Here is a 288358-nt window from a genome sequence, read left to right as displayed (position 1 = left end):
TTCTCTTGGGACTTGTTTGTGACTTTGGAGGCGGCCAGGGATTGAGAAAATAATAGAAATAAAGAAAACAAGACGCAGAAATAGACTCATGAAGCTGGGCTGGGTGGATCTTTCTGTGCCTGGCTGAGGCCATAGAACCAATCCAAACTGCAAAGCTGAGCCTTTATTTATGATCAGGGACAAACAAGGCAATTGACAATGTTGTTGTAAGTTTCACTTGTTTTGGCAGCACTTGCTTCCCACAGCCCACCAGCTACCCAGGAAAGATCTAGGGATCAGTTACAGAATCAAGCTTAATTATGGACTGTGCCCTTCCAAGCTTGGGACTTGTTTGTGACTTTGCCAGCAGGTCAGTCCGAGGCTTAAACCTATAACCGCTTCCTACAAAGCCATCTTGTTTTTGATGCTTTGTTACAGCAATCCTGGAAAACTAATCCAGATTTTTTTTTTTACTCTTATAAACTTTTTTGTAAAATGTATTTTGTTATGCCCAGAATTCGGGGTCCCCAAGAAAAACCACCAGGGAGCCAGATGAGTCCGATGCAAAAGCAAAGAGTCTGTATTCAAGCTAGCTTGAGCTCAGTCCCACACGCACACACACCGGTGCAGCGGCGAGGTGGGGAGAGGAGGAGGAGCCTTGGGAGAACAAAGGCTTTAAAGGGGGTCCAAAGCAGTGGGCGGGGGGAACGTTCGTGGCCCCGTTGATTGGTCAGGGGGCAGGGTCAGGGGTCTGGTTACACGGGGGGTACTGTGCAGCTTGCCTAATTTGGACTGAGTCTACTTCTCTACATTCCTATTGGCAGGTTTATGCAACTGTTACATTCTTGCGGTTTTCTTAGAAAAAGGAGTTATATACATAGTTACACAGGATGGAGGGTACAGTACATTTTGTGCTGTCCTGCTCTGCCCTTTCATATTTCTTTATTGATTTCAGAGAGGAAGGGAGAGGGAGAGAGAGATAGAAACATCAATGATGAGAGAGAATCATTGATTGGCTGCCTCTTGCATGCGCCCTACTGGGGATCGAGCCCACAACCCGGGCATGTGCCCCTTGGCCAGAATCGAACCGGGACCTTTCAGTCCATAAGCTGACACTATCCACTGAGCCAAACTGGGTAGGGCTACTCTTCTCAACTTTGCTGCTCCTCTCAAATGACACAAAAATGCCAAACCAAATATAGAAAGACTTATGAAGCAGAGGCCTGACCCTGCACACTTCCCATTCACCCCCAGTCTCTTTCCTCCTGGCCCTCCCACATGCCCAGACCACATGCAATCCGGAGGCGATTTCCACAAGAGCAGCTCCATCCGCCTTCCTCAGGCCATGCTCTCTGCAGAGGGAAAGCACAGCCAGTCTTCCGTGTGGGCCCCACTGGCTACCTGGCTGTGTTAAACCAGCCTTTTGTCAAAACTTCCTTGTCTGATTTAGTTGGGAAGTTTCATGTGTTATGTTATTTATTTATTAAAATATTTTTATTGATTCCAGAGAAGAAGGGAGAGGGAGAGAAGAATAGAAACATCAATGATGAGAGGGAATCATTGATCAGCTGCCTCTCACATGCCCCAAAATGGGGGTCAAGCCCACAACCCAGGCATGTGCCCTGACTGGGAATCAACCATGATCCTTCTGGTTCATAGGTCAATGCTCAAACATTGAGCCATGCCATCTGGGCTACATATGTCATTTTAGATGGGAATGAGCCGCTTGTAGCAACTACCTCCATCTTTAACCAACAGGGCTGAAATTCAATAAAAATAAGGTCTTTTCCTTTCTGTTGACCTGTGAAATAAACTGTCCCCCCTAACACACACACACACACACACACACACACACACACACACACACACACCTCTTTGCTCTCTTGCTCTCAGACACACTGTAAATTCATTAATGGAGCAAGGCCTTGCCACTAATCTCAGACTCTTGTAAGAGCTTATAAAGGGAGTGTTTGGGGCCAAGCCGTCTAAGCAGGATTCAGGTCTGGGAGGAAATAATTCATCTTCCTCTCAGGTGACAAAGTCTCTGATTGGATACAGCAATCTGACGACCATGGCACACTATGCTCAGCCTCGGTTCTGAGCACACAGTCTGAGTGACTTTTTGGAGATGCCTACAAACCCAAGGCCATGAGCAAGCCTGTGACTTGGTCAGAATGAAACGTAAGAGAGGATACCTCTGACCACACACAGTTTACTTGCCAGGATATCTGGAAATATATAATATGGCTGAGTGGTACTGCATTAAATAGTAGACAAAATAGCATATAGAAATCAAGTCTGTAGATAATCCAGAAAGGACATTTTGGATAACACTTTTGCTATTCTGTACTTTTTTAACCCTTTGCACTTGCTTTTTTCTCGATTCCTTTATTCTACTCGGGATTTAATTTTTTAAATACCCCAGATTTTACAAAGCGCGGCAGTAGAATAAAAAACTGGAGTTTCTTTTCATACAAACTTATTTATTTGGATTTTTTATATTTCAAATTATTGATACATTCAAAGAGTAATTTTAATCTCGACATCCGAGTGCAAAAGGTTAAAAAATGTATTTTTATTTATTTCAGAGAGGAGGGGAAAGGGAGAGAGAGAGAGAGAAACATCAATGATGAGAATCATTGATCGGCCTCCTTCTGCACACCCCACACTAGGAATGGAGCCTGTAACTCGGACATGTGCCCTGACCAGGAATCGAAACTGTAACCTCCTGGTTCATAGGTAGACACCCAACCACAAAGCCATACCAGCTGGGCCCCATTATTGTTTTAATTTTTAATTCCCTCATTACAAATGACGTTGTGCATCTTTCCATATGCTTCTATGCCATCTGCATATCTTTAAACACATTTTAAATACTCAGATATTATACTGACTGTTTGAGCTGGATTGCCATATTATATCACTTTTTTATTTACATACTAGATATTCCCCCAAGAAAACATTCTAAAGTTTGCCTCTCTGGATTACATAGATAATATTTCCCATAATTCCTACATTATTGATAGAAGTCTATTTTAAATGATGATTATGCATATTTAGTAAGTTTTTATGGGCAGTCTACATAATAACCTTAAATATTTGTACTGTTAGAAACTTCTTCCTTCCACATCCAATGAGGAAGATAATACCTAATAGTATAAATTCCCTAACACTTAAGCAGAAGACTCACGCATGCCCAGTTAATAACTTTGTCATGCTTTGTGTCTGTGGACAAGTCACTTTATCATGTGAAACCTCAGTTTCCTCCTCTATGCAGGAGCGGGTGATTTTAGGTCCTTGAGAGCTCCTTCTAACACACTGGTTTTATTCTTTACTCCCCTCTAGAGACTCAAGCACTGACCTGAGGCTCATCGTCACAGTGTTCTTTTCTTTGGCTACCTTTCCGCTACTATTACCACACTGAATTCCCTTTGTTTAGTTGTTAGAACCCTTTCCAGACCACTCCTTAAGTACAACATGTAATTCTCCTGGCTTTAATTATCTGGCGATCACTTTCCTTGTTAATTTGCTGTGTTTTAATTTTTTTATGTCAAATCTAATTAGGAAGAACTTGCTTTGTCTGAGGGTAATTAAATTTTATCAGGGCAAATTAAGTATAAGCCGATGGCTTTATAGTTTATCAAAAAATCATCCTGGACTGCTTACTAAAATCTAAATTAAATTCCTTTCCATCCCTTCACCAGGAAGACTTCATGAAAAAAAAAATTGGATTCTTGATCATTTTCAGCTTTTAAACTACTCTCTTTTTAAGGGACAGATCTTAGAAGCCAAGAAATTGACCCTGAAAAATAACAAATCACCAAAGGGTCTAACTCAGGATATATTTTATAATCTCTCTTTTCCTTGCTGCTAAATGTATCCTGTTGCTTTGAAAGAAAGGAATACACCTACCTTATACAGTGAGCAATTTTCTCTCCAGGGGGTATTTTACTCACTCAAGTTCACCATGGGTCAGGCTAAGAGCAGTCCTAATATAATTCATATTTCTTCCCACAGACATTCTTAACTGCTTCAGGATGTATGACTAATTAGAAAAAATATACACAGCAGGCACAGTATGAGCACATAAAAACCACCTGCATAGGTTGCCATTGTGTTTAAGTCACATAGATTGCCCTATGAGTCATTAACTTTCATAAAAAGTCTTCAAAATCCATGTAATAGTAGAGAATGTATATGAGTGCCTTCAAAAATTCAGGTTATGTCAAGTGACAACAGGAAAGCAGCCTTTTCTCCTCACAGGGAGTAGTTTACAAACCTAGGGATTATATATTTATAACCAGAAAAGTAAAACTGTCTCTAATGGGTAAGTATATTGTTTTTCAGTCTCACACAGATCTTGAAACACAGATCTTGGTTCAGGGGCCTGAAGGTGTTCGTTGCTCCTCCCAGCACATTGTCATTTAATTGATGAATCTGAAGTTGCCCCTACTCTGGCTGGCCAGACATATTCATGGCCTTGTAGATATTTGAAATTCAATAAATGTTTAGTATTGAATTAGAAAAGAGAAAAGTGAGCTTTGAATAAGGGGATAGGAGGTCTCATCTTAAGAAAAATACACGACTGAAATCATAAACATGCCCCAACAAACAGGGCAGCTTTATGTGAGGTGGCACGCTTATCTGATCTGCCCACTCCGGGTGGGCCCTAGAACTTGAACTAGAGTAGATCCAGATACTATCAGGTGTAATAATAGCTGGAAGGGTTTTAGATTGGAAATTTATGAAGATGACACATTTAAAACGAAGGAATAACTATGTATATAGATGACTACGGAGTTAAACATGCGATCCATTGCAAAAGCTTTTCAATAGCATCACACATGTATGAACTAAGGAGTTGATTCTTCAACAAAAAAATAAAACAGCCTTATATGCTTTTTGGATCTAAATTTCTAAGTTTCTGAATTGTTCTATATGGTCTTCAACCTGTGCAGGTTCCACAGAAACTCTTGTGTGTGTCCAAGTTGTTCTTTTTCCTGGATAAACAATAATAAAAGCTGACTTTTCTTAATGACTTCGCACACTTACAGAACTGTTCTAAACTCCTATGTGTATTAACTCACGTTTCTTCTATCAAGGCCTCTATGGCTGTTTTCCAGGACATTTCCTATCTCAGTCTACAGCTGCTCAGTGTTAGACTTGAAACGCTGTCTTATCAGGAAGGAGTCGGCTTTCCTTCAGTGTCTCCCCTGGAGTGGGCGGGGAGTCAGTGATTGGGAAAGGCTGCTCTGCCTTCATTGCCTTGAAATCTGTGTATTTCTCTCTCCTCCTGCATGCTGACTGCAGGAGTAAACTTCTAGAATGTAACTTCTAGACTAGGACCAAGTTGGAATCGCTTTGCCCATTACACATGAGCATGGATAATATTACCCTCCTTATGAATGATCAATAATAGAGCTACCTGCAAAAAATCATGATTACCATTGCAGAATATTACAATAATAATCTGTTGTCAATTGTTCATGAATTATTTCATGCCTGTTATTTGCACAGGATCTATACGTACTTTGTAATCCCCAATATAGCTGTACTGATTCATTTTTCACTTACTTCCCATCTCTCAGATATATTCTACATAGGTGTGATTCTAAATAACAAAGAGTTCCTCCCTGTCTCTCACGGTAAACCACATTGTTGATGTATAGTTTATTCCCTTTAGAAGGATTCTACACTTGGCATTAGGGGTCTCAATTTATGATCCCTGTGTCCTCTTTAGCACCTAATTCAGAAATAATATAATTACTAGTATTTTAAAATGACTAACAGTTGAGTCTTCTGTACTAAGTGCTCTGTAGTCATTATCTTCCATAATCCTCACAACACTCTTGTGAAAAAGGTACTATTCTTGATCCCATTTGACATATGGTCAAAGTCTGCTTTGATGATATTAAATAATTCAACAATTAAGAGTTTGAAAGCTGGTCTGCTGATTCTGGAATCTGGTCTTCACCATTACAGCTGTGTCTTACACATCGTGTTCATGCTAACAAAACAAATCAATTCATTTGTTGGGCGAAGGCAGACCCTACCATTCTTTCTCTCTGGTCATGTAAAATGAGTAAGGAGGAAAATGGGGAGAAACAAAAGAAAAAATTTGTCTTCAGCAGCAGAGCACCCCAAAGTTTTCCAGGGTGGGTATAGACCTGGAAATGTTGCTTTGAGCCAAGGGAATGTAGTCGGAGTTTCAATGCCTATCATCCCGCCTTATACCTAGAAGACACTCAATAAAACATTGAATTGAATCTAAATATGTTCACCAGGACAGCTAGCCTCAGAATGAAGGGAAAGGTAACAGAATAACCTAGCCATTGGATTATCATGTCAAGGTCTGCAATCTGCTTTTGAAGTCCAAACATAGAGCCTGTGAAGTAGCTAATGGTAATGCCACCGAGCTGCTGTTATTCATGGGGTTTAGACCTGCTACCATGTTACCCTGGCACAACATCCTTTTTTTCTTTCAGTCTTCACCATCATCCATGACGGAGGTAGGACAGATACTATTACTCGCCTTAAGAATAAACACTGTGTTTGGTAGTAAACACATTTAATAATGTATGGCAGATAAATGGTGCTAGATGGAGACTTGATTTGGGATGGAGAACACAGGATACTGTGTATACTAGTAGAAGGTGTGTTGTGGAATTGTGCACCTGAAACCTATATAATTTTGTTGACTAGTGTCACCCAGTAAATTAAATAAAAATGAAAAAAGATTTGATTCTAATAATTTTGAAAATTGAAAACTTGCCAAGGAGCAAGTTCGAGAAAATTAACTCTGGTGAGCCTTTTATTATTATATTTTAAATATATTTTTATTGCTTTCAGAGGAGAGAGAGAGAAACATCAATGATGAGAGAGAATCATTGATCAGCTGTCTTCTGCAGGCCCCACACTGGGGATTGAGCCCACAACCCAGGCATGTGCCCTTGACTGGAATTGAACCTGGGACCCTTTAGTCCGCAGGCCTATGCTCTACCCACTGAGCCAAACAGGCCAGGGCTGGTGAGCCTTTTAAATCTCGCAGATATACATACAGATGCAGACTCATATTTTCAGAAAAGCCCTGGATAATAAAAATTTAATCTAAATTTTTCAAACTGATATCTTGAGTTCTATTCAACTCTATAACTGGGAATAGTAGGTTTTTGCCCCTAGAGGGTAGAGAATCCTCCCCTTCCTCCCACCTAGTCTTAAAATCAAGAATAACTTGTTCCTGGAAGGTCTGCGTCCTTTTTTGTCTAGATAGTTGTTCTCAGGTTTCTGGGATCAGAGGCCAGGCTATGACAGGAGGGACTTGCAAGTGTCATCCTTCCTCTACCTGCCTCTCCTCCTACTGCAGGTGAGGCTGTGATGGGGAGTTGGCCTGGGGCTTGTATTCTGCTGCCTGGACTCATCAGTTAGTAATTGGGATTTTGAGAAATAGGGGAACAAGTGTGATCTCTTACAAGCTATTGTGGTCAAATTCCACACAAGTGGGTGCTGATGGGTAGGTAGGCTCTTATCTTAAGGAAAGGTAGTATTACTGCCAATTATTCTGGTTTACATAAAACAAGCCTGGCTTTTAAAACAAGAACAAGAAGAACAACATTAAATAGTTGGGCCTAGAGTAGAGTTTGGAGGTGCTTAGAACTCACTGATGGGGCAGAGCTGGGCTCCACAATTCCAGAAGCTGTGGGAGCCCATCAGGAACTCTGCAGTCCACCTGAGTTTGTGGGTCCTAAAAGTAGCCGCCACTGATAACAGCTGTTGGTTACTCTGCATTAGACTTTGGTTATTTCCCGGTCTTCAGTGAAGTCTTACTAAAGTCACAAACTGGTATCACTTGTGCTGAGGAGAATTAGCAAGGGCAGAGCCCTTTCTGGAGCTGAAGAGGAGGTATCAGTGGTGATCACCTCACTCAGACAGGCCTACCCCAGTGTCTGCAGGCCTGGGCAGGATTACAAAGATGTGCCCAGAGCCAAGTATTTAAACATTCTGAATTAAACTACCTAATTGCCTAGAACAGGTCCCATCTTCTTCCTTTGCCAAGTCTGCCTTCATAATGACCTGGTAGGCCAGTTCAAATTCAGAATTTTCTCTCCCCTCCTCTGCCCACTGCCCATCCCCCATTCTCTTCTCTTCCCAAGCTGGCTCTGTCCCATATGAGGAGGGGTCTTGTTCATTCATGAGTGGATCTCTACAACCACACTTTTAGTCTGCAGACATACTCTCACAGCAAACAACCACCCTAAGCTGGTCCTTTGGCCTGTAGGGTGTGTACACTTGAGTGTTCTAGCTTCAGGATGAAGGCCCCAGGGAGGAAGCCTGAAGTCCCTCTGGGCTGGAGATTCTGGAGTCCTGGAGACCCAGACCATGGTCTAGCCCAGTGGTCGGCAAACTCATTAGTCAACAGAGCCAAATATCAACAGTACAACGATTGAAATTTCTTTTGAGAGCCAAATTTTTTAAACTTAAACTTCTTCTAACGCCACTTCTTCAAAATAGACTCGCCCAGGCCGTGGTATTTTGTGGAAGAACCATACTCAAGGGGCCAAAGAGCCGTATGTGGCTCGCGAGCCGCAGTTTGCCGACCACGGGGCTAGAGTGACAAGTAGGCCCAGTGGATTCCCTACCCCAGGAGGTGGGGCATGGCTGGAGAAAAGCCAGAGCAGCCCCTCTTGCCCAGTTCCAAGAGCAGAAACCCAGTAGAGACCAGTCTTCTCAAATGGCTACCTCATAAGTGTAACCCCAGCAGAATCAACAGTGGAGCAGAAAAGAGAGAGACCAGGACAGAATAAACTAAAAAAGACTCTGCCAGAGATCAAAGAGCCCTAAGGAACTCTCAGAAGTAGCTGGGGTGACACCGAGAGGGGCTCATTTCAAGCAAACCAACCATTGGAAGGTTCCACTGTAAAATTATAATTTAAAAATCTGAGGATGTATATTTTGAGTTGGAGTACATAGGAGTAGGTTACATTGTATAATTCTTCGCATTCCCCAGAGAGGAGAAAATAGACCACCAGGGGCTAAGAGGCTTGTCCACAATCACATTTCTATTGCACAGCAGAGTAAGCATTCCGATTATAAATCCAGTGCTCTCTATTTCAAATACATGCTGAAGAAGCAACCAGAAGAGCTAAAGAAAGTTTGGGGCAGGTCTATTATCAAAACCTCTGCACTGCATTTCATTCATCCCTGGACACAAGGAAGAATCCTTGCTTCATTGATTTTCCTCGTCGGCCTTTCCACCTCACTGATTTTTGCTGCTGAGCGAATTGGCTTTCTGTTGTTGGAGGTGTTTTATTTCCTTTTGATTCCCGTTACCCAGTTTTCTATACTGTACACGTGTATAATTTTACTGCCACCACAGTGGATTTCTACTTTGAGTCAACAACATCCACCCACTTCCCCAGTATGGGATTATTAACCTTACCCAGAAACTGCCTGCCTCATTCTCACGACTTGGGAATTTTTCTGGCCATTTTTAATGCTGTTTTTCTCACATTGTGTGGTTAGTCTTAAAACCCTGGGTTTCAACTGATACTTATAAAAAGGAGCTAAGAATGGGTGCTACCTATGAAGCACTCAAATTGTACTGGGGGCCTTTATTCCTGTAGCAATCCTTTGTGACAAAACAGCCTAAATAATGACTCCCCTCTATTGAGTACCAACTGTGCCTGGCTAAGCTCTGCCCATCTATTTGGTTATTTGCTATCATAGCCCCGTCAAGGAGGCTGGATTGCTCCCCTGGCAGAAGTGAGGCAACTGGCGGAGAGCATTACATGAACTGCTTAAGAACAGCAATGGTGAGGCGAGGGTTTCAGCCCCAGTCTGAGTCACTACATGTTCTTTTTATTATGTTCTGTTCCTCCCATATTTTGTAATATAGTAACTTAGTGTGCATGCTTGTTTTCCAGGAGAAATAAATCATTATTTATAGTTATTATTCTCTGACCCATAAAATGTGATTGTCCTGGGAATGTTAGAGCTAGAGGGAATATTAGAAGGAACAGCGAGGCTGATACTCACATTTTGTGGTTAGGAAACAGAAGTTCAGACACATTAGGTGGTTTGCAGAAGGTTTTGCAGTGAGTTGTATATAAACCTAAACCCTTATTTTCCAAATTCTTTTGTTTGTTTGCTCGCTTCCAGAAACATTGTTAAGGGCCTATAAGAACCTAATTTACCAACGCTGGAAATGTAAATGCATAATGTTCTCTGTATCATATTTTTTAAAAATCTCTCCTTTTTAACAATGAAACCCAATATCCTCTAAATGACTGTAAAAACTTTGAGTTACCAGTTCTTAACTAACAATTCAGGAACTGAAGAAAAAGCTGTATACAGATGGAGTATCACTTTTCAAAAGGTTAATAAAAAGTAATACTGCTATTATCAAAAGACTGATGAAATCTAGAATTTTTAAATAAACAGTACTTGGGCTTTAAAAGAAAACCTTTATTGTATTACTATTACATTTATAGCCGTATAACTGCCCTATGAATTCATTGCTGAAATGAATTATGGTACCTGCTGTGATTTATAAAGCAAGACATAAAGTGTGGCAAAATTTCCTTAGCTTCACTAATGTAAGGCCTGTTCCCCTAGCTCCAGCAGTGATAAGCTCGAATAAAATGGCATATTAACCATGGGTCAGAAGGCCAACACATAGCAACAAAACAAATGTACTATAATCTAGTAACTAGATTATAGAGTGAATTAACATCGATCAGTAGTTCTGCCTTGATTGCCAACTATGCTGCTATTTCTACCACATCATTATCAGGAAATAATTACTATGTCAAAGAAAATGGGCAGGGGATGCTCTATCTTTGCCAGTCCTGAGAGTGAATATACCATAAGGAATTTAATGTGGGACTAAAAGGATTAAGTTCAGAAGAAAAGCAGCTCATGAAAAAAAGGATATGCACAGGACCACACACATTTTCAAAGTAATATCATTTATTATTCAGTGTTGCACAGGCACGATATTGGAATTCTTACATGTCAGGAGCCAGAAAAAGGTTAAATCAATAGCTAGCTGCTATACCCAGCTTATCACGTGCCTGGTAACAGGAGCAGTAAAACTGATGTTAAGTAGTTTCGCTACCTACCCATCTACTGACTCACTTCTCTACATTTCTGTCTATCTGCTTGCTGTATGCAGTGTATAACTGGATGAGCAGCCCCACAGTCCAGTATTGACTCAATTAGTATAACAGCAGTTTTGTTATTATAAGACTGCTTACATTTTTTAAAGTTTGGCTAAATCAACTAGGAAGTCCCCAAAGCAATTTTCCCATATTTTTATGCCTTTTTTTTTTCATTTTGGAAATAATTGTAATTTTTCTGTCTCGGGAGCATAACAAATACTACATTTCTACAGATATGTGTGTAATTTTCTGGAGATATTAATAACTAAAAGTAATGGCAAGTCTTTTATTTTACAAAAACAGTACAGTATCTTGACTTGAGCCAAATACAGTTGTGTGGTCTGAAGCTTTGGAGAAATTACAATCCTAAATTACCACTTATTTGGATTAATTGTAGGAAGAGAATATCTCAGTGGAAAGTAGTGTAGAGTCCTAAACTAGAAATATATCAAGGCATGGCACTTTAACTTTCTGGGAAAAGGCATACATTGGTTGATACCTCGCAGCATGAGCCACCCACCATGAACTCGGTACCTGCCCACTCTCAGATCCCCACCCGTCTTCACCTTCCTGCTGTCACAGTGGGGGAGACTTCCCTTCTCCCAGGGCCAACTCCTTCCACGTGTCCAGTGAATCGTGGAACTTCTGTGGAACTTGGCACTGTTAATTACCTCCTCTCTCCCCACCTATCCTCAAACTCATTCCCTTCAAACAGTTCTTCCCCTCAACTTTCAACAGGAGTTTAAACACACCCAAGTCCTTTCCCTCTTAACACACGCACACACAGAGCACTCTCTCATCCTTTTTTCGCAGAGCCAAGCTTTGTGAGCTTTGCTTCCTCAATTTTCTCATTTCCCATTCATTCCCTTCCTTTTAGAAAAGATATTAAATCATTTTAAATATGTGTGCACTTCAAGCTGCTCCAGTCTGAATCCCACTCTGCCTAAACTACTCCCGCTGAAGTCCTCAGTGACCTTCGTGTTGCTACTGCCGGTGGCCATGCTCAATCTGTATCTTATTTAACATCTCGGCATTCAACACTGGCAAGTAGTCCCCTCCCCTGGCTGATGTGCTACCCTCCTCTCTGGCTTTACTCTGTCTTCTCTACCATTCCCTCCAATCTCTTCCTCGTCTACCTCAGGTTTAAAGAATGCAACTCTTCAGGAAACTGTTTGCAAGTGAGCTTCTTTTCTCTTTCACAACACTGATTTCCCAGGCAATTTCAACCACTCCTCTGGGTCATGTACCACTTGTGCACAGACAACTCCCAGCACATGTACCCAGCCCAAACCAAGATTCCGAAATCCAGATGGATATATCCAAATGACTGTTCAACATCTCCACTTAGATATGGCATAGGCAACTGAAACTCCTTATGTCTACGTTTGAACCACATTTTCCCACCCAAATCTCCTTTCTGCCAGTGTTTCTTATTGAAAAGTACATCACATGTGCCCTATTACTCCTACCAAAAACCGGGGAACAAGGTTGAACCAAAACACAGACTGTAGCAAACCACCCGTTCAACATTTATTTAGTGGGTGTGTTAGACTCCTACAGCTACCATAACAATTTACAACAAACTGGAGGCTCAAAAACAACAGAAGTGTATTCTCTCCGAGTTCGGGAAGCTAGAGGTCTGAAGTCAAGCTGTCAGCAGGACCATGCTTCCTTTGAAAGCTCCAGGGAGCCAACTGTCCTTGTCTCCTCCAGCTTCTGGTGGCCCCCGGCATTCCTTGACTCAGAGGCTGCATGAGGAATCTCCGCCTCTGCCTTCAGAGTCCTCCCTTTGTCTCTACTCTTCTGACAGGGACACCAGTCATGGGACTCAGGGCCCGCTCTGAACCTAGGATGATTTCATCTTGAGATCCTTAACTAATTACATCTGCAAAGACCCTGCTTCCAAATAAAGTCACATTCTGAAGTTCTGGGTGGACATGAATCTCTGGGGACACAAATTCAACTCACTGCCAGGGGAGTGGGGAGAAACACACTTAATAACTAAAAAGAATAAATAAATAAAAATAAAAACATTCACTTCCACTGGTCAAAGCAAGAAACTATTCTGGAGGAAATGACAAAACTCTTTTGACTTTTCTGCAGTTTTTGTTCTCCCCAGCTGTTTAATTCGTTCTTTCTTTGTTCCAAACTTAACACTGTATTGTTTGGTATACAAAAGGATTTTTAAATTTTGATAATTTTAAAAAATAACCCCCAAAAACCTAATTTATTCCCAGTAATTAGCACTAGGTCTAATGGGTTTCAAGATTTTTAACTAATTTTTAGCTGACTGACCTGAAAACATGTTCAGAGAGAGGCCTGCACTGGTGGGGAGAGTATTTTTGTTCTTCAGTTTCCGCTCATGGGCACTGTGCACTTCAGCACTGTGTACAGGGGCCTGCATTTATAGTCCACCGAGTTCCCTGGTGGAGTTGTAATGCCTTTGAAAGACCGGCATTTTGACAGCTGTCCTCCTCTGGACCCCACAAAACTCTGTAGCTTCATCTCTCACCTTGCTTGTTCCTTGACAATGTCAGATTCTCTCTAACCTACCTCAGGGACTTTACACATACTGTTCTCTTTACCTGGTATATTACTTAAGAACTTAAAGGCACAGGTTTTGAAGTCAAGAAGACCTGCATTTGCGATCCTACTCTATTGTTTATGTCCTTTTGCTATGCCTCATTTTCTGTATCAACAAAATGTGAATGAAAATAACATTCCCAAGATTGATGTAAAGATCAAATAACAAAATGGATTTCATTTTTTTTTCTAAGTTACACGGCACTGTATAAATCCTAGTTATAATCATTATAATTATTCTAATACCACTATCCAGTTGGAGTCCTTGAGTCTCATTGTAAAGTGCAACTTAAGAACAATGTTAAATGAACAGATCTGTCTCAATAGGTAAGTGCTGGTGTAAAACTTTATTTTATTTCTCTTAAACCGATTGTGTTCTATCTATATTCCTATTATAATAATATGTCAAACGTGTGTCAGTCAGCCTCTATTTGAGTTAAGGTCCAAAAAGAAGTTTTATTGCATATGTGGAAAAGAAGGTGGTTTTCTATACAGTTTTTTGTGCAACAGGGTGACCAGTTCATCTCGGTTCACCCAGAACCTTTCTGGTTTTAGCACTTAAAGATCCATATTCTGAAGACCCACTCAGTTACTTAATGCCACAGAATCACCTTTCCTACAGTTTGTCCCAGAACAGGGCAGAGGCAAGTCCGCTGCTCCAGCGGCCACCACGAGAACTGGAGGAGAGGCCTACTGTGGAGGTTCTTAGGGGAAAGGCGACCCCCCTACCAGTGTCACATCCAGTCATGAGTTTTCATGTCCAGTCTGGCCAGAGCCCAAGGGATTTTAGGTCTGGTGCTCAGCCTCCTCAGTTCTCACCCACAGCCATCTCTCTGCTAGGCAGTTACTACCACCTCATGGACCCAGAACCACCATCTTTCCAACTCCTCCCTCTGCCCAGTGCCTTCCCTCTCCTGGGGAGCATCTCCCCTTTGAATAAAATAAGGTTTCTCCCAGGATATCTTCCCTTTTTAGGGAAGCTACCTCAGTGATTGGCTGCTAATTTCCTGTCTCCCATCTTATCACCACTTGTTGTTCATTCATCTCCTAAGCAAAAGAGAAGAACGAAAGCCTTCAGTTTAATGCCTGGCTGGGGTACCTTTTGGTAGGGTTCACATTATATCATAAGCAAATTATTGACAGGAAAACAGGAAGCATGGCTACAAGAAGACATCAAGATCAACCGCAGGTATTTATAACCAAGGGGCCATGCTGTAGTCATAGTATTTTACAGTGAAGACATAGGTGGTTCTGCTCCTTCTGGTCAAAAACACCCTTAGCTGGGGTCCAAGTACAGATTGCTTTACACTGAGATGTCCTAGTGGGATTGAGTACTGTCCCAGCAGGGCTCTGGAGTCTCTGACTTAAACAGTACTGTGCTGTTGTCTTAGTTTCTTACATCTTGTCAGAAGTCAGCAGCAATTAATCTGATGCTATCTGTGGCTGCTGGTTGCTTGTTTGCCATCATCCACAGCTTGAACCATCCCTTTGTTTGTTTTGGTTCTTTTTAAAGGCCCTCTTTGTAGTCTTAAGCACTGTAAGTAGATGGAGTGGAACCAGGAGTTAATGTGTAAAGTTTTTCATCTTTGGAGAGTTTTGTTTCAAACTAACTCCGGGTCACATGTGCACTGAGTTCAGTTTTTGTTTGGATAGAATGCTTCAGCTTGGAAAGAAAGAACAGGAAGTGGTACATTCCAGCCCCCAGGCAGCAGCTTCTGCTTGTCAAGCCTTTCTCGACAATAAGGTCAGAGACATTTAGTAAGGGCAGCTCTGGGAAGTAATTTACAAATTATGCTCAGAGCAACAACAAAAAAGGTTTATTATTAAACTAGAAGTGCTATGAGCACACTAGCAGAAACAAGGTTGTAAAATGAGTTCACCTCCAGTCCGAGGATCGTTAAGACTGTGCCAGTTAAAGAGAGAGGCACTTTAGGTGGGAGGGAAACCAAGACCATAATTGGAATCATGCTCCCTGCAAATCAACTCGGTGGGCATGGACGCGGCGGAGGAGAAATGACAACTGCTGCCTGGGTTGTGAAGGTTGGCGGCCAGAAGACAGGAGCGAAGAGCAGCTTTTAAGGACACAGTTTCAAGCATGAAGGGACCGCGGAAGGCAAGAGCAGCTATCAAAGACCCGGTGCTTTCTGAATAAGGAACTAGACAAAGACACCGGAAAGCACGGTTGCAGCTATCAAGGATGGATCCTGAAGATACATACTTTCAGGCTAGGAAAAAATGAGTGGCCACCTTTTAGTCTTTCCTGGAGTCTGGGATTAAAAATTTCTTGGCATTAAGAAACTGTTTCCTGTTTCTTTCATTTCATCGCTGAGAATGTCCCAGGGTCATTCCTCCAGGGGTAAGGAGACCCTGTAAGGGCCCGGCGGAACCATGGGGTTGCCATTCTCATAAGCCTGACCCTTTTCCTGAATTGAGAAGAGGCAGTACTGACACTGGAGAGGAGACACAAATACCATCTAGTGTCATGATGATGAGTGTTTGGTTAACTTGGCATGGCCCAGTTGTTAGTTATGCCAGATTATAGCCAGACTGTCAACATCTTCAAAGAGAAAAGACGGTACGTTCTTATCGTCAGCATACTTCATCATCCTAAAATGCCACAAAGAACGTGTACCTGAATCATACGTTCTAACCAGGCCATAAATCATTTGCAGGGTAAAAATGGAAACTGTCGAGTTCATTACAAAGCACAACTGCTTGGGAAATTAATGAACATTTATTGATGTCCTTAAAAAAACAACAACAAAAAACAAGAAGGGATAGTCTGTAAAATGAGACTATTTGTAGATTCAAAATTTCCCAGGTCACCCTTTACTTGTTATGCTCAAAAGATGGGAAGCTGTTTTTAAAGGCACACAATCTCTGTCTAGTCTCCCAGCACATTGCTTTGTTATTAGGAATGCCATTTGTGTTTGAGCTAGGAGGAAATCCAATGTCAAATGAAAGGGGTTTCTCCTTTTCATGAATTAGCCTTTCTTTTGCCATGCCATCAAAAAGTGAGGACACTGCTAATTTCCCAAATCTTTTGCAGGCTGGCAGCAAATGATTCAAGCAGATCACTGGATGCCTTTATCTCCCAGTGACTCATGCTGATGAGAGCCAGCTTTATGGGTTTGAAACCCAGCTAAATTCTCACTGCCTCCTTTGTCTTTTACACAGCACAGCTAGCTTAAAGTGAATTAAAATTGTTTTTGAACTATACAACTTGTTATTAGTTACTTCCCATACATTTTTATCTGCCTTCTTGGTTGGATCTAAGTATTATGCTGACATTTTCTTTGCAACCTGAAATATAATCTTGACATAATTCTGGAAAATGATAACTCTATGGTATGTCCCCAAAACATAGAACATCTGTTTCATTTTTAAAAGGGAAAAAGCATTAACTTATTTCTCATCTTCTTTAACTGAACTTTTAAAAGATTATGATACGAAAGGAAGTGCAGTTAATAATCTAGTATTGTAGAAGATAATCTTATCTATCTCGAATGAATCTGAGAAAATGGCAAAGAAGGGATTCAGCCAGGTGGTTTTGTTAAAATAAACTCCAAAACATTTTCTCAAACAAGGTAAAATCATCTCTATCTTTATTAGAAGAGAAAAAAATAATTTAATATTAAGACTATGTGTCTCCTTTTATTAGGAAGATTCAAAGATTTGGAATCTTCAGGTTGGAGTTACTAATTAGCAATATTTTGCTCCTAACTCAAGACTTGCTTCCTCTGAGTGAGTTTCTGAAGAGGCAATAATCCTGCTGACTGAAACTACACAGAATTTTCAAATGATCTTACAGATCAATGTTATCTTAAGTAATTTTCCTAATGTGTTTGATAATATCATGTTTCAAGAGTAAGCAAGCCATGTGAAGTTAGAACTCTTCCAATCCTTTCATTTATTAGATCAAAATCAAATTCAACAGAAAAGCCATAAAGATAAGCACTATCAACTTGTTAAGCTGTCATCACACACAGAAACTGGCTAACCCAAACAGGTTATGTGACCCATGAAAGCAAGAGATATTTCTCATCCCTTTTGGTGAATATAAATACTTCCTGCTGTCACTTATAGCTTAAAACAAATAACAAATATTAACATTTAATTATTGCTGACACTTGTCAAGGTCTTGCATTTGAGACTGCAATAATAATAAATGTACCTTTCACTCAAGAAAAAAAATTTTTTTTTTTTTTAGAGAGGGAGGAAAGGAGAGAAACATTGATCAATTGCCTCATGCCCTAACCCAGGCTCAAACTGACAGCCTTCTTTCGGTGCACAAGCAATGCTCCAAACAACTGAGCTACACCAGCCAGGGCCTCTTCACTCAAAAATTTGAAATGACATATTCAACACTTTCAATGTATAGTTTGTTAAAATTAAAAACATTCAAAATGGCTGTAAGAGTCAAATTAAACAAGCTATGTTTCAGCAAAAAGAGCGAGGGGTTTGAGAGTACTTAAACTGAGACAAAAACTGACTTAGCTTTCATCTAAATTCACCTATTTACCAATTGTATAACTTCAAGCAAGTTGCTTATGCCCTCTGAGCCTTGGTATCCACATATTAAAAACGGGATAATGGACGTTATTTCAGAATGTTATTTTGCAAGGTAGGTAAGAGAACATATAGGAAGCATTTACTACATTATTGATGCATAGTGGGCATTCAAGTTGCTAGTAGAACTCTTTTTGTAGAACCCCGATAGTATTTAGGAGAACTTGCTTCGTTATACTGGTTGATGTTCTCAAACTGAGTATCTTTCTAAAATAGAAATAAACTGCTTCTGGGAATACAATGATTCTGACAGGAGGTCTAATGGAATGTCATCAGGACTGGCATCACACCATTCAAAGATCCCCAGGAACCAGAGATGGTGCTACGGTGCCTCTCAGGGCTGGGGAACAAGGAATTCACATAAACCACTCTGCTTTTCTTATGCGCCAGTTTCTTTGCATAAATTAGCTTTTAGTCAACCATGTAACATTGGGGCAGCATAAAATTAAACAGATGCACTAATGAGAAAAAAAAGTAACGTGAGATGACAACATTTAGTCACTGAGGTTCTGCAAAACAGGATGTTCTTTCCACACCACCTCTTCCTCTCATTCACTAAAGATGACGAGTTACTGTACTTTGGTGCTTGGCAATTATCATCCCAGAAGGAACTTGGCATGTCTATGAACTAGAGGTGTGTGTTGAACTTGCTTTCCTTTTTTTTTTTTTTTTTTTTTTTTAGAGATTCCCAGGGGGCTAGCAGAGAATATGTAACTTTCTATAACGTATAACTTAAATTCCTTGAAGGGGAACAGTAAGAGTGAAAACTTAAAAGAACTATAATGATAAAATTTCTTTATAAGAGTTGTAATTGCTAAGGTATCTTAAATATATTGGTAAGAAATCATAAAGAACTGAAAGATCTAGCAATGATAAATCAGGAGGTATTGGTACCAGGAGTAAAGCACACTTCAATATCCAATCAGCATGACCTTCATACGGTCAGCTACCATTTGCCAAGTGGTTATTATGTGCAAGGTTCTCTAGGAGCCACCTGGAAGCCACTAATATGAAACAGTCTGACTTTAGAGTCTCTAATGGTGGAGATAGACACAATAAAAATTAATAATTTTGTAATGTACTAAAGCACAGTAACATTTGTGGGCATAGTATTGTAATGAATGAAGAGTTCATAGTCTTGCTTTGGAGGTATCAGAGAAGGATTCCTGGCAGATATAACACCATTTCTAAGCCTTAAAGGATAAGTAGAAGCTAGCCATTGGTAATGAATGGGAAAAAAAGCCATTCCAAGAATGAGAGACTGTGCGAAAAAAGTCTGGGTGATAAGAAACGGCATGTGCTGAGAACAATAAACAAATCCATACAGAATCTTGGAGTGTGCCAGAGAGTAGCGAGAAAGAAGGGATGCAGTTTATGGAGGATCTGATAGAATAAGGATAGTATAGGTGATGAAGAGTTGAAGAGATTTAAGCAAGGGAGCAATATGGGTTAAATTTGCATTTTTTAGTGGTCCTTCAGATAGTATTATAGAGGAGAGATTTGAGAGGGAAAGAGAAACAGAGGGAGAAAGAACCACCAAAACTGTTGCATTAAGCGACGATAAAGACTAGAACTAAGGTCAGGGTAGTAGGAATGGAAAAAATGGATTCATTAAATAAATTTTGGAGGCAAATCAAACCAGTGTGGACAAGTGATAAGGATGTAAAATGAACTGCTGGATTTCTAACTTGGGTAACTGGAAGTTTGGTGAAGACACTGAAAGAAAGAGAATACTCTAAGAGGAGTCAATGAAAGAGGAAAGATAAAAATTCACCATCAATTCCATTGGAGAGGCCAGTGAACTCTATCAGTGACAGTGACAAACAGGAAACTGGATAAGGAAATCTAAAACTTGAGGGAGAGTAGGGGCTGTATATACTTGTGGGAGTCACTAGCAAATAGGTATTGGTTCAATCAAAATGGGGCATTTAAAAAAATAAAAAATAAGAAAGAAAAAAATGGGGCATTTTACTCAGGCGAAGCATATAGAGTGAGAAGAGTATCTGACAGAGAACATAACCCAGGGCTATGGCAATAGTTATTGTGTGGGTGGAAGAAGTGCCAGAAAAGGGGTGGTCAGGGTGATACAAAATAGCTAGTGAGATACAGTTTCGTGGATCTTATGGGAAAAGAGAATTTTGAGAAACAGAGAAGGACCCACAGCACCAAATGTAGCAGAGGCTGGGCAAGATATGGGCTGACAGCATCCGCTGGATTTAGACATTAGTAAGGCATTGGTGACTGAGGAGAGGTCAGATGCAGAGGGCTCAGGAGTCAATGGGGGGTGGGGGGAAGCAAGTGGAGAAACTTCCTTGGAAAAGATTAGATACCCCCAATTTTCCCGTGGTACCAGGAAAATTGGAGGTGGGGTGGGTATTTCCATACTATTTGTAAAAAAAAAAAAAATGTAATTCACTGGAGCATATTCATAGGTTGAGAGGAACAGGGAAAGATCCATTTTCTTTGATAAATCAGATCCAGAATATTATGGATTAATAAAATCTGAAAGCACTTTAAAATTTTATTTAAAACTATAATTCCTCCACTCCACCCCCCCCCCAACCCCCACCACCAAATCTTTCATCTATATGCCTAGCGACCTTCAGTTTGGACTGATTGTGCTTTTCCTGACTTTTTCAGCCAACATTTCTGCTGGCACCACTAATAAGCCATGAATGCAAGCAACATAATGAAGAAGGAAATAGAAGGGGGGAAACAAGGCCCTGAAAAATTCAGACTGGAAAATCACCTTCTGAAGGGGTCCAGGTTGGCTGGTCACACACTGAGTCATGCCAAGTTGGCTGTGCTCCTTTGAAATGTATCCAAGCTCCATCTCAAATGCTAAACACTGCAGAACCCTAAAAAAAAAAAAAAAAAAAAAAAGTCATATGCTATAAAGCATGGGCTTGGTCCACTTTCAGGGTTGTTATTTTCCAGAGAGAAACCATGGTGTCTGTAAGTGGTGGCATGAAAGCAATTACTTAATTATCTTATTTCCCAGCAGTAGATGACATCTAACAATTACTGTTTGGCTGCATACCTTTTAGTGTCATCCCTCCTCTGTGAACACCCAGGGTGGTGAAATCCAGGGCGTGCTGACAACGCTCCTGGGTGTGTTGTACTGACTTTGGCTGGCCCAGGAGCTCTGCCCAGTTTCAGGTGGCAGACTTTACTGCGATGGTAATACCAGGGCAAGATCAGCACAGAAAGTAAAATTTATCTTCCCTGCTTATCTATAGTTATTTCACATGTTTTGCATAATTCTTTGACAATAAACCCTAAGGACCTCTTGCATTTGGGACACAGCCTTGAAGTCGAAAAACTTTATTAGGTATATGTTTATAACCTGCCTTAAATTCTTTTGGGGAAAAGGCAGAGTATTTATAAACTTTAAAAAGAACCAGTAGTGCTCTGGGGTGGATGCAGAATCCAACCCATGACAAAGTCAACGACAAATGAAAATACAGTGAGCAAACTGAAGAGAAGACATAACATCAGGCTGCAAATGTTGCTTTCCAGGTGGTTTCCAGGAGTGGGTGGCAGTCTCTTGTTTTTGAAAGATAATTCTGGAGATGAAGGATCCCAGCCAGAGTGGTGAGGATGCATGTAGACAGTGAAGATGCATTTAGACAGTGAGGACACACTGAATGCATACCTGTGAGCATCAACACATCACTAAGGGACCTGTTTGGGGTCCTCACCTGTCTGAACTTTGATTCGGTTATATCAGTGAATTTCACCCCGCATCCCATCTTCCTAATGCTTCCCCACAAAAGCCCACTCAAGGACCCTAACTCAGCCTGAAGTTAGCCAGGATTTGTATGAGTCATGACTTACATATAAAACAGCAAGTTTTCTTTACTCAAACCCCTCAAGGCTATTGAGAAAAGGTGAAGGAGCTGAGAAACATTTGAGTTGCTTCCTGGATTCTGGTGACATGGCTAAGTTGAGATGAAGTTACAGCTCTCTTGGGGTTCCGAGCTACTGGTTTCATAGCTGACAATGGTAGCTGAGGGGCAGAATAGCTCAGTGAAATATTGGACACTTGCAAAAGGTTCCAAAAGCTCACTCCCGGGAATTGAATGATTTCGGCTTCCAGGTTCTGGGAGGAGGCTGCTGTTTCTTATGCTGAATGTTGGAGCTACTTTGTTGCCATAGGAATTAAAACACTGAGTTTCACATCAAGTCACATTCATTTTGGTTCATAGCCCCAGAAAAACGAATCAATAAATCATAACTAAGAAGAGATGATTACATTTAAAAAATTGTAGTTGCTTATTGACAAAATAAGAAACAGGAGCACTGGGTTCCTCAAACCTCATTTATTCCTTTTCTAGAAAGCTATAAGATAACAAAAGATATAGATCTAGAATTTATAACACTTAAGCTTAAATTTTTAAAATCATCTAGAATTGTTTAAAGAGCTATCTTTTTCAGTACTGAGATAGTAAGCTTTTGGAAATTGAGAACATTTTCTCTGTTTGCAGGGCCTAATTATACGTTGGTAAATAGTAGGTGCTAAATTAAAACATTTTTTAATTTCAAAATCGAAATAGAAACATTTTTGCCTACGTCATAGAGAACTAGAAAACAAAGGACCATTGTCCTTAAGACGTTTTCTTTGGGAAGGTAAGAGAAGAGTGGAACATTTTCTTGATGGTCCTTTTTTGAGATGGAAGAAAGAATAAATCTTGACTGACTACCTGGGGGGAAAAAAGAAAACATTATATTAAAAAAATATAGGTTGAGATTCCTAGCCTTTATTAAGGGCCTATATTGTGTACCAGAACCCTCAGTTTACACGTTACAGAATTAATAGGCCATGTGGCATACACGTGGGTGCTCATGTGTGACAGACTTGCCAAATCATTCTAACCATGTTCTGCTCCCACTGTGATGAATACCCTGTCCCTGCTCTTCTTCAAGCTACTAGCTCATCGTTATTCCCCATGCTGTCAGTGACACCTCTCCTCCCACCCCCAGTCCTCAAATATAAGTCATGATTATCATTTCCCTGATTAAAAAACAAACAAACAAACCAAGACTGAACTAGTACAGGAGACAATATATAACTGGCTATGTAGGGTTTTGCTTTTTAAGCACCCAGAGCAAATTAAATAACACATTAACAGGGGAAAAAAAATCTGGTCTTTGTTCACACTATTGTTTCTAAAAATGTGAAATTTCATTATGGTGCCAAACCATACAATGACTAAATAAGAAGAAGCCAATAAAACATGACAGATCCCATGGGGTTGGCGTTGCTAGGCATGTGCCTAAAGGCCTCTGGCCATCAACTTCCTATGCCTGTTGTTCAAGACCAGCACATTCACAACATTAAAGTGTGTTTGCTTTTTTAAAAGAACTTCTTTATTATTTGAGCAATACTACTATATTCTGCCACCTTTAAAAGTGATAGCAGCTGCAAAAATAAAAACCAAGAACTTAGGGGCTCCCTTCAACACTCAAATTATTTATTATTTTTACAAAGCAATTTTTTAATATAAGAAAGCTTGCTGACGGCTTGAAGAAATAGGATGCCTGCAACGATCTTGTAATTGTCCATCTAAACTAAGAGACTTTGTGTGTGTTTTTTTTTACAGAGAGGAAGAGAGAGGGATAGAGAGTTAGAAACATCGATGAGAGAGAAACATCGATCGGCTGCCTCCTACACACCCCCTACTGGGGATGTGCCCGAAACCAAGGTACATGCCCTTGACCGGAATCGAACCTGGGACCCTTGAGTCCGCAGGCTGACGCTCTATCCACTGAGCCAAACCGGTTTCGGCTAAACTAAGAGACTTTTAAGTTTGAGCACAAAAACTTCACTGTGTCTAAGAAAACCTAGTGGTTTCAAATAGGATGATATCTTTATGTTGCTGCCTAGAAACTATTGCTAGAGCGGACGTTTAGAGTGTGGAGAATGACGTTGCTTTTTGCTCCTCATAGAACTTGAGACAAGTTATTTAACTCTCTTAGTCCTTAATCCTGGCATTCCCTAAACAGTTATTTCTATCTTCTCCCTCTGCTGAACAGCTTAGAGATCAATTAGATAAGCAGATGAAAAGGTGTCATGATGTATCTTTTACAGACGTAAAGCCTAAAGCCCATTTCTAAGAGGCTTTACCGCTTCCTTCTCCTGGGTGGGCCTGGCTCCGTTGAAAACAGCAGAAGAGAGGAATTAGTTGAATAATGAAGGCAACATAAGAACATTTCCATTCCTGCCCTTCCCATTAAGTTGTGACTCACTCTTCAAGTGTGGTATTATAGTCACTTCCTCTGGAGGTTTCATGTCACGTGCGGATCGCTCCTGTAGGTAGCACACCTCAGGTCTTGGGCAGTATGCTTGTATAAATAGTATAATTATAGCATTCTGGACGTCACCCCCAAAGAGGCTACAACGTTATTCACACAAGGTCTGAAAGTATTGTTAGCTATTAGAAGAGTAAAATTAACTCTGATTTAAAACATTATTTTTCTGGTAAATCCAAGCCTTTTTAATAGGGGGGAGGGACCAAAGGGGACAAGGGGTTGAATTTGAGAAGAAAGCTGACCACGTTATCACCCTGTGAAACCTTTGGGAAGGGAGAGCCCCTTCTTATTTCACTGTGCTCAAATCCATAGACGTGGCGAGATTCAAATCTTAACTCCCTCTCACCTCCCTTGTTAACGCGATGTGGCCTTAACTCTTTTTCTTGCCTCCATGTCCTCACCTCTAAAGTGGAATAAAGATAATAGCACCGAACCTCAGAATTTTAAGTAATAAGAGAAGGGAGCACTTGGCACATTGACTATTCAGTTTATGCCTGTGGTGCTGTGTTTAATGAGCACATAGTGCCTGCTTGGTGGCTATTGTAGATGAGACGGCACCCCTCTGTTGTTTAGAAGTACTAGTGTGTCTTATAATGGCCGCAGCAAAGTCGTTTTATTCTCACCCTGGTTGTGAAGTGCTAGCTCATTGAGATCAGTGAGGAGGAAATACAAACAGACAAAAGGCAAAATAGATTTCAAATGACAAGAGCTGAGTCCTTATGAAAGGAAAAGATTAATTTTTGGCCTCAAGGATTCTCAGCAGTGGGAGGGACTTGTGTAGCCGTGTCAATTAACTCCTCGCTCCCTAACCCCGGTGCTGCACTGTGGGTTGTGCTTAGCTAGAGATCAAGAAAAACACTAGCCCTTAAACTCTCAAACAGCCGTTCTCCCAACCCCATGCTTGTGAGCGTGCACAGATCTGGAAATGTAAGGATGTGAAATCACCTTCGCTATGGCATTGACTGCTGCTAGTGATTAAACTACGGGAAGCCTTTACTTTCTGTGCGTTTTGCTTCTGTTTTATACTTTCCTCGTGGCAATATTAGTATAACTCTTTAAAAAAAAAACAAAACACATCCTGGCCCTGGCCGGCTTGGCTCAGTGGATAGAGCGTCAGCCTGCGGACTGAAGGGTCCCAGGGTCAATTCCAGCCAAGGGCACATGCCTGGGTTGTGGGCTCGATCCGCAGTGGGGGGCGTGCAGGAGGCAGCCGTTCAATGATTCTCATCATTGATGTTTCTATCTCTCTCTCCTTCTCCCTTCCTCTCTGAAATCAATAAAGAAGTATATTTAAATAAAAAATAATAAATAAAAAACACACCCTGTTAATTACTGTTCATGTATTTCCAGTTAATGTCTGCTAGGCAAAAATCCCACCCAGGCATCAGCTTGTAGGATATTTTGAGGAACCACGTGCTGCCATCTGAGTTCTTCCCCTGCCTCAAAAGACGGGCTCCACCGGACCCGCCGTGTCACGACAGGTGAGACACGCGGGGAAGGCTTGTCTGTGGGCTGAGGAAGGGCCCGCGCCCCTGTCCCGCACGAGCTTGCAGCTTCCTCCCACCCCGCCCCCGACCGCCCAGCTTGGTGGCCCTGCCAGCGAGCCTTTTCGCAGCAACTTGGTGTCACGTAAACAACTGGGAGGGATGGAGGTTTCAAGGTGCCCAGCCCGGTCTGTCCTCTCCTCCCACGCGGAGGCCGGGAAGCGAGCCGGTGCCTTGACATTCCCAGGAGACGTGACTCACGTGTCTCGCTGTTGCCAGGGATCGCCGGTCTCCTGTCAGACCCGGCTTTGTGCTGGGGTTTCAGGCAGAGCCCTATGGCCTCGGGCTTTTTTTTTCCTGCGCGTCCTGAGCACACTGTGACCATCGAGCCGGGTGGGTGAGTCCCTGGGAAACAGCAGAGGTCACTAAGGAAAGGAGCTTGCCAGTCAGGGACTCTCATCTGTAATAGCTTTCAAGGGGCTTAGTCCCGCCGGCTGGAGGGGATAATGCTGCTGTTGTTTTCATTACAAGGCCAAGGCCCTGCTTGCTGCTATTCCCTTTGGATCGGCCACACTTGGTACACACTGAACTTTCTCCTCTGCCCTCCGAGTCCCAAGTTGCCAGGCCAATGTCTGCAAAATACAACAGGGCATGCAATTTTAGCCCCTAAAGACATAGAAACAGACTATCGTGTCCATTTCTATGCGTATGTCAGGGTTCTCCCCACCCTACAGATTCCTAAGGAAGAGCTGCCCATCATCTGTTTAAGCTCTTCGTTACTTTCACGGAGGAATGACCTTCTCCCTTGCCCTTATGTCCGCTGTCACCTTCCAGGTTAAAACGCTCCGTATCCAAAGCCAGCTTTCTGATATGAAGGAAATTGTTTTAATGTAGTACTTTGAGTCACATACAATAATGAAGAGTAGTTGAGAAAAGTTGAAAGAATCTTATTTTAAATGTCATCCTTCAAAAGTTTCCTTTATAGTATGTTTCCTCTCCCAACCTTGCCCTATGCTGGCTTATAAATACCAGGTTAAATGCTTGCCTGCCTGAAAAAGTCCGTAATCCACTTCATGATCCCCTGAAAGGCCATACCGAAACCCCAACCGCCATGGGGCCCCAACATTGTCCTTCACCATCCAGCCCCAAGTAGAGTAGAACCATCTTTGAGGGCACAGCCAAACTGAAAACAGGGGAAGGAGGTACGATGGCCTCACCCACATTATTAAAAAGATCTTGCTGTAGCTCTTTGTTTTTTCTTTCTTTACTTTTCTTGATCGTTTGCATAATTGCAGCACTCCTCTGACTCACTTTGCCAATGAAGACTTGGCTGCTAGCCCTGCAAACGGCTTTCATATAAAACTGGAAGTCAAGAAGTAAAGTATGTTGCTCCAATTAGCCTAAAACCCAACCTCATTCACTGCTGGACCCAAAGAGGACTTTCTAGAGACAAGGAAAAGCAGTGCCTATCACTTTAGTAGCCGATCCCTAAAGAAAAGTGTGGTTGACTGTCCTCTTTCTAGCTGAGATAGAAATGACATGTCATCGTTCTCCTTCAAGGTCAATGGCTGTATTGTCCTCTCCTGGTAGTTGCAAAATAGACTGGGGTGGGGGCAGGTGATGAAAGATGAGGGGAACGAAGCTTCATTACTGTTACCCAATCAGCCCCTGCCCACCAACGGGAGGTCAGGAGAGTACAGAGAGGCAAAAGAGAGAGAGGTGTGTTTGTTGGCTGAGGAACGCGCACCCGGCTGTGTGTTGGTGATGGCTCCATTTGTTTACAGGGTGACTCATCCACGCGGCCACTCTTTGTTCTTCAGACAAGATAGACCGTCCAGCAGACCAAATCTTTGTTTCTTATGAGCTCATCTGCTTCTGCCTTCCGCAGGCCACACCTGTAATTATAATTATGGCCCAGTGCTTGGGATGCTGTAATCCTTTCTAGTGAAACCAATTGTGAGTTCACAAACGAGATGCTTAGCAAAGAGAGAATACCTGACTTGATAGAATCGGTGTCATCAGTCCCTTTCACTGGTTGTTCTGTCTGCACTAAGCCTTCTATTAAGATTCGGGTGATTAACATTTTTCAGTAAAATGGGGGCATGTTTGCATCTTCACGGGAAATGTGATGTTAAACTAACTGGGACACTGAACAAGCCTAAGAAAGGTGAGGCTTTCTGAAGAAAACAGCTGATCCCGGGAGATGAAGAAACTGGTGAAGGTGCACCTCAGTGACATTGATGAAGGAAAGAGATCCTTGTAGCATCACTGAAGTGGACTCCTAAGAGACAGCATCATCACATGTTGACTGTTTATTTTGACCACATCTTTTTTTTTTTTTAATTTTATTGATTTTCTACAGAGAGGAAGAGAGAGGGATAGAGAGTTAGAAACATCGATGAGAGAGAAACATCGATCAGCTGCCTCTTGCACACCCCCTACTGGGGATGTGCCCGCAACCAAGGTACATGCCCCTGACCGGAATCGAACCTGGGACCCTTGAGTCCGCAGGCCGACGCTCTATCCACTGAGCCAAACCGGTTTTGGCTTGACCATATCTTTCTTATAAGATGGGTATATGTTTCAACACTAACAGGCTCAGTGTGTTGCTGAAATATTCCGCATTATGAATAGTCCACCCTCAAGTCGGAGCAGCCTGATGGTTTTACAAATTCACTGTTCTTTAGATGAAAAAATGTAACACAGAACTTTTTTGTTTCAATTAGATTGAGACTTGGGGACATGCAGGGCCTTGTTCTAAAGTAACAGAGTTCCTTTTTTTTTCTGAAGAGCCATTGTTTCTCTTTGATATAGTGTTCTTTCCTAGATACTTGATAAGGAAAGGAATTTGTGATTACCGGGTATATATGCAGTTTGCAGCTCTAACCTCTTTTTTTGTTTTCCCAGCGTCAAAATAGGAGGAATGAGATTTTTCGTCCATATAAAGCAGATAAGACATTTTTCCCCCCCTCTACAAGGTTAAATGTCTAAACTCTGCACCCGAATATTACAGGCTTCAATTGCTCTATTGTATTTCCATCAGACAAAGAATTTAGTCAACTGCAGTGGCATTTTAGCTTTTTAATCCTGTTGCAAATTACTGGATGTACCATGAGATTTTTCTCTTGTGTATCAAATAAAGTTTAACTTGGGAAAATAAAAGAAGCAAAATCTAGGACAAGGATAATTAATTTAATTTCTCAGTAAGCCCATATTCATCTTAGGAATTTAGATAGAATGGGTGTGCTTGAAAAAATATTCATGAAAGCTGCTTTTTTAATCAGGAAGAATCCCAGAATGTTATAATTAGCCGTCATCATTGCCTCACACAGTGGTTCCCCAAGTGTGGCTCCTGGACGAGCCGTATCAGCATCCCTCGGGCGCTGTGCAAGTAGCCTGCTTGCCTCCAGGGTTGCTGCCCACAAATTATCCTCCACACTGTCTCCAGAATGCCCCTGAAAAATACTGACCTAATTATGCCACCCTCTTCCTTAAAACTCTGACCCAGCCCCCTATGACCCTTGAGTCAGGACATTCATGGTTTTCAAAGTTCCCCACCCACTGCAGCTCCATCCCTCCCGAGTCCCTCCCCCCCCCCTCCCCCGCCACACACACACCACCACCACCCCACCACCACCACCACCACCACCAGGCACCTGCCAGCCCACATGCAGGCACAGGTGCACGCACACAACCTGCACACCCACACAGCTCCAGCATTCTGAGCTCCTTACAGGTACATCTCATCCTGAGGCTCTGTTCATTGTTCCTTCCTCCTGAAGTTCCCTTTCCCCTTCCTTCCCTCCCACTCTTCCCACCTCTCTTATCTGTATAACTTGTTCTCATCCTTCCAGGACTCATGTTGGTTCTCACTCATCTCTAGGAAGCTCTGCCTAAATACTCCCACCCAAGCCTATGTTAGTTGACTTTCCTAGGAATGTTCTGTATACTTCCATCATCGCACTCACCACCCAGACTTACAGAACTGCAAGTACTTTTTTATCTCTTTGCCCCTAACTACACTAAAGCTTCTAGATGGGAATGAACATATCTTACAGTCTTAATATCCCAATAGCTAGCATAGAGCTTCGTTCATAATAAGCATTTAATAAATCTGCATTGGATGAATGAATGAATGATGAATGAATGAATGAATGAGTTCCTTGCTACTACAGATGAACAGAATTTGGTCTAGAGAGAAAGAGTGTCCTAACAAATCTACTTTGTAGGATTAACCCCCTGTTGTTCAATCCAGTGTTCTTGCTATTAAATCATACTATTTGTTAGACCCAAGGAAAAAGTCACCCACTGTTCTGTGTGCTGGTTGTTCTACTCTAGACAGAGAAGTAGGATTAGGCGGCCTTTGGGTTTATTTTGTAACAATTTTAATGATTGATTATGATTTTGTGATGAGATATCCTGAGAAAAGTGATGACCCCATTCCAAGATAGAGTAACATATCATTTAGTGCCACTTCCCAAGTCCCATAGCATAAGCAGGCTGTCTATTGGCTGCATGGCACAGGGTTCCTCAGATCTTAGCTGGATACCAGTGCTCCGCTGGTTTGAAAGATCTGATGAGGTGGCTAAACCAGGAAAGCCACCTCACGCAGTGGGTGAGAATGTGTGCTGTGAGCTCAGACTGGTGGCTCAATCTTGTTCCCACCCTATGCTAACCACTGTGACACATAAGCTTCAGTTCTTTCATCAGCAAAATATGGGAGAAGGTGCTTCTTGGCTCATGGCACTGGTGTGGAGCCCAAAGAAAGGTGATCGATCAAAAGCAATGATCACTCTGACATATAGAAATGCCTGATAAACATGTACAAAATTAAAATTAGTATGATACTGAGAAGGTTAGCCGCCAGTTTCAGCAGAGGCCAGACATACAAAAAAAAAAAAAAAAAAGGTTAAAATGCAAGTTAATGTCTACTTTAGGTTAAGATTCCACTAAAGGGCATTGTTTCTCACATGTGTTATTTTGAAGATTTTAATCTAGCAATAGAGATACTAGGATAAAGTTCAGATCCCAAAAGTTTAACATTAATATAGTGGTATTTTATTTTTATCCAGCTTTATTGAGGTATAGCTGACCAAAAAAAAAAAAAAAAAAGTAAGATATTTAAAGCCTTTTACAGTGTGAAAGGCTTCCGCCCATCTAGTTAATTAACACATCCATCACCCCATATATTTATCTTTTTGTGTGTTTGTGAGAACATTTAAGTCCTACTCTCTTATAGCAAATTTCAATCATACAATACAGTATTAACTATGGTCACCATGTTCTATATTAGATCTTGAGATCATTTTCATTTTATAGCTGAAAGTTTGTAACCTTTTATCAACCCCTCCCTATGCCTCCCCTCCTTCCCTCACCCCCTCAGTCCCTGGTAACCACTCTTCTACTTTCTGTTTCTATGAGTTTGACTTTTCAAAGATTCTACATATTAGTGATCCCATGCCGTATTTGTCTTTCTCTGTCTGGTTTATTTCACTTAGTATAATGCCCTCAAAGGGCACTTTAATGTAAGTTGTTTGTTAAGGGGAAAACATTTGGGCATTTCAAAAATTTCTGTTTTCTGTTTTGCAAAGGTTGAACACACTATTACCATCATGGATTTAGAACAACCACGGGATTTTTTTTTTCCATGTACAAGTGCTATGCACAAGTTCAAGTGTGAGAGAATATGGCCGACTTTTCCAATTAAGATCTGAACTCTTTCTTCTTATTGAATCGTGGTCAGTTTATAATTTCATTCTGCACCCTTTGAATTCGGTGGGAGCCCTATGCCCAGCTGGGCTTCCTGAAGCAGAGTGAGAAAAGGAACAGCCCCATAATGAGGAATGGCATTTTCATTGTCCTTAGATGATGACATTAAGGATATTATAAAAAGGAGGGATTCAGGCTCAATTGGCCCTTTTATACAAAGGCCCTTGTTAGACATGACACTGCTTTTTTTTATTCTCCAGTGATTTCTAGAAGATAGTATATACGCTGCTTGAGAAGGGTCAGAAATCCCCCTGATTTCATTAAGATGTTAACGTTGGTGTCAGTAGAAGCATGATCACTGCATAATTAAAAAGACTCTAACGCCCTTTCTAATAATGAAAAGACGGCCAACTTGATTACAAAAGTGTTAAACATTTGTTGACGGTGTCTTCATTCTTGATGCTGTACTGGGGCTTGGACAGAAATCAGTCAAATAGATAGCCTTTATCAAGTTTGCATTTTAAAACACAAAAGTCTGACTCTAGCACTTACTGGCTGGGAGAAGTTATTCAACTTCTCTAAGCCTCGGCTTTCTGATCTGTGGAATGGAGGTCTAGAAAGCTATACATCTTACTCAGACTCTGAGATGAAACAAGATCATCTCTGTGAAGAGGGAAGCATAGTACCTGGGTCACAGGGCTCAGTAAACATTAGCTATTGTAATCCAAACCCAGCGCACCAAATCTATCATCGGAGGGTATTTTGTGGGAGAATCTGATGGTCCCTATTATTCCGTATTATAGCCCTCAAATAGTTAAAAATGTGGACACTCCTCCCCTACACACACACACACACACACACACACACACACACACACACACACACACTGTCCTTATTACAACTCCACCGGAGCTCAGAGCAAGAAGCTGTCAGGACGAGGGCTGTAGTTCTCTTCATCCAGGAAGTTCCATGACACATTTTAGAGACAAATGTGTCTGAACTCAGCTGAGATGGGGCAGCAATGAAACTCTGTGAAATGTACTCAGCCCTTGAGAGAAGAATATATTTATTTTGAAAATATTTATCTGTGCTTTTTTTTTTCTTTTACTTTCCTGGTTTGGGGCTTCCTGAAGCTTTTTTTCTTCTTTTTTTCTACCATACACCCAATCCTGCTTGCCACTCTCTCCAGATCTGAGTTCTTGCTCCTCTCCCACCAGCTCTCCAAGTTCTTCCTTCCTTTCTCCTCATGTCGTACCTTCCATTCCACTGTCAGCAGCCCCCTTCTAAGTAGCAATACTTACAGAGTTTTCGAAGAAAGCTACGTATTTCATGGTTTGCATCCATTGGACTGGTTGGGCCTATTAAACTGTCATCGGTGCGGTGCTCTGGGTTGACGCACAGCTAGAGAGAAGCCCAAGAGGGGTTGACTCAGCTCTCCGTGGAATAGGGGGCTTTCAGGGAGAGTGTTTAGAATAAAATTATGAACTTAAAGGTGAGATTATCAAAATCTCTGAAATAATGAGGGATAATAACAGATTAAAGGAGACTTGTTCATTCGGTCCTGGAATTTTAGAATTAATGAGTCTTCTTGGTGCCTGAAGGGGATAGGCTTAAGAAAACTAAAAGAGGCATAATGTGAACTTGCACAACCAATTCCCCCGCAGGGTTTTACAGACTGGAAGTAAAAGTCATTTAAGAAGGGCTTGGATATGCTATGACTGGTAGGTCGTATTAAATTGGCCTTTTTTGACCAACTTCTATGCTATTCCCAAGGTCAGATTATAAATTACCTTCTCTTCAGAGCCATGTTATTAACTCTGGGAACACAGGGAGGTTGGAATTTCTCATTTCATGCATCTCTCTTGAAATATAAGATGTTGTGAAGCCAGGGTTATCGAGTGTAAATGTGATGTCAGATCAAATAATGAAAGGCTAGAGCATAAAGGCTGAGGTGTGTAATCTCAGTTATTGCCATCGTTACTCTGTGGGAGTCATTCGACCAGTCTCATCACGCCAGAATGCTGCCTGCTTCACTTTCTGTCTCTGAGCATCATGACTGATGGTTGCTGGGCCACATTCTCTCAAGAGAAGTCTTCATTCTGTAATGGAGGGATGACTGCAAAATGACCGTGTGCACCAGTGTCAGGAATCCAAGGCGGGACCTCGGTTGACAGTCCAGCTGACAGCAGTTTCATAGTCAATGTATCCACAGGTAAATACGTTTTCACATGTGAACTGTGGTGAATTTTGTCTCTTACGTGCACATGCATCCAAGCACCCCAGGCCAGAAGAGGATCTCACAGTGCCTTGTATTCTTGAATCATCACTTTAAAAATTAGCCCTTCTTATTTATAGGCTTAAAGACAAACACTAGCCAGGCCGCTGTGGCTCCATGGTTGAGCGTCAAGCTATGAACTAGGAGATCACGGTTCTATTCGTGGTCAGAGCACAAGGGCGCATGCCCGGGTTGTGGGCTCAATCCCCAGTAGGAGGTGTGCAGGAGGCAGCCAATCAATGATTCTCTCTCATCGTTGATGTTTCTATCTCTCTCTCCCTCTCCCTACCTCTCAATAAAAATATATCTAAAAAAAAATTTTTTTTAAATGAAAGAAAAACACTAGTCAGTATTTAGGAAGTTAGAGGAGTCCTGATCTTTTGCTTCCACTGTCTTCCTCAGGCCAGTTACACCAGACTTTTCTTTTCTTTTTCTTTTTTAATATTTTTAAATAATATATTTTATTGATTTTTACAGAGAGGAAGGGAGAGGGATAAAGAGTTAGAAACATCAATGAGAGAGAAACATCGATTAGCTGCCTCTTGCACACCCCTACTGGGGATGTGCCCGCAACCAAGGTACATGCTCCCTTGACTGGAATCGAACCTGGGACCCTTCAGTCCACAGGCCGACGCTCTATCCACTGAGCCAAACCAGTTACGGCTACACCAGACTTTTCTGTTCACAGATGCACAGATTACTAAACTTGGCTGCTATTTTATTTTATTTTTTTAATATATTTTATTGATTTTTTACAGAGAGGAAGGGAGAGGGACAGAGAGTTAGAAACATCAATGAGAGAGAAACATTGACCAGCTGCCTCCTGCACACTCCCCACTGAGGATGTGCCCACAACCAAGGCACATGCCCTTGACCAGAATCAAACCTGGGACCCTTCAGTCCGCATGCTGATGCTCTATCCACTGAGGCAAACTGGTCAGGGCTTGGCTGCTATTTTAAATAGCATATATGTTTATTAGATCTCAGAAATTTCTGTTTATTAATTGTAACTTCCCCCCTTTGGAAGTATCAAATTTGACATGTATTCTTTTAACCACAAATGTCTTATGTGAGCTTCTGGCTTTTCCCTCAGAATGAACTAACTGTAGTTGTTTTGGATTTTTGTGTTTTTTGTCAGGGGAGCTTGATTAGAAAGTACAGAACAAACAGACCATCAAAAACATTTAAAGCTCCTTTACAAGCCATGGATGAACTAGACATGGTAATGAACTTTAAGCTTTTATTACATTTATTTGGTGGCTGTTCTCCAAAGAGCTAGGTTACCGTTGTGACTGTTTATTTGAAAGAAGCAAAATTATGAGTTAAATAGATACTTCTTATATTTTTAGGAGTCATAGAGGGAGATGTAATTTCTTTTTTTATATATGTATTTCATTGAGACTACCTTAAAATGCCTTTTTATAAAGATTCAAACCAAATTGCAAAGTGTAACAAGAGAGAACAAGATTGATTCCTTGTGCCCAGAAAAAAAAAAAAAAGATGGTCCCTCCCTCTCAGGAAAAAGCAACCTTTCAAATGAAACATGAGCCATGCCATCGTCAGCAGATTAGCACAGTATCTAGCAAGGAGGCCAAGCAAGATAACGGGCTCAGAATGGCAACACCCCATTTCTGCCTCCACACATTTTCCTGCCTCAGAAGCCTATACGAAAGTCTAAATCCACCCCCAGGATATGTTAAGGCTTTGGAGAGTTCCAGCAACCCACTTTTTAGGCTCATAAATTGAACATTTTAATATTCAGGGTCATGGCACAGAGCACTTTTGTGTCTGGCTTGTAAATTTGATCCATACTTTTGAGTAAAAGTTGAGAGGTAGGGAAAGATAGTTGCCTTAAAGATAGCCATAATTTTGATCATTATTTGATCAGAGCCTCAATACTAAATTAAATTTTTTGTTTTTCAAATGTCTGGGGCAGTGGAGCCAACAAAAAGCCTCCTCGGAAAAATGATGAGGTTCATGTTTCCACTAAAATACTCATAAGGTTTCACCTTAAAGTTGGCGGGACATGGAAACCATTTTCAGCAACAATACAAAGAAGCCAAACTGAGCACCTTGTCTGAGGTCCCACCACCCAATGTAGGGATTGTGATGTCTCTTTTCAGATTCTTGCCCCCAACAATGATAGTGTGATTTCAGTTGCCTTCTACACCGCCTTCCCCACACTGTGGCTTCACCTGCTTGCTGACCTAGGGGTTCCATTCTGTGGGTGCCACATTTCTTCCTGCTTCAAGATTGTGTTTTGGTGTTAGTGCTACCCTAAGGAGAAGCGGAACATGCTTCTACACAGTGGAAGAACTAAATCTTACTGTGGTTTATGCTTCCCTGGTTTCTTCCCTACTTTCCAAGATGACACCAGTGATTCCAATAAATTTCACACAAAATTTAAACCAAGCCAAACCAAACCCAAAACCAACACATTTATGTAGGGTTATTATGAATAAGTTTGATGTGACAGGGCTATACCTGATGCTTCTCCTTTCTACCAACATGCTTTAGTGGACACTCCTTGTGGGAATCTTTTATAGACTATATTATAACCCAAATAAATGTCTCAAAAGCTGAAATCCCAGGCCTTCTTCAGCAGTGATGAAGGGGAGATATTTCAGAGTAGGTGGATCTTCATATGTAAACCTTTAGGTAATTCCTTATCCACCCATAATTAGAACCATTGTCTGGAATTGTACAAAACCATGGGGGGAAATCTCTGAGCACAGATTTGATAAAGATGCAAAATGCCTGATTTGTCAAGGTTGAGACTAAAATGTATCTCTGAAGTTTTTTGGAATTATGATCCCAGGTCGGTGCTTGAAGATAGCCTTGTCTGGAGGTTTTATGTCCATCCTACCCTTACAGAGCTGTACATGAAACACACACATTCCCATTTATCCAAAGCAGCTACCAATACTTTCAGGTCTATTCCATTCCTATAATTTCCACAGGGCTATTTGAAACTCAGTGGGCTGCCAAGATTGAAAACAATTAGTTCTCAGATAATTTTATCTGATGTAACACATGATTAAAGAGAACACATTCCGACATTTATCTGTGTTTTTGTATCTGTTCTTTTTCAACCCAACCCCTCAGAGAAATGATTTTGAGTGTTTAACCTTTTGCACTCGGATGTCGAGGGTGACTCGACACGGTTAGCATCGGTAGCAGGAATCGAGAAAAAAGCAAGCGAGTGCAAAGGGTTAATAGCAGTACTGAACTTAACAATATAATATTTGAGGTTCTCTTTACAGCCTGTGAAGCATGGCCTTTGAGAGTTCATAAACCCTGTGAACTAAATGGGTCTTGACCCTGCATGGCTTTTCACAATGCTTCCATTGGTAACCTAAGATGTCAACCACCAAAGGGAATGCAGTGGTGATGTCACTGCTGATACAGTTCCACTAAATCACACCCTCTAGTGAGGCAGGGGAAATCAAAGTGGCAACAGTCCAGCAGAGGAAAGCACTGCAGTAGTGATAAGGAAACCAGAAAAGGCATTTAGATGCTAGCTACCGATGAAGAAGAAGCAGAGAACACGATGCAGATTGCACCAGTACCTTGCAAAGACAAATGTGGCTTCATCTTTGGGAGAGGGGAACATTGCTTTTATATAAGACAGGAATGCTAAGGAAGGACGCTTCAAATTCTACCATGTGACTTGGCAGGGGAAGAAAAGCTTTTGTATCATATTCATTCTACAATCACAAATTTAAACTTGGGACAGTCTCCTCCTCATCAGCCATAAGGTATAAGAAGTACACGTAGTCCATGGAAGTTTCCCTAATTCAGAAACAGGCCTTCCATCCTACACATCTGCCTAAAATAGGTTTCAGAGTCTCAGACAGGTAGGGAGATTTACAGAAACACATTTCTGAGGACAAGAAGAATTTCTTCTTATGTTGACCCTTAGATTCCTGAGCACAGGGTGGAGTGGTCTATAGTAATGTAACTGGAAGTTGGCAGCAAATACTAAAAGCTGTAAGGAGTGACAGCTTCAGAGATGCCAGCACAGAAACCATACAACTCCCAAGAACACCAAGAACTTAGGGCCCCAGCATTTAGCAACTCTTAACTTGGCAGTGGGCAGTCATCACGGTAATAGCCAGGGTGTGTAACAAAGACTTTTAAAATTCACTTACCCAACAGATATAACTGTACTATTAGAAAGAACACACAGGCCTTGCCCTCAAGTTGTTAATTTATAGTCGGGGAGACATACAAGTAGACAGGCATTTACAGCATGAACTGAAAAATGACTAGAGGAAGGGTCCTAAAGGCACAGAGAACAGACACCTCCCTTGGCAATGTCTTCCTGAAGGAGAGTCTGCCTATCCCCATGGCTGGGCAATGAGTCCGAGTTAGTGAAGGAGGAGGCGGGCAGGGCTGTATTCCAGGCAGGGGCAGAGCCGTCCATACACAAACATAGAAGCAAACGAGACCTGGCGACTTTGACAGAAATGAAAGTCGTTCAGAATAGTAGGCGTGTAGGGCGCTCCACGCTAGTGGCAAGCCAGATGAGGGTAGAGGAGTCTTCTTTTCTCATCTGCTTTTGTTCCTATATTTATTTCCTTGGCCTTGAAAGAACTAAATGTCTTAAAAATCTGACTTTTGTTTGTCTTTTCTTTATGTTTGGGATGCAGATTTACCTCCTTTAACATCAAAAAATCTCACCAAAATTATAAAACTGATTGTGAAGTTTCATAAAGATCTTACTATTTCTCTCTAATTCACCTACTTCTCAATAATTCATCACCTAAAACAATAACAATAATAACAATAAATGGCAGAGCTTTAATCATAGCTACTCTATAAACAGGTATGATTGAGGTTGAGTTAGAAAGTTTCCTTGTTCTGAACTATGCCTACTAACTTCCAATTATTTGTATAGAACCTGAAATTGTCATTAGGGAGTCATGCTTTTTATTCTTCTAAAAAGGAGTAAAACTGTGTGCCAGGCAAATCCTAAATTTGCCTATCCTTGAAAGAGCTCAGTTGCTACAAATCAAATTTTTTTCATCTCTCATCCTATAGATTATTCCCTTAATATCAAAAATACGCAAAGTGTTGGGACAGTTAGTTACCCACAAAGATTAAAAAATACATCCCTTTGTTACACATTCCTAAAAATCAATTCCAAATCAATTAGGGGCTTAGAAGTGAAAGTGAAAACTTTAGAACTTAAAGAAAAAAAGTAGAATTCTTTTTAAATTCAAACAAGGAAATGTTCCTTAAATAAGAGCGAAAAAGTACAATTTCTAAAGGAGCTGATTGATAACTTTGAATGTATTAGAATTAGAAGCATCGATTCATAATATATATTATATAAAAAGGTAACATTTACAAACATATAGAGGTCTAAAATCTAGACAATTGAAATAAAATCTGTAATCAATAGGAAAAGGAGAAGAATGCAAGAGGAAAGTGGGCAAAATAACAAATAAGTAACGTTGTTAGAAATCAAAGACATGCAAATGAAAACCACAAGGAAATGCCATATTTTACTTTGCCGTTTGCCAAAATTTTTTAAACTTGGAAAATATCAAGTCTTGGCAAGTTTGGAGCAACTGAGCTCTCATCCATTGCTTGTGGGTGAGTAATTTGTACAACTGCTTTGGAAGAAATACCTTCTGGCCCAGCGCTTTCATTTTTAGGTATATGACTTAGAAAAACTGTTACACACGTGCATCTGGAGACATGCACAAGAATGCTACACAGAAGTTTTGCCCACAACAACAAAATGCTGAAAACAACTCACGTATATGTAAATCGTAAACTAGAGAAATATTTACTGGAGTCACCGTGGAAGCGGTACCACGTTGCAAAGGGAAGACTACACTTCCTGTGTCACCTAGAAACAGAATGCGGAGGGAAGGAAGCCGATCACAGAAGAGAGCATGTGAGTCCCATTATATAACGTTCAAATGCAGGCACACGTAAGTAGTAATGTCTCTAGAGAGGTAGCAAAGTGATCAAGAAATGCAATGAATTTTTAAAGAAAAATGAATGAGTTTCCATAGCAGTGTAATGGTTACCCCCAGCTGAGGGAAGGAGTGTGACCATAAAGATAATGGCTGGTCTTGTTTGTTTGTTTGTTTGTTTAGGGCTTTTTACAAATTCTTAAATTTTCTTCCTTTGGAAAAATTTCTCTCTATGAAATACCACAACAAACACGGCTTAGTTTCTGAGATCCCTGAGGGGTTTGGGAGGTACCTTCCACGGTGTGGCCTGCTCCACACTCTTCACAGCGAAGCTTTCCCTCTCCTTCCCACTGGAGGGTCTCAGTTAACGCATGGCCCTGGTGTGTGCAAAGTCTGACATGACTCTGTAATAGTGGCTCTTAAAGGAAACTGATGTGGTCATGTCTGGCTCGCAGGAAATTAAGCAGATAAGCGGTCAGACCATCACACGCGAGCTTTAGTGGACCAGCTGCTGACACCGTCCTCTGTGTCACTGTCCCCCCTGGTGCTCCTCCAGCTCTGGATTTGTGTCTTAGTACCATTTTCATATCATCGTCATGTGTTATTCTAATTATTTTTAAATCTTTACATTGTTTTAAAATATGAAAATAATTATTATAAAACACCTTAGCAAGGAAAGAGAAGTGTTATAGAGCTTAAAATGTGGTGGTGCTAAAGAACTAGAGCAAGGCGTTTTCAAACAATAGCAGCAACAAGCAAAGCACTTAAAAATATTTTATTAGGAATAGTAAATCTGTAACCACGGGACAAATTTATAGCCGTTCATTCTTGTAGAAGGATGTGTTGTTTCCCCTTTCTGTACTTGAAAAGGGAAAAAGGTCAGTGCGTGAAAGCATTATAGTCATCACTGAAGCTCCATAAAACCCAGGGAGCACAATTTTCACATTTTTAAGTCACATAAAATTTCACTGAATTTTGTATTGAGATGAACATGAATGCAAACATCAATCACTATTTCATTCTATTATGTTATCCCTCAGATACAGGTAAATCTAGCTCAGCACATACTTATTATGTGTAGGCTGGGAATTAAGCTTCCTACTTTGGATATACAAAGAAAATGTTTCAAAGGGCTTTGGGAAGGAGTACTGTATAACGGGTTGAACTCCAAGAAAACTCATTTCAACTTCTCTTTGCCACTGTCTAGCTGTGAGATCTTGAGTAGGTAATTTTACTTTTTCTGGGATGCAGTCTCCTCATCTAAATTTTCTCTTATGTTGCTTCCATTCTAAAATTTCATATTTTGTCTTTACTGAAAGACATGTTATTTAAGCATGAAACACAAGTATTTGTGGGGGGGGGGGGAAGAGGGTGGTTGCAGTACTATGAATCATTACCGGGTTCACCTGGCAATACTAACAACCAGCATCTTATATAGAGTAGATATTCCACAATTATTTTAAGTAAATGAGTGAATGAATAGCATAAACTTGTGAAGCTAACCTAAGCTTGTAATTTGTCTAAAAATTTGTGATTTGCCCTAACCGGTTTGGCTCAGTGGATAGAGCGTCAGCCTGCAGACTGAAGGGTCCCAGGTTCGATTCTGGTCAAGAGCATGTACCTTGGTTGTGGGCACATCCCCAGTAGGAGGTGTGCAGGAGGCAGCTGAATCAATGTTTCTCTCTCATTGATGTTTCTAACTCTCTATCCCTCTCCTTTCCTCTCTGTAAAAAAATCAATAAAATATATTATAATTATAATAAATAAAAATTTGTGATTTTTCTTTCATTAAAATGTTATAGCAAATTCTGTGTAAGAATTTTAAATCATCTGATTTTCCTAAGGGAATTTTTTTTTAACTCCTTACCTATACAAACTTCTGGCACATCACAGACTAGCATTCTAAAGAACTGGAGTTTTGAAATAGTTGAAAGAAACTGATTACAGAGCAAGTATTTACTTTTCTCATTAGCATTTTATTGGCCAATTGACATGCCTTCTACCCACTCACTAAACAATCTTGGGTATGTTAATTCTCCATCTCTGGTTCTTTGAAAAATGGAAATAACAATGTTGACCTGTTTTGAGGAAGAAACAGCTAATTGAGCCATAAAGATAAAAATTCATCACTACGCCTGTGGAAGGCTAATTTCTAATAACAACCAGTGAAAGATATTTGCATGGTTGCTTCTTTTGGGAATGACTGGAAATGAAACAGTGCCCATTAAGAAATAATGTTTTTTTCCCTTCCATGGTTGCCCAAGTTTGTTTTTTTTTTTGGGGGTTATTGTTTTTTGTGGGTTTCCCCCTTCTATCTTTCTTAAGGAGTTTGGAATATTATCCTTGTAGGGTATCTGCTGGGTATGTTCCCTTCAAGGTCAAGACTTTTTTTCATGATTCATCCAAGTAAATAATGAAGAGGTGAGTAAATTTAAAGCCCACAGGCAGGTTCTTTGTGGAAAAAAATTTAGTACTGAATTGTTTTTTCTTTCTTTTTTTTTTTTTTTTTGTATTTGATACAGAATATTTCTGGACAATATTGCTAAATTTTAGACTAGTAACGTTTTAAAGGCATGATTGCAAAGTTATGAAAATATTATATCAAAAATACCTCATTATTATAAATATATCTAGTTTTAATAAACACGAGTCACAAAACTAGAATGATCCCCCTTCCCTAGAGGCGTCACTGACCATGGTAATTAATCTTAACATCTGTTAAGGTCACTTGCCTTGTGAAATAATAAATGATCAAATAGCAGGGCCATAAAAGAATGACGATGGCCTGTACATGGTTCACCATATGGCCCAGTTCAGTACTAATCCAGGGAAAGCCACGTGCTTAGCAAACAACATGCATATTACGGTCTGTGTTAACAAGAGTGCGTTTCTAGCAAGCAATGGAAATATAAAGTCATATAATGATAAATTTTGGCCTCCCAAAGATGAAGCTAATATCATTAGCTATTTATTGCAACGGAACTTAAATCTTTTCAAATTAAACTCATGATGGATTTTAATCACTCCCTTAATGTTGGTAAATGATTATGCCTCAAGCCATTACGATAATGATCATTATTAGCAAGACTCTGTTTTTACAACAATGTTTTTAATGTTTAAAATTAATCTAGAAGTCAAGAGCCATTAAATCATTTTTCCTGCAGCAGAATTTAAAAGATGCACATCCTTCACGTAACTGCATTTTAAAAACAAAAGCTAAAAAGGCAATGGGGATAATGCACAAGAAAATCAAGCTATTAACTACAGCGCCACCAAGTGACTAACCTAAAAATTCCATGTAGAAGCAAAAAGGCAATTACTAGTACACCAAGGAAAATAGGTATATACAGAAGAGACAACAGTAGGAACTTTAGATAGATGCTGTTTATTGACCTATAATGGGTCTCAAAACTCTAAGAAGTCAACTTCTACCTCTAGAGTTTCAAGGTTCAGAATGCTGGAAAATCTCAGGAATCAGTAGTGGGTTGTCAGAGAGCCTACAATTTGCAGAATTTGAATCACAGATGGAGATTAGCCCTTTAAACAGCAGCTGCATTTTTAAATGTAAAAAAAAATGTTTGCATGAACGATATGAAAGAGTTGACCATTACACATGACATGGCGTCATCTTCTAACACAAAGAATAAAATGTGAACAAATAAGAAAATTATACTACAAAACTTTTCTATCATATTTCCTATAACCTGAGAAGTCTATAATTCTCTCTAAGTGCTAGGTTTCACGTCTATAAAATGTTGAAATCAGACTAGATGATTTCTAAGTTACTTACCAGGCCAGAAATCTTGTGGCAAGAATCACTTTAAGGCATGTGTTCAATAAATTTTATTCAAAAACATGTATGTAAATGCTTATACAGGATATTGTAGTCTAATTGATAACACATCTAAATGGAAGAAAATGAGGTAAATCCAAAAGAAAATAATTTTAGAAATAATTCTTACCAGCAATATTTAAAACATTTATTTGTTCACCCATTTATTTAGTGTATCTTGCTTTCCAACAATATGTCAGGCAGGAATAACAACATACCATAGAAACAATTCTTCAAGATGGGAAGATATCACTGATAGGAAGAACTCAAAACTAACTACAGAAGGCTAAAGGAGATGTGGCTTGAAAAGATTGAAAAATTAGATTAGTTCCAAGGAATATGTAAAATCAGTCTATAGACGAAAGTATCTGACTCCACCCTATGAGCTGTTGTTCCTGGAATTGCTGTTTTTAATTCTGAAGCCAAGAATCATAAACTGAAAACCAACCACAAACAAAATGACTAAGGGAATGACGAGTTTGAATGACTAATGGGAGAAACTCAAGAGGAGCTAAATATAAACTATCCTACTATATAGATTAACAAAACCAGGCCTAAAAATAGAAAAGTGACGAGGGCCTGGGTATTGTTTTCCAGTGCACAAAGAGATAACCATGGGAGTGAGCAGTTAGGAGGAATTAGGCAAAGGAAACTTTAGACGGTATCAGAAAAAAAGCTTCCTGTCGGAGAAAATCATTAGCTCCGTACTATCACTCAGGGGAAATGTTAGATGTTCCACTGGGTGATTTGTTGGGAGCCCCCTGGCTGGAGCTCTGGGGTATGTATTGTTAGTATCCCAGGAAGATTGTAGGCTGGTGATGCCTCCAGACTCTCATTCACACTCTGCAAGTGCTAAGGTTTGGAATGGAAAATCATGAAGTGGGAGGGGCCACGGAAAAGCAAGTGTTCCATTGTATGTAATATGGAAATGATTTATGAAGTTTTTCAAAATGACAAACTACCCAATTAAACCATTTTTCCCCCTTTCCCTTGTTTCTCTCCCATTGGTTTGAATTAAGGGAGTAAACAGGCCCAACACTCCCTTTCCCTGAGAAGACAACTGGATTCCAGTCCTTAATGCCACTAACTAGGCATAGTATAGGAAATGTTATTCAAAAGAAGAATAAGTCAACACTTGCCATACATCGTAATTCAATTTCCTGGTTCTTTCTCTTGTCCTAAAATAAGGAAATCATGCAGAAAAAGTCACCTGGCCAACATAAGTGAGTTCAAGAGTGTTCAGTCCATGGTGTGGGTCAGTGGTTGAGTGTCAACCTATGAACCAGGAAGTCACAGTTAGATTCCCAGTTAGGGCACATGCCTGGGTTGCGGGCTTAATCGCCAGTAGGGGGCGTGCAGGAGGCAGCCCATCAATTATTCTCTCTCATCATTGATGTTTCTATCTCTCTCCCTCTCCCTTCCTCTCTGAAATCAATAAAAAAAAAATTTTTTTTTTAAAGAGAGTGTTCAGTTTGTCTGATTTCCCTGACTTGTCTACATCCTCACTTCCCAGTACAATGACTACTAGGGCATCTGAAGGTCTCCTGATTTTGTTGGACAGGTGCAAACTCTCAATCAGCCCACACTTGCCTCTAATCTGACCATGCAGGTGAGGCACCGATATTATCTTCTCTGCCTTTTTAAAAGGGTAGGAAACAAACATACAAACAAACAAAAATCTCTGTTGTCTCAGCACCTGTCCTTAGGGTTCTGTGACTAGGGTTCTGCTTGGCTTCCATTCCCAGCTTGGGGGTTAGAGTCAGGTTGTGTTATTCTCATCACTTCTGCCTTGTGGTTTGGACCTTGACTCTTTTAATAACTTATGACTTTTACCATCTGCCATGTTCCTAGAATGACAACTGGCTGCACTGGTTTTGCTTTCCTGGTATGTTTCCCCTGTGCTAGACCTAAGCTATGACCCTGGTGTTGATTCACAGAATCTGGCCCTAATCTTTGCTTTGATCTATGGGGTAATTTTAAAAACTTTGTTTCAGGCTTAATCTGCTCAGCTCCCCTTCTATTTTCAGACCTGTGCCTAAGTATTTGTCAGGTAAAAACAAACCCGTTTTTCTTTTGTCAAACTATGTGTAAAGAAATCAACAGTGATATCTCTGCTGAAGTAATAGAATACAGTTTAAATTATTAGTTAAGCCATAAGCTATTATTTATTATTAGCCACTTTGACAGGTGAAGGGATATTTTTACTTTACTATTAATTCTTCCCCCCCCCCCCGACAAAGATTGAGGTAGTGGGATTTTGTTTGTTTGTTTTAATATGAGTGGTTAGGAAGAAATGCAGGTTAGAATAATCATATAACTGACATATCCCTTTGGTTTACTAGAGCATTATCTACCATAGCTTACTATGTGTACTCTATAATTTTCTTGCATAAGTAAATTATTGTTATTTCTTTTAAGTACAGCTGGCATTCACATTTTTCTTGCCTCCATAATTTAGAAATTTTGATCAACAGACAGGTAAATAGATGGTCTTTTTTGATGAGTTATAATTAAAGTACCAAACAGTTACTTATGTCAGGAAATAGATTCCCTTAAAATACACCTGCATGTATGCCTTGAGTGGACTCACGTGATTTCAGTAGCAGGAAGGACTTATAATAGAAAATTGCAGTTCTAAACTATGATGGAGTACAAATGCTGAAAGCTCCAACACTTGGTAAAACTATACCACATCTTACAGAGATTCTCTGGTTTACGGAAATATCAATTCATACCCGCCTTATCCTCAACTATTTCCAGAGAGCAAGTTGACAAAGATAGCATCAGTTAATATGACTGCCTGATTTCTCTTTGGTAATCTGCTTTAATTGTCAGAGCATATGCCTGGGGCACGGAAGATATAATGACTTTTCCACCCATACATGCTCCCCCAATCCCATAAATGTGTGATGTGGGCTTCCAGGGTTTTGGAATTCTACCTAATCCAGCAATTTTGTGCTTCTGTGGTACACCATAAGCAATATCATTTTGACAAGGCTTCTCAAGATCAGAACTCAATTAATCATTTGGAATCACATGAAAACAAAAAGAAAACTTCCCATCTCTAAATCATCATGCTATGCTTCTTTTTTTATTAAGTAACTAGAGGCCAATGCATGAAGATTCATGCAAGAATGGGCCTTCCTTCCCCTGGCTGCCTGCACTGCCTTCGCTCCGGCCAAAGCCGCCTTTCCGCCTTCCCGCCTTCCCGCCTTCCCACGCTGCCCAGAGGCCTGGAGTGGCTGGGGCGGTGTGGAACGCCTGTGTCATCGCCATGGCAATGACACAAGCATCCCGCCCCGCCCCCCGGCCGCTCGGTGTCTGCATATGCAAATTAACCTGCCAGCTTTGTTGGGTTAATTTGCATACTCACTCCTGATTGGCTGGTGGGTGTCATGAAGGTACAGTCAATTTGCATCTTACTCTTTTATTAGTGTAGATAAGCAATAGAATTTTGTAAATATCAAATCTTAAACCTTAATCTTGGAATCTTAGACATTTTAGGAATTAGGATTTAATAATATCGAGTCTTGTTAATAATATCAGGTTAAGTTACATGTAATTACCACTTTTATAAATTAACAAGGTCAAATATTGGCAGCTTCAGAAGATTTAACTACATAAAATCAGAGCATAATTAGAAACTTCATTGAACTAGACATTTCTATTAGACACATATTTGTATTATATTAAAGCTTCACAAAACTCTGTGAGTTAGGTAGTATTATTATTCCCATTTATAGAGGAGAAAATGATGTAATTTGACAAAGTTGACATTGCTATTAGGTTTTGGTTTAAACCTATGTTCTTTTCACTGTGCTGTGCAGCTTTCTTAGATCATTTCAGAGGTGATCTCTCCACTTCTCTCTATATAGTCCATGAATTATCTCTAAAAAGTCCTTAAATACATATATTTTTTATTGATTTCAAAAAGAAAGGGAAAGGAAGAGATAGAAACATCAATGATGAGAGAGAATCATCTATTGGCTGCCTCCTGCATGCCACCCACTGGGGATCCAGCCCACAATCCAGGTGCAACCCGTGCATGTGCCCTGACTGGGAATCAAACCATGACCTCCTGGTTCATAGGTCGATGCCCAACCAATGAGCCACACCAGCCAGGTGACATAGGCCATTTTTTATAAAGAGCTTGGAGCTTTAAGAACCATTTTGTGTGTGTGTGTGTGTGTGTGTGTGTGTGTGTGTGTGTCCCTGACCAGTGTGGCTCAGTTAGTTGGAGTGTCCTCCCATACACCAAAAGGTGGCAATTTGATTCCCAGTTAGGGCACATACCCAGTTACAGGTTCGATTCCCAGGTAATCCATGTTTCTCTCTCTCTCTCTCTCTCTCTCTCTCTCTTCTCTCTCTCTCCCCATCCTTCCCTCTCTCTAAAATAATTTTTTAAAATATATTTTATTGATTTTTTACAGAGAGAGAGGGAGAGAGAGCTAGAAACATCGATGAGAGAGAAACATCGACCAGCTGCCTCCTGCACACTCCCCACTGGGGATGTGCCCGCAACCAAGGCACATGCCCTTGACCAGAATCGAACCTGGGACCTTCCAGTCCACAGGCTGACGCTCTATCCACTGAGCCAAACCGGTTTCGGCTCTAAAATAAAATTTTAAAAAGAACCACTGAGTGGCCCAACATTTCTTTCTCCTTTGCCATAGGAAAGCCAGTATTCCAGATACACCCTTCTCCTTCAGCTTGGATATGCAGTAACGAGGACCCATGGCAGACGTATAACATGAGAGACATAACCCTTTGTTGTAAGCAGATTTTACACTTGATTGTTCCTAAAGCCCATCGAAGCCCACCTAAGCTAACTGATAACCCCCCAAGCATAACGTCTAAGGGTACTGTTCAATTTCAGTCCACAAACTTGGGTGCACAAGAAAGAACACATGTCTTTATTTTCTGTATATTACCTGGACTTCTGTTTTTGAAACTTAAGCTTTTGGAAACCAAATTTAGGAAGCCTTAGGGCTGCTTGTGCTTTTCAATCTTATATGCACCCCCCTCTGCTAACCACCGACGGAGCCTGCTGCTGGAGTGAACGTGGATGGGGGGCTAAAAATATAAGGGGAAAACAAACAAATCTCAAATTATTATTTAGCTGTACTATTAAAATATGGAGTAATATAAAGCAAGAAAAGAATGTAGGCTGTATTGGAATTGATCAGTGTGATATTTTACCATGATCAATTTTCTTTCCTCGCTTTACTGCTGTAGACATACTGAAAAGAAATATAAAAATAGTATCCTTACATTTTGCTCTACTTTTATTTTTAAAAACTAAAATATGCTTGTAATTTCTACTATTCTGCAATGTTATACAAAATGAAACTAGAATGAATCATATGGATGAAAAAATAAAGTTTCATTTGTTGCCAAATATCTTCTCTACAAAATATCTGGGAACTTAGAACATCTGTATGACTAACAAACTTTCCGTTTTTCATCTGGATGTTTGACAAATATGGAGAAAATACTGCCTTTCTAAATGTGATTCTTGTTTTTATGCAGTGTTGTTCTACACAGTGGTCAGCAAACTCATTAGTCAACAAGCCAAATATCAACAGTACAACAATTGAAATTTCTTTTGAGAGCCAAATTTTTTAAACTTAAACTTCTTTTAACGCCACTTCTTCAAAATAGACTCGCCCAGGCCCTGGTATTTTGTGGAAGAGCCACACTCAAGGGGCCAAAGAGCCGCATGTGGCTCGCGAGCCGCAGTTTGCCGAACACGGTACTAGCGTATTTGTTAATATTCCCATCATCCTACTATTTTATTAAATATTGGAGCCAAACAACAAATTATTTAATGCATGGTTCATGGCCACATATAAACTCTGACAGTTGAAAAGAGAAACTTTTAGTGAATTCTTTCTCCACAGCAATCGGTCTATTTCAGGACAGATGAGCAATAGAATATATCAAAGCACTCCGTCCACGTTCAGTGGCCTCTATTGTGTATGCCCTTGATGTGAGATGAGAGAATTCGACTCTTTGGCCAGATGCTGATATGGTCCTCTAACATCTGCATGGATGTCTGCTTGGCACTTAGGGTAAAGGGGGAAATTTTATTGTCCTCTCGAGGCTATGAAACATGGAGACAAGCATCATAATCATCCTTTGCAAAAACTCCAAGGGGCTTCCTTACATGTTTTTCCCTTGTCAACATCTGTCAAGAACCATATGTCAAATACTACTTCATCTTTTCTCAGGTAATAAAGGAACAGAGTACTCCCAAATGAGCAGTCTTCATCTTTCTAATAATATGCCCCAGGCCTTTGCTTTTAGATGTAACGCTCATAAATTTTTGTCATTTTCTACTTGCAGGGACCTTGGCAAAGAAAGAGGCCTGAATGGAAGAAAAGAGTATTAGTTTTATTACAGCAAACCTTGTGTGCGAGTCCATTTCAGGATATCCAATGCAAAGAAAGGCAGAGTAAATTTACCTGAGTTATTTGATTTTTCCTAGATCCATGGTCAGCAAACAGCGGCTCGTGAGCCACATGCGGCTCTTTGGCCCCTTGAGTGTGGCTCTTCCACAAAATACCACGGCCTGGGCGAGTCTATTTTGAAGAAGTGGCATTAGAAGAAGTTTAAGTTTAAAAAATTTGGCTCTCAAAAGAAATTTCAATTGTTGTACTGTTGACATTTGGCTCTGTTGACTAGTATGTTTGCCGACCAATGTTCTAGGCAATTTTATTTTCTTCTAAGAGACAACCAACAAAAAATGGGCAGAGGTCTTATTTTAGCAGACTCTTTTCATAAGATTGTTAATCTATGGGACAATGTTAAATCATCACTTGCCTTAAATTCCAAATGCTCCATTTATACGACTTTCCGAATTGAATCAGCAGAAAGGCTCCGTATTCAGTTAGGACAAGTGGGCAAGCATCTGAAATTAAGTGAGCACAGGAGCAGAAAACGTGTACACAGATGTTAGTGCATCGCCACAATTTCTCTGGTAGGAAAATGGTTGCAAAAAGTTAGTTATCAAATTTCACAGGAGGGGAACCTAAGAGGCCTCGAGGGTGTGTGTTCTGTTGTGAGTGTTCCAGCTTGCTTTTTCTCCCACTTAAATAACACAGGTTATGGTTTTTCTACAGTCCCTCAATTGACTTTTCTGAGACCCTTCATATGCAAAGCATAGTCCTAGGTGCTAAAAGCCAAAAGAAAATTAAGAAGATCAGATCTTGCCTTCAGGAGTTTAGCTGGGATGACAGTGCCAGACACTTGCATCAAGAATGCTGTGTTGTGTATTAAAGATGGGCACAAATTCTGTTTTGCTTCTCCCACCAAGGGGTGAAGTCGTGTTCCTCACTCTTTCAGTCTGGGTTGGCGTCATGGCTCCTTTGACCAATAGAATGTGGCAGAAGTAACTCTGAGCTGGTTTCAGGCTAGGCCTTAAAAAGTTCTGGGAGCTTCTGCTTCCTTCCCTTAGCACCAGGGCCCTAAGCACATGAAAGAGGCCTGCTTGGACCTTCTGGCCAACCCAGCCACCAGCTGGGGGCAGCTTCCTGAATGACTCCATTAATTACCAAGTAGAACAGAAGAACCATCTAGTCAACCTACAGAATAGTGAGAAATAAGTTATTCTTGTATTATTATGTTAATTCCCTGGGGATCATTTGTTACACAAGTTAATTAACACAGCTTACAAATAAACATACACAACGGAATTAGCAGAGAGCCATATTGGAGTACCAAATGGGTTTATGCAAGGAATTCTGAATTGAGACGTGATCAGAAGTCATAGGAGGCAGTAGAGTCTGACAGCGTTGGTAGTAAAACCTATGTTTGCATCTCTGTCCCACAACTTACTGTCTTTATGATCTTAGACAAGTCAGGACCTCCCTTGTGATTCTATTTCTTAATCTCTGTAATATAAATAATGGTTTCTACTTCACAGCGGTGGAGTAAAGAGCATACATTTAGCCTCCTCTCCCCTTCCTCTACAGTGGTAAGTATTGGAAGATTCTTCTTCCTTGGTTTTGTCCCGGTGCCAGGAGAGAGCAAGCCCATGCAAGCACCTTGCAAACAATAGATAAACTTTTGTAGGTGCTATCAGCACCACGCCCATCTCTTTGGCTCTTCTGACTTCAGTGTGCTCCAGCCATCCTCCAACTTCCAGTATTTCCATTTCTTTGCCCACGGCCATTTTCTGAAGCTGCTGCAAGACACCCTTTCCGTACCAGTGGCAGGACAGAAGCGCTGAGAAATTATCACCGAGTAAAATAGATCTTCAACCAATAATTGGTGAAAGTTGGTGTAAAAATACACTAGCCTCTCCCCCACACTCCTTAGGTGGGAAACCTCTGAGCCCCGTGTTTTGAAGCATTTCCCAGAGTGGCCCAAGGTGGTATCCTATGTTGGTATCTTTCCCCTCCTATATCCTGCTTCTAAACCCTTTTCACTCAAATCCTTCTCTCAAGATCTGCTTTTTTAAAAAAAATATATTTTATTGATTTTTTACAGAGAGGAAGAGAGAGGGATAGAGAGTTAGAAACATTGATGAGAGAGAAACATCAATCAGCTGCCTCCTGCACAACCCCTACTGGGGATGTGCCTGCAACCAAGGTACATGCCCTTGACTGGAATCGAACCTGGGACCTTTCAGTCTGCAGGCCGACGCTCTATCCACTGAGCCAAACCAGTTAGGGCTCAAGGTCTGCTTTTGAGGAAATCCAAACGAAGATGATATTCAAATGAAGGTGAGAGGGATAATTAGAAAGAAGGACAGACTTATAATACTAAAGACAGCCAATATTTATATACCATGAGATTGTGAACTCCTTGAGACCATGGATTGTATCTTAATCTCCTATCCCCAATGTCTGGCATATACAAGGCACTCACTAGTATTATAGCTTACTGTGTTTTACATATGTTGTTTCTTTGATATGCCAACAATCCTATTCAGTAGCTATTACTGCCATTTTTCAGCCGAGAATATGAAAGATCAATAGTTTCAATGAATCGCCCAAAGTCACACAGTAAGTGACAGTGCTCAACCTGGTCCAGGACCTCAGACTCCAGGTCCTATGCACATCCCTTTAGCTGGTGATGCTCACGTGTTGGCCATGGCATTGACTTGGCTGCTGGCCTCAGAGCAGCCCTCAGCAATGCCCACACATGCTCTGTGCACCCACCTCTACCTGACTGAAGAGGGTGAAGTGTGTTATTTATTTCTGCTCCTGGTCCATGTGATAAGTGTGTATGTTATTAACCTCATACAGTGATTTCTATTTTCAGGGACCATGGCTCTTTATCTCTAGGCTTGATCTTCAGGACAAAATGTAGAGAAGAAAAGAGTGAGTTCCTGGTTCCCCACCGTCTAATCTCTGCAAGTCACCATCTCTCCCAGACTCGCCCTGGGAAGCTCAAGGACATACATCATCATATTCTGTCCAGGACTTCCCCCGCCAGGCTGTGCCAAGACTCTGGAACTATCAAAAAGTGGGAGGAACTGCTGTACCTCAGGGATCACTCCAGGTTCTGCTCCTGCTCTCAATTTTTGAACCTTCTGTTGTCTGAATGTTTTGCTCAGACTTTGAGCTTGGTCCTTGATGAGGGTTATTTTGGGGGTTGAGGAATGTTTTCCATTTATGGGATAGTGTGAAGTTTTGATCAAGCTGGTTGGTTCTGGAGAGAGAATGCCAGGATTAGAATGTATTTCGTAAGCTTTACTAGGCAGTGAGTATGAGCCTTGGGCTAATTATTTTAAATTCTCTAAGCTTCAGTTCCTGATGAGTGGAACACAGATGATAATGAAAGTACTCACCCATTTTTTTAAAAAGTACCCGGAGGTTATGAGGATTAGAGGAGATAATCCATGGAAAGCACGCGGTACATTATAAACAAGTTATTGCTATTAGATAGTATTATTGGCCACCCAGCTGCATGTCTCCTCCTTCCCCTCACCCTCATAAGTGCAATTTGGACCCCAGAAAACCCAACCTGTCATTGAGGGGCTTTATCTAGAAATGGGATTTAGATCAGTTTGCTACCTCTTTCAGGATTGACAGGAACTCTGGGATGTACAATTCCTCACCTGAAAGACATGCATTTTCAATGAGAGCCATCTAGGAAGAAAGCCCATTTTTGAGCAGGGTGCCGCAGGATGTAGGGACATTTGCCTTCACGTTCTGTTCATCTCCCAGTTAGTCACCAGAGTGTGCTAAATGCCTGGTGTAGGTTGAACAGTATGTCCTGTATGTGGAGGTGGCAGACACATTCTGACCAGCATGAATGCCCATGCTTTTATAGCTAAACCCTGCACAAAGGCGGGGGGTGGAGAGGGCTTCTTCAAATAAAATAATTAAAGGCTGAGAGGTTTTTTAAAAATAAAGTCACCTTGTGAGCTACATTATTTCTCTGTATGTGCTCAGCTGGGGGTGTAATACTGATTTCTTCTTTACAAACTTTTGTTTTTAAAGTGGAGATCGTATAAATCTATGATATCAATGTTTCCTGAGCCCAAAATTTGGGTCCAAAAGTCTGACATCAGTTTCCCCCAATTTGTATATCCATGTAAGCTATCACTATTACAAATGCATAAGAATTAGATTCCACTTGGCTATATAGTCAATGAGGCACTTAGTGAAAATGCATAAACATATGGAGTTGGACAAGCCCTGGAGGATCCGGGCACCACAGTAGAAAACCTCCTGTGATGCTGCCTTCATGTCCCTTTCTAGGCTTTTCCACAGCAGAGCTCATTGCCCAGCTCACAGGCACTTTCAAACTGGCATGATTTCAAAGGAAACTCGGCCACCATCTCGCCTCCATCCTGTGATAAACTGTAGTCTCAGGAAATCAGGGATTTGGCCACACAACTGGGCTTGGCAGAAACATTTTTTCAGCTTCTTGTTACCAAACGAGATGGAGTCACACCCACTCCGCAGAGAAGCGTGCCTGCAGGAGCTTGCCTTGCAGCCTGGCTGGTTTATAAACTTTTAACAAGCTGTCCTGAAGGTGGCGCCACGTGCTTAGCTATCTTACAACCTGTATCATGCTGTCATTGCCTCTGAAACCATCAAGTCCCTAAGAGCTACACAGATTTACAGAAAGATCTGTAGGAAATAATATGCCTGCACTAAAATATAAAAATCTAAGTCACTCAAGGAATGAAGGGTGTGATTATATCATCTCTACATTTTCAGCTAAGAACAGAAATTACAGGAAAAAATACAGCAAATGTCATTTGAGTTAGATCAGTGGCATGTTCTGAAAGCCTAAGTCCCTCTCTGAGCTTGTTCCTTCTCCTTTGTTCCCTGTTTTCTGTCAGTGGCCCCACTATCTAGCAGGTTACCAGAGCTAGAAACTTGAATGACACCTTTGATCCTTCTCTCTACTTTGAACTTCCCCACCAGCAGTCCCACATCAATCGATGTCCCAGTCCTGTCTATTCTAGTGCATAGATATCTTCCAAGTGTGCCCATGTCCCTCATTCCCCTGCTACCAGTGTAGTCCAAAACCCCATCACCTCCTCCCTGCACCACTGCAAGAACGTGTTACCTGTTTCCCCTTGGCCATAGCTTCCTCCTCCCAATCTGCTCAGCTGGAGTGATCTCTCAAAAGACAGACTCAATGAGGTAATCTGCCTGTTTACCATCTTCCACGGCTCCCTGGTACTCTCAGGTAAAGACTGAACTCTGACATAGCCTACAGTGCTTTTTATAATCTAGCTGCCCCTCAAACTCCTTGTACACTTCTCCAGCTTCATCTGGCCACACTGGCTCACTTGTTCCTTTGCCTTAGTCATAATAGATTCCTTTTCAATTCTGGTATGTTCACCTCAAGGCTGTTTATTCTTACTGTTCCTGCTTTTGCCCCTAACTACAGCTGCAACTCACCCCTCCCCAAACCCTGAGCCATCAACCACCTCCACCCGTCTGAACATGCTCTTCCTGTAGGTGTCAGCATGAACGCCATTTCCTCATGGAAGAGGCCGCTAGAGTATGTTAGGACCTCCACTCTGATTCCACAACACCCTGCATTTTCCTACTTTTAATAGTCATCTCATTTTATCATAATTGTTCATGGATTTCCCCCCTGCTAGATTATAAACTCTGTGATAGCAGGAACAGTGTCTGTCTGTCCTTACAGCACATTCTCACAATGACCTATAAGGCCTTTCATCATCTGCCTCCCTCACCTTATCTTTCAGCCCTTGTGGCCTGCAGTTCTCTGTCATTCTCTGCTTCAGCCTCCTTGCTTGTTCCGCTAACTTGCTTCCTCTCAGTTGGTCTCTTTGCTGCTTCTCTAACTCTCCAGGCACAATCCTGACTCAGGGCCTTGGCACTTATTAATCCCTCTGCTTAGAACGTACTTCCTCCAGCTTTCTATGTGGGTCTCATCCTCACCTGCTTCAGATTTTTATTCAGTGTAGTCTTCTCTGATCATCTGATCCATCACACAGAGCCCTAACATTCCTCTCTCTCTCTGCTTTATTTTTGTCCTTGGCTCTCATCACTATCTGCTGTACTTTCACGGTCTGTTATCAGTCTCCCTCCACTGGAATGTAAGCCCCCTGCAGGCAGGGCCTTTGTCTCTGTGGTTCATCACTCTGTTCCCGGCACCTGCAGCTATGCCCAGCACAAAGGAGTCAGTGGAACTGTTCATCCCAGTGGGACTAAACTTAGTCTTTCATAAACTTTTGTCTTTTCATCATTTTCAGTACTAAATTATTCTGGTTTATGGGTGGGGAGAATTTTATCTTCGCCTGGAAAGTCTTCCCCCTACCTGATTACAATAGCTTCCTATTTCCAAGACTAGTATGTCTTTGTGGGGAGGGGGATGGAGAAATCAGAACTTGAAATAAATATTCTCATTAAAATACAAAAGCAGAAAGTTATCGAATTCCTTTAAGTTTCAGTTGTTTCCAAAAACATATATTTTCTGATAGCTAAGAGAACATTGGGTGTGAGGCCAGAGCTTCCAGTCTTGTTAAAAATGTCTCCACCCAGACAGATCCTAGGCTTATGGTTCCTTATCATCCTGTTAATTGATGAGATACTCAGAGAAGAAGTCTGATTCCCTCCCATCACTAGGGTACATTCTATATTGAAACCCACGGATATGCTGGCTGTACAACCAGCTTGATCATTTGGATAGAAATGTGAGGTTGCTAAAGGCAAGCCAGCTGTGCAGTCAGATTAAGTCCAGTTAGGATTTTCCTGATCAGGAAATGGCAGAGAAGAATCAGGTTAAGTGACTGAAATAGGGGTATATGGTCATTTTGTAGAATTCCAACACCATGCAATGATCAACAACTCTGGGGGGTGCGGGGGACAACATCTAGTCCCACACTATGTAGGGCTGCTTCATGGCTAAGGATTTATCATGGATGTTTGAGTCAATGTCCATTTTCAGAGTTATAAGATGAGCCAACAGATGCTCACCACCCTCTAATTTCAAGGGACTATTATATTGCAATTAAGCACAGTTTCTATATGAACATGTGAAATACTGTTATGGAGAAAACTAAGAATACAAAATATAAGTGGAAGTAAATATCTTCTACCAAACTCTGAATTTTTGACAGAAGATAAAGATCCTAGTTAGTTAAAGCCAAAGAAAAGGAGAAAATCTAATGCCATATTTGATTGGGGGTGTAAATACAAGATTTGAAAAAGCAGCTCATGCCATTTCAAAATAACTCGACTTAGCAACAAAAAGGAAATCATGTGGATTCAGTGATAAAAGGAGGCTACTATTTAGTTAGGCATTCTAACAATGGTTAGGGTTTGGGTGACAATTAGGCTGTAAATGGTGAAGATAAAGATTGAGAAAAAAAGGAACAAGAAAACAGCAATCATCAATTGAGTATTTCTGGAATGAAATTCAACTGAAAAGAAAGTGAACGCCTGCATGGTAATTTAATTAAAATAGGCATCCAGACCAACAGAAACGAAGGGAAAAGAGAGAGATGTGGAACTAAAAAAGATGATTTCCAGAAGAATCTATACTAATAAAAGGTTAATATGCTAATTAGACCAGGAGACCTTCTGGATGTCCTTCCAGACAAAGCCATGTGGCGGGGCCAAGGCAGAGGCGGTTAGAGGCGATCAGGCCAGGAGGAGAGGGCAGTTGGGGGTGATCAGGCCAGTCGGGGGGGCAGTTGGAGGTGAGCAGGCCAGCAGTGGGGGGCAGTCAGGCTGGCAGGGGGGCAGTTGGGGGCGAGCAGGCTGGTGGGGGAAGGGGGAGCAGTTGGGGATGATCAGGCCGGCAGGCAGGTGAGCAGTTAGGAGCCAGCAGTCCCGGATTGTGAGAGGGATGTCTGACTGCCCTGTGGGATCGGGCCTAAACTGGCAGTCGGACATCCCCCGAGGGGTCCCAGATTGGAGAGGGTGCAGGCCAGGCTGAGGGACAGCCCCCACCCCCATGCATGAATTTCATGCACCAGGCCACTAGTATCCCATAATTGGCAGGGATCAGGGTAAAAGAGCAGAGGCATAGTCAGGGTTCAAAAGAAAGGATGAAAAAGTGGCCAAGGAATGAGTGAAATCACATAAACTAAGCTACATAATTAGCTTCTTCATTCCAAATGACGGATCTTTGAAATTGGTAAAAGGGACTATATTTTCAAAGTTTCTTCAAATTAACAGAAAGGTAAAGATCAGGCAGAATGGAATAGACCCTCTGGAGAAGAAATGTTTCTTGAAATTCCAGAGGACATTCCACTCAACACACCCCTAAATTATAAAAGAAGGACTGTAATTAATGATAGGGAAATCTACACACACACACACACACACACACACACACACACACACACACACACACACACACACCCGCCACGCCCAAAGGCATATGTGAGTCCTAAACTTGGTTCAAAGACAAACTGATGGGAAGGAAGTGGAAAATCCTGAGAAAATATGGCCTGCCCAGTCCCATGTTGGAAAAACTCACCCATATATTAATACATTTTTTAAAAAATCCATGGCAGATTTTGCACTGGAATGTAAATTTGTCAGTCTCATCAAATGAGTAGGTAATAATTTGAACATTACGTTTTTTTTAAAGGAGGCTTCTGTCGGCATCATTTTGGGGAGAAGGGGAGGAACTGATAGGCTACCTGGCAATTATTTTCAAAACAACCTCTTTATTCCCTTGAGGACATTTTTGGAGAGTTCCAAATAGGGCAGGCAGCAGCCAGGGCTTCATCCTCACACTTCCTGACGCTGCTGAATCCAGCCTTGCTGGTCTGCTGTTTTCATCGATGTGTGTGTGTTTGTTTTTGGAACAGGAAACTGGGAGGTATGGCTCAATAATTCTTTCAATTATGACAATTTTTGCTTGAAAGGGATGCATATTCCAGTGCTTTGACTTAAGTAACAACTTTCTAGAAGCTGTTTATCACAGTTACTTAACTTATACATGATTTTGCTATGTTTTCATCACCATTTGGGGAAAGTTATTCAGAGAGAATGAACTAAGAGTTTCTGTACTTACTCTCTTAAATAAAAATAAAGAAAGAAGGAGGAGGCTGTGTGTAGTCAGTGCTCACGGCATTATACTACAAAGAACTGGGATTTTTCCATGAAAAAGATGTCTTTCCCTGGGGTGTTGACGCTGCCCCCCACACAGCAGACCTGCTGCTAGAGCAGGACCAGCATTTGTCCCCTTACAGTGGCACCGCAAACATCACCAGGTGAGATGGGCTATTGCAAGAAATATGTGAAATGTTCCGGTACAGCCAACTACACTTCTTTGTGTTTCATAACCAGATCTACCATTATATTCTCTCTGGAAGAAAATATTCCTGGATCAACCAGCTCTCAGGTCTTGTGTCATATTCAGGGCCATTTCCATTCACAGAAAGTCTCTGAATAATCAACAGGAAAGCTTGACCCTGGCTAGAGATAATTGTATAAAGTGCTGTGTCACCCGGACCTGATGAGTTCTAAATCATCAGACAGATGAGCCATCCCGTAACATAGTCCTCTTCTGGATTCCTACATGGTGAAAGTCCAAAAACACTGAGGAATAAATATTACTGCATATAGACTTGCTTGTTTTCTAAAATAAAATGTATCCAACCTATGAGGGAAGTTGGGAGGTGAAGGGGTAAGAGATCAACCAAAGGACTTGTATGCATGCATATGAGCATGACCAATGGACACAGACAGTAGGAGGGTGAGGGCATGTGCTGGGGGGTGGGGATGCCCGGGGAGAGGTCAATGAGGAAAAAAGGAGACTTATGTAATACTTTAAACAATAAAGAACTTTTAAAAATAAACATAAAATGTATAAGCAAACGGAAAAATAAGACTCCTTTCTCTTCTGATTCCAGGTGTGGCTCTCCTTTGGCTCCCTTTTCATTCACATCACAACGTACTAGTCCTTCCGAGGATTTACGGCATTTTCTGGCATGGGAGGGTCTTTTAACCCTTTGCACTCACTTACTTTTTTCTCGATTCCTTTATTCTAATGCTAACCGTGTCGAATCACACTCGACATCTGAGTGCAAAAGGTTAAACATTCTGAATCATCAGTGCATGGACATTAAACCTACAATAAGTCACCCACTGGCAAATTATCACCAAAAAAAAAAAAAAAGGAGTACGTTTATATTACTTTCCAAAGTCTCAAGAGAATTTTTATAAAACATCTTCCTTTCATTGGAACAGATGGAGCAAAATATTTTAGCAGTGGACAGTTTTTGTTGCTTTCTTTCATTTTCTCTCAAGAAAAATTTTAAGGGAAAAATGCATGTTTAGTCTACTCAGAACTGAGTTAGTAGGAAAAGCAGAGGTTGCTCTTCAAATGCCACTGAAGCTGCACTTCTACAGCATAGCATCCCTTCTGTCAGGGCAGGTAAGCTCTTTTAATAACCACTTCTTGCTGGTACCCAAGGCTGCTGGAATGCTCTAAGTCATTGCAGATGCCTTGTTTAGCTCAGAAAATTCACTTAAGTTCTGTCTCTTCTCCTGTTTCAACGATTCTTACTCCTTTCTGGCTGCTCCCATATGTGTCCCATGGCCTTCCTGGCTTTGATTCTGCTCATATTAGATGCTGCTGATGCCCTGCTGGAGGCCCCAGGACCTTGCCATGGTAGTACATGCTGCCTAGACTGTTAGCTGCTAGCACCTGCATCTCATTGCAGAGTCTGCTCTGCCCATGTGCAAGGGAACAACCCTTACCAAGGACTGACAGAAATTGGTGTGTATAGCTTTAAATATCTGATACTTTTATTTGTCAGTTATACCTCAATAAAGCTGAGGGGGAGAAAGAAGAAATTGGTGTACCTCAGCTCCTCACACTCAAGTGGGGTATCCGAGGCATGTTCCACCACAGCTCCATCATTTCTCCAACAGTATTAAGCTCCGTTACCCACAGTAGCAATTACCTAGCACATCTTTTTATTAACTTCCTTCATTTTCCAATGCCACTAACCCGTTCCCCTAACTTATGTTTTCTGGAATAACCTCCCAGGCCTGCTTTTAGGGAATCTTAATCAAGATACTGCCACTGGACTTCCAAATTGGGCAGCCAGATACCATCCCAGCTCCAGCACCCTACATCCCTATATATCTTGGGGCAAGGCTGAGAATTAGATGTCATATTTGTGCTTAGAAGGTATGTTTTCATATGAAATATACTTTTATTGTATCTTCTTAGATGCTTTGATCTGTGATATTAATATGCTAATGATTTGTAAATCTGTGCCTCTCTCTCAATTTTGAACATGTATATGGAATGGCCTACTTGTCACTAGGATGTACCCACACCCATCACACTTAGCATAAACAATCTTTAGCCCAACAATTTCTTTTTAACCCTGTTCCACCCCCAGGCTTTCCTGCACCATTTATCTAATTGATAGACTCAGAAACCAGAGAAAAGCCTTGACAACTCTCATTTAGTCCAATATCGGAGAGGCTTGTGTGCAGCTACAACTACAGTAAGTCCTCATGTCATGTTATTGATAGGTTCTTAGATGTTAAGTGAAATTATAAACAGCAAAACCAGTTTTGCTACAAGCTAATTGATGTAAAGAAGTTAACTTCCTGTGGCATCTCATCAACGTTATAATGAAATGATGTTGAATGAAATAGCATTATTCAAGAACCTACTACAATAGACAACTCAATCTCTACATCCTTCATTAACAGCAGCTTTATGATACTGCTTTATTTTTTCTCACATAACAAGCAGGTTCAAGGTAGGTGGCTGTGGTGTTGATTCAGAAACTTAGAAACACCCAGCAGTATTCCTGCAATTCACTTGGTCTCCCCCAATGGAATTGAGACAGAGCTGCCTCATCTTCTCTTCCAAGGAAAACAGAAATAGAAAGCTGCAGGAAACAAAGCTTCCCCAGCAGACTTCTCTTTATGGCTCAATGGTCAGGACAGAGCAGATGACAATCCCAGCTACAAGGGAGACGGAGAAAGGAGGAGACAGGATTGCTATGATCGGATAACCCCATTAAGATCCATTGACCTGAGATGGGCACATTGGCACCTCAACAACAAAAAAGGAAGAAAATGAGGCTACCACAGTGAGGCAGTCAAAAGATAAAGATGGGAGCCAAGATGGGGTAAGAGAAACATGGACAGAAAGAAATGGGTTCATTTCAGGGATACTGGGGGCACAATTAACAAGAATTCATGGGTGATTGACTTTAGTGGATTATAAGAGAGAGTCAAGAGTCAAGCTATGGCCCTGGACAACTGGGCTGGACAGGGATGGCATTCATTGAGATGGGGAACAAAGAGGAGACAGACTTGGCTGGGGCTGAGAGTGAGGGGACCTAGGGGGCTCACCTTCAGACACATTGATTTTCAGGTGCTTGCAGTGAATCCAAGGGAAATGATCTAACAAGGAATTGGGAATATAGGTCACTATTTCTGGAGTCAGAGCCACTCGCATACAGAGGATAATTAAAACGGTAGGAGTGGGATGATTACCAAGAAGAATGCCACGAACGTTTATGATTTGTCTGCCGGCACATTTCCCTTGGTTTTTAGTATTTTGTACTGCCTCACTGACAGTCTGTGTACTTTGGGTGGGGGTTCCTCTCTGGCCCCAAGTATAGAACATGAGATCCAGTTGTAAATAGAAGACCCCTACAGTGATTGGGGTATAGGAGTGGCAGCCTGAGCTAGTAAAATAAATGGGAATCTAGGGACTTGTATAGGAGCAACTGATAACGAAAAGGCTTATTCTGCTTGATTCCATTAGACTGGAACCTGGAAAAATATAAAATTAGAGCTACTGGCACCATCCTGCTACCATGCGAGTGACAGTCACCGGAGGCAATCACATAGAGCACGAGAAGGTAATACCACATAGATTTGAGATGAAAAAAAAAAAAAAAAAAGAAGAGGGGGAGAATTCTTTTTATGTTATTTCAGTCCTGAATCTAGTCATGCTAGAAATGAGACCTAACCTTGGACTTTTCAATTATGTGAGCTAAAAAAAAAAAAGCCTTTTTTTCTTAAGCCAGTTTGACTTGAATTTTCTGTACCTGCATCATAAGGCAGGCAGACAGTCCTCATTTTGCATGTAATCCAGGACCATAACTATGGCCTTGCCAGCTGAAACCATACAACAATCTTAATAATTAATTGGCCTGTGACCTTTCAAATGTTTTGTCAAAACACCCAAACCTCGCTTGTTGTTGAGAAATGAAAAAGTGATAAAACTAATATTTATTTGGTACACAGAAATTTAAAACATCAGAAACGCTGAGAATGAAAGTGTGTTTATTAAAATTTCTCTGTAATTAACTTTCAAAAGGCATTTGGTCCACTTTTGCCTTCTCACCACAACTTCAGATGTAGAGAGAGCACCTTTATTGTGCCTTTGTGACATCATACTCCTTTCAGGTTCGGACCAGCTTCCAACACTTTATCTTTTGTACTTTCCCTGCTGGGAAACAGTTGCGATTTCCTTTCATTTCAAGTTTCTTGCCAGCCCCACTTCCTCTTCCACATCACCCTTTTTGTCACAACCACGGTCCTCTACATTGATGCACTTCCCTTCATGAACTTCCCATGGCTGCGTGTCTAGAGTCTCTTGAATAGCAAGTGTCAACATTCCTACAGTGAGCTATTTCTTTTTAGCTCTACATCCAATTTGAATTCTGAAAAGTCTTGCTAATTTCTAAAACAATGAAATCAACTTTACTGGCAGTGAAAGGTTCTTCCTGGTAATTACCGTTTTCTTTCAATGCAGCACCTAACTTCAAGTGTTGGCCTAAATGCTAGTTACACTGATTGGATTTTTTCATTATTGTCTTCAAAATAGAAGTAAACGATCCATTTCCACCATTAGCAGCTTTCCGTTCTGAGTACAACTTAAACTAAGCAATGTTGCAGCCACTTTGCCTTGTTTTTGATTCATTGGACTTTTTGAATATCATTCATTCAGTGGCTTCATGCAGCCCAGGTCTTGTCCTAGCTATGGCCAGCTGTCTCCACCTTCAAATCTTCAAATCTCCTAACCACATCCAACTTCATTCCCAGCATCTTCACCTTTAAATTTTTTTTTTTTTTGCTGCACTTTCATTTTTTCTATTATTAACTTCTGTAAAATGCCACATGAGTTTATTACTGAGAGACAAGGATTGTCTGTGCATGAACTGAATAACTGATGTGCAATGGCCAATCACCAGCAGATTTTAAAAGAAGTGATCTGTTATTGATGTGGGGATTTGTGGAGCAAACTGTGAAGTTTATACTTTAAGTAATTATAGTTAATACTAGAGGCACCGGTGGAGTCCCTAGGCCTGGCCTGCGGACATCCCTCACGGGGTCCTGGGTTGCGAGAGGGTGCAGGCCAGGCCGAGGGACCCACAGGTGCAGTATCAGGGCCGGGGAGGGACCACAGGAGGGCTCAGGGTCTGTCCAGCCCATCTTGCCCAGTCCCCGATTGGCCAAACCCCAGCAGCAAGCTAACCTATCAGTCGTAGCGTCTGCCCCCTGATGGTCAGTGCGTGTCATAGTGACTGGTCTAACAGTCGAATGAATGGTCGGACACTTAGCATATTAGGCTTTTATTATATAGGATACTGTGTAACTGAAATGTGAACTATTTGGGTGGGGGTACTGGTATTAAACTAAACCATAGTAAATGAAGTTTGTGCATATTAGAACTGTTCAAAGCAATGGCTGACTTACTACCTGATCTAAAGATTATATGAGAAGAAAACAGAAGAAAGCTTGAAGAAAACCCTCAGGAAAACCAAGATTTAAGGGAAGGCCAAAGAAAAGAATCCTGTACATAATTCATAAAGAATGGCCAGAGGGGAAAAAAAAAGAACTCTTACCACTCCCAACAGCATGGATGGATCTAGAAAGCATTAGGCTAAGCGAAATAAGCCATTCAGAGAAAGATAAGTATCACATGATCTCACTCATATATGGAATCTAATGAACAACATAAACTGATGAACAAAAATAGACCCAGAGACAAAGAAACATTGAACAAACCTCAGAGGGAAGGCAGAGGAGGGTGGGGATGGAGGTTCAACCAATGAATTCATATGTGTATATGCATAATCCATAGACACAGACAATAGGGAGGTGAAGGCCTAGGGGAGAGGGAGTGACAGGGATGGGAGTAGGGAAAGAAGTCAATGGGGGGGGGGAAGGGACTTATGTAATACGTCCAGCAATAAAAATTAAAAATAATAATCTATAATAATAAAAGCGTGATATGCTAATTAGACCAGACAGCCTAATGACCTTCCTGACGTCCTTCCAGACAACCTTCTGGATGAAGTTGGGGCTGCGAGGGCTGAGCCCCTTGCACGAATTTTGTGCATTGGGCCTCTAGTAAATAAATAATAAATAAAATAAAATAATAAAAAGATATGAGGCAAAAAAAAAAAAAAGAATGGCCAAAGAGGGAGGAGGAAAACCAGGTGAATATGGTATCATACAAGGAAAGAAATGAGATATTGCAATTGCATCTTCTACTTCTTTAAATTAAAACACAATTCTCATCCTATAAAATTCACCAGTTTAAAGTATATAATCCAGTGTTTTTTCATATATTCACAAGATTGCATAACCATTACCATTATTTAATTCCAGACTATTTTCACCACCCCCAAAAGAAGCAGTCGCTTACCATTCTTCCTTCTTCCCAATCCCTGGAAACTAGTAATCTACTTTCCATCTTTATGGCTATGAAGTAGTCTGGGTATTTTATATAAATGGAAATACACAACATAAGCCCTTTGCATCTGACTTCTTTCATCCTATATAATAAAAGACTAATATGCAAATCAACCGAATGGAGGAATGACCGGTCGCTATGATGTGCACTGACCACCAGGGGGCAGACGATCAATGCAGGAGCTTCCCCCTGCTGGTCAGTGCACTCCCACAGGGCGAATGCTGCTCAGCCAGAAACCCAGAAGCCGGACTCATGGCTGGCAAGTGCAGCGGTGGCGGGAGCCTCTCCCACCTCCGCAGCAGCACTAAAGATGTCTGACTGATGGCTTAGGCCTGCGCATATATATATATATGTATATATATATGTGTATATATATATATATATATATATATATATATATATATACACACATATATATATATATATTGATTTCAGAGAGGAAGAGGGAGCGAGAGAGAGATAGAAACATCAATGATGGGAGAGAAGCATTGACCAGCTGCCTCTTGCACACCCCCTACTGGGGATGGAGCCTGCAACCCAGGCATGTGCCCTGACTGGGAATCAAACCTTGACCTCCTAGTCAATGCTCAACCACTGAGCCACACTGGCTGGTTGGGATTTATTACTTTTAATTGCTGAATAATATTTTATTGTGTGGATATACCACATTTATTTCTCCATTCATCAGGTGATAGAAATTTGAGTTGCTTTTACTTTTTGGCTGTTATGAATAATGTTACAATAAACATTGGTGTGAAAGTGTTTGTATGAACACATGTTCTCAGTTTTCTTGGGGATGTACCTAGGAGTAGAGTGGTTAGGCCATATGGTAACTCCAACTTTTTGAGAAAATGTCAGACTGTTTCTATAGTGGCTGTACCATTTTGTATTCTCATGAGCAAAATGTGAGGGTTCTTTCACTTTTTAAAAAAATATATATTTTATTGAATTTACAGAGAGGAGGGGAGAGGCATAGAGAGTCAGAAACATCAATGAGAGGGAAACATTGGTCAGCTGCCTCCTGCACGTCCCCTACTGGGGATCGAGCCCACAACCAAGGTACATGCTCTTGACCAGAATCAAACCTGGGACCCTTCACTCCAAGGGCTGATGCTCTATCCACTGAGCCAAACTGGTTAGGGCTCTTTCACTTCTTATTTTACAATCTTGTACATGAATATTACTTTCATTTTATTCTACTTGTCTAGTTTCTCATTTTATTTCACCAAGCACGTTTTCTCCTTGCATCTTTGACTTCCATATTTCACATTTGTTAGTTACCTTCTAGCTTTGCAAATAATGTATCTTATTGATATGGCAAATAATTTATGGCTCCCTTATCCCATACTGTATACAATGTGTTTAAATTATGCAGAGCATAGGTCTCTCACATATCTCAAGTCATTTGTCTAAACTGTTTGTAACCACCAAAAGCATTTCCAAAGTTGTTTAACTATGGATAAGAACCATGGCTTTATTTACCTTCCCTTCCTTTTTAATTGAATTTAATACAATTCAAAACATTATTTTTGTTAATCCTCACCCAAGGATATTTTTTTCCATTGATTTTTAGAGAGAGTGGAAGAGAGAGGGAAAGACACACACAGAGAGAAACATCAATGTGAGAGAGACACATCAATTGGTTCCTCCCACATGCACCCCAACCAGGGCTGGGAATCTAGCCTGCAACTGAGCACGTGCCCTTGACCAGAATCAAACCCAGGAACCTTAAGTCTGTGTGTCAATGCTCTATCCACTGAGCCAAACCAGCTAGGGCTACAATTCAATAATTTTTCATGAAAATTTGCATAACAATCATAGTGGTAGTTGGTATAAAATAAACTGTCTTTTACTTTGAAAGAACTATCCCAGTGCGCCCCACTCTAAAGGAACCCCAGACTCTTCACTGAGATGGCAAGCTCCTAAATTTTCCTTGAATTTACTTCCCATCCTCTGGAATGCATGAACTGCTTCAATGCAGCTCAGGTGTCTGTCACTGATGCAGCAACTCAGTGTGGCACTTCATTCCAGGTGACCACAGGTGATAAGTTAATCAACTAATTTATTGTTGGGTGTCATGGATTGCTGTCATCTTCTTTAATAGCTTTAACCCGATTATATATTTTTTAAATCAACTAATCACATATTCCCATCTTGTTAATGTTCCGTTGCCCATAAACTGCTCTGGTACCAATTACTAAACAGGAAAGGGTTTTTAATTACAGGCAGTGTAATCAACTTTATGTAGAATCCATACAAATGAATTTCATGATGGATATAGCTAATTCACAGAAAGATTAAGAAGCCTGAAGAAACAGACTCTAGCGTGATATTCCAGGCGCAATATCTGAAACTATATCACAGAAGTAGGCTATTAAGAAAACTGCTGTCTTTCTAGAGTTGGGGGGCTGGCAAATTAGAAAGCCATCACCACATCTGCTGACTTCCATACTTGGCACCAGAATTTGTTGCAGCCAAGTAAATCCCCTGTCCTCTGACTCCCCAGGTAACTTGGTTCTGAATCAAAGCCTAATGCATCTGATTAGCAAAATATATACCACATCTAGGAAGTACAGGAAACATTTTAAATTTATTTCTTTGTGGTAGCTTTTCAGCCTGTAGAAAAGCATGCACAAACATTGATAGGTTGGGTGCTGCGTGAACTGCTATATATCTGCTATAAGTAGAAAGTACAGCATGTATTTTGTATGATTGTGGGTGACAGGCTAAAAGGTTATAGGAATAGAGAAGATCATAATGCTGAAAGAAAAGTGGGCCCAGGACATGGTGGGCCACAAAGTTTCCTGAAAACCATCTGATAAGAGGTTAATTTCCAAAATATATAAGGAAGTCATACAACTTAATAAAAGGAAGACAAACAGTCCAATTAAAAAATGGGCAAAGGACCTAAATAGACACTTCTATAAAGGGGACATACAGATGGCCAAGAGACATATGAAAAAATGCTCAATGTCACTAATCATCAGAGAGATACAAATTAAAACACAAATGAGGTATCACCTCACACCTGTCAGAATGACTACCATCAACAAATCAACAAATGACAAGTGCTGGTGAGGATGTGGAGAAAAGGGAACCCTAGTACACTGCTGGTGAGAATGGAGACTGGGTGCAGCCACTATGGAAAACAGTGTGAAGTTTCCTCAAAAATTTAAATATGGAACTGCCATTTTACCAGTGATCCCACTTCTAGGAATATATCCTAAGAAACCAGAAGCACCAATCAGAAAGAATGTATACACCCCTATGTTCATAGCAGCACAATTTACAATAGCTAAGATCTGGAAACAGCCCAAGTGCCCATCAATAAACGAGTGGATAAGAAAAACTGCGGTACATTTATACCATGGAATACTCTGCAGCTGTAAAAAAGAAGGATCTCCTACCCCTTGAGTCATCATGGAGGAACCTAGAGAGTATTATGCTAAGTGAAATGAGCCAGTCAGAGAAAAACAGCTATCAATGATCTCATTCATATGTGGAATCTAATGAACAAAATAAACTGATGAACAAAATAGGTCCAGAGACAGAAGCATAGAACAGACTGATGAATCTCAGAGGGAAGGCAGGGGTGGGGGAGGGTGTGTGGGGAAAGATTAACCAAAGAGCTTATATGCATAACCCATGGACACGGACAATAGTGTAGAGAAGGCCTGGGGGCAGGAGTGGGGGTGGGAGAGGGGTGGAGAGGGTCAATGGGGGAAAAAGGAAATATCTGTAATATTTTCAACAATAAGGATAAACTTAAAAAATACTTGCTATTCTTCATTGTTCATTAATCTGAATAAAAAGTAAAAGAGCTCTATCTACCCTTTTCTAGATGTGTAGCTTTAAACAAGCTATTTAACTTCTCTGTTTCCTCATCTATAGAATGTAAATAATAATTAAAGTAATGCCCTAACCAGTTTGCGCTCTATCGGCCTGTGGACCAAAGGATCCTGGGTTCGATTCTGGTCAAGGGCACATAGCTTGGTTGCAGGCTTCTCCCCAGCCTGGGCCCTGGTTAGGGCACATGCAGGAGGCAACCAGTGTTTCTCTCTGTCTTTCCCTCTCTCCCTAAAAATTGGTGGAAAAATATCCTCGGTGAGGATTAACAAACAAAACAAAAAAGAAAGAAAGAAAGAAGGAAAGAAAGAAAGAAAGAAAGAAGGAAAGAAGGAAGGAAGGAAGGAAGGAAGGAAGGAAGGAAGAAAGGAAGAAAAAGAAAGAAAGAAAGAAAGAAAGAAAGAAAGAAAGAAAGAAAGAAAGAAAGAAAGGAAGGAAGGAGAGAGGGAAGGAAGGAGGGAAGGAAGGAAGGAAGGAAGGAAGGGAGGAAGGAGGGAAGGAGGGAGGGAAGGAAAGAAGGAAGGAAGGAAGGAAGGAAGGAAGGAAGGAAGGAAGAAAGGAAGGAAGAAAGAATAGTTATTTATAGAGCTATTTTGAGAATTAAATGACATAATAGTTATTTATAGAGCTATTTTGAGAATTAAATGACATAACTTTCTAAATTATTTAGTATAATCCTTAACAAATAAATACTAGTTTAATGTTTACCATGAAACATACAGTATAAAATTATTGAAATACAGCTGTCACTCAACACACACTACTGACCCTAACTGGAACAAAGGTACCTTGCATCTCTGACAGGAAGTGATGCTACTTACCTACCTCAGTTGTGGGAAGAAAAGATTCCTCCTTGCCTAGTAACAACTCAGCCAATGGTAAATTGCCATAGCTCAGCAAATAAGAAGTCACTATACTTCTAACTTTCAGTTTCCTCCAATGGACTTTTCCTTTACAACAACCGCCCCCCTCCCAAGACCATAAAATAGTTTCTCTCCTTTGTTTCACTGCATTTGCACCTGGTATGTCTTTATACAACATGTCTATAATTGCAATTCTTTGTTGTTCCCGAAAAAACCCTTTTTGCTGGGGGGAAAAATTCTTGAAATACTTGTAAGTTTAGGATATTGATGGGAAGTCTCTCTTGAACAGATATATATTTTTTTATTAATCAGGACATCCAAATCTCTCAGCAATCTTGGGGGGAGGAGGAAATGAAGTTTTTCATAGTAGTGTATCATTCAGGTATTGCTGCTTGGCAAAAAACCCCAAAACTTAGGGGATGAAGGCAATAAATATTTATTATTTCTCATGTATCTGTGGGTCCGGCTGATGCTTCCGATGATCTGGGCTGTATTTGTCAGGATTCTCAGGCAGCCCTCTCTGTTTTCATGGTTCCTGGCTCACACTCCTCCCAGGAGCTCAAAGCTCTTCGATGGGAAGCAGGCTCTGGGTCCTGTCTTTCTTTTTGCTACCTTACCTCTTACTAATATCCCTCCTAGTCCTCGGTGATACCCTGGACCATTTTTCCGGTTCTTAAACTTCCTTTACATATATTCTTCCCACAGCCCGAGGACTCTCCCTCAGGCCAGCCGCCTTCAGTGGGTAACACCCTTCTCATTGCTTTAGAACTCCACTAACTCGGGGAGCCCTCCCACATCAGACTTTGGCAGGTTCCTCAGCTTCTGTGGACTGGTGGGTTTTGTTTTCCTTCCCTACACTATCTCAAGTCAGATGGATGAGCACTCACTTGGGATTGAGTCTTATTAAAGTCTCTTTCACTAGATTGAAAGCTTTGAGTGGCAGCGACTAATGTCTGTTTCTATTTACTCCCGTACGCCTGGCACAAAGTGGCACTCAATATAGATTTGCTGGATACGTTTATTACTCAGCAATTTCTGAAGGGAGGAAAATGAGGAGACCAACTCTGCGAACATCGACAACAGACATATGAAAAGAATCTCAATGCCACTAATCTTCAGAGAAATGCAAATTAAAACCACAATGAGGTATCACCTCACACCTATCAGAATGGCTACCATCAAAATAAATCAACAAACAAGTGCTGGAGAGGATGTGGAGAAAAGGGACCCCTCGTGCACTATTGGCAGCAATGCAGACTGGTGCAGCCACTATGGAAAGCAGTATGGAGTTTCCTCAAAAAATTAAAAATGGAACTGCCTTATGACCCAGAGATTCCACTTCTGGGAATATATCTAAAGAAACCCAAAAACACGAATTCGAAAGACTATGTTCATTGCCACATTATTTACAATAACTACAGCAACTTTAGAGCCATTGCTCAGGCCTGGCCACTTCCCAGTGTTGTGAACGACAGAAAACACAGGGTGTTTTGTTTTGTTTTGTTTCCCCATCAGAGGATCCACCTAGTCCATGTCAAGCCATATGAAGTGGGAAAGAGGAGTGAATTCAAAAGAGAAAAAACACACATATTTGCCTTAAGAGAGGGCTGCTTTAAATTATATCTCCTCTTCTGGCATCATCTTAGTTCTTTAAAAAAAGTTTTCCACATCTACTGTAAATAGATAAAAGACCAAAATATGCATAACCTTTTTACTTCACCATCAAAGCATCTAAAATGTTTGGTCCATGATGGCTAAGGAGAGCCTCCCTGGAGGCTGCATCTCCTCACCCCCAGCCACCGCCACAGCCCGAGGACCAGTCTTGAAGGGAGGCAGAGAGACTACAGCTGTAACAGAGCATGTGCCCCAGCCTCCATCCAGAATATACCTCCCTTAGCCTTTGTTCATCTCTGAATGTCAATATCAAGTATTCTTCCTTTTTCCTGTACCCTGTGCTTTTGCAAGCACTCCAGGTAGGGGCACAGATTAAGCATCTTTATCTTCACCGCTCTCATCTTTCCTTCTCTCTCTTTCTCGCCTCTTAAAACTCATGAACTTTTTGTTTCAATAGTAGGTATGGATCACAAAGGGCAAAAGGTTACTGGGAGCACCTGAGGGGACTTGGAAAGGTGTCACCAGTGACAAGAAAAGAAGGGCCTGGTTGGGGGCACAGAAAGCCACCTTGGTCTAATTTATAATCTTGGAATATTGGTTTTAATCTGACTCATCAAATTAAAGGTTACAAGGAAAGGGAAAGGAGTTGTGTAGAAGCTCTGGTAGTTACCAATGGAAAGAGGAGAATTTGTTCTATGTCAGGCAACCGTGGTGCCTGACCTCATAGTTTCTCACCATACACTAGGATGGAAGGGGTGGACAATTCCCTTCAAGATGGCTCTTGCCATTTATACTCCTCCCCCTGATGATTTTCTGGTCCCACTTTTTCTTTTCAAAACTAGCCTGCCTGCCTAAGGAAAGGATAAGTCAATGAGCAGGTGTGATGAATGAGTCTCAGACTATCAGACCATCTCATAAAGGAGCAAAGATCTCACAGGAAGAAAATAGATTGAGGTATTTCTTCCATAAACTGGGAAGTTGTTTTAAAACATCTCGTCCGTTACAAGTAGATACTCTGTTATAACATCATTGCGTGCAAAATACCCAGAGCTTAAGCACATTTGTGTTATTTAGCTATGTCTGTATGTGTTTATTTATTTGTTTATTACTGTAGTCTAACCTAATCAGACTGTCCTGGTTGGGCCCCCAAGGTGGCTTGTCACTGAGTGAAAGTAATTTCCCATGGCAGGTGCTCTCAGCAGGTGGCTGCTCACAGTACCTGCATTGGAAAGGTAGATTTAGTCAGAAATTTTATTTTAATATGAAATTCGTATTGCAGCCTGAGCCACTACTGGGTGATGTGCCAAAATTCATGTCTGCAGCATGATTTATTATGTGAAAATACCACAGAACTAATCAGTGGAGTTACTAATTAATACAAATCTGCATTTTTTGCATAAGCAATTAGTGCTAGGAGAAAGCAGTGAAAGAGGAAGTTTGACTCCTTTAATCTCAGTGCCTATTCAAGCGGAAAGACCCACCAGGGCCAAACTCCAAGATCTACATTTGGAATTTTCCCCCTTTGATTAAAGACACAAAAGGTCAAATTATCAATATTTAATTCATGTGAAAATGTATTTGTTAAAGAGGAAAAAAACATTTTATTTAATGAAGGTGAAACTATATGAATGAATTCTTGAATAAAAATTTTATACTTTTCATTACAACAAAAGTCTAAATAAAATTGAATAAGGATTCTGATTGCTAATAATGAAGTTTTTTAAAAATATGTTTTTATTCATTTCAGAGAGAGGAAAGGAGAGGGAGAGAGATAGAGACATCAATGATGAGAGACAATCACTGATCAGCTGCACATCCCCCACTGGGGATCGAGCCCTCAACCCCAGCATGTGCCCTGACTGGGAATTGAACCGACAACCTCCTGGTTCATAGGTCAATGCTCAACCACCGAGCTACACCAGCCCGGCAATAATGATGAAGTTTGAAAATTAGATCAATCATGGCGGAGGATGTATGGTGTACATTTCCAAGATGTTTAAATTATCAAAGGTGCTTGTTCTTCTCAGAGTCACAACTCTATTGGACTTTTCCCAACATATTTTGTATGTCATGTGTATTAAGCTGTAATATTTTAAATCTAGTATGATTTAAATTAATTGTGTGGCTCACTAAATCTGAGTAGATGATGCCATTTAACTTTAGCTGGTTTATTTCCCCCATTGATTTAATAGAAGTTGTTTGTAATATGAAATAACTGGAGAGTTGATATGATGATGCTGATAGAAAAAATATGTATTATCAATAAAACGTGTGTTCCATAAAACAAAAGCAATATTCAAAACATGTTTAAATATTTTATTATTTCTGTGCACAGCAAAAAGAGTTCATTATGATTTTTGTGTGGCAAATACATGCGAATATTATAAGAGTGACTTTCTCTCTGAAAGTTATTTCTTTTAGCTCAAATTATAGCTTAAGCCCTTCCCCCACCCCTGAACGTGAATACCTACCTTTCCAGGAAACTTATTCTGAAAAGAAGGTGGATAACTAATTGCAGATTTACGGAGCTCTCTGATTAAAAGTTCGATTTGGTGCTCAGTCGTTTTGAGAAAGAAGGCAAACAGGAAAAAGCGAAAGCTGCTGGAAGGGGAGTGGTTTTGCTGAAGCTTACCACCGCGAATATCTGGGCTAGAGAAGGGGGAATTGTCCAAGGTGCTGATTCCTAGAGCAGCCATTTCCCCTACAAGCTGCCTGGGGCTCTAAACCTGGCTTCCTTGGCATCTCAGGCCATTAGGAACTTGACGGATCTCCTCCCCCAGCTCACTGCAGCAGCATTGTTCGAGGGATGTCCGTGTGCTGTGGGTGTGCGTCTCTGCTCTCCATACCCGCAGATACACCCAGCTACCCTGGATGTTTGCTTGTTGCTTTCTAAGGCAAAGGCTGGCACACACAGGACGCTTATCAGTTACCCGGCCCTTTGCGCAAACTGTTCCTCAATCCGGGAGAAAATAGGTGCGCGCCCTCTGTTTAGGCTCCTCACTTGAGAGCAGGAGCTCCCACGAACACACACACTCACATAATCCACACACTCATTGACACAAATCCTTTGTACATTTCATACACATTAACAATCCCACACACTCATACATTCATACACTAGTACACACTCCCGTTCACACGCAATCTCACGTTTATACATCACTCTTAGATTCACACACGCTTGTACACTTAAGCACACTCAGTCACACCCACAGCCCATCCGATGCACGAGGCCTTGGGCAATCATGGGAGTGCTCTGAGCTGCGTTTTCACATCGTGGACAGGCGCGTCGGATGGTTTAAGGAAAGCCCCTCCACTCCGGACCCGGATCCGAGATGAAATCCCTCAGAGGCCTGGAGGCGCCGTGAGGGGCGCCACCCAGGTCCCGGCGGGACCACGAGGACATAAATAATGAATGAAAGAGCCCAGGCAGACGGAGTTGGGGAAGCGCAGCACTAAATCACTCCCCAAATCACAGCCGCGTCGTGCTCCATCCAATAGCTCTAAGCGATTTGTGGGGTTGAGGGTTGGAATCAATTTTTTTTCTGTTCTCGCAGGTGCAATATGAATCAATTATATTAATTAAGATTATGCCGCAAGCCCAGGAGATTTGGAGAGGACGGGTTTTTCGCTGGGGGCGACGGCGAGGCATTTTAATAGCTTCTCTTTTGCTCCGGGCTCTCCCCAGCCAACTGCCTGGGAAGCCAGGCGTCTCCAGCCTCTGTCCAGGGCTCCCAGTGGCCTCGCTGTAGGCGGAGGCGCCAACGCGGCGCAGGGCCGAGATCTGGACGCCACCAGCAGCATCCTCCTCCGGCCTCCCGAGGGCCTGGGAGCTGCGGGGCCTGTGAGGGACCTTCGGCTCTGGGCCCCAGGCTCCAGGCCACAGCGCCCTCGGCGTCTCCCGCTCCTCAGCCACCTCCCGCTCCAGTGACAGGCCCGGGCCAGGACAACCGCCCCCGCCCCCCAGGCTGGGGGGGGGGGGCGCTGGAAGAGGAAGCGGGGGGGCCCCCTGGGGCAGCCCAGGCCACACTCGATTCTTTCACCGAAGGCAAACTTCCCTTTGCAAAAGCAAGCATCTGCTTCCCAGAGAAACAGGTCACCGCCGGGGACGCCGGCCAAGCCCTGCTCTTTATCTTGGCCTTGTGAGTGCGTCGCACACGCTCCGCTCCCCCACCAGCCACACGCTTCCCAGCCCGCAAGTCCCAGCCACACGCCTCTCCCCCCCCCCCCCCCCCCCCCCCCCCCCCCCGCTCCGGCTGCCGCTCTAACGGCCGGGACCGCCCGGCCCGCGCCGCGCGCTGGGAGCGGGTACCCGGGGCGGCAGATTTGGGGCATTGCTCGAGGGCAGTGAATCATGAAAGCCGCTTTTGTTGCCCGCGCGTGCAGTGCGCGTGCCGCTCAGCCGCCTGCGGCGCCCAGTGGGGACCGGAGCTGGAGAGGGAAGGCCGCTAATGGGCGGCGGGGGCAGGGGACAGGGAGAGAATTAGGGAATCGGGAGGGGGAAGTGTGCAACCGTCGAAACAAAGTTCAAAGAAAGAAGAAGGTGGCAGGACAGGGCTCAGCGGTGGGCCTCGGTACTGAGCTGTCCTCTCCCCGCGTTCCACTACCTCCGGCCCCGGGCCCCCCCCTCCTCCCCCCCCCCAACAAAAAGCACCTCCATTTAGGCCTAATCTGGACTCCTGGACGCCTCCCTTCGGGGACTGACCAGCCCGCTGCAGCCCCCCAGGGTCCGGCGGGCACTCGCTGCACCGGCTGCAGACGCGGGGGTTGGGGGTGGGGTGGGTAGGTAGACAGTCCCCGCACGGAGGCAGGTCGCCAGGTTTCTGGAACATCCAGGAGTGGCCTTTTCTTTGTACAAATCCCCTGGCCTGGGCGAACGACGGGCAGTGGGGTAGGGATGAATTTATCCGGAGAGGGAGGGAACGTTAGGATCTCGGCTGGTGACACCCGGTTTACTTCCCAGCTCCAGCACAGCGGCTCCACCCGGAGTTCCCTGCACTCCACAGGGTGTCGCGAACTGGGGGAGTTTCTTCTTCTGGGGGGGGGGGGGGGCAGGAGGGGGTAACTCCCTTGGGCCTGGGGCAGGCTGCTTTCACCCCGCCCGCAACTTCTCCCCCGAAGACAGAGAAATGGGAGCCAGGACGTGAGTCCCACAACCCGGACACGCGGTGGGCCAGCTGCCGGGAGAGTGGCGGGACCGGGTCGGACATTGCCGCAACTGTCCTCAGAGGTCGGAGTGTCCTCAGAGGCCGTTCTCTGTAGGTTTCTCCTCTGATGTCCCTCAAGTTTTAACCCATCACTAAAGATACAGGAGTAAACACTGAGACCAGGTTCTTAAATTCTTTTATCCTCCTCTGCGCTCGTTGTACACCAAGGAGAGATCCAGAAAAGCAAAAACGCCGTACAGTTTGCTCTGGAAACTCAGCACAGTTCATGCTTTGGGCAGCGGGTCAAGTCACACACCCTTCATTCCCCCATCAGATCTGTGCCAGACTGGGAAGCTGCAACCTCCCCTTTCCAGACACCAGCGACCTCCTTGGGACCCTCTTCCCCGCCCCTCCACACGCCCCCCTCCTGTTCCCAGATGCACCCAGCTCCAGCCCTCAACCCGACACTGTTTGCAAACTCAAGGGGCTTTTAGAGCAGTTGCCTTTAAATAAGCAGTTCAAGTTCCATGCGTTCCTTGCAAGGGGCTGCTGGGTCTGGGAGGGGATAAGGGGTTCGTGAACCGAGGACTAGAGGTGAAGCTGACAGAGAAAGAGTGGACAGGGAAGGGATCGGGCTGACTTTTAAAAAAAAAGTATCATGGTCTAACATGCCTTGATGGAAACAGGTGAATAATGAAAGAATCTCCATTTAAACACAAATATGGGTCCTTCCAAATCAGTTGGGAAGCTGTGTGGTCTTTGCATGACCCTAAAGGTGGAGGTCACATCAAGCCCAGAGTCTTTGAGGTCGGGAGGAGTCCTGGCCTTTAGCTCTCCCCAGAGCTGTGCTCCTGGCCTTTGCCTAAAGAGGAGCCAGATAGACCCATTGGCACAGGCCCTCTGCCTCCTGCCCTTGAGAAGTCTCCTCTGAACCAAATACCTATTTACAGAGAGGGGATTAAGGGGATGGAGCAGCCTGTGGCAAGGAACCAGGCATGTATGGCTGAGGGCAACAATCCAATGGCCTTGCTTAAAAGACAGAATCTACGTCAGAGAAATCGCCCAGCTCTCCAGCAAGAGAGCTCCCAGGCCCACGGGGCCAAGGCCTCAGCAAACGGACTAGCTCTCTGACGGTGCGGGCGAGAGTGGCCCGAGCTAGTGAGGGGTCTCCAGGGACAAGGGTACCTGGAGGTCAGGGCTCACCGGTTGGGGTAGCATGACAGGTACAAAATTACTCTCCCGGAGGGGAGGGGCTGGGAGTGGGCGATCCAGTTCAGGGGGTTGGAGGAGCAGTCTCAGAGCTGCTTTGACAGATGAAGCCGCTCTATGTGGCGGGGTATGTTTGCTTAAGGGGCTGGAAGAGATTAGCAGAAGCCACCTTTGGGCGCCAACGAGCAAAGCGTCTGCCAAGAGATGGGCACCCCAGAGAGGACAGGGAGTCTGGGTGCCCAGGAGGGCAGTGCCTGGGCGAGTAAAGGAGAGGAGGCAGGACGCGTCCCGGTGCGCCCCACACTCCGCGTCTCCGCCTCCCTCACCTAGGCCTCACTTCCCGCCCCGACGCTGGCTTCCCCCTCGGATCTAAACGCAGTCAGCTTTCCCGCTTCCTCTCCCCAAATCTCCCCCCACCCCCTTCCCCAGCGGCGGCTCTCCCTTCTGCCGCCCGAAAGGGTTAATCTCTCCTGCGGGTAAAAACTGGTCCGCGGAGCCTCTAACTGGCGACAGATGGGCCACTTTCTTTGGGCCACAAAGGGGCCGGAATGAAGCTCTCCGCGGCATACAAATGGGCAGGTCACGTGGTTCCCGGCTCTTGGCCGGACTGGAAGGACCATATGGCGCGTGCTGGGGAGGATGGAGAAGGGGCGGAGGTAGGGTTGCGGGAGACTGGAGCAAGAGTAGGAGGAGGGTCGGAGAGGTGCAAAGCTGAAGGGGCGGGGGGGTAGGGGGAGGCGGAAAGGAGCGCACAGCCTGGACGCATGCGCAGGCGCGGGCGCCGGGACCTGCTGGCGCTCCGCTCCCGGCCCCGCCCGCTCTCAGCATCACCGCCTCGGCTATATAACCTGAGCGCCCGCGCGGCCGGGACACGAGGAATTCGTCCCGCGCAGAAGGCACGACGTCCGGAGGCCCCAGGGTTATGAGACCATCACTGCTCAGGACCTACTAACAACCACGGGTAATGACAATCCTTTCATTTTTGCTTGGAAATGAAAGCAGGAACTGAAGATCGAAGGTCCCTAGAAATTCTGTATCTGTGTGTGTGTGTGTGTGTGTGTGTGTGTGTGTGTGTGTGTGTGTGTGTGTTGAAACAGGCATTCCTCCCCATGATTGCTGGCACGTATACACACATTTTGACTACCGTCGCTCAAATACCTTACTGCAAGCTTTCTGATTTTAAAATTTATTTTTAAAAATTGGGGGGGGGGGGGCGCAGAGGAGATGAAGAATAGAAGCATCTTTGGATTTTTAATAATGCCAATAACTCTCTGGTCATTTGCTAATGGTGATTTCAAAGTCCTGAACGCAATGCACTACTTTACTTTCTTACTCCAGTAAGGAAAAAAAGCCCTTGTTACCAAGATTTATTTTGTGTGCGTGTATGTTACGCACGTTGGAAGTGCCAAGTTATTTTTTCAGCGAATGAAAGGGACATGGATACCTTGGGCATACACACCCTGGAAAACAAATCGAGTTGAGAAAAAGTTTAATTGGGAGGAGGGGAACTGTGGAGAAAGGGAGCGGGACTCACTCTTCCTACCTGTTACTGCTCCAGGGGCGGCCAAGTCCCCAGCAGCCGCCGCAGAAACCAGAAATTCAGCTGTCTCACTAAATGCTTTTTCTTTCTCTTACTAAAAGCGCTAACTTCGCCATTGCCAGTTGCTGATCATGATAATGACTCCATCTTTTAAAGGGAGGTTTGAGGAGAACTTCGAAAAGGCCCAATAGAGAGCGGGCAGGCTTTTCAATGGGCTGTTTATTAGGCAGGAGCCTCCCGCACCTGATCCCCGGCGCTGGGGAGAGCGCCCTCGCCGCGCCCCCGGCCCCAGCCCCAGCCCCAAACAGGCGCTTTTGTACAAGGTGGATTTTCAGCGGAGGGCCAGGAAAGAAAGGCGAGTGTGGAATGGGAGATCCCTGCCCACTTCCCCCCCACCACCCCAAAAAAATGTTTTGTGGATGGTGAAATCATTTGGTTGAAAGTACTTTTCGTCCACCACGCATTTGCTCTTCAATCTCCCGGTAGTATAATCTTCTTAAAAATCACTGCCAGCGTTGGTAAATTACGTAATGGCTCTCCAACTTTAATCTCTGAGTACTGAGAAGCCAGGACAGAGATGGGAACAGAACCGAGATTTTCAGACTCATTCTTTTTGTGGAGTTGTGACTTTGAACTCATGCAGATAAAGCACAAAGTCACGGAAATGTACACTCGTTTTCACACGTACTATCCTGCCGGGTAATCACCATGAAAAGACTTAAGTTGGTCACTAGGAAACATACACACATGAGTGTACATATACACGTAGTCACTCTCTCCCCCACCCCCAGCTCTGCCTTGTCTCCTACGTACCAGCGGGGCACACACATGCCATTATAGAACACTGCATTTCACCTGTCCTTAGGGACATTCATTTTGTAACGAGCTGCACTTCCCATGCATTTTTACAGGATTAGGAAGTGGGAGCTGAAGGCATATGAAGTTTTTGAATGTAGCGTTTTTTCTCTCCTTTTTTTTTTTTTTTCTTTCTGGTTTTCTCTCTCCCTTACTGAATGTAGGAAACCGAAACATGACCAAATCATACAGCGAGAGCGGGCTGATGGGCGAACCTCAGCCCCAGGGTCCTCCGAGCTGGACAGACGAGTGTCTTAGTTCTCAGGACGAGGAGCACGAAACAGACAAGAAGGAGGACGACCTAGAAGCGATGAACGCGGAAGAGGACTCACTGAGGAACGGGGGAGAGGAGGAGGAGGAAGACGAGGACCTGGAGGAGGAGGAAGAAGAGGAAGAGGAGGACGATGACCAAAAGCCCAAGAGACGCGGCCCCAAAAAGAAGAAAATGACCAAGGCGCGCCTGGAGCGTTTTAAGCTGCGGCGCATGAAGGCCAATGCCCGGGAGCGGAACCGCATGCACGGGCTGAACGCGGCGCTGGACAACCTGCGCAAGGTGGTGCCCTGCTACTCCAAGACCCAGAAGCTCTCCAAAATCGAGACGCTGCGCTTGGCCAAGAACTACATCTGGGCTCTGTCGGAGATCCTGCGTTCCGGCAAAAGCCCTGATCTGGTCTCCTTCGTGCAGACGCTCTGCAAGGGCTTATCCCAACCCACCACCAACCTGGTTGCGGGCTGCCTGCAGCTCAATCCTCGGACTTTTCTGCCGGAGCAGAACCAGGAAGTGCCCCCGCACCTGCCCACTGCCAGCGCTTCCTTCCCGGTGCACCCCTACTCCTACCAGTCGCCGGGGCTGCCCAGCCCGCCCTACGGGACCATGGACAGCTCCCACGTCTTCCACGTCAAGCCGCCGCCGCCGCCGCACGCCTACAGCGCCGCGCTGGAGCCCTTCTTCGAAAGCCCCCTGACGGATTGCACCAGCCCTTCCTTTGACGGACCCCTCAGTCCGCCGCTCAGCATCAACGGCAACTTCTCTTTCAAACACGAACCGTCCGCCGAGTTTGAGAAAAATTATGCCTTTACCATGCACTATCCTGCAGCGACCCTGGCAGGGGCCCAAAGCCACGGATCAATCTTCTCGGGCGCCGCTGCCCCTCGCTGTGAGATCCCCATAGACAATATCATGTCCTTCGATAGCCATTCACATCATGAGCGAGTCATGAGTGCCCAGCTCAATGCCATCTTTCACGATTAGAGGCGCGTCCGTTTCACCACCCCCGGAAACGAACCCACTGTACTTACTGTCGTGTTTACAAAAGGCAGCCCTTTGGGTCCTACTGCTGCAAAGTGCAAATACTCCAAGCTTCACGTGATATATGTATTTATTGTCGTTACTGCCTTTGGAAGAAACAGGGGATCAAAGTTCCTGTTCACCTTATGTATTATTTTCTATAGCTCTTCTATTAAAAAAAAGAAAAAGAAGTAGTACAGTAAAGTAAAAAAAAAAAAATGCACCACAAATTTGGTGTAGCTGTATTCAGATCATATTAATTATCTGATCGGGATAACAAAATCACAAGCAATAATTAGGATCTATGCAATTTTTAAACTAGTAATGGGCCAATTAAAATATATATAAATATATATTTTTCAACCAGCATTTTACTACTTGTTACCTTTCCCATGCTGAATTATTTTGTTGTGATTTTGTACAGAATTTTTAATGACTTTTTATAATGTGGATTTCCTATTTTAAAACCATGCAGCTTCATCAATTTTTATACATATCAGAAAAGTAGAATTATATCTAATTTATACAAAATAATTTAACTAATTTAAACCAGCAGAAAAGTGCTTAGAAAGTTATTGTGTTGCCTTAGCACTTCTTTCCTCTCTAATTGTTAAAAAAAAATTGCACAATTTGAGCAATTCATTTCACTTTAAAGTCTTTCCCTCTCTTTAAAATAAAAACCAGATCCACAACACTCAAGAGGATGAAAAAAAGTGATGTATTCCCTATCAAACATATCAAATCATTGCTTGCACAAGCTTTTATATACATATTATAAACAAATGCCAACATACCCTTCTTGAAATCAAAAGCTGCTTGACTATCACATACAATTTGCACTGTTTCTTTTTAGTCTTTTACTCCTTTGCATCCCATGATTTTACAGAGAATCTGAAGCTATTGATGTTTCTAGAAAATATAATGCATGATTTTATACATAGTCACACAAATGGTGGTTTGTCATATATTCATGTAATGAATCTGAGCCTAAATCAAATCAGGTTGTTAATGTTGGGATTTATACCTATTGTAGTCAGTTAGTACATAGCTTAAATAAATTCAAACCATTTAATTCATAATTAGACAATAGCTATTGCATGTAAAATGCAGTCCAGACTAAGTGCTGTTTGAGACGTGATACTGGTACCACTGCAATCGATCTGTACTGTAATCTTGTTTGTAATCCTGTATATTATGGTGTAATGCACAATTAGAAGACACGCATTCAATTGCAATAAAATAGTATTAAAAATCTGAGCAATTGCTGCAGTTCTTTTTAAAGTGATTTTTAGTATAAATAATTCCTAAGTGGAATAGTTGCTTTATTTGCTGAGTTAAGAAAGTACTAAGCAGTATTTGAAGAATAAGACAAAAAAGAAAAGTTTACTTTAGCATACTTTCTAATCTGTTTATCTTTGCTTAGGAAGTCATCAGATCTTTTTAGATAAGGAAAGGACCTACGTGATATTTCCATGATATTTCACTACTTGGAATATGAAGCTGTGGGGGTAGGGGAGCGAGGGAGGGTTGTGGAGAGATAAATAGTTGTTTTTGCTTTTCTTTGCTTTAAGCATCTTTACGTTTAGTTTTTGGGTTTTCATTCTTTTAAATTATTATGTTATGTGTTTTCAATTTTTTAAAGGGGCATTTAGTTAATTATTAACAAGCAAGCTACAAACAAGTACCCTAGTTTAGTTTGTCAACATATTAAAAAACATATTTAAAAACTTTATCATTTGCTTAGTGCTTTGTTGTCTGTATATTTTCCTGAGCTGAAATGTTCTCTAATACAAACCAGTACTATCCCCAAAAGAAACTTATAAACCTTTAGAAAATGCCTGGAAGAAATTATTTAATTAATTTAAAGAACCTAAGAAGTGGCATTTTGTAATTGTTCTATAAACACCTTGTGATGATTTCAACAATTTTTCCAAGAAAAAAAGGTAATGAATTATTTTTCCTGAAGAACATACTCTTTGTACTATATTATTGGAAGGTGCAATTGGAGCACTATTGTGCTCTTTCATAAACAAAATTCACTGGAGAAAGTTATAGATGATTCTGTCCATTGTTAAGTCCACTAAAAAAAAAAAAAAGTTTGGCATTTTTGTTCCTCTGGATGTGTTGACTGACAGGAAAGATTCCTAGGGAATAACATTTTGGCACTTGTGCTCTGGCTCTACCCCGGTGCTCTGATTACTGTCATTAGTAACTCCATTGTTCCTCCTCTGATTCCGATGCCACATTGGATGACTACCTCCCTTCCCAAGCTTGTTCCTTTAATCTCCTTCTCATTGGTGATTTAGGGGTTCCAGAAAGCTGACCTCATTTAGCAAGCTGCTCCAGAAAAATGTGAGTAATCTAATGGACAGGAACAATTAGCCCTACTAATAACATTGCCAATGGGGCTCCATCAAGCTGTGACAGTAGCAGCAAGGAGTATTTCAACATTAAGAAAACGTTTGAGTGCACTTTATAATATATTATTTTAGCTTGTTTTCCATCAGCCTTCATCACATGACAGAAATGCTCTTAAGTTAGTCCTAACCTTATCCAAAATGCAATATCTCATTCCAAGTGAATCAGAGTTGTTTTGGAATCAAGCTGTTGCTTCCCATATCCAAGATTGCTCTCTCTGCTCTTACTTTAAGAGACACAATAATGATATGATAGCTGAACTGTGCCATCCTCCCAGCCTAGGAGACCATGAAGTGAACATTCAGATCTGATGTGATCTATTCAGCAGCTCGATTTTACCTGTAATTAAAATTAGACATCTTCATGCCAACTAAAAACTGTTGCTATAGTGAACAAAAGAAATAAGAGAATGACATTATAAGAATCAAAATAATTTAAAACAACAAGTAGAGAAATCTATTTTGTGGGGTTTGTTTATAAGGTAAAAATGAAGACTGGAAGTTAGGTTTGATCTGCCCCCTGTCCCCCGCCACCTCCCCCCCCCCACCCTGCCTTTTTGGTTGTCTAACTTTTTTTAAAAACATAAGGATTCTTTCAGTCAGTCAAGGAGTAACTCACATGCCACCATCTTTTATTCAAAGGCAGGCACAGATGTTCCTTCTGCAGGGAAGGTTTTAATTTATGAAAATGATATTGTTTATGCATGAATGAACTGAATGCACTCTGCATAACACACAGCACTTCCATCTGATCAGAGAAATACCACAGAACCAGTGCCAATGTCAGGAACATATTCTGCAAATTTACTCACTTAAATGTTTAATGAATATTTGGAAGACATTTCAAACCACAAGAAACCTTTTCAATGTTCTTTTTTTATTTTCTTTTTGGGTTTCCAGCCATATTTAAAAGAGACTCTTGCAATTTTTATAGTAGGTTAATACCTATATTTAGCTCATAAGAAAAGAGAATGTTTTGCTAAGTGAAAAGCAACTAAAAGGAAGAAACACTGGCAAGTTTAGTTTCATTGGGAAAGATATTCCTATCAAATAAGATGCTTAGCTCTATTTATTTAATGTGAAATGTGAAAATGTTCTGAAGAGTTATTGCCAGAAAAAGAGCTGCAATTTTAAATCAGCGAATAGTTTTAAAATTGGAGATGAAATTTGGCTAAATATTTTAACTGGTGCATATTTCTTTTCAAAAAGAACACTGCATAACTTAGATAACATTTACATCACCAATTGCATTTATACACTATGATCTGTCTACTTTTAATCTTAAAAAGAAAATTAAAGGCAAATTAAATGAAGAATTATATTTTAAGAATGTTCTACTAATTTTAGGTTTATAATATGTTATAGTAAAATAACATTTGAAACAAATTTGTGTTCTAATTTATTAATCTAAAAATACTCCCTGTTTCCACATTTGAAAGTCTATAATTCTTACAAAATTAATGCATTTCTGAATGTAACTAGCAACTACTAAAATGATATATGGATCATTAGCTAACAGTTTGAACCAAGCTGTTTCAGTTCTAGAATTAAACGAGATTTAAAGTGAAAATATCTATTAAACAATTAATAAAACTGGGTTTCAAAACATAGACCGATTTTGTCCTAATGGGAATCATGAAATAGCAAAGCTATTTCTTCCACTACACTAAAGTCTCCTGCCCTCTCTTTTCCTCTCCCTCCACCAGCACTTATTTTCTGGAAACAATCTAAATAAAAATTTTAATTCCAGGGTCTGACAAAGAATAAAAGAGCCAGTGCAACATCTTGTGGAACACCAGGACTGAGAACTCTTGTTACCATCGCACAGAGGCGTTCTGGCGTCAGATGCACAGTGATTTGTTTGGTGGCAGAATCATTGGCTCCTGGCCAGGCATTATGTTTCAGAGGACACTATTGTCAAGAACCATTCAACTAGAAAGCTGCACTGTATGCACTCAAAAGTTGAGATCATCTGCCTTCCTATGTCAAAAAGAATTCTGTGCTGGCAATTGACTCATGGACTCTCTTCACACACACTAACACTTGGTTCAATGGCTCTGATGGAATTAGCTGGGTAACCTAACTAGTGGCATCAGCAAGACAAGGCCACAGCCTCTGGGGACTTCTGTTTAAATTGCTAATTTTAAAATATCTTAAAATGCACAGTATTATGTTAATGCTGGTCTAGATCTTCAGATACATTAAATGTGGATTTGGCCATCTGAACATTATCATGCTGTTTGCCCAGCTAATTCAGAGGTAGATGGATAGTGACAATAACTATCTTTACAGATCATTAGGTATGGAGCAATCCAAAGGGATGGATCTGATTGTGAAATGACATCTAGAAATTAGAGAATAAGTTAAATCTCATATATGAGGTGATTCGGTAACTTACTTTGCTGTTAACCAGATTAAAATCTAACCCTGCTCTAGGCTTTGATGTCTTGAGGACAGCCAGCCGGAAAGATGCTCAGTAGGCTTCACATACTTACTAGGTCAGTGTTAAGTGTTTTCCATTCACTCACACATTTCATCATCAAAGCAGCCCTGTTCCTTATTTTACTGATGCAGAAACTGCAGGAAGTTGGAAACTTGCATTACAGGTTTCCTTTCTTCATTCAGGTACTGGTTCAAATGCCACTTCCTCCAAGAAGCCATTTCTGATTCTTTATCTAAAGCAGCAACCAACCACCTGGCTGGCATGGCTCCATAGTTGTGCCTTGACCCAGGAGGTCACGATTAGATTCCCTGTTGGGGCTCGATCCCCAGTGTGGGGACTGCAGGAGGCAGCCAATCAATGATTATCTCTTATCATTGATGTTTCTATCTCTCCCTCTCCCTTCCTCTCTGAAATCAATAAACATGTATGTAAAATAACTAAAAAATAAAGTAGCAACTACCTTCAACCCCACTAAATTCATTTATTTATCTGATGTTATCTTGCTTATTTATCTGTTTAGTTTATTTTTAAAATATCTCTCTCCATAGTAGAATGTGGGCTTCACCAGAACAGGAACCTTGTCCCTTTTGTTTGTTGCTGTTTCTCTGGTGCTTAGAAGACCTAGGAGATCCTCAATAAATATTAACATCCTCAGGGAATCAAACCACACTGATGCAAAAGCTTGTTGCCTTAACCACTATGTTACAAATCAAGTTAGTTGAGAATGGAGAGGGCCATAAATGATTCTTAACCCAGTTAAAGTTATAAGCATTAGTTCTATAAAAAAACAAACAAACAAAAAATCACACAAGTGAAACACTGCCTATTGCACAGCATGACACTAAACTCCCCTCCCCCCCCCCACTCCTTTTGAGGATCAGGAATGAGCAATCAGTAATCTTTTTTTTTTTTTAAATATATACTTTTATTGGTTTCAGAGAGGAAGGGAGAAGGAGAGATAGAAACATCTATGATGAGAGAGAATCATTGATTGCCTGCCTCCTACAAGCCCCACATTGGAGACCAAGCCCACAACCCAAGCACATGCCCTGACCAGGAATTCAACTGTGACCTCTTGGTTCATAGGTTGATGCTTAACCACTGAGTCATACCGGCCATGCAGTAATCTTTTGTTTTTATTGTTATCAATAGGTTAAATATAATTTGCAACTGGAATAAAAGGAGAACTAATATATTCTTAGCTCTTTCCAAACCACATATATTTTTTGTTTACGTTCATTAAGAACTTGAGTACACGTTACTTTTTTTTCTGTTCACCATTCTTCTAGCAATTGTTCTTGTTCTATTATTATTGTTACTAGTAGCCCGTTTGCACGAAGATTCGTGCAATAGACCTTCATTCACCTGGCTGCCTGCACCAGTTTTCTGCCGGCACCGGGGACCCAGGCCTTGGCTGTGGCCACTGCCCTCTACCTTCTTTCAGGGTCCGGGCTTGGCCCTGGGCGGTGGCCTTGGGCTCAGCTGCACCCAGCGTCCCTGCGACCCGATTGCAGGAGCAGACCCCCAGGGCTCGGCCGCACCGCACCCCAGCCGGGTCCCTGCTCCTATCGTAGCAGGCACCCGGCTGGCGCCCAAGGCCCGGAAAGCCCCGGGCGGCTTTCCGGTCCATGGGCTCGGCCGCACCGCACCCCACCCGGGTCCCTGCTCCGATCGCAGCAGGCACCCGGCTGGCGCCCAAGGCCCGGAAAGCCCCGGGCGGCTTTCCGGTCCTTGGGCTCCGCCGCACCGCACCCCAGCCGGGTCCCTGCCATCGGAGCAGGCGCCCGGAAAGCCACCGGCCCCAGCGTCCCTGTAACGGTTTCCTGGTGGGCGTGGTTGATGGGCGTGGCTTGGTTGGTGGGCGTGGCTTGGGCGTAGCGAAGGTGCGGTCAATTTGCATATTTGTCTATTATAAGGTAAGATGTAAAATTGTCCCAAACTTTCTTATCAACATTGAAGAGCTTAGATTACAGCAGATCAGAATCTAACCCATTAGTACTAAGTTCTCCAGCAAGGACTTTGGGAATTTGAATAGCATTCAACAAATTTAAAAGCAAAAATAGGCTACCTATAGGCAGATGAGTACAGAAATGGAAATCCACAATGTAAAGAGAGTACTTCATAGCCTTCCTCCAAAGTACCAGTTAGACTAGAAAAGTAGTAAGTTTATAGGAAATATGATATTCCTTGTGAATACAACACAATTAAAGAACATGGAGTTATTTTTAACAACATCAGGTATCCACTTTTAGCACTACCCAGGAATTATTATGAGATCTGCTTCGGGAACAGAACATAGAAGGATCAGTATGGAAGAGCATGTAGTATAAAAATCACTGAAAACTGAAGAATAACCAATGTTCTTTATAATAGTCATATTTATACACAGTATGTGTTATTGGTTGAGATAAATGCAGCTGAATTACTTCACCTATCATTTTTACTTTAAAATGTTCACTGTTTAAACTTAGCACATCAATAACATTTCTTTAGTGTTCTCTCTCCCTGATGTCAGTTAGGAGATCACGCCCACTTTCAGTGACGTCAATGAAGGGGGATTACAATGCTTAAGAGAACTGTTAATTCCTTATCACTGGTGTCATCAACAATTGTAGGGTGGCAGGGAATTACAAATGTATTATCTGTGGTTGGTTACAGGTATATGACCAACTAATGTTCACATCAAGAGCAGAGAGGGTAATATGGTATTCTAAAAAGGAGACTTGGGATAATATCCCTTGTCATTGTGAATAGATAATGGAATAACCTTTATTCCAACCAGTGGTTAAGTACACAACAAACAATAAATAAACAATAGTAACATGCATATAAATTATAACTAGAATCTAAGTAGGAATATTTATTAACATATTTCTTTACCAAAAGAATTTCTTAGTTGATAGACACAAGACTACTGATTCACATATTTTTATTTATTTTTTTAAAATATATTTTATTGATTTTTCACAGAGAGGAAGGGAGAGGGATAGAGAGCTAGAAACATCGATGAGAGAGAGACATCGACCAGCTGCCTCTGCACACTTCCCACCGGGGGATGTGCCCGCAACCAATGTACATGCCCTTGACCAGAATCGAACCCGGGACCCTCTAGTCCGCAGACCGACGCTCTATCCACTAAGCCAAACCGGTTTCGGCTGATTCACATATTTTTAAATCCCAACATGAGATTTTTGGGTACAGACAATATATTTTAATGTTTCCTCAATACTACTGGCATATTAAAAATGTTAAGAGGTATTTTGCTTCCAAGGTTTCATTTTGCCTAATTAACTAATAATGCATTTATCTAACTTAAAATATCAAAGAAAAATATACTATATTGAGTTGCTCCTGAAAATTCACAGTCAGCCAGAACCTCAGAATGGGATCCTATTTGGAAGTAGTGTTCAAATAATACATCTTAAGGTGTACATTAAGATGAGGTCACACTGGACTAAAAAGATCCTTATAAGAAGACTGATGTCCTTAAAAGGAGAGGACAGGACAGACACACAAACACACAGCACACTGGGAGAATGGAGATGTAGACAGAGATTGGAGTGATATGTATATATGCCAAGAGACTGCAGAGTTGGCAACAACCACCAGAAGCTAGGAAAGAGACATGGAACAGATTTTCCCTCTGAATCCCCAAGAAGGAACCAACTCTACAGACACCTTCATTTTGGACTTCTGGTCTCCAGAACTGTGACAATACGTTTCTGTTATTTTAAGCCACCCAGAGTGTGGTAATTTGTCATGGCAGTCCTGGGACACTAACACATATGTTAAAGTCTACAATTGATTGATATGTTAAATATACATAAATATAGGAGAGTTCATTTAAATTCTCCTGAAAATATTACCATGAAGCTTTAGTGACATAATATATAACAACTAGTGTATTTTAGATAGTACCAGCTTTGATTTTCTTTCTTTCTTTTTTTAATCCTGACCCCAGAATATGTTTATTGATGAGAGAGAAAGAGAGAGAGAGAGAGAGAGAGAGAGAGAGAGAGAGAGAGAACACGAGAGAGAGAGAGAGAAACATTGATGATGAGTTGCCTCCCATAGGCACCCTGACTCAGAACAGAACCCACAACCTAGGTATGTGCTCCAACTGGGAATCGAACTGCAACCATTTTAGTGTTGGGATGATGTTCCAACTAACCAAGCCAACTGGCCAGGGCCCAGTTTTGATATTTGAACAAGCTTATAAATAATAGCTTTTTAATAATCACTTGAATTATGTAAAAGTTTTATTGGTTTTTATTCATGTAAATAAACTAAACTGACATCTAGATTCAGGGACATGTGAATGCATCCACCCAATAAACCAACAATTTTCAACATTTTTCATCTCAAGGCACACTTAAAATAATCGCTAAAATATATATATATTGCAGAATTTTATATATATGCCAATCTGAGAAAAAAATAGGTATAAGTTTGATTCATTCACTCTGGATAGTTATTGTTGTGTTGTCTGTTGTCACTTTTTAAATTTGACAATCTAAGGTATAAGAGGCCAGTGCTCCTGGCTAAATAGTCAGGTATTGCATGTTTAAAAAATTCTTGTGGCACACAGGTTGAAATAGCTGTAATAAACTAAGGGTGATTTTGTCTAAAAGCCTTATCCTATATTTCATAAAGAGCATAATATAAAAACTACTATTTATTCTTCAGATGAAAAATGCCATGTTTATTCTATTTGTGGGGAAACATATGTACTAATAAATAGACCTCTGAAAAAACAGGTATTGCTTGCTTTCCCTGGTTTCAAAAACACTCATTTAACACATAATTTTATAATGTATAAAATTACATAATTTTATTTTTTAATGATTGTGGCCCAAATAAATATAAGTGCAATGAATTCTAAAAGCTCTCTCTATTTCAGGTTATGTAGGGCCTTGAACGAGTAGTCTCCTTTGTGAGCTTAAAACACAAAGGCTAAGACTGCACTCTTACTTATCTATGGCTGTACATCTGATGACTTAACTGGTTTGATTGCTCAGAAATACCAGTTAGTGGTTATTTCTTCTGAAGGTATTAAATTCATTAGGAGTTTTAATTCAAGTAGATCTGGGCACTATCTTGTTGATGTGTGTAGACATTCTGGGGAGAGGATATAATGCTTAGAGCTCCTGCAGCCATCTGGGAGCCACAGTGGTGTCCTTCTTTATACCTGGACCCAATGGAGTAGAAAGCCCCTGAGTTTTTAATGACCATCCCCGGAACAGCCTGACTCTGGGCCTCTGTTTATGTGAAAAGTTAAATCTTATTTCAAAACCACGTTTAGCTGCATGTTCTGTTATTTGTAAATTATTGACAAATAAACAAGCCTTGTGGTACAAAGGAAGAATGAAGAGGAAAGAATACTCACTGACTGTAAGAGTTGCTTTTATTGTCTAAAATCCATGGAATTATCTGGTGTGCTTGTTTAAAATACATGTTTCTAGGAATAGTTCAGCTATGGATTAAAAATCTGAGAGCATCAGGGAGGGGTACAGACTCTGACTTTTCATTTAGAACAAACTGAACATACGTAAGCACATCCAAGTTTGAAAGGAGCAGGAGGTTGTGTCAGAAAGAGTGCTTATTTGAGTTGAAGAAGTCTACGAGGTCCAGAGGATATAATTATAGGAGCCGGCAATGGAGGGTACTGCAGATAGTTGGGATGAGGCTGTCATGGAAATTTGAGGCCAGGGCATTCTAAAGGACACCAAAGTGCCCCAAATGGTAACAGAAAATGATGTAAAAGTAAAAAACAGTGAACCTAGTATCAAACTCTTTGATGTCTATGGGCAAGAGGCCTGAAAGCAATGGGCTTTTTTCAATAGTGAGAAGGGACATTGCCTCCTCTGTGTAATGCCTTTTTCACAGCTGCACTAGTGTGAGCTATAGGAAATGAGGGTAGCTTTCTGATTTAAATTTTCTATTTGTGTATCTGGTTATACCTGATTTAAGATTTTACATTATGGCACTGCTAGTAGTTACTATGAGAGTCTCAAACTCTCTATTTGGTGGAAATACATTTCAAATAGTTTGTTCCACGTTTATAAACATCAAGACCTACCTGAAAGGGGACCCTAAAAACCCGAGGGAAAGGGAAGGAGGGCCTATTCTCCTTTTCTGTGTTATTCATGATTGTTGCTTTTTGGGGAGCTAGGGATCACATGGTCATTGTCATCACATACTCAGGGGAGAAGTGTCCTGGAACACAGAGCTTCTAGAGTTTTAAACAGAGCTTAAATTTGAGTGTGAAAAACTGGCACATGAAGAAACTGTGATATTCTGAATTGGTGGGACTTTAAAATTTCTTCTGTTTTCTCTGTATTTCTTGTAAGGACATATGGCTTTCTACCTTTTAGGTAGAAGGAGCCAGAGTAGCAAGAACACCGACAAAATCTCCACTCACCATGTGAGGAAAGCCATCCCCTTGACAAACTGATGATGTGCCCATTTAGCGTCAGAAATGACTGAAGATGGATGTAATCAAAGGTCACTTCACCCAGAATGTAGATTGACATGAAGAAATTAAATGTCATGAATTTTTTTCTCACCCATGAGATATAACATGAACAATATCAGAAATTAATACAGGAACTCAATTTAAAAAGTTATTCATTCATGCATTCAACAGACCCATTTATTGACCATCTATTTTGCTAAAAGCACTGTTTAGGCACAATAAGTAGAGCCATAAACAAGCAGATTAGGCCTCTGTTGTTGTTGAGGTACCCATCTAATGGGAGAAGAGAGACAAGAAATAACTAAACAAATAAATCAACGACAAACTTTTAGATAGTGGGGAGTGTAATGAAAGTAACATTGAGTAGGGGTCAACTCTTTTTAAAAATATATATATTATTGATTTTTTACAGAGAGGAAGAGAGAGGGATAGAGAGTTAGAAACATCTATGAGAGAGAAACATCTATCAGCTGCTTCCTGCACACCCCCTACTGGTGATGTGCCCGCAATCAAGGTACATGCCCTTGATCGGAATTGAACCTGGGACCCTTAAGTCCGCAGGCTGATGCTCTATCCACTGAACCAAACCGGTTAGGGCAGGGGTCAACTCTTGATTGGCCAGGAAAGATCTGGGAAAGTGACATCAAGTTGATCTGGGCCCCATGCAAAGTCATACCATGATGATAATTGTTTTAGGCAGAGTAAACAACAACAGCAGAGGCCCTCATGACAAATGGACTTGGTTTATTTGAGGAATGACAAGGCCAGTGTGGTTAGACCTAAATATAATACGAATAGAAGAAAAAAGAATAGGAGATGGGGTTTGAGCAGGTGGCAGAGTCAGATCACCTGGGCTCTCATAGGTCAGGGTGGGAGTTTGGATTTCATCCTACCTGTACTGAGCAGTCCTTAATGAAAAATATTCTGTAAAGTAAGCTGAAGTTTGAAAAATAATTATGTTGATGGTAACTTGATAACATAGGCACTCAATCAGTTGTCACATAAACTCCAAACTTTGAAGCCAGTAGAGACTTTGAGAGATCAAAGGGAGTGACATAGAATTATCCACTGGCCAAAGCTCAGGCATCAGACTTCCTTGTCCCCTGCCCTTGAAGCAGGAGGTCTGAATGCCTCTGTTGGCTGTGATTTTACCAGCCTCCATCTGAGAGGAGGTGATCCCAAATTCAGGAGGCTATACCAGTGGTCGGCAAACTGCGGCTCGAGAGCCACATGCGGCTCTTTGGCCCCTTGAGTGTGGCTCTTCCACAAAATACCACGTGCGGGCGCGCACGTACAGTGTGATTGAAACTTCGTGGCCCATGCGCAGAAGTCGGTTTTCGGCTCTCAAAAGAAATTTCAATTGTTGTACTGTTGATATTTGGCTCTGTTGACTAATGAGTTTGCCGACCACGGGCTATACCATCAGAGCTACACACCTGGGATTTGCCCAGGTACTTACTGGCCTCCTGAAAAGAATGTTAACCATAGCAGTTTTTTTCCCCCCAAGGTCTGCTCAGATGTAGATTTCTTAAAAAACAAACAAACAAACAAACAAACAAACAAAACAAGGATGGAGACTGTGTTTCTAGACCTAGCCAAATGTCTTCCAAAGGGAAAGCAATTATGTTACATTAAAAAAAAAATATATATATTTTATTGGATTTTTACAGAGAGGAAGGGAGAGGGATAGAGAGTTAGAAACATCAATCAGCTGCCTCCTGCACACCCCCTACTGGGGATGTTCCCACAACCAAGGTACATGCCCTTGACCCTTGACGGGAATCGAACCTGGGATCCTTCAGTCTGCAGGCTGATGCTCTATCCACTGAGCCAAACCGGCCAGGGCCAATTATGTTACTTTTAAGAAAGGACAGGTTATTGTTTAATGCTCTGGAAACAAACACCCAAGCTTCAGCTGAAGCAGGGAAAGCAATGTGCAGGAGAGCAATTTGCATGCATCACTGTATTATATATAGGAGTCACTTATGGGGCAGGTGATCCTCAGGAACTGATGCCTATGTGGATAGGTCCTGAGGACAGAGCCTCAGGGCACTTAGAGCCTGGACGAGGACAGCTCACCAAAGACAGAGAATGGAACAACACCGTTACTTTCGTCCCCAAGAAATGCAAAGCCTATGTTTTTGACCTTCTGACCTGACTGAATTTTTTTTAAAAGGTCCTAAGAAGTAGCCACCTTGTTGGCCTGTTCGCCAGGGCTCTCAGTGAGCTTTTAAAGGGCCAGCGAGCTCTAATTGTGTTGATTGCCTGACAGCTGTGACTACAAGACGCTGACTCCAGAGCTGCAACTCCTTCTGCAGAGGCACCAACCTTCCCCACAGATGCCTCCTTCCCGGGGGCCACCTGAAGCCTGCGTGGGGTTAGCGGCAGCTGCGCTTCTGCCCCAAGAAACAGCTCGCTGTAATCAGATCAATCCGAGGCTCTTCCCCGCTTTGCCTGGAAGCTTGGTGTTTGTTTTCAGAGCATTGAACAGCGGGAGTCCTAGCTTAACTGGCACACAGGTGTTTTATGTCTGAAAGGGATTTGGCTGGGCCACCAGACAGCCTACCTCCCTGGCTTTTTGAAATCCAAGTTTGAGCAGAGAACCTTGAGTCACTCCTGCTACCATAACTTTTCAGTGTGGCCAGAGAGGAGGATGTCATTGGTTAGGCACCAGCCACAGGGCAATTAGATTTACAATTCTATCAATTCGATTTCCTCTTTAACTCCCTGACCCCTAACTTTTTCTCCATGCAATTATTCTGACCTTATAAAGCACCTGCGGATTTCCTCCCCACGCTACCCCCCCCCCCCCATTATTACACTGCTTAGAGCAGCTTTCCTCAGCCCTGAACATTGGAACCACCGGGGGGGGGAGCTTCTAAAACTCCTGAACTCTGGGTCCCATCCCCAGAGATTCTAATTTAATTGTCTTTGAGGGTAGCCTGGGCACCTGGATTTTAAAAATCTTCCCAGGAAACTCATGTGCAGCCATCACTACGAACCGCGGGGGGGCCCCCAGATGCCCTGCGCTTTCCAAATTAACTATCAGCTAATGGCAGGCAGGCATCTCAGCTGCCAGGAGAACGTGAAGGGTGCGTCCCAGGGCCCTCTCCACTCCAGGTAACACTCTATGGCAGCAGAGGCCTCCAGGAGAGCAGGTCCTGCTGCTAGTCGGCTCTCTCCAGGGAGTGAGCGCCAGATGCGGGCAAGGACAAGACAGGCAGGCATCTTGGGGCAGGGAGGCACTAAATCTGCCAGGTGAGAATGGGCCTGCTATGCAAACCAAGGACTTCTCTCTGACTTCCTCTCAGGGCTTTTGGGAATCGAGCCGGTCCTCATTCTATACCAGCTGCATCAAGATCAGCTAATTCTTGAGGGCGTGCACGCGTGGGTACAAAGAGCGACCTCTGCTCCCCAGGAGCGGCCTCTGCAGAGCAAGGGGAGAACGGGGGCTATGTCCTTGCAACTCAAAGTGTGTTCCGCGGCTCAGCGGTCTCAGCAATGCAGTACCCAGACCTATTCAAGAAGAATCTGCATTTCAGCAGGAGGCCCACGAGGGTGAGTATGAAAGTCAGCAAAGTTTGAGGAGCGCGGACGTATTCAACGGCGGGCAAGGCCACGCGCTGCATTGCATGGAGGAGTAGGGCCTGGATGGAGAGAGCAACTCACTCCTCTTCCCGCACCTGCCTTTTTTTTTTGGTCTGTTTGTTTGGTTTTGTGTATCTTGAGCGGCAGAGGCTGGAGGCAGGCAGGCTGCGGAGCTGCACCAGGTCCGGCGGCCCCGCCCGCGCGCCCCGCCCCCTCCTGGGTCCCAGCCCCGCGTGCGGTTGCTGTGGCAGCGCGGGACGCGACTGAAGTCGAGCCTGCCGGGCCTCCACCTTTTCCTTCTTCTCCAAACCACCCTCCTCCACGACCCCGGGCTCCCGCCCAGCCCGCCGCTCCGTCATGTCCCGGGGGAGGCGCGGCAGCCGCGTGAGCGCCCTGGAGGGCGGCGGGGAGGAAGAGGCGCCCCGGGCGGCGGCCGCGGTGGCCTCGGTGCCTTGGGCGGCCCCGCAGCGGCCGGAGGCGGCGGCCGAGCAGGTTCTGCTCCGGGGCATCTTCGAGATCGGGAGGAGCAGCTGCGACATGGTCCTGAGCGAGCGGGCTCTGAGGTGGCGGCCCATTCAGCCCGAGCGCCCCGCGGGTGAGTGTGCGGGTCCGAGCCTCCGCCTCCACCTGCTCCCCCCTCCCCTCCCCTGCCCCCCTCCCCTCCCCCCTGCCTCGCACACGCCGCCCGGGCGCTGCCTCTCCCCCTCCCTAAGCTCCTCCTCCGCCAGTTGGGGGGAACCCGAGCCACTCCCTGGGGCTCAGCGACTGGCCGCCTCCTGCCGGCCTCTCCCCTGGGGGCGCAGTCCCCGGCCCACGTCACACTCGGCTTCTGCTGGGCGCCAAAGAGGAAAGAGTTGATCCCCCAAGGCCCTTGGGCCAAGGGCCAGGGGCGGTGTTTTCTGCCGGCGGGAAGGGCAGTCCCCCCGCCCAGGGGATGAAGTTCAGTGGCAGTTGCTGACCGAGCTCTGCCAGGGCGAGCCGTCCGCCGGGCGTCCCTCCACGAGGGTTCTGAAGGCAACGGTCCCTTTGCTGGCTTCTGAGAGTTTAGCCTCGGGCTTTGGAGTCTCTGTCTGGACTTTTCCATCCTTCACATCCCCCCCTGCCATTGTCCAAAGTCAAGCCTTCTTCAGGCTCAGTCTGGAAATTTTTGATTTTTGAGGTTCACTTTAGAATCCTCACCATGCTGTGTACTTGCATTTGACTTTCATGGACTCGAAACTTGCGTTATTTAGAACGTGTTATAATGCTGTATTTTACGATAGAAATATTTCAAGTCTGAGTCTAGGGATGGTTTAGAGCAGGCGTCCTCAAACTACGGCCCGCGGGCCACATGCGGGTGTTTTTGCCGTTTTGTTTTTTTACTTCAAAATAAGATAATGTGCAGTGTGCATAGGAATTTGTTCACAGTTTTTTTTTTTTTAAACTATAGTCCGGCCCTCCAACAGTCTGAGGGACAGTGAACTGGCCCCCTGTTTAAAAAGTTTGAGGACCCCTGGTTTAGAGAAATCCCTCGGGGATGTGGTACAGCTTCTTCTAGTTAAATACAAACGTATGAAATTATAAATGGCCTCCCCTGTTGGAAAACAAGACGCAGAGCACTCTTTATATTACAGAGCAGAAAAACAGCACCATTTAAAAGTTTCTTGCACAAAAGTCTGACAAAATGAAGTGGCTGAGCTAGGGACCCAGCCTGGTCATGAGTGTGAATTCAGCATCTGTATAAGCCATGCTCACGCCACTAAAACCACCTTGACCTTAATTTAAATGCTTTCCGGCGTTTTGAAAACCAAGGTAGAATATCTTCTTGCACTTTTGAGTTAAAATCTAGTATGGACAGAATTGTTCTGCTTAGTTTTCAGGTCAGTTTGAATTTGGGGGATATAGAAGTTTACAATTAGTTTAGCTTAGTCTACAAGAGCCACTTGAACCTACAAGGAGGCTGAAATTTGATAGAATTAAAATGAAAGATGCAATGAGTTGTTGTACAAATTAATATTGGAATTCTGGCAAACAAAGAGGCAAATAGTGTCGGGAAAGAAATATTCTATTGAGTGGTGATTGAGGAAAAGTAGGCTTAATTAGCATGACTGTTGGTAGCATTTAAAAAGGCATCTTGCCGAGGCCGGTTTGGCTCAGTGGATAGAGCGTCGGCCTGCGGACTCAAGGGTCCCAGGTTCGATTCCAGTCAAGGGCATGTACCTTGGTTGCGGGCACATCCCCAGGAGGGGGTGTGCAAGAGGCAGCTGATCGATGTTTCTCTCTCATCGATGTTTCTAGCTCTCTATCCCTCTCTCTTCCTCTCTGTAAAAAATCAATAAAATATATTAAAAAAATAAAAAAAAAATAAAAAGGCATCTTGACAGTTACAAAGCTAAAGGTTGCAAGTATTGACTCTTTTTTTTTGTTGTTGTTTACTTTGGTCCTAAAACCCTCTGGTGTTTTTTTTTTTTCCTTCATCTAGATGTCCCACTTTTTCTTTGTAACTAACACCTAGTATTCAGAACACATTGGGCCCCTAAATTTGAAGGTACAGAAGCACCTTAGTAAATATTTCTATTTATAGGAGAAACCAAGAGATGCTCTACTTAGTAACATAAGATTGGGAAAAGAAAAGGAAGTATTAAGAGATGTTTCAATGTGAGAAATAGTGCCTGATGTGGAATTAGTTTACTACGTGTGAGTAGCAAAGGACAAATGAAATGGGTCCAGAAACTGGAGGAAAAACTACATTCTGTCATTTGCCCCCACCCATGGGCACACGCTAGATGTTTGTCACCTCTTCAAAACCAACCCATCCCATTTCTTCAGCCTCATCTAAAAAGTTGTGTCATCTGTTATACCCTCTTTCTTATTTTTTTTTTTAGCCCTTGCTAGCGTTCACGTAAGCCCAGTGATGTGCTCAGGACTCTCCTATCCTAGCCACCCCCAGCCTTGATCCTGTAAGCTTCTCTTTCTAGCGGCTACTCTGCCTCTTTTCTCACGTTCTTGCATAGATTCCTAGCAAAATTCGTTTACTCTCACTGCCTTTATTAGTTCACTTCTTAATTAGTCCTCAGCCATCTGAGACCTGGCTTTGTTCTCTCTGCTAAAGCTGCTCGGGCAAAGGTTAGCAATCGCCTTCTAATTGCGCAATCATATGGACCAATATCAACCCTTACCTTTCTGGATTTCCCCTGCATTTGACTTTGACTTTGCTGCCTTGGTTTCTGTGGCACCACCAGAACCTAACTTTTCAGTCTCCTGTTTGTCTATTTTTGGTGTTCTCAAGGAGTCTGGTCTTGCTAACTATTGTCACTCATCATCTACTCTCTGGGTTATATCATCCACTGTTCTCATCTACCCTCAGGCCAAACGTTCAATCTCTGTCTTTAGTCCTGACCTGTATACATCAACTTGTGAGTCCCACAAATTTAACACGCCTGCCTACAAGGAAAGCAACTTTTCCTGATGCTTAAAAATAATATCTGGTCTTGTATTCCCTAACATAGTTTTGGAACTTACTAATTCGTCAGTTGTCAGAATATTTAACTTTGCTTTTTAGGTGTGTGTAAGCTGTGGCACAATGAGTGGGGCTCCTTGAAGTTTATGTTGGATGGATATACCTGGTAGATTGCATATGTAAGTAGTGAACGTGCTAGCATAGTATGAGAAAGGGCATTTAGAAGGCTATCTGGAATGTTATCTAGGCCAGGATTCGGGAGGTAAGCCCTGACTCACTCTCCCTCACTTACTACTTCTAATCAACCATCAATTCTATTCACGCTATTTGCTCTCTTCATTCGCTGTCCAGCCAATCACTACCCAAACTCAGGCCATTATAACCTTCTACTTGGCCTACTTAGTCACCTCCCTTGAGCCTGTATTTTAATGTCACCTTCTCAGTAAGGCTTTCCCTCATCACCTATTTAAATTCCTTTCTCCGCACACTTTCTAGCTCCCATTACTCTCATATTCTTCCGTGACATGTATTGTCTAATACGCTATATAATACTTACTGCCTGTCTTGCCCACCACCACCCCAGCTTTGGGGGACCCAATAGTAAGTAAGTGGCACATAAATAAGGATAACTTTATAAGAGTTTTTAAAAGTCAGTGTTTTATAAAGGTGTAAGCAAGGAGGAAGGATAGTGAAGTGCTCTTGGGACTAAAAAGAGAGGGACAGGCCCAAAGGGGAAGAGTTGCCTGAGTCTGGATTCAGAGAGCCGATGTAAAGAGGGTCACTAGACAGGGGCTATGACCTTTGCTTCAGCCCGGCTGGTTTCCACACCAATTCTGGTCCTTACCATAATCCAAAGCCAACTAGAAGCTGGAGTGCAAGGGGACCACTTGATGGAGGTACAGAGTAGGGGAGAAAGGTGGAGACTGGATCTAGATGGGGAAAAGGGAAGATGTTCTGAACATCTTGTTTACTGTCAGCACCTTGAAAAGAGTGCCTCACATGTAAACAATCAACATTTGTTGAATGAATGAGTTTGCTAACTGGTCTCAGGAACTATTGCATCATAATCTGATTACAACACTGCTACTTAAGGAAAGCAATTTTTCCTGATGCTGAAAAATAACATCTGGTCTTGTATTCCCTCACATATTCTCTCTCTCTCTCTCTCTCTCTCTCTCTCTCTCTCTCTCTCTCTCTCTCTCCCTCCCACCCTCCCTCCCTCCCTCCCCTGTCTCACACTGGGAACTTGGTCATTTACTCATGGAAAGCACCCTAAAGTAGACCCTAAAGCACTATAGGGTCTTTCAAGGCTTCCTCCTCCAGCTGTCTGTAATGTGCTCCCATTAAGAGTGGCATCACCTGGAAGAGAGCATTCCCTCCCCTTTTGTTAAAGAAGCATCAGAACTCTTTTTTATTTTATTTTATTTTTTTTATTTATTTATTTATTTTTGGATCAGCAAGGCAAATTTACTCCTGCGCAGAAGAGTGCTGTTGCCAGCTGGAAATCATGGGCAAACACCAGAACTCTTTTTAAAAATAATTTCTTAAGCTGAAGTTGGCCCACTTCTCCATTGTTAGCATCGTGGCCAGAGGTTTCATCTTGCTCATCTGCAGGGTAGAATGTCCTGACCAGGGCACAGATTGGCTAGGATGTCAGCTGTGTGCACCAAAGGACACATTCTGTTCAGAAAATACTGTATTGCCTACAGTGATGCCTGGTGAACTTTAAATTGGAATCTCAGATTGTAGCCATTTTACTTGTGGAATAATATATATGTTTTCTCATGTTAATATAAAGTCATTACCAAGTTAGCTGTCTGTGAACTCAGAGGAAGCAACATCCTAAAGAAATGGAAGAGGGATCAGGCTAGTTCTGTGAGACCAGATGAGAAAGGTAGACAAGACTGGATCATGAGACCCTGCCCAGGCAGAGCTGACCAGGAGGAATGCCACAGGGTGGGTAGCCCTCAAAAGAGTGCCCGGGACTGGGCGTAAGGTGTCAAAAAGTGAGAAGAGAGCTCAGAAAGGGACCCTGAGTGGATGCCATGGACCAATTTGCCTATTTTATAATTTAGCCCTCGGCTTGTGCTGTAACTGAATCAGATCTTCTCAGTGTTAAATGATTTCAGAGCATCACTGATGGCTTGTTGGCATTTTTCCAAATCTCAACCAAGGACAAACTTCTAGGAACATGTGCTTACCAAGTGGTAAGCTTCTACCTCAAATGTTAGATTGAAATAGAAAAATACAGGATTTTTGTGCCTCCCCAAAGCAGAATCTGGATTATAATGTTTTTATCTGTTTCCCACAAAGGAAAAACTACTGATGGGGAGAGTTAGTAATGGGGTAGGATTGGACTATATTAAACTCATATTTTTGTACATTTAAGAATGATCCATTTTAGGGATCTCTGACAGGAATGCCAAACGTCCACAAGTCTCGTCCCTCCCTTTCCATCTCCCCTCTCCCCTCCGCCGCTTCCCCTCCCCTTCTTTCTCTCTCCTGTCTCACACTGGGAACTTGACCATTGACTAATTGGAAAGCACCCTAAGGAGACCCTAAAGCACTGTAGGCTTCCTCCTCCAGCTGTCGGTAGTGTGCTCTCACCTGTGGTGTGGGAAAGGTTTCAGGAGTGGGCACCCGGTTTTGTCTCCGCAGTCACAGGGGTGTGACTGACTCTGGGCAAGTCATTCGCCATCGCTGAGTTACAGTTTCTTCACCTGCAAAATGAGGCATTTGCATGATGTGGTCTCCAAGAAGCGTCAACTCTGAAGTTGCATTGTCAAGAGAATACCCGTTTTCATAGACTTTAAGTGTTAGGATGGCTACCATCATAAATTAAGGAAGTCTGAGTAGGGTTTGAGTGACCCGTGGGGTCCACTGTCTGCTGTGTGTGGAAGAGTGTTGCATTTTACAGCCGGAGCTTCGCAGCCCTAATGAATTTCTAATTAGAAGACCCACATGAGAAATACGAGCCAAGCCCCTTGCACCCCTTCCCCAGCTTCGGGGCATAACGGTGAGAGGTGAGCCATCGCCTCAGTACAGGTCCTGTCTTTGGAAAGGAAGAAACCATTATCTATAGACAGTTGTTGGTCAAGGCCAGACATAGCAGATTTGTCATAATGGACAAAAGGGCTAGCGTATCCTTTCTTCCTGCTGCTTCATTTCCTGTACCCTCTAATCGGATTTCAGAGTAAGGATTTTATGTTTGCTTAGCATTTGAATATAATGTTTTAAATACTTCTAAAAATAAAATGTGGGTTTCAAATCTTAATTATGGTTTACAAGCCTCTCTTTTTCATAGACTTGCTACCTCGGGTTACACCGTTTCACCTTATGTTTTTTCAAAGGGTCATTCCTGCCACGACTCTGAGCTCAGCTGGCTTGGAGCAGCAACTCGAAAATCTGAGGGAGCTGCACTGCAACATGAGGTCTTGGCAGTGTTTCTTTGAGAAGAGAGTTAAATTGGTTCTCTTGTGCTTTAAGTTTATATAAAACATTTATTTGCTGGAAACTTAGCAACGTGAAAGGCGATGTGGAAAAATGTGAAAATGAGAAAAATAATCAATTTTAAAACAACAAGAGTTAGTGATTATGTGGGACTTAGCAGAGCTGGGTGCATTCTAAGCACTAATCTGCCTAAGCTGTTGGGGAACAGATGTACGTGAAACAGATCCAGTCTTCTGTTGTGTACGTCCAAAGTGAGACATCTGTCGGCGGGCCGTGTGGTCAGAAATAATGGAAGCAGGGGTTAAACCCCAAAATGACCTATTACTCATGTGAATTATTGAAGGACTAATTACTCAGTAAAACATGATGCTTTGGTTCACTGTGCTACATATTAAGAATAAAACAATTTTAAAACTTGGTAGTATGTTTCTAAGCTGTCAAATTGGAAGGAACTTGAAAAAGATGGTTGTGAAAAATCAAGCTTACCAAGTAACTGCATGTTCTGCATATGAAGTTTTTAAATTTATTTAAATGCTTTGACAGGTCTGTTAACCTGTTGTATACATACTAGAGGTCCGGTGCACAGATTCGTGCACTGGTAGGGTCCCTCAGCGGGCCTGCAGGGATCAGCCGAAACTGGCAGTTCAACGCCCCCTGCCTTTCCTGCCTGCCGCTCCTGCTCCTGCTCATCCTGGCCCTGCTGCGCCTGCCACAGGCTCACACCCAGTCAGTCCCGATGGGGAGAGGCTTGCGCCAACACCACAGCAACAGTGCTCGTCAGCTGTGAGTCCAGCGTCTGGGTCTGGCGCCTGTCAGCTGAGCACCGCTCCTGCTGTGGGAGCACACTGACCACCAGGGGACAGCTTCTGCATTGAGCGTCTGCCCCCTGCTGGTCAGTGCACATTATAGCGACTGGTCGTTCGGTCGCTTAGGCTTTTATATATATAGATTGTGTAAATCTCATCTTGTATAAGTATTAGCTTTTTATTAAAGTAAAACTGGTCCATTAGGTCAACAAATGTGGAATGAATCTCTACATCATGACTGTTTGGATGAATGTTCTGCAATGGTGGAATGCTCTGTGTCTGAATATTGGAAACCATTGCCACCAGCCACATGTGGCTATTGACTGAGGAACTGAATTTTAATTTTATTTAACTTTAATTTAAATTCAGTAGCCACATTGTAGCTAGTGGTAACTACAGCTTTAAAGAATGGAGAGTTGAAAATGTTTATTTCTTTTATCCCAGGGAACTTAATCTTTATTTTAAAAGATATATTAAAAAATTTTAAATCTCTATTTCTATGGAAAGGTACAGTTTTCAAATGATTAACCTCAACATAGAACTGATCTGCTCATACAATCTGACCTGCTGATTTAAAGGTAAAACTGATGAGTCCAGAAAATGGGAGTTTGAAGGAAATTAAATTTTACACTCACTGTTTGCATGCAAACCAGAAGTTGAAGACCCTTACTTAGTGTAATGAATGACTGAACCCAGAGGCAGGGAGGCAGGCAAAACCCTTTAACATATTCTGTGAGTACAAAAAAAAAAAAAATGCTTTATTTGTAACTGTGAATTAATTGGCTAATAGTAAAGTTGTTAAAAGTCATCATATTATTCTTCATGGTCACCATGATTTATTAAACTGAAATTTGGTAAACTTAGTTTCTTTTTTTACTTTTTATTATTATTATTTTTAAAAATATATTTTATTGATTTTTTACAGAGAGGAAGGAAGAGGGACAGAGAGCTAGAAACATTGATGAGAGAGAAACATCAACCAGCTGCCTCCTGCACACCCGCTACTGGGGATGTGCCAGCAACCAAGGTACATGCCCTTCACTGGAATCGAACCTGGGACCTTTCAGTCCGCAGGCCAACGCTCTATCCACTGAGCCAAACCGGTTTCAGCTTTTTATTATTTCTTTATCGTTTAAAGTATTACATATAGTATTACATATGTCTCCTTTTTCCCACATTGAACTCCCCCCCGGCCACCTCCCACCCCCCAGCACATGCACTCACCCACCTAGTGTCTGTGTCCATTGGTTATGCTTATATGCATGCATTTAAGTTCTTTGGTTGATCTCTTATGCCCCCTCCTCCCCTGCCTTCCCTCTGAAGACTTAATTTCTTAGTGTAGGATTAGTATAATCAAAATGATAACTATCCTAGAGCCTATGTACCCTGACCCCATGGAAGTTGGCATACTAATGTTGTTCTTAAAACATTCCGCAACCACAGACACCATCTGAAGGCCAGTACTTTTAAAAACTGATCTACTTTTGGTTTCCTCTTTATCTCATCCCTCCCCCACGTGGGTGTCTTTGGGGTTGGAACTGGCACAGAATAATCCTCCTAGGAGTGGGGAACAGCACTTGCATTGACGCCAAGGGCTATAGGATGAACAAATTGAGAGTCAAATGGTCTGGATCAAGGTCAGTAAACTAGAAAAGTTGGTCCAGGTAGGATTGTCCAAAGAAGGAGGACCTGAGGTACACTGCAGAAGTCTAAACATGATGAAACTAAAGAATTAAAGAGCCAGGGCAGTAGATATAGGAATCAATGGATAGGTTGGGTACATAGACTGAACAATTTTTTTTTTTTTAGAAACCGTTGCCCTTCTTGATTCTCTCTCTCTCTCTCTTTTTTAAAATAAATCTTTGTTCAGATTATTACAATTGTTCCTCTTTTTTCCCCCCATAGCTCCCCTCCACCCAGTTCCCACCCCACCCTCTGCCCTTCCCCCCCCCCCACTGTCCTCATCCATAGGTGTACGATTTTTGTCCAGTCTCTTCCCATACCCCCCACACCCCTTCCCCCCCGGGAATTGTAAGTCCACTCCCTTTATATGCTCCTGATTCTATTCTATTCACCAGTTTATTCTGTTCATCAGATTTTTTATTCACTTGATTTTTAGATTCACTTGTTGATAGATATGTATTTTTTGTTCATAATTTTTATCTTTATCTTCTTCTTCCTCTTCTTAAAGAATACCTTTCAGCATTTCATATAATACTGGTTTGGCAGTGATGAACTCCTTTAGCTTTTTCTTATCTGTGAAGCTCTTTATCTGACCTTCAATTCTGAGTGATAGCTTTGCTGGGTAGAGTAAGCTTGGTTGTAGGTTCTTGCTATTCATCACTTTGAATATTTCTTGCCACTCCTGTTAGGCCTGCATAGTTTCTGTTGAGAAATCAGCTGACAATTGTATGGATGCTCCCTTGTAGGTAACTAACTGTTTTTCTCTTGCTGCTTTTAATATTCTCTCTTTGTCTTTTGCCCTTGGCATTTTAATTATGATATGTCTTGGTGTGGTCCTCTTTGGATTCCTTTTGTTTGGGGTTCTGTGTGCTTCCTGGACTTGTAAGTCTATTTCTTTCACCAGGTGGGGGAAGTTTTCTGTCATTATTTCTTCAAATAGGTTTTCAGTATCTTGCTTTCTCTCTTCTTCTGGCACCCCCATAATTCGGATGTTAGTATGCTTGAAGTTGTCCCAGAGGCTCCTTACACTATCTTCATATTTTTGGATTCTTTTTTCTTTTCCGGTTGGGTATGTTTTTGCTTCTTTGTATTTCAAATCTTTGACTTGATTCTTGCGATCCTCTAGTCTGCTGTTGGATCTCTGTATATTATTCTTTTTTTTTTTTTTATATATTTTATTGATTTTTCACAGAGAGAAAGGGAGAGGGATAGAGAGCTAGAAACATCGATGAGAGAGATACATCGACCAGCTGCCTCCTGCACACCCCCCACCGGGGATGTGCCCGCAACCAATGTACATGCCCTTGACCGGAATCGAACCCGGGACCTTTCAGTCAGCAGACCGACGCTCTATCCACTGAGCCAAACCGGTTTCGGCTGTATATTATTCTTTATTTCAGTCAGTGTATGCTTAATTTCTAGTTGGTCATTTTTCATATCCTCGAGGGTCTCACTAAATTTATCGGCGGTTTCTAGAAAATTCTTAAAAAACCTTATAACTGTGGTGTTGAACTCTATATTCAGTAGTTTGCTTTTCTCCATTTCTTTCATTTGTGACCTGTTTCTTTGTCTCCACATTTTGGCTGCTTCCCTGTGTTGATAGAGTGGCTTTGTGTGCTAGGTGTCCTATAGGGCCCAGTGGCTTAGCCTCCCCAGTTACCTGAGGTAGACACTCTTGTTGTACCCCTTTGTGTACTGTGTGCACAGTCTTGTTGTAGTTAAGCCTTGATTGTTGTGATATCACTGTGAGGAACTGACCTCCAGGCCAATTGGCTCTGAGGATCAGCTGTGTCTATAATGGGAGAACTTCTGTGCTAGAGATACCCTTATGAGGCAAGACTTGCTTCAGTGGGGCTTTGGTGCTCACTGAGTCTGCCCCCTGAGTGTGTTTCTTATGGATCTGAGGAGTTGTAATCTGGATGGTCCCACTCTGACCACTGGGTATACTGGCTCATGGATCTCCAACGAGGTATTGATTTAGCCTCTGCCTTAGGCCACCCAGCAGGAGCTACAGAGAGATCTGCAGATTCCTCTTCTTTGTTTGGGGTTTGGAGGTGCCCAGATGAGGCCCAGCTGTGAAGCAATGCAAGCTGCTGTGGGGCCTTGGGCCTTCTTTTGAATGTTCTGGGTCTCTCTGACTGAGCTGCAGTTTGTTAGGTAATTTTAGATTTCAAAGGACCAGGCCATTCATATGCAAAAACCTCTGCACACAGCTTGGGTGGGGTGGGGTCTCAGGGCAGAGCAAACAGCAATGGCTGACTGTCGGCCCTGCCCTAAGAGGCCCCTGGGTCTCAGTGTCCCTAGGTAATCGCTGCAAGCACCTCTGAGAGAAAGCCGTCCCCGAGTTCCGCCCAATGCCAGACAGTCCAGTTTCTCCCTGTATGAGTCTGGGTCCCCAGAGTTTTGCTCGGAACTCGAGTTCAGAGCAGACGGGAGCTTCTGTCTCCCTGCGGATTGAAAAAGACAGCCGTGTACTCAGTTGCCAGCCCTTTCTGCGTTCGCGCCTCTGTACCTCGGCACTTTACTTCCGCAGTTCCTGTGAGTCTCAGTGTGCTTTTCTCTTTCCTTCTAGTTGTAGAATTTCCACTCATCCAACCTTCCTATGGTTCTGGATGATGTCTGTTTTGCCTTTTAGTTGTAGTTTTGAAATTGTTGTGCGAGGCAGCAGTTTAGGTGTTTACATATGCCGCCATCTTGGTTTCTCCTGGACTGAACATTTTTGTGTCCCTTGTAATTTGGGAAAGTTGACCATCCTTGTTTAAAGGGCCAGGGATGTAGTAGATATAATTCATTGTGGTCTCAGTTATTAGAATATTCATTCTGAACCTCATTGCTTACCCACCTAGTCTATTACTTGACTAGGTTATTAGATTACATTTCAAATATTGACAAACCTACAAACATCATCAAGTCCTCAACATGGGCCTCTCTAAGTTCTGCATATAACTATTTCTGCCCAAGTTTTAGGAGCACTGTGACAATGATGGGGGTAATATATGCTGAGCTAGTGAGGGATGTGTGCACGTGCGCGCGCGCGCGCGTGTGCGTGTGTGTGTGTGTGTGTGTGTGTGTGTGTATGGTGTGAGCAAAGGGAAAGAGCTCTTAGTAGCCATAGCTTTTTATATTCTTTTATATTTTCCTAAAAGGTAAAGGGAAAAGAAAGAAGAAAAATGGAATTTGAAGAAAATGAAATCTTACACTCACTTTTTGCATGCAAACCAGAAGTTGAGGACCCTTACTTAGTGTAATGAATGACTGAATCCAGAGGTAGGGAGGCAGGCATAGGCAGGCAGATATGCATACCTAAATAAATAATAAATAAATAAATAAGTAAATACATAAATACATAAATAAATAAATAAAAATTGGCACAGTGCTATGGACTTATGGTAAGCCTAAAGATAGATCTAAAATAATGTACCAGCTGTCATCAGGGAATTCCCATGTATATTCCAAGATTTTCATCAGAAACAGTGTTCTGGAAACTACCACGGCTGCTACACAACAGTGTCAGTGCTTGACTAAAAATAGTGAACATTTATTGATGTTTACTCTGCCAGGTCCTGTGCTAAGTATCTTATCTGTTTAATCCTCCTAAGGAGACTGTGTAGTCTAGATAGGATTTTTATCCCCGGGGCCCAGAGTTGTTGAATAGCTTGCCCAAAGTCATGATAGTAATGGAGTTGCTGGGATCAAAACCAATCCATCTGACCCCAGAGCCACTCTGTACCCATTTGGTTATACTGCTTTCTCAGTCAAGCAAGAAAGAATACTCCCTCATGCTTCAGGAGTCTGATGTCTGAGTTAGTGATAGTGTAGCATCATAGTCCAAACTAATATGAAAAAAAAAAAAAAAAACACCCACAAAAAACCTTTAATACAATAATGTCATCTGATTTCTTTCAGACCTTTAAGACAGTTCCCCCATATAGAGCATATTCCATTTCTCTTGGCATTTTTTAATTTATGAGTAAATGACCAAAATGGGATAGAGAAATGGGAGTTTTTATTTATTTATTTTAAAATACATTTTTATTGATTTTAGAGAGGAAGGGAGAGGGAGTGAGAGATAAAAACATCAATGATGAGAATCATTGATTGGCTGCATCCTGCATGCCTCCTAATGGGGATAGAGCCTGCAACCCAGGCATGTGCCCTTGACCAGAATTGAACCCAGGACCCTTCAGTCTGCAGGCTGACGCTCTATCCACTGAGCCAGTGGTCGGCAAACTCATTAGTCAACAGAGCCAAATATCAACAGTACAACGATTGAAATTTTTTTTGAGAGCCAAATTTTTTAAACTTCTTCAAAATAGACTCGCCCAGGCCGTGGTATTTTGTGGAAGAGCCACACTCAAGGGGCCAAAGAGTTACATGTGGCTTGCGAGCCGCAGTTTGCCGACCACGGCACTGAGCCAAACCAGTGAGGGTGAGAAATGGGAGTTTTTAAAAAACCCCATATATATTACTAAAGGCCCAGTGCACGAATTTGTGCATGGGTGGGGTCCCTCGGCCTGGTCTGTGATTGGGGCCCTTCGGGACCATCTTGCCCACTCCCTATTGGGGCTGGTTGGCGGGGGAGGGGGAGGGGGTAGAGGAGGGACCAAGGGAGGTTGGCTGCCAGCCCAATTGGGGCCATCAGGGCCGGCTGCCTGGGGGGTGGGGTGGGGTGGAGAGTAATAATGGGATGTTGGCTGTGGGAGTGGATTGACCACGAGGGGGCAGCTTCTGCATTGAATGTCTGCCCCCTGGTGGTCAGTGCACATCATAGCAACCGGTCGACCAGTTGACCAGTTGTTCAGTCGTTTGGTCGCTTAGGCTTTTGTATATAGAGATGGAAAATGTTAAACATACCCAAATGTAGAAAGAATAACATAATAAGCCTCCATGTTCAATGAGAGGTGAAGCTCTATGTAACACATTGAGGTTAGATAGTTTTCAAGACCAGTCATGTTTCATCTTTCTCTGGAATAGTTTGAAGCAATTCTTAGACACATCTAATTATGTCTATAAATATCTCAGCATACATCTCTAGGAGGTAAGAATTTTTAAATTTATAATACACAATATAATCACAATTCCAGGATTTTATTAGTTTACTTTCAATATTATTTTGTATTGGTTTCAGCATAGTGGTTAGACAGTCATATAGTTTACAATTTGTCCCCCCCAATATTTCCAGTACCCACTTGGGACCATATTATAGCATTATTATTGACTCTATTTCTTATGCTGTACTAAATTTACATCCTGGTGACTATTCTGTAACTGCCAATTTGTACTTCTTAATCCCTTCACCTCTTTCACCCAGTCCTCCAGCCCCCTCCCACACTATTCCAAGGTAAAACAATCCTTAAATATCCAGTGATCATATTTTTCTGATTATTTATCTTTTTCTTTTTTTTAAATATAAATCAACATTTAAATAAGGTCCATATTGCAGTTGGTTGCTGTGTCTTTTATTTTTCTAATCCACAGATTGTTCTCTCTCTTTTTTATTTCCTTGCAATTTATTTTCTGAAAGATCTGGTGGTCTGGCCTGCATTTTCCTATTGAAATAAGGAGACAAATGTCTGTGAAAGATAAAAAGGGGAGGAAGCATATTCAGAGGGATACCTTCAGACTGTGATGACACCTGTGTGTGTGTGTGTGGGGGGGGAGTGAAGCAAGCAGGGGTGGGGAGAGCCTCAGTAGAGGATGCTTATCTGATAAACTCTTTGCTTATCTATATTGAGAGTTTGAGAGAAAAGACTGCCCCTTAGGAGTCTTGCCTTGGACAGAAATGGCCAAATCTCAGCAATTTTCATTCATGGGCTATGGAATGCTCAAATTGTCCCAATTCTAGATTTTTGGACCAATGGGAACCCCTTCAAGTTGACTTCTCTGATTCCTTTGACCTTCTCTCAGCCATCTCTGATAGCTTTCTTTCATGAATGGCAAGATATTCCAGGCTCATCTCGAACATTTCATGCCTGAGACATGGCATTAGCACTATCATCAGGAAGCCTAGTTCCTTTTATTGGGTAGTGGTGTTTAGAGAAAACAATTTGAGCACCATGTGTGCTCATTGCTAATAATTCCTTTATATGGTCTTGTTTCAATTTTTTCTAAACAGAAAATGTATGATGGAATTATGCGATACTTCCAGTTCAGGTTCAAGACTAAGAGGTTTTTTATTTTCTCTCCTTTCTCCTAACCTTAAAAATCCCTAACTGTTGCCGTATCCTGAAATACGTGTACATCACAGAGTATATATCACAGAATAACAATACCAATGCTACATCAGCAGTATAATTACGGAAAGCCATTTAAGATCATTCTGTACTTTTGGTTGTTGCTCCTAGAGTATGTACCACTTTAAGTATATGCCATGTGTAGTCAAGTACTGTGTTTTATTTTATTTTATTTATTTATTTATTTATTTATTTATTTTGCCCTTTAATTTTACTTTATTGTTTAAAGTATTACAAATAGTAGTACATAAGTCTCCTTTTTTCCCCCCGGCCTCCCCTAGCCCCTGGCACATGTGCCCCCCACCCCCCCGTGTCTTGCGTCCATTGGTTATGCTTATATGCATGCATACAAGTTCTTCGTTTGATCTCTTGCCTCCCCCACCCCAACCCTCTCCAGCCTTCCCACTGTAGTTTGACAGTCTGTTCAATGCTTGTCTGCCTCTGTATCTATTTTTTTTCATCATTTTATGTTCTTTATTATCCATAAATAAGTAAGATCATGTGGTATTTTTTTTTTTCACTGACTGGCTTATTTCACTTAGCATAATGCTCTCCAGTTCCATCCATGCTATTGCAAATGGTAAGAATCCCTTCTTTTTTTACAGCAGCGTAGTATTCCATTGTGTAGATGTACCACAGTTTTCTAATCTATTCATCTGCTGATGGGCATTTAGGCTGTTTCCAAATATTAGCTATTGTAAATTATGCTGCTATGAACATAGGAGTGCATATATCATTTCTGATTGGTGTTTCTCAAGTACTGTGTTTTAAAGATACTTGGAATCATTCCCATTTGTGATGTTATACCTCCAACTCAATGTGCAGAATTATTTGTTTCATTTTGGTTTTATTCTGTAATTATGTAAAACTAGAGGCCTGGTGCATGAAATTCATGTACGGGGGGGGGGGGGGTTGTCCCCTCAGCCCAGCCTGCACCCTCTCCAATCTGGGACCCTTTAGGGGATGTCTGACTGCCAGTTTAGGCCCAATCCCGGGGATCAGGCCTAAACTGGCAGTCAGACATCCCTCTCACAATCCTGGACTGCTGGCTCCTAATCGCTCACCGGCCTGTCTGCCTGGTCACCCCTAACTGCCCCCCCCTGCTGGCCTGGTTTCCCCAACTGCCCCTTCCGCTGGCCTAGTCACCCCTCACTGCCCCCCCCTGCCAGCCTAATTACCCCCAACTGCACCCCCCTGCTGGCCTGGGTGCCCCTAACTACCGCCCCCCCTCCCCCCCCACTGGCCTGGTCACCCCACGCAGCCTGCTGTTCAGTTGTTTGGTCATCCCTCACTAACCCCCCTGCTGGCCTGGTCACCCCATGCAGCCTGTTTGTTCAGTCATTTGGTCGTCCCTCACTAACCCCCCTGCTGGCCTGGTCATGGGCAGCCATCTTGTGAGGGCATGAGGGTTAATTTGCACATTACCTCTTTATTATATAGGATGTTTATATGGTTCCAAAGTTAAATCCACTAAACAAGCCCTATTCTGAGAAGTATAACTTATCTGTGTTTCTTTTACCATTTTTCTTTCTCCCTATTATAGGTAAGATTCTTTTTTCAAGTTTTTTATTCTTTTATTTTTTAAATATAAGCAAATATGTACATACTAGTGGCCTGGTGCACAAAATTCGTGCACATTAAAAGGGGATTAATTAGAGGAAATATTTTAATATTGCTATTTGCCCTTTCTCTATAATAGAAGTGTCAGAGATTAAAGAAAATTAGTAAAATGTATATGAAAATCTTCCTCCTGTCAGAGTCTGGGATGCACCACGGGACCCAGAGTCAACTCCCCACCCACCCACATGTGCCTCAAAATCACATGAGACCCAGACCCAGCCGTGCTCCCCCCCCCCCCCCCCGCATTGGACTAGATCCAGACCTGGCTGGTCCCACCCTTGTCAAGCCCCGCCGGGTGGGGGGCACAGCCTCAGGTCCCCTGGCCTGGTGCCGGGGGCACAGCCTGAGGTTCCCCAGCCCGGGCCAGGGTGGGAGGCATGCCTTGAGGTCCCCTATCAATCCCCACCGGGAGGGGGGCTTAGCCTCAGGTCCCCTGGCCCGGGGTGAGGGGAGCAGCCTCAGGTCCCCTGGCTCAGCATTGGGGTGGGGGGGTTGCACCTTGAGGTCCCCCGTCAAGCCCTGCTGGGCGGGGGGCACAACCTGAGGTCCCCCAACCTGGCACCGGAGTGGGGGGCATGGACCGAGGTTCCCCGGTCTGGCGCTGGGGTGGGAGAGCAACTGTCTTTGTGGTGGAGTGATGGTCAATTTGCATATTCCCTCTTTATTATATAGGATATCCTTGTCCTTACTCCTCCTCTACCCACTTTCTTAAATGCATGTGGGTCTTGAAAAATGATTGGAGTTGGCTACACAAAGAAGTAAGGAAACATATCTAGAAAAATAGTATTTTAGAAAAAAAAAAATCTCAGGAGGGAATGCTTTGACCTATTTGGAAAATAAGACCATGGTCTGTAGTGTACATTAGTGGGGGGAGATGACAGTGCTTTGTGATAAGTTAATAGTTTGTATAAGGCTTTGAAGATCATACTAGGAAGTTGGTGTCTTAACCTGAGGGTTGAGTAAGGGGTGGCAAAAGCCAAGTGTCAGAAGAAATCAGGTTTTTGTTTTCTAAAGTAAGTGAGTTTGGGTTTAGAAAGGCAATTGTGGGGACAGGGTGGATTTTTAAAAGGGCTCTTCATTGCGTAGCCCCTTTCAGTGACCCATGTATCAGAAGATCCAGGAGTCAGTGTGTATGTAGCAGGGAGAATGGAGTGGTGAGTCTAGATGAAGGAATATTGTCAAAGAATTTGAAGGATGTGGGACTTGAGAGAAAGGAAAGAAACAATGGCGATGCTGAGATTTTTAGCTCAGACAGTGAAATGAATAGTGGACACTGTTAAAGTTAATTCTCAGATTTGCAAAATGAGAAGCATTTTACTTGAAATGTATTCTACAAGGCATCAGATATGCCAGTGGCTAGCAAAATGTCCAAACAGAAGGGAAATTGACAGGTGAAAAATACATAAGCTGGAGAAATCTCTCCTGAAGGATTGTCAAGTGAACCCTATGGAGTGTAAGATCAGTGTTTTCATGAGCCTCAGACTCTCCTATGTCTGGTTTCTTTTAGGTTGAGACCACTTTAAAAAAAAAGTTTAAATCTATTTTCAGAAAGCACTAGTCAATAAATATTGGTAAATAAATTTCTTTGTACAGCCATAATTTTTAGGTATTATTAAAATATAAAGTCAGTGAAATAATTTAAAGAATGTCAATTTTTATATGTAGAAAAACTGTTTATATATTATTTTAAACTAAAAAAATCCTTTACTATATAAAATCTCTATGCTTTTATTTTGGGGTCTAATACAAATAATGTTTTCCAAATCAAAATTTTATGTTTAGTAAAGGTTACAAACACATAATTCAAAGTACTTTCTAGTGTCCATCTGTGCAGAAAGCATAAGATCAATAAAATTGAGCAGCTGTTAGGATGTATTAGTTTCCTTATATTTTAGGCATGTTTTCATGTATTGAAAGTGTAAAGGGAAGACAGTATAGGTATTGTTGTGGTTTTCATTATACAGATGAGAACTTCCAGTGAAAATCTTGGTGAATGTAATATATTTTAAAAGTGCCATTCATAGCGTACTTATTTTAGGTAATATTTCTTTTAAATACTCAGAGTAAATTAAACATTATAGATAACATTCTTTTGTCATATAATTTGATTTATAATAAGCTCTTAAATTTAAAGTAGAAATAAATTTTTCTCGAGAAATTCCATTTTTGTTTATTAGAATTAACTTTTTTCACATTTGGGGAAAAATATGTGTTGGTAGCTTCTGAATGAAAGACAAATCTAGCACTTTGCAAGTTTGAATGTTTTACACTGGGACCAAACCTACTCTGCTATTGGGTTTCATGCCCAGGAAAGTTTATGGGTGATACTAATTTTACTCAAATCTGCATGACAAATATGTGCCTTAACATGCAAAGTGGTCTTTCAAATTTAACTTTCCTAGAGTATAAGGTAAGTTCCAACAATTAGTTTGGAAAGCTATAGGATGTGTTTTGGCTTTGACTTTTCAAAAACCTTCAGTCAATAACATTTAATTAGCATCAGTTGTGTACATTGTGTATTTTGGGGTGATATGACGAGTTCCAAATATTTTAGAAGATCTAAGACTTCTGTGGTTGAAACTGAAAATACACTTACTAAACTATGAGCTTCTTTACATTAAAATAATGATTCAGTTACCTATTGCTTAACTACTGCGTATGGGACACCCAGTTGAAGTGGTTGATTTTAAAGTGAAGAATTCTTTTTTTAAAAATATATCATCATTATTGAACATATTACAGATGTCTTCTTTTATTCCCCCCATCCACCCTGCTCCTGCCCTTAAACTTACCAAGTATAATTGTTAGCTTTGAAAATAACAGCTATCTTCACCGTCATTCTTGGGTAGACTGAAGAAATCAGAAAACTCACCTTGAAGGCCACTTTAATATTCTTTATTTAATATAAACACTTTAATATTCTTATTGGTTAATATGCTGCCTTCATATGAGTATCAATAAAATCAGTTAAACACAAACTCTGATTATTCAACATACTATCTTGTTCACTTTACTGGTAAACAATATTATGCCCTCTATATAATATTCTAATTTCATTTTTTCTCCTCAATAAAAGCACTGGCCATTACTACTGCCACTGATGCTCATTTGTCCGCACATACTGTTGCAACATAATGTGTTGTGCATTTGATACGGATATTACCATATTGCCATAAGGAGCTGCTATTATTTTAGACACCAACTGATTCCATGATAGTGTCAGATTTCTTTAACATATGCTTATGTTTTTGTACAAATGACCCCGAGAAACATCTGCTAGTTTTGTGGTGGTATCTACTGTTTCCTTTTTAGAATTTGACCTGCCAGTCACTTTTTAATGTGAATATACAGTATTTCATTAGAGTAGGCTCACTTTCGGGTTTTCATGCTATTGATATTAATTAACAATTTGAGTCAGCCTAATGGCATAATTCAGAAATTGAAGCTGCCTGTACACATTATTTTAAAAACAGCTTTAATTTTTTAGTCATTGATACTTTAAAATACAAAAGTGCCCTTTTAATGGATCCTTTAGGATCCAAAAGGATAGGTCCAAAATTGCTTCCTAAAGGGTCTGAATTTACTCATTGAATTTTACAAAAGTGTGTAGGAGTCGTGGTGTATTATTGGTTAGTTCATAACCTGTGTTAATTGCTAGTCCTTCTTAGTATCTTTGATGAGAGCGTAAAGGCTGACAAAGGAAAAGGAAGTGAAGTTTCTATAAAGTTGTGAAATCTTTGCTCCAGGAGACTGGAAAGCATCTAGAGAGCTAAGCGTCTAGAGAGCTAAGCCACTGGTATCCCTCTTACTGGCTTTGTTATGACCTTGCCTGAGAAGCAGGGATCACAGATTTCCATGGTCTGGCATTTTTTTTTTTTTTCTGTTTTCCTTCTTGTTTGCTCTATTTTTAAAGACAGCTGTTTATTCCAAGGAAGGAATATGACTGTATATTTATGGTACTTAAACCTGAAACATCAACAGAACGAAGAACAAACAAAACTTTCTTGGAATAGCAATATTTGTCCTTGCTTTCCAGTGGAAAATGTATAGATTCTTTCCAGTTCCCTTTATTTTTCTAGAGGACGTTATCATAAAATTTTTATTACCTACACACCATACCAAATCTAAATCCAATAAAGTAAATACTATACGTAAAAGCTATGGTCCTTAATCACACTATATACCTGTGTTGTTAAGATAATGACTAGAACATCTCGCTTCTATGTCCTACTCATCTGCCTCTGTGCACCAGCTGTTGGACTCCTTCAGACTCGAAGCGTGTCATCATTCACATCTTTGTGCTCGCTCAGCTGCCCTTGCTGCTCTTACTCTCCCTCCGTCCCCTGGGTGACTGATGTCATTAGGACAACCTTCTGTCTCCCACTTGTCATCACTTGGCTGAAACTGAGCGAGGTCCTTGCCAGGCACCTTAGGGTGCTGGATCTGCTGTGGTCCAGCTTTGGCCCCGGTGAGATCTGTGTGCCTTCCACGCCAACACTCAATTCTGTGAGGGGTGACAGGATGACTGAAAGCGTTATTTTCAGTGATAAAACCCAAGCAAGGCTGTGCTGAGTGCCTAAGTAGTTTTCTTTTAGGCCTGAAATAGGAGAGGTAGGTGCCTCAATGTCCCTTGAGAAAGAGGGATTTCCCTCAGCCTTCTGGGCTCAACATTCAACCATTTAAGTGGGCTAGTTGTCGGACCCAAAGGGGAATGTAATTTCCCCCCAATTGTGCTTTAGTTTCTCCCTCTGTGTCTGATGATGAGTAGGACCAACTAAGGGAAGTCCCCAATGACTTTTCTGGTCTCTCGTACAGCAGGCCATTTACTTTCAGTCATAGCTTCCCACTGCTCTCGTTCCTCCTACCCTGTCTGTCCATGGCACTGGAGAAACCACAGGGGTGGGGAGGACATTCTTAAAAAATGATTTTCAGGTATATTTACAGTCACATTTGAAGTATAAACAATTGAGCAATTTTCATTTGAATACTTACTGCTTCCTGTACTTTTTGTTATTAGTTTTTAAAAAAATATATATTTTATTGATTTTTACAGAGAGGAAGGGAGAGGAATAGAGAGTTAGAAACATTGATGAGAGAGAAATATCGATCAGCTGCCTCCTGCACATGCCGTACTGGGAATGTGCCCACAACCAAGGTACATGCCCTTGACTGGAATCGAACCTGGGACCCTTCAGTCCGCAGGCCGACGCTCTATCCACTGAGCCAAACCGGTTAGGGCTGTTATTAGTTTTTAATACAAGGAATTTTGTCTGTATTATGGTGGGGGGAGGTAGGGAACAGAATGAAATAAATTTCCATTAACTTTGTGTGGTGTCTAGTATGATATCATGAACAGGTGGGCCCATCATTGTTTATTTGATGCTCTTTTTAAGAAGTTAATTATATCATGAATAATAACAAAATTAATTTGTTGAAACATTCTTTAGGAAATCTTGCATGCATGTTCACTAGAGAAACTTGGGATTTATCCCTTAAAGGACAAGGCTCTGTCTTATTTTTAATAAGATACACTCTTTATAATTAAAACAAAATCCCAGTGTTAAGGGATTACTGTTTTAAATAATTGGAGTTATTTCCTTTGTTTCCCTGATCTCTATATATGAGAATAAATCTAATGGTGTCTTAGGATAATACATATTTCTAGATTAAATAGTTCTGTTAACCACTGCATTTTAATAATGCCTCTCAAAGTTTTTGGATAAAAACAGAAAAAATGCAAGGTCAAGACCTTACTTTATTGTTTGTTTATTTTTAAATTTATCTTTATTGTTGAAAGTATTACAGGTGTCCCCCCCCCCCCTTTTTCTTTTCTTTTTTCCATTGATCACCCTCCACCCCACACCTGCCCCTCCAAGGCCTTCACCACACTATCTGTATCCATGGTCTGTGTATACATGCATATAAGTTTCCTAGTTAATTTCTGCTCCCCCCCTTCCCTCTGAGATTCGTCAGTCTGTTCCATGCTTCTATGTCTTTCCCTCTATTTAGTTTATTTTGTTCATTAGAGTCCACATATGAGTGAGATCATGTGATACTTACCTTTCTCTGCCTGGCTTATTTTGCTTAGCCTAAGGCTCTCCAGGTCCCTTACTTTAGGTTTGGGAGAGGCAAAAGTACAGAAACAGGTTAAGAACAATAGAAGCTGTGGAAACACTCTTTTTCAATGATGATGGATTGATCTTTGCAATACAGTATTCAAAAATATAAATTCATTATTTGCATAATTTTATTTAACCCTACCCTCAAATACTAGAGCTACATTTTTTTTTTTTCATTTCAGATAAATGCTTTCCTGAAATAATATTTTAGTGTCTGAAGATAATTTAGTTTAAAAAATGGTTAGGGTTAAAATGCTGGGGGCGGGGGAGAAAGCGAATTCAAATGTCCTGCACTATTGTTACTTTTAGGAAAAATTACCAGAGTAAGCTTTGTTCCCCTTTCTTCTCTTTTCTGTCCCCATACTCCCAGCCCTTTTCTGAGACTCCTAAGTGATGTGTGAGCTCTGGAGAGGACAGCATTAGGTAAGTGGTAAGAAGTGGAGTGTTTTGCTTGGGGCAAAGTTTTTCTCCATATGGGACCTTTTAAAACCCTCCCTTCAGCTCCTTAAATCAGAACTCAGCTCCCAGGGAGCAGCAGGCAGGGGGAGTGAGGGGTGGAGGTACGTGAAGGGCTGTTTTTCTGGTTGGTCCCTTCTGGGCTTTTCGAACGGATCTGTTTCTCCACTTAATCCGGGGTCAGTCTTGACCCTTTTTTCTTAGGGGTAGCTGTACTGGGTCCTCCTGGGTTTGGACGTTCAAGGAGGCACAGTTTCTAGTTCCCGTACAGACCTTTTTTTTAAAAAAAACATGATTTTATTCATTTTTAGAGAAGGAGAGGAAGGGAGAGGAATAGAGTTAAGAAACATCGATGAGAGAAGAAACATCGATTGGCTGCATCCTGCATGCCCTGACTGGGAATCGAACTGTGATCTCTTGGTTCCTGAGTCGATGCTCAACCACTGAACCACACCGGCTGGGCCAGTACAGACTTTTAAAGAACCAGGGGGACAGAAATATGAAGGACTTTTGAGAGATGCTCTGTTTGATCTTGCAGTAAGGCAACATGAGAAATATTGTAAATGCTACTTTCAGATCTTACACAGGTTTCTCAGTGACCTTCATCTGTCCTCTCTGGGCCTGATTGCATTCCTTGCTGTCTTGATTCATCCCTAAGATAACTGTCCTCCCAATATAACTCTAGAATTCAAATTAGTAATAAACCAAGTGATTATTTGATGTTCTTCTCCTTTTGGTGTTAAATATTCTTCAGTGTTCCCAATGGGAGATATTGGAACATAGAAGGGGGGAAAGGGGGAATGGTCAGTTTCTTTGTTTGCCATATTTTGCTTGGTATGGCGATAAGACAGAAGGTCGCCCAATATAGAAAATTCAGTGATTCTAAAGAAATTAAAACTTAAGTTAAGGAAATATGGTGCATTAGTCAGTGAGGCTGCCGTAACAAAATACCACAGACTGGGTGGCTTAGACATGTACTTATTTTCCCACAGTTCTGGAGGTGGGGAGTCCAAGATCAAGGTGCTCTCATACATAGTTACTGGTGCGGTCTCTTCCTTAGCTTGCAGACGGCCAGCTTCTCCCTATGTCCTTGCACAGCCTTTCCTCAGTGCACGCATGGAGAGAGAGAGAGAGAGAGAGAGAGAGAGAGAGAGAGAGAGATCTGGTGTCTTCCTTTTATTATAAGGACACCAGACCTCCCAGATTAGGGCACCACCCCTATAACCGAATTTAACCTCAATTACTCTTTAAAGGTCCTAGCTTCAAATACAGTCACAATTCAACATATGAATTTTGGGGAGACATAATTCAGTCATAGCGGGTGGATTTACTATAGTTCTTCTTAGGCTAAACTTTTCCAAGCCTGAAAAAGAGTTTTATCCTCTCTTTCTCCCAAATTTCTGTTAACAGTGAGGTGAGGTGTTTTTTTGTTTGATTCTCTTTTATTTATTTATTTTTTCAATGTAAAGGTAACCATATATTAACACTGAGATGTAAGAATTGTTAGGAGTCAAGTGAGCTAATTAAAATTGTTTGAGGAGATGGGTTATTTTTTTTCACATATTAAGTGAACTTGGGTAATCTAATCAGGCTAGAGGCAACCCAAACAGCAGTCTTTTAGTTATGTAATAGCAGCAATAGCCGTTCTGAAAGATGGTGAGATACACTTGAATATCACTAACACTGTCACGAGTTTGCTTGTCCTCCTAGAGTATTCTGAAAGCATGATGAACTCATAACTTCAGGGTATTTTTGGGTCTATGATTACTAATGTTTGTTAAGAGATGACCATGTCTGATTATTTCTCCCAGGTATTAAGGGATTATTTCAGATTTTGGTACTAAAATCAGTGTTCACTTATCTTCATATATTCCTGGTGTACCTTGCCAATAAATAGTTATCTTGCCCATATTGGGATGCTCTTAGGGCTATCAGATTCCTGGGGCAGCCTTAAAAGGTCATGCAGAGAAGTAATTTGGGTCAATATTGCTCTGCTTTTTCAAGTCTGAACAATTCACTTTTATGGCACAATCAAAATACTGACCTACATTTAAAAGTGCAACACTGTCCTATCTGTTATATAAATCCATTGTGCTATAAAAGGTGAAATACAGAAAAGAGGTCGCTAGTATTATTTCCTCTGATGACCTTGATTATTGGTTGCTTTTCTTTCTTTCTTTTTTTGGTTACATGGTCTACTTCTGAGAGATAACTGAAGTAGAAAAGTCACTAAGATTCCTATATGCAATCAGAGTAAAATGATTCTCAAGATTACAAAGTAATGATATTGAAAAATATAATGACTGTTAAGATTTATCTAAATAAGGACTGAAATGTGTTAATCCTATTTAGAAATACAGGGGTAGGAAAAGTGAGTTTATAGTTTATGTGGAAAATAATACAATAATTAAATAATAATATAAGAATAAACTCTGTTTTGTGTACTCACAACTGTAAACTTACTTTTGCCCATCCTGTATTTATAATAGAATTAGCTTTAACTTTTGATGAATGCTGATTTAAAAAATTTTTCTGAGTATTTAAGCCTTTAATACTTCAGTCATTCTCCCTCAAGTCGACATAGAAGCCTGTTCTCACTTTGGTTTGGTAAGGCTCTGAACATGCACAGCAACAGATGTTATACCCAGCATAATGATATGTATCCTGGAAACACAGCTTTATAGCGTGGGATTGGTTCTTGGGAAAACAAAAATTTGGCAAACAAAGGGCATTAAATTGCTGATCTCAGCAGTAATTACCTGGGATAGAATATAATAATCTTGTGTACGTGGTAACTGCATTTATGTATTGGTAGAATAATGTAATTCTAGAATACATTAAAAGGAAAATGAACTTATATAAATGTTACCAATCCCGTTAAAAAGCAGAAAATGCCTTCAATTTTACTTTTTGGGAAAGTTACTTCAATAACTTTTTGAAGTTTTCCAGGACTCCAGATCCTGATATATTGAGACTGAAACTTTTAATCATGTCTTTGTAGTTTACTGCTTTTGTTTTTGTTATTATTCCCACTAGAAATAGAGCATTTTAAACAAATGAACTGATCCCCAATCTTGAGCATCCACATACCCTGGTAACTGTTGGAAACAAATTGGCACTGTGAGAACCATGCTTGCCTGTATTAACAACAGTACTAAAGCCACGGTTTCTATAATTCTGATCTCCTCTTCACGGGCATCTTAAAGCACCTTTCTCCCTTGCCTCCATAGATAAAGCAAAGCAGAGCTACTTAGGTCCATGTCATGGAAGGTCTGGAATGATATGGAGGTCAGTTTGAGAACCACTGCATAAACCATTTCTTAAATAGGTAGCAACAAAGTTGTGAGGATGTAACAAAAACTTCCTTTTTTCTTCTCTTTTTTAAAAATTTAATAAATCTTTATTGTTCAGATTATTACAATTGTTTCTCCTTTTTGCCCCGCATAGCTCCCCTCCACCCGGTTCCCACTCCACCCTCTGCCTTTACCTCCCCCGCACTGTCCTCATCCATAGGTGTACGATTTTTGTCCAGTCTCTTCCCACACCCCCCACACCCCTTTCCCACTGAGAATTATCAATCCACTCCCTTTCTATGCCCCTGATTCTATTATATTCACCAGTTTATTCTGTTCATTAGATTTTTAATTCACCTGATTTTTAGATTCACTTGTTGATAGGTATGTATTTGTTGTTCATAATTTTTATCTTTACTTTTTTCTTCTTTTTCCTCTTCTTAAAGAATACCTTTCAGCATTTCATATAATACTGGTTTGGCTTTTTCTTATCTGTGAAGCTCTTTATCTGACCTTCAATTTTGAATGATAACTTTGCTGGGTAGAGTAATCTTGGTTGTAGGTTCTTGCTATTCATCACTTTGAATATTTCTTGCCACTCCTGTTAGGCCTGCATAGTTTCTGTTGAGAAATCAGCTGACAATCATATGGATGCTCCCTTGTAGGTAATTAACTGTTTTTCTCTTGCTGCTTTTAATATTCTCTCTTTGTCTTTTGCTTTTGGCATTTTAATTATTATGTGTCCTGGTGTGGTCCTCTTTGGATTCCTTTTGTTTGGGATTCTGTGCACTTCCTGGACTTGTAAGTCTATTTCTTTCACCAGGTGGGGGAAGTTTTCAGTCATTATTTCTTCAAGTAGGTTTTCAGTATCTTGCTCTCTCTCTTCTTCTGGCATCCCCATAATTTGGATGTTGGTATGCTTGAAGTTGTCTCAGAGGCTTCTTACACTATCTTCAACTTTTTGGATTCCTCTTTTTGCTTTTCTGGTTGAGTGTTTTTTGCTTCTTTGTATTTCAAATCTTTGACTTGATTCTTGCGTTCCTCTAGTCTGCTGTTGGGTCTCTGTATAATATTTTTTATTTCAGTCAGTGTATGTTTAATTTCTAGTTGGTCCTTTTTCATATCCTCGAGTTGGTCCTTTTTCATATCCTCTCGTTAGTCCTCTCAGTGTATGTTTAATTTCTAGTTGGTCCTTTTTCATATCCTCTCATTAAATTTATTGGCCTTTTCTAGGAAATTCTTGAAAAACCTTATAACCGTGGTTTTGAACTCTATATCCAGTAGTTTGTTTTCCTCCATTTCTTTCATTTGTGATCTGTTTCCTTGTCTCCTCATTTTCGCTGCTTCCCTAAGTTAGTAGGGTGGCTTTGTGTGCTAGGTGTCCTATATGGTCCAATGGGTCAGCCTCCGAGTTACCTGAGGTGGACACACTATGTGTACCCCTTTGTGGACTGTGTGTACAGCCTTGTTGTAGTTAAGTCTTGATTGTTGTTGGTGTCACTGGGAGGAATTGACCTCCAGGCCTATTGGATGTGAGGACCTGCTGTGTCTATAATGGAAGAACTGATGCGCTGGAGACATGCTTATGGTGCAGAACTTGTTTCAGTGGGGCTTTGGTACTCACTGAGTCTGTCTCTTGAATGTGTCACTTATGGATGTGAGGAGTTGAAATCAGGTGTCTCACACTGACCACTAGGTACACTGGCTTCTGGATCTCCAATGGGGTGCAGGTCAGTTACTGTCTGAGGTGAGAACTACAGTTTTCTCCTCTTTGCTTGGGGTTTGGAGGTTTTGGAGCTGACCCGGCTGCAAGTTTGCTAGGTTAAGCTGCGATAGGGCAGGCCATTCATATGCAAAAGCCGCTGCTTGGAGCTTGGGTGGGTTTGTAGGTTGTGTGGGGCAGGGTCTCAGGGCGTCACTAGGCTAGGGCGTGGCAAACAGCGATGGCTGCCAGTCAGCCGTCTCTGCATATCCGACCACATCCCCACGTCTTGTGCCCCAGCGCAGTAAACAATTATTCCTGCATGCAGGTCTGCAAGCAAGCCACCCTCACTTTCCGACCTGATGGCAAACAGTCCAGCTTCTCCCCATAGGAGTTTGGGTCCACCACATCTCCCCAGAAACTGGATTTCAGAGTAATTGGGAGCTTGTCTCCTTTCGGGTTGAAAAAAAGCAGCACATCCAATCGCCTGCCACCAGCCCGATTCGCACGCCTCCGTACCTCGGCTTTTCAGCGCTTGTGCATATCTCAGTGCTCTTTCTCTTTCCTTCTAGTTGTAGAACTTCCACTCAGCCAGCTTTCCCGTGGTTCTGGGTGATAGATGTTTTGTCTTTTAGTTGTAGTTTCGAAATTGTTGTGCGAGGCAGCAGTTTAGGTGTTTACGTATGCCGCCATCTTGGTTTCTCTCAACAAAAACTTCTTGAAGTTGATGGTGTTAATTGTTGGAATCTTGAAGCTTTTTGAATAAGAGTTTGTCTATAGTCATTGTCTAAATAGCCAGTTAGCATTAAGATAATCTAAATATAGGGTTGTTTACATATTTTTCACAAAAAAGACTTTTGAACACAAAAGAAACCTTCAGGATAAGACATTATACTTTAAAAATATCCTGAAGTAATTGTGCTATGGGTTTTATTTTGTGTATCTTAGATGATTGGCATGTATTTTTTGTTGTTTCTGATGATCTTATAGACATGCCATCTCCTCGTCTTGAATTCTTAGCAACTGCTTTACTTGTAATGTGTTGCTATGGCACAGTTTTCAAATCTGTTGAGAAGCTGGGATGCTGAATAAGGAAAACGGCATATTCCAGGGCTGGTGCACTCTCACAGTATCTAGCGTTTCAATACTCAGGGTGCTGATGTATGCAGTGTTTCCTTCTCGTCATAGAGGGTGCAAAGCTTTTTCTCCTCAGCACAGTCTACATTTCTATAACAGAATCCAAGATCTAGAGAAAAACCACAAGATGAAACCAGGTGATTGTGATCAAATTTCTGTTTCGTGCGGCATAATCATGGGTGTTTGTCAAAAACACCGTCTTCCCATCCAGGGGTGGAATCGATGAAGAGCTCTGCATGGTGGTGAGTGGGGCACATAAACCCTTTCAGGATGAATACCAACAGAACTTGATCCATTTCCCACAATATTGGGACAATATTTGTGCCTGATGAGGATCAATTTGAGTAGCAGTGGAACATGAGTCAACATCTGCTAATTTTCCCCTCTTACTATTATTTCTAATTTATTTTCACATTATTTTCAATACTCTCTCAATTTATACTTTTCTCCTCCTAACCTAGTCCATAAATTTCTTATAGACCCTTTGTGTCAAGGGAGGTTTACTAGTCTGCTTTGGAGAAGGCACTTAGGATGCCCCCTACTCACAGGAGCTACCTTTATAAATTTGAAACAAGGCCAGAGCATTTTGTATTCTAAGTGTAAGATAGAGGAATACACAAATTATCCCTGCCTATTACCATCCTGTCACAAATACTGACGTTCCTGGTTTATCTGATTCAGGTCCTGGTGTGATGACTGCAAATGATTTGTTGAAATGAGTTCAGATGACAATAATAATAGTAATAAATAATAACAACAATATTAATAAAACAGTAACAACAATAGCACCTTGTATGTGCCAGAAGCTGTTAGAAGCATCTTACATGTACACTCACTGAATCTTCACAACAGTCCATGGAGGGAGGGCTCCTCATCATCTCCAAGGCTAAATAACTTCGTCAAGGCCACACACAGAGTAACTTGGGCAAGGTCACACAGTCACTTCTCTTCCTACGTAGGTAGGAAGAGGCCAAGCCTGGATTTTAACCCCTTCCATAGGAGGAATGCTTTTAATCACTAATCTCTGTTGCTTCTCTTTATATATATACTAGAGGCCCAATGCATGAAATTCGTGCAAGAGTAGGCCTTCACAGCCCCAGCTGCCTCGGCCCTCACAGCCCCGGCTTTGTCCGAAAGATCGTCCCACTGTTCAGCTGTTCTGTCGATTTGCATATTATGCTTTTATTATAGATTTTTTATTTTTATTTATTTCAGAGAGGAAAGAAGAGGAAGAGTGATAGAAACATCAACGATGAGAGAGAATCATTGATTGACTGCCTCCTGCACTCCCAATACTGGGGATGGAGCCCGCAATCTGGGCATGTACCCTTGACAGGAATTGAACCTGGGTCGCTTCAGTGTGCAGGCTGACACCCTATCCATGAAACCAAACCGGCTAGGGCCAAGGTCGGCAAACTGCGGCTCGCGAGCCACATGTGGCTCTTTGGCCCCTTGAGTGTGGCTCTTCCACAAAATACCATGGCCTGGGCGAGTCTATTTTGAAGAAGTGGCGTTAGAAGAAGTTTAAGTTTAAAAAAATTGGCTCTCAAAAGAAATTTCAATCGTTGTACTGTTGATATTTGGCTCTGTTGACTAATGAGTTTGCCGACCGCTGGGATGGGGCATCTATTGCTTCTCTTTGATATCCTTTACTTAATAGAAACTTACATGCTGTTTTTCATCTGAGGTTTCAGGAAGACAGCAAAAGATAATCTGAAACATGAACCCATTCTGTGGAAAGTAGCATGTTCTCTCAAAGCCTAATTATGAAGTGGGTAATGATCCAATTGCAATGACAGGATGGTTCTTTAGTCCCTCTGGTCTATAGAACAGAGGACAGGAGTATGAGATTTAAAGTCTAGGGTTAGGCTGCAATTAAGGTTCCATCATTTCATCTGTACTTGATAAGCCTCTTCACCTCTCTGAGGATCTGTTTGGTCGTCTCTGAAATCGAGAAACAGGGTGTCTGTATCCTTTAATTCTACCATAACCTGGAGGTAATTTATAGTTAAATAGATGGTATCTGATTTAGTGCCTAGCCTGGCAGGCACCTGATCCTGCTCGCCATTCCCCGTGTTTCTGTACCACGCTATTTATAGTGAAAACTGGCTGCTTTCTTGCAAGGCGGGTAGCCCATTAATGGAGGGAGGTTCAATCTCTTCTAGTTTCTGGCTTTGAACACTAAGTACTATTGACCTTCAAATTTATATCTCTATTCCTGACCCCTGCTCAGAATTCTAGATTTAGGAATATAAGTAAGTAAAATATCAACTTAGAAGTCTAGTGGATGTCTCAAATGTTTGTCCTAAAACGAACTCCACCTTCCCCCCCTGCAGCCTCCAAATATGCACTTCCTCTGGACCTCCCCATCTCAGTACCTGGGGGACTTCATCCTTCCAACTGCCCAAGCCAGACGCACTTGGAAGTCTGCTGGATGCCACTTTCTTTCTCACTCTACATCCAGTTCATCAGCAAACCTTGTTGCCTCTTCCTTTAAAATACACCCAAATTGAGCAGCATCACTGCCACGGCCTTGGTATGAGAAACCATTATTTCTCAGCCGTATCATACTCGTTTCCATACAAGTCTAGTTCAAAGTTCCCTATCACTCTATTCTCCACGGAGCACATAGAGTGTTACTTTTAAACTATAGGTCACACCCTTCTTCTACTTAAAAACGTCCAATGACTTAACATCACATTCAGGTTAAAATCCACATCTGTGCTGTAGTCTTTATACTTCCAACCTTTCTGTTCTCATGTCTGACCCCTCTCCTCCTTTCCCACCAGCTCCAGCCACATCTCATTGTTCCTTACCAAGTATGTTCTTGCCATGGGGCCTTTACACTTACTGTTTCCTCTGCCTAGACATCCTTGGAATCATCTGTGTGTTATAATTAGATATTGCCTGATTTTAGACACTTAACATAGGACATATATTATGTAATACCCACAAGTGGCCTTACGTAATCAAACATTAGTCAAATTTCTGAATTAATTAAACATTAAGAATATCCATGCTAAAGGGGATAAATAGAGCTTAAAATCTTACTGTCAATTCAGACCCAGTTTTCCTGTAACATGAGGTCAGTTCATGTTTTGCCGTTAAATGATTTAAGAAAAAATGTACAGTTTTCAGAGCTTTGGGGTTTTGGAATTGCAGGTAGGAGATGCTGGACCTGTACCCACATGGCTTACACCAGGCGTCCTCAAACTACGGCCCGCGGGCCACATGCGGGTGTTTTTGCCGTTTTGTTTTTTTACTTCAAAATAAGATATGTGCAGTGTGCATAGGAATTTGTTCATAGTTTGTTTTTTTTAAACTATAGTCCGGCCCTGCAACGGTCTGAGGGACAGTGAACTGGCCCCCTGTTTAAAAAGTTTGAGGACCCCTGGCTTACACTCTCATTTATTTTTTCTGATCTTTATACAATGATTATTTATTGGGTAGTCAGGGAAGATTTCTATCTGTAAGGGTTCTCTGTGTAAAGTCTGGCATGTGAAAAAGGTTTAGCTTCTAATTATTGAAAGAAGGAATGAAGCTCAAATAATTTTTCATTCAAGTATGTGTTTTTTTTAGAAGACAGTGTGATCAGTTTAAGAATAGTTAACTATTATTGAAAAGTGGTATTTGATTAGTCAAAGTTAACTCAAATGCATATTAGTATTTGGAATATTAGAAATATGTAATGGAAAACTCATTACCTGCTTTAATGCCTGGTAGCCTGCCTAACCAGTGGGAATCTGTTTCATTGATCTGTTGTTGATTTGGCATGTAACTGTAAGTTGAATATTCGTATAATTTGATCCTTTTCTGATTGCCCTCTGTATTCAAGTATTTTCAAGCAATTGATCAGGGATATTGCATCAATATTTCAATCTACTTAAAATTAAATTTTTTAGTGCTCATATCTATTTTAAGTAACACTTTAAAATTAATTGAAAATTAAAGATAGTGAAAAACTTTTATAAACATCACCTGAAATTTTAACATTCATTTATATTTTTTACATAAAGAAACTTATTTCTCTCTAAAGAAAAGTGCCATAATGATATTTGTCTTCATGTTGGTTGAACAGCCATAGCAGAAAGTTAAACATGAGTAGGAATTATTATAGTCCCACCTTTGGCAATTGTTCTCTAGCAAGAAGGATTTTGTGTACTTCCAGAAATTAATAATTTTCTCTTCTGTTGAGCTTAGCATAATTGTATTTTTAAATTGCTAATCTGTTTTGAAGGCTACATAAATTGTTTAACATTTAAATTCAATCAAATTTATAATTAGCATAATATTTTCAGGACATTTGAACAATTAAATATAAGAAAATGAGAATGTGTTCTTATAGTTTTACTCTATTTTAAAAAGTTGGCTCTTGATCTATAGACTGCAATCTTCACTCATGATCTTTTATTGCTTTTCTATCATTGACTAGATAGAGCAGATGTGATTTTTATTTTTTAAATCATGTTATGGGGACAGCCTTGTTGGGGTTTTATGGAAATGACTTTATTTATTCTGGTCATGAGTGATATTTCAGTCGTATAAAAAGAGCTATTTTAAATGTAAGCAGTAATTACTTGCAGCCTTATTAAACTTAGCAAACATGCCTTTAACTAGTTAGTGTTTTTGAAGGTCTTTATATAGCTGCTCACAATGGCTTATATTCAACAGTGCCATTAAGTGAAATAAACATGGGCACCTCTCCTGTCAAAGAGGCACAGGTGGACATCTTGGTAGCAAGCTTCATGCGGTGTGACACATGGCACAACCCACCATGGGGCAGAGAGCATGCAGCTAGAGCTAGGAGTCCTTTTCTGGATACTTTGCTGTAGACTTGTATTTTTCTGTGAAACAGCCATTATGGAAGACATTTGCATAGTATAACATTTGTTTTGTTATTAGATAATCATCATAATTTCTTAAAAATGGTCAAGACCTGCGTAGCACAACCAATTTAGAAGCCAAAGTTTCTGTACCCCAGCCCTTGCTACCTACATAAATGGTATTTTTGACTCTGCCCTTTATAATGTTGGCACCCTGTGCATATTAGATGTAATCGGGGCTGAAGGGAAACTTGAATCCATCTGGAAGCAATAAACTTTTCTGAAAGACTGCACAGTGTTATTTAATCCTGTGACTTCTTACTGTGAGTGAAATTAAGGTTTGATGCAGTTGTGTCACATCATATTGCTATCAAATTTATCTCTCTAAAAAAAAAAAGCCCTGACAGTAACATTACAGCCCAGAGGAGAAGACGGCTTGCTGTAATCCTATAAGCTGTTTTGCTTTGATTACATGTTACATAGGGTAGCAAAAATATATAAAGTGCTTGATCTACATTTTTAAAAATTTATATTATCAGGTAATACTTTCTTACCTTTTCCTTTAACGTTGGCCTTTTATCATAGTACTAACTATTTTGCAGAAACTGTAGAATGGTGAAAAACATGGAGAAGAAACTATTATTTTTAAAACCTTTTAATTGGGAACACTCGTGTGTAAATATCATATAGGTAGTATGCGAAGGTCAAAACATTGAGTTTATTTTCATGTCACACTCTTTGAATCAATTTAAGTCTTTTTCAGAAAAAAAAATTAACATTCTCTAATTTCTACTCCACAATGGCATTCAAAATTTTGTTTTACTTCTAATATGTAGGTGGAGGATCCTGTTTTGTGTGACCAGGAGCCTAAATGATATCAGCCGACCGGCATCATTTAGTATTTGTGTGTGTTTGTTAAGACTTAGTTGTTCCCTTACATTTTGCCTAAGTTCAATTAAAAATAATTTAGAAAGTTGGGAAATTTGACTACATTTTATAGGTAATTTTTCTTTCAAGTAATTTTTCTTTTTTAGTCAATTGGATTCACTTAGCTAATGTTTTAGAAATATTTTTTGTCAAGTATATGCTTTTAATGGTGGAAATGAGATAAAGGGCTATATTTCCCATGTGCCTAGCATATTAAAAATAAACATGAACTTTGTCTTAAATGTAATTATGTTGGTTTTTTTAATAAAACCATGATAAGCTATATTAAAATTTTTTTATCACTTTTCTTTTGTCTCCACCAAGTCTAGGACTATAAATCCTCATCAAATAAATACATAAAGGTTTACAAATATGTTTTAGAACATCTTGAGTTATATGTATTTGTTTTTAGTTTACTTTTGAATGTTCAGTAAATATAGCTTCTGGCAATTTCTCTTTATCCCCCCCCTTCTCTCCCACCCCCCCATCCCCAGTGATTTCCTTGACCACAGGTGGCCTCCTCCAGCATCAGGAAGGTGGACTGGTGATTAGTTCAGATAACCTGGGGGTTGATTAGGTGAATCTTTGTCAGTTGGTTTCTGGATAGAGGATGAAATTTTGTTCTTAGCTACCAAGCTCCCTAAATGAACTTCTTCCTTTTTGGTACTAGGACTCATCTTCATCAATTAAAAATTTCTACTTCGTTAATCTCCCATGTAATGGTTCTGCTCCCTTTCAACAACACAGATCTGCCTTTGCCAAGTTCAAATACCCTGGACTTTGAATAGTTATTCTGAATTTCTTCTTAAGAGCAAATAGTGACAGTCTTCAGGGGAGAACTGAGTGAGAGTGGTATGTAAGTAAGCCTTTAAGTGTCCTTCAGGAGCAAAATTCTTCAGATTAACTGGAGGGTTGTGTGGCATCGTCACTGTGACTACTGTTAAGTCATGGGGATCTGACCGACACAGGCAGGGCATTGGTTGATAGTAGTGGAGGTGAAAGCAAAGTCAATGTGGCTATCTTCGAGGTCCTCAGAAGAAACAAGTGTCAGTGAGTCAGTTTGGACTGAGATGTAAGGGCCTATATCTAGCAGGAAGCCCATACCCAGGCATTGTCCTTAGATGGTGGCAATAGAAGCCATTGTTGTGGCTTAGATCGAGTCCTATTTCCACAGTCCAGTAACTTCTGGGCCATGAAAGATAGAGAACTCCTTAACCGTTATGAAAATTTGTTATCTTAAGAGGATCATCCTATCTAATAAAAGAGTAATATGCAAATTGACCGTATGTCTGCTGCACCCACCAGCCACGCCCAGCCATGCCCACCAGCCACACCCACCAGCCAATCAAGGAGTGAATATGCAAATAAACCCAACCAAGATGGCTGCAGCCACGGAGAGCAGGAGGGAGGCTTAGGTTTCCATGGCAATGGAGGAAGTCAAGCTTTCTGCCTGCCCTGGCTGGCCTAGGCCTCCACTTAATGCTACAAAGTTTCAATGATAGAAGATAAACAAATCCCAACAGAAATGGTGGCATCCAAGGAGCTAGAGAGAGCAGGAGGGCCTGGAAGAGGCTGAGTGGGTTTTGCAGGCAAGGAAAATAAATATCAGGGGAAAAATCATGAACCTGTCTCTGTAGCAAGCATTGCTCATCATTGGAGTTGTTCCCAGCGTTGGAGGAAGCCAAGCTTCTGCAGCCCTGGCCAGCGTAGGCCTCCACTCCAGGCTACAAAGTTTCAATTGTAGAAGATAAATAAATCCCAGATACCAGGGCCTCTGCTTGGGTTGCGGGGGGGAGTGGCCTGCCTGCAAACCACCACAGGCCCCTCACCCAGGCTGCCCACACCCCAAGGGAACCCCCACCCTGATCCGGGACACCCTTCAGGGCAAACCAGCTGGCCCCTACCCATGCACCAGGCCTCTATCCTATCTAATAAAAAGAGTAATATGCAGATTGACCATCACTCCAACACACAAGATGGCTGCCCCCATGTGGACACAAGATGGCCACCACAAGATGGCCCGCAGGGGAGGGCAGATGAGAGGAACCAGGCCTGCAAGGGAGGGCAGTTAGGGGTGACCAGGCTGGCAGAGGAGGGAAGTTGGGGGTGACAGGGCCTGCAGGGAAGGGCAGTTGGGGGGGACCCAGGCCTGCAGGGGAGGGCAGTGAGGGGTGACCAGGCCTGCAGGTGAGGGCAGTTAGGGGCAAACAGGCCTGCAGGGGAGGGCAGTTAGGGGCAAACAGGATGGCAGGGGAGCAGTTAGGCATCAATCAGGCTGTCAGGGGAGTGGTTAGGGGGTGATCAGGCTGGCAGGCAAAAGTGGTTAGGGGCAATCAGGAATGCAGGCAGGTGAGCAGTTGGGAGCCAGCAGTCCTGGATTGTGAGAGGGATGTCTAACGGGCATTCAGACATCCCTCGAGGGGTCCCAGATTGGAGAGGGTGCAGGCTGGGCTGAGAGACACCACCCCCGTGCATGAATTTCGCACACTGGGCCTCTAGTTTTAATATATACACAGAAGTGCCTGGAATGTAGTAGGTGTTCAAATACATTAAATGAAAGGACACCTTTGGGCTTACCCTAAACTATTACAGTCTTATTTTTCTCTAACCCTTTCCTTCCACCACCATTTTTGAAAACCATATTTAATTAGTATGGAAAAATATACATACAACTGTAACAGCTTTTTGAAGACTTATGTCTTCACCTTCTGGTAACTTAGGAACTTCTGATAGCTGACTAAATCTCAACTGACTAGCACTGTGTTGTAGGAGTTGAGATTTAGTTAGAAGCCATTAGAGTAACTGGGAAATGAAAGATGTCTCTTGGAGTAGGGGCTTACCAGTGCTTGGACAGATGGTTAATGTTTGAAAAGATTGGAGTCAAAAAGGCTTTGCTGGGAATGAAGGAGCAAAGGTTCAAAGGAAGAAATGCATATAGTATGGTTAAGATATTATCTGATTGATTGTAAATACAGTCAGCAACAAACTTTTATGGAAAGGCTAGCCTGTGTTTGAAGAATTGAGCTAAGTGCTGTGATACAGAGATTAGAGATGAGGAAGATGAGGGAGATATTGTTGAACCATATTGCTGAGAAACTAGAAAAAGACCAATTAACCATACCTTTGAGGTTCATGGGGGAATCTCTACAAGGATAATCTGGTATGCTGTATATGAACTAGATATATTATATATGAACTGATATACATACCTGAACTGGTCATGCCAAAAATGACTAGATTATAAGACTAAGAAGAATCAAATAAGGCCATATTTTCTGTCATTGTCATTCTCAGAGACTCCCCGTTGATGATTTTCCTATGGAATTGGAATGGAAATAGACATAAAAATTGACAGAGGCAAATATATAGATAGTAAAATCAAGGAATAAATAGTCTCCACACAAGTAGCACATAGTACCTTTGCTGAGGTGAAAATGGCATTGCATGATAAAGTCAGGCAATAGAATGTGAAATATTAATATGAAATATAGAATATGAATTTTGAAGTTTTTTTTTATTGTGTTTCAGATATAGGGACTTGTTGCATAGATAATCTAAAATATTAATGTAATAATAAACTCTTAGTTATTTGACACAAGGTGATGAAGGATAAAATGCATGAATCATACCATCTTCTGGTTGTGTTTTCTTAAGGTTATGCCTATCTCCACGAAGCTACCTACCACGGGTTCTCAAGCTTTTGGTCTTGGGGACCCTTTATACTCTTAAATTATTAGAAACCACAAAGAGCTTTTGTTGATGTAAGTTATGGTCACTAATATTTATTGTAGTAGACATTAAGTAAACATTTAAAATACTAATTCATTAAAAATAATAATATGTTTATTGCATTTTAACATTTTTATTACAGTATTTCATAAAAACATCAAAGAAACAATGCCACTTTACTATTTTTATATTTTTGTAAATCTTTTTAAAAAAAATATATTTCAGAGAGAGGAAGGGAGGGGAATAGGAACATTAATGATAAGAGAAAAACATTGATCAGCTGCCCCCTGCACGCCCCCTACTGGGGATTGAGCCAGAAAACCGTGCATGTGCCATGACCAGGGATCGAACCATAACCTCCTGGTTGGAGGGTCGACACTCAGCCACTTAGCTACACTGGCCGGGCTCTAATAGAAAAATTTTAAAATTAAGATTTATCTCTTTAATAGAAGTCATACCTTTACTAGAAGTCTTAAAAGAAGACAGCTGAATTCTTAAGATTGCTTCTTCATTCAATCTGTTGTGAATATGTTATTTGGTTCAAGTATATAAGGAAAATCCAGTTTCACACAGATGTGAGTTTAGAAAAATATTTTAATAATGTTTTCAGATAATTGTGGTTATCTTTCTTTGATACTACAACAAAACTTAAGTGCTCATAGCTTAAAGGTTAGTTACAGTGCAGAATTGGAAAACATACTACCTTTCGTAGTCTAGGTGAAAATTTATAGGCATGTCTTGCACTTTGAATAAATATTTTACTCATGCATGATTTTATAACATCCTGCATTGGCTATTTGGAAAATTGATGTACTGAGTTAAAAAGAGCTTCCAAATGTTGACACATTTAATTATACAATATTTAAAATATATCAAATACACTAATACTGCTGTCAGTCTCATCAGAAAGTTCTTTAAGTATTGGGAATCTGTCAAGTTCACGTAGTAGATACAAATTTTTTCAATTCTAATTTTTGCTTTAAAACTTGAATTTTATCATTGGCAACAAACATTCTCTGCTGTTTTTTCTTGACTGACTAAGCTGACTCTTCTCATTTCCCAGAAAATGTTTGCCAAATACTCACATCTGAATACCATAGTCTGTTAGTTGATCTCTCAAATAAAAATGGTTTTCCACAAAAACTAGCTAGTTCAGCTGCAACTAAAATGGTGTAAATGCTTTTCTTGGAGAGAACCATTCCTTTCATGTGTGGCATAAATTCTTTATGCATATTTCCCATTTCATCACACATAATAGTAAAAAGAAATATACGCAAGCCTAGAGATTTTCAAAAGTTAAAAAAATTAAAGTGTCAGAACTGTTCATCGAGAACAGTTAAGTGAAACTTTTTTTAAAAAATTGAATTTGAGCCCTAGCTGGTTTGGCTCGGTGGATAGAGCGTCAGCTTGCGGACTGAAGGGTGCCAGGTTCGATTCCGGTCAAGGGCATGTACCTTGGTTGCGGGCACATCCCCAGTGGAGGGTGTGCAGGAGACAGCTGATCAATGTTTCTCTCTCATTGATGTTTCTAACTCTCTGTCCCTCTCCCTTCCTCTCTGTAAAAAATAAATAAAATATAAAAAAAGTTGAATTTGAGGTGGTAAAGAAGGCAATAATTATTAGTAAAATTTGATGTCATTGCCTTTATTCTTACTTGTACCAACAGTTTTAACCACTGTTGCCTTTGCATTATTAGTGCAAATGTTAACATGGTAAAAAAAGAAAATATTATGATAAAAATGAGTGTGACCCTGTATAACCTCTAAGACCACACATTGAGAATTGCTAATGAAGCTGTTTTGGTTTAAGTATTTAAATGATTGACTTAATTTGCCAATTTCTCCTGATTATTTGTCGGTATAAAACAATGTTATAAGTATATACATACCTTTTATTAATGGTAGAAGTTTTGGGGGGAAAGCTGGTTTCTGAAAGCTCACTGAGATATTTGGAACATGAATAAGTAATATATCAAGAAAAAAGCTTTAGAACAAAGGATTGTCTATGATTGGAAGTCAGCTTAAATTTTCAATGATACTGTTTGTTAAAATAGGTTTTATGTGATATTTATGATTGGGCATAGACTTCATGATTTAAAATTGCTAATATCACTTTATATCATAGGCACTAAATGTAGACTTGTATTACATGTTTATTGTCTACATTTCAAATCCTCAACCCAAAGAACAATATTTAAGTTCATTTTGGTTTTCATGCAAAAAAAAAAAAAATATCTTCAAGTGCTTAAATTCTTCTTCTTTTTCCCCCCAAGTGCTTAAATTCTTAAGAGAAGTATCTAAGCTGTTTACACATGACTTAGTGGGGGAACAAATTACAGATAGAAATTGATCATTGATTTTTTTAATTTGGTGTGATAAAAATATAATTTCTTAGTTTGATTATTTGAGTATCAATTTCTCTCTGCTTCTTGATTTCTTTCTGTAAATGATAAATTTAAAGTTCCCTTTACTTCTTTTACTAGATAAAATACTTTTTCTTGTCACTCTTGATATGTATATATTTAGAAACTTAAACCTTTCTGCTAACAAATTCTGTGTTATAGTTATTGAAGATAATAATGCATTGTGATGGTTTTTCAGTAAGCAACAGGAGCAGCCCTATTTGTTTAAACCCTAGTTTAACCTGATTATTAACAATTAAATTGTGTTTTCTTCTTACAATTAAAGTGTATTCAAATTTATTGGTCCCTTGCTTCACAGATTTATCTCAGTATGTGGTGTATTCAAACAGAATTTTGTATTTTTAATTAGGGGATTAGATAAGTAATTCTGAAGAGCCAAAAAAAAAAAATTGTTAGACATCACATTGCTTAACCATCTAATATACCGTGTGTGTATACACTGTGCTGTGGGAGTCGTCTCTCAGGCAGGCTTGTGTTCCAGGCAGTGCTTGAAAGAGTGGACATGTGCAGAAACTGTGAGCACAATTAGCGCCAAGCAGATAAATCCAGCTCTAATCCTGTTTACGGTCTGCATCAGACAGATGTGCCAAGATTGATTTAGACAAGCCCTAGGCTTACAGTAATATTTTTTAAAGTTCCATTCACTGTTCTATTTTTGTTAAACCTTTGCTAAATATTCTTAAGTGCTGCTGGTTTTACTCTCCTTGTTAACCACTCTAACCTACTTTAGGCAGGTTCTGCTTTGCTCTCATGGTGACAGGGTAACCTGCCAGGAGAGGCTATCTTTATTCCATGTAATTAAATTGACTTTCTCCCCCAAGAAAATACAACAATAGGAAGTGGGTGCTGAATTAAATAAATAGCATGATATCCAATAGATGTATACTTAAATCCCCTGCAAGAACAGATGGTCCCCAGTATCTCCGTAAGTAATGTGAGAGGACAGTTAATGTTCTGAAAAAACTAGCTAGAACCAATACAATAGAAATGAACCCATAGATTTAAAATAATAAAACACATACCACAATGCAAAATTGTATATCATCTGTAAGGCTTTAGTTCTTACAATCTCTAAGAAAAAGTGGCCATAGATGATTTCCATATTTTTATCTACTGTTATCAAGTGTCAATTTATGAATAAAGTTTTACTTTATATATATTTTTTACCAATTAACGTATATTTTACATTAATGTAAAATTAAAGTTATATTTAGAATACATGGCCCCAAATTATGTTCTTTATTTTTTAATTCCTCCTTTAACATACTGCCTGCATGTGTTAAGTTGTACATGGAATTGTGGCTTTTGCGTACAATTATGAAAACATTTGCTTTTATTTGTGGCAGAAACTGGTTGTGCTATAACAGGTGGCTAAATTCGGGATCAGAGCAGCTATCTCACAGGTGAAGAATTAAGCAGAGATATAAGACCTACATTTTGTCAGCATTTATAAGTTTATAAATAAAATCATTTATAAATAAAAAGCAGTATTTTTCTGATTCACATGGAGAATAAAGGAATCGAAATCCTTCTTAAGTTACTGCTACAAAGGGGTGTATATAAGTGCTCAATTTGTATAGACAGTAGTCTTCTCTCTTAATGTGGTTTCTTTCCCCTCCTGCCCCTTTAATCTTATTTTTCATAAATATTTGGATATTCTAAGAGTAAGTGTTTTGTCATGGGTGTTGAGGAGAAACAGTGACCTTCTTAGATTTTCAGTTTATCCTGTCAGATGATTTCCAGAACCTTCAACTTCACTGAGGGTTAGCCTGAGGGCTTCCCAACGAGAAACCTGAGGACCTTTGGCCTGAGCTCTCTTTCAAGTCAAGGAAACCAAGGTCCTGCTGCCCCACGGAGCCAGCTGGTCAGCTGCTCGTATCGTAGGAACTTCAAAAACCAAACAGAGACTAGAAAATCACCACCGAATCTGATGAGCGATTAAACAATAGCTAGACAGTTCCAAGCCTTCAAATTAAAACATTTTAAATTCAAGTTCACAGAATTGAACATGCTTTATTCCTGAATATAATTTTATCTAAAACTAATTATACAATTTTATCTAAAACTAATGTTATACATATCTTCACATGTTATAAAAGTTATATTGAAAGTCAAGTGAATCCCTTGATTAGAGAGAACTGGGCAGATTTACTCATGTAATGGAAATGATTAACGTTGCAGAAATAAATAATACATCAGTGTTTCTATGCAGGAAATTGGCAGCTGAGAGATTTATATAGCTCCTGAAGAACATTTGCCTATAGTTAGAAATTGGTAAAAAACTATTTTATTTATAAATATATTATCCTTTTTGTCCTTTCAAGTAGAAACAAAATGTTTGTTCTAAATCTGTTTCTTCTTGTCTCTTCTTGTCACACTGGCAAAGAGATCATTTATGTAAAAACTCCAAATTTGAATTTGTGGGCAAATGAGGAAAAAGAAATTGGAAGCATGAGCAGGGAAAGCAGGAAATAACCTTTCAGAGAGTTAAGGAAATTTTCAGAATTATTTCTGTGAGCTCCTGGTTGCTTCAATCTAACCTTCCATCTCCTTGAAGGATACCTCAGTTTCTGATGAAATACTATTCAGTTAATTGACACATATTTAAAAATTGATTTGAGAGAGAGAGAGAGAGAGAGAGAGAGAGAGAGAGAGAGAGAGAGAGAGAGAGAGAAAGGGAGAGAGACATGGATCCACTGCCTCCTACAGGCCCCCTACTGGGAATTGAGCCTGCAACCCAGGCAAGTGCCCTGATTGGGCAGGTGCCCTGATTTGGGAATTGAACTGGTGACCTTTTGGTGCATGGGACAGTGCTCAACCAACTGAGCCACACCAGCCAGGAGGACACATTTGCTGTCTTACTCTTTTCCTACTTAGAGACAGAACAATGGTTGGCCACTCTTTTAACTTTGACTATTTCAGTCAGAGCCAGAGGGTCTGATGAGAGTGTGTGTGTTTACTTGAAGGTCCTTACTTCCCGTTCAACATTGGTAAGGAGTTGTGAAGACCAGCCAAAGTGCTTGGATTTAAATCTTGGATCTGCATCCTACCAGATGTAAGACCATGGGAAAGTTACTTAAACTCTGTTCTGCATTTCTTCTCTTTTAGGAAATTGCATCTACTACATAGGGTTGTTGTGAGGATTAAATGAGATAATACACATAAAGTTCTTAGGGCAATGTCTGGCATATAGCATATTCTCATTAAATATTAGCTACTCTTACTTTTTAGGGAATGGGCTTTTAAAAATTAGAATAAGTAATATCAGGAACTATTTTAGGATGAGCAAAGGAAATAATCTTTCAACTAATTGCAGAAATATTTTTGTAGAAAATTTTTAAATTCATATACACAAATTATATCACAATCTCACTATCCTTCCAGTTGTTCATATGCACATTCATATATGTGTGCATATGAAAATCATTACACATAAATTATGTATTCAATAAATATATCCAAAACAGTAATGGAATTGTGCTATACTATTTTAGATAATTTTCTAGTCGGATTTCTACATTTTAATGGCTGAATAGCATTCTTATATGAATATATTTTACAGAATCAATACTCTGTTATTGCACATTTAGATTGTTTCCAAGTTTCACTCATATAATGCTTGGGTAAGCATTCTTTTAGCTAAATTGCGCACATTATTTTCTTAGAGTAAATTACTGGAAGTAAATCACTGGATCAAAAAGATGCATATTTTAAAGCATTTACCTTTTTCTACATTTGTAAAAAGTATCCTATATAATAAAGAGCTAATATGCTAATTAGACGACCTTCCAGAATGACCTTCCAGGACAACCAGTGGGCGGGGGGCGGGGCCGCAGGGCCTCAAGGCAGCCGGGGCTGCGAGGGCCGAGCCCCTTGCACGAATTTCGTGCATCAGGCCTCTAGTAAAATATAATGCTGATTACAGAAAGGGAAAATTATGGAAGTTTATAAGAAAATATTAATCTCATACTCTCTACAGCATTTCTCTCTTTTAATAGGTAACCAATGTTAAGTTTGTTATGTGTTTTCCACTGGATTTATTTCTTTTCTACTTTTAATGGGAGTGAGGTCAAATCCCTTAGGTTTCTTTGTAACAGCTTTTATTCCACTAATTTATATCTCTTAACACGAATACCTTTCCATATCAGAACACAGATCTAATTTGCTCATTTATGAGCTGTGGAAGACTAATTCAACCATCTTTCTATTGAAGAATGTGAATATTGCTTCAAGTCATTTGCTACTATAAATACTGCTGTAATTAACATTTTGAAATCTTTTGATAGCTATTTCCAGCTTGTTCTCCAGCAGTTACCATTTTTTGCATTCCCACCAGCACTGGGACAGGCTGCCTTTACCCAAATCATCATTGAGCATTATTTTTGATCTTGTGCCAATCTAAAAGGCAAAAAAAATGGTATCTTGTTGTGTTGATTTGCATTTCTTTGATTACTAATTAGATTGAACTTTCTCATATGTTCATTGGTCAATTTGCATTTCTTCTTTTGTGAAATTCCTGTCTTGGGTCTTTTATGTACTTCCCACCAAAGTGTTTCTTTCCTTGATTAAATAGATTATTTAACTGTCATATGTTGTGCATATTTCTGCCCAGTTGGCCGCCTTTGCTTGTGACTTCCATTTGTGGGTCCCTAGGACTTTATAGGCATTAAATAACTTTTATGTTAAATATCTCAGTCTCTGTATATCTGCCTATACTGTCATATTTAGGGCTTTACTAATTATGGTTGTACATAGTTTTATCTAATCTAGATATATTGGTGTACATTAAGATATAGGGCTTTGATTTTTCTTTTCTTTTTAAAAAGATTAACTAGTTCTAAATCACCATTTACTCAGTATTTCCAACTGAACTGAGATGCCATTATTGTCCCATTAGTGACATTTAAAATGTATATGAGTGTTGTTTCTTTAGACCAGTCACTTATATAATCCAAATGTTTTCATTATTATCTACACTAATAAAAGAGAAATAGGCAAATTGAATGTACCTCCGTGACGCCCACCAGCCAATCAGGAGTGAGTATGCAAATTAACCCAACAAAGATGGTGGGTTAATTTGCATATGCAGGGATGGAATGGCAGGGCGGTGCGGGCGCCTGCTATGAGGGGGGTGGCGGGGGGTGGAGGTAGCTACAGGAGTGGCGCTCTGGCTGGAGCGAAGACTGAAGGCTCCGGCCAGAGCGAACACTGAAGGCTCCGGCCAGAGCGAAGATGGAAGGCGGTGGCCAGAGCGAAGCCCTGGGTCCTGGGTGCTGGAGGAAAACTGGTGCCAGCAGCCAGGGGAAGGAAGGCCTATTGCACGAATCTTCATGCAACGGGCCTCTAGTAGCTTTATAAAATACTATATCTGATTAGGCATGTACTCCCTCTCATTACTGTACTTTAAAAACATTTTCTTCATTAATGTAATATATTTATTTAATAAAATTTATAACCATTTGATTAGGTTCCTTGCCCCTTACATCAAAGAAAATACTAATGAGATTGTGATTGGGATTGCATTAGAAGTATTAATAATGAGAATACTGTTATGAAAAATATGTAATCTTGGAAACTGGGTATGTCCCCCTTTATTCAATTCTTTGTCTCTCAGTATATTTTAAATGCTCTCCCCTCCCATGTTAGTCCAGGATTATTTTATTAAATTTATTCCTAAGTATAATGTGCTAGTTTTTATGGAATGTGTTTATCTCCATTACGCCTTCTTCCTGGGTATTAATATATTTGTAAATAGCTTCCTTTCTGGTGTTCTTTTAAGTTCCAGTGATTTTAAGTTGATTCTTTTTGGGTTTTACAAATATATTATGATATCATCTATAAATAGTTATAGATAATATTATACCTGTTAGGCATGTACTCCCTCTCTGCCCCTCCCACCACCAATGGTTATCTTTTATTTCATTTTTCTTACATATGGTATTGGGCAGAATGTCCCAAATAATTGGGAATAATGAGAGTGATAATAGGTATTATTTCCCTATTTTCAGGAATTCTTGTTTTCACTACTAAGTTTGATCTTAGCTGTTGGTTTAGTATCTTTAAATCTGCAATTTATAAGAGGTTTTAAATTGGAACAGTCAGTGACTTATTTGTTGTTAAAGTAAAGCACCCATTGTAAAAAATTCACTATAATATAGGACTTTGAACGAAAAGAATTTCTCTCTCCCATGTTTTCTCTTTCCCAATGGTTCTTTGTTCCCTCTCTGTATCCTTCCTCCCCTCTCTTCTTTCTTACTTTCTTCTTTCTTTCTGTATGTCCTTCCTTCTGTCCTTGAAGCTCTTCTTTGTTATATGTTTGACTACATAAAAATTTAAAATTTATCTGAGATTCAAGGTCATAACTAATATAAGAGTAGCCTAGAACAGTGGTCGGCAAACTCATTAGTCAACAGAGCCAAATATCAACAGTACAACGATTGAAATTTCTTTGGAGAGCCAAATTTTTTAAACTTAAACTTCTTCTAACGCCACTTCTTCAAAATAGACTCGCCCAGGCCGTGGTATTTTGTGGAAGAGCCACACTCAAGGGGCCAAAGAGCCGCAGTTTGCCGACCATGGGCCTAGAAGAAGTTATTTGTAACATATATCAGACATATATAGTAAAGAACTGATTTCAAGAATATCTGAAGGGCTCCTACAAATTAGACAGGCAGCATCCAAGTAGAAGTATGAAAATACATGTGTAGAGGAAACTCTTTTAATACATAACAATACTCCAGTCTGAGAATATCGTTGAGCCTGCTTAAGGGCCAAGGGAGCTGAGCAAGGGCCTCTGCTTGCTGGGGCTATTTCAGCATGTTGTCATTTCTGCATTGGTTTCTTCCGATTACTTTTTCTCCTATCATGTGTCATATTTTTTCTGTTTATTTATATTCATAGTAAGTTTTGATTGACTGGGAGATATTATGAATTTTACCATGTGGACTTACTGATTATTTTGGTATTCCTAAAAATACTCTTGAGGTTTGCTCTAGAATATAGTTAAGTTACTTGGAAACAGTTCAATCCTTTTGAGACCTGCTTTTTAGATTTGTTGGGTGGAATGAATGCAGGCGTTGGCCAGTTCACTAATGAGACAGAACTCTTCGAAGTACTCTCCCCAATGTCCTGCGAGTTTCAATATTTCGTCACCGGTGGGATCTCTGAGCACTGTTCTCTTTAATCCTCTGGGTGGTCCTTCCTGTGGCCTCACACATATGCTGATCCACGCTCAGCTGAAGACTCAAGGGGCACCTCTGCAGATCCACAGAGTTCTCTCTGTGCAGCCCTCTCCTCTCCAGTAACGTGCCCAGTGAACTGTGGTCGTCTTGGCTTTCCTAGACTCCTAACTCCTCCTCAGCCCAGGGACACAACAAGCTCTCCTATGGGTGCCCTACTGTGGCCTAGAAGCCTCTCAAGGAGTCATCGGAGGCAATCATGTGGCTCCTTTGCTGCCCTTTTCTCAGCAATCACTGTCCTGCGCCACCTCTCGTATGACATCTGAAAACTGAAGCTTCAGCTATCTTGTATGTTTTTGAAGTTGTTTCAGACAGAAGGCAAAAATCAGTGCCTGCACTTCCACGTTGGCCAGAGTAGAAGTTTTAGAAGTACTTTTGCAGAAGTAAAAGGACACTCCTCCTTTGAGAGTCCATTGGAAGGGTCCTTGACTACAATAATTATTTTCCGATCTGTGGTTAAACAATAAAATTTCGAGCCTCTATAAAATAAAGCCCGATTGTGGTAACATTCCAATGGAACCTTCTTTCTAGATCAGCAGGGATTCATATTTTCTAGTCATGATAATCTTACTCTGCCTTCTTTTGTACATGTGTTACTTTACCTAGAATGCACATTTTCTTTCCTTTAAATGTTGCCGTCAACAACCTATCATAAACCCAGTTTTGTTAGTGCATTTTGTTCTTCCCACTACTTTACTCTGTTCATATTAGTGGCACAGAGACTCTGGTGGGATTCCCATTTTTATTGCTGAAATGTTGCTTTATGTTCTTATCCTCAGGTTTTGAATGTCCTAGGCCTTGAGTGGCAGAGACTATCTTCCATTTTTCTATTTTTAATTCTTGGGAAAGCAGATCCAATTTTTCTTGTCTTTCCTTCCCATCTTATATAGAGATTGACATAAAGGACAATCAGTAAGATTATAAATGAGAAAGATTTTCTAGGTTTTTACTATGATTTGTACATGGTAGATATGGACACAATGGTTTTGATTGGAAAACTTAATTTCTTTTCAGGTGATTCCAAGTATGACTTGCTATGTAAAGAAGAACTTATTGAACTCAAGGACATATTCTCTGTCAAACTGAAACGGCGTTATTTTGCTAGTGGAAATGGCACTTTATTGGGTATCACACTCTTCATCTGTTTGAAAAAGGAACAAAATAAATTAAAGGATTCTACACTCGATCTTATTAATTTAAGTGAAGACCACTGCAATATATGGTTTCGACAGTTCAAGAAAATTTTGGCAGGTAAGAACCCCTTATGGGAATTTTTAATGAGTCTAGTTTCCTTGATGTGAGTTATTAATCTAAACATGGTATTGTATTTATGAGCACAGAAACTCTTATGTTGATATAGTTTCCTTCTAATCCCAATTTGTTGAGTGTTTTATGCATGAAAGGGCATTAAATTTTGTCACATGCTTTTTCTACATAGATTGAGATCATATGTTTTTTTCTTTCATTTTGTTAATGTGGTGAATTACATTTTCATATGTTGAACCATCCTTGCAATGCAGGAATAAATCCCACTTGGTCATGGTGTATTCTTTTAATATGTTATTGAATTTTCTTTGCTGGTATTTTGTTGAGGATTTTTACATCATTATCCATAAGATATATTGGTCTGTAGTGGGTTGTTTTTTTTCCCCTTGTAGTATGTTTGTCTGGCTTTGGTATCGGGATAATACTGGCCTCATAGAATGAGATAGGAAGTAACTCTTTTTTTAAAAAATATTTTTATTGATTTTACAGAGAGGAAGGGAGAGGGATAGAGAATTAGAAACATCTATGAGAGAGAAACAATGATCAGCTGCTTCCTGCACGCCCCCTACTGGGGATCAAGCCACAAACCAAGGTACATGCCCTTGGTGGGAATCAAACCTGGGACCCTTCAGTCTATAGGCTGATGCTCTATCCACTGAGCCAAACTGGTTAGGCCAGGAAGTAACTATTGAAAGACCATTTCTATGCAGAAGCTTCGATAATCTGAAATAACACAGTTCTTAAATAATTTAGTTCAGTTGAGAGTTGTTTTTGAAAGCATATTTATTTTTCTATTAATGTCTCGAGTTTATATTAGAATTTATTTTCCTTATACCTATACAATGATGGCAAGTGCATATATGTACTGTGTGGCTTGAGAATAAGAGCTTTTTTTTGCAGATAATATTTAAATTGTTTATTTCAGGATAGATTTTTCTAAAGTTAAATAATCAGTGAAAAGAGAACATATTTACTAGAATATTAACTCCTAATGAAGTCAATGTATCTGAAAATATGTTATTTGTATTTTATGTCCTAAATAAAATGCATGAATTCAAACATAGTGCAAGGTGGATTTTTAGAAGGTATCTTGTTAAATAACCACACTGAGTTTTGGGATTTTTTTTTTTTCTCATAGATTTGTAAACCTTGCTTTCTTTTTAGCTCATTTCTTTCTGTTTGCCAGATTGATCAGGGTAGAGGCAGCTGGTGTGGTTGGTGGTGCAGTTTGGAGGAAGATGACACAGGACAGAGATGGGTGCCAGACAAAGAGCAGGCACATGGTGATGTTAGACCGTTTCAGGCCAGGCATCATTAATTAAGAAGACTGGGTGTGGTGCCAGGTGCGTACTAGACTTATTGGGAGGATCACTTCACAAATTATAAAAATGTCCAACCTCTATGCTGTACACTGAAACTAATATAAAATAATTTTCAATGTAAATGTAATTGAAAAAAAAAAAAAAGACTGAGGACCTAAGTTGGTCAAGGGCAGCCAACTGATAGGTTACACCTATAAAAGATAAGCTGATGTGACATAGTAAAACTAGGTGACCCTGTTACTAAGGCCCCTGTGCTTCCTTGTTAGCCCCTTTGGGACCTTCGAGGATACCTGATCCTTTTAAGAAGATAGAAAACCACAGAAGCCTTAGTTTAGTTCATCTCCCTGAAAACAGAGAAAGTATATACTGTATAAACTGTATACATACATACATATATATATACACATACACACACACACACACTCACACACACAGGTGGGTCAAAAGTAGGTTTACATTTGTGACTACACAAAACACAGAGTTTATTCTTGCGTTATTATTTACAATTGTATTATTTTCCATATGAACAACTGTAAATCTACGTTTGCCCCACCCTGTATATTTAACTTAAAGCATTCCACTTTAACAGTGGGTCTTTCATGGTGTTATTTTAAATTCATGTCAGAAGAGATTTTTTAAATCTAAAAAAAAAACAAAAGAAACATTAATGAGATCAATTTAATAAACTTCTCTAACACTGGCAGGTACCCATGAGACTTGCCTGGTCTATAAAATAAGAATGTGTCCTTTTAGGAGAGGCAAAGCTCTTCCTTGCACTGGAGGTCTGAGGGTATCTTTTCTCATGGAGCTTATGAAGGGCTAGCTGAGTGAGAGGTGAGAGGCAACGTCCTCAATATATCTCACCCATCAAATCAATAGAGAGTAAGCATAGGACATCACAACAAAATTTAATTTAGTAAGAGCAATTTTATAGGAATAGAGGAGCTTGTCCAAAAAAAAAAAAATCCAAAACAGTGTTCAATTTTTCCCCCCCATCTTAATGAATGAAGTTTTGGTTTGGTCTAGGGTTAAAATCTAGGTGAATTACATACATTTTAAGCTCTCATCTTTTGGGAATGTTGCTTTTTGTACCTTTGATTTTGATAAGAGTTAAAGGTATTATAATAAATGCGGTCATATTCTCTGGCATGGTTCTGGAGTACAGAGTGATTTATTGGTTAAAATAAAATAGATTGATCCACTTGTCTGTTGATGGGCACTGGGGTTGTTTCCATATGTTGGCTATTGTAAATAATGCTGCAATGAACATAGGGGTGCATATATCATATATTCTTTTAAATGAGTGTTTTGGATTTCTTCAGCTATATTCCCAGAAGTGGAATTGCTGGGTTATAAGGCAATTCCATTTCTAATTTTTTTGAGGACACTCCATACTGTTTTCCATAGTGGTTGAACCAATCTTCATTCCCACTAACAGTACACTAGGGTTCCCTTTTCTCCACATCCTCACCAACACTTGTTTGTTGATTTATTGATGATAGCCATTCTGATAGGTGTGAGGTTCTATCTCATTGTGGTTTTAATTTGCATTTCTCTGATGATTAGTGATGTTGAGCATCTTTTCATATATCTATTGGCCATGTGTATATCTTCTCTGGAGAAGTGTTTATTCAAATCCTTTGCCCAGTTTTCAATTGGATTGTTTGTTTTGGTGTTGAGTTGTAAAAGTTCTTTATAAATTTTAGATACTAACCCCTTATTAGATAGATGTATTACTGGAGAATATGTCCTCCCATTCAGTGGGTTGCCTTTTTCATTTTATTGGTGGTTTCCTTCACTGTGCAAAACTTTTTAGTTTGATGTTCCATTTATTTATTTTTTCTTTTGTTTCCCTTGCCCGAGGAGATATATCAGAAAAAAATATTGCTATGAGAATTGTCCGAGATTTTACTGCCTATGTTTTCTTCTAGTATTTTTATGGTTTTGAGTCTTACTATTAACCTTTTGCACTCGGATGTCGAGTGTGATTCGACACGGTTAGCATTAGAATAAAGGAATCGAGAAAAAAGCAAGTGAGTGCAAAGGGTTAAGTCTTGAATCCATTTTGAGTTTATTCTTGTGTATGCTGTAAGAAGGTGGTCTAGTCTTATTTTTTTGCACATGTCTGTAGACAAGCAAAAAAAACAAAAAAAAACAAGACAGGATTGAAATCATCTAATAAAAATGAAGAAATCTAACTAAGACAGACTGAATAAATGTCTGATCCATCTGTACCCCCAATTGGATTCAGCAGGTCCTGTGGGAGGAGCCAACTCCTTCTCCACCCTGAGCCTCACAAAGACAGTGTCACCTTCATCCTACATAAATGAATGGTGGAGGCTCCAATGCTTTCTAACCAAACATTGTGTTCTATCTATACTTCACTTTTAAGGTTACAGTCTTAGAACATTTTTCTTGATTGTTTCTTTCACTTTCAAATCCATGTAATCTAGGTGTTCATTCAAGTGCCCGTCATCTGAGAGACAAACAATTGGCTCAATCCACATGCCATACATGCCTTCCTCTCTGGTTCTGATTTCCACGGGGTTTGGTCTATTTGTGGATTACCTTCCTGACTCACATCCATGTCCCTGCTTTGTCCTACATGCATCAAGTTTGACAGATGGTGATTGTTCCTTGGTTTCCAATTTTATATTTTTAAAGTCCTCACCCAAGGAATTTGTGTTTGAAGCGGACTTGACTTAAGTTTGAGGCCAGGGGCGGGGGTGTGGGCTATAAAAATGACTCACAATTGAATATTAGACATCACTATTTAAAATCCAAGACCTTGCTTTTAACCGGTGCTGTGGCAAGACCAGCAGATTAAAAAAAAATTTTTTTTGCATTTGTTTATTTGAATGTTGTCTTTAATCAGCAAATTGAATTTGTTTCCTGCCAGCTTTTTGCATCTTTCCCCACTTTCCCCCTCTATTAAGAAAATCATGAAAGCCTCAACTTCATCTTTTAGTTTAACTAGCTTAACAATTATAATTTTAGTGTATTTGGATATTGAGTTACTTTCAAATATGTGCATTTATATGTTGAACTGGAGCAATGAATAAGATGTGATGAATTTTTGAGGAAAGAACAAATTGGCAGCACTAGAAGGGGAGAAGGCAGGCAACTTTTCAATACTTTAAGTTTAAAGGCTAACTGACAAAGACTGACCAGAAGAAAGGGGGTTTATAAATATAAAAAAAGGAGTTTCAGCATGGTTTCTGTTTTTCTTGGAAAAATATGTTAAGTCCTTTTACACAGTTAAGCATAGCATTTTTAAAAAAAAATTCTTAGTAATAGAAAGGTTACCATAACTTTATTCACTAATAGGCAATATAGTTTAATTTATCCAACACACGTTCTATAGCAGGCACTGTGTTAAGTATTGGGAGTACAGAAATGAATGAGATATAATCCTGTATAAAACATTTTTGCCCTTGGGGACAAACAAGGAAACTTGTATTATAAATGTATTAAAGACCACAATGAAAATATGAACAAACTAGTAAGGTTTATAACTATTGATCGTTGATTCAGAAATTCAGGTCTTTAAAAAATGTGATTGAGCCTGGCTGGCATGGTTCAGTGGTTGAGTATTGACCTATGAACCAGGAGGTCACAGTTCGATTCTCCGTCAGGGCACATGTCTAGGTGTGGGCTCGATCCCCAGTGTGGGGCATGAAGGAGGCAGCCGGTCAATGATTCTCTCTCATCATTGATATTTCTATCTCTCTCTCCCTCTTGCTTCCTCTCTGAAATTAATAAAAAGATATATTTTTAAAAAATGTGATTGATTAAGGCTGATATGCAGTGAGTGATAAACCTAACACATAATCATTGTGGTGAAACTCGTTTAAGTCTTTTCTGCTTTTTTTTACATCTGTGATACAAAGCAAACATGCACAACCTTTAAATATAGCATGTGTGTACACTAGATATGTTAATTTTCATTAAATTAGGGTGTGATCAGTCTCTGCATATTTGGGTTTCCTAGAAATGGTGAGTTGCAAGTTCTTCTGGATCCTGAACCGACCAGGATCCAGACTCTGAAATCTATACTTTAAAGCATATTCATATTTGAGAATACATGAAGAGGTGAAGAAGAGCTAATGTGATGGGAATAGATGAAAGCTTGCAAGGAAAGTAATAATAGAGTTTAAAAAAAGCAGAGGACTAAATACAGAATCTTGGGGATACTCATATATTAAAATAGGCAGAGAAGATAATAACTGGAACTACAAAATAGAAATAATCAAGGAAACAGAAGAACCCTTATAGCACAGGACCATTGAATTTTGCTGGTATATGTAGGTTTTGCGAATTATTTTTAATACTTAATGGTTACCCAGAGACAATTAACAAAGGTATTTTTAGCACTCAGTTGTTTGAGTTATTTCTGATAATTTTCTGTTTCATTTCTACCTGGTAATTTTATAAATAGGCAAATATAAATGAGCCATATTTATTTAATAAATTTTGTCCTTGTAATGAAGCCTGCTCTTATCTTCTCACTCAACAGCCTCACTCAGTTTTCAGCTATGAAAAATAAGGAAAATGGAAAAATTATTTACATATGAGTAATTTTTTCTAGTTTCCCACTAGATGTCAAATCTGTTTTCCATGTGATAGTAATTTGGTCTTAATTGGATGCATTCCTTGATAGCCCAAACTCAGACTTTGTAAAAACATTGATTTTTGCTTAATACTTATGTTGTCTTATATAAGAAAATCATGGTGCAATATATTTTGGGTTCTTTAAAAAAAATCCAAGCTATGTCATCAATCATATTTTTGTGAACCAGGAAGATATTTTTTCTTAGCAGAACAGAATGATGTGAAGTTTTAATTGGATATGCTGCCAAATGATGTACTTATAAGCAAAAATAAACTGGAAATCAACATTATAATGATTATTTAAAATGAGCAGTTGTTAACATGTCGAAAGTATGATAGCTTCAGACATTTGGTTGTGCACTCTTTGAATTGGCAACACTTGTCTCCTTAGGGACAAGTTATTTACTGCAAGAGCATTATTTCTGAAATATGGGTAGTTTCTCTCTTGAAGCACTGAAAAAGTGATCCGAGACTTTGTTTTATGACCAGTTGAGTTCGACATTAAAATCACGCATGCCACTTCTGAATATGTTTTTACTAGCAATATATATTATAGTAATGTGAAAACTGATTAAATACGTATTACCTCATTTACATGTAAATACTGAAGTCCAATCCCATTTGAAGTACTCTGTCCAACAGAGATCACGTGACGTCTGCCTCCTGTAGTGGTTTCAAACTGCGCTCTGTGGAGTGTCACCACCATCCCCCAGGACATGCCTCACTGGGTAGGAGCCACACCTGCCACTCACTCACTCCTGAGCCAGTGTGCCTCCTCATTGATCTGTTTTATATTTAGTAGTTCTGAGTAAGGCCTTGTTTAAAACTTTTAAAGCAAAAACATTTGAAAACTTCTGCTTTAGTCATCCCTAGGATGATAACCCATCAGTGTATTTTCACCTTGTCATGCCTGTTTTTGTTCACCTCCAGGCACACTGAGACCTCATGATTTTGTTAGGTACTCAAATAGACACTCATTATGGCAATCACAGAGTTTGAACTGCCAGAGATTGTCCATGTAATTGTATTCTTTTCAATAGAAGTTACTTGTTAAGTATACAGGGTGTCCCCCCAAAAATGTATACACACTGTAACAGCTGATAGCTCAATTTTGAAATGAAATGTATTTTAATAAACACTGACTTTATAATTATTCAAAGTGTGTTATACATTTTGACACCCTATATATTTAAGTATTTTCCTTTCTATAACTTTATGAGATACTGCTTTTCAATCAATTTGCAAATAAGAAAAATATATTTTATCAAATGAAAGATTGAAATCGAGTTAAAGAGAGGTTGCTTTGAAGTTTTCCTGAGTCTGAAAATTCTGGGGCTTTGATTAAATACGTCTGGATGGACAGAGGCATGAGTTGCCTTTAGAAGTCCCTTCTGTGATTCTAAAGTGTTGCCAGGGCCAAGAACCACAGATGTCAAAAATTTGAACAACACAAGTTTGATTTAATGAACATATATAAAACTCTGCACTCCACCCTTACCAAAGCTGCCTTGGTAAGGATTAGTTGTGGGTGGCAGGACATTAGATATTCTTATTACATTAAATAGTCTTAAAGGTTAGCCAACACCTATTCCTGGTCTTGTGCTATCACACTTATGCTTTGGGACTGCCTCGGAAAAGCCTGTTAAAGACTGACAGGGGCATGCCTAGGGTTTCTCTTGTCACTTGAAGTTTCATTTCTTAATAACATCAGCTCTCACAGCCATTGCTCTTTTAGCTGAAGGCAAACTACAATTTTCCCTTACAAACTATTAATGCTGTATATACTTGGGATGCGTGACACAAGCCATCTTCCCAAGTGTTTCTCACTGGCCTCTACAGCATTTTTGTCCTAATGAAGGAATCTGTTTTTGTACATAATTCATTATAATTATATTTACAAACAAGTAATTGGTGTCTGATAAAAGACAATATATTCCTGCTTCAGTCATTGAGTATCTTGAGAATAAGAGTTGAGGTGGATTCATTCTCAAGTTATTTCTGGTATATTCCAAAATCTTTTTGCTAGATAAAAGTCCTTTGACTATATCTTTTGTGTAACAAAATTTATTCTCTAGAGAGAAAAAAATTAAGTGTGCTTTGCCATACCTTAAGTGATTATATTCAAAAGGCTAATTAAGGAATTCTCTAAATGTAGCCAGTAAAATGTTGAATTGTTTTTATGCTGTTAAATAAAGTAAACATTTTTTCCTTTGCTGAATTAGAAGTCCTTATTTTAAAAATTGAAATCTTAATAATAACTGACATTTATTAATCACTTACTATGTGCCACTTTTGTACACAATTTTTATAAATTAGATCATTAAATCTTATAATACTAGCATCAAGAACTACAAATATGTTCACATAAAAAAGAAATAATACTTGTGTGTTTTGTTAAATTTGAAGAATTAAAATACCACATGATTTAGCAAATAGTAGAATTAAGTAAATTATTATTCTCATTATCATCTCTTAAGTTGTATATGAGAAAACTAAGGCTTAATATAGTTTAAAAATTGGCTAATCTGAGGTTAAACAGCTCGTATATGGTAGAGGAACTGGGGACAAATCTGTGTGTCTGAGTCTGGAGCATGAGCCCTTAACCTCTGTTCGTTCTCTTGTCTACCAGGCCAGTCGTATATTCTACCATCATTAAGTATATTATATATACTGGATGGTTTAGACTTTATCCCCCCCAAAAAAAATTTCAAACACTTTTCTTGTTAGAAAAGAGCTATATCATCTTATTTGGAGATTATTCCTCTCTTGCATTCTTTTTCCAACATTAATGATTCAGAACTCTACAGTATTTGAATTCTATAGCTCACGCTCAGTATTTAGGGTGAGCCCTGGCCAGTGTGGCTCAGTTGGTTGAGCGTTGTCCCTTACACCAAAAGGTTGCTGGTTCCATTCCCTGTCAGAGCACATGCCCGGGGTGCGGCTCTGTAGGGCATGGTAAAAAGAACCACCAACAAACCTTGAACTAATTTTAGTAGGTTTATTTTTGATAGAGGTATGGCCGCAGCAGTTCTGAAACTATTTTGTGTATGTTATATGACTGGGCATATATAATCCCCCTACTGGGGTGTGCAGGAGGCAACTGATCCATGTTTCTCTTTCACATCAATGTTTTTTTTTTTTCTATCTCTCTCCCTTTTCCTTTCTCTCTCTAATTAATAAGAACATACTTTAAAAATATTTAGGGTGAGCAGTAACAATAAAGTGCATTTCTTAATTCTTAAAAATTTCTCATCATGACTGTCACTATTATTAATTAAGGTTTCTCAAATGCCTTAGAATGAATTGAGCATGCACTATGAAAAATTTGCAGATATTTCTTTTTACTAGCTTAAAGGAATTTAAAAACACATATTAATACACTGATTTGTGACTGATTCCCAGGCTTTATCTTTAGCAGAGTTTTGCAAAACACAAATGCTTACAGCATACAAGAAAGATAGAAATTGGATCAATTCTAGGATGCAAGTATAATGGATTATCATTTAATAACTTTTTCACTGGAAAGAAATGAAGTAAAAAATAATAAAGCATCATTCTTAGTTTGCATAAGTAGGAAATACATATTTCATATTAAGTGACAAATTATTAATCTCCGTAGCATTCATTAGACTACCATTAATGGTTTTGAAATTGTGTCATATTTAGATACTATATTGCTTGAAGAATTTTATTGTATTCTTGTATAAGTATATTTATTACTGTTTAAGGCAGGTAGGTAGATATTGGCAATGACTATATGCTATAGCATTGTGATATTTTCAAATCAATCATATTTTCTCATCATTCAAGAGAAAACATCTATTTTTAAAAATTTTATTCTTTGAAAAATTAATGCAAATAGAACATTATGTATCTTGAAGAATTATGTTTTCCTTTTTCTACTAGTCAGACACTAGTTATTTTTCCAATGAAAAGAGAAAAGGGTGAAGGTGAAGCCTACTGTGTGGTCAGGTTCCTGGGCTCTGCAGCCTGTGCTCATCGGTGCCAGCTGGGTCCTATGGTACATACCTCAGTGCCTTCCCACTTGCTAAGTGGCAAAGCTAGGAATCTGTTTGTTGAGAGTGTGTCTCATCTCTTGTTTGCCCAGCGAAGTTCAGTTTACAGTTCAAGGCCCTGTAAAACCAGCAAATCCTCTGCAAAGTGGAGCCACACAGCAAAATCAGGCCCTTCCTCTATTAGGTTTGGTAGCACTTTTCATGCCTCTTAGAACACGTGCTCACTCACTTTCTAATTGTTGGCTGAATAGGTGACACCTTATTAGACTGTAATCCAAGCCTATATGATTCTTTCTTGTTTCTCTCCTTTCCATATTTGTATCTCCCCTCTCCCGTAGTGAGAACTCTGACTCCCAACAACAACAACACTTGCCTATTTGCCCATTCATATAACATACACAAAATAGTTTCAGAACTGCTGCGACCATACCTCTATCAAAAATAAACCTCCTAAAATTAGTTCAAGGTTGTTGGTGGTTCTTTTTACCATGCCCTACTGAAGGCATATATTTCAAGTTCTGCGTTCACAAATTATATGGATTAGTTTTTTCCCTTCCTAATATTAATAGTTTTGTCATTTATCTGAAGTATAGTTGGTTTGATTTCTGTCTACTAGTATATTCAGTTTCCATTTTATTTTTATTTTCTCCATCATCCTCATTGATTTAATATTTTTCTTTATTGTGTGGGGCAGAAACATGTTTCCAAAGGAAAAAATAACTCCTTCTAGTGTTCTTTCCACCTCATCCCTCTTTGGTAACTAATTCTACTAGTTTCTGGTTTATCTGAGCTATATTTCTTTCTTTCTTTTTTAAATATGTTTTTATTGATTTCCAAGAGGAAGAGAGAAGGGAAGGAGAGATAGAAACATCAATGATGAGAGAGAATTGATCGGCTGCCTCCTGCATGCCCCCTGTTGGGGATTGAGCCCACAACCCAGGCATGTGCCCCAACTAGGAATCTAACCGTGACCTCCTGGTTCATAGGTCGATGCTCAACCACTGAGCCACACCGGCCGGGTTGAGCTATATTTCTTTTTGCAAAATTACTGGATATGTGCATTTTAAAAATTTTCTTTGTTACATAAAAAATTACCATGTAAACTCTTCGGCACTTTACTTTTTTCACCTGACTACAAATACTGAAAATCAGTCCATAGTACTTCATAGAGTGCTTCATTATTTTTTTTACAGCTGTATAAGACTCCATTGTGTGGTCTGTACCACACTTTATTCAATACATCTCAATGTCTGGACATTTTGATTATTTCTCATATCTTCAATCACCAATAATGCTGCAATAAATACATTTGTACCTGTTGTAGCTTGGGGGTAACTTTATAGAAGTAGACTTCTGGATTAAAGTGTAAGTGCATGTGTAGTTTAGTGAGATATTGAATAACTTCCCTTCCAGAGGATTTGGACCCTTTATTTTTTTCATGTTCACCAGCCAAATATGGAAATGTCTTCCAAAATAAATTAAAATTCACTTTATAGATTATAAAAATCTGGTAAAAATAAATGGATGATATATTTGGTTAGATTTTTTTCCCTTTTTCACTCTTTGATCTCCTTCCTGCTTGTGTATTCTTGCTCTATCTACATAGTCTTGACCCCTTTATTAATTAATACTGAAGTATTGAGGTACTACCAACAGCAGGTGATTTTTTTCTATTAACTGCTATTCAGTCTTGCAGCTGTTAGAAAGATATGTCACATTGGTGGGCTGCGTGTGAAGTTAGTGGGCTTGTTTGTTACTTTAAGTAAACCACATAGCATTGAGTTATTTTTATCTGTATGTGTAAAGATGCACATCAATAAGCTTTTGCTGATAGTAAAGTGAAATTGGGTGCATTTAATATAAATCACGTAATATAAAGTATCTCCAACGCTGAGCTCCACTGGGAAGTTGTCAGATCTTACGTGTGAAAGGCTAGGCTTTTACCAGCACTGTTACACATTAACTGAGTATAGTTTAATATTAATAGCTCCTGAGACTTGTGGCAAAAGGGAGGTCTTTATTTCCTGTGTTTGGCTTTGTTCTCTGCAACAACTTGCTTGCTTTTCTGTGTAAAACGGCTGTGAGGATACACAGGACTATGACAAGGTCCTGGGCTCTTCATTTTGGTGAACCAACGCCATGCCATTTCCATCGTGCTGCACTCAAAACGGCACAGATGTGCGTCTGGGAGTGGCGTCCCCGCAGCTCTCAGGAGCCTTTGTTTGGAGAACACCCTGATTAACCCCCACCCTTCATGGTTCATTGACTCACTGATAGATCAAGTTTAAACTAGTACATATTAGCACATTTGTTACTAACGGAGGAACAGTTGGCCATTCTGTTTTACACTGCTGGTTCATTGCAAAGCGGCGTGCTAAAAGGTCTGTACTCTAGAGTATGAATTGAGGGGTTAGCAAAGGACTGAGGACCAAGTCAGTTGCATATTCATGTTGAATCATACCTACATTTTAATCATCGATGATCTATTTTGGGGATATTTATACCATTGTAAAAATTATGAGTAAATGGTAATTATCACTCTGGGATTCATTTTTTTTTCCAGGAGTTCAGGGAATTTGTGTATCAATACAGCTTTTGTATTAAACAGTCATTGTGTAAGAGAAGAACAAGGTTGTCGTATTTTAAAAATATTTTCCATAGGGTTCTTTGTAGCCAGTGATTTTACATAAACCTTTATAGTGTGCTATATTTCTATATTATGTGGAAATATTTATTGTTTGGGCAAGAGGGCTAGGATGCACATATCTATTTTCCATGTACAAAATTAAACTTTTTATTAGTAAATTAATTAAATTTCTTAAAGCTCAAAGAACTTTCTCCTCTTTCTCACCTCCCTAACCTAGTTTTCAAAGCCTCCGAAAGCGTTTCTCTTGTTACAGTTCTTTTCATGGAAGATAGGTTTCCCTATTCATTTTACAGCCTCAGCCGGTGAGTTTTATCTCGACATCATCTTCACTCCCCTGTGCCACCCCCTTGGCCACCTACTTCTCTTTGAATTTTCCTTTCTCCTGTGAGATGATGAAGCTCTGAGTGCCCTGATGGGGCTAAGGGACAGCACCGAGTCCACGCCTAGGATATGACTATTGAATTTGCTTTTCAAAACCGATCAGTGCCATGTACACTAAAGTCAGTTTCTTCTAGGGACACTTTCTGATTTTTATTGTAACATTATTTGTTTCTGGAAGGCAAACTGATTTACTTTAGATTCTGAGCAAAAAGGTCAGTATTTATTTTAATTGCTGCTGTAAAATTTAATTTAGAAAATATTTCACCAGCTCTTAAATATAATACTTCTATTTGTTTTAAGTTTGTAGATATAGAGAGTAAGTATGAGATATAGGGATCAGAGTTTTTATTTTTTAAAAGCTCAACTTGGCAGCAATGAGGTTATTAGCTTTTCCATGTTTAATAATATTTCTTTCAAAGGCTTTAAATGTCTATTGCAAAACCTATTTATCTAAATAAGTCTTTGGTTCTTTGTGAATTATTGGCTTTAGCCCTTTAGCTTGATTTTAGGAATTAATATAAGTGGTTTCATTTCTGGACTTCTTTTATATCACAGCAAAAAAGAAAAAAACTTTTTGCTGCAATGATTGTTTTTTCAGGATTGATATTTTTTTAATATAAGTGAAATTGTAGTTTTATAATTTATTATACTTTAATTTTTACTTTATTATAAAAAGAATATTAATTTAGTGTATATACATCATGGCACACAGTAGTTAGTGTGTGTATATATATATATATATATATATATATATGTATATATATATGTATATATATATGTATAATATATATATATATATTAAAAGCATAATATGCAAATTGACCAAACAGCAGAATGGCTGTCTGGATGACCTTCCGGATGACCACACTATGACACGCACTGGTGTCAGGCCAGCCAAGGCTTGTGTGATGTGATTGGTCGCAGGGGGCCCGCCATCGCCCCACGATCACCCCACAGAGGGAGGCTCAGGCCACCCTCTGTGGGGCGATCGATGGGAGGGCTCCACAATCAATCACCCCAAAGAGGGAGGCCCAGTACACCAGCTGGTGGGGCGATCGATGGGGGGGGGGGGGCGCTCCATGATCACCCCACAGAGGGAGGCTCAGGCCACCCAGCTGGCAGTGCCACGGTGGGTGGGTGGGGCCTCCCTCTGCAGGGTGATTGATCTGGGGGCCCCACGATTGATCGCCCCACAGAGGGAGGCCCAGGCCAGCCAAGTGATTGCACCCCATGCCTGTCACCCACAGAGGGAGGCGACCAGTGGCGGGGTAGGGGGGGCAGCACCGCCCAGATGGCAAGCAGTGGCAGTGATGGGGGCGGGGCCAGCTGCTGGCACCGGGGGAAGGAAAGCCTGGATAGGCCCTGATCGCCGGTCAGGCCTAGGGACCCTACCCGAGGGGTCCCGGATTGCAAGAGGGCACAGGGTGGGCTGAGGGGACCCCTCCCCATGCACGAATTTTGTGCACCGGGCCTCTACTATATATATATAGTAGCTACTGTGTGCCAGATACTATTCTAGGAACTAGTAAGATAGCAGAGAGCAGAACCATGAAGTCTTTGACCTCAAGTAGCTTAAATTCCAGTGGTAGTGGGTGTCCTAGACTGTTGGGGCTGCTGTAACAAAGTACCATAGACTGGTTGGCTTATAAATAACAGAAATTCATTTCTCAGAGTCCTGGGGGCTGGACGCAGGTCTGAGCGCAGGGTGTCAGCATGGTCAGGTTCTGGAGAGAGCCCTCTTGTTGTGTCTTCTCGTGGCAGAAAGAGAGGTAGAGAGCTCTCTGGGGGCTCCTTTATAAGAGCACTAATCCCATTCATAACAGCTCTACCCTCATCACTTAATCACCTCCCAAAGGCCCCACCTCCTAATACCTCACGTTGGGGATTAGGATGTCAACATATAAATTTTGAGGGGACACAAACATTTAGACTATAAGAAAAATGGAAAAATATCAAATATATTTTCTATGATGTCAAATGATAGGTACTATCAGGCAATGGGATGGAAGTATTTGCTGTTATACAGAGCTGATCAAGGAAGGCTTCATTGGCTGTGATGTTTTAGAAGAGAACTGAAAGCAGTGGGGAGAGGGAGCCATATTCATATCTAAGGAAATGGGTTCCAGCAGAGGGAACTGTAAGTGCAGAAGGTTGAGCAAGAAAGTTCTGCACAGAGTCAAGACAGCAGGGAGCAAAGTAATGGGAAATGAAGTCACAGAGGTGGCTGGGCATAGAACATGAAAGGTCTTGCAAGCTTTGTATGGTTTTTAACTTTTATTCTGGGGGAAATGGGGGGGGCATTTGGACATTTTAAGCAAAGGAGCAACATGATATAACTCACGTTTAAAATAGATATTCTGGCTCTCAAGTGGAGAACAGACTATATGAGTGGGAGAAAAGATGGAAGTAGGAGACCAGCTAAGTGGAAATTGGTATAATCCAGGTGAGACATGGTGACTTAAGTCAGGATAGGAGCAGGAGAGGTGGTGTGAAGAGGTCAGACTTTGGACTTGTTTTGAAGATAGAACTGGCTGGGTTTATTGACTTAGTGGATATGGGCCATCATGAGAGAAAAAGTCAAGGATGATACCAATATATGTTTTAGTGTATTATTAAAAAATGTCTAACATAGAAAATATAAAAACATTACAATTGGCACCTATATTCCTACCACCTAGATTCTACAGTTCTTAACATTTTTCCATATTTGCTTCAAACATTTTATTCTGTCAATGCGTTTTAAAGTAAATTGTAGACATCATGACATTTCTGCCAGAAATAGTTCAGAATGCATCTTTCAAAACAGACATTTCACAAATAACCAAATATCATATCATTATAAACAAGCTGTTTGGTCCCTATTGAAATTTTCCTCATGTTTTCCAAAACGTCTTTTATAGCAGATTTGTACCAGTTAAGTGTCCAACCAAGACTCATTCACTGAATGTATTTAAATGAAACATTCCCCTCCTCCTCATCTTTTTCATTCTGATATTGACTTAGGAAAGAGATTGGATTACTTGTCAAGTAGACAGTCCTCTCAAGTGGTGGCTGTTTTCTTTGCCATGTGTTTCATACAACTGGTCCTAGGGGTGTTGTCAGTGTTTTCATGTCTTCCTTGCATCTCATTGCTATTTTGGGACCATTTCCTCACTATTCTCTTTAAAAGAGGATCATTAAAGCTCCATGCATCAGCCACCGCCAGCTCCTCTACCTGTAGTCTTGTGCAAACTACTGTGTCCTTCTCCTAGTTCTAAGGATTTAGTTCCCACCTCACCTCACTCCTTCTAACAGTCCTGCTGTCATAATTCTGGGTGTTTTGTAGAAGTTCACTCAGTTTTTTGGCCTCTTCTTCAAAGATCTTGACCTGTGCTTCACTTTACCCACTTCCTCCCATAATCACATTTCTCGATCAGTGGTTCTCAGAGTATGTGGTACCCAGAGCAACATCAACAGCATCATCTGGAAACTTGTTATAAAGGTGATATCTCAGACTGCACCCCGGACTACTGAGTCCAGAACTCTGGGGTTGGGACCCAGAAATCTGTATTTAAGAAGCCCTTCAGGTAATTCTGATGAATATGGAAGCTCATCAAATCTTATTATGATTAGCTATAACTCTTTGTCTCAATTTCAAGCATCCTAACCTCTATATGGCTACTACCTTCTGTCTTCCTAGCTCACATGTTCTACTCTCGCAACTCCTAAAATCCTTCAGTTTCACTAAGACCACAATTTATTGACTCGACAAGTTTTTCACTAGTCCTTACTCTTCTTACATCCTCACTTTCCTTTTATCCAGCCACACATTTGATTACTCTTTGACTGTTCTCTTACACATACCATATCCAAAAAGTAAACAAGTCCTGTCATCTCTCCCTTCAAAATATATCTGGAATCTAACTCTTTTTTTTTTTTTAGTTTCCACTTCACTCCAGTCCAAGCATAGTCATTTGCCACTTGGAATATTTCAACTGTTCCTACTTTGTCAGTATTTTCCCTCACTGTGTCTACTTCCCACACAGCAGCTAGAATGATCCTTCTAACACCCCAGGTTATGTTGCTGCACTGCTCAGAATTCTCCATGCTTCTCTCACTCAGAACATGAGCTACAGTCACAACATCCACAAGGTTCTGGGTGATCAGATAATCCTGACCAGCAAGTCACTTCTGCCTTTGCCTTCGCTCTTTTCCCATTACAGAGCTTCATTTTTATCCTTAGGACTTATTATCACTTGACATACTCTGAATTCTCTTGGTCATTTCTGTGTCCCCTCATTGGCATGAAAGCTTCATGAGGGGTGGAGGTTTACTTCATTCACTGATAGCGCCTCAGCTTCTAGTACCCTGCCTGGCAAATAACAGGCATACAGTTTTTTGTGTGAATAATGAGTGGATATTATTGTTTTCTGTACGGCCCGAGGGTAACACTACCCTTCTATTCAGTCATCAAATATTTGGCCATCTATTGTATACCCTCACTGAGGGGATAGAAGATGGAGAAAAACCCCAGAGAGTTTCCAGTCCAGTATGGGAGAACAACTAATAAATAGATAGAAAATTACAACATTGTAGGTATCAAGATTAGGATGTGTATGAACCTGTAAGAACAAATAGGGGGAAATAACCCAGCCAAAGTCGCATAGCCAAGGAGGCATATGGGATTTCCCAGGGAAGTGGCTAAGGTGAGTCCAAACAAAGAGTAGAGGTTAATTGGACAAAGTGGGTATGGTGGCAGAAAGTGTAGGTGGGCAGATCAAGGGGAGGGCAGGTGCAAGGGCACTGTGGTAGAGGGAACATGGTGAGTTCCAGGACCTGAACAGAATAGAGGAGGAAGCATGGGAGGACAGAAGGTTGTAGACTTTTAAATGATATCTCTTTATCCCATCTAATGATGAACATGTTTCAAAATTCTGCTTTATTCATAGAAATCCCCCGCCTGATCTCTAAATTGGTATCAAATTACCACCTGATTTATATACACTTAGACTGTAGCTTCCTAATCATCATATTAAGTGTACCCAAAAGGAAGAGAAACGAGAAAATGAATTCAGGCTCTGGTGAAAAATTAGCTTTGTTGATTTGTGTTTAAAAGACCTCAATTTACCAGAATACCTAACGAATGGAATATTCTTATGAATGTATTTAGTTTTTATTGCTATTCTTAACTGAGGCTTATTGCCAACTGAGGCTTAAGAATTAAATTATTTTGTTTAAATCTTTTTGGAAAATCTTTAAACAATAATTTTATCCTCTTTCCTGCCTTATTTAGGGGATTATTTCACAAAGGTTAGATGGGACATTTTTTGTGCACTTTTATACACACATGTTCAAAGGCTACAAGCTTTCAAGTACAATGAGCTTATCCCCACAAGCCCCAATCAACTGTTTCTCACTTTCACAGACTTCTATTCTCCCACGGTCATGATGTAGGAAGAGGGAGAGACACAAGTTGATTTTTATGTTAACATCTGGGGACTGTCATTTGGTGCCTAGATACCTTCTGCCTGAGAAATGAAGCAGAGTCCTTTGATAAATTTACCAGGTGAGGCAAACTTAATTTTGATATTTAATCTGACACTCAGACTCTAGGGTTTAGAACGAGTTTCTTGTCTTTGTCATGTTTTCAATAAAAGTAAGCCCTGGACTTATGTGCCTAGTTTTCCTGGGTAAAGGACAGCAGGTCTGTCCTTCAGGGCTTTTATACCTGATTTGGAATCACTTGTCATCCAAATGATTTACATTTACTTGTCATCTCTTTAACCTCCTTCATGGGAATAGGTCCTCTGCCTTTGCCTTTCGCAGCCTTGACATTTAAAAAGCAACAACATGTCTTTATTGATTTTAGAGAGATAGAGGAAGGGAGAGGGAGAGAGAGATAGAGACATGGATGAGAGAGAAACATTGATTGGCTGCTTCCTGCACGCCCCCTACTGGGGATTGAGCCCGAATCCGGTGACCTCTTGGTGCATAGGAGGAGGCTCAATCCACTGAGCTACACCAGCTGGCAACATTTTTTTTTTTTTAAGAGTTTAAGGCAGCTATTTTAAGAATGCTCCTCAGTTTGTGTTGTCTGAGTGTTCCATCATGTTCGATCCACATTATGCACTTTGGGAAGAAATACCACAGAAGTGGTTGTGTGTCCTTCTCGGTGCTCTGTTGCATGTCATGAGGCATATGTATTGCTTGTACCATAAAGGGTGTTGTGAACTGTAAATGGAGACATTTTACCCTTGGTAACGAGAATAACAAGGGGGGACAGAGTTTAAAAATAAGTAAATATTTTATTCCCCAACTGACTGTCACTGATGGTTTTAACTTCCATTGCTAATTCTTGCCTGGATCCATTGTTATGATGGTTGAACATAGAGATTTTTCTAACTCTCTAAGTTCTCCCATATTTATTAGTTGTCATTCTACTATGAGTCAGAGTTTCCTTTCTCCCCTTTAGTATGGCATATTACTGTCTTTATTCCATTTTGTATTGTTCAGGTTTGGCTAGTGAGAATCCTGAGATGAGATAGTGGGTATTTCATCAGAGTTTTCTGTATTACGTGAGAAGCCAGAGAGGTGGATTCTGTTGGTGAATGGGAAAGGCGAGAAAGTGGTATTTGAAGTGAGCTCTGGAAAAGCGGTAGAATTTTTAGAGAAATGGTGATACGGTGGAGTGGAAGGGAAAAACCGTCTGAATAAGGCGGGTGGAACCTGCTATTTGGCAAGGGTGTGGGTCCGAAGCATGATGGGGAAGCTGAAATGGAACAGAAAAGCTCCTGCACTTACCTTAGCGTGGTGCATTTGCCAGGCTGGTTGCACTGCTTAGATTTTCCTCCACCCCCCACCTCTGCTCTTTTGCTAAGGGATAGGGTGAGGTGTAAGGAAGGAGGGAATTTTAACTAGTGCAAACAGCATGAGCCCAAAACCACGTTCAAGTACTCCTTCTGCAGGGAGCCTTTTCCCGGTCCCTGCTAGGAATTCACCACCCTCCTCTCATACACTCCCGTGGCACCTTGCAACTCTGAACGAATCCATTCTGTCTTGCCCTACATCTATTGGTGGGCACATCTTCTTCCTTTAAAGCATGAACCATATCTTCTTTGCTCTGCCCTTCTACCCAGCACTCAGCACAAATGCTCAATAAATGTGTCTCAATATGTGTGAGAGAAGAAGGGACACCGGGTAGGAGTTTGTTGGGGGAGGGCTCTGAATGTCAAGTGAAGGGCTTTGGGCTCGCTCTGCCTATAGCCAGGAGCCATGGCAGCTTTTGAACAATGCAGGGCTGGTCAAGCTGGGATGGAAGGAGAACATCAAAGTGCCTCCGTGTGGCCTGGAGAGCACTGAGCCAGAGACGACGGCCAGGAGGGGCAGAAGGGACTGGAGGCAGTAGTTAGCACCTGCTGAACCTGGGTAGCCATTTGAATGGAGGAATTGAAAAAGAAGGAGGGAATGGCACATGGCTTTGAGGTTTCAGGACTGGGTGATTAGGAGACAGACAGAGGCCTCTTACTGAGAGTGGGACCCCAGGGGCCATTACAGAGCACATAAGGGGTTCAGCATGGTCCTAGCACTTCCTCATCCCAAACTCTCCCTGAGTGCAAAACAATATGTGCTGTTGAAAGATTCAATTGTGTCAAATATGATGGGAAATGAGATACTGTCTCTACACGAGGCACAAAAAATTGACTTTCATGTAGTGAACATTTTTCATTTGGTTTTAGTAATGGTTTTATTAAAAATGGATGTTAGTCAGCTTTTTTAACCTTGACTCTTGGCCGTGTCAGAGCAGCTAACCATGAGACGGTCAGCAGCTTTCTTTTGGCTCCTGTGTCCCTCCTGCCCCCTTCCTAACAACAGAAAATTTGCTTTGCACCTGCTCCAACTGGGTTCTAAGTGATAAACATCTTGCAAGCCCAGAAAATTGTAGTATCAAATCTCAGCCCCAACTGTGAGGCAGCACTCTCATCGAATCCCGCCGAGAGGGCCTGCTTTCCCAGTTCCCCGGGGGAGAGTCCTTTCTCCCCTGGCCCCTTCTCAGGCTTGAACTATGACCCAAACCCAGTTTTTAGCTCCCAGCATGCATTGCTCTGGCTGCAGGCCCTGACCCGGCCCTGCACACTCTCCCTCACCCCTCAGGCCTGGGTAGCCCTGAGGTCCCCCAGAATGCCCAATTTCAATTATGAGCATATTTATCCAAGGAGAGGAAATAAGCTTTTCTATTTGTTACAGTCCATCGCTTTTCTCCCCAGAAACACATGCTAAAGGAACATTGGATATTTCATTTGTGATTTGGTAAATATATAAAAACCTTGCCTAATAATCACAATGTTTCTTTTATTCACATATTCCTTCATAAATTAAATGCTTTGTTATAACTCATGATTTATTTTAAGAGGGATATTCCTATTTTCACTGCTAAGAAATGTAAATGTTTTAAGCTAATGCCATATTTAGGAAAACTCTTGTAAGAATTTCAAATAAAATTAGCAAATACTATTCAGATAGGTCTATAACATTCTAATTGGACTTAGTCTATGACTTTAAAGGGAATTTAAAAAAAATGCTGACAGAGACTGTGTAACATTATCTTTATGCTTGCTTCTTAGGTTTTTCAAACAGACCAAAGTCATTAAAAATATTCCTTAACCCCCAAAGCCACAAAAAGGAAGCTAAACAGATATATTATGAGAAGGTTGAACCACTGTTGAAGATTGCAGGAATTAAGACTGATGTAACAAGTAAGTGGTTTTCAGAATATAATTTTGCCATTAAAAATCACACTTTAAGGAAACAAAATAACCTGAATTTGTTCTTTTTTTTTTTTTCCTGAATTTGTTCTTAATCCAAATTTAGGAAGCTACTTGAAATATCGAAAGCTGTTTAAGTGTTTCCTAAGCTCTGTGGCAGCCAGCTTCAGGATGATAAGTTTAATTATTTTTTCTTTATTGTGATATTTTTATTACAGTATCAGTATTTTCTCTTTAGAACGTTTCCAGACTTTAAAAATTACTAGGTATTGCTTTTTGATACCTTCGTTGACATGTCTGCTATTTATACATCATTTCTGCAACTTGGCAGGCAATGGACGTTTGCTGACTTAAATGTTGGATGTCTTTCCATGGAATCCTTCCTTAGGTGGTTTTTGTTCTGACTCTGACCCCTGCTGGTTAGGTCAACACTAAGCACTTAGCTGCTGGTTTTAGATGAAGTTCAAGAAGCCAGAAGCTTAAATCCATTGTCTAAAATAAGAAAGGTGCTTAGGTTTGTGCCCAGGAAAATAGAAACTTGCTACTTCTGAAGTTAATAGAAAGGAGATTAGTAAAATCTTTTTCGACTTTTTGAATTTGGTAACCAAATTATTTTGAGACAAGATTATTTTTCCCACAGGGAAGTGGGACTGAGAAGGAGGGTTGATGCTACTATTGTTAATCATACCCTCATTTTTTTCTGGTTTTACTTCTATGTAGCTTTACTAACACGCAGTGTAAACTTATAGCAAATTTTAATTTATGGAGAGTACTGAGTGATAAGTCTGCTCAGAGGCAAGGCTGGAGTGCGCCTGGAATCACCTCATCCCAGTGATAAATTCCTGGGGACGGGATCCAGAGTGACCCGGCTTTGCTCAGCTGTGACCACAGGATAGGGGTTTCCCAATTTTCCTAAAGTTAGTGAAGCCCACACCTCATGATTGAAGAATTGGGGTAGAAGGAAGTTTCTAAAAATAAAATGAAAACAAGAAAGAAAAGGCAATCATTGTGGGAAGGTCGGCCATCTGAAAAGGCTACTACAACAAAAGAAGTTCAAGAGAAACGAACATAAAAAACACAAGAGAAATTTCCGAATTAAAATTAAATTGTAGCCAAAGAACCATAGCCCATGGACACTGACAACAGTGTGGTGATGGCCAGAGGGAGGAGGGAGCGGGGGGCTAGGTGGAGGTGGGCAAAGGGGGCATGGAATGAGGACACCTGTAACAGTGTCACCAATAGAAATAAAGTTAAAAATTAAAAAATGTGCTGGTTGGTAAAGTCTCAAAAAATAAAATAAGAGTGTAGAAATAACCCTTTCATCATGTGGCTTTTGGCTTACTTAGATGACTATAAGCAAAAGAAACAATACAAATCTATCATTCTTTCCCACTGAAGACGTTGAAAGATTGGCAGAAGGAACAGTTTGAAATTCATATTAGGATGAGTGGAATAAACTTATTGGCAAACTCATTAAAATTATTTTGTTTTATATTATTTTGATTTAATATCCAGAACAGTTTTATGTGGATATTACTATATATCATTCAATTCAAGGAGCTCTTTTTTTAAAAAATATATTTTATTGATTTTTTACAGAGAGGAAGAGAGCGTGATAGAGAGTTAGAAACATCGATGAGAGAGAAACATCGATCAGCTGCCTCTTGCACACCCCCTACTGGGGATGTGCCCGCAACCAAGGTACATGCCCTTGACCGGAATCGAACCTGGGACCCTTCAGTCCGCAGGCCGACGCTCTATCCACTGAGCCAAACCGGTTTCAGCTCAAGGAGCTCTTGCTGAGTTATTTGTGTTAAACACTATGCAGAATGGGAGATGAATAAGATATACAACCTGTTCCGGAGTGACCTCTATAGGTCATTAGGGACCCAAATAGGTATTTAAAATAAATGTCATTGGAATAACATAACATAACAAAACTAGGGTGCCTCAAAGGGTGATACTAATTTTGACCAGAAGACTCGAAGTATTTGAATTGGGCAGTTTTGGAGTGTCAGAAAAAGGCAAAGAATGGTTTTCCGTGCATACAGGGCAGAAGAAAAGTGAGGGAAGGTAGGCCAGCTACCAGGCACATACAGGTGGTGTGTGTGTGTGCGCACGCATGTGTGTTGTACCCATGATATCCAGGGATTACTTTTGCTCTGCCTTTTAGTTTTGACTTCATCTTAAATCTGGTAGTTTCCATCATCATAAAATGGTTGCCAGTGGATTGGATTTTTCTTTATTCAAATCTAGTGGGGTGGGAAGAGGTATGTGTATGTGAGAGATCCAAAATGCTTTAATCCTGAAAAAAGATTCAAATTTCTTCCTTTTAGATTGACTGTCCCAGTGTAGTATGTATGCCCAACCGGAGCAATCGTTCTCTTAACTCTCTATATCCTTCCCTTGGGCTGAAGGTGGGACCCCATTTTCTTGAAGGCTGAGAATACCTGAACTGATCCTGGGTCCTGTTAGGGAGGAAATGGGCGTCTGTGAAGGCCCCCAGGATTGTATACCAGAGGAAGTTTGGGTCCGGATTATGGATGGATCTCAATGATACCCTCAGGAGTTTATTCATCAGGCATTGATCCGGAGTGGGTATAAATGTTTTATAGAGTTGTAATCTGGTTCAGCACAAATGATTCTGCCAGCAGAATAGAGAGTAGGAAGACAGAGAGACAGATAGGAGGATCGGAAACTGGTACAGAGGCCTGAGCTAAGGCAGAGTTAATGATCGGAATATGGTTTCCTTCTTAAAACAATTGTGTGGGAGAGAAAAAGATTATGTTCTTGGGCTTTTTTTTCTAAATTTGTAAATGTTATTGAATATTATATTTATTTTGACAAAAAATTAGAATATTACATATTTGTGCAGAATGGCTAATTATTGCCTAACGCTCCCCCCACAGGTAAAATTATAAAACTGCATCTTTTGCTTATAGAACCATTTCAGTATGTATATTTACTAAATATTTATATAAACATGTTTTCTATTTTGTGTGAAGGGATGAATAAACATGTGGATACTTGAAACGTTTTAGAGTCCTCCTGCCTACTCTCATAGTGTCATTTTGTAGTTTGAATAAAGTAATGTATTTGAAACTACCTTTTGTATTAGAAAATGCCATAGAAATGTCATAATGCTGTGCATTTCAGTTTTATAAAATTATGCAACAGTAAGATTCAATTCACACTTCATTTGAAAGAAAACTCATCTTAAAGAGTAAAGCAGAAAGAGTACATATTTTCTGCATGTCCAGTGTGATTCTTATTCAATGTATCTTGCGCACATTGCTGAGTGCAAATGGAATTTGAATTACATAATAAGTTCTATACAATGATTAACTCATTAGAAGATAGTGCTATATAAATGAGTGCTATATAAATTATAGCTAGATATAGTCATTATAAAGTAATTTTTTCTATAACTTTCTTTTAAACATCTCATCACATTAATAAAAATATACTTACTCCTTTCATATTGCTAGTGCTGAAACCCTAACCACTTCTGGAAATACTTCAGCATCTTTAGAAATAGATGAGCTAAAGTTGCATCCCCCCCCATCACCAATGTAGTATCTTATTTTCATAACTAGAGACCCGGTGCATGAAATTCATGCACGGGTAGGGTCCCTAGGCCTGGCTGGCAATCAGGGCCGGCCGGGGCCTTCCTTTCTTCTGCACCACCCCCTGGTGGTCAGCGCACGTCATAGCGAGTGATCAAACTCCCAGTCGAACTCCCAAGGGGACACTTTGCATATTAGCCTTTTATATATATAGATGGTTCAGAAAAACTTTTGGAAGAAACTGAAAAAAACTGATTTATTTTTCCTAATAATTTGGTATATGAATCAAGGAAAAGCATATGTGGCAATCCCATGCAGGCATGTGATATCATTGCTCTCACTTCCTACCAAAACAGAGGAGATTTTAGGAATTAGACTATTAAAGGGAAGAGAAATTTTGAGAGATCCTTAATTCATAGGATTCATAGGATAATTATGAAAATAATGAAGTGAAAAAGTTAAGACAGCAGGGAAATCAAGCTGGAAAGAACTGTAGAGGCCATCTAATTCAATTTCCCCCATGTGGTAGAGTGCAGGGGTATGACATTCCTCATAGGTGAGTGTCCAGCCTTGACTTGGGCATCCTATGATTGAGTCAGTGTGTGCCATGGATGGGCAATACTGGTGGACAGTCTTATCTTGAATTCAGGGTCACTATGATTTTGTGCAGATTAGAAAATGACATCTCCTTTTGCTGAGTTACAAAAAGGTGCCCTCGCCGAAACCGGTTTGGCTCAGTGGATAGAGCATCGGCCTGTGGACTCAAAGGTCCCGGGTTCGATTCCGGTCAAGGGCATGTACCTTGGTTGCGGGCACATCCCCAGTAGGGGGTGTGCAAGAGGCAGCTGATCGATGTTTCTCTCTCATCGATGTTTCTAACTCTCTATCACTCTCTCTTCCTCTCTGTAAAAAATCAATAAAATATATTAAAAAACAAAACAAACACAAAAAACACAAAATAAAAGAAAAAGGTGCCCTCATCAGCTGGCTCAGTTCAAGATCATCTAGCATGTTGGGTATGTGCACTGGCTGGATTGCAAACCCACCTGCTTCTTTGCCTGGTTGCCTTTGTGCAAGACATAAACTGCACAGCACGGAGAATTTGTGAGCTGACATTTGCCCCCTTGTCATTTTTATCTACTAGAGAAAATGATATCCTTTGTGGGAATACATAATAAGTGACATAAATGTATCCCATCTTCTGTATAAGAGTCATTGAGATATTTGAAAACAGATATAACTATCCTTGATCTCGCTTGTTCATGGCATGTAACTCCATCTCCTTTAGTCAACCTTTGTATTAAAGCACCGCTAAACCGTATCGTGCTCATTATCGTTATTATGGTCCAAGTTACCGCTGGGTACAGCCTCGATCTTTGCCAGCTCAGGGCCCCCGGGAGTGCCCCGTCACCAGGTAATTTTTACTTCCTGGCTGGCCCTGGGCAGAATTGTCAAGAAAGTAGTTTATTGTCACTTCCCTCTTTTTTCTCCTTCTTACATCTAACTTTTACTAACTCTCCTCTTTGGACTTTCCATGTCTGGCTCTTTGTATCTAACTGAAGCCTTCCCTCCTTTGGAGATGTAGCTTGTTATTCCTTCTATCAGCCTGTGGAAAGCTAGGCATTTGAAAAAACAGAATCACCAAAGATGGTAGCAGGCCGAGACATTGCTCCTTTCCAACATCACCTGCTTCTTATGAAAAGTCTGGAGAGTGACTATTCTTACATCATAGTCAGCTAGCAAGAAAGAAGATTCTAGGTGAAAGGTTCTTTTCATTATACCATAAATAATTGTGAATGTAAATGGCTGATCCCATTTCATATAATCAGATGTCAGTTAGGAAGTCGGAACTTTATCCTGGGGACAGTGAAGAGTCATGAATGGAGTTTATGTAGGATAGTGATGTGATTAAGTTTGTGTTGTGTGAAAGGTCATTCTGGCTAGAGTGGGATAAAGGTTGGAGAGAGACGGGAGAAGAGACTGTTGTAACGTACACATTAAAGATGGTGGCGCCCATATCCAGGGCATTGGCTGGAGGAATGTTGGGATGCTGTAACATAATTAAAGCCAGAAACAACTGACCTTGGCCATGAGATGGTTGTGGAGAGGGAAGGAGAGGGATAATCTAGGAAGAAGTAGTTTTCCTGTCTTGAGCAATGGGGAGTGGATTACAGAACACAAACAGAACAATGTATTTGAGAGGAAATACATTTAAAGGTGGGAAGGATGCATTCCTTATTGAGCTTACTAAGTCTGTAGCACCTATAAGATAAGAAAGCAAATGACATCTCAGCATTTAATCCAAGTATAGAATTTTATCGCCAGACAAAAAAATGTTTCCTTATGTCCAAAGGAGATCATCTGTTTGCACTTCAGCCCATTTCCTCATCAACGTTCAATGTCAACCTCAAGACAGTACTCTCTTTCAGGTTTGTCTTCCTGGTTAAATTGATGGTTAAGGGAGGAGATCCCAGCAGTGAGAACTGTTTGAAGACTTGGAAATAATAGAGACTCCAAATTTCCTCTGTAGAAGGGGTGCAGGGTATCAGCCTCATTGGAAAAAGATGGATGAAAAAAGAGCTAGTAACCTTTGGATACTGCATCTGCCCAGCAGTCTACTCTTTTTACTTATTTTATTTTTTATTGTTATGTTCCTTTGGAGTGGCATAATTTGAATCTGTTTTTTTTCTGATTCCAGAGGCTATCATATGCCATCTAAATACATATTTAGAGTCCTACTACTATATTTAAATAGTAATCCAGATTATTTTCTGTCATTTTCCCTTAAATTCTTTTTTCCTTAAAATAACTTATTACTACTTTATATTGTACATTTATTTTTTTAAATTAGTATACATTGTATCTGGAATGTGAAGGCAAAGGACTTTATTCATTTTGTCCCAATATATTGTAGTTAGGTTTGTTTAATCTTTTCTGTCTTTTTATTTCAGCTCAGTGATTTTATTTAACTTATATACAGTGTCCCTTAAAAATTGCTCTTCTTGGATGATTTGCATCCATGTATAATCAAATTCTGCCTGCAAGATAAAAGGAAAAAATAAACTGTTATTTCAAATTTTACCTAAGTAAAAATAGCATTCAGCCATGACATACTTTTAAGCTAATTTTGTACTGGGGTTGAGAAGCTTTTCCAAAGTAAGTGTTGGTATAAAAGCAAGACCTGATAAACTGTTTCTCAGCATAAATATTTCTTCATAATATTCTTAATTATTTTTAATGTGTGTATGTAGATATTTTTATTACTTTGCATTTAAGGTTGTAACTACTTACTGAGGTTATGAATAAATGATCAACACAAAATCATTTATGATAACTTAAACTTCCAAGCTTGTAGCCTTCTTCTGATTAGAATGTAACACAGAGAGGTTTTACTCATGTGAATATAATGGCATTTGAATAAGCTATGGGAGAATTACAATGTAACGCTGCTGGATACAGAATGATTCTTTTAGACACCAAGACTAATAATATCTAAAAACACTGTAGGAAAAGCTTGAACCATGCTGGCACCAGGGACAGACAGGCATGAAAGATTAATGTAATCTTGCATATAACGATGCACATTCTTACACACAAAAAAAAATCCATCTGCAATGCCACGTCAGTCAGCAGAAATCTTTGATGGGTGGATACAGCTGGGCTGTCTCTTCTGGCAGAGCTGCCCCAGAAAATGCTAACCGTGGCTGGGATGCCCGGTGCCATCTGCAGCGTGCCCGTTTATCCTGTCTCCACTGGCATTTACAATCCTGCATGGGGCATCATAACTGCGGAGACAGCAATAGGGAGTGACAGATTCATTTCCTCGGAGGACCAGCTCTGGTGGGCCTGTGCCACCCTCCTTGGCTTGGATCTGTTATCACTGGTGTTGGCTTTGCTTCACATTTTCACGTCCAACTCCTCCTCCTTGGAGTCTAGCAGTTCCAGATACACATTCTTCTAGTATGTAAATCTTACACTAACCTTTCAAGTAATGTATTCATGTAAGGTTGCCAAAGCGATTTAACACTGACGGCTTGATGCCAGCCAATATGCCTTATTTTCAAAATACTCCTGCTCCTAGGCTTCTGATGTAAAAGAAATGTTGTCTTATTTAGGGAACACTAAGTAGACCGGCACCAAGATAAATTATCCAACTGCTCTGTGTGGGATCTCCCCAAATGACTTATGTACTAGGAACCAATATGTGACCCTCTTTTACATAAAGCTGTAAAACACATCAGGCAAGTAACAGTCCTCTTTCCCATGATTAAAATATAAATATTCAAGAATAAATGTTGTTTTGTGATCTGACCATATGTTTATTATATTATTTTGCCAGACCCCGTTAAAAAGTATAGATCATTGTTTAAAACTTTCACTTGTTGTGTATGTTTTTTTTTTTTTAATAGTAACAGAATATGAAGGGCATGCTCTGTCACTGCTAAAGGAATGCGAACTACAGGGATTTGATGGGTAGGTTACATCATTGATATATGTATGTCATATGGTTTATATTATTAAATGTTTTCATTAGTGTGTTGTTGTTGTTTTTTGTTAATCCTCACCTGAGGATATTTTCTTCCACTAATGTTTTAAAGAGAGTGGAAGGGAGGAGGAGAGACAGAGAGAGAGAGAAACGTGGATGTGAGAGAGACACATTGACTGGTTGCCTCAAGCAGGGGCCTGCAACTGAGGTACATGCCCTTGACCGGAATTGAACCCATGACCCTTCAGTCCGAGGGCCAATGCTCTAATCACTGACCAAACTGGCCAGGCCTATTCTCATTAGTTTTTAGCTATATATTTGGGACTTACAGTTTTTAAGTATTTGTGATGTATATAATTAAGCACTATTTCTTTCATATCCATGTAATGACAGTTAATGGTAATCATGATAATAGGACATAGTCATCACCTCTCAAGATTGGGCATAGAAAGCAAAAAGGAGAAATGTAATCGCAAGTTCTGGGAAATCACAGGGTACCATGCTGTACAGAGCTAACATGCAGACATTGGCATCTGTGGTCCTGAATTCTTGCCTTTACCCAGGTGAGTTTCTAGAAAAGCCCTGATGGAAGATATTATGTCGGTCATACAGCATAACTATACAGTGGTCCTCTCTTGCAAATGTATTGAGAGTGTTAATAGCAACCCACTAGTTATTTGACTGTAATTGACAGAGGGTAAATATTTTATAAAAACAAATATATTATTTTCATCATTAATAACAGGATGTTAATCTAAATCATCTTCTATGATTCTGTGGCTCCCTAATAAGCGTGTCATTCACCGTAGGCATCGGAAACTGTTGTTTGCAGTGCACTGTGGGAGTGTGTAGAAAGTGTTCAATGAAATGCAAACGTTAGAAACAAGGCAAGTGGCATATAGTTTAATAGCCATTTTTAAAAAACCAGGTGAATTAATTTGCTAAAGTGCTGGGTTGATATATAAGATAAAAACATTCTTTTCAAGGGTGGCTATTTCAGAGTTCTAAAAGGTGGTGAGTGTGTGAATTATTTGTGTCATGTGGCCATGTGCAAGGGGGACAACAAAAGACTCATCATGTGGAGAAGGGCAGGTGGGTCTTTCAACCAAAGTGAAAGGCTTGCCATACAACGATTAGAACGTGTGAGGGAGGAAAGCGATCTAATCAAAACGGAGCATTAGAAGGGTTGTTTTTCAAAGTGCTTAATTTTTTTTTTTCTTTTTTTGCTGAGAAAAATATTAGTAGATGAAGAAAGTTTGGTAAGTAAAATTATTTTTCAAAAAGTAATTTAATAGAGAGTAATAAATCTAGATAGCAATATTATATAAATGATGAGGAATATGGGGCAGGCAATTCAGACTTAGAGCTAGACAGGTTAATTAATAGGCTACATTTAGGAAATTATCAAGTTTACAATTTAAGAAAGTAATTGGGGGAATCACGCCCACTAACTACATACCTTAATATACCGCATAGTCCTGAATCACAGCTGGGGGCGGGGGGGTAAGTGTAAGTGTGGCTGTATTTCAAATAAGCTCTTGCTTCAAAACATGATAATATGAATATGATCGATATCGTAGGTATTAGACCTGGTCTTCACCTTCAGCATTATGAAGTGTCCGGCTAAATGTGGTATCTATGAATAAGTTTCATTGGTAATTATATTTTGCAAGGATCAAAAAATAGCTTTGCAGCCCTAACCGGTTTGGCTCGGTGGATAGAGCGTCAGCCTGCGGACTGAAGCGTCCCAGTTTCGATTCCGGTCAAGGGCATGTACCTTGGTTGCGGGCACATCCCCAGCAGTGGGTGTGCAGGAGGCAGCTGATCGATGTTTCTCTCGCATTGATGTTTCTAACTTTCTATCCCTCTCTCTTCCTCTCTGAAAACATCAATAATATATATATTTTTAAAAAGAATAGCTTTGCAGAATGATGAAAGATTATTGCTCAAGCGTTGTACGGTCACCTTTTCCTCTTTACTTGAACCTACTTAATTTTTGTTATTAGTTTGCAGTGTGGCACTAACAGAATATATAGATCCTTTAGTTAATACCCACGTTTTTTTAACCAAATAGTTTGGCCTACCCATTATATGAACTGAGTTCCAGTAATTAACTATTTTTAAATTCTAGCATGCTGATTTAGTTAGGACTTACTATAATTTGAAAGTTCTCTATTTTATAAGATCCTTTAAATAGCTCATTTATTTCCTTGGGCTCAATTTTTTTCCCCAGTAGAAACTGATATGGTGGTTGGGATCTTAATAAAATGGTCATTTCAATCCTCTACACTTAGAGTTACCTGGAGAGGTATATGAGGAGGACAATGGGAATGTCATTTCTTAGGCACTTCCAAAGAACCATTTCCTAACAAGTGGACAGTTTGAAAATGCAATGCCCTACAGCCCCGAGTTCCCTGTTCCTGAACCTGTTCAAAGAGTGCCTATATACGAGCAGTTTTTGAAGAATATATATAAAGACTCCAGGGTGGGATAAGTAACCTCACTGTTCTATGGGATTTTGATGAGAGAGGCGCTATCATTTCTTCAAGGATGAGCTCTGCCTGACTCTGGAGGGGAGCTATTTGTAGACACAGAGAGGTTAGGATCCAAGAAAGATTCTATGTGTATTTTTCGGTAAAGCAAAAATGGTTTGGTAAGTACTGTTTAAGAAATGTTATTTGCTAGGATTAATGAGTTACATATGTTTCTGTGAAGACACATTGTGACATATTTCTAAAGCCAACAGGAACAGTGTACAGTACTCATGACAGCTGGTGTGCAACTCCAGTGTGTTCTAGAAAACAGATCCTGTTGCTGAAATTTTAGGAGCGTCGGTTTCTATATTGGCCCCTCCATTGGGCACAAATAGCAAGTTTTGCAAAGGCAAAGGAAAGATGTGAAGCAGTAACAGTTGAATGTATAGTGTAAATGTGGTTAAGCAAATCTGTAGCTCTTAGGTAATTATAAATATACTAATATTTTCCTATTTTGTTTGACAGTGTTTTATATTTGAATTTACTTAATTATGTATTTTTCTTATTCTGTTAATTTCACCATTAACTAGAACCACAATAATTTAAACATTATTTGGCTCACATTGACATTTTATCACATTGACCATGGTATCTGTATAGTTAAGGTTAGAGAAAAGTATCTCTTTTTCAAAAATGTTTTAAATGAAAAATTCAATAATATATTAAATCATTCAAAAGTGATATTGGTTGATAGATACATACATGAACATCCATTTAATTTTTTATTTTTATAAAGAGATATAAGATAATAGCCCCCAGTTGTACTTTTCTAGACAGAATCATTCTACTTGGGACCATGGCAAGAAGAAATCGACTTATCCTAAAAACATATGATAAGCCACATGCCAAATATTAGTTACTCTAAGGGTTATGTTTTAGGCTCTCTTAAGTGTGGTTAAATTAGCTCATTATAAAAGGTTGATTCCCCCCCCCCCGCCCCCTTTTCTTGTAGTATCCGGACCCTTGTGATATGTTTGTATTAAGTATATTTGTAGGTCTAGTAACTACATCTGGAAATGATCTTAATGATCTAGTAGGAGTCAACATAAATAAATATATACCTCCCTAACTCATTTAATTTCACATTCGTTATCCTGGTAAACTGATTTTCAAAGTAATAAAACTCTCATATGGCTATCCTCAATGAGGTTTTACATAGTGTAGGAAAGGAAAATGATATCTTGAATAAAAGTGCAGTCTCCAAGGCCAAATTGTCTTATTTCAAATCCTCATTCTATCACTTACCATGGACTGGCCTTGGAAAAGTTACTTAATCTTTCGATGCCTTAGTTTTCTAATGTGTAAATTGAGTGTGAATGTATATCTGTTGCATACAGTTATTGTTCAAATTAAATTAGTTAATACATGGTGAGTGCTGAGAACAGTGCCCGGTACATAGTAATTACTCACTAAATGTTATTTTAATGTAATTATCATTTGTTATAGTTTCAAAATACGTAACACAGCATGTGTGATGATAACATTTCCAAGGCTTTTGTAGTAGAGCGTGTCCATAGAAAGGCCATCTGTACTAACTCTTGCCACGCATTAATATGTACATGATGCTCTAACTGGATGCAGGGTCCCAGGGGCCAGAGGCTGCTATGCTGTACAAAAGAGTCAAGATCTTTGGCATGAAGTTGGATGCTTTGTTAGATGACTTTACGAGCTCCTTGTGGGCCACACACGCCTCAGGAGGTAGACGGGCATGGATCTGAAAATTATAAGTTTATACAATGTTTGGAAATTTGCTCATAGAGATCTTTAAAATCATATAGATAAGATTCAAATCAAACCTTGGCTTCCTCATTTATAAGGATGAGGCTAATGCCTAGTTTACAGGATTCTGAAGATTTACCAGAAAAGAGCCAAGATATTATCTGATATAAAATTGTCCCTGAGTAGATAAAATCACTTCTGATTCAGTGGCCACAATGTGAACCCATGGAATCAGTTTAGAAACAAAATAACACCCCGAGCCAAAAATGGCCTGGGTCGTATTGCATATCCGAGAGCCTGTTCTAACTAGAGTGGACCTGGATCTCTCAGGCTGCGTGCAAGCAAAGGGCTAACCTCAGCCAGGTGAGGGTCAGCCAGGTGAGGGTCAGCCAGGCTGAGAACAAGGTGGAGAGAGCTGATGGAAAAGCTCCCTCAGCCTCTGGATTCATCAACATCTGGAGCTTAGGGAACCAGTGAGCCCTGCTGCTGATGACCTGCAGGCTGTGGGGGGTTTTGTTTGTTTGTTTGTTTTGGCACATAGTGTTTTTAAATAGATAAAATGCTAGTATTTACAGATGAAAAGACAGCCCCAAATCAGAATCTGTGGCTTCAGAAGAGGTGGTCCCCGAGGCCTGCCCCCGCAGGCTGTGGGTGGGTGGGAGCTGACAAGTGCCTCTCCTTTAGACTGAACCTGCTCTTCTATTCCTGCTCCGCCCTTGAGTCGTGACACGTGCTTCCAATCACAAAATCTTCCTTTGGCGGCCCTGCCCGTGTCGCTCAGTGGTTGAGTGTCGACCCACTCGCCCAGAGGCCACTGGTTTGATTCCCAGTCACAGCACATGCCGGGGTTGTTGTGGGCTCAATCCCCAGCGTGCAGGAGGCGGCTGATGGATGTTTCTGTCTCTCATCATGTTTCTAGCTCTCTTCCCTCTCCCTTCCTCTCTCTCTAAAAATGCAATAAAAACATACTTAAAAATTTTAAAATCTTGCTTTTGAGAAAATTGAGGTGATTTTGCTACTTAAGGTTATTTTGAATCTTTTAAATACAAGTGATTATGAAACAAATGTCTGATGTCTTCTATATTACTTTCATGGAGTCCCACCTCCAAGGCCCTACAGTCTGCTTTTCATGAAGTCTTAAAAAGATGAGCAGTCCTGACTAGGGTCAAAGGGTAGTAACACTAATCTTGGAAGTGCCATTTAGCAGTGATGTCCAGGAGTTGAACACCAGTCCAGCTTTGCAATCCCTACAGTCATATACTAATGATAATTAGCAATTCCTTAAATTAAAGCCTCGTATTTTACGTGACTTTTATTTCGGTCTTTTCAGAACGATATTGAAAATTAGCAGGGTTTTATGACTTTGTTTTGCATCAGTGAGAGGAATTGCCCATCGCTATTATTAACATTAAAAAAATGAGAATACTAATGTGATTTTGGATATTAACAGAGCACAATGCAGGTCAGATGTGAATTTGCACCTTCGATACCTCTTTACCCGTTTAAAAATATTTACTCTGTGGGTATCATCTAGGTATTACATTCATGGAGGGAATGGCTGAAAGTATTATATTCCATGGAGTGCAAGTGTCTTCCTATCCACTGCCACATACTAAAATGTGGGAAGGTGTGTAGTGATCATGCACATAGAATATAGAAGATTAATAGTTAGAGTCCAGGTCTCATGAATTATTATCAGTTATGCTGAAGTCTTGCATTGTCTCATGTAATTTCCTGTTTTCTAGTGTCGTCTGTGTTGGTGGAGACGGTTCTGCCAGCGAAGTAGCCCACGCGTTGCTCCTTAGAGCCCAGCAGAGTGCCGGCCTGGAAACGGACCGCATCCTGAGCCCGGCCCGAGCCCAGCTGCCACTCGGGGTGATACCGGCAGGCAAGGGAGCGGCCACGGCTTTGCTAAATGGACCCTCTCCTTCTATCCTTCCACCCTCCCCTGCTTTACTTCCTGACTTACAGTCATATAGAGTTAAACACGTAGACTTTGAGTCTGAAAGACCCAAGCTCGGCATCTTCACTAGCAGGGACGTGAGGCTTGGACAAGTTATTCAATATTTTTGAGCCTCATTTTTCTAATCCATAAAAGGGAGCCAACCCACATAATATTCACTTCAGTACAAGGTTATTGCAGTATTAAATTAGGAGGTATACTAGTATGCAGAGAGTTGGATACATAGTGAACCAATCGATAAATGGGATTGTTGTTATTCTACCTTTCCATGCGAAGGTCCAATGATCACACGGTCCCAGGTCATGAAATTTCAAAACCAGGCCACTTCAGTCAAACTGCTGATAACTTCATGTGAGGAAAGTGTGGTAACCCCCCTAATCAAAGTGTACACTGATAACCTTGACAACACCGAGAGGATTTATTCTAACTGCTGCTTCTCCAACAACTAGAACAGAATAGAACACGACACAGTGAACACTCAATAACTAGGTTTATTAGGTGAATGAATGTAAGGGTGATGTTATAGAGTAAGCAACACTTGAATTAGGCCTAAAAATGGGTTCGATAGGATCTGGCCTGAAAGAAAAAATGAGAATGAGTTGGGTTTTTGCCTGCAAAAGTAAAAAATGCCAAGGCAAAAACCCAGGAATGTTGAGGAATAGAAAATGGATCATTGGTTGGGTGATTACGGTATCAAAATAGGCTCAAAATATGGTGGCTCCTGGATGCCATAGAAAGGCGTCAGGATGGTATTTGATAAATAGGAGGGAACAATGAGAGGTTCAGAGCAAGGAAGCAACCCGCTGGGAGCCTGTTCTAGGAAGATTCCTGATCCGGGGAAGGGAGCAGGAGAACATGGGGGTCAGAGGCAGGGAGAACAGCTGGAGCACACGGATCCAGAAGGGAGGAGCACACAGGGATCCAGGAGGGAGGAGCACACAGGGATCCAGGAGGGAGGAGCACACAGGGATCCAGGAGAGAGGAGCGCACAGGGATCCAGAAGGGAGGAGCACACAGGGATCCAGGAGGGAGGAGCACACAGGGATCCAGGAGGGAGGAGCACACAGGGATCCAGGAGGGAGGAGCACACAGGGATCCAGGAGAGAGGAGCGCACAGGGATCCAGAATGGAGGAGCACACAGGGATCCAGGAGAGAGGAGCGCACAGGGATCCAGGAGGGAGGAGCGCACAGGGATCCAGGAGGGAGGAGCACACAGGGACACAGGAGGGAGGAGCACACAGGGATCCAGGATGGAGGAGCACACAGGGATCCAGGAGGGAGGAAAACATCTTTCGTGAGTTTATGATGTTATGTGAGTCACTCCTTTAAAAATATTACTTAAACATACAATAGTGAAAGTGATTATTTCTTTTCATTTTAAAAAATCACACATTTCTCTAAAGAAAAGCAGAAAAAATTACTTTCCTATGAAAATAGAAATAATGTATATGATTGAGGAAAATCAATCCACTTGATAATCACATTCATTTAGTATAGATTTCAGTATATTCAGCATTGACAAAGAACAAAAGATATTTAAATGTCCTTTTAGAGTGTAAAGTCTGTTATACAAACAAGAATTTAAAAGGTGTCAAGCATATAGAGAAAAATCCGTGGTAGTCTTTAAGAAAAAGAGAACAAAACCTTAACTTAGGGGGAAAAAAGATGCATTTGGGGCCAGCTACTTTGACCTTTTTGTGTTGCTTTAGTAGCTCTCTGTCTAGAATGGTGGAACTTTCCAGCATTTTCTTCCATGCAAAGGGGACCTGCGTGGGTCACTGTTTTTCTTCATTAGCACTGTCATGCATGAGGTCACTCTTGGACTCCTAAGAATCCAAAGTGGAAAGATGGCTGTCCCCACAGCTGTGCATTTGACAGAAAGTGCATCGTTGGCTAGATTCACTTATAAATATGTAAGTCAGATTTTATAAAGGAGTAGCACCAAGTTGTATCATGCTTTTTAAGCATATCTCTGATTTTGAAAGCATTTTTTATATGCAGTGGCCATGGAGAACTGCCATCTACATACTCATTGTTTAGAAGATACAGCCTGTTTCCCAAACGCGGGTCGTTGTACAGGACGTGCAGTGTATGGATCCCATCTAACAGGAGGAGGAAGGCGTGCTAGGACGTGTTTAATGTGAGGACTCTATGCCTACTCAGGGCTTTGGCAGCAGCAGAACAGAGCTAGGCAGGAAGTCTGCAAGCTGAACGCAGAAGACAGTTTGCCTTCGAAGCCATTTGCCTCCTGGAGAGAGACACCCAGAGGGAGGGTGTTTAGTAAATGACTACACTGAGCCAACAGACTACGCTGCTGAATTATGGTCACACTCAGATGGATCAGATGTGGAGAAACCTGTATTTGAACTGCTGGCCATTAGCAATGGTGTTTGTTGCTATGGGAACTGGTGCTAAGGAACTATTAGGGAGAGATTTGGATTAAAGGGTGTGCCTGTGTGAGGTGGGGGAGAGGATAGAGAAAAAAGCTTGAGTGGACATAAAAATAAGAAAAGCCATCGAGTTGTTGTAAAACAAGGCTCAATCCACGTACTGATGGCTGCAACCCATATCTTCCTATAGAATTCACATAAATAAGTGCATGCTTTCCAATTAATTTGAGGAAAATTAAGTACTGCCAAGGGACTGTTAATTTCTATGATATTTCGGGCATAGAACCAACGTGTAGGTGCAGCTTTCCTGAGAATTTTAGATATGCTTGACTAGGAAGTCATTACATCACATTTATCTGTTTAGATGTGGGAGACATTAACGGCCTTATGAATATTCATGGCGTCTGGTTAATTAAGTTAATTGTTCTGCAGAAGTGCTTGCACTTCCAAGGACGATTTTTTTCCTTTTTTTTCTTTTTGCCTCCTTGGCTTCTGCCTGGCGCTTCCATCAGTCATGCTCTACATGGACCCCTACTTCTGTCCTTACTCTGTAGCGGGCGCATTTTAACAGGTTTGGGGAGGTGGTGGTGAGTGAGCCAAGTTGCTGGTAACGTTAAGAAAAAGAACTTTTCAGGCTAATTAAAATGTTTACCGTAAGGTAGACCATTTATAGTTTTTGTGAGGATGCTAAAATTACATAGTTGTTATTTACGTGAGCAGCATGTTCTTTTAGCATGTAGACAACTTTTCAGATGAGTCACATTTTGTTTCAGCACACTGAACTCTATCTTTTAGATTATCCAAATAAAAATATAGAGAAGTCTATTGTTTTACAATTTTGCATCCACTTTCCTCATGAACACCTCTCTCCCCGCCCCGATGGACTTCATTTATTTTTAATTTTTTAAAATCCTCACTCAAGGATATGTTGTTGATTTTAGAGAGAGAGGAAGGGAGAGGAAGAGGGAGAGTGAGAGGGAGAGAAACATCGATGTGAGAGAGAAACATCGATCAGTTGCCTCACATACACACCCTGACCAGGGAACCAATATTCAATCTGGTTATGTGCCCTGATCAGGAATTGAACCTGTGACCTTTCAGTGTACAGGAAGATGATACAACCAGCATCTGGCCAGGGCTATTTTTTTTAATTAAAAAAATATTTTTCAACTACAGTTCACATTCAGTATTATTTTGTATTAGTTTCAGGTGTACAGCATAGTGGTTAGACAATCATATACTTTACAAAGTGTTCCCCTGATATTTCCAGGACCCCCCTGGCACCATGCATAATTACTACAATATTAGTTTCTTTTTAATGTAGAGCCTAAAATTAAGGACTAAGGTACAGGTTAATTAGAGTAGAAGATGACAAATAATTTTCTGACTTCTGGTCATGCCTGTCATCACTGCCAAGTGCTATGGAATTAAGGGAAAGTTGCAAAGTCGAAAAGCCTTAGAAGACATAAAAATAAAAACAGTGATCTCTAGCATTCAAAAAACATTTGTGCTTGGGCATGCTTAGCATACTTCAAACTCACAGGGAATAAACAGGCTTTATTTTCTTGAGTCATGATATGTGTCATTCTCTATTGCACATGACAACATTACATTATGCTTTTTAATAACCTTTCTAGAGGAATGCTTTTATGGCCATTCCTAATTAACCATGGTAATGGAGGGAATGTGTTTCATGGAGTACTGTAATCCATTGATAATCCTAAATATCTCCCTCTAATTACGTGGCCTCCTCTAAAATCTTCACCATAAATCTGACTGGGAAGCAAAAGAGACTGATCTGTTTCCTCCCCTCCCCTCCGCCAGTCCAGACTCATTAGCAATAAGATGGCCAAAGGGCAGGCTGTGAGGGTCACAGGATTGTTAAAAAGGTCTAGGTATTTGACTCCTGGGTAAAGATCCACTGAGTAACAGGTGGACCTTTTGTTCTGGACCACTTGTTCTCAAACCTTAGGGTGCATACAAATCCACTCGAGAACTTGCCAAAACTGGGACACCTCCCTGGGCCTTCCTCCCAGACATTCCACTCCCATGGGTTGTAGGTGGAACCCAGAAATTTGCCTTTTTCAGAAGCTCCCAAGTAGTGCCGATGCTGCTGATCCCTGGGCCGTGCATTCTAGGCGTGCCTCTCCAGGTTAGTGTGTATACACATAGCCCGAGGGTCTTGTACAACGCAGACTCTGACTTGGTCCGTCTGGAGTAGGGCCCGAGAGTAGATCTTACTAAGCACCCTGGTGTTGTCATTTGCTGCTGGACCCTGGGCCATATTCTGAGTAACAAGGGTCAGAGCATAACTTGCTTTTTGCTCAAGCAATTGGAGCCAGTTTACCAGTTGGTTAAGGTGGAGTTCTCTTTGCACTGGTATTAGTAGAGGTCTGGAAATCATTAATGATTAGATAGATCCCTAATGATTATTATTACTTTAATGATGGTCTGTTACCTCAGCTTTTCCAACTGAGCAACTTAAGCACACATCGGTTCAAAGTGACGCAAATTGGAGAGATTAACAGGGGACCACACAGGAGTATTCCTGATTCACAAATCCAGGGACAGACCTTTGCCTTGAAAGCCGAAGAACATAGCACATCCATGTTTTCACAGCCCGCAGCTTTTACCGGATTTCTTCCTCATATTCTTTAATTAAAGAAAAATTGTAGCTTCTTAATTTTAAATGCTTTTTGCCTCGTGGAAATGGCAGGGGCTAGCTGGTATTTTCCCCTTCAAAAGCAGACCTTTACCCCAGGATCTCAGAGACATAAATGCTATAGGGGCCTGACTTGAGAGAGCTCTTTTCTTCTGTAGGTAAGAAAAATTCATGTGGATTTTAAATTATCTTAATGATTATGAAAATCAGAAGTCTATACTGTCTCAATACAGATTCTCACACCATGGCAAATACCATGGAATTAAATATTTTCTTCATCTAGGATACCGTTTTCAGATGAAGGGGAATCCCTGTTTGGGTGAGAGCTTATCTCTGAGATTCATTAATTGTATTTAAAGCATGCCCTTTGGACTTCGTAGTGATCTTGTATGCTTTTCTTAGTTGCTGTTGGGACTTTTATTTTTTATGTATTTATGCATTTGTCTCTGCTCTCCAGAAACACCCTTTTGCTGTTGGTGCTCCTTTTGGTGTAGAAGTTAGAAGCCCGTTTATTAAAGCTAGATGGAGTAGACTTTGATATAGCTAGTAGTTTTGGGTAGAAAACAGACGTTCATGATGGAAAAAGCTGTAAGTAAGGAGATACTAATCTTTAAGTTGTTTGAAGATTAAAGAATTTTCTAATCTTTAAGTTGTTTGAAGATTAAAGAATCATTCACTTGATGTGCATCTGAGCTGTGAATGGAAATTTCTATTGTCATCTGAATATTACATAACGACGTCTGCACAAAGAGCAAATGGATGATTTGTAACCTGGGCTACATTGACTGTACATGTTTTAAAATTGATTTGGCAGGCTCTACCAACGTACTGGCACATTCTCTCCATGGAATCCCTCACGTGGTAACTGCAACTTTGCACATTATAATGGGTAAGAATTATTTCAAAGGAGTGAGTTTTATAAGCAAGTTTCTATATTACTATAAGGGAGGCTATTTTATTCCTGTCAGACTTGCCTGAGGAAAAGACAGGTTCTTTGTCTCTTAAAGCAGAGAAATGCTGAATTAAAACCCAAAGGTCAATTAGGCAACACTTCTGTTTGGACTGCCTATCTTTTCAGAATACAGATGCTATTAAAGAGCAGTAAGTAAAGTTTGCTATAATACATTGATAGAAAAAATACATTGTGATGATGTGTAAGATGATTTTATAACCAGGTCAAGAAAATCCATGCACACTATTCCAGTATATCAGATACTGTTATTGGACTGTGCCAAGACTCTAGGGCTAGCATTATGTTATTAAAAGAAAGAAAAAAACAGCACATGATAACACTTTTCAGCCACTGTACATCGACCTTTTATTATCCCAATTGATGGAAAACATATACACTCAGATAAATGCAATGCAAAACTGCTGCTAAATCTGCTTACTTTTCACGCATATTACAACCTCACATCCTAGCCATGCTTTATATGAAATAGCTATAAGCTGCAAAATCTGCTGCTTTGTGTTTCTTTCCTAGAACCTGAAAAAGTTGCAAATGGCAATTCCAGTAGTTGTAGGTAAAGATGGAGAGAAAGCAAAGATATGTATTATGGTATAAAGTAGCTTGAGATCTAAGTCAATAAATGTGCTCTTCTGTGTTTGCCATTTTGACACCTGGCACTCTTGCACAGTTGACTAATATTTAATATAATATCCAAGGGCACATACAACCGGTCGATGTCTGCACCTTCAGCACCACTGGCAAGCTTCTTCGCTTTGGGTTCTCAGCCATGTTTGGCTTTGGTGGGAGGACTTTGGCTCTGGCGGAAAAACATCGATGGATGTCCCCTACCCAACGGAGGGATTTTGCTGTAATTAAGGCGCTGGCAAAACTTAAGTAAGTCTTTTTTTTTTTTTTCTTAAACCAAGAATCTTATATCTCAGAATCAGTGAGTGTTAATAACCCATTTCGTTGTATTTTAGGCCAGAGGACTGTGAAATATCATTTTTGCCATTTAACAGCTCTCCAGATTTACAAGAAAGGTAGGTAGAAAGCTCAAAGCAACATTTATATCTGTATCTTTCTTTAAAGCATAAAATAGTTCGATATAAACAGTTTGTTCGATTGTGATCTTTGGTTGCTTTTCTAACATACTAGTGAATAATATAGAATCATGGAGTCCTACAGATTCTAGTAGTCCATGTAGTTTGGTTTCTGTCTCCAGATACAACCATTAATTCATTCCATCCATCCATCCACCCCCCCACACACACACCCCACAGCTGTTTATTGAGTGCTTACTATATTCCAAGCACTTTGGATACATGAGCCAAAAAAATAAAAATAAAAATAAAAATAAAATAGACAAACAAAACCCATAGTTTCTGTCCTCATGAGAGTTTGTTGGGTGTGGTGTGGAGTACAAATATTAATCAAAGTCACACAAAGGAAGTGCTGTAGTCTTTAAAAAAATGAAAATCATTTTCACTGGTGATGCTACCTAGAAATGAATCAATGCAATATAATTTAGGAATGGAATTATTCACATATTTTTACTAATATAAGAAAACATTTAATATATATAATGTAGGAGTCTATAATTTTCTCACATTTAAATAGATGTTATTTTTGTCTTTATTTTTTCCCTTTGTTTTCTTATTTTTAGGAGGGCACAGGGATCTCCCAAATCTGGTGAGTCTAAAAGCATCTCCTTGAGAACTGACCCAGGTCCTAGTGCCATTTTGCTGTGGTGAGGGAAGGTAACTGTCGCTTTCATATCTTTAGACTGTAATGCTCAGTGGCAAAGGATCCAGGGTCAGTTCTTGAACGTCAGCATTATGGCAATTCCTTGCCTGTGTTCAGTGGCACCTAGAGGCTTGGCACCTGATACCAGGTTAGTAAGTGTTTTTATTGAACCATTGATACTTTCCTTCAAACCAAAATTTTCTTGCAGAATACCTGCCCCTCCTTGGCCCAACTCTTGGCTACCCAGAATATTGTGAAGAGGTATTCTGTCCTTGACTGTATCATATCAGAGATTTTTCAGGAATTTGTCATCAGAGTAGGTTCAGAACAGCTGTTAAACTGGGAAAATGATCATGATCAGACAGTTACTTTGATTTTTTAATATCACTGAGGGTAAAATATTCCTTGGGTTTTATTGACATGATTCTGTTACGTTATTTTATGTCACTTTGCTTGCTTTATTTATTTAGGTTTATTTACCAGTTGTTGAGAATATTATATTTAATTCTGGTTTCCAATTTTAGTGCAGACATAAATACCTGTAGCATGAAAAGCATGTATTTGTGTATATCTGATACCTTTAATCAAAAGAAACATTGTTGTTACACTTAATGTGAATAGTGGTACATATGAATAAAAATCTACTACCTACATTTTCTATAAAATGAGACATTTTATATATTGTCTCATAAGATATAGATATTTATCCATAAGATATAGATGTTTCATCTCTTACATATGCTTTTCAGTGGTTGTCCATTATTGGTATGAAAATTTCTCTCCCTTTTCTGTAGAGCATAGAAGAAAAGATCATGAATGTTGTATAATGTAGTCAAATCTAGATTTTCCCTGGAGGTGGGATAAAAGAATGACTAATGTACTTTGGCAATCTACAACATTATTGTAATGATTAGTTTCAACTTCCCTGCAAAATATTTAACTAGAATGATTACGAGTAAAAATGAAGCACATTAAAAAAATACAGTTTCAGTGTTGTTTATTTTTGGCCGGGAAGAGATGGCATGACAAGTCAAAGAAGCACAGCCCTGAGAGGTGAGAGCTCTGGTTCTGTGACCATTTTTTCTTTGTTTTGCCTCTGAACAAATCTCTTAAGCTTGGGGTCTTCTTTTCCTTCTACATAAACTGAGTGAATGATGGGCAGTCTCCAACGTCCCATATAGCTCTCACCTGAGCTTCCATAAGATTTAAAGAGCTCCTTTTTTTGTTGTTGTTCTTAGAATAACTTTGTATTTCCACTGAAATTGAGCTTAGAAGTCATTCACATGTATTTCTGCAAATGACCTGCTACAGCTACATACATTTGTGAGTGGCTTTTTTGGCACTGAGTCACACATGCTAAATTTACAGTCTCTTTTATATTGAACCAAACAGCTATGCAAGATTAAAATGCTCAGTCATTTAAGCGAACATGTGTGGCAGCATTTGTTCATTTCGTGTCATCCACCCAAGGGCCAGTTTGATTTAGTTTCCTGTGTCACTTAGAGCTGCCCATAAATAAATATTTAAATCAACGTCAGATTTTAGAAAGTGTTGAGCTGTTTGTTATACCACTGGTACATATTAACTATTTTACAATACATCTTTAACAAACATGTGGTTTCACATGTAGAATCCTTAAGTAAATACATTGGATTTTAAATTGCATCTTGATATGTAGATAGGGTGCATGATGGTTCATTTTATAAAAAACCCCGAACTGAAGAGCTTGCTGAGAAGGAAGGCAATTGTTTAATAAAAGCATTTTGAAAGGCTGTGTCATTTAAAAATAACAGCAAAATATGATTTAAGGATTTTAAATAAATTTAATATGATGATGATTTATCTCTCTTGCCTAAAACTTCTAGTAAATGTTATATATTTTAGAAAGATTGATATAGAGTCAATTCTGATGTAATTTCTTAATAAACTTAATGTCAAATACAAATATTTAATTTCAGATTAAATAATGGAAGTATGGCTCTTATAATTGCACGGAACACTTCTCGACAGGAATTTATAAAACACCTGAAAAGATACGCCAGTGTTAAAAATCAGGTATGGTAAATTCCTTTTGTTACTTATATGCAAAGCTATTAAGCATGGACAGTGATATGTTGAAAGAGTTGACATCAAGTCTTGCCTCATAAGAAGGCTTTATTTTCTTCCAAATACATTAATTTTTTTTCAACCTGTACTTCCTCCAAATTTTGAAAAGCATCCACTAGTACTAATATAGATTGGCCTTTTTTGAGCTTATGGCTTGGTGGTTATATATTTGTGTCTTCTTGGTTTGTTTGGGTTTTTGTGCAAAAATAGAAAATTTAGTGTTATATTGAAATTATGAAGTAAATTAAGGTTAAAATTACATACTAGGGATGCTCTTCAGAATGAGAAGTAGTGAACCATCTTAAGGTTGAACGGAAGGTTCATATACATTAACAATGGCAGGGCATATTGGAAACCATCATTTGCAGGGTGACTCATCTTACCTCCCCATCTCTGTGTACGGTCCATGGAAGGCAAAAACTCCATTTCAGGTTTTTTCGGCTCCATCCTATATCTGGACAGTTCCCACTGTCCATGCATTTCTACCTTCACATTGACCATCGTTTCTGGGAGGGAGTTTAAAACCCTTAAATGCTAGTGTTTCCCCAGGGATTTGTTGGTAGCCTCCTTGTCTTCTCAGGACCCTCCTCCTGGGTGATCACATGGCCCCCTGTTGTGAACTGAGTGTGGCCCACTTTCAAGAGTTCTGTCTTCTCTTCTGACCTGCAGGACCACTGTGGTTTCCTCTGTGCTGCCGTTACAAAACTCACAGGCATCCTGTGTCCATAGCTGACCTTACTGTCTTTTCCCCTCAAGGCGCCCCTTCCATGGTTCCCGACACAGGTCAATGGCATCACTCCACCCGTCCAGGAGTTACTGACTCCTCTGTCATCCTCATTCCTCACAAATCCCCCCCCCCCCCGCCACACACACACACACAGGTCTGTTTATTCCCCTCTTAAATGTTTCTGAAATTGCTCCTTCTCCTTACTTCAAAACTCATTCCTTCTTGCTTCTAATAGCCTTCTTTCTGGTCTTGTCTTCCAAACTTCCTTCTAAGGGGCTTTTCCTAAAACACACACCTGATTTCCCTTCTGCTTAATTCTACAATGCCTTTCTCATCGTCATCAGGCTAACATCTAATTTCCCCAGCATGTGCATGGCCCTCTGTATTCTGGCCCTTGCCCGCTGAGGCCTCACCTCTTTACCATCCTCTACCAGAAGTCCTGTTTTTGTCCTTGTATCAGTTTGCTAGAGCTGCCATACAAATATTACAGACCGGGAGGCTTAAACGCAGACACTCATTTCTTTACAGTTCTGAATGGGAGAAGCCCCAGAAGGTGGGGTTTCTCCTGAGGCCCCTCGTGGCTTGCAGAGGGCTGCCTCCTGGCTGCGTCCGCAATGGTCTTTCCTCTGTGTGTGCACATCCCTGGCATCTCTCTGCGTCCCAGTTTCCTCTTCTTACAAGGACACCAGTCCCATTGGATTAGTGCTCACCCCAGTGACCTCATCTTAACTAATTACATCTGCAGAGCCCCTATTTCCAAAGAAGATGACATTCACGGGTAGGAGGAGTTAGGACTGCTAGATACCTTTATGAGGGACACAGTTTAGCCTATAATAGCCAGTTAGTAATGACTCATTTCAAACTCATTTTTACAATGAATGACTATGTAGACCAAGAGTGATTAAGGAGAAATTTTTACAAGTGCACAGTATGAGGGATGTCTGCAAGGTGGCGCCCTGAGATGGGAAACCTGATGCAGAGAGGTAAGCGTTTTCAGAGAACTGCTTGGGGCCCTCTAATCAGAACAGCCGCTGCCACCATATAACCCCAGCATAATCCACTGAAACCCAGTATATGATACAGTATAAACTGGAAAACCTACTGGACTGTGTTTTCTTCTATGTAAAATAAGGATGTTTGGGAAAATTTCAGTTTTCTGTCAACTTCTAAATTTCTGTGCTTTATTGAGGTTGATATGTGGAAGGAGGAAGATAGAACATGTAGATAATATGAAGAATAAACCTCATGTCATTTATCTGAAAACTAAAATAAATGAGTAGTTACTCTGCATTTCTGCTAGAGTAAGTAGGTTATTTTTTCACTAGTTTCCTTAAGAAAAATTGAAATTTGAAGTTTACACTATTCTAAACACAATTATCTTGCAACTTGTGGCCACCTTGAAAGTGGGGATGAAGCAGGCAAACACCTGTGAAACATTCGATATTCGATTGAATTTTTTTTGCCTTCATAAGTTTAAGCCTAGGTTCTTTTTAATTAAATTCCAAGTGTAAAATTTACACTAGACTTTGCTTTATATCAGCTAAACTAGTTGACAAGTTACTAATCAAGTCAGTGGATTATATAAATCTTCTGTATCAACAGACCAGTACTAAAGATTGTTTTTAATTGGAAATTCTACAATATCATTACTGTATACAATTTCATAAAGATTTACTGTTTTGTCATCAAACAAGTTTGGCCAGCTGCTAGATCTAAATGAGGTAGGAAAGCCTCAGAAGGGTTCCTTCTTCCAGAGAAACTGGGGAACCCTGGTTATAATTAGTTTCAAAGCATGCATTTTGCTATTTACTTGCAAGAGAGAGCACAGTGAACTTTCTTAATGTGCACTAGCAGTTAGGGAGAAAGGAAGCACCCTGATTATTTGCATTTTTTAAATTGTTGACAGTATTACAGATGTCTCCCATTTTCTCCTTTTTGCCCCATCTCAGACCTTCACCATGCTATTGTCTGTGTCCATTGGTATGCATGTATGTTCTTTGGTTAATTTCTTCCTGTCCCCTTCCACCATCTCCCCTACCGAGATCTGTTATTCTATTCCATGCATCCATACTTCTGGACCTATTTTGTTCGTCAGTTTATTTTGTTCATTAGATTCTATATATGAGTGAGATCATGTGATATTTGTTTCTCTAACTGGCTTAGTTTGCTTAGCATATTACTCTCCAGGTCCATCCATGCTGTTGCAAAGGGTAAGAGCTTCTTTTTTATAGCCACATAGTATTCCATTGTGTAAATGAACCACAGCTTAAAAAAAAAAATCTTTATTGTTGAAAGTAGTACATTTATATATGTCCCCTTTCCCTCCCACCTTCACCACCCTATTGTCCGCGTCCATGGGGTATGCATATACGCATACAAGTTCATTGGTTGATCTCATCCCACCCACTCACCCCTCCCTTCCCTCTGAGATTCCACAGTCTGTTCCATGCTTCTATGTCTCTGGATCTATTTTGTTTATCAGTTTATGTTGCTCATTAGATTCCACATATGAGTGAGATCATGTGATACTTGATCTTTCTCTGACTGGCTTATTTCGCTTAGCATAATACTCACAAGGTCCCTCCATGCTGTCTCAAAGGGAAAGTGATTCTTCTTTTTTACTGCAGCAGAGTATTCCATGGTGTAAATGTACCACAACTTTTTTATCTATTCATCTACTGATGGGCGTTTCAGGATTCTGAGAATATATTCCCAGAAGTGGGATTGCTGGATCAAATGGCAGATCCATTTTTAATTTTTTGAGGAACCTCCATACTGTTTTCCATAATGGCTATACCAGTCTGCATTCCCGTCAGCAGTGTACTAAGGTTCCCTTTTCACCATATCTTTGGCAGCACTTGACGTTTGTTGATGATAGCCACTCTGGCGGGTGTGAGGTGATACCTCATTGTTATTTTAATTTGCATCTTTCTGATGATTAGTGATGTTGAACATTTTTTCATATGTCTATTGGCCATCTGTATGTCCTCTTTGGAGAAGTGTCTATTGAGGTCCATTTGTTTTATTTAGTTCAATTTTCCATTCGTTGAGACTTACACTGTTGAAGAAGTAAAAGTTTATCCAAGGAATAAAACCAGTGCATACAGTCTAGAGGAGGAGGATCAACCACATGAAACTGCCTCAGAAAACAGTTTCCCCTGGAATGTAGATGGCGATTTAATGGAAGTTACGTCAGAGGTCCACGTTAAGTAAGTCTAATTATTTCACTGCCTTCTATGTCCACCAGTAGACACCAAACTGCTAGTATAATGGAAGCCTTCTTCCTGTAACTATCAAAGCAAGCAATTGGCTAGATTTTTTTTTTTAAATTAGCAAGTCAGGGAAGGATAAACAGATAAATGTATAATTTTAATAAAGTATGACTTTACATTTATTCATCAATTGTTTTGGAGAGTTAACACATTTTCTTTGGTTATAAGTTTACACTATACAGATAATGCATGTCTACATTTTCCATTTTGAATTTGAAAAAAAAATGAGTCAAAAGTTTAAACTTTTTGACACTGAGTAACAGATTATTACAATTTAATCCATTAGTCTTATACTATAACACTTCGTATTCAGCAGTTCCATGTAATTTACATATCATTTAATTAGGTAACAAGAGCAACTGGTGAGCTCTCTATATGTACAGTTGCCTGCATTTTACAGAAACAATGGAGAATATTAGTCAAGGCTTTATATTAATTCAGTGCTGATTTATTACACATCCTACCCATTTCTCTAGATTTCATCTCTGCCATGAATGTGTGTTTTTGTTGGCTATCTTTAGACTTGCACTTGGTATTAAGCACTGTACTCAATTGGTATATGTGTGAAAAATAACAGAATGATAGGTTGATAAAATAATCAATTACATATATTATTTTATTCTTTGCAGATTACACCCAAGACTTATCAATCTTTATGGTGAAAGCATGGAAGAAATGAATGATTCCAAAGTAACATGTAATTGTTTATAACAGAAACATATGAACTAAAATTTTAATATGAATGGACATATTTTAAACAGATATCCTAACAGGAAAAAAAAATCTTATTTTTTAAAGAAATTAAAATTGCTTGCTACTTTTGACATTGCTAAAAATTAGCTTTGAGGGTTTGAATATACCAAAATTTATTTAAATTCTGTTGTGGTTTTTTTTGGAATGTCTTTATATCTACTTTTTAACCTAGATAATTCCAAAGTGAAATAATTTACATTCTTTCATTTTTCAGGATTTGAGTCCATTAATTCTGATGTTAAATATCCTGTAGTCTGGTACGAATAGACCACAGAGTTCATGTAAGAATGCCCTGATTTTCCTAATGAGGTACCTGTCCAGTGAGGTTAAATTTCAAAATTATACAACTCAATCTAACCAGAAATAGAACTACTAGTATTACTTTTCAAAATTTCTCTAAACTTCCCCCCAAAAGACTCCCTCCTATTTTTAAGTTGTTATGGTACCAATTTTGTGAATATTCTCTGAAAGTTGAAAACTCAAGTTGATTTTCTTACTTCAAAGTGGTAGGGTTTTAAAATTCATAGTTTATTAAATTTTATTTTAAACTATGCAAAATGTCTAACTGGGCAGAATCTGGCCCATTAGGGTGCTGTGCTCCCCTCTTGCTCCTGACAGTCATGTGTTCTGGCCATTATAACATTGTTTTCAATAGCACCTGAAATGCTGTCATTTCTGAATAGGAAAGAACCAAATTTAAATTTCCTCAGGGATCATCCTTGAGAAAGAAATTCTAAATTTGGGCTTCATTTTCCGCCAGTGATTCTAGACATTCTCCTGAATAGCTTCTATTCAAAAAAAGTATAAATATTATAAATGTAATTAGATTGTATTGGCACACAGAGTTCACAGGAGGTTTCATGTTCATGCATCTCTGTGCATTCCGCACTTTCCACCCATCACAGACTGTAGGCTTGTGATGGATAACTTACACAGCAATTAGGTAGTCAGAGGAAGATGGCTTTTGGCAGGGACTTCCTATAAATATTTCCTATGGAATAGTTTCCATAATAGTAAAGACTGACCTCTAATTTATCTATTTGATCACATCTTATAACAGATTTTCAAGATTTGGCCAGTCTTCTTTTATATATAAAGACAGATTTAGCCCAGTTCAGATGAAATTATATTCTAAGGTCAGCATCTAGTTCATATGTATGAATAAATAATAGGAAAGATTATCTTTAAATGTCTTAAAATTTGAAAATATAAATTATATAATTATAAAAAGGAATCTAAGATAACCAATAAAAATTTAAAATGTTTCACTGATCACTAAAACATATACCATGGAAATTTTGATGTTATATTCACTGGATATAAGCTAAATCTATTTTAAAATTATAAATTATGTTTCCCCAATTCCATGCAGAAGACACTGATCTTATAAGCATTTATCACTTGCATATGAATAGAAAAGAGTAATATCCAGTTACTATTTACAGAGTATCAATATATTTCTCCTTAATCACTGTTTTTACAGAGCTTTGATTTTAAAAAATTATTTGTGAGGTACAGTTTACATATGCCAGTTAAAGTGCAACATTCTCAATCTGTTTCAGAATATAAATTAGAATTTTAAGTACTGTTGTTTTGTAAATAAGAAAATTGACTAATGATAGATTTTTAAAATTTACTCTGGGGTACCCTTGAAAAAATTGTTACAGGAGAGACTTATGGATTTATATCTATGTGAACATATATGTATATTTCAAAGTTATGTATATACAGAAAGAAGAAATCCATAGTTGTATAAACAACAATTACCCAGAAGTCATCCCATTAAGCTCAAACCAGTGTATAAAAGTTCAGTCTGAAGTTTGCTCTTCAGGCCCATTAATCATAGACTGCTGAATGGTTGTTGATCAAAGCCCATAGGAAATGTATTACAAGTAAAGGGCTTAAAGGTAAAATGCTTTCTTTAAAAATATTCAAGAATTTTTTCAAAGAGCTGTTTCATTCATTTGGAAACAGCTTTTTGAAAAATTCCTGCTGAATATTTTTAAAGAACATAATTCAAACAAGTCTCAAATATTAGGAATTTATTTTGCTGAAGCAAGCACATATGTTGAAGTCCAAGACTTCTTCAATCAAGTTTATGATTTAATTCAGATGCACTTTTATTTCCGAATATCTTCAAGGGATTATCTTAAATGTAATGTTTTAGTGTTTTCTATCCATTTAATAACTGAAACAAGACCTTTTTCATGTGCCTTAAGACATAGTATGTCACAAGGTTATGAGTAAAAAGTACATAAAAGAACTCTGGGCAAAGCAAAGTTCATGGTTTCTTGTAAACAATGTCTTAAGTTCTTTATTATATACCTGAGTCTTGGTTTTCTCAATTTAAAAGAAGTCTTTTAATCAGCATCATCATTGCTTTTACTGTTAATGTAATTCCAACTGTCTCTTCTGTTTTCTTCTTGTAGGATGGATTTGTACTGTCTTTTAAAGAAGCCAGCCTGAAAAAAAATCATTGTATAATCACTAGTGTGCAGTTATAAAATATCTAGACAATCAATGGCAACTTAACATCGGTGATACTTTCTATGACTTTAAGTAAACAATGTATAACAAAACCAAATTTTTCATAGGCTAATTGATAATTGACACCATTTGAGGACCTGCTATAGTTCTTAAACTGTGTCCCATGTAGTCAGTAAAAATTAGTTTGGAAAATATGGGATTAAAGAGCAATTACTGCAGGACTTACTAATGCATGTGTGAAATCTGTAAAATTGACATTCAACATAATGTGTGCGGTGTTTCTCAAATGTTTTTTTGAAAATGAGTTATCTTTAAAGAAGGCATATTTTTCTAGAACTTTGATATGGAAGTTTGGAGAAATATAGTGAAATCAGTACTGTATATTCACTTGGGAGGCACAAATTGGGAGGCACAAATTGGCTTTAAGAAAGTCAAGGGTGGCATTTTGAGTAGGTTAACATTGGTAATTATTAAAGAAAGGCTTACCTTCCACATAACATATGAAATCAACAAAAGTAAAATAAGTCCAAGTATCAAGCTACTTGAAATAATTGCTAAGGTCAAATGACGTGTGGGTCTTTGATGATGTAGTCCTTCGAGCCAAACCTACATATTAACCAAAATAAAGAACCACCAGTTTAAAAGTTTGCTCCTATTTCCTTTGCAGCCCCTCCTCGATCCCCAATAGTATTTAGAACAACCCATCCCATTCTCTTGCTTGTTCGAATATAACCATAGGAAATGCTGGTAAACTGATCAGCAGAAACAGTAAGTACAATGGGTTTTTTCTGTAGTTCTTCCTCCAATCCATCCTAAACTCCTTAAAAAGCTGTCATTCCCTCTTTCCAGGTGTGGAAAATACCAACTCTCAGGAAAGTATTTCAAGCTCTCCATGATCTAGTAAAAAATCTATTTTCCTGACTAAACACCCTAGCAATACTATTTTTCCTACAGTCTTAATGTTTCAGTTTAGCTTACGTGTGCAACACTGGCATCCTTGTTTAGTTCAATAATTTTTGGATGTGGCTCTGGAAAAGCTGTCGCTCTTATTTCAAACTTGAGTGCTGAAGTCTCATCCTGTTTAATAAATGAAAAATCTCTATTGATTCATAGTTTTATTTCATGAAGACATATTAACAGAACTAATTTCTCATGATCCTTACCTACTATCTAGAAGTTTTCATAATTAATCTTCCCCAATTTACTTCACCATTTGTAATTAATTGCAATGATTCCTTTGATTCTAAAGGCATGGTCTTGGTATTAATTTATATGGCACCATTTTATTGAAATTCTTTTATTAAACATAGCCACTCTGCAGATAACTTGATTTAAATATTATGTGTTAGTTTGTAGTGTATTTTCCCCTGGATATTGAATTTTTAACCCCAAAATAAGACTTTCTTCACTTGATGAACCTTTCCTAAAATTCATTTTATTTCTTTCTAAGTTGTGTTGTCATCTTGCTGCTCTGATCAAATACACACAGTCTACCTAATACTGTAATGGAAAAATCTGGTACAAATAAGTTACAGTATTCAGATATCAAATCAGTAGGTTGATGAACTCAGAGCTTTACTATTTAATGCAGAGACTTATAAGCGAGAATCCCCAGACGCTAAGGACTTTTGAAATTGTATGCACAATTAATGTGTTTTAAGTATGTGCATTCATTGGGGAAGATGAGAATATATTCTTGAAGGTCTTAAAAGTTTCTTTGTTATTGTGTTTTAAAGACAATTTTACTTCTTAGCTGTATTAAATATTAGATTTTAAGCATAATTTAAAATAGTTTGGAAAGAACTTTAAGGTTATACAGAATGTTAAGGTAGTCAATTTCTTTGATTTAATCAAGGTCTATAAATAGTTGAACATACTTCCTAAAATAAACATCTTAATTATCTATTTAATTACTAAAAACCATGTCATTTAAACAATGTATTCAGCTAAAGTAAAAGGGGAGAGATCAACCAAAGGACTTGTATGCATGGATATAAGCATAACCAATGGCCACAGACACCAGGGGGACAATGAGGAGGGGAGGACACATATGTAATATCTTCATCAATAAAGAAAAATAATTGAAACAGTTAAGTTTCACTCCAAATTTTATTTGTATTAATACCTTCTTAATTTGTTGAATGCTTCCCTACATACCATCCCACTCGGGTAGAGTTTGCAGATTCTGTGTGGACTCACCATTTCTAAGATGGATGGCCGGCCTTCCAGCTGAATGTGAACACTGGCTTCCTTCCCACTTTCCATTTTCCCAAAATTGCATAAGAAATTCAAACAATGTGGATCAGCTTTTGTGCAGAACTTGAAAGAATACCAAAAAAGCTACATTAACATTTCAACTTTTTTTTTTAGAAGATGGCTAAAATAATTTCCATGGAATTAAAGATCTGTTTTTGTTAGTGGCATTTTAAAAATCCTACTTTAAACAATTTAAGCAAATGTTTGTTTTATAAAATAAAGTATTTGAACTGGAGCATGTGTTCTTATGAACTTAACCGTCTGGGATAGATGTTAAAAAGAAAGACTCCTAATCAGAATTTTGCCAAGTTGGATGTTCTCTGTTTATTGTAAAAATTGAATAATTTGAATGCTAAGATTGCTTCTTGTTTTTTTGTTTTTTTCATAGATTCACTAAACTGAAAAGAGTCAAAGTTCTTCTGAGTAGCCTTTGTGAAACGAGATTAAGAGGGTATGGAGAAATGCCTGGCTGGCACAGAATGGGCATTTGTCAGACAAATAATTAAAATGTAGATCGTTAACCCTGGGTCTATCTCAAATGTCCAATCATGTCTGTTCCTCACATGCAAGAATACTACTTGTTTCTCTCCTAACCCAACTGAAGCTCATATACATTGATTTTAAGCATTTCAGTTCTGTATGTGGGAAAACAAAGACAATGAAAAACTGAAACTTACCAATAGTCTCTTATCAGTCCTTGAAAAGAATTTATATATGTCTCTTAGGGCCTCCATTGCATCTTTTTTCTTTTCTGATGTGCACGTTCTTTGATAATTTTTAAAATGGCATTCTCCTGAACTAGTCTATAAAGATAGGAAGCAAGAAAAGTGTTATAATTCAATATTGGAAAGAACAACGAAAGCTACATGGTTTTAAAAGTTCCAATAAAATGAAGTTCCAATTGCTTGATTACCTTTTCTAAAAATATCAAGTACTTCTGAAAAGTGTGAAAATATTTTTAACAGATTTATTTGGGAGAGATGAAATATCTGCAGCAAAAACACAAACTCAGAAAAATTTTAGAGGGTTGGATATAGGTCCTAAACTAATCAAATGGCCTTAACCTTACAGAAATTAGGGCAATGTGAAAAATGGGCATTTGAGCATTAGCATGAAATTCAACATTTCTCGGGCTTTAGACACCATGTCCTACCATCTAAACTTGGAATTCAAGTAAGATTTTTAAAAAATTAGATCTCAAACCCAGTTGGTAGGCTTACTGATTGCTTGTCTTGAAACAGGGAGAGTGAAAGCAATTCTGATGGAATCAACAATATAAGAATACTGATTCTTAAGTAGTGATTTGAACATTCTTTCTTTAAAAAAGGCTGAAATACTAATTTTGTTCCCCAACAGTGGTCTCAAGTTTTATGGCAAATTCTATCAATCAAATTACTTCCACAGGTCCATAGCACAAAGAAAATGTACTGAAATAGTAGAGCATAATTCTGTTATTGTATACGTCAAATGCAGAGGTTCGAATGCAATGTATAATATTCAAGGTGTACTCAATGAATTCAGGGTGAATTTACAGCCGAGAGTAAGTGTGACTGAAGTTAACAGACATTTCAATTTCAGCAGTATTACTTACAAGAAAGGAAGGAACAGATTTTTACCTGGACATCCAAAATGTTGAACAACTTATCAGTTTGGGGGATAAAAGAATTTGGGACCATTATTTCCACACTAACATTTGGAGCCATGCTAGGGCCAGTGTTGATAACCTGATAAGGAAAAAAAAATTAAACTTTTAAATGTTTTCATAAATGTAAGTACAGATGTAAATGAGCTCTTAGGTGAGCCCATCTGTATCATTAAACACTTCTAGTGGTGGAGATTTGTAGTTGCCAGCTACACCGCAAAGGGAGACAGAATGTTGACAGAACTGAAAAAAAATTTGCTAAAAATTACAACCTTTAGTCTGTACTCCCAGCTCTCCCCTTTTGCTATTAATTAGGCCAGAATGTCCAGGCAGATGTTCTATTTAGTCTAAAGAAAGAGCCATCAACAATGTACATGTGTATGGCATATTCTGTATCTAAAATGCCATGACCAATTGGTCCTCATCACTATCCCATCAGGTGGGGCAACATTTAATTATTTGCCAGCTCAAAAAAATGCTAAGAGGTGTTAGTCAACGATGTGCCCAATATAAAAGTGACCAGAATTGGGACAAAACCCAGGTATTCTAATTTAAATCCTATGATGTTTTCACAAAACCACTCTGTGCAGAGGGGATGTCAGCAGTAAGTGAATAAAATGTATTTTAATTCAGGGTTATTATAGTGCTGATACACTCAGAAAATCACAAAGGGCTAGGTTATTCAGTTTTAGAAAAAATTCAATAGGTTTTTAAAGAATAATGCATGAGGGAGTGATATTTCATTATTGCTGATAAATTTGGGGATTGCAGATCCCTGTAAAAGGAAATTGGGCCAAAATATTACCTCCTGAGAGCTTCACTGTAAAACCAATACAAAGTCAGAAATGAGATGAACCACAATACCTGAATGAAACAGCATGACTCACAGACTTGCAATACTTTTTTGAATGCATATGATATAAATGAAGAAAGTGTCCCTGGCTTTGGGACATATGGTAATTGCTCAGCCATGCAAACACGGGGCAGTTTCAGGGACAGTGCCCAGACCTTTAGACAAGTCTTCCTGATGCCTGCAAATAATCATTCTAACCTACAATACCTTCCATCCTTGTTTGCTGCATAACATTTGGACCTCCAAGAATGTATTCATACTTACTCAGACTCACCAAACCTACAGGACTTCAAAATAGAGGGCTACATTTTTTCAATACTGCTGTATACTAGCATAACAAAAACGTGACTGTACGTACACTCAATAGGACTTCAAGGTCATTCTTCTTCCACAGATCTGGGGCAGGGCCCAGGAGTTTGCATTTTAGACAAGCACTCCAAGTGATTCTGATATACATTTTGAAGAGCATTGCCTACAAACTATCAAAATGTACAGAAATCCAGACTCATACCCCATAGATTGTTACATAGCTCTAAGGATATTTGGGCAGTACTTCTGGTTCAAAAAATATTTTTGTGGACATTATCTCCCAATTATTTACTTATCATCAACATCCATGATGCACCAAAAATATCAGTTGTTAGTAAATATTTTTAAGTTGTCTTTATATTAGTATACTAATATTTCTGGATAATGACACTATTCTTTACTTTTTAAAAAGATTATTGAATAAATGATGCATCGCTTGCTACAGGTAACCTACCTATGGCCTGAAAGGCTGACCAAGCAGACCTTAAATGGAGCTGACTTTACTTGGTCATTTTAGGGCTTTTAAATGCTTCAATCAAGATGAGAGTTCACCGATTTGCACCTGCACATGCCTTCCCTTGGCCTATCCTGTTTTTTCCTAGGCACCTCTAGCAGATTCTCTTCCTCCCGTAACTTTGCTAGTTTCAAGTGTGACCTCTGTTCCTACTAGCTCATTCCCACCTGCACGGTAAGGAGATGTGGGCTTGAGTAAGAGGGACAGGAACGGTGGGAGGAAAGGGCATGGGTTACCCGTGTGGCAGCTCCTTCCTTATCCTAACCAAACTGTGCCGGCCCCAGGCTGAGGGGCATCACAGGGATACGATGTCCTCTCGAGCAATGCACCAGTCACATTCTTTCAGTTCGTTACAAAATCAACACAACCAACTTTTCTTACATGGAACGTGAAGTTCATTTTCTCTGTCATGCACGTTTCGGGCTCATGGTCCTCCTTTGATCCATACACAAGTGAAGTTGGATTTATAAACCTGATAGAAACAAATCCAAATTTAGTGTGTTCTTCAGTGTTACGGTCTCACTCATTTATTTATGAAGTTGAAGTATATATGGGATGTGTACCAGGTGCCAGGCTGTGCTAGGCTCAAGGAGGACAATATTCGTAAGACACATGGCCCCACTCGAGATTTGTACAGTCTACTTGAACTTGGTTAATGGTCTTTCTTTTGATGAGGTGTAAAAAACAGTCTTTCTCTACAGTTTGGATTATAGCTTGTCTATAATTTAGACAATTGACACTTTCTTAAGCACAAATACTTTCAGTTTCTTGGTAAGATAGTAATTTTAGTAAAGATGTAATGAAATTAGAAAGCCATGTGCTCTGACTTGAGTGACAGTATCTCTAACACCGTATGGCTCATTCTACTGATTTATGTAAATCTGGCAAATAGGATGTAAGTTCTTAGCTTTTCCTTATGACTTCAATATGTTCCTATAACTTCAATCTACCTTACCTATTCTTGAGTTATTTCTTCCCATCTCCTAATTCCTGCTGGCTATTTGTAATGAACTCAGATCTGGGAAACAATTCAAGCACCAATAAGTATGGTAAAAATTTTTGTTAGAACACAAAGCTATTCCTCTTTTACCTGTGATTATATGTATGTATGGTCAGTAGTGAACTTTAAGAAATACTTTCCTAGGGAAATCCTGACTCCACAAGGTGCTTATATTTGGCAGCTGATATGAGGCAATGCAAATTAGGGACCCATTACACAGGAAAGAAATGAGAAATATTCAAATGTAGGGTAGGCGGCGTAATAGTTGCAGAACAGTCCTTGCTCAAAATAATAAGATGTGGATAATGAAAAAGAGGGAGGATGCTCATTATAGGAAAATGGAGGAGGGCAGGCAAGACAACATTCAAAACCAGTAAACGCGTAACTGCTTTTCTTTGCTTCCCACTGATTTTCTGGGTCCTCATCTCCCTTGAACTGCTGCCTGTATCCCGTGGTTTTTATATCTCACAAACCTGTTACCCTATTTCATCAGTTTCAGACATGGATATGTTTATTTTTATACAATTCTATGCCATCCTATGGGTGGCTAAAAGTTACTGGGGATGGTTTAATATTTAGAGCAACAAGAAAAACTCGCTTGTCCATTTTGTATTTATCTTCAAATGCTTTAAAATGCATTTTTAAACAAAGATTAATAGCTTAAATCATTTCCAATAAAATCATTCAAGGTTTTCTGAATACTTCTTTCATGAAGAGTACTCAATTCTTCATTCACGTCTTCCTTGCATCAGAGTCAGAACCACATAAACAATTACTAAAATTATGAGGAATCAGTGACTACTGGCTCTGGGGCTGTGGGTGAGGAACTCTGTGATTCGTAGTTATAAAGAGCAGAAAAGAGCTGCAGACAGCTCTCTCCTACACAGGTTCTAGAGAGTAGTCATTTGGTCAGGCTTGCGATTCTTGAAACTTCACACTTGCCACAGCCACTGAGTGTGATCAAGCAGACTGTGCACTGCTCAGCTCCCAGGGGCCGGGCCTGGCCTGCGCTGGGCACCTCCAGACACAGCCCGCGCAAGGCAGAGCAGGCTCTTCCAGGAAGAAATCCCCTGCAGCTGGGCACTAGTGTGATGTGGTCTCAGTGACACTAATACGATGGGGTAAAATAACGAACTGCTGGGCAAGGGACTGCAATGCTGCGGTAATTGTTGAGAGAGAAACAGCATCGGATCTTTAAGAAGTCTTTTAAATATGGTTTAGACGAATAATGGATGCAGCAACGAGATTTAAAAATCAGCTCTCCTCTCTAGAGGAGGCCTCAGTGTCTACTTACCCGTGCACAGTGAGCATGACTTCATACCTCAGAGGTACTGCTAACGTCACTTTGTTATGCTTCAGACGGTCCATTTCCCCTTCGTTTTTGCTACGGAAACAAACAGAAAACGCCCTGTTAGAATGCATCAGCACAAAGACCGTCTTCAGCGAGAACTAGTTACATGCCATGTATGCCTTATAAACTTGGAGGTGGGTTTAAATAGTGCTTTTTGGGGAGCGGGGATGTGACAAGACATTTTTATGACGGGGTTGGCAGAAATTTGCTTTCATTATTCACACTGATATTTCCTCCTATGCTGGTTAAAGGTTTGTGTCTTAGATCCCGTCAGAGAAGTTTTCTCCTGCAGACAATGGGGCACAACTCCATGGTTTCCCTAAGGTCCCCTCCCCAAAGTGTCAGGGGTCTATTTCCTTCCGCACCATTATTTCTCACAGTGAACCTACCAGGAGGCAAGCACTGTGATGCCGAGATCCTCTTCTGCTCTGCCCAGGGAGCTCGCATCCAGCAGAAAGCTCACATCTACCTGCACACAGAGAAGGAAAGCTCATTTAAAAAGCAATCTGACACATGTTTACCAACTGAACTTTAATTTTCCTTAATAGTTTATACCCTGAGGAATGCCCAGCTGTATAAACTATGTTCTAGAAACACAGGCTACCCCTCATTCCGACAGCGAGCTACAGGGAAGCTGTTGGGTTTGTGGCGACTTGAAAGTGACATCCAGAGACAAAGCCTCCTCCGAATGTAAAGACGGGCAGGTCCAGACGGACAGAATCAGAGATGCTTTAACAACTTGAGGGGGGACTCTTGCCAGAAACACCTTTCTGTATAGCAGAGGTAACATGCCTGGCAGATAGGACCACCTGGGGCGGGGTGGGGGGAGGGTTTGGGAGGGGTGACACAGGGGAGCAGAATTCTGATCGACACATTCATGTGCCCCCCCCACTCTTTACAGTGAACATTGCCAAGAACATAAACACAATCTCAAAGATCTCAAGCCCAGTTGGTTTTGATTTTATCACTTAGCTATTTACCCTAAGCAAATAATAATAATTATATATTTGTATGTATCATAAACATAAAAAATAGAAACATTTTGTATTAAAAATTATAAATGCTTACCCTTGAGAGATGATCTACAAATATATAACCAACATTACAGTCAATTTTTACTATGCCAGAGCTGTCTGTTACGTCACAGTTTATTTGCTTCTCTTCCTAAATAAACAAACAAAATCACTTGGTTTAGGTAGAAAAGGGAACAGGAAGTTTGTAACCCATGTTTAAGGATGGCTTTTGAAAAAACATCCCCAAAGAATTTAGTTTCCTAGACAACTATTTTTGGAATAAACAGAAATGTAATCAAATGATATAATATGTACATATGTGTCTAGGTTTATTCTAACATTCATATAAATTCTCCACAGAATAATTCCTGGACTTGAGGCTTTCATCCACGTTTGTGTATCCCTATTTAATTCAAGGCCCAGTTCATTGTAAAATCCTGAGGCAAGGAACTCATAAGGTCTGTGTTTCACATCCCTCTTGTGTGTGGGATGTGAGAATGTGTTTAAGTTATATTACTGCAATAACTGGAACTATAATAGTATAAATACACACATATACATATCCCAGTATTTCAGGGAGATACACATCTCTGTATGTATTTGTGCAGATATGTAGTTCCCTGAATATTTGAGTTTTCCCTCTTACTAGTGCAAACAGGCTCTTAACGCTGTAGAGAAAGGGGCAATAGATATTTGTGAGAGGTCAAAGGCCTCTCAAAATGCCCTTAATGTGAGGAAATGGCCTCTGGATAAGATCTGAGTAAGATTGCTAAGGAATAGAGAAGCATCAAAGGAGAAAGAAGTCAAGACTTTCGTTTTTGAAATTCAACCTTATAATACCTCACTGGTGGATTTAAGTGCTCACGACTGAGGCACTGAGGTAAGAAAAGATCTCCAGGGGCTTTGAACCCTTCCAGGGAAGGAAAAACTTGCCCAAAACCTGGTCAACACCAGAATTTTGGATTTGTGGCATGTTTAGAGGTCCTTTGGGAACCAGACTGGGTGTATGAGCTTTAAATGCAGAGGGGTAACTTTGGGAGTCCAGCAGGGAGGACCAATATTGCTTGTGCAGGAATCCAACCAAGATCAGCAGCATCAAGCACCAGGAAGATGTACTAGTGAGAAAAGCAATGGCACCCAAGCAGCTTGCTTGGATAACTAGGCCAGTGGTCGGCAAACTCATTAGTCAACAGAGCGGCAAACTGCGGCTTGCGAGCCACGGTTTGCTGACCACTGAACTAGGCAATTGTTTCTTGGAAGTAGGAGGCTGACTTTTTTGATCTGATTCTAAGGAACTTGTCATTTTGATCAGGGGCATGAGAAAGTCTTAAAATTCCTGGAAGCCAAAGGGATGTCTAAAGAAATGCCAGATATTTAGACCTCAAATTGATGAAGTGGATTATGCCATTTACATCTTTAAAAAACTAAGCGAAATATCATGTAGTATCATGCTATTGTGGATTTCAATACTTACCAGATCTAAAATCTTAGTGAGGTAAAGACCAGTGGGTAGTTTGATATGCAGAGTTGTTTCATATGCATCATCTCCAGCATTAAACAAGGACACATTCAACATTAATGTCTTCATACTTCCAACAACAAGATAGGTTTTATTTTCGTGCGGCCTAAAAATTAAGTACAATTATTTAGTTCTAATTTGGAAACAAAAATCCCATCTCTTCATTTATTTATCCCAAACGTAAAATATTAATTTGAGAAAACAATCAGAGGGAAATGACCACATGCAAGTAGATGCAAATCTATTTTTAAAAGAACTAGGTTTCCCTTAGTTCAAATAAAGTTGGTCAGGTATTACTGGAGAAAAGTTTTTAAATTAGTTATAGTAATTAAACTAGTCTGCTTTCTGCTATACTTTTTTTTTTTTGCATTCATTGGTTATTTTTTAAATAAATTTTTATTGTTGAAAGTATTTCATATGTCCCTCTTCCACCTCCCCCCACCTCTCACTGACCTCCTCCAGCTCGCCCTGCCCCAGGCTTTCAGGATCCTATTGTCTGTGTCCATGGGTTTGGCATATATGCATACCAAGTCTTCGGTTGATAACCTCCCACCCACCCACCCTCCCCTGTCTTCCCTCTGAGATTCCTCACTCTGTAATACTTCTTTTCTGCTTAACTTCTTGGTTCTATAATTTTAACATATTTTCCTCATTATTTTGCAACATATTTCTAAAAGCAAAGTATATTTTCCCTATCTTTCTTTATTCTTGAATAGACATTGAATTAGCTGCTTCCCAAACCAAAGGTGGAGGGGGGGGGGGAGAGGATGGGGGTAACTGGAAGAAAGGGAGAACAGAGAGTATTTTCACCAAAATACAACATGTTTTGGTGGAAGTGAGCACGGCATGAGAAAGGACTGCTATTCCCAGCAAGTGAATCCAACTAAGATCTGTAGAATAGAATACATCTCATAAGACAGGCTGGTCACCTCTATGGATAACGAGACCAAATTAACAGACTTGCAGAAGTGCTTCACTGTGCTGTGAACTGGAAAGAGAAGATTGCCCCAAATCTAGACACATGTGTGAGATCAACTTCTGGCTCTGGCCTCTGTTCTTCTGGAGTGGGGTGGTGTAATTAACATTTTTAAGCCTCAATCACTTCACATGTAATAATAACTACTATTCATTGAAGATTTAGGTCCTGGAATCCTGAGAGCAACACATTTATATATGAGGAACTGGAGGCTTAAGGAACTTATTCAAGGTCTCTCACAGCTAAAAATTTTTAAATTTCAAAGCAAATGCAATCTCTTCACCTACACAGCCCATTCTCTTTACCAATGAGAGACTGCAAAGAGCTGAATGCTAAAGAAGACTTTTGCTACACTATGATTCTATAATCTTCCCTTAAAGACAGATGTTCCTAGATAGCCAAGAATTTAGAAATAGTAGTACAACCAGAGAAGGGTGTGACCCAAAGGAAAAGACCGGATGAGAATAATCATAGCTACACAAAAGGTAAAACATTCACTTAGCACTTTAAAGTTTAGAAAGTTTCCTTAAGAAAGTAAGCATCTTCTATACAACATTCATGTGATCTGTACCCTGCATGCACAACTACTCAATTGACCAAGAAATTAATGGCAGCATCAGTACTAAAGTGTATAGTTTTGAGGAGTGAATTATTAATTTCCATGAACTTCAGAATGAAAATTATAATTGGGGGCACATTTCTCCACTTTTATACCTTTAGTATAAGTCTAAGAAATTGAACTCTTTACTTAATATCTACTAGTAAAGGTCTTTCCCTCTTATCTTGATTTTTTCCTGTTTTAAACTTACTTATCAAGGTAGAACATACACATAGCAAAATGCACATATTCCAAGTGTGCAGCCCAATGAATTTTTACAAACTAAATACACACATGAAACCAGCACCCAGATCAAGAGAAAGGTATTATCAGCACCACAGAAATCAGCACTTCCCTCCAGTTACTTCCCCCACCGATTGCCTTGCTTTTACCAGTACAGACTGGCTTTGCCCACTTTTATATTTCATATCAGTGAATTCATAAAGTATGTAATTTTTATTTACTCAAAATTTAAATAATCAGGCCTTCTTTACTTAAAATTTTGTTTGTAAAATTAATCTACACTGACTTGTGAATTGTTTATTCTCATTGGTATATATATATATATATATATATATATATATATATACACCAATGAGAATATGTAAAGTGGAATGAATATATATATATATTCATTCCACTTTGTAAATATACAACATTTTACTTACCCATTCACATTGCATTTATCCATTCAACTATCTGGCAATTTCTAGTTTGGCTATATTATAGTCTCTTGGTGAACATATCCATGTAATTCTGTTGGGTCTCTCTATCTAAGAGCAGACCCTTATGGTTTCGTAACCTAGAATTAATTCCTTAAAATGCTACATCTTGGCTTATTTTAGCAACCAGCTTAAATTATACTAACTGTATTTCAATAACAAAATATACCGTAAGGAACTATATTTAAGTAACCAAAAATAAAGACATACTACAGAACTCTCATATAATAAGCAAGCATACTATAGAGTAGAGGTTCAAAAACTGCTGCCAGAAGGCCCAGTTCAGACCTCTGCCTGGTTTTGTAAATAGCGGCTTCATGGAACGCAGCCATGCCCGTTCATCTGTGGCCGCTTTTACACGACGGATGCCAGCAGCGTTGAGTAGCTGAGAGAGATCTCCGTCCCACAAAGCCTAAAACGGCCCCTATCTGTCCCTCTATGGAAAAAGTTTGCCAGCTTCTGCAATCTGATGGATAAGTAGAATTAGTTTCAAAATAAGCATACAAAATAATAATACTGTATTTAAAATCTATTCTGTGTTCTGACAACCACAGAGGCTCATTTCAAACAGCCTGGGATACAGCATTAGAGAAAAGGACTCTCTAGGCCTCACAGCTCCTTGGCTGGTAGTGGAGACATCAAGGGGAAAGGAGTGAAGAACGTGCCCATATGCAGCCCCTCCAGCTCCGGATCCCTGGGTCTGAGAAGCTGGATGTTCCGGAAGGATGTGCAATGACTAACAAGGCAGTCATTCTAAACCTTTTCAGGGTGGAACAATTTGACTCAGTGATGGTGTGTTTTAGAGAGCGGCTGTGATTCACCCGTTCCTGTGTTGTAAACCGTGTTACATAAGCACGCATCTGCTTGGTGGCACGGTGTTAACCGGCAGGGAAGTAACGCGCAGGAACGTGGCCGTCCTGCATTCCCCGCACTGTTCTCTAATCATGTTACAACGGAAGGAGCCTTCGACGTTCTAAAAGTGAACTTCAGCTTGACATTAAAGTTTAATTAAGACTTGAAGAAGAGCTGCCTAGAAATAGACATTTGTAAAATATTCTGGCATGGAACCAAAGCATTAGTCACTGAACACCTTTGGGAAAGGAGCTGGCACTTAGACAAGCAACAGAAGGTGAAAGCATTGCATCAACAGCCAGGTTCCCAGACAACAGCAAATTAAAGAGAAACACAATGTTCACATTTCAGCAGCCAGACTCCTGGTTTAGTTTCCATTTTTAAGCTATTCTGTCACACAATCATAATTATGATTCTACTCTTTCTGTTGAAATATACATCGTATTGTATCTTGATTCGTTAACGAGGTGCCGTCGGAATGATGCCCGCCAGCTTTGTATGGGAGACATAATAATAAAGGACCAGGTGCACATCTGGAAGTGCGACAAGGCTGCGCCAGAGCTCCCCCCAGAAATCAGAGTTCATTTTCCATTAAAACGTGCATAATGCACACTTGAAATTTACAAAACAGCCTAGAATCCATGGAATTTAAACAAATCAAGGCACTGTGTACATACCGAATCACAACTCAATAAGTGAGAGAGGAAAGATAGAAAAAATGATGTATTTTAGCACCAACGCACTATGTTTTTCTTGAATGAATGACGTTATTTTGCAAGAAATGCTCCCCAAGTCTTAGTATAATGAATGCACTTTGCCTAGATAACACAAATTAGTGCCGTCCTGGCTAACTCTTTTTAAGATGGTAGGATAAAGTATAATGGAAGCTGATATGTACCTGTGTCAAGATGCACGAGTCCCTTATTTGACAACACGTAGCCTGCTGCAGGTGGCTTGCAGGTCCAAGTCAAGATAACTTTTCTTTGAATTTTACTACTGACTTCAGGGGGAAAAATACTGGAAAATTCTTGTTTACTGGAATACGTCAGTTACCCAACATTTAAGAAGATTTTACTGAATAAAAGCAAAGTCATTGAAGTCTAGCGGAGTACAGCAGGCTGCACTGGATTGGAAGATTGAACTAGGAAATAGCATGTTTTCGTGTACAAGGCATACAATTCATCTTCCCCAACCTCTGTGAGGCACACAGGGGTGGGTAAAAGTAGGCTTACAGTTGTGAGTACATGAAACACTGAGTTAATAAAGCTATTGTGTAACAGTCATATCCTGCATGCCTTTTTCTATACGAACACCTGTAAGCCTACTTTTGCCCACCCTGTATATTCCTACTATCTCCATTTCAAAAAATGGACATGCTTGTTAGACTAGCTCTTTCAGGGGCTAGCAGCTTTGTGGCTGATGTTGACAATTGTCTGCTGTCTAGTCAACAGATTGCCCCTTTTAGCTGTTAACAGACCCAGCATTGGGCAGCATTCCCTTGATACTGCAGACGACAAGCCCCTAGTTCACCTTCAGGGAATGAATTATGAGCGCACTAATCTGAGCACAATGACTCCATTCTCCTCCAGCCACAATGGGCCCAGGGGTGAGTATGTGATACAGGTCTCGCTGATCAGAATTCGTCTGCTCAGGCACTGCCCTTCCTGAGGACACAGACTTTTGCTCCTGTCCCTTTTTTTTTTTTTCTTGCTGGGAACCTTGGTGCTGCTGCAGCCATCTAGTGACCGTGAGGGAAAAGCCAAGAGAACTGGAAAGATAACCAGGAATGTTCAGATTTTGGTAGGTGCTCACTAACCCTGGCACAATAATTAAATGCCTTTATGTGAAAGCCACTATTGCTCGAGAATTCTGTTCCTTGCAGTTAAAGGCATTCCTAAAGGATGGGAAAGCCATGGTTTCACTTGTGCGGGAAGCGTGGCTGAGGAACAGAAGAGAACTATCGTTTACATCAGAATCTCTGTGCAAGACTTGATTTCAAGCTACCTCTGTGATGACTAACACCGGCTGTTATATTTGTAATCTTGATAGTCATATTTGTTCATCTTCATTTTGCAGTCGGTAAGTCCATTTGAACATGATCTATTCTCCTGAGAGTTTAGTCATTCAGGAGAAAGCCTCAACTTAATGAAAACACTAAGCACTGTTTAGTTTGCTGCTGGCAGTCTATCACTGCCGTCTTCAGCCACGCACGTTCTTTGCCGAGTAAGTGCATTTACCTAAAGCGGGTGTGTAGCTCTGGGGCACATACATACCGTTAGTGCCAGTAGAGTTATGGGCAGGAGAACGCATAGAACATATGGTCACAGTTTGCCGAGTATTACAGAGAAGGGAGAGAGGACACCTAAGTGAGACAGGCATCTATCTGTCTGATAGACTATAATTTACTAAAAATGCAAAGCAGTTTGTCAGAATCTTTTACTGCAGGCCTAAAAAATCGATTAGAAGAGTTTTCATAAGAGAATTTCTTAAATAAGTTATCATTTCCAAAGTAGAAACCACCTGGAACTCTCCTAATTGATACAAATGATGCAGGGCTTATATTTCACACCGGCATTCATGCCACTTCAAATCTCATAAAACTAAAAAAAAAAAAAAAAAAAAAAAATCTCATAAAACTGAAAACTACTGACCCAGTCATAGTCGGCAGCATTTTGGGGACATAAGAGACAAACTCTGGACAAATAACTAGTATATATATACAGAAAATGTTTAGACTTCAATGGCAACATTCCATTTTATGGCCAAACTAAAACTTTATCACAATCTATAAATATTCTAACCATAATTTATCAAAAATACCTTTTATGAAAGCTTCATGCATAGGTTTTGTGCTATGCACTTGGGCCGGCATTACTGCATTATTTATCTTTAAAACACCTTTCACAGAGTAGGGACTCTTTTACCTCCTTATCCAGGAGGAAGGTGGTTTATAGAGCTTAAAAGGCTTCTCTGCAGCTAGCAGAGGGCAAATACAGAACTTGAACCCGGTTTGTTTGGTTTCAAATCTGAAACCACCACTACCACATTGCTTCTAAGATCCTAGTGTAATAAGAAACCCTTGGAGCCCCTTTAATAAACAACATTTTTGGCCTGGTCCCCATCGCTTCTAATTTGGATGGTCTGATGGTCTAGGAACCTGCATTTCTATTAAGCATTCCAGGTAATTCTCCTAAAAGTGACTCAAAGGCTACAACTCGAGAAACATGGCTGTACCCTCAGGTGCCTGCCATTTTAAATGATAATGGACTTGATACTTAGATGTTAAGAAATAGTATCATTTCAACTTAATGATGCAAATTAATGATAATGTAATAGCTTATTGTGAAAAAATATGCAATGAATAAAAAATAACAATTCAATTATATTAATATTTGATCTCTTAATTCCAGATGTATTTTCATTATTCAGAAAAGAAGCATTCTTGGTAAATTTTTGTACAAATTTTAATAGGTCAGAGGGATTGCAGTGAAAGATGACCAAGGTGACAGTGGGAGTTTCTGATTTAAGAGAATAAAACGTTACTTATTTGTAGCTGAGATAAGCTTTCACACACACAGCTCTACTGATCAAAGGCCCGTGGCAGCAAAAACACCAAGAACACTAAGCATTTTAGGAGGAAAATAAATACACAACTGGGAAGGTTATACATTTTTCAGCTAATACATCAACAAAGGCACCACACTACATGCTGGGATGCAAAGTAGTTAGTAGTCACTGTTTTTGGACTAGCTGAACAGCCAATCTGGATAATTAAGTATAAAGTCCAATTATTAATCAAATAGGTTAGGGCTTCTTGGCCCTCAATTGTGGATGCTCAAGGCTATACTGGCATTGCTTAAGTGAAAAGAATTAATTTATTCTCTGCCATATGTGTTCCTACCCAGCAGGGTACTCAACACTGTTTGTCAACCTTTTTACTCATTCCTAGTTGACTTCCTATCCCATTTATCCTAACTCTATTTTGAGCCTTTCCCCATGCCTTTCATGTTCCCAGATCTATCCTAAAGGCCTCCATTTTCCATAGTGCTTTTTTGTATCCTGGCCATCCATGAATTCTCTACATTTTATTTCCTTCCACACTGAGTTTCTTAATCAATGTCAGGCGTCTTTTCATACCTGCTCAGCTCAAGATAAGGACAATTTTAATTTCTTTCTAAAGCGAACTCCTCCACCTGAGTTGATCTCATATACTGGGGTGTTTTTTTTTTAGAACCTTGTACCACTCTCAGCAAACACCTATTAGTCACTGACAGTGTTCCAGACATTGTTTTGGGCAATATCAACACAAAGATGAAAAGACAGGAACCTGCCTTGAAGCAGCTTACAGGATGGTGTGGAGACAGACAATGGTCATGAGTGGCAAGTGCAATGAAACGAGGGGGCACAGGAGGACTTAGGTTTATGTACCTGGAGACAAAAGGGACTTCACCTAGGAAACAGCTGAGATTTGCAAGATAAATAAAAATTAACCAAGTAGATACGTTGGAGAAGTGAAACCAAGAAGTGAAACTATTCGGAGTTCGGGAGAGCATGGTGTGGCCAAGCAACTCTAAGTAGTCTGCCACCAATGGAAAAAGGCCCCAGGGAGTTGGTGAGAAAGAACACTAAGGAGTTTAGAGTTTAGGTTATAATGACCCAGTGAAGCACTGTTATCAGAGGTGTACGTGAGAAAGCTCCCGCTGGAAACATCATGGCAGAGGGATTAAAATAATGTTAAAATATGAGACCAGTACTCGAGAAAGCAGGAAAGCCTGTGAGCTATGTAGACTATTCAGTGCTTGGCATGAAGCAATAGTACTAGAGACAGAGAATTAGGATGGGGAAAAACAAACAAACAACCAATAACATCTAGGTGGTTATTATAGGACTTGCTAACTTATTGAATAGTAGGGTTAAGAAAGGGAGAAGAATGCAGATTGAGCTCCAGAGGACATGTCCAACAGACACCTGGATGTGTGGGCGTGGAACTCAGAGATACTGATTTGGGCACTGGCAGTGTAGGCGGGCCAGGTGAGGTCACAGCTGTAGGTAAGATAGCCAGGGGAAAATATGGGAGTGTGAGAAAGAGGTGAGAAAACCATTTGGGGAATCAACAGAGCCAAAATCAAATATCTCCAAAGACAATTGAGAAGGAGAGGCTAGAAAAGGAGAAGGGAGTAGGGTGTCATCATGGAAATTAAAGCAAAAGACATTCAAAAGAGGAAGTGAAAAGCTGTCAAATGCTTCAGAGAGTTCAAATAGGTACAAAAAGTGCCCCCTGGATTTAAGTAGAAAACTTCTCTCTCCAGTTTCTTTCTTTCCCTGCCTCTGCATGATTAAATAACATGATACAGCCACTTGTTCCCAGTATATTTTCTTCCCGAAGCACTTACCCTGTCATTCAGCTACTGCTGCACTGAAATTTCCATCCTACAATTTGCCAGTGATATTTTTCCACAAGTCACATTTTAAATGCCAACTCCCATGAGCTTTCTCAGTCATTATGCTATCTGGTCTCTCTACAAAATTTTACAATATGAGGTCCCTCTTTTTATATTGGCTATTTCACAGTGCACTCAGCTTTCATCTTAGTTCTCTTCGGTCTCCTACAGGGACTCCTTATTTTTGTTAAGCCCTTTAAATAAAACTGTCCCCCCAAGTGTTAATCTTTAGTTCTTTTCTCTGTGAAGTGCACATTTCACCTTCTCCACCCCCAAGCATTCTCACAAGTCAGGAATGTGTAGAGCACTTCACAGTAATCCGGGAGAGCTGAAGTCCCACCAGATTCAACATGCCCCCACCATTAAACTTGCTGCCTTTATAGAGTTACCTCCCAATATAATTTCCCACTTTTCTGTCCTGTCACCGATGCCTCCTTCTCCTCCTTCATTTCCCATATAGTCATCCCTCAGCCTGCGCTGTGCATTCTATCCCTGATCCTCATTCTCATGTCTGCCCTCTCATATGCAAAATAATTTCAATATAGGGGACCTAACAGGACAAAATTATAATGGTTTATTTCCCATAATAAAATAATGACAGCAGTCGACATTTATCTAGTGTTCTCTATATGCTAGCTACTATTCTAAGCACATTGCATAAGTTTTCTTCTGACTGTTTCCCCTTCTGTGAATTTAGAAGAACAAGATGGTTTATTCCCTCTCAAAGGCGTCATATATATTTAGGAATTTCTTTGTTTTGTACATCAGTCTGAATTATGTAATCATTTTTCTGAGTGACACAAAACTAAGCATCATGTAGTGAAGGTTAGCTCATTTTGCCATCAAAACTCTAGTAAGAGGCACTGACAAATGTCTAAAACACAACTAGAATTCTACTGATGATGACTTAAGGCACAGTGAAATCCTAAAATATCTTTTTAGTTACCAACAAAAGATTAAGAAATGCTTCATAAAGCCTTGGTGTTCACATATTCTTGTTCTTTCGAAAAGCGATAATCTCTCTCAGTTGAATCTTGTTCTTTTCCAGTTCTTTAAATGCAGCTAACCCCCAAGTATTAGTTCTTAGGCATTTTCTCTTTGAAACCCACGTGCACACCCATTATCCCATCTTGATGAATAACAAAGAGTAAACTAGACTTACTTCAAAAATCCAATTTTCCCAGAAACTTGTAAATCAGCAGAACAATTTTCATGGGCACAAAACCTTGCAAAGTTTACCTGGAAATAAAATATGACAGTATTTTATTGTTAGTTCAGTTAGTAGGCATATTTCTGTGTTTTTTTTTTAAAGACAGATATCTATGATACATGAGAATAAAATTAATAAATCAGATTGATAACTCCTTATTTTATCATTTTTGAGGAGTTCAATATGAGAATTAATTAGTAGGTTTCAATGAAAAATAATTATTGGGCTAAAAGAACTAAATTCTTCTTATAGGTAAATTTAAAACCTAAATTTGTTAGGTGGGAAAAGGATTTTTTTTCTTTCATAATAGTTGTAAGAAAAAAATTTTAAACCAAACTTTGGTAGTAATCTATGTAAGTATTGAAAACCCATGCTGCCGAGATGTTCTTTGCCAGGTTCCTCTCCATTTTCTGATGCTTTGATTCCACTTACTACATACGAGCCTGGCACTGAATTTTGCAGCGATTTTATGCTTGTTGAAAAGAACCAATTGTTGAAATTTAGAAATTTCACTTTAAGAACACACTGAGCAAAAGTAAACGACAGTGTATCATACCTCTGAGCATTTTAATAGGACCAGGAGATACTATAAGGTACATGGAAGAGCCGAGTTTAAAAAGCCAGACAAAGAAAAAACATGGAAAGAGCAGGGAGGGGGGAGGGAAAGAAAAATGAGAGGCGAAGGTGAGAAACATTGAGATGCAGAAAAGAAAGAAATCTAGAAACTCAGAGAAGGAGCCAGGTACATGAAACGGCAAAGGACTCGAGTGTTGTCAAATTGCATGTCAGATCACAGACTGCCTGTACTGGGGGAGCACAAGGAGAGTGTCAGTCTTTCTCTAAAGGATTAGGTAAATACGATTTTTTCTATCACTCTTAGTTATAAAACAGGTCGTTCTAAGAGTCAAAATGTTAATTATTATAACTACAGACTGCTTAGGTTTTGGCTTGTGCTCTTAAAATAAAACACATTTAAAGGTACTTGCTATTGAAAAGTGAAGTCAAACAGAGGACTGAAAAAACTAACCTCCAGAAATATTTTTATATATGGGTATAAAGAAAGTTTGCTCTTAAGTTATTATCTTTATTCAATCTAATATTGTAGACTAGACAGTGGTGATTGTAAGCTCAAATATCAAAGTGACTTAGGGGCAATTTTGTTGGGACAGGAAATGAACTAGACTTTAAAATGTCCCTTTTATCTTTTACATTCTGTGTATCATTAGCAAACATTTTAATGAATGCTTTTACCATACCCCCAAACATCCTGTTGACTATGTCTTTGTGTTGTTGGATAGAAAAGTTATGAACAACTGGACTCCCAGAAATAAACACTTGGTCAGTGAATCTGATATATTTTGAGATAATCTTGAAAAAGTAGTTCACTGGTTAGAATGCAGGATCCATCCCAAAGTGCAGTCAGTGCTGGGATAGGACTGGAAAGCATACAGTTAAATTTTAAAAGAGAAACTATTGTGTAATATAAATACATGTGCCTATAAGTGAGTAAAACCCAGCAAGGGAATTTGACTAACAAGACATGAGTGAATCATGGGAGGGGTGAGTGAGAGGGAGACACAAATGAGAGAGAAGAGACAGTAAAAGGAGAAAGATAAACTAAACACACATGATGACACAGAATAACCAACTCATGAACACAACTCACTCCTACTATGAGTGCTCTGTAGTAATATACTTTCTTCCCTGGCAAGACATCAAGAGAGAAAACTAACATTTTATGTAGTATTCTAGAGGCCCAGTGCATGAAAGTCGTGCACTTGGGGTGGGGGTGGGGGGTGTCCTTCAGCCCAGCCTGCACCCTCTCGCAGTCCAGGAGCCCTCGGGGGATGTCCGACTGCTCAGCGCTCCTGCTGTGGGAGAGCACTGAGCACCAGGGGGCAGCTTCTCCATTGAGTGTCTGACCCCTGGTGGTCAGTGAGTGTCATAACCACCGGTCATTCTGCTGGCCAATTTGCATATTACCCTTTTGTTTTATAGGAGAAACCACTGCTATGACTAAATGCACATTTTAAAATATCCAGTTCAATATCCTGAAGGAAATATAAATAATAAAAATGAAAAACAAGACATCCCATAAATCTCTTTTTATACAAAAGTTTTATACAATTTTTAAAAAGATTAGTTCATTTTCCTGGAATTATGTAATACTTCAAAAAAACCCCCACAATTTTTAGTTACATGTCACAATTTTTGAATAAAAGAAAATATTCCTACTGTTTTTTCAATTATGTCTTTTTCTTTCTTCTGCTGAAGAATTGGCTGGAGTGGTGGGAATTCCTCTATACTTCGTTTACTGGTGATATCATGCCCAAGGTGGTAAGCAGCTACAATCTGAATTGGATTGAGGATGTCTCGCACATCTTTCTAAGGAAATTTAAAACCATATGAATTAAAAATAAAGTGAAGAATGTAAATTAAAAAAAAAAAAACAGAAAGCTCCTCCTTTCCTGCATAAGGCCAAACACAACACATGGAAGTAAAAAAATCTTACCTTTTAATCTAAATTATTTTTTAAAAATGTGAATGTCTATATTTTTCACATTACAAAAACATTCATGTGTTTAGAAAAAAAACAAAAATAGCATAAAAATAAAAAACTATAGCTATCTAACATTATATAAAGGTCTACATTGAGCATATTTTCTTCCATGGTATTTTCTATGCATACTTTTTATGACTTGACTTTATAACATAGCAGTTTTCATTATAAACTCATTGTAGATCATTTCAAAGTAATAATGAACATTTTATTCTATTTAACATTGCCCTCTAATAGACTTGTAGAAATACAATCTCTCAATTTATTCAAGTTTTCTTTTTAGATCTTTCAGTGTATCTTTATATAATTTGATTCATTTGCTTTCATTTATGAAACATATCCTTTTATGGACATTTCCAATTATCCTTTCTAACAGGTTATGGATGGTAATAGCAAAGTTGCTTGTTTTATATATTCAATATTTTATCCTATTCACTGTACTGAATCTTCTTGCTAGTTGTTTTATAACTTTTCTAGGATTATTATTTTCACACTTCACAAGAAAATAACTCTTGAATTTATTTATCAATTATACAGAAATTGTAGCCCATTCAGAATCCATTATATTCTGTATGCATTCTTATAAATTTAATATCTTACCAATTTTTAGTTGTAATTGACAGCCTTTCTAGTGAGTAATGTTAATGGGCCAGTTTTCTACTTATCTATAGATACCCCAGGATAGGAATATGGCTTAAACATCACTGTCTAAGAGCAAACACAAAACCAAAACCAAACAAAAATTAAAATAACTAAAAAACAACAAAAAACAAATTATTTTCAAAGCTCATGAATTAATAATCTCTAATGGATAATAAAACAACAACACCCTATCATACTGATTAATGTTGTACTAATTACATCTATAGTAACTTGACACTATCAATGAAGTAAAATGAATACACATATGACATGGAAAAGACATCTATTGTATGTCTTTATGTAATGATTAAAAAAAAAACAACACTACATCTATTCTGTCTTTATGTAATTTTTCCTCTTTCTCACCAGTCAGGACATTATCAATATCTGCAGGGAGGGAGGGAAGGAGAGAGAGAAAAACAGCAATAAAAACATGAAAGGCAAGTGGTCTGGAGGCAGACTACTGGGGTTCAAATCTCAGGTTCATCACTTATTAAATCTATGTAACCTTAGGCAAATTACTTAATCTCTCTGTGGCTCAGCTACCTCATTTGAAAATGGGAATAATAATAATAATGATGATAGTGATGATACTTACACCTTATTGTTGTAAGGATTCAATGGCATAATGTACATGAAACACTGAGCACAATACCTGGCACTTATTAAGGTATCAACAGATGTTAGACATTATCATTATTATGTGCATGTTGCTTTCAAAATGTAGCTATATAAGCCAACAAGGACTTACTGAATTTTAATTTCTTATAAGAAATTCTGATAAACATTTAGAAGAAATAAGAAAAGAAAGAAAATTCAATTACTGACAACCAATAAACATTAAAAAGAAAATGAGTTACATAACAAGCATTAGAGTTGCATTAATTAAGTGGTTCCTGAAAGATTTGGAGCATGAATCAGAGTACTCAAGAGCTCTCATTACTTTTCTAATCTTATACATGGAGATGATTTTATTAAGTGATCTTCTCAACATTAAACCTTGACCATATAGGAATGCTGCAAATCAAGGCCCAAATCCCAAGTTATCCACTTGTGAAAATGGAACAGCTTGAAGCCCTGAGTATTACAATAGCAAACTTGATTAAATTATCCCTGAGGTGTAGGAGCTAGACAGCCATTGATTGTCCCTCCACATGTCCACTGTTTTAATTTTTCTCAGCAAGCTTGCTTTGACCAAATCACATGTTACCTAATTCATACTAATTTTCCACAAGGTCTTCTCTACATCTGGTGTATATTACTTTCATTATCCTAATTAGCTATTAATTATGCTTTTCTCACAATATATAAAATGTACGTGTACTCTTGCAAGAACTGTACTTGACAGATATTCACACTTATTTAACTTTAACAGCTCTACCTAAGGACAATGCTATAATATCAAAAATGTCTTAAAGTGACTAAGTATTTAGGAGGGGAAAAGGAGACTTGCTTAAAATTTTTAGTTTGGATGGGTATGTGCTATCTCTACCAAAAAATAATGAAGATTCCATGCCACATTTTTATGGACAATTTCATAAAATAGGGCACCCACAAGCATGCAAATTACCACATGCTTGAAATTATACAAAATCCGCCTTCTCATTTGACTTTCATGAACATTTGTATCTGTGGCCAACTTAAGAACTGAGCTGTAGGCCCATGCCCTCCTATTGTGCTTATGTAGTGAAGGAATTTATTTAATGGGGCCAGAAATATTTATAAAATATCACTTAATGAAAAATGACATTGAGGTATCAGCATTTGAAGATATCTATTCATAGATCTACTGTGTACAACACAGGCTTTGAGGATGTAAAACTGAAAGGCAGTTCCTATGTCACAGTCTATAACCCATAAATCCACACACAGTAGGGAGAGGAGTGCGGTGACATATGCATACGCAAGTACAGAAGGAGCGGGGCCACCCAATCTACACTTGAAAGGGGATAGGAAGGTTCTTACACAGAAGAATTTTGAGCAAGAATATGATCAAGTTTTAGGTTTGAGGTTCTTAAATTTATTTTTATTATTATTTTTAATTCTCACCTGAGGATATTTTTCCATTGATTTTTAGAGAGAGTGGAAGAGAGAGGGAAAGACAGAGAGAAACATCAATGTGAGAGAAACACATTGATTGGTTGCCTCCTGCTCGATCCTCGACCAGTGCCTGCGCTGGGGAAGAGCCTGCAACCCTGCAACTGAGCCAGAATCAAACACGGGACCCTTCTGCCTGCAGGCCGATGCACTATCCACTGATCCAAACTGGCTAGGGCGGTCTGAGGTTTGTTCTCTTTTTTTAAATATATTTTTTATTGATTTCAGAGAAGAAAGGAGAGGGAGAGAGAGATTGAAACATCAATGATGAGAGAAACATTGATGGGCTGCCTCTTGCATGCTCCTTACTGGGGATCAAGCCCACAACCCGAGTATATGCCCTTGACGGGAATCTAACCCAGGACCCTTCAGTCCACAGGCTGCTCTATCCACTGAGCCAAACCAGCTAGGGCTGAGGTTTTTTAAATGCTCCTCTAGTACTAATGATGGGAAAAGGTTGGAGAGGGAAAAGGTAAAACTGAGGCATAGATTGGAACCTAAGCCAGTAGGACCATGTGTAATTATAATCACTTTATCTAGCAAGCTTGAATCAGGAGGCAGAAAACTATCAAAGATCCAGCACTACAATTTCCTGAAAAAACACACCATCCCCAAGACAGGTGTCCTAACCATTTTATCAGAACATGTTCAGATTTTCCCTCACAGAATTCTTTAAATAGCATCGAGAAGACATTACCCATAAATTGATTAAATATTGATTTTCTGCCTTATGTAATGTATTAATTCTAAAAAGAATACAAACATGTGTAAGATAATATTCTGTTTTCAAAGACCTTACAATCTATCAAAGAATTAACATATGTTGGGATAATCAATTCACTTCTAGAATAGTATAATGTGAGTATAGGTATATAGTTTGCTTGCACTTAAATTTTGAACAGAAATGTATGCATACATGGATTGATTCATAGTGTGTGGGCTTAAAATACAACTGCTTTGGAGCAAATGGCACTTAACTAAACTATGTGCTTATATAAGCAAATAAAATATGTAATATAAAAATAAATCAAATACTCATTCATTTCCTTGACATTATTGAAAAAGATGGGCTTTAGAAACCACCCACAGAGCTACATAACAAAACTCCCTTATTTCAGAAATTTAAAATCTAGAAATTAGGAAAAATAAGGGAAAGAGAAGAATGAACTAATTCACTAAACAGGTAGTAGGCAGGTTGATTTAATGATTTTTACACAACATGCTAATGCCATTGTACTCATTGGCTCTCTGGATACCAACAGCCATTCCTGGCCTAACTAAGCTAGATATTTCTAATTTTTATTGGAAATACTACATTGGCAGGAAGGGAATCCTGTTACTTCCTTTGTTATCCCAATGTAGCACCTTTTTACTCTTCTCAAACATCAGTGAATATTGTGATGCAGAGATTCCATCAAATTCAATGAAGAAATATCATCTAGGAAAACCTCAAGGGGAATCTCACTTCCATGGCTGCTCCAATATTTCCAAAAATTGCTGCCAATTATCGATCAGGTTTCTCTAAATCAAAACAACCTCAAAAATTATCCCTTGCCCGAATACATCTTTAAGATCTAATAAAGTTGTGTATTTGAACACGGCAAAGACAAAAATTCATTTCATATATTTACATGGATGGGAAAACATTTTCTTTGAGGGAAAAGTGATGTTTAGTAGAAGAGAATTTCAGTAGAAAAAAACACTTGAAGGTATATAAAAAAAGGAATCATTTCTCTAATATCACAGAAACTTTTTATGAGCTCTCAACTCTAACTTCTAGGTCCTACTTCCTAAAAATCAGATCTTATGGCTCTAGCAGCAAAAAATTAAAGCTTGGCATAATTATAAGCAACTGAAACACAGTAGAGTTTTGTAAGAAAAAAATAAACAATTTCTGCCCTCTTTTCTGTTTTTTCTTTTGTTTTGTGTGTGTGTGTGTGTGTGTGTGTGTGTGTGTGTGTGTGTTTTTTGTGTGTGTGTGTGTGTGTGTGTGTTTTTTGTGGAACAAATTTTGACCATACAAATAAAACAATCCTATATGCTGCTTTATTTATGATTAGGTTAAGTAGACTTTAGGAAACTGGTGTGTTTACCAACCAGATAAATGACCATACAGTCTCAGAAAAATAACACACTAGAAAATGGACACCCTAGCAATGTAAATGCTTATTAGATTGTTAAAAATGTCTCCTATATTCCAAGATCCAATATATGAAACTAGAGAATGTGTGGTTAAAAATAAAAGATATAATGAAGCCCAACTTTTATCAGATTTTGTTTTTTTAATAAATTATCTACCATCAAAGAATGTGATGGTTTTTATAAATGCAGGCAGGCTGAAAGACTCATTTACACAATATAACCAGGAATTGTGACCAAGTATAAAATAAAAATTCAATCTTTTCTTCAACTTTAGGTCCCTAATGGTTGTTAATGTAATACTGGTGATATCTTTCCAGCTTATTCCCTTTAAAACTCAATTCTAACAGTTTGCTGATCCCACTAGAACCTCCAATTTAACTTAGTTTCCTGTTCTTCACCCTCTGATGTCCTCCCCTCTCCTTACCATCCTTAAACTTTATGTTGGACACTCCCTTGCATACTTCCTTGACTCTTTGGCCCCTTGGTTTTACTTCTTGGACAAACCACTCCATTTGTTAATTATTACTACTGTTTCATCTACTTTCACCTGTAAGATTGAATGTGACTGGAAAAACCCATCACCATCTGACTCACTTTATGACCATGGGCACATGTTGGACACTAATACCATCTCACAACCATATTGTACTTCCTTCCTCTCCCACTCTCACAAAAGACTATATCATATCTTCTTATCTCTTGCCTTCTCAAGGTATTTGTTCTAACTGTTCTCTCCTCTCATCTATATCATAAATGTTACGCTCTATTGGAACATACCCATCATTATAAAAACATGCTATTTCTTCTATCTTAAAAAAAAAAAGAACTCTTCATTCCACTTCTCATATTAGCTACTAACTCCCAACCCCATTTCTTTGGTCCAGGTGGAGCAAAACTTTGTGAAAAATCACCTATCCTCTGTCTCAAATTCTTCTCCCTTTTCCCTACTACTCTTCTGAAGTGCTGTTGCCACAGTCACCAATAGCCTCCACATTGCTAACCCAATGCCCAGTTCTCAGCCCTCATCTGATTTTACCAAGCAGCAGCTTTGAAAACATTGTCATGCCCTCCTCTTTGCTTTTTCCCCCCCACTTCACTTGCAGGATGCCACAGATCTTGCTTTTATTGCTTTTATTCCTTTCTCACTTCTCATCTCCTTTGCAAGCATTCTCTTCTCTCCAATCTCTTCATGTGGTAGTGCCCTAGTGTCAGACCTCCACCCTCTTCTCTTCCTGTCGTGGCCTCAGCCATCTCATATGGCTTTAAAAACCATCCATATGCCAAAGGTACTTTAAGCTATATTTGCAGTTCTATGCCTCTTCCCAACCCCAGACGAGTGTATACAAATGTTTAATTGATATTTACACTTGTAAGCAAAGCAGTTAAACAGTTATCTCCTACTCAGCAGGTCCACACTCAACTCCAAAATTTTCCACCCAACACGTGTTTCCTTGCATATTATCTCCAGTGATGAAAACTACATTCTTCCAGTTGCTTTGACTAAGACCTTAGAGTCACCTCAGAGCCCTTTTTCAAAGGTCAGACATCCCATCTGTCAGCAAACTGTGTAGGATCTTTCTTCAACTACCTCTTACCATATCTATTGCCACCACCTTTGATGAAGCCATCACTTCTCACCTGGGTTATTGCTGTAGCCTCTTTTCCCTGTGTCAGCTCTTGGTCCCCTACTATCTAGTCTCAACACAGCAGTTAGAGTACACATTCAATTTTATTACTGAGTCAGGCAGATCCTCATTTCATTCAGAGAAAATGTCACAGGCCCCATATGATCTCTTTTTCCACCACTCTTCCCTTAGCTCACTTTCCAGGTCATCCTTGCCTCTCCATTGTTTCTTAAAACAACCAGGTGCCTTCTTGTCTTGAGACATTTTTACCAAGCTCTCCCTTCTGTAATGGTCTTCTCCTAGATTGGGGGTTCTCAAAGTGTGGTTCCCAAGTCAGCAGCATCAGCACCACCTGGGAACTTTATAGAAATGCAAATTCTCAGGCCTCACTGAAGATCTATCGAATCATGAACTCCAGCAATTTGTGTTTTAACCAACCTTTCAGGTGATGCCGCTGTTACTTGCTAAAGTTCAGAACCACTGTCCTAGACATCTACACAGCGACTTCCTCACTTCCTTCAAGTCTGTCCTCAAACGTCACCTTCTGAATGAGGCCTATTTACAATTGTACTCTTCATTCCTTCCATAAAACTCCATAATGTTTTGAACGCTGCCCTCTTTTTCCCCCTATCACCCATATCGTCTTCAAAAATACTATCCACTTTACATTTTGACCATGTTATTGTTTGTCTCACCCTCACAAGACTATAGGCTCTCTGAGGGTAGTAATCATCTTATATTTCATGAAGTGATTACAAGTGTCTCAAACTCAACCTGACATGCATTCATAACTCACTAAATACCTTCTGAACTAATTGAGTGGGTGGATAAGTGGAACTTACTTGGTATAGCCAAAGGAAACAATTATACAAGGAAAAGTGTGCCTAACTAGTAAGCTAGGAGTCCTCTGAGAGGAGGGGTCTGTGGCCTGAGTAAATCATTCACAAGCAACACCTCGTTTCACTGTAAGGGTGCCAACGTAGGATGCACATGTACATTAACACTGCTGACCCTGGGCATGTTTGACGGAACAAAGGAACAACCCAAGCATCCTGACTGGTGGTCATTTTCTTTTTCTCTGTTATTAGGAAGGTATCTTGGCAGAATTCGGGTTGCGGTTCTATTCTTTCAGACAGAAGCACAGCCATGTTAATGTTGCCGAATGCCTCCCATCAGGTGCCAGGCTGTTGGGGGTGAAAAGGCACTCACCGCATTCCTATACTTGCCTAAACAGCAGCTAGTGCTCCCTGACGGAGGTTGGGGAAGCTGCTTCTGTGGTTCCTACATCCTCCCTGGATTGGGGTGGGAGGGTCACAATACCCTTTTGCCTTTCTATATCTGAGTATTAAAATGTCCCAAACAAAAGCAAGAAAATTTAGGAAGGGGGGGAAAAAAAACACAATAAAATCACATGTGTTTTTTTTTCTTTTTTTAATCCCCACTATGTTTCAACCCCAGAGCTAAGTGTTTTTGTTTGACATTGGCAATATGGCCCAAAGTCAATGGTTGATACCATGGTAACATTTACAAGTGTATAAACAAACACAGAAACCTCTGCTAAAATCTCACTTCTACTACAAATGTATTCTGAAGAAAATGTACAATTTTGAAGAACACTTACTCATAGGAACAATGCCAAGAAACACAGGCCTAAATAACTCAGATCAATTTACTGCCATTTACACACATTCAACACAATATGTTCCTTTGTGAATGTCTAATGTTGGCCCTTCTATTGCCTTTCAAATGGTCTCCATGTTAGTCTCTCAAACTGACTAACCTAAGTGAAATGACTATGTAAAATTTTTTAAAAGAGAACCTCTTTAATCTCTAGCATCTAAATGATGGTTACATTAATATCATTCCATACTTTTGGCTCCCGACCATCTGATTGCTTTTTTCAAGTACAACAATAAAAACTGCTCAGGGAAATGAGGAAACAGCATAGGGATTAGTGCTCTTAGCATGTAACAGTGTATTGGAGTCCTGATGCTTGTTTGCATTTGCTTGGAATAAGTATCAAAGGGACAATTAAGTTCTAAGCTGAGGCTACTATTTGAAATCCCAGAAACGGCTCCTGGGAATAGTTTGGCTTTTTTTGTGACAATAGATTTTCTGATGAAGTACACCATTCCCTCTTGAAAAAGACCTGGCACCGCTTCATCTGATAAAATTTGACCAAGGCAAGGAACACGATGATCAGTTTGGGAACGGGTGTTTTAATAAAAGAAACATGAAATCGGCTGTGCTTTGGCAGGACATACCCCACACCATCATGCGAGCCGTCCTCCTGGCCCACAGCTGATCCCTATCCCACTACAACTGTGCACGTTCCCACTGACATCACTGACAATGCTGGCACGGAGGCAATGACATAACCCAAGAGCAGTCATGTTGCATTCTGCTTTGTTAGAGTCACACGAAAAGCAAACCAACTTTCCCACCTCCTGCCTCCCCTCCCCATTCGTCACCCAACTCCCCTCTCCCCCCCAAAAAAAGCCCTCCTGAGGAATAGATCTGAGGCTCAGCTGAGCTATTCAATATGTCCATTTCTAGGCGAGGGTATAAGCAGAGATAAGAACATTGCAATTGTAGAAAGGAAAAGGCAAGTCGTTTAAAGACAGTGATGCAGTAAAATGTAATAAATGTGAAATAAAGAAGGTGCAAAAAGTGGACTTTGAATTATCCAGGTCACAGGTTATTAAAGGTTTTGAATCTGGAGCAATAAAATAGGTCAGCTAGTTCAGGAGGAGATAGCACTGGCTTTTAACTGTATATTATAAAAAAATACCAATGCCCTAGGTCAGTGGTTGGCAAACTCATTAGTCAGCAGAGCCAAATATCAACAGTACAATGACTGAAATTTCTTTTGAGAGCCAAATTTTTTAAAATTAAACTTCTTCTAATGCCACTTCTTCAAAATAGACTCGCCCAGGCCGTGGTATTTTGTGGCTCGCGAGCCGCAGTTTGCCGACCACTGCCCTAGGTGGTTTGGCTCAGTGGATGGAGCGTCGGCCCGAGGACTGAAGGGTCCTGGGTTCAGTTCCAGTCAATGGCAGGTACATTGGTTTCAGGCTCAATCCACGGCCCTGGTCAGGGTGTATGCAGGAGGCAAAATCAATTGATGTGTCTCTCTCACTTTGATGTTTCTATCTCTCACCCTTCCTTCCACTCTTTCTAAAAAAAAAATCAATGGAAAAATATCCTCAGGTGAAGATTAACAACAACAACAAACTACACCACTACAAAAAACAAACAAAACAGATACCAATGTACTAAGCTTTTTACTGTACTGATAATACTGAAGTTTATACATTAATAACACAAACTAGTCTACATTACCCGCATAAATGCTTGATGTGTTCTACAGTTAGCGACTGTGCTTGATACTTTCATGCTTCCTGTAATCACATCGGAAGTTCCATTAGAAGAGAAGTAAAACCTCGATGGAGACTCCGCCTTTCTGCTCACATCCAAACTCATGTTATAAAACAAAACTGAAAAGATGTAGAGAGAATTGCAATTAATTTCTAAAAGCGTTTATTGTGTTATTTTTGAAGTGATCATAGTCAAAGTTATAGAGAATATTGGAAATGTCTTAAATTCTATTCAATAAATAGCTTTTAAAAACTAACCTGAACTATGAGAGAACAATTTAAAAATACAAATTATGAAAGTTATTTTTATAAATAAAAAAATGTATATAATTTTCTCTAGGTTTCTAATTTTAACAATATTAAAATCTTTAGTTATCTGCTTAATCCACTTATATGTAAATGTTTCAAAATGACAGTACCAAATTGTTACTAATAATAAAAGTCCTGAGCAAAGTTTCATATTTCTTTGGAGTCCTTTTTTTGTGCTTAGAAAACCTGTCTAAAGAAGTACAGGCAGAGTACTGTGCTCAAATGTCACCTGGAATATTTCTATCTTGTGTGGTTATAAAGTTAACTTCATATGTTGTTAGGGTCATTTATTTCCAATTTGTGGGGTTGATCTTTTTCTTTTGATTTATTTGTTATTGTTTTTATAATGTAAAGTGAACACACGATTCAAAAGTCAAACCTATTTAAACAGTTCACTCAAAGATGTCTTCTTTTCCAGCCCTGGGACCTGATAAGTCAGCTCCACAGTTTTATTGGTTTCTAGTTTGAACTTCAAGTGCTGATTTGTGCAAAAACAAACAAATACAGACAGACATTCTCTCAATAAATATTTTGGCAGTTCTGTAAGAAGTTATTTCAGCAGTCGCCAACCTTTCGGACCTCACGGACCACCAGTGGTCTGTGGACCACCAGTTGGCGACCGCTGCTCCAAAGGTTTCCTTAAACCAGAGGTCGCCAACCTTTCGGACCTCATGGACCACCAGTGGTCTGCGGACCACCAGTTGGCAACCGCTGACTTATTTCAAATCTGACATAGTACATAATCATCTGCTAATGATCTCCAGTAAGCAAAACAATTAGGAAAATTTACAAGCAACTTTTTAAAAAAAGTTCAAGCCAGATCTTATCAAGAAAGAGCCATTTCTTGACTCTAAAGAGATCTTTGCAAAACAAGCTGCATCTAATAGTTTGTTGAGGTATCACTCATATAGGAGCAATAATTCATTAAGTGGTATTTTGAATTTATGTAACTCCTGAAGTGTTCACTTATATTTTAGGCATAACTAACTCCTCTGAAAGTATTTAATCTATTTCAGGGAAATCTATACTCCCACAAATTTCAAATAAATCTGTCAATCTTCCTTTTATTTAGAAAATAAATAATAAAAGTCCAAATCAATTGGCTTCAAAATCATAATAACTGAGATTCAATGCCTTAAAGATATTCAGACAAAAGTAAATGAAGAAAGGTGAATAAAAATCCACTCACAGTAAGAGGCAAAAATGTTCTGATTTCATTAAACACTAGTGGCCCAGTGCATGGATTCATGCACATTGAAAGGAAATTAATTAGAAGAAATATTTTAATATCACTATTCACCCTTTCTCTATAATAGAAGTGTCAACCAAATTCACAATTGACAATGACAGATGGAAACATATGCGTGTGACTGGCGCCAGCGAGAGCTTTATATGTATTGCGCATGTGCGAGTCAACTTAGCCTTTATATATATATATAAATAAACTTGCTTAATTAGACCTGCTTTCTGATGTAGCTAAACTTTTTCCAGCCCAGTGAAGCACCCCAACTTCTCTTTCAGGTAATTGTCAGCAACACAGCAGTAAATATCAACACAAAGCAGATTATTATTGTAGACCACTCAGGGAGAACAAAGGGTAAAATATTTAACTGCAACAGTGTTTGACTATATTCTGTGCAGTGAGAAAACCTCAAGTCATTTTCAAGGTCCAACATTTCTTACTTCTTTTCAGTCGGGTCAAGTTTCTAAGCTCTCTAAATCTCCGTTTTCTGGCTAATGAAAAGAAAATAGGATTCCATCAAGTCTCCTATCTACCTACTCCAGGACTTCTGTGAGGATCAAATGAGATGAGGCACAGGAAAATGCTTCACAGACACTTGGTTAAAGTGTGAAATGTTTGTACCTGGCTATAAAGCAAGTCATGTTCCTGGGCTGAAGAAACTGCAAGGAGGCTAGTTGTCGCTAGGGAGATGAAGCCAGGCATTGCTACATGACATCATTACCTGGATGGACACTTAGCATATTAGCCTTTTATATATATATATAGAGAGAGAGAGAGATACTTAATGTGAATTATTTCTCCCAAGGAGTCATTTTACAACTATAAAGCATGTTTTTGTAACACTGCTGTGGTTATTTATGAATTTCATGTATTTGTTTTCAACCAATTAAAAAATATCTGGTCACAAAGGAATTGGTAGTACAACGTATACTGATTTTACAAAAAGGGAAACAGTCCGATTAATTGAGCACCTATCTTTTGGATAATCCATCAGCTTGTCTGTGCTCCTGTGTTACTGGAGTCACGCTCTCAAACTGCCACTTCTTCCATCAGGAACCAGATGAAGATGTGCCTACAGTCCTATCACTGCATCTCTAGCCAGGACTTTTGAGGACTGCTATCAAAAATGAGTCTGACCACAAGTAGAGATGCTAGGCTCCTTCTGTACTTCTCACTGCAGGCTAAGTCAGACTGGAACATCTGTTACACATCTGTTATTTGGTTCAGTATTTGCTGCCCTTCATGTTTAGATGAGGGCAGCCTGCAGGGTCATGAGTACAGTCAACTGTTAAGTGTGGGGCTCATAAATTTTGTGAATTATTGATGTCCAAATGATAAACCCAGGTCTGCTTCTCTCCTCTCATAGGCTAGTTTCATTAGTAGTCATTCCCATAGTAGCCTTAGTATAACATAATTAGAAAATTTAACTTGCTAGTAAAAAATGTAATACTTATCAAGTTACATATTTGGATTTGGGATTAACCACAATTTTGGATGAGCCATATCAAAGCTACTTTTTTGCAGAGAGGAAAACTGAGTTACCTACATATAGAAAAATGTGCACAAGCACTCAGGCGTCGAGAGCCATAATAAATCCTTAACAGATGTGTGTTATTTATGAAAAGTGGAATCAGGGTCTAGGCTTTAGAAAGGTTCTTTAGTTCCTCAAACAGGACAGAATATAAAGAAAAGAACCTTCTCTCTCCCTACGTTTCCAATTTAAGCCAACACCACGCTTTAAGGAGCCCAGTAAAACAGAGGAGGACTGTGGTGATGCTTTTTCTGTTCTAAAGAGCTGTTACAGATTAAGCTCAGTTAGTTCACTTTGAATCATACAGCAAGTGATGCACTTGATTTGCTGATCATAACCTCTAAACAACAGTAACCTCTTAACGTGCCCCACTCGTAGGCTAGAATAATGAGAGCATCTGAAAGATGGGGAAGAAAGGTGTATCAGGTGACTGCTCTCCCCTGCCCTAAAGCAGTCCTCCGTGGTGACACAGAGTGAGGGCTCAAAAGATGACAGTGAGCTTAATGGGTAAAGTACACATTCTATTAATTTCATAAGGGTGCCCTTACCAATATAACCTGGAACCTCTTTGCCCTTGTATGAGAAACAGAGTGTTAGATCCATGCACACAGAAGGCAATCCATTCTCAATACAGTCAAAATTTGTTCTATTTACTGACTCAGGATGGTTTAAAGAAGCTTCGACAATCACTACAGGTCTTGTCCTAAGGAGGAAATAAAATTAGCAATATTAACTACAGAATTATTTTTCCTAGAAAAAGAATTGCATTTGTTTTATCAGTTTCCACCGACTAAGTAATTTCATGGAACTGTTTTATTAATAGTATGTGCATATAAACTCAATTAAATTTCCATGCATGAATCAAGAGGGATGCTCATAAAATATTGACTTTGTCTGATTATATTAATTATATCTATGTAAGGTGAGAAAAGTATCCTAAAGTTCAATAATTAAATTTCGGACTACCAAAAAGAGGGTTATGAGGTCACCACCATTGCTGATTTTAAATATTGCCTCCCATTATTTCCAATTAAGCCCAATTGCCATTAAGCAGCAAAATGCATCAACCTTACCTTAGCAACACAGCAGAATCAGACCGAAAAGCACCAACTGCTATATCTGGAGGATAAAAACAACACAGATTAATGATCATCATAAGTCAAAGAGAATTACTTTTCAGTCAGAAATACTTAACTACATATCATCTTTTGACTATATCAAAACACTATTTACAGAAAATTAATTAGAAAAGATATGCTTACATCTTAAGATTTATTCCACATTTGTCTGCATCTACTCAGTTGCAATGACATTCATCCCTTTATAATATAAACATAATGTGATATAAAATGAAAACCCAATTTTTAGACTAGAAACATTCACCCAGAAAGCTTTCAAATTACAAAAAAAGAGAACCCACAAAAACAGTCTTCTTTCTTTTCATCCTCATACTAGAGGCCTGGTGCATGACATTCGTGCACTTGGGAGTGGGGGCGCTCGCCCAGCCTGCGCCCTCTCGCAGTCCAGGACCCCTTGGGGGATGTTTGCCTGCCATGGAGGCAGGAGAGGCTCTACCACTGCTGTTGCGCTCGCCAGCCGTGAGCCCACTGGTGAGCCCAGTTTCTGGCTGAGCAGCGCTCCCCCTGTGGGAGCACACTGACCACCAGGGGGCAGCTCCTATGTTGGTGGTTAGTGCACATAATAGCGACCGGTCTTTCGGCCATTAGGTCAATTTGCATGTTAGCTTTTTATTATATAGGATGGTTTATTTACTTTTATGGTTGTTTTTAATTTTATAAAGAATAAGGAATAATGTTAAATAACTAACAGTGTAAAGCTCAGGAATTATTTAACTATTTCAGAGACATCCTTGAATTCAAAAAAGCTTTAAAAATGAAGGAAAAAGTTATCAGTAAATCAGAACTCTCTTATGTACTTCTCAATAAATAAAATCCACAACAGAGCGTATCCCAATATAAAAAATAAGGTAAATTTTATACTCACCCATATATCCATTATTATCTGCATCAATTTGCCCAGATATGGACTGTCCAAACATACTTAAGGATTTGCTGATTTGAAGCCCTTCAATTCTCTAAAACACAGATAAGTTGAGTGAGAAGTGCTTTTGAACACCCTCTATCCTAGAGAAGCAATAATTTAGTTAAAAAGCCTTCCTGTGCCCGGCACATTTATGAACAAAATACATTTTAGCGAAGTCAAACACCTGTATCTCAGAGAAACAAAATTTTCCAGCTTTCCCTGGGCAGTTGACATCTACGAAATTATTTTGTGAGCAAAGGGAAATCATGTAGTACAGATCTCCTATAATGGTCCTGACCCCTCTCCCCAGTCTTCTCTTGGGTTCTGTATTCATTTCCCTGACCAGCATGAATTACCAAACAAGTAATCTGGGAAATAAGACATTTCTAGTCACTTAGTGGAGCCCTCAACTCAGGCTTATGAGGAAAGCCACCCGTTAGCAGATTGCATCCTAGCATTTGACAAGGGCAACTCAAGTCCTGTGCTTCCTATTCCATGGGTCTCATTTCATGTCTAGATAATGACTTATAAGTATCAGGCTGCCATCCAGTCTTAGAAAATCAGTATTTTTTACTAGACAAATACACACCTTTCATGTTAAATACAGAAAGCCACATGCCTATTTTTGCCTAATCAAAAATAACAGTATTAGCTCGTTTTCATAAAAATGTCTTTGGAAAAGCTTTTCTTCTCTGCATGTGCATATAGTTGTTTTTTATGCACTGAAATGGCCCATTTTTTCAGATTACATAGAAGTGAAGTCAGAGTTAGATCAGGAACTTTATTGAAGTGCTATCGTCTTACTGCTTTGCACTGGAAGAACACAGAGTAACATACAGAGTGTTTGCTCTCTCTGTGTGTTCTCCACGAAATATGGGGCTTTAGCCACAAGACGTGATAGTTAAATCCAAATGGGCTCATCTGGAATAGTATAGATATTACCTCAGAACATAAATTTAATGAAATGCAGAGAGAAATCTATAGGTTAACGACAAGCTAGGATGGAAGTGAACTAGAACTCTTATTTGTGGGGGGAGGGGGGGAAATGGTTCCAAAGACTTATTAATACTCTTACAAATGAGACCATTTACTATAGTGATAAAAATGGTGAAATAGAATATTAAGTATTTGAACAAATTAAGCAAAAGAAGTCTCATTAACACTGGAAGTGTTAAAGAAGCTTTATTACGAATGCTTCTTTTGAAAATAGAATCATCTCCTACCTGTGAGAAGGCTGACGAGATCCCATCCGCTCCACCATTGTAAATATAAATGGCACCTCGCAAGTCATCTTCCTGTGGAGCTCCAATAGCAACATCTATTCAAGAACGCAAGTGGTGGAAAAAATAAATCCTTGATATAAAGAATGCAACTCTGAAAACTAACCCGCATACTCCTTAATCACATCAGATAACACAAGAAACTCCTTATAAAAAAAAAAAAAACGAACACTTTTCTCATTAGAAAAAAAAAAGATTACAAAATACTAACATCATCACAACAATGTACAGTGTTGTGCATGAAAGAAGCAGAGTAAATGGGTCTGAGAGGCAGTTTACCAGAATGGTTATGGGCATGGGCTCTAGAGCCAGACCCCCGGGGCCGACCCCAGCATTGCTGCTGTGCTGTTATACTGGACACAGTTCTTAACCTCTCTGTGTCTCTTCTGTTCCCTCACCTATAATACAGGGTCATAAGAAACTCAGTCACTCAACACAGAAGGACATTATTCATCCACAGTGCTCAGAGCAGCACCTAGAACCTAATAAATTATTATCATCTATGAAAAGCATAACCAAAGAATCCTTAGAGTTTTTGAGTTCTAAGATTTACTTTCTTTGCAAAATGACTTCTAAATTAACTCATGTTCCAATGCAAGTAATTAAGGTATTTGTTCAGGCTATCTGTATACACACACACACACACACACGATTTCAGAAAATAGATTTGTTCTATAAAATAATGACTGCATCACCTTTATGAATTTATTAAGATTCACATCAGATTATGACATCATGAGAAAAAATTTGATCAACTCACATAAAAGCCAAGTGAAAATAGAAACTATGAATGGCATGGTTGGTTACATGCTGTAAATATAGAGTACATAGAGAAAAAAATTCATTTTTTTCTACATATTTACAAAATATTATGTCTATTTATTTGGGTATATTCACATTTTTCTACATATTTACACTAAGTATTATGTCTATTTATTTGGGTAAATTCACATTTTTCTACATATTTACTAAGTATTATGTCTATTTATTTGGGTATATTCATATTTTTGTTTATATGCAATGTTTTCTCATTACTTTAATAGAAACCTAAAATATAGAAAGTTTGCTTTTATGATTTTCATTTCTTATCACTGTTCATCAGACCTAAAAAATTTTTATAAAACAAGGTGGTAGTTTTTTACTGCCATTTCAATGCAAATAAAATAATCTTTAATATATAACTTTAGACCAAATACTGTGTAGTTTTAAAACAGCAAAAGCTTTTCTATTTTCATGCAAAAATAACTGGTTGATACATCTTATACTTTTGTTTAGACCTAAGTTACCCTCCTGAACTTGTACAAATTATTTTAAATTTTCATATACAAATACACCCATTCATTTGTTCATTCAGTGGGCAACTATTGAGCACCTACTAAATTTCTGCTGAAAAATCTGAAAAAAATACTGTCCTGTATTGTCAGCTCCTGGCAAATGTTTGGAATACAGTATGAAAAATGCTAGAGGGACTTATTTAAACCAAAAAAGAGAACTAATTAGTAATAAGAAAACATATGAAAGTATGAATCTCACCAGTAAGAGTAAATATATAGTTAAGGTAGTGGATTAGGTATTTATAAAGATAGTATGAAGGTTAAAAGACAAAAGTAGTAAAAATAACAAAGTAATTAGTTAAGGAATAAACAAAATGAATAATGTAAATTGTTACAACAAAAATATAAAATGTGGGAAAGGGGAGTAAAAATGTAGAGTTTTAAAATTCATTCAAATTTAAGTTGCTGTCAACTTAAAGTAGCCTGTTTTGTAAATCCATATACTGTTATTTATGAGCCTCTTCATAACCACAAAGCAAAAACTGATGGTAGATATACAAAAGATAATGAGAAAGGAATCTAAACATAATACTAAAGAAAGTCATCAAACTACAAGGGAAAAAAAACAAGAAGAGAGGAACTACAAAACAACAAAATGGCAATAAGTAAGTACTTACCAATAACTACTTAAAATGTAAATGGACTAACATCTTCAACCAAAAGAGTGGCTCAGTGAATTAAAAACAAAAAACAAACAAAAACAAGACCCATCTATATGTTGCCTACTAGAGACTTAATCAGATGTAAGAACACACACAGACTGAAAGTGAAGGAATGGAAAAAGATATTCCATGTAAATGGAAACCAAAAGAAAGCTGGATTTATATAAGACAAAATAGACTTTAAAACAAAGATCCTAATAAGACACAGAAAAGATAATTACATAATGATAAATGAGTAAATTCAAGAAGAGGTAATATTTGTAAATATTTTTGAAGCAAACATAGAAGCACCTAAATATATAAAACAAATATTAACAGACCTAAAGGGAGAAATTGATAGCATACTATAATAATAGGAAACTAGAATACCCCACTTACACCAATGATTTCCAGAAAGAAAATCAATAAGAAACATGGGCTTTAAATAACAGAGTAAACCTGATAGACTTAGTAAATATATATAGAACATTTCATCCAAGAACAGCAGAATACAGATTCGAGTGAAGTACAAATAGAACATTCTCCAGTGCAGATAGTTAAGCCACAAAGCAAGTCTTAATAAATTTAAGAAGATTGAAATCATACCTAACATCTTTTCTGACCACAATGATATATAACTAGAAATCAATTATAAGAAGAAAACTGGAAAAATTACAAATATATAGAAATTAAACAACATGCTACTTAACCAATGAGGTCAACAGAGAAATAAAAGGAATAAGAAAAGATTACTATGAATAATTATATGCTAACAAGTTGTACAACTTAGAAGAAATGGATAAATTCCTGGAAACATACACTCATCTAAGATTGAACATGAAAAATAGTAAACCTGAATAGACTGAATTGGTAATTGAAAATCTCCCCAAGAAACACAAGCCTAGAACCTGATGACTTCACTGGTGGATTCTACCAAACATTATGAGTTAAATACCTATCCTTCTCAACTCCTTCAAAAAATTGAAAAGGAGGAAGTGCTGCCAAACTCCTGTATGAGACCAGAAGGATCCTGATACCAAAAGCAGACAAGAACACCACAAAAAGAGAAAAGTACAGACCAATATCCCTGAGGTACACAGAAATCCTCTGTAAATCCTTTGTAAAATATAGCAAACCAAATTCAATTATACAATAAAAGATCATACATTCTGACCACGTTGGATTTCAGGGATGCAAAGATGGTTCAACAATCACAAATCAATCAACATGATACACTACACGAACAAAAGCAAAGATAAAAATCACACGATCTCAATAGATGCAAAAAAAAAAAAAAGCATTTGACCAAGTTTACCAAACATTTGTGACAAAAATGCTCAACAAAATGTTTCTAGAGGGAACATACCTCAACATCATAAAGGCCATGTATAACAAGCCCCAAACCTTTTCATCTATTATCAGGAACAATTCAAGAATGCCCACTTTCACCACTTTTATTCCACATACTATTAAAGTCCTAGCCAGAACAATTATGTACATAAAAGAAAAACAAAAGACATTCAAATAGGACAGGTAGAAATAGAACTGTCACAATTTGCCCATTATATGATTTTATCTGTAAAAAACCCTAAAGACTCCACCAAAAAAACTGTTAGAACTAATAAAAAAAATTGCAGTAATGTTGCAGGGTACAAAATCAATCTACAAAAATTTGTTGTGTTTCTATACCCTAACAAACTGTTAGAAAGAGCAACTAAGAAAATAATCCTATTTACAACTGCATAAAAAAGAATCAAATACTTAGGAATAAATTAAACTAAAGAGGTGAAAGACCTATACACTGAAAATTTAAGACATTTAATAAAAAAAAATGAAGACAAAAATAAATGGAAAGGTTCTTCATGTTCATGAATTGAAAGAATACTGTTAAAATGTCCATATTACTGAAAGCAATCTACAAATTATTGCAAAATTCCAATGGCATTATTCACAGAATTAGAAAAAAGAATTCTAAAATTTGTATTGAACCACAAAAGGCCCTGAATAGCCAAAGCAATCTTAAGAAAAACAAATCCAGAGACATCACACTCCCTGATTTCAAACTGTATTACAAAGCTATAGTAATCAAAACAGTATGATAGTGGCATAAAAACAGACATATAGATCATTGGAACAGAAGAGAGATCCCAGAAATAAATCTATACATATATATGGTCAACTCATTTAAGAAAATACAATGGAGAAACAGTAATAAATGGTGATGGGAAAACTGGACAGCTACATGAAAAAGAATGAAACTAGACCAACTACCTTTTACCATACACAAAAATTAACTCAGAATATCTATCATAGTATTTTATAAACTCTTCAATGTAAAGTGTTATTTGTGTAATCATAATCATGAAAATATCTATCCTTTTGTTTTTAATATAGTGAAAAAATTCCAGAAATGGTAACGTTTGTATACCAAATGACACTATCTTACATTAAATGGGGCTCATTGAAAGCATATGTTCAACAACCCACTAACTTTCTCCTTGCAGAGTAACATTTTGGACATCTAAAGTAGAATGAAGGAAGCACTTAGGCATAAAAAGAAATTAAGGAAGTGAGAATTTACAGTACTCCAATAATTTTTGATATCCATATAAGTTTTGACCTAATATTACCATATACCAATCATCAATGACTATATCAAGAAGACACAGTTCTAGCTCTGAAAATAAATATCAAACACTTATTTGTTGAACTCCATGAATCACACACATTCTCTCAAACCTATTCATCATTTTATGCCCAGTTTTAACAGACTTGGTAATCACTCAGGACTAGATTGGAGAAAGCAAATTTTAAAAGGGAAGGCTGGTAGAAACAAGTACTTTAGCAGCTGGGCTGATTTCCAGGCAATAGGCACAGTTTTGATGGTACCATCTATTCCATTATTGAAATTGGCCCATATCAGCTGATAAATAGCCACTATTCTTGAGTCTGCTAGTTGTACCCTCACCACTGCTCAGGACTCAATCATGGGATCCCTCAGATCCTCCCACAATGCTACAGCTGAACAAGGAACTCCTGGTATAGCAGGGGGCTTCCAGAACCCAGCGCCAGCTATGCAGCCAGCCTCCACTGGGTTTGTGATATACGTTTTTCTCCACATTTTAACATTTCCGAAATCAGAATCCTTTTTACAATAGAAAAATGGTGGGTCACAATTTAATAGCATTTTTTTAGGGGCACAAAAAATGCCACTCATAACCTTAGAACCAATGGCATATAACAACAGTAAGAATCAATAGCTGACAACTAAGGAGAAGTCAGGTGTGACTAAAAAAAAGAAAAAAACTTAAGCCTACATTCTGGCCCCATTTTCTATAGAAAGACAAACAACATAAAACTCCAGTCATATTTTCTTCTAGGTACCATTTTAAAAGTGGAAATCAAATGCTAAATTGGATCCTTTTATTTACCTTCAAAGCCATCATTATCGATGTCACCAAGATTAACTATAGATTCCCCAAATCTTGCAGCGTATTTGTCACTTCCAACGAGCTCTGCTTCCATTTCATTCATTACTGCTCCCTAGACAGAGAGGGGGAGAAAGGCGGCATTGTAACACTCCCTGACAACTTTACACATGATTTACTGTTGTAATTGGATATTGATTTTTTTCTAATGCTTCCAACAAGTTGGACAAACTACAGACTGAGCTGTAGTACACACATCTCGGTTCAATTCAATAAATATTTATCAAGCACATGTCAACACAGAATAGTATGATTAGAGCTCAAAGGATATAAAAAATGGTCAAACTCATGATTCTCAGTTTTTGAAAAATCCAATAAATCATTGTGATAATTCAATTTAGCAAATATTTATCGAGTTCCTACTGCAGGCACGGCACTCTACAGACTGAACAAGTGAAAGGGAACAGACAGTGTGTTTATATGACACAGGCCCTTTCCTAAAGAAGCCCAGAGTTACAGGAAAGGCTACACACCAGCATGTAACTGACGTAGAAGTCCAGACTGCTTGGTAATATCAAAGAGCAAGGAGAGTATATGTAATTGTGAGAGCCAGGAGAGATTTCATAAACAATATTCAAGGTAACTATTGAAGGACGGGCATAATCTTGATACACAGAAAATTATCAGCAAAGCACACATTCCAAAGAATGTGGCTATAATGAACAGTGTGTATAATGAGTGAGAACAAAATATTCAGATTGGATCCTTGTAGGGTGGGACTGTGAACACTGGGGAAAATTAACTCTCAATTTAGGGGACAATAGGAAGCTGCTGAAGGTTCCTGAGTTGAGGAGTGATGCGACCGAAGCTGGCCTTTGGAACCTTATTCCAGCAGCGGTGAACATGGATTGGTCAACCGCTACCCCTGAAGTGGGGAGATGAGTGACTACAGTAAGACATTCAATTATGTTGCGATAATAGCTACCAGACTCTCTACATGCCAATCATGTTACTCTCTCATAGAAAAAAATATCCACCTGCTACTTACTCATTCCTCTGCTCAAATAAGTCTATTCATCGTTTCCTAAGTACACGCATGTTCTTCCCCTTGGCAAGTGCCCTTCACCTTTTACTTTCCAACTAAAAAATTCCTGTACTTATTCTGCTCCCAGAGAACCACCTAATTTAAAGAGCAGAAGGCAGAAGAGACTCCAACAAGGATGAGACAGTGCAGACCTAAGGAAATGCCAAGGCACTGAGGTTCCAGGGGAGAGTTTCAAAAAGCGGTAATCACTCTTCTGCGAGCATTCTCCAGTCACAGAGAACGGCGACCAAGAGTTCACTGGGGACCCCTGAGAGCTATTTTAGTAGAAGTAGGTGGAAGCCATATTCATTCAAGTATCATTCTTTCTCGAGTTCATTAACAAATAATTACTGAGCACCCACTTGTCCAGGACTCTTTCAGGCCCCGAGGAAACAGCAGTAAACAAGACAGATGATCCCTTTCCACAGGGTGTCTACATTCCAGGAGAGGAACAGATATTAGCAAACCAAACTAATAAGTATATAATATAATTCCTTTGTGGTAGTGGTTAGTGCCTTTTTAGAGAGGTATAAAACAGGAAGTTAGAAAGGAGCAAAGAAAGAATAATCAATGCCAGAGCAAGCTTTAAAAGCTGAAATCAATTATGATTTTTTAAAATATATTTTATTGATTTTTTACAGAGAGGAAGGGAGAGGGATAGAGAGTTAGAAACATCGATGAGAGAGAAACATCAATTAGCTGCCTCCTGCACACCCCCTACTGGGGATGTGCCTGCAACCAAGGTACATGCCCTTGACTGGAATCGAACCTGGGGCCCTTAAGTCCGCAGGCTGACACTCTATCCACTGAGCCAAACCAGTTAGGGCTGAACTATGACTTTTAACCCCAGTGTTCAATAGGGGTGCCTCAGGGCAGGAGTGAGGAAAGAACAAAAGGGTAGACTTGTAGGTACAGCTCCTCTTTTTCCCTTTAAGCAAAGGAGCGCCACTTTTATCTGGCTTTCATATTGGGATTGCTTAAGATTTCAATGGGAACAACAAGGTCCTATATTGCCTTATTTTAGGTATAAATTCTACTGTTCAAACTATTCTCAAAAAGTTTAGTTATAAAGAGAAGGGAAAGAGAAGAATGCAGAATGAGGAAGTAGCTAGTCTAAGGAAGACCACTTATGGATAGGGAAATGTGAAATAGCTCTGCCAGAAAAAGTAATAATACCTGACATGACTATTAATGAGGTGTGATCACTTTGTAGATAATAAGCTTTTACTATCAAATTTAGATTAAAACAGTATAGAAAATTCGAACGCATACATAGTTCCTGCTCTACATCTGGAACTTTCAGAATCTCTCAGCTTTATAAGACTATTTCCTCTTAAAACTTTAAAAAGTTTAACCTGATGTTTAAGATAGAAATTCATTAAAAGGTGTGGAACCATTGACTAAATAAGATTACAAATACCTTCTTGAAACAGATTTTACTTTGTTCGAGTGATGCCTGTGCCTTAAGAAATGAACTAACGTTCTCACAAACCCACTCGTGCTCTTAAACCAAAGGCAGGCCCAAAGGACCCCACGAAGGCCCTATCAATCCTCTGCTCTGATTTAAGGTCAAGAAGATAGACTGGCAAGACAAGGCCAGCAGAACTCTTTTAACTGACCTGTCCATAATTTAAAACTCAACAATAAGCAATAATTATGTATTTCTACAAATCCTATATCCACTGTGGAAGAAACTGTCAATTTTATATTCTTATCAATCTATTTTAATTGTGCAAATTAACATTTTGTCAAAACATGTCTTGTTTCCAATGGTCAAATCAAGAAATTGAAAATGTGAAATATTTTCTCATCTATTTCAAGTAATATTTTGTAATTATTAAATCGTATAAGGACAATCACTACAACAAGAAATCCACATTTTGAAGGATGCAAACATCATGCTTTCAAACTAGATTTGTGTCACAATGAAAAGTGAAAGAAATGTCATATATTGGAGGGAGCACCTCCCAGCTGTGACTAGAGAAGCTCTGGAATGACTCATCTCCTCCTTCTGGAATGTCAAAATGGGTCAGCGGCCCATTTATCATCCTATTCTATTTCATGTTGGGAGCATCAGTACCATTACCAGCATTTTTATTTTCATCATTAAAATAAGCCTAAGAATCTCTAGTCGCAGAACTCCGGAAGAAGTTCCCAACATGATCCCCTGAGGGGCTCCCAGCTTGGGATCCTTGGACTTACTGAGCCGGAGTTGATGTACACGAACACTCTGCCTTCCTCCCTGATGCTGCTCTGCATGGGAGCTCCCACCAGCAGGTCCGAGAAGCCGTCTGCGTTGAGGTCCACGGCACAGATAGAAGCTCCAAAATAAGAGCCAAGCTGCTCCAAAAACAAACCAGACCCAGTCACTGAGAAAAGAGCAGGGTTAGGCACCAAAGCCCTCAGGGATACCAAAGGTAGAGACATATTACCTTTTTACCTTTCATTTCATGTAAGATCTTTAGTTCCCTTTCATCAATTCTGAATATGTATGCCTGCAATTGTGAAAAGAATTAGAAAAGGTTAGACTTCGACATTTAACATTTTTTTTCATTTGATCAAAATACCATTTTTCATAACCTGTAATTGCTCAAATACAGTTTTAAAAATCCTTTTCAGAGTGATCCCAAAGGTTTAGGAAACCATGTTCAGGTTATCATGCCTTCCTTGCAAAACTACCTTCTCAGGAGCTACCTCCTGGCCCCTGAGAGAGAGAGCAGAAAGAAAGCATTTTTGCCTCACTTTTCAAAGTAAGGCTAAGAAAAATTTAGTAACCTTTACACAACAATGTGACAAAAGCTAAAGCCAAAAACAGCATCTTATTCTTCGTAGTCTTGCCATTAAAACATGTTGCCACCCCAATTTCCCATTAGTTGTAAATTTGTTAACCAATAAATATATTCCCCGGACACCTTGAGACAGTTCTCTCAAAAACAGTTTACTCATAAGAAAGAAAAGCTTCATTTGACATATCATTTTCCTTAAAGCTTTTCTGCCCAATTTTATCTAAAAGCCGTACAATGTTCACCAATTCCACTAAATGTGGCACACGGCTCATCATTTCTACCTTTCATTCCTTAGCATGTGTGCGCTTCCTCCTTTAACCTCTCCTTCTCTCATGCAATCTATTTGAATCCTTGTAAAGAAATAAATATAAAAACGTAGTTCTTACTTTACCAATCTGTTCATGTTGAGGGGCTCCTCCGACGACTTCGGTGGTATCCCTACTCCGAAAATGACCAGCTCCGACTGAGTACCCTTCAAGAAAACGGAGACAATTGTGAGGTTCGTCACCTGCCATGGGTAAAATATATTATCACGTATCCACTCAGAATTAAGTGAGACTGAATACAAAGTGACTACATGGAACAGAATTTTAATAATATTTAGCAAAGCAATACTAGTACACACAATTGGTCATTCATTTTATGCTTTAATTATTAATGTGTGTGTTATGAAACTAGTCACATGGCTTATCTATCCAAGTCCTAGAAATTGAAGATAGCACCTTTACGTTTGGTTTGTTAGTCTCTGTGTAGTATCAGGACATGCAAGCTTCTGGGACTGATTACAGCAGGAATATTTTAGAGCAAAGAAAATATGACATTTTAAACTTTGAGTGTAAAGTTTCCTAAGTTGCAATTTTTTGCCATGAAATCTTTATTATGATAAAATTTTATGATGCTAGAAATGGGGAAATATTTTTGTTTTATTATGTAATAGAAAGGGTAATACCAAGTTATATTTTATAATACTTGAAGATAACCTTCAACTCTAAACCAGTAAACGTTGAATTGTAAATGAATTCCCTGTTTGAAAATGAATTCCTTCAGTTCAAATGGGAAAAATAGTACTGCTTTTTCTTATCATTATTTCTGAGTATAGACTGCTCACATTTGAAGCACATATGGCTTAAGCAATTCTATACTTTCTAAGAAACTACAGGCATTCCTTTTACTATAACAAGGGAATCAATGCCAGAAAAATCTTGTGTTTCTATTGAAACAGTCTATAAATAATCCCACTGCTGAGTCATTAAATAAGAATAAGAAGATAAAAATAGTTTAAGCTCTGAGAAATATTCTAAGAACTTATGAGGCAAAGGTCAATGAGCCGTTTTTTAGACCCATATGCTTCATAACGTTACCTATTGTCTAGAATGCGGTCCACAACCTGACTGATTTTCAGCTGGTCCTTTAAGAAACTATACTTACTTACTCTTATATAATTAAATGAGTTAATTAATGTATAGTGCTTACAAAAGTTCCTCAGATATGGTAAGCACTCTATCAATACTACCTTTATAGTAATAAGTAGACTACATAAAGATACAAGCTCACAAATTTTACTCCACAGAATAAGCACTTTGCAGTAAAACAGGAGCTCCAGTCTAAAACTTATATATCGATGACTGTAGTTACATTATGTTAAATGTGAAATTAACTAAAGTTTCACAGATTGTATTCTTAAACAGACAAACTGTCTTTTTATAACCACTGGCCAGTTTGATCTTTTTTTGTTTGTTTGTTTTAATCCTCACCTGAGGATCTTTTTCCATTGATTTTTAGAGAGAGTGGAAGAGAGAGGAAAAGACAGAGAGAAATATTGACATGTGAGAGAAACAATGGATTGGTTGCCTCCTGCACACACCAGGGAGGAGCCTGCAACCAAGGTACATGCCCTTGACCAGACTTGAACCCAGGACCCTTTGGTCCGCAGGCCGATGCTCTATCCACTGAGTCAACTAGCTAGGGCCATTTTGATATTCTGAAAATATAATTTCCCTTACTTATAATCACTAGTATCTATTATAATCACTAGTATCTATAAGAAAGACTATAATTTCAGTTTGTCAATTTTTACAGTACCTAAGTAACTTCCAAATTTTACTTGATTGTCTTTGTCTAAAAAAGCCGTGTATTTATTTGCAGTGATATTGTAGGCAAAAATAGAGCCAGTCCAATAAGATGATCCTGGAGCTCCCATCACAATTAAATCCTGTAAGAAATAAACAATTTAGCATCCTTTAAAAGTTTAATCTCACCACCCAAAACCTCTTCCAGATATACATTTTAAGTAAATAGTGACAAGAATGCATTTTTATAATAAATTTCTAAAACCTGAGCATTTCATGAACTTAAAATCACACCAGGAAAAAAAAAAAAAAAAAAAAAAAAAAGCCAGAGAAGCTAGCTAATGGATTTTCACTAAAAGTAGAGTTTTTGAAAAGAAACTTTCACTTCACACTTATCAGTGGACTTAGAAATCAAAGGTAGAATCATTGAACACTAGAGTGAGCTTTCAGGAGAAAGGCAATGTGGTTTCTATTAAAGTAAATCATATCTGGGTAATTCATTAGTGCTCATTACAGAGATAATCATGTGTTGTCAAAGAGTGAAAAAGTAGACTTAACTTATTTCAATTTGCAAAAAGCCATTAACTAGTTACCTTAACAATGTTAGCTTAGAAAAAATAATCCAATAAAATCTTGGGCTTGCGATCAATGATTCTCTCTTTTTGATGTTTCTCTCTCTCTCTTTCTCCCTCTCTGAAATCAATAAAAAAAACCTTTAAAAAATTTGGGGGACATATTTGATAATAAATATGAATTTAGAAAAAGCAAACAGAGGGAAGATTGAAATAAGCAGATAGTTGTCTAGTAAAATATGAAAACTTTCAGCAATCAAACCTATTTAACATATTTCTAAATTTCCTAAACAATTCTGAATTTCAAAAAAAGACCAATTTAAATATACACTAAAGAAATCATTGCTTTTTTTCTTTTTTACACAGTAGGTAATATTTATGGAAATTGTAAACCTAAGGCTTTCTACATAGATTCAGAAAACATTCATAAATTCATAACTGGTTTTAAAGGGAAACTGGCAGCTTTGAAGGTTGAGTACAACTGTCATCATTCACTGGGAGTTACAGAATGACTAGAGTGGTGGAAAAAGAACAATTGAGTTTGAGAATATATCTGATCTAAGAGATCTAAGAGGTTATTAAGTTCTTCAATCTCCCAGTTCTCATAATTTTAATTGAAAGTGTGAATTCATATGTTTACTCCCCTCCTTAACAAGTAAAAATAACATACTTAGGTATTTTCAATGCTGAAGTTAACAAAACAAGTAACTATAGCTACTTTTAATTTCTATTAAATTCTTAATGAATGTAATATTCTTTAGTATAGACTTTTAGTTGCTCTTATGTGGCACAGCTATCTAATATTAGGTATTTTCTCAAAATATACGTCAAATATTGAGTGATAAAAATTAAGCCATAATACTGTACTTTCAAATATTAATCAGATATTATACAATTTTTACTGTAAAGCATAATATCAGTCTTCGAAGTCTTCAGAAACATTAAAATTCTATATGTAAACATTCATAGCAGCTATTTTTTGGACTATTACCTCCATGTGGAAACTAGATATTCCAACTTGACATGATGCGAAATTGTCTCCAAAATTTTTCACATAATCTAAAATAAAGTAGAAAAAACAATTCAGGATTTCATATAAAGACAAAATCTGTGTAATTTTATTTTACGGAGGATAAGTGACTAGTCTAGGACACAAATTAAAAAATACTAGAATGGAGGCTCCTAGCTCTGCCACCAGCCAGTGTTTGACCAAAAGGCAGAAAAGGGGGGAAAAGCTTTCACAGACAATGACTATTGTCCTCATTTCATAAGCCCCCCCTCCCCCCCTCCACATTAACTTGCAAATATGGATAGACATTTGGGATAAGAAACAGCATAAAAATCTGAGGTGGGGGCCCCTTCTGCTACCAAAGGGCTGACCCTGAAAAAATCAGATGATATCCCTTGGTCACAGTTTTCTCCTCTATAAAATGAAGGCATTTGACTCAAAAAATTGCCAGAATTTCTCCCACATCTAATATTCTAAAGTCTACTGCCTAATTTCATTTCCTTTTCAGTATATGCAATCACCAACCAGAAATCACACGTATTTCATTCCCATTTTTTTTTTTTTAGTTATAGTTCCTCAATTAAAAAAATATATATATAACAGGAAAATAATACCCACATAACAGGAAAAATCTTCCTAGATTTTTCCTAGTAGAGGGTCTCTTATTATGAAGCCCCCATGGATGGATGCTTTTGGAACTTGCTATGAACACAGAGCTTTGCTTCTGAAACACTGACATCAGTAAACCTCTATGAAAATAAGAATCAGGACCACATCTTTGCTTTGGTTTTACTAACTAGAAAATTTAAAAGGATTGCTGTCATTTATAATTACTATACTCTGTCATGATTTTCACTCTTTTTTATATCTTCCCCGAGCCTATTTTTTCTATTTTTATAAATTTTCCTATAATTTCAGTTATCTTGTATTTATGTCATCTTGAATTTTTTTGTAGAATGTGACTAGGTATATCTGAGCAAAACTAAAACTATTATGAAAATGTTTCAAAGTATAAATCATTAGGAAGAAGAGGATAATAAAAATGCAGAAAACTAGACTGATTTTTACTGCAATTAAGAATTGCTATCCAAAGGCCAATCAGGAATATGTATGATATAAGCTTCTCCATGATATCAAATGCCAATATTAATAGAGTCAGTACCTGAATTTGCTTATTTGTTCAAAATTTTGTCAGTTGACAGATATTTTCTTGGAGACTGGGGTAATCATTTTGGTTAGAAAAGTTGGAATGTATATTTACTTAATGCTGAGTTTTCCAAAGACAGATTTTTAGAATTTGCTCTGTTGCAGATACATTTTTTAACGCTCTATTGACATTCACCATGAAATTTTTCACTTCCATTGTTTATGTCCTAGCTCGGTGTGCAGTAATGCTACCTATGGCCTAGAATTTTTATGGGAAAACCTTTCAAACTTAAGATACCAATCCCTTGCTAGTTCAAGAAAAACAAGTGAATTTGAAAAAAAAAAAGTGAAAAAATATTTGCTTCCATTATACTTGAATCTTTCTGAATATTCTTTGCAGCTAAAGATAAAGCAAGTAACCTAGTTTTGTTTCTCACTGATCAGACGTTTCAATGTAATTTCACGATTTTAAGTGTCCTATAATTACTGAGTATTAGACTCACATATACTGAATTGAAAATGTATTTAATGCAAAAATGGGTAACTATCAACTAGATTCTAGAATTATTCAAATTAAACTGTAGAATTTCCTAAAAACACAAAGTGCATTTATGTAAACCAATAAAAAAGGAAAGGGTACTTTGAGTACTTATAAAGAACACAGCTATTTCAAAAATCCCCTCCCCACACATCTAAAATTAAAAATAACTTTTAAAAATTAAAAGTCATTCACTTGTTTCTTTTGATCCAGTTAATATGAAAATCTTCTCTTACCTTGATAACATGGAGCTAGTCTTTTACTCAGTTCTGTTCGTAAATTAGAGGGCATTCTATAGCAACCACCCGTGGGGAGCTTATTTTCATTCTTCATGTAATATATATTTTTCCATCTATGCCCACAAGTCTGAATAAAACATAAAAGTAGACTAAATTATGTGAAAGTCACACCCAGAATATCTGATTTCATGTTGTGATCAGTGGACCAATTCCAATAACCTACCACGATGGATCCATTTTCTCCTGGCTGTCTGGAAAGCGTGACCCCCAACCACTGATTGTCTCTTTCTTCCAAACAAGTCTTTCCACAAGGGTCTCCTTGAGGGCTACCTACCACATTTGAAAACAATGTTATCATCAGTTACCTTGAAAACTATGTTATTCTAGGAGAGCAAATGAACACATCATGCTTATCCCCAATGTTTTTTCCCTTCAACCACGTGTGAAGTGCCCAAATCCCTGCTTATGTGTCATCTTATATTCAGTGCACAATGAGGGGAGGATAACTGCGAGTTACGTAACTGTGAGTTACTTGGTACAAATGTGTTTTCTCGAAAGGTGATTTTTATTTGTAGAAATGACTGGGAGGGGAGATGACCAGTTTACATCAACAGAGGCTGTGCAAAATCAATGGCAATGTAGAATGCTTGGTGAAGAATTCCCACCTTTGCTTGGACTATTTATCTAACATTATTGACAACATCGTCAGAGCACTTTGTAAGACACACCTTGTATTGAGACATTAACAATAAAAGACAGTATGGTCTTCAGCACTGAAGTCAGTTTCTTGAAGCTGGAAGGGGATGACTGATCATGTGGAAATTGGCAGTGTATAATGAGCATGGTGACACTGACTAGCATTGAAAGCAAATTACCCTGTGGTTTATATTTAGTTGATCGTGACTGCTCTCAACAAGGGAAAAAAGACGTTAAAAAACAGATTATCTCAGTAGTAAATAAAAAAACTTTGGTAGCACTTCGGCAAATACACAAATAGAAAGAAAACTAAATCTAAGTATTACTTGTGGGCAATACAGTACTCCTAAATTGTACAAAAGAAAGTCATCTACACAGTGATAATGTTTCCCTTTTGTTAAGAGTGACTTCTTTGCTTTATAGCTAGGATCCCGTATTCAAGTGAGTTCAATTAAGTGATTTTAGGGAAGAATAAGATGCAGAACCTTACGATTCCTTCTGCTGTCTGTATTTTCACCCTCTTCAATTGCCATGTGATAGCCCATTTCACCTGGGCTTCCTTCCAAAGGCAGGCCAATGTATTTGCATTAATTTGATTGGAAGAATGTGAAACTTGGGTTTGTTTACTTCATTTTGAATACTGGTCACTGTGTTCATACATTTATAGGAACCATTTTCTAAATTAGGCACTGTCTCCTCCTATAACCTTCACCCCTCAAGTTTCCTGGGCAAACTCAGAATGCCTATATCAATAAGGCTAATATTTTGAAAGCAAAATTATTTGCAGAAAATCTCCTGGGTAGGAGAGATTTTGTTTTAAGGAGTATAGGAAGATGAATTGTGTATACACTTGTTTGTTCTCCAAGATGTTGATCAGGAAAAACAGCAAAACCCTTAACACAGCAGAACTGAAGAAAGCTTCCCAGCCCCTGGAAGATTCTGCTTTAGTAGGTTCAGGTGAGGCCCTGACTACCCCAGATGGTTCCCATGATCTGGAAATTGCTATGAAAGAATTAGCAATTCTTCTGGATTATGTTGTTCTGGCCAGGTTTCCTGTAGAATAGTGACTGGCAAGTCCCACCTATTGGCAGTGGCTGCTTGGAGCACTACAGTGAAAGGAAGACACATAAGGATGGGTCTGAAAGAATGCTGGGGTTGATTAGCAATGTCTATTTGGAATGGGAAGAATATGCTGCAGCCCAAACCTTGGCAAAAGATAGTCCCAGTGGAAACGTAAGGTCTCTATGTTAAGACTAAAAAAGAAAAAGGAAGAGGGAAGGAGGGAGAGAGAAAGAATTGTATTGTGTGCTTCGGTAGGTAAGGTCTCACAGTGTTTGATTGTGGCTACATGATGTCAACATAATGGAAGGAAAGTGAAAGAAACTGACATGAAATTTTAATTTTCATTGTGATGCAATTTTCAGTTTGATTTTTCACTAAAATTGCCAGTTTTTTTTTTTTTACTAATGTCAAAAACAGATAACTGATAGACCCTGTTTACCTGAAGTTCAAGTTCTTATTATTTACAATAGACACTTCAATGAAATATCTTCTAAGAAAATACCAAAGTCTTCTAAATTTACAGTCACTAAGCCAACCACGTAGGAGAAAAACTAAGGACAGGAGAGGAAGGAGGTCACAAATAACACACATCTCTATTAAAATGTGGTGTAATATAATGGACACTTTCTTTCATCAAAATTATACTAAATATTTAGAAACAAATTTACTGTTCTAGAGATGCACCCCAAAAGTTTGAAAAAAGTAAACACAATAGTTGAGAACCACACAATGCTATGTAAGTTGCTTGAGAAAAATGGCCAAAAATTTTTATCTGCAAAAATAGTGAATTGTTATTGTCTGTTTCTTGGCCGAGTCTTTAAATTTGAAAATGAAGACTAGAGAAACACCTGTGTGCTTAACGGTTTTCTGGAGCCATCAGTGATTCTACCTTGTATCCTGTTTTCGTTTTAGCTCCACCAGGATGTCACCATTGCTCAGAAGCTCACACTTTAGACTCACTCACATCACAACCAAACTACTCACCTTCCCACTTTTTTGGTGTGCCTTCCCTCTAACATCTTTCTCTCCATGTCTGAGTACCTCTCAGGTCTTTGGGGCTTATACCAATGCACCATGCCCCCACCCCACCCCCAACTTCTCAAGCCTTTGGCCTGAATTACACCAGGGTTCCTGCTTCTTCAGTTTGCCCATGGCAGCTCATAGGACTTTCTCAGCCTCCATAACGGAGGGAGCCAATTGTGAATCTCCTTGTAGACAGATTGAAAGGTGGATAGATGGATAAATCTATCTAGCTACCCTGTCGGTTCTGTTTCTCTGGTGAACCCTGACTAATACAAGTACATTATTTATTCACAACTATCCTTTCTACTTCCCAGGCTTAGTAAATAATGACCTACTTCATCTTGACCAGTACTAAGTCTTGTTCATTACTAGCCCAGAGCCTGGAAATGTGTGCTGAAAATGGAAGTTCAATAAATGAAAAGCAATTCAAAGCTTTGACTGGTTTGTTTTGACTGGGTATCTGATTTTCTATTTGTTTTGTATCTTAATGTGAAATGTGGGTACAAAAGGATAAATGCCCCGGCAGAGAGGGTATGAAACAATTACCAACACAGTCATGAAACAATTATCCTTCCACAGAAGAAATAAAAACTAATTCTAATCAGTGAACAAACACACAGACTCACATTTATAGAGGGTTCTTCTTTTCTTCCCAACACACCTTCTGCCGCCACAGTAATACTTTCAGCACCGGTTACAAGACAGGAGCGGTTCAAAGAATGCCTGTAAGTCCCCACTACCACTCTAGGTCTTTTCTTAATTTCCAGGGACTTTTGTTTACGGCTTTCTTCTTTAATGCCTACAGAATCTTGGCAGAGAAATAAAACCTTCTCATCATCAGCTTACACTCGGGGCCTTCTCCAGAGCTTTTCCTTAACCTGGCTTGCTCCTAAGTCCACTCCTTTATCACGTGGTTCTCGGCCTTGACTGGACATGAGGATCACCTGGGGAGAGTTCTGAACAAATCCTGACACCTGGTTCCTGCTCCCAGCGGCTCCGATGTGATTTGTCTGGGTTGAGAGCCAGGCGTCAGAATTATCTGAAAAGCTCCCTGGGCAGTTGTAGTGTGCACTTGGGCTTGTGAGCAACTGCTCTGCAATGTAAATGCTGTGCCTTTCCTGCATTATGTCATATCTGAAAAGAAACCACTTCCTTTTAAAAATAATACTAGAGGGCGGGGGCGGGCTGTAAGGAGTCAATGGGGGGAAAAAGGAGACATGTGCAATACTTTCAACAACAAATATTTTTATAATAATATCTTTTTTCCTCCTTGGTTTTGGCTAGATATTGAAAAAGGATATCAAATGTGAAGTAAATTTTTTTGTGTGTGTAAATTCAGTATTTCTAATGTGGCCAGAAATGATGATGATTAAAACCGGCATGAGAAAGTTAATGTCAGGAAACTGAACATCATAAACAAACTCAGATTATCTTTATTTTTTACTTAAATGTCAGGCTGAAATTATTTATAATCTGGTTTTCAACTCAGCTCATTTATTACTAATGTAAACTCAGTCAATTAAATCAGCTTCATAATTAAGAAAGTCCTTTACATGGTTTAACATAAAAGAGGTCAGCAGAAATTAACATGTGATAATTTTCCATGCTTTTATACAACTAGAATGACTAATCCTTAGCACAGTTGAATGCATTTTCCCAATAGACATTAAAAATACAAAGCTATATTCTAAAATCTGAATCCCATCTTTCTCTTTTTTATGTTTCATTTGGGAAAGGAAATATAAAGATGTATGCTTACTGCTTCATTTTTTAAATTTCCATCTACTGATTTTTGATTCAGTATACATACATGTATATTAATATGAATAAGCAGTAACTCCAATAGATGAATATAAACGATGTTAGTACAAAGCCAGTTAGGTACACTTTTTGCCACCGCCTTTTGTTGTTATTCTTTAGTGTCATTGTTCCAAGTCTGAACATATGAGACCATGGAAGGGTATTCGATCTTGAATGTCACCTCCATGAGGGCAGGTACTGTGTTTTGTTGACTGTGGCACTCCCACAGCCCAGAACAGGGCCTTACCTGCAGAAGGCCGGAATGAATTACGTATTTGCTGAGGGAGGGAATCCTGAAGTACATTATACCACCACAAATCCTTTACTAGATTTACTGATCATTCACTGCAGCGATTTTCAACCTTTTTCATCTCATGGCACACATAACCTAATTACTAATATTCTGCAGCACATCAAAAAATATATATTTTTTCCTGATCTGATAAAAAAAATAAACAGAATACGTATAATTTTGATTCATTCACACCTCTTACGGCACACCGGTTGAAAATTGCTGCTTTATTGCAATAATTTCACCAAACTCTCAGGGATCTAGGCTTTGGAGATCTTCCTTCACTACTATTCTTCCTTACTTCTCTTCTAACATATTGCCTTGAGTTTTAAGATGGTAATAGATGGTCTGAAGGAAAACCGTGTTTGCTGGTTTGAAAGTCTTTATAAAGTGGGGTATGTGAGGAGGACTATTTAAAACGGTGAGTCAGCTGGGCCCACAGGAGGTGCCTGGCTCACAGCCTTTGCACAAGGATTATGGGGAGTAAGTGAGATATGTGTGAAGCGCTTGGGCCAGAGCTTAGCAGAGAAAGCAAACAAATGTTAACTGATGTTAGCATTGTTATTATTTTAAGGATTAATCTAAACATGTGATTAAACTAAACATATGTCATGGAATATATCCTCCATAAAATATTTGTGGCAGTTGTCACTTAATCCTTATCTTACACTTTAGCTCATTTACTTCTCACAGTAGCAGCCGGGAAGACTAGTTTATCAATCCTATTTTACAGATGAGAAAATTGAGTCTTAAAGAAAAAAAAAATAACTTGTCCAACCCCGTGGGGCTGGTAAATGGAAAATATTAGAATAAAAAACTTGTCAGAAATAGAGGGTCTGTTACATATATATATATAAAAGGCTAATATGCGAAGTGTCCCCTCGGGAGTTCCACCAGGAGACCGGGAGTTCGATCTCTTGCTATGATGTGCAATGACCACCAGGGGATGGCACGGAACGAAGGAAGGCCCCAACCAACAGCTGGAAGGCCCTGATCAGCCCTGATCACTGGCCAGGCCTAGGGACCCTACCCATGCACAAATTTTATGCACCAGGCCTCTAGTAGCATATAAAATAGAAGTCTACAAATATTTCAGATGTATGAATTAACTGAAGTCATGTCACTAAGTTTTTTTCATCAGAAAATGTGTAAAATATCACAAATCTGCCCCCAGACTATATAGTCAACTCTACAGTGTTCACGAAAAATGTCATTTACTTGGTCCCTATCTTGTCCTGTGCTTTCCCTCAGTTTAGATCAGTTCTCAGTGTCTCGGCATTTCCATCAAGGAAAGACCAAAAGGAAAAATCAGACTCACAGTTCTTCTTTCATCACTTGTTGACAGCTTGAGTGAAACACTCTGTGGGTAGGGGTGCCTGGGACTTTTGGTTCTAATGTCATGTTTGCTTTATCTGCCTGTGTACTGTGCTGTGATTTCCCCACCACTTCAGACATTTGATTGGGGCACTCTGTCTGGCTGTCTAGCTACGAAGATAGATATATGTATCTGAACATGTGATGTAATTTCAAGTTTCAGAAAATTGGGAAAGTCCTTACTTCCACCAATTACTTTTTTTTTAATGTTGAAGTTCTATTCCATTTAAAAAGTCATATGTTTCAAACTCTTCCACTCTTTTTCTTAAATAACCCTGAAAAATGAATAACTCTTGTTCTCGTTTATGTTATGTAAAGAGTCATTCATTCAAGGTACCTTTATTTGTAGAAGCAATAATCACTGAGTGAAAATAATTATACAATTCATTCCTTTAAATTAAGAATATTAGAAAAACATGTGTGATTCAAGGCCAACAGATCAATTCATATATGACAGGATTATAAGAACTACCATTGCAAGGTTATGAAGATTACAGGACATTTATGGCTGTGCATGCAAGACTGCCTGGCAACTAGTAGGTGTTCATTAAATGGTAAATGCTTCTGCTCCCCAGCATACCCACATTATATTGCTTTGGACTACACCAGCAGAGGGAGCTCAGTGCTGAGAGATTTGACCAGCAGTCAGCTCTTTAAGCCCAGTGGCCCCTTCCTTTAGTTTTTCTTGTCAAACCCTAACTATTAAATCCATTATAATAAGTTTATCATATTAAACTATTTAGTCTCCCCATGCATCTAATAAAACGTGATGATGTTTCTAAAAGATAACAGTAATGTGTATGAATTCAATAGCAATAACAATCTTATATAATAAAGAGCTCATATGCTAATTAGACCAGATGGCGATACGACCTTCCAGAACGACCAGTGGGTGGGGCCGTGTGGCCATGAGGCAGCTGGGGCTGCGAGGGCCGAGCCCCTTGCACGAATTTTGTGCATCGGGCCTCTAGCTGAGTAATAAAGAGTGAAATGCCCATGTGTTAGAGGTGAAATGGGACACGAGAGCACTAAACTTCCAAACCATAGCTTCCAGCTCGTGTAGTGGGAAACTATCAAAATAAACGTCAACATCAGACACCATTCTCAACGTAGTTTCTTCCTAGAAAAACGGTAGTGAAATGTCAGCTTCTCAGATTTCCTATCAAAATCTAATAATGACTAATAACCATTCTCAACTTATATGAGAAACACCTTATATAATCTCAGGCCTGAAAATGCCAGTATTTCAGTCCTCTTTTTCATTTCATTTTGTATACTTTTTTTAACTTGAGAATTTTATTTATTTTACTTTATTGTTTCCAGAAAGAGAGGTGAGCACTGAGGTAAACGCCTGCAGAGGGTAGTGCCAAGTTTAGTGTCGCCTTTTTATAAATCGGGCTGATCCTGAGCTACCACGAGGCCCCAGAGCTCTGGAAAACCTGGTCACTTGTGAGCTTGATTCTAGGTTTAGCATTAGGCCCAAACTCTTTCAAATTCCTGCAGAAATTTGAAACCTTTCTACCAACTACACCAGAAAAATATACTGCAACTTGTCATATTTGAACATGAGTGAACATAATTTAAAGAGGAACCATTGTCTTACAATAATTGCTAATATTTATTACATGCTTCCTATGTATATATTAACTCATTTAGTTTTCCTTCCATCCCTGTGAGTAGGTGTTTTTGTCATTATCCCAATTTTACAGGGAGATAAGCTGAAACAAAGGGAGATTAAGCATCTTGCCCCAAATCACAACCCTAATTAGTGGAGGAAGAAAGGATTCAAGCCCACACTGTTACTTAGCATCTATAACTACCTTACAATGATCTGCTATCAATACTTCTCCCTACTAATGTAGGAAAAGAACCCAAATATCAACATTATTAATAGTTCTATACTCATTTTATTTCTATAATAAACCTACTAAGCTGGTAACATTAATTTCCAACATTAGAAAATTCTCTACGTCTATGGTTTCCAGTCAATCTCTTTGTCTTCAGGATTCACTTGAAAAACTATCACTAATATATGAATACCATTTTGAGTGTCTTTGAAAGAAGAAAACACAAAAATGTTAACAGAAACAACCTCTGGGGAAATCTGCTCTGGCCTAATGCGAGGTGGGCCATATTGAAGTTCTGTGCCTGGTTTGGGAATTCATAGGGCAGAACAGAGGATGTCAGGAAGACAGCAAGGTTTTAAAATATGTGAGAGAAGTAACAGTCAGGGAGTGTTTGGCATTGTCCTGCACCAATGGAGGGTCGCACTGAGATGAGGAGTTACAGATATTAGCAGACATGTCTCTATGAAAAGCTTCGAGGATGGGATAAAATGTTGCAGAGATAATGATTGTGAACAAAACCTACCAAATATTAGAAAACGTTCACAGGAAAACAAAGAATGGTATCGAGGTGAGGTAGACCTAGAAAGATTTCACAACAGAGGGTGTGCCTGGAAAGAGTCTTCATGTAGGGTGTCTAATCCAATTCACACGTTATTCCCCATCAAAGAGATCTGGCAACTAAGTTTACATGGTTACTCTTCTCATTGTGCATTACAGAATTTCATATAAATATTTCCTATCTTTAAAAAAAAAAGATTTTTGGAGGTAAACTGAGAGCATCAGCACAAACACACTGCATTATTGAGCCTAGTCCTGTCAATTGTAAGACCACTTCCATGTTTCAATTTGATGTTTTAGCTACTTTTAAAATTAAGAAAATCCCTGTTTTTAAACATGGTCAGGTCCAAGCTCCCATCTCTGGAGTGAGTGTTATTGTTTAGATTGCCTGGTACAAATTGATGGACACCTGGGAACCCAAGGCTGCCTACACTTCTTGGAATGATGCTGAAGTGTGCAGCAGAGGATCCCACCCAATCGGAGAAATGTATCCATCCATTTCAAATGTATTGAGCTTTTACTATGTGCTCATCAAAACTGGTAAGAACTGGCTCAACTACTTAGGGGTCTGCTCTTCTAGGAAACCATCTCTCATTATCCAATTTGTCCCCCAAACCCCCACTGTGTGTGTCTCTATTATCACACTTAGGATAATTTCTCATGATTAACTGTTCACTTGAGTTCTTTGAGGGCTTCAGCCATGTCCTATTCAACTTTCTATTCCCAGTACCTAGCATAAATAATTGACAAAATTTGTATAATTAATGAAAAACCCAATTAAAAGAGTTATTGAGACTTGCTTCCAATATTTTCTCACTCCTTACTTCCCCTCAACCCTCTAGTCTGGCTTCACCTCTATAACTGGTATACCAAGGTTACTAATGAACTGATTCTTTCTGAATCCAATGAAATCTCCTAAATTCTTCCTTGCCCGACCTCTTGGCAACTTTTTTTTGCCCAACCCAACTCAACAGGGACGGAGTCACAGTAAGTAGAAAAAGGAAGAGACAAGCCTGCAGCTGGAGCAATTTTGATGCTGCCGATCACTCTCTTTTCAAATTCTCTCATCCTTAGACCTCCATAATGCCACACTGACCCGATTTCCTTCCCATCCCTTTGGCTTCTTCTCGGGCATTTTTTCAGGCTTCTCTTCTCTTCTCCACTGGTTCTCAACCATGGAGAAGAAAAGAAGAATATCTATATCATTTGGTATCATTTGGGAACCTATAGAGAATCCTGATGCCCTACTAAGGATTCTGCACTCAATTCCAATGAGTTCATCCACCTGGAAGCTCTCCACACTCTATCCTTTGGGTTTTTACTGAGGCTTCATTATAGAGGCTTCACTATATAGGCATAATTGATTAAAACATTGGCCATTCGTGATTGATTCCACCTCCAGTCCCTATCCCCATCTTCGAGCTCATGGGAGTGGGACTGAAAAGTCTGCACTCTTTAATCATCTGGTTGGCTCCACTAGTAACCAGCCCCCATTCTTTTTTTCTTTTATAGTTGCCAAAATGTATTTTTATTGGTTTTAGAGAGAAAGGAAGGGAGAGGGTGAGAGAGATAGAAACATCAATGAGGCCGAAACCGGTTTGGCTCAGTGGGATAGAGCGTCGGCCTGCGGACTGAAGGGTCCCAGGTTCGATTCCAGTCAAGGGCATGTACCTTGGTTGTGGGCACATCCCCAGTAGGGGGTGTGCAGGAGGCAGCTGATCGATGTTTCTCTCTCATCGATGTTTCTAACTCTCTGTCCCTCTCTCTTCCTCTCTGTAAAAAATCAATAAAATATATTTAAAAGAAAAAAGAAAAAGAAACATCAATGAGAAAGAAACATCAACATCAATCAGCTGCCTCCTGTACACCCCTGCCACTACCTGGGCACATGCACTGACTGGGAATCCAACCAGTGACCTCTTGGTGCATGGATCAATGCTCAACCAGGAGCCACACCAGCTGGGACCAGCCCCCATTCTTAAGTGAGGTACAAAAGCCACTTCATTAAAATAACCATAGGTATCTTTGTCTCTCTTATCCCTCAGGAAATCCTAAGGGTTTTAGGTGTTTTGTGCCAGAAACAGGGACAAAGATCAAATATATAAGTTTTTCTTTCTATAAATTACAATGTTACACTTACCTAGACCCACTTCCCAACATCTTGGGGAATAAACAGCAGTATTCTTAAAGATCTGCAGGAGAATCTAAATAGCAGCCTGAGTAGAGCAGCGTTGTTCCAGCCACTTCTCAAATGGTAGCATCCTCAGGGATCTATCGTGGGTCCTCTAATCTTTTCAGGATGGAGATTTCCCAGATTAAACTCATTAAACTCCAGGGCTTTGACTGCCATCTCTGGGCTAATTGCCTTCAACTCTGAATTGCTGGTACAGACCTCTCCTGCCCGCCTGACCCATACCTCCAACTGATGACTAGATATTTACTTCTGTCTCACAGGACACAGCACGATTATCCAGACAACAGCCCACGTCAATCCATCTTTGAAAACTTCTTCTCTGAATACTTAAAAGTTAAAGCACACTTTTTTTTATATTAACAGTTCTCAAATGAAGGAGATTGGGTTGGAGGTAACATATGAGAATCAACTGTGGAATTTTTCACTTACCTTTTGTCTGTATAAATTAGTGTATTGTTTTGGGTTAATTTAAAAATAAATTATGTCCTGGGGGTTAAAGAAACGTTCCTTCATCTCTCATTTAATAATGATCACATCCTGCTGAATCTGTCTTTTAAATAACTGCAGAATCTGTTTGTTTTTTTTTTCCATTCCTACTGCCACTATCTTAACACATTTCCTCCAAAGCATTTGCTACTCTGCAACCAGAAGTATCTAAAACACAAATCGAATCATGTCACTCCCCAGCTTTAATTACCATAGGACAAATTCATAATCCTAACGAGTGTTTAGGAAGTTGTACCCAAAATAATCCTTGCTTACCTCGCCAACCTACCCTCCGATTTACCCTCCGAAGTCCAACTGCATGCATTTTTCTTTCAGTTCTAAGATGCCAAGCTCTCAAAGACCTCAGGATCTTCATGCATAGTTTGCTCTGTCTGACACCTTTTCCTCTATCTAACTCCTGATTTTCATTACGTTCCCCACTTGAACATCAATTTCTCAGGAAGACATCACCATATTCTCCTACCTCAGATCTTCTCACCATACTTTCCAATAAGAACCCAATAGACCGTGAACTTGCTGGGGCAAGGACCATGTGTCTTCTGTGTGTCCAGGTTCTGGCCCTTCGTGATCCCTCAATAAATGACTGAATGAATAAATGACCTCCATGTACAATGGATTACCATTACTGACCCCAGCACAGCACCATCAGGGGAGATATTTTTTAGTCATTAGGAATATTACACAGTAATCAAGTAAACTTAAGGGCAAAAATAAATGCATTTAGAACACCTCATCTTTCCAATTAGGTGGAAATCATTCTTTTAGATGGAGTTTAGGAAATTGCTGGAAATCAGGGAACTTAATTCTCTTAATGTTACAGTTTATTAATGAAGCTCTCTGTCTTGATTTTTCTGCATAATTACCATGACAACCTATGTTCACAGATGATTTTTCAAAATGACCAGTCTGTATCAACTCAGCCTCATAAGCTACAATTTGAAGAGTAGTGCAAATGAAAAAGAGAAGTTACCAAGTACATATTTAGAGTTTCAACACTGGGAGGTTTGCCTTTTAATACTACACTAATAATTCCTGTAAATCAGACAGAAGTGAGAGTGAGGTAATCATAAATTTAATGATCCAGTGCTAATTGACTTAACTTCTTCCAAATAGGTTATCTGTAATAATAAAAGCATAATATGCAAATCGACCAAACGACCAAACAGCAGAATGACCGTCCGGACGACCATGCTGTGACACGCACTGGAGCCAGGCCATCCAAGGCGGGTGCAATGCGATTGGTCGGGGGCCCCGCCATTGCCCCATGATCACCCGGCAGAGGGAGGCCCAGGCTACCCTCTGTGGGGCGATTGCTGGGAGGGCTCTGCAATCTATCACCCCAAAGAGGGAGGTCCAAGCCACCGGCCAGTGGGGTGATCAATGGGGGGGCTCCGCGATCACTCCAAAGAGGGAGGCCCAGGCCACCCTTTGTACAGCGATTGATTGCGGAGTGAGAGGAGAGACGCTTCTCAGGCAGGTCAAGGTTGCCTGCTCCACTCGTCAATTCTTTATCCCACAATCCCCTCATGCAATGAAAATTATGTTTTACAGAATTATTCCAAATAGATAGGTCTACGAATGTGTTATGCTTTAATAGTCTGCTTTGGGGGATGGAAGAAGCTTCATGAGTGACTGGGGCTTATTCTACATGCTACTGACAACTCCTAGACTTTATGGATGCTCTCGGAGTTAAAAACAAAAAATCCCATTATATGCATACTCTATTTGAATTCATTCTAAATGAAGAAAACCAGCTTCCTAGTTTGAGAAAAAGCAAAAACTACTAGAAAAGGGGGTTAAAGTTGTAGTAACTAGCATTTTATTTATGCATTTTATTATGTTCTAATTATTTGAATATTGTAATCCATGGATGGACCATAACTAACCATAATAATACAGTCGTGATTTGTGATGCCTTATTTTAACAACCATCTGCTATCAAAGTTTCTTTTTAAAAAGCCTCAGTAAGGATGCAGGCTATGAGTAGAAAAGCAGCCTGGCCAGTGTCGCTCAGTGGTTGAACATCAACCCATGACCCAAGAGGTTACGGGTTCGATTCCCAGTCAGGGAACATGCCTGGGTTGCTGGCTTGATCCCCCAGGAGGGGGTGTGCAGGAGGCAGCTGATAGATGTTTCTCTCTCATCCATGTTTCTCTCTATCCCTCTCCCTTCCTCTCTCTCTAAAAAACCAAACATATAACCAAAACAACAACAAAAAAATGAGAAGCAACCGGATGAGCGGCAATCACTGGAGCCTCCCCAGATAAGACGTCTCCGCGAACAAGCCTGGGCTCAGACCCTCCAGATGGAAGACTAACTTCCTTTTGGTTCATCCAGGGAAGTACCAGTGGAGTGAGAGGAGAGACGCTTCTCAGGCAGGCAGGGAGGTGAGCGAGTCTGTCTGCATGCAAGATGTAAGTGCCTCTTCTACAGTCAATTCACTTCCCTGAAAGGGTATCTTACTCTCAACATCTCACACCCTGAACATTCTAGATAAATGGGCATTTGCTGCTCACTTTAGATTATAGCTACAGTAAATATACCACATATGCAACAACATTATCCACAAAGATAGGGGAAGCATGGGGTGGTGGTGGATATTGAACTCCTCTTTTATGGGGAATTGTCTACTTGAATCAAACTTTGATCTGAAATTCTGAGACCTAAAGGCTAGTCAATGTGGGTAGTATTTTGAATTGTGCAGGAGATAGGCACCATTGTAAGGGATCTTTCAATTTCATCTATGGCTTTTCAAGTTAAGCTATCCTATATAATAAAAGCCTAATATTCAAATTGTTCAACTGGGAGTTTGACTGCTTGCTATGACATGCACTGACCACCAAGGGGCGGCGTGGAACATGGCAGGTGTTGGACGCTGGCAGCGGGTGGCAGTGAAGGTGCTGCTGGCCCCAATGGGCCGCGACGAGTGGGACCACGGCAGAATGGTGGAGCAGGTGAGCGGGTGTGCCAGGCCAAGGCAGGTGTGAGATAGGGCCCGATCACCTCACTGATCACCCCACAGACAGCGACCAGCGGTGGAGGCGGGGAGCGGGGCCGACGCATAGCTCCAGGCACTGAAGGAGCTGGGCGGGGGGTCCTGGCCTCAATCGATTGCCCTGAAGGCGGGATGGTGGAGCAGGTGAGGGGGCAGCACCAGGCCAAGGCAGGGTGCCAGGTGGGGCTGCAGGGCTCTGAGGCTAGAGGCACAAGCTGGGGCCCCATCCCCGCAGACCACCCCGAGGGACCCTACCTGTGCACGAATTTGTGTACCAAGCCTCTAGTTTTAAATGAAAGAAAATACCTTATTGACATGGCAATCATAGCTCAATCTTTAGTTATTATAATATTTTTTGGTTCAGTCAACAAGGAAATATTTTTCACTGTGTTTCATTTCATCTGTTGCCTTTTAATTTTTACATTTAACTTTAAAAGTTATTGAATTTATTGCTTTGACATTGGTTAATAAAATTATATAGGTTTCAGCTGTACAATTCCATATACATCATCTGCACATTGTATTGTGTGTTCACCACCCCATCCATCACCAAGTCTCCTTCCATTACCATTTATTCCCCCTTTACCCAAGAAGAAGGTAAAGGGGCGATACATAATCCTATATAATAAAAGGCTAATATGCAAATCGACCGAACGGCGGAACAACTGGTCACTATGACGCGCACTGACCACCAGGGGGCAGATGCTCAATGCAAGAGCTGCTCCCTGGTGGTCAGTGCATTCCCACAGGGAGAGCGCTGCTCAGCCAGAAGCCGGGCTCACGGCTGGTGAGCACAGCGGCGGTGGCGAGGAGCCTCTCCCACCTCCATGGCAGTGCTAAGGATGTCCAACTGACGGCTTAGGCCCGCTCCCCTTAGCCATCAGTCGGACATCCCCCAAGGGCTCCCAGACTGTGAGAGGGTGCAGGCCGGGCTGAGACCCCCCCAGGGCACGAATGTCGTGCACCAGGCCTCTAGTTTCTTTATAAAAGGAAGAGAAGTTGCACTGTTGAAAACATTGCATGAAAAACAATTTTAGTCAATTCTTTTGCTAATATGCAAAGCTAGTACTTCAGCCATTAGTGTTGCAATCAGTGATTGAATAGAAATCTTGTCTTCCTTTTTGCCTTGATTGACCCAACATTTAAAGGTTAAAAATATCCCTTTGGCTTTTCATTTCTAATTACTTCTCTTTTTTACCAATCAGGTTGACAACAAACTTTTGCTTTGCTTTTATTCATTCATCTATCAATATGTCTTCATTTAATTTGTGTTTGTTGTGCATTTACCATATGCTCATTTCTCTAAGGATATTTCTGTAGTTGATCCCTATGTTCCAAATGCCCAAAGAATTTAGGTTTTCCTTCAATTTTGACATTATTATCTGAAATTTTATATAATGCTATGACATATTTCCAGTTAAAATACAGACATCTAGAAATAGATTCCGTGACCTTCCAGATAGGAATTGAGTGCTAGGTACCAGCAGTAATAATGTCATGGATCAGAAAACTATGACAGGATAACAGAAATGACATTTCTACCTCCTGAAGTCTTATCAAGATCCTCTGGCAGGTCAAGGTTGCCTGCTCCAATCGTCAATTCTTTATCCCACAATCCCCTCATGCAATGAAAATTATGTTTTACAGAATTATTCCAAATAGATAGGTCTACGAATGTGTTATGCTTTAATAGTCTGCTTTGGGGGATGGAAGAGGCTTCATGAGTGACTGGGGCTTATTCTACATGCTACTGACAACTCCTAGACTTTATGGATGCTCTCGGAGTTAAAAACAAAAAATCCCATTATATGCATACTCTATTTGAATTCATTCTAAATGAAGAAAACCAGCTTCCTAGTTTGAGAAAATGCAAAAACTACTAGAAAAGGGGGTTAAAGGTGTAGCAACTAGCTTATCTCAAAGTCTCCATATGAAAACGGTACCAATCATAACCTTTTATTCACCATTTACAGATGACTCATCAGCTCAGCAGGCAACATATTGGACTCTTCACTTAATTTCATTTGCACTGAAGATGGGTACATAAAAGAACAGGGCTTGGACTTTGGACCCAAGCAGCCCTGACTTTGACTTGGGGTCCCATCTTCCACTCACTAGCTGAGTAGCCTTTAGAGCAGTGGTTCTCAACCTTTCCAATGCCGCGACCCTTTAATACAGTTCCTCATGTTGTGGTGACCCCCAACCATAAAATTATTTTTGTTGCTACTTCATAACTGTAATTTTGCTACTGTTAATGAATCGTAATGTAAATATCTGTGTTTTCCGATCGTCTTAGGCGACCCTGCTACCCGACCCACAGGTTGAGAACTGCTGCTGCAGAGCCTAAGACCATCGGAAAACACAGATATTTATATTACGATTCATTAACAGTAGCAAAATTACAGTTATGAAGTAGCAACGAAAATAATTTTATGGTTGGGGGTCACCACAACATGAGGAACGGTATTAAAGGGTCACGGCATTAGGAAGGTTGAGAACCACTGCTTTAGAAGAAGGACTTGCAACCCCTGAGTCACAGAGTCCTCTGTGTGTTAAGTAGGAACAATGCCCACTATGACCCAGGGTGCTGAGAGGAAAACATTAAGCAACCTGTATAGCAGTGCCTAACAGTGTTTGGAAGAAGATAGGTCTGAACTAGTATTAGTTCCTCTTTCACACCCCACCCCATGCGTCTGTGCAAAGCAAATTTGCTTCGGTGCTTTGAAACATGAACTTTCTCCCCTCCCCCTTCAGAACGCATTTTCTAAGTCATCACAAATCTAAGAAGAGACCTTAAGAAATGACTTCACATAGAAGTCGCTATTTAACACAAGCGTTTTTGGAGATAAAAACTGATAATTATATGTTCCGGCTAATTTAATTGTATTAACAATGAAGATGCCAGTCTTTCCTGTGCCCTTCTTTGACATTTTCACATGCTAGGTAAAGCTACAGCCTTTTCTGTTTTAGAGAGCGAGAGCCCTCAGGCTACTTGACAGGATGTGGGATCAATTCCAACTGCTATTCCTGATCTGCCCCCTAGCCCCCTGGTTCTCTTAACAAGGCTGGCGGGTCAATGATGGAAATACAATTCTTTAGTCTTGGCTTAGCTGCATCCTGTTCTTAATGTGCTGAGACCTTACAATGTGTTTTACAAAAGGATGGGGGAGGGGGAAGGCACTATAAAAATGTCCCTCTACATAGTTTAGTCATAGTCATGTCAGAGTACTGCAAGCATTGCTACAGGGCTTAGCACAGGGAGGGGAACGGTGACAGAAAGAAGTGTTAAGAAGCGAAGACGGTGTGGAGCTGAGTGAAAATCGTTCGCTTTACACTAGAAGCAGAAGGCACCATGCGTTCTTCCGGCACCTGTGTGACCGTGGAGCCCCCAAGTTGCGGGGGGAGGGTGTGTGTGCACTCAACTCCTGGTTCCAGATCCTACTCACCCAGCTGGAGCTGCTGACAAGTCCGGTTTGGGTTATTTCCGATCTGGCATCTGTAAATGGCCCCGGGATGGACCACGGAGGCATTGGCGAGCCAGTCGGCGGTGGGAGCCCCCACGACGAGCCTACGGAGAAACGCGCACGTGCGCGCAGGCGGGAGCTGAGCGGCGCGGACCCGGGTCTCCGCCGAGGGAGCAGCTGGCAGCAGGCCCGCGGCCCCCTCCCCCGCCCGCCGCCCGCGCACCCACGGGCCACCCTAACTCGCAGCTCCAGGGCCTGTGCCAGGACGCACCCCGGGCGCTGCCACCCCGAGAGATAAGTTAGTCTCCCGGTCAGCTCTCCAAGGAGCCAGCCACCGCCGCGCTCCCCGCTGCCGCCTCCCGAGAGAGCAAAGTTTGAACCCGCGGGCAATCCCGGGGCACCCTTCCCGGCTCGGAGATGCCCGGCGCGCCCGAGTCCCTCTCCTCACCATCGCCGGGGCCCGTGGCTGTGCAGCACCACCGAGTAGCCGAAAAGGGTGTTGGGGGGGCCCTGGTAAAGCAGCGCGCTCTCGGTGTCCACGTTGTAGGGGCGCCCGGTGGGGACCCCCAGGCACAGCAGCAGCATCACCGCCTCCCGGACGGCGGCCCTTCGGGGGCCCGGCCCGCGTCTGGCGTCCTCAGCCATGCGCTCTCGGAGGGGAACATTCAACCCCAAATGGCACAGTCCCGACGTCGTACGGGATGAGACTCCGCCGAGGGGAAGAGGGCCCCCAGAGAAGAGGTTCGGCGTGTCCGGTGCCAGCAGGCAGGAGGGAAGGAGGGAGGGAGGAAGGGAGGGACGCACTGAAAGAGGGAGGGGAAGTGGGCCTCGGGCGGAGCCACCGCCGCCTGGGATGCAGTGCGCCCGCCCTCAGGACCCCACGCCCGGTTTCTGCCGCGGGGAGGTGCGGGCGCCGCGTGTGATCCTGGGCGCGGGCCGCTGGGTGGGGTCCCGGGCGTGGTGCTGAGCCGGGAGGCTGTGTGCCGTCCCCCCCTCCCCCACGAGGGGCTGTAGGGGGCGCTAGGGGACCTCCGCTGCTGGACGCGCGTGTCCGGACCTCCCAGCCTCCTCCGAGAGCCGGAGGTCTAGGCTCCGGGGCTTTGCGAGAGCGGAGCTGGAGGGAGCACGGGCTTCCCCTTTTGACCGCGGTTGGGGCCTGGCTGCGGAGCCGTGTGGCCCCAATCCGACCCGCGTGGACCCCACTAAGAACGCGGAGCTTCCGCGGCCGGCCCCAGGGTGGCCCAAGGGCCAGCCACAAACCTGGGCGCCCGGCTGCGGGGCGGGGGGAGTGGGGGGGGGCCGTCTAGATCTGGCGTTGATAGTCGGCGCTATATGTGATATTTGCAGTAGGAATAACCAGAGGGCCACGATGAAAAACAAACAAAAGGAACTCCTGAAGGCGCCGGAGGGCCTTTGGTCACAAAGACGTTAGGGTTACTCACTTCAGGACTCAGAGCCCTGCCTGGGTGCCCAGGACCTTCCCCCCACACTTCCTCTAAGCCCTGGGCTGCCTGGGGCGGACACCGATGAGCAGCCAGCCTCTCAGGCTGAAGGGCAGGAGGTTGGGGCTGTCAAGAGTTCAGCAGCGAGGCTGGGCTGAGAACGCGCTGTGGCTTGCCTCACTTGGACCAAGAGCCCAGTTCTTGCTGCTGTCCCTGTCCACGCACCCACTCTCCACCAGATAGCCAGTGTGAGGTCAAGAAAGACACAGACAGCACAAGCCTCCGAGGATGCGCTGGGGACCCAGGGCACAGCACATCCGAAGGGGTTAGACTCTCCTTCTAATGCGATCCAGATGTGCCTCAGGTTTCTTTCTGGAGCAACCAGAGAGACAGCCATAGGTGATTTGGCTGATATTTGGAGATAAGTCCAGTTATTAATTACTGCTATGTGTGGGGAAAAAAAAAAACAACGAAAAAAGAAAAAGGGCTTCTTAAGGTGTGTGAGTGTGCGTGTGTGCGGGCGCACGGGTGCACACGGAAACCATGCACACTGAAATATCACACCTTACATTGTAATGGCAGATACGTCACTAAAATACTTGTTCAGTTAATCAGCGCCTTCATTGAGCCAGCAAGTTGCAAGACCCACAATACCAAGGTGAGCAAGGCAGGGTAAGCCTTCAGGAAAATGTTTAGTCAAGTGGTAGACGGACAAACTTACACTTACTTACTAGAGAAAATTCTGAATGTTTAAGGGACACTTAAAGAGAGATTGGGAGGACAAGGAGGGTGGAGTTAGACGAGGCAGTTTGAGAGGAGGAAGAAGCGGGGGCTCCCGCAGGGCCAGGTAGAGAAACTGGAAGTGGTGGTCTTGGTGGCACATTTAGTTGTCCACGCGCAGGTGGGTATAATATGAGGCTGAACAGAGAAACAGGGACACATCATGAACCTCCTAAGCCAGGTTAGAACGTGCTAGCCTCTGCTGGGGCTGATAGAGAGCTGTGGAAAGGTTTGTCTTGGCCAGCCGTGTGTTTCAGAAATGTGAAGAAAAGATTGGATACAGGAAACCTAATTGTGGAGGCTCCTGTAGTAAATAATGAGTAGTGAGATGGATGGCCTGCACTAGGAAGTAGCAAAGGAGGAGCAGAGGAAATAATAGACTCAAGAGATATGAGAGGCAGAACCCAATAGAACTTGGTGATAGTATTGGTAAATACGAAGATGGAGCTGAGCTGAAGGAGTCAGGATGATGCCCAAGTCCTGAGTTTGGGATTTGAATACATGATGCTAATTCATAGAGAGAAAAATACACAGGAGGATCAAGATTATGCATGTGTGTATGCACAGGAATGGGCACACACATGAGCCATTTAAGGATTAGATTTGGAGTTTGAGATATTTGTGGAATAGTAGGATATTCTAGCCCAGTGGTCAGCAAACTCATTAGTCAACAGAGCCAAATATCAACAGTACAACAATTGAAATTTCTTTTGAGAGCCAAATTTTTTAAACTTAAACTCCTTAAGCTTCTTCAAAATAGACTCGCCCAGGCCGTGGTATTTTGTAGAAGAGCCACATTCAAGGGGCCAAAGAGCCGCATGTGGCTCGCGAGCCGCAGTTTGCCGACCACTGTTCTAGCCAAACCCAATCATTTTTTACTCTTTTGTCAACAGACAGAAGAAGAGCAATAGTAATCCTCTCCTATTATTTGCAACAAAGTAAAAGGCAAACAATGGTGCAAAAATGAAATGAAATGGCTTCTAGAAAAGTAGCTCACAGGGCCCATGGAGAATGGTCCCGTTGCTCTGTTTTTCCACTCCAAGTTCTTCCTGAGTAGATCCACATGCTGATTTCAACCCAGCTCTGCAACTAGCTCACACTGGCATCATTATAAATAAGCAATCCCCTTGTTTTGCAGCCACATTTCCAGTTGGGGCCCAGGAAGTAGTTGTCTCACAGGCACTTCCAGACTCTCCAGACTTGGGCAATGTCAGAGCCACAGATCTGAACCTATATCTTTCTATTTCTCTCCCTTCTTCTGTGATAAAATCCACTCAGCACAATCCTTTTCACAGCCTGATTAAGGTGAGTAGCAGCCCATAGAGCATTCATGGGGCAGGACCTTATTTCTACGATTGTGGTTATAGTTATGATTTCACCACTTTTCAAGAACCAGCCACCCTGTGTTAGCCCAACTTTCCTTCCTCCAAGGCTTAGAGAACAGTTCACTTTTCCTAAGTCAGCAGAAATAAAGGGGGTTTAACGTAGCTTTGACAAAGCCTGTTGATACTGCTCCCTCTTTAATCAATGCTTTTGTGGGCAAGTGTGAGAATCTGATAGGAACGGGGTACGTGGAGGGGGGAGAAAAGGAAGACTTTGAAAAACTACCCATGCCTATCTGTAACCCTCAACTGAACATAAATATTCAATGATTCAATTAATATGTGTCATTTGATTAATATGTATCAAGTGCCCACTGTGTGCCAGGACCTACTTTAGGGACTCAACAGTAAAAGACTCTCTCTCCTTGATAAGACGTCCTCCCAGGAGAGAGGATCCTAATATGGGCTCACCCAACTTCTCAAGTTGCTATCAAGAGTGAACATTTCTCCTTCCTGAATGCCTCTCTTTTTGTGATAGTATTATTTTAGTCCCCACACCGCCTTCCTATCTAGCCATTCTGAGTCTCTTTCCCTTCACCATAGTCTTTGAGAGTCCCAGCGCTCTGTCTAGGTCCTCTTTCCTTCTCTTTCCATATCTCTCTCTTTAGGAGCTCTAAACCTAAATGTCTTTATGTCTTATGTCTTTAAATACCAGCCAAATAATACCATTAAAATCCCACATGAGTCCCCAGTCCATGTCTCCAGCCTGGCCCTCTCTTCTGAGCTCCAGGGTCATATGTTTTACTGCCTTCCTGACATCTCTACCTGGATATCTAGAGGGCATTGTGCACATGACATATCTAAAAAACTGAGTTCTGATTCTCTCATCCCACATCTAAACTAGTCCTCCATCCAATGTCTTTCTTTTGAGAAAATAACAATCCATCTGCCCAGTTAGTTGTTTGGTCCAGAAATTTGGAAAATAATTCATGATTTCTCCCTCTCTATTCCCTACATATAATCCATTCATCATTGTTATAACAATTTGACCTTTGGAATATACCTCAAGTCTATCTGTTTATCTTCGTCTGCCCTGCTCCAACCCTCTTCCAAACTGCAATAATCTCACCTGGCCTGTTCAGTAATCCGCTACCTGGCCTCCCTAATTACTCCTTCTTCACACCATCAATTTTCTAATACACGTTAAAGTGAACTCTTACAATTCTAAATCAAAGCACACATGCCACTGTCCTGCTTCAGTCCTATAAGTTGTGTTTCCCATTGCTCTTCAGTACAGACTTAGGGTGGTCTACAAGGACCCGATGATCTGGTCTCTGCCTACCTTGCTAGCTCTCCATTGGCCATGTCCTTCAGGATCACTTTGCTTTAGCCACATCGACCTTCCTTAATTTCCCTAAGTGCATTGGGTTTTTTCCACCCAGGGGGTCTTTGCTTGAATTGTTCCCTCTGCTGAAATATACAACCTGTGAATTTTCACGATTCTTCTCTTTCTTTAGTCTCAACTTAAAGGTCTCCTCCTTACAGAGGATATTTCTGCTCATCCACAAATTTCCTGATAAAATATCAACAACAAGGTTGCTGTAAAGGAAACATAAAGCAATGCCTTCCAAATTACAGGAGTTCTTAAACCTGTCCACTGGTGTGGCTCAGTGGTTGAGCATCGACCCATGCACCAAGAGGTTACTGGTTCTGATTGTTGGTTAGGGCACATGCCAGGGTTGCAGACTCCATCCATGGTGGGGGTTGTGCAGGAGGCAGCCAAAAGATGTGGATGTTACTCTTTCATTGATGTTTCTATCTCTCTCCCTTTATCTCCCTCTAAAATCAATAAAACCATTTTTTTTAAAAGAGTTCTTAAACCCGCTGAGAAACTGTGTGAAAACACACCTCAGAGTCCCCCACCTCTGCTAGACCAGGCGGCCGGGGCATTTATCTAAGGACTCATCCTCCTCTGGTGGAGGGCTAACCCCGCAAACTTGCAGGCAAGCACACTCCCAGGAGCCAGAGTCCTCAGGCGGAGAAGAGACAAGGGTGCTGGGAAGCTGCCAACATGCGAAATTGTCTGCCCAGCAGCAGGGGAGCTCAGACAGTGGAAGGGGCCAGGCATTGACAGCAGCTGCCACAACTGCCAATCAAAACCTTGCTCGGTTTGCTAGTGTTACTCCAACTTGTGTTGTGTTGTTTTGTTTTGTTTCATTGAATTTGTTCCGGTGACACTGGTTGATATAATTATACAGGTTTCAAGTGTACAAATCTATATTGTATCACCTGTATATTTCATCGTGCATTCACCTATTTATCCTCCTCAACCATCTTCTACCTCCCCCTACCCCCTTTCCCTCTGCCAATTACCATACTGTTGTCTGTGTCTATTTTTTTCTTAATCCCTTCACCTTTCTCACCCAGCCCCCCAACTTCCCTCCCTCTCTGACATCTGTCAGTCTGTTCTCTGTATCTATGAGTCTGTTTCTATTTTGTATGTTAGTTTGTTTTATTCATTAGATTCCACATATAAGTGAAATCATATGGTATTTGTCCTTGCTCATTTCAGCATTATTTACAATAGCCAAGATTTGGAAGCAGCCCAAGTGCCCATCAGTAGACAAGTGGATAAAAGATCTGTGGTACATTTACACAATGGAATACTATGCAGCAGTAAACAAGAAGGAAATCTTACCTTTTGTGACAGCGTGGATGAATCTAGAGGGTGTTATGCTAAATGAAATAAGCCAGTCAGAGAAAGTCAAATTTGGTTTTTAATCTCTTAGTTTTCTCTGGTTGGATGGGAACAATGAGTGGCTGTGGGCAAAGTACTTAAGACAGTGCTTAGCTCATAATTAATACTGAATATATAGTAGCCCTTTCTCCTTTATCCCTCTTTTCTTATCATCAGTATCAGTAATGCTATAATTTGTATAGAAATATACTACCTACAGAAATAAACTGTATGGAAATCTGAGCTCAGGGAGAATGACCCGTATGTGGAAGGTTTTTTAAATGAATAAGAAGCATTCTCTGTCTCTATTTGTTTATATTTATTTACTCACTCATTCAACAAACATTTATTGAGCACCTATTATGTATAATTTAGAGATGCTGTGTATAACATGATAAACAGAGTGGCATCCTTATCCTTTTTACATGTGCATTCCAATAAAGCACTGAGGCAATACACAGCGCTCAATAATGTTTCCTGTTTTTAGTCTTGTAACTTTTTCAGCACACTGACATTTATAGGCAGATGATTTTTCTACAGCACAACTATGAATATGTCATATCCCCACACAGAGACTGGTAATGTCTCCACTCCCAATCCGACCCAATTAGAATGTCTTGCCTGGGGCTTAATACACTCCACATTTGGCCTCAAACGTTCTTCCTTCCCACCCCAAACTTAGAGCCTATTTTTCCCCTTTCCTCTGGCAATGTTCCCTTTAGTTTGGGAAATTAATAGATCAAGAAAGGACTATTTAAGCCAGTAGGTAACATATGCCGTACAAATAGCGCATAACAGAGACACACAACAGACAGGTGTGTGTTTTTTTGTTTGTTTGTTTTTTGTTTGTTTTTTTCTGGCTGAGGTGTTCAGGACAATTTTTCTGAAGCAAAGGGCAATTTTGAGAAACTTCACTTTTCTCCCAGTCTTTTCACAACTCCTGAAACTATTGATACTTCATAACTTAAACCATGTCTATTTCATGCTTCAGCTCAAAAGAAGAAACAAATGCTCCTCTTGTTACTGCATAAAGGACAGGCATAAACCCTCTCCCCTCAGAGCACATAGTTATTCTGTGACATTTTATCTCATAAGTAATCTGATCTGGAAGATTGGATTTGTGTGCTGGAATGATTTAACAACTGGTTCTAGCAAAAGTGCAAAGGTTTACAAGACACAGATAGTTTCCAGCATCACTCTTCTTTTATTTTCAGAGGTCAGACTCCATGTAAAAGTGCTATACAACAGTGTCTTATCTGAAACCTCTCATATGCACGACCTCATCTTGAAAAACAGAGTTCGTAGGCATTCTGGAAAGGGACCTGGTGAATACACAGGGTGAAACTAGTTCATCATGGGTACAGTTACATCACACAACCAACACTGATAGACATATGTCCCAAGCACTTTGCAGACACACACACACACAAAAAAAACACATTACTAGTAAATACATGTTCTTATTCTTGAATCGCTGGCAATTGAATATCAGACAACACAAACTTGAAACCAGAAAACAATTTCAAAGCAACTTACAAAATATGTTGTAAATATAGCATGAATTATATAATGTAATAATGATGTCTCCAGAGTGGCAGCATATTTTGTGGGAAGACTTAAAGGAAATGCATTTAGTTTAATCCTAGATTTATTTTTCTTTTCTTTTGTTTCCCCAAACCAGACCAAACTGGGAGAACACAGAGACTAGTCTTTGTAGGCCAGATAAAAGAGATAAGAAAACATCAGAGACTAAAATATCATCAGTAAATAGGAGGAATGTAAACATCAAAAGAGGCTACACTACTTTGCAAGGACAATAGTGGGAAATAAGAAAATAATGCAATGCATCAAAGTTTCCTACATTGTTTAAAATCCTGGAGAAACTTTGGAAAAGGAATTCTAATTTGGATTACTGAAATAGAATAAATAGTACTACAAATACAAAAATAAGTTCAGCTCTATCTCACATCTATGCATTGCAAGACCAGCAGAGCACTTAGATATTCTATTTTTGGTGCATACTGAATATCAGCTTTGTTTATGTCAGTTGCACAGTATATTGACCTAGTAAAGTAAATTTCCTCTGTTTATAGAAATTAGAAAGACTATTTTGGTTTTAAAACCACAAGTTTTTCATATGAAACTCGTTAGAATTGTGGATAAAAATGAAGGGATCAATTTCAGACTCATTTTTTAATGGATGACAATACTAATTCAATACAATAATAATATAAACATTATATAGAGATATATCTTACTTTTCATGCTTCATATAAAAATCAGCAGGCTTCTTAAAAACCAGTTTTAGAAACCATGCAGTGATTGAGGACACATGAACTCTGGCAATGGAACTGACCTTATATTTTTACAGCTTCTTTGTTAATAAAATGAATGAGTTCCATTAGATTGTCACCGAAGTGATTTCCATTACAACAATGTTATTGTTTTAAGCTGCCATCCAGAGCTGGAGATCCCAGTTCTTTCAGAGCCTGTGATAGGAATCAGGGAATCACGCAGACAGGTAGGCAGGACATTTCAGTGGATAACTCTATTCAAAAAGGCAAGCTGATGCAACTGTAAGGAGAAAAATAGGAACTTTGAATAAATGCGGCCAACTGTATGTCTGTATGTCAATACCCCTCATTGGCTATCATTTATCTTATCATGTGTGGGCTTGGTTAAGGATATGCAAATAGAAACGTTTAATTTTCCTTTCCAGAAATGTTAGATAACACTCTTTTCTAGTTGTCACATTATGATATAATAAGAATCATATATTTTGGTCTTCATCCCCAGATCCTGACCAGAGTTTCTAAAACCTTGTAAATTCCTAAGTGATAAAGGTGAAAGGAGCATCTTTTGTTATAATATTTGGGTTCCGTCCCCAGTTCCTGAAACAGCTTTGGAGAGACAGAGGTGACTTTTGGAAAGCCTGTAAGATTGGGGAGTGGGGAAGGAGGGCCTGTTGCCAAGGGGAACCAATCATGTGACCAGAGGGTTAAAACTTGCAACTCTATCCTCAACCTTTAAGGAGAGGATGGAGGAGAGGGGCTATAGAGTGAGTTCAGCCACCATGGCCAATGTTTCGATCAATTGTGCCTATATAAATATTCTAAATGATGGGTGTGGAGAGTGTCTGGGTTTATAAACACTTTGAGGTTCTGGGAGGGTGACGTGCCCACAGAGGGCATAGAAGCTCGGAGCTTCTCCCTGCCTTCACGCTTTGCCCTATGCATCTCTTCCATCTAGTTATTCCTGAGTTTTATCTTTTATTATAATCTGTTAAACATAGGTAGTGTTTCCCTGAGTTCTGTGAGCCATTCTATCAAGTTTTTGAACCTGAATAAAGGGTCTTGGGAATCCTCAATTTTTATTTGGTTGGTCATAAGTTCAGGAGGCCCAGACTGTGACTGGCATCGTTTTATGGGACTGATCTCCTAACCTGTGGGGCCTGCTAACTCTGGGTAGTTAGTTCAGAGCCAGATTAAGTGATAGTATACCAACCTGGTGTTTGCAGAAAATTGATGAATTACTTGGTGTGAAAAACTCACACATTTAATGTCCGAAGTGATTAATGAAGAGAAAAGAAACGTGCGGTTTTTTGTTTGTTTGTTTTTTGTTGTTTTGGTTGACTAGTGTTTTATATTTGCCTTCTCTGACTCATTTCCCTTTGTACTCTTACAGTGTGGTCTTCAGGTAAATGACCAAAAAATAAATTGCACTTGCATGGATCTTTACCATTCACAACGTACATTTTCCAAGATGCACTAAAATAGATGTGAAGTGATTATCGGTAAAGCTTGAGATCCCAGAGGCATTGTAAAGTGCAAAAAGAAATTATATAAAATGTACCATGAGAGCCAAGACTACATGTTAAAATTAAAAACAAATAAAAAAAATCCTGGGGACAAGATCTTCACCATAGGCTTAATCTGGAAGTTATTTTTCTCATCAATAAGTGAGCAAGTAATATCAGTATTTCAAAAGTCAGAGACAAAATGTCAAAGACACCCAGACAGATCACAGATCTCAGGGACAGCACATTCCTAGAGTGACACAGACTGATTAAAGATAATTTTATAGTATAATTGCAGAACACTAGACCCTTTATTAAGGGAGACTAAGCTTCGAGTAATTGTATTTGAAAAACTGAGAAGCTTCTGTATTTAGAATGAAGTATCATAAAAAAAGGAAGTGCCACCACCCCAGGTCCCATTAACATCACACGAGTACTAACAGGGGCATGAACAGAAAGGATGTAGAGAACCAGGTCAAAGAAATAGATAAGAAACAACACTGACCATACTAGCAACAACTGTCTTGGCCACAACAGAGTAAAGATTATTACTGATTCTTCAGAGAGGAGAGATTGACATCAATATCAGAAGTCTACCTCACTGATTTTTTTCAAGTTTATAGTATTATAAGTTACTTGTAGCTCACATTCCTCTGCTAGTTTAGTCAGTCCTAGTTGATGCTTTTATTACTAGTACAAAGTACTAAGATACCAGTTTTAATATATAGCGTTTTAGAAGCAGCTCAACTAAAAATTCCAGTCAATACTCTGCTACTTAGAATACTTACCATTTAGCTAAGTGGTAATGCTGTCTTATAAAGGCTTATTCCTGGCTACTTAAGTAAACTATATAGGATTGCTGCACTGTAGGTTTATATACACTAACTTCATTGATCCTTGGGAAAAAATACTGAATTAGGTAGGATGGTTTCTTTCATTTTAGAGATGAGATAATGGCTTACGAAGTGTTAAGTGGCTTGCTCAAGGTGAGTGGCTACATTCCTGACTCTCTAACATTCCCTTAGCAGGAGACTGAACTGGCCTATCTAGCAAGACGATCATAAGAGTGGGTCTTTGGGAACAGAATTGGACAAAAGTAGAAAGACCTTCCTCAAGTTTGAGTTAAAGAAACCAAGATTAATCCATTCAACCAAAGAACAGAATTGAGGAAAAAGAAGACAAAGCTAAGGTTCAGGAAACAGATGGAAACTCACAAAACAAGAGCAGCTCTGAATGTTCCTGGGCAATTGCTATGAGTGGAATAGAGCACCTATGGCTTGGCTTTGGAATCTTAAAGCTATGGAGACTGCTGGGGAGGATGTTACAGTGTTAATAAGAGACTGAGATGAAATGCAAGGAGTGATCTGATATTCAAATGTACTGTTTTCCCCGCCTCCTCCCCGCGCCCCCCCCCCCAATTATTTTTGTCCAATACATATCAGGGCCTAGAGAAGAGAATCTCAGTATATGAAGACACCAGAAAAGGAGCCTACTTTAAGAATTCATCCATCATTCTTCCAAGAAATCTTGTCTTTAAATGTTGACAGTACCTACTTGTTTAATTTTTAGCTTAGTCAATTTCAGATTCACAATTTTCTTCCTTGTAAAGGAAGGAAGCCTTGGGAATGCAAACTCTGAACCACTCTTTCTCTCAAGGCCGTTCTGAGGAAGTCCTCTGCCCAGCCTATGGCTTTTTACATGCATGAGTTAAGCATTGAAAATGAGGCTGAAGACAAGGAATTAAACAATGACTTTCTAGATCCATGTAAGTCAGATCTTAATAATGAGGCTTTATTAAAAACTAGAGGCCTGGTGCATGAAATCCTTGAATGGGTAGGGTCCCTAGGGCTAGCCGGTGATCAGGGCTGATTGGGGCCTTCTGGCTGCCAGCCCTGGTCTTCCTTCCTTTTGCGCTGCCCCCCTGGTGGTCAGTGCATGTCATAGCAAACAATCGAACTCCCGGTCTCCAGGTTGAACTCCCAAGGGGACACTTTGCATATTAGCCTTTTCTATGTATAGATAATCCCTAGACCATCTCTCCTACCTAAATTCAGGTAGAAATGTAAAGATAAGCCTATTCCAACTATTATTCAGAACAATTTTCAGGTTATTTACACTTGAGTCATAATTACCCTTCTATATTTCTGCCAACAATTAGGAGTGGGTTTTACTAACATTAACTTGAACTCTAACAAGTTAATAGTATAAAGACTGCACTCCCAGGCTTCAGCAAGCTTGCATAATTCTTTAGGGGCAGCGGACAGACCTGGACTGGCAGCAGAGCCACGGGCCCTGCGGCCGACGGAGCAAGGGCTGGGTGGAAACAATCCAAATCTAATCTCACTGCTCTTTTACAACTGTCACTTCTACAAGCCTTTCATTTTACTCAGACACAGAGAGGTTACTATATGGCTTTCAGCCGTTAGGTGATTTTGGAAGCGCTCATAAACCTTTATGAAATCCAATTCAGTTCCCAACTATAACAGTTTAGGGAATGCGCAAAAATACTTTCATAGCTCCATTGAAAAAATTTTCATTGAGTCCAATGAAATTTTAGTGGCTTGACTGACATGAATCCTTGTTTGGGGATCAATGTCGATATTGACAGTAATTACTGCCAATGGACATTTTAATAGACTTGGACTGTTTATAAAATAAAAACCATAGAGCAGAACAAGGTTAGGGCAGGATTAAACCTCTTCTGCTGCCCTCATAACAGACTCACATTCTAAGCCACACTATCAGTAGCACCAGACTGTTTTTTAAGCCATGAGAACTGTCTTCAAAAACAACAACAACCCTGGTTTCATAACTTCATTTGATAATCTTTCACTGACAAGACTTCCAAATGGCTTTTTCACTCCAATTTAGGGGAATTCCTTGTTTCCACAATAGAGAACTCAGCTAAAAGGAAAGGAGGTGTACACAGGCTACGGATATTGTTTGAAGTGAGATCACAGTCTGACTTGTAAACAACATCAAAAGGTCTCCTGCATGGGAATTAAAGTGAAGAAACATTTGTCTGAGCATAAGCCTTCTTGTTCTTTTATGCTCCTCTGTATGTGCAACTCAGACGTCTGTTAATAGATAAAATCTGCCCCTCTTCTTTCGGACCCCCCCCCCCGCCCCGGCCCCTCCGACCACTTGTCAGTGCCCATATCCTTAAGAGATCTGCTTCCTCTCAGTTCCCGGCACAAGAACGACTGCGGTAGCACTCTTTTAGGCCATGCTGTGCTGTGAATGCTGTCTGGTCTACCAGAGGCATTTCATTTTAAACCAGGCTTTGTTCTGGTACATTTAGGCACCAGCCAGTAGACCACAGACAAGTTCCCTGTTTTAAATTCACTCCATGCTTATAAATTTATTCTTCCTCTCAGTGAATATGTACTGACATCTAGCCTATGCCAGGCAATGCCCTTGGTGCTACCAATACAAACATAAATGAGACAGGATCCCACACTTGAGAAAATTATTACATACATAATAATAGGATACATAATATTATAATATAATAATACATATAAAACAAAGGAGTGGCCAATGCTAAGAGTCAGGAAAAGTTTTATCTGGGGGTTGGGGAGGGGCATCTAAGCTGAACCTTTCAGTACAATTAGGTGTTTACCGAATAGGTTGGTGGAGCACTGGGATGGCATGAGAGCACATGGTACATTCAGGGAACTTCGGGCATTGGGCATAGATCAAGGAGTGGCAGGAACAGAAGCAGAAGACATAAGCAGGTTTAGATATGGAAATCTCATATGCTATGTTAAGGAGTATGACTTTTTATTGCATTGAGAAAAATATTTTATGCAGTAGAATAACACATCTCAAGAGTTCACAGTGATAAGAAATTAGAAGCAGGTAGTCTAGCTAAATGACTGATGTATTAGTTTCATAGAGAGATGCCAGTAGCTCAAAATAAACGAGTGTGAAAGGGCTGAAGAGAAAGGGATGGGGTGAGGGCACAGGGGGAATTGAGCATGGCATCCACAGTTCTTGGGTGACGGGGTATTGTCATTCATTGTGATAAAGTGTGAAGGAGGGAAGCAGATTGCAATGAGGAGATAATGATGGCAGGGTTGACTGTGCTGAGTTTTCTGAGAGACATACAAGAGAATGTGTTCCAGAGATAATTATATAGACAATTTCAGAACTCAGGAGATACTTGTGCTAACAATATTACTTTGGAAGCACATTAACATATGTAGAAAGAGAATAAAATAGAGCTTTGGAGAGAATCATGAAGTATACCAAAGTCTGGGTCAGGCAAAAGAAAAGTAACTCACCATGAGAGCTATACAGGAATCACCAGAGAGGTAAGAGAACCAGGGTAATGTTATGGCTCAGATGACCAAGAGTAGAGAATGTTAAGAAGAAAGCGGCTTATATGTGAAATGGGACGGATAGGCCAAGTACTATGGGATTCACAATTAGGGGCTCTTAGAGACATGATTTAAAAGACTGCTTTCATACACTAAGGGTGTTCAGGGAAAGCTGGGTGAGAAAGATGGGTCTTGAGGGCACCCGAGGGCTGCATGTCTATTCCATCTAAGAGGGGTCCTGAGTGAGGGTCCTCTGATATCATCACATGCTATACTCAGGACTAGCATTAAGGCCAAATTAGTACTGAAAAAGGAATAATGCTTCCTCTAAATGCTGGTTTTTCCATACAGCTCGTTTCTTCATTTCCCTACCCACCTTTTCTGCCAGCATGTACCTCATCTTTTTTCTCCTATGTTACTACCAGATACCAAATGTTCTCTCAAATTTCCACTCCACTGGCCTTGGTCCTAACATTTAGTTCCCTCTCTTCTCTTCTAAGGATGGCAAGTAAGGATGACCACTGCCCCAAATTCCAGCTACCCCAGTCTCCTCAAATTTAGGAGAAGTTGGTTTATTACAGGAGGTGATGGGTATGTGAATCTTAGTGCTTGCAAACCTCACAAGGAGCATGTAGCTTTAACACAGAGTGTTGGAAAATGAGGGGAAGCAAGAAGGTCTACATGGGAAGGCCAGTGTTGGGCTCCTCAGGAGAAGAAAGAAGACAGCCAAGGACATGCTTATACTTCAACCTAACACACCAGACCTTACTGCCAGATGCCAAATCTTCCCAGTATCACTGCCCCATGTTATGGTGCTGGGCTGAGTGATCAGCATATAATTGTGTTGCATTGTAGATTGGTGTGTAGAGAAGGTCAGGCTCTGGGAAGATCAGAAATTCTTGAAATTTTATGTGAGTTCATGCTACCCAGGTTGTCTGGTGATGTGCTTGAGAGTGGGCTGAAATAACCTTGGGGATTTTAGAAAAATTTTGTTCAGAAATTTCATTTAGAATCTAGGATGGAAGCTGCTGAGGCTGACCAGAAGACTCTGAGCAACAGATGAATGATTACTCTGACACACATTTCTGTGCAAGAGAGGGCTAAGGGACTGCTTGGCTAGAGGAACCAAACAGCCCCATTTGCCTGCCTCCTTAGGCTTTTATTGTAACAACAGCTTGAAATAAAATTAACTACTAGATACTATCAGCAGGGTAAGTATCCTTGAGAAGACACATGTGTCTGCAGTGTCCTTTAAGCAAGGGCGTCTGAAGACTAAGCATAAAGATTCCAGTAAACACCCTGAGGCTCAGACTTGTTTGGAAAAGGCAGGGGCGGTTGCCTTCAGCCAACTCCTGTTCCACACCTCCCTACATCTCCCCTAATTTGTTTTGCTGTATGCAGAAGACAGAGGCAGGTGGGGAACTTTCTGCTTTGGAAGGTTGGGGTCTGCGAATTGCGTTTATTGCTGGATTTCCAATTTTTACAGACTTTAAGAAAAACAAAGAGAATTACAATGC

At 39.9% G+C, this 288358-nt stretch overlaps 3 protein-coding genes across 5 annotated transcripts; 2 read left to right on the top strand and 1 right to left on the bottom strand.

Moving 5' to 3' along the window:
* Positions 1-81179: 81179 nt before the first annotated feature.
* Positions 81180-82301, top strand: NEUROD1 (neuronal differentiation 1). The gene has a single exon (XM_028140872.2). It carries the CDS (start codon positions 81225-81227, stop codon positions 82299-82301), a length of 1077 nt encoding a protein of 358 aa, XP_027996673.1. The 5' UTR covers positions 81180-81224.
* Positions 82302-97617: 15316 nt separating this feature from the next.
* Positions 97618-198469, top strand: CERKL (ceramide kinase like). 2 transcript variants are annotated; one of them, XM_054723170.1, is made up of 14 exons: positions 97618-97855; positions 147352-147588; positions 169181-169312; positions 177297-177360; positions 183372-183514; positions 189457-189531; positions 190308-190485; positions 190572-190631; positions 191255-191280; positions 191374-191482; positions 193293-193389; positions 197198-197376; positions 198069-198136; positions 198407-198469. In XM_054723170.1, coding segments are annotated over exons 1-14 (1608 nt in total). In that variant the 3' UTR covers positions 198409-198469. The 2 variants fall into 2 exon arrangements, with proteins under 2 accessions (XP_054579145.1, XP_054579144.1); XM_054723169.1 differs by lacking the exon at positions 198407-198469 and having other exon boundaries at positions 198069-198159.
* Positions 196511-273192, bottom strand: ITGA4 (integrin subunit alpha 4). Of its 2 annotated transcripts, XM_008138743.3 has the most exons (29): positions 272891-273192; positions 272425-272546; positions 254854-254960; positions 254628-254757; positions 252690-252757; positions 251140-251269; positions 249444-249529; positions 248704-248766; positions 248474-248611; positions 245191-245302; positions 239728-239822; positions 238466-238556; positions 237535-237580; positions 237010-237164; positions 233344-233498; positions 223171-223320; positions 220888-220964; positions 211092-211242; positions 209673-209768; positions 208994-209073; positions 208548-208637; positions 206635-206725; positions 204552-204659; positions 203613-203738; positions 202879-202998; positions 201658-201756; positions 201166-201285; positions 200518-200654; positions 196511-197225 (listed from the first exon to the last, which is right to left on the bottom strand). In XM_008138743.3, the coding sequence occupies exons 1-28, from the start codon at positions 273085-273087 to the stop codon at positions 200553-200555; spliced, it is 3105 nt and encodes a 1034-aa protein (XP_008136965.2). In that variant the 5' UTR covers positions 273088-273192; the 3' UTR covers positions 196511-197225; positions 200518-200552. The 2 variants fall into 2 exon arrangements, with proteins under 2 accessions (XP_008136965.2, XP_054579146.1); XM_054723171.1 differs by lacking the exons at positions 196511-197225; positions 200518-200654; positions 201166-201285; ... (20 more) ...; positions 251140-251269; positions 252690-252757 and adding an exon at positions 254074-254105.
* Between the last annotated feature and the right edge of the window lie 15166 nt (positions 273193-288358).

This window comes from Eptesicus fuscus, chromosome 11 (genome assembly GCF_027574615.1).
Source record: "Eptesicus fuscus isolate TK198812 chromosome 11, DD_ASM_mEF_20220401, whole genome shotgun sequence".
In the NCBI taxonomy this organism is placed as follows: Eukaryota; Metazoa; Chordata; class Mammalia; order Chiroptera; family Vespertilionidae; genus Eptesicus; species Eptesicus fuscus.
Note: the sequence above shows the minus strand (reverse complement) of the source record. Positions and strands in the feature narration are given on the sequence as shown.

Excerpts from the sequence above, each read along its gene's own strand:
- ITGA4 (XM_008138743.3), bottom strand. The coding sequence starts at position 273,087 with ATGGCTGAGGACGCCAGACGCGGGCCGGGCCCCCGAAGGGCCGCCGTC. Across the intron at positions 237,581-238,465 it reads AGATAATAATGGATATATGG|ATATAGCAGTTGGTGCTTTT; the intron begins GTGAGTATAAAA and ends TTTATCCTCCAG. Across the intron at positions 223,321-233,343 it reads CACATCAAGCATTTATGCGG|AAAGATGTGCGAGACATCCT; the intron begins GTAATGTAGACT and ends AAATTTCCTTAG.
- NEUROD1 (XM_028140872.2), top strand. The coding sequence starts at position 81,225 with ATGACCAAATCATACAGCGAGAGCGGGCTGATGGGCGAACCTCAGCCC.
- CERKL (XM_054723169.1), top strand. The coding sequence starts at position 97,618 with ATGTCCCGGGGGAGGCGCGGCAGCCGCGTGAGCGCCCTGGAGGGCGGC. Across the intron at positions 97,856-147,351 it reads TCAGCCCGAGCGCCCCGCGG|GTGATTCCAAGTATGACTTG; the intron begins GTGAGTGTGCGG and ends ATTTCTTTTCAG. Across the intron at positions 190,486-190,571 it reads AAGGCGCTGGCAAAACTTAA|GCCAGAGGACTGTGAAATAT; the intron begins GTAAGTCTTTTT and ends GTTGTATTTTAG.